The sequence below is a fragment of the Scyliorhinus canicula genome, chromosome 13, assembly GCF_902713615.1.
Source record: "Scyliorhinus canicula chromosome 13, sScyCan1.1, whole genome shotgun sequence".
Taxonomy (NCBI): Eukaryota; Metazoa; Chordata; class Chondrichthyes; order Carcharhiniformes; family Scyliorhinidae; genus Scyliorhinus; species Scyliorhinus canicula.
The window spans coordinates 89,855,183-90,143,540 of NC_052158.1; the positions used below are offsets into that span (position 1 = coordinate 89,855,183).

Genomic DNA, 288,358 nt, shown 5'->3' on the forward strand with positions numbered 1-288,358 from the left:
TTAAGGTAAAAATATCAAATTTAATAAATTATGTTGATATGGTAAATTGTGCTTTTCATTTCTGTGACATATTAATGTAAATTTTCATCCTGTGAGAATAAAACCTCTACCAGTTTGTTTGGCAGATTGTTTTTTAAGAATGATAGAAGACAGCAACTAAAGGTTAATTAGCAATAAACTGAAATAAACAAAGAAAGGTGCCACTGTAATATAATGTGAACAATGAGTTTATTTCTTAAAACCCCATCTGTTTGTTGAAAGATGCCAAATTCAACATCTATTAGAATGAAGAAACAGAATGGGCGTGATTCTCCGCACCCGCGGAAAATCGTGAAGTCGGCCGTGAAAACGGCCAACTTTTTCTGACAGCACGACACGTTCCCAATGTATTCACGTCCGGGAAATGGGCTAGGAACGGGGCCGCATCAATCACGTGCGCGATGACGCCGGAACGCGACGACGACACGAACACGCCCACGTGAGGCCGCCCGACGCCGTAAAAAGGCGCGGGCGAGCACAGAAACTGTAGGCCAGGATGTCAGAGCAAAGGAGAGCAGCCCTGAGATTCGTGGAAGCTGACGTCGAGACGCTGCTGGATTCAATCGAGCAGAGGAGGGGCATCATCTGCCCGCGTAGAGGGTATCGCCACCCTGCCAGCGCGGTGCGCCAGGCCTGGCGTGAGGTGGCTGCTGCCGTCAGTGCTGTGGGGCAGACCCCTCGCTCTGCAGAGCAATGTCGGAAGAAGATGCACGACCTCACCAGGGCTGCCAGGGTAAGTGCCAAGAGGGTGCCCCCGGGTCACAACCATCCCTCCCCCCTTTACTTAATCACCCACCTCCCCGCCCCCTGGCACGGGGGGTGGAGGGGGATTGGGGCAAAGTGAGTTGAGGGTGGTTCACAAAGTTGTCACAGACCCAGCGCTCTGGCCCCCGTGGAGAGATGCAATGGTCTTATTACAACTTGACCCCCAAACTGTGCCAGTATCTGAACGGCCTGCTGATACCTGCCATATTGTAATGATCTACCTATGCCCCCTCCCCCAACAGGACAAGACCGCTCACAACACTCGTGAGCGGAACAAGACTGTAGGGGGTTCGCCCATCCTGCACCCCCTCACCACGTTTGAGCAGAAGGCACTGGACCTTGTTGGGGGATCTGCCATCTGGGAGATCGCGCAATGCGAGGTTGGCGGAGCTGCAACAAGTGAGACAACCCTGCATGACAAACACCCCCCCCTCCCCCATCCTCTGTCCCTTCACACACCCTGCCCACTGGGACACCTCCCCCATCCTCTATCCCTTCACACCCTGCCCACTGGAACACCTCCCCCATCCTCTGGCCCTTCACACACCCTGCCCACTGGAACACCTCCCCCATCCTTTGTCCCTTCACACTCTGCCCACTGGGACCATCCAGCGCCCGGCCGAGCGTCTCAAAAGAACCCGTTTCATTCTCTTCCCTAGGACGTGATGCCGAACGACCAGGGCCATCTGCCTCCAGGCGGACACAGGCATCTGCCCCCAACGCACCTAGGGCCGCACAACAGACGGTGCCCGATCAGCGGAGAGTCCCATCCTCCCCAACCGAATCTGTGGAGCAGGACGCCCAGAGGATGGCGAGAGAGCAAGAGAGAGAAATGGCCCGTGAACGCCCTGCGGCCTCTCAGCGGGCCTATGACATAGAGGAGGCGTCAACCCAAGACGACCTCGAGCTTGCGGCACAGCTATCTCCCACACCATCCACCATCCCAGAGACACTCACCCCGGTTGGCCTATTTAGTGATGAGGCTCCTGGGTCACAGTCTGGGTCGCACATCACAGCTGAGCAGGTACAGCAGGTGGAGGTCGGAGCAGCCGAGGGCCCGGACTGGCGGAGGCCAGGCCAGGCCCAGCATCCAGCTGGCTCCCAGACGTTTTCCGAGTTCCTGGACTTTCTCAACCCATCCGCACAGCTGATGCTTCAAGAAACCCAGGGACACAATGACGGGATGAGGGCTGCCTTCCAGACTCTGCAGACGCTGTTAGAGGAGTCGAACCGCGTCCAGGAGCAATGAGTGGTGCCGCTCATGGCAGCAACCCAGGCCGACACCGCACGGGTGGCATCCGCGGTGGAGGCAATGGGTCAGGTTATGCAAGGCGTTGGGCTTAATGTGCACGCGTCATCCTCGGCCCTGGACAGGGTTGCCCTCTCACAGGCAGCAATGCGCCAGAGCCAACACGACATTGCCGGCGCACTGCGGGCCTTGGCCGAGTCTCAGCAGGTCATGGCCCAGTGGCAGCACGCCATGGCACAGTCACAGCAGTCGATGGCACAGTCCCAGCAGTCAGTCGTGGAGAGCATCAACCGCCTGACACATGTGCTGGATGGCGTCGTGCACTCACAGGTTGAGATTGCACAGTCCCTGGCGGGAATGTCTAACTCCCTGGACTCCATCTCTGCAAACCTTTGGATCCTGGTGGATACCGTTGCAGGCCTCCAGGACTGGCAGCGCCAGGTGTCGGTGGCGCGACGGGGCACCTCCCCGCTCGCACCTCTGTCCCAAAGTGAGGCCCGGGGGCCACCGGGCTCCCCGAGGGAGGAGGAGGTTTTGGGGCCCGTCCCATTAACTCCATCACGGGACGTCCCGGAATTCTCGGCCTCCCCCCGTCCCATCCCTGGTGCATCGGGTGAGCAGCAGGCAGAGCAGGGTGGCACAACGTCACCCGAGACGCCCGCAGAGCAGCCTGGCCCATCAAGGCCGGGTCGCCCCAGGAAACGCTTGGCCAAGGAGAAACGAGTCGAAGGGGCGATTCGCAGCAATCCTCCTCCATTCCTGCTGTATCATCTGGGGAATCACTTAGACGTAGTGGTAGGGCCCGTAAGGCAACAAAGAGAGACACTGAGTAAGTTGGCACGGGTGAAGGGCACAGTTTAGTTGTAGGGGCTAGGGCACCTGTAAATTATTGTTAACATTAAACGCACTGTTCCACCTTACTTGTAATACCGTGTGATTGTTCCACAGCCACAGGAATCGTGATGGTGACCGAGTGTCGCTGGGGTTGATGAGCGGTGAAACTTCGGTGCCGGGTGTGCAGTCCCTGCCCCTCCCCCCACCCCCTCCCACAGCTAGCCCACGTGGGCACGTGTTGGAGTGTCCATGGCAAACTCAGCGGCCACCAAGGTGGATGGTTCAGCTATTGCCATGGGTCAGACTCTCTCTAACGATTCTGAGCTCACAGCTCATCGCAGAGCGGGCTGTCATCATTCCACATGGCACTGATCACACCCGCTGACACAGCCATCAATGTTGTGCCATACCGTCTGGACCCAGTGGTAAGGGTGATGTTGAAGTGGAGCAGTGTACACTGAGAGGGGGTGGGGGGGTTGTGGTGGTGGCAGTTGTGTGTTGACCCTCTGCACGACTAGCGATGCAGGTGGTGGTTTGGTGTTCAGCGGGGACATTGCATGCGACGCGTGAACCGTGCTGCCACCAAGGCACCGCGTGCCCGCCGTCCTCGCCGGGTCCGTTGTGCCGCCTCCTGGACATCACCAGCACCTGGGTCGTGTCTGCGTGCTGCGCCTGCCACTCCGCCAGCCTCCTCCTCCTCCCTCTCCTCCTCCTCCTCCTCCTCCTCCTCCTCCTCCTCCTCCTCCTCTGTGCTGGCACCACTGCCACTGGCTTTTCCCTCCGCCTCCTGCAGCAGGTCATCTCCCCTCTGCATTGCGATGTTGTGCAGCGCACAGCAGACCACTACAATGCGAGCGACCCTGTCGGGCTGGTACTGCAGGGCCCTTCCGGAGCGGTCCAGGCACCTGAATCTCATCTTCAGGAGGCCAAGGCAGCGCTCCACCACCCCCCTGGTTGCTGCATGGGCCTCGTTGTATCGTGTTTCCGCATTGGTCTGAGGCCTCCGTAGAGGCGTCATCAGCCAAGACCTCAGCGGATAACCTCTGTCGCCTAGCAACCAGCCCCTCAGCCGGGGGGGACGTCCCTCAAACATCGCAGGGATGTACGACTGCGCCAGTGTGTAGGAGTCATGCACACTCCCTGGGAACCTTGCACAGACGTTCATGAACGTTATGTGGGGGTCGCATACCACCTGGATATTCATGAAGTATGTCCCCCTCCTGTTTGTGAACACCTCCCTGTCCCCTGCAGGCGGGGACCGTGAACACAATCGATTACCCCCTACACCATTGGTATCCGGCCACGCTGGCAAATCCACCAGCTCATGAGTCTTGAGTTGCTCGGTCATCGGGAAAGGTGATGTAGCGGGCCGCGATGGCATAGAGGGCGTCGGTCACATCCCGGATACACCTGTGGACTGATGACTGGGAGATCCCGGAGAGATCCCCACTCGGAGACTGGAAGGAGCCGGTCGCATAGAAGTTAAGAGCGACCGTCACCTTGATGGCAACCGGGATCGCGTGTCCTCCCCCCGTTCCACGTGGGGCGAGGTGCGCCACGAGGTGACAGATATGTATCACCGTTCCCCTACTCAGCCGGAGTCTCCTCCTGCAGGTGTTGTCCGTTATTGTTAGGAAAGAGATCCGGACACGGTACACCCTCGGCCTTGGTCGTCGCCTCTGGCGCCGTGGCTGCACCCTCACTCTCTCCTCCTCCCCCCCATGCTGCTCGACGACTGGCAACTCCTTGGCCCTTCCCTCTGCTGCTGCAGCTGGCCCTGCATCCACTGCAGGTTGTGGCTGTGGATGCTGCTCCATCTCCAAATGCAGTGCAGCGGCCCCAACCACTGCGCTGAACATAGCCGTTCTGTTCCCATACATCGTGCTAACCTACAGAAGGGTGGTGGGGCAGAGAAACGGGACATGTTAGACGGAGGTTAGTCGACACCTCGGCAGCCGCCAGCCACGGGATACCTGTGTGTCCCGGTGGCCTGGTTGCGCTGCTGACACGCGGGCAGCCTAACCCCTGGTCACTTTCTGCATGCAACGGGCAGTTAACTATGTCCTCTTCACCGGTGCGTCAGTGGCCTGTGGCCGTAAGCCACAGAGCAACCAGCAGCCGTGTCCTCGTGATCGGGACGCCATGGCATGGTGGCAGACATTTTGTAACCGGGGTTGGACGAGTCACTTGCACACTCTCTCCCTACCCCCCCCACTCCCACTCCCCCCCCCCCCCCCCCCATCTCCCCCACTCTCCCCTCCGTCTCCCCCACTCCCCCCTCAGTGGATGGCATTTCACGGCTGCCAGCTATGCTGACCTGCTCTGCGATGGCCTCCCAGACTGGAGACAAAGGTTGGTGTGCTCCCTAGAGCCATCCCCAGGATACAGGATATGACTGTGAACGCACAAGTGAAAATGCAGGATTCATTCTTCCTGCAAAAGGTTGGACATTGGAAAAGTCGGTGAATCTTGCAGCTTGGCTATCTTCAACCAGAGCAAACCTGACATAAAGATGGAGGTTCCTCAAAAGTGTGTTTGTGACCTCTGTGCAGCGATGTGTTGTGGACTGAGATACCACACAGGCCCCCTAGTGATCCCTGGAAATCCCCAGAGGCAAAGAATTGAGTGTTATAAAGCCTATGGCAGGGAACGGCCTCCAATCCCATGGGGTATCAGGTCTTCACGAAGAATGTGGCATATGTGATGTACCAGATCACAGGACAATGTGCCCGACATTGCCTCTCACTTATTTGTAAATAGGAGACTTTTCTATGATAAACCCTGGGTGGGATTCTCCACCAGTGGGATTCTCCATTGCGCTGGAAGTGCACATGCTCGTGGGTTTTCCGGTGGCATGGAGTGACCACAATGGGCAATCCCATTGACAGGTGGCGAAAAAAGAGAAACCCGCTGTCGACGAGGGTGTGCCGCCGACGAACAGGAGTTGGCAGATCAGCGAATCCTGCCCCCTGTGTCTGGTGAGTCACCTCTATTGTCTGGCTCACTGCTCCTGACCTTCCTGCTCATGCTCTGGCACCTCTTGACATGTCCTTGAGGTGGCGCGTCCTGCTGGAGCTACAATCGGTGTCACTTCCCCTTCCTTCATATCCTCCATTGAACTAGGATTCTGTCAAAAGCAGCATTGAGCCCTGGATCCATTTATCCTTTAATATTCTATCTGAAATAAAACATGGAAGTGAAGAATGATTAAATCCAGAAATCGAAGCTCTAAGTATGAAATCTACGGAACCATATGGTTTTATGGCTTTTCCTGTCCTACTTGCGTGGTGGTTGATGCAGCATTGTCCCAGAAATGCTGGCACAGGCACATTGAGATGACCACAATTGCATCCCAGAAAAGTGACATCTGTGAGGAGGCCTGCATGTGGGATGATAAGGTGTTAGTGAGATTACTGACCCAAACTGTGCTGCAATCTCTGATGTTGCACACTAATGACCAGTCAGTCACTCACAGTCTATAAGTGGATGGTCCATTCCGAATGCCAATTCTTTTTTTTAAAATAAATTTAGAGTACCCAATTATTTTTTCCAATTAAGGGGCAATTTAGCGTGGCCAATCCACCTACCCTGCACATCTTTTGGGTTGTGGGGTTGAAACCCACGCAGACACGGGGAGAATGTGCAAACTCCACACGGACAGTGACCCAGGGCCGGGATTCGAACCCAGGTCCTCAGCACCGTAGGCAGCAATGCTAACCACTGTGCCACCGTGCTGCCCTTCCGAATGCCAATTCTGGTGAACACATGGCTGACCTGCATTGATGGAATGTCAAATGTGGTGCAGCTGTAACTTCTTCATTAATGCCTGCATTCACAAATTCTAAATGCCATACATGTGTCTCTTGAGATGCAGTGACTGTGATGTGAAGCCATTAAGTCCTGAGTGTTGCTTTAACACCACTAATGAAGGCATTGGCTTTCAGTTGCTTTCTTCCCAAGGAGGTCATCCTCTTTCCTAACTAAGCTCACTACTGTTCACTTGCAGCATCAAAAAGTTAGAGGACGTCCCTGGAAGGGTCCCAAGAAGTGTGCTTCTCTCACACTGCTTCAGATCCCTCCCGATCAGATTCACTTTGAATCAGCTCTATTACTGTGGCACAGCATGATGGTGGCCCTTCACTTTTACTCCCAAATGGATTTGAAGCTCCCTCTCTCACTGTCCATGTGGCAGATAATAACCTTGGCCCTCACAATGTGAAGGTAGAGCTTCCTCCTGTTATTCTCCAGCCTCCCCCAAAAATACTAAATCGCATAGTTTCTGCGGTTGACAGTTCTACCCTCCTTCCAAAGCCCATTACCTGTGATGTGCCCATGCCTCATGTGGACCTCTACTCACCTCATCTGGAGGCCGTGTGCATGATCGAGGAGAGGTTGAGTAGACTGGGACTGTACTCGTTGGAATTTAGAAGGATGCGGGGGGATCTAATGGAAACATAAAATTAGGTAGGGAATAGATAGGATAGATGCGGGCAGGTTTTTTCCACTGGCAGGTAAAAGCAGAACTAGGGGGCATAGCCTCAAAATAAGGGGAAGTAGATTTAGGACTGAGCTTAGGAGGAACTTCTTCACCCAAAGGGTTGTGAATCTATGGAATTCCTTGCCCAGTGAAGCAGTTGAGGCTCCTTCATTAAATGTTTTTAAGGTAAAGATAGATAGATTTTGAAGAATAAAGGGATTAAGGGTTATGGTGTTCCGGCCGGAAAGTGGAGCTGAGTCTGCAAAAGATCAGCCATGATCTCATTGAATGGTGGAGCAGGCTCGAGGGGCCAGATGGCCTACTCCTGCTCCTAGTTCTTATGTTCTTATGTCATCTACCGAGGTGGGTCCTCACCAGAGGAATGCTTCACATAGCCCAGTGTAGAGATAGCCACGCCCAGGACAGCAACCGTGAGACAGGCCTTCACACCAGGTTGCATTTTTTTTCGCTCTGAAACAAGTACTTGCCCATCTCTGCAGCTGGAGTTCACCATGTTCTCAATGATTCCTCCTGCTGCGTGCATGCTCTTTGCACCTCTGGACTGTCTCCTATCTCTGATTGCTGGCTATGAGGTCCACATTGCCCCTGGACTGCCTGAAATCTGTGACGCCTTCCCACATTACCACAGACTGTCTGTACCCTGTGACTCCTGACTGCAGCCCCAGACCAAGGACGTACACTTTCACAGAGTTCCCCATTGTCATGAAGATGAAGAACTACAGGTTCCCCTCTGAACCATCACCCACGCACCCCCTCTCCCACCACTTTCCAAGTCTCCGTGCAAACCATCCCACATGTGCCACACTAACAACTCCCCACCCCTTTCCTTAAAAAAAGTCCTGAGTGATTGTCCCATCTGCAGGGGGCTGGCAGGGCCCCGGAGTGGTTCTTGCTGCTCTGACTGCGGATACGGGCCCCCACACTTCCGGTTGGGAGTCCGCGCAAGTGAACCCATTTCCCCAGAGTATAAGTAGCCCAGTGACCACAAGGCTACCATCCCCCTCAATATAGCCGCATTCTTCAACTAACTCAAATTAAAAAGCTGTGATTCGGAAAAGTCATGGCAGTAAATGGAAAAATGTAATAAATTAAAAAATAGATAATCTTTATTTTCACAAGTTAGCTTACATTAACACTGCAATGGTGTTACTGTGAAAAGCCCCTAGTTGCCACATTCCGGAGCCTGTTCGGGTACACGGAGGAGGAATTCAGAATTCTCAGCTGGTAGGAGAATTGAACCCGCGCTGCTGACCTTGATGTGCATCACAAACCATCTGTCTAGCCTACTGAGCTAAACCAGATGCAAAACTTTGGGTATTTAAGCCCATTGCTACTTAACTGCCTCAGTCAGGAATTCCCAATTCCCACCAGGACCACAGTGGCTCCCTCCTTCTCTGCCCACTGCATTCAATAGGCCATGAGGGAAGTCCAGGTCAACACGTATTTGCGGAATTTTCCTGTCTCAGATGAGAGCTTCAGTGGGACATTTGGTTGATCTTCAAGATGTGAAATCATGTAATTAGCCATAGTCCACAAAGGACCACAAAGGAACACTCTCCATGAGAGAGACAATTGGTTATATAGCTTGAGGGAGCATCACATCATATCAAGTGTAGGGAACGGCAAGAGTCCATTAACTACCACAGTGAGTACAGGATTAAACCCAAACTCCTGGTGTAATTCTGCTCAATGCTCTAAGCACCCTACTCTTGGTGGCTTCATTCCTGCTATGAGTGATGTGTTGGGTATGCTGGGTCTGTGAAGACTGCGTTTTCCAGAACAGAGAGAGAGACAGGCTACCAACACTTGTAGAAGTACAACTCTATTTTATTTAACTATGAGCTGTTAAACATGCTTGCACTGTGGGTTGACACTATGTTAGGTTGACTTATGGCTAACCTGACCAGACTATATTGCTAGCACATGGTAGATGTTCGTGCTACTGATTATGGGCTCTGGCTGTCTCAGAGGCTGCATCCCGAATGAGCAGGAAAGCTAGTGCCCTCTGGCTTTATAGTGGTCGTGCCCTGTCTGGTGATTGGCTGCTGTGTTCTGTGTATTGATTGGTCTTTCAGTGTGTCAGTGTGTTGTTATGCACCATCATATACTTTTGTGTATAAAATGACAATGAGGCCATTAAGAATCACACATACGCATGCAGCAGAATGAAGGAACAACTTAGTGGCTGCAGATCCATACACACTTGGGTAAGGAGGACGTTGTGGAGGAAGCTGGTTTACAGGCTGACGACTGAAACAGCATTCGATGATTGAAAACCACTTCCAGTGACTGATCCTGCCACTGAACAACCTTGTCATAACTATGAAAGCCTACACATTGTTGCCTCGAAGAATAGCCTGCACATTGCTGAAGTTGAACAAACATATTTCCACCTTTTACAATTTCCATGGTCCAAACATAGCCTACACTAAGATACAATATACAGATAATTTTTTTGGTCATTATTTATCCTAAAATGTAACCCCCGACATCCTATTATCAGCATCATCCAAAACAATGCTTCTGCAACCACAGTTTTTCACAGAGGTGGGAAGATTTCACAGAGCTTTGGGGGCGGCACGGTGTCACAGTGGTTAGCTCTGCTGCCTCACAGTAGCAGGGACCCGGGGTGAATTCTGACCTTGGGTGATTGTGTGGAGTTTGCACTTTCTCCCCATGTCTGCGTGGGCTTCCTCCGGGTGCTCTAGTTTCCTCCCACAGCCCAAAAGACCTGCAGGTTAGGTGGGGTGATAGGGATAGTGCGGGGGAGTGTGCCTAGGTAGGGTGCTCTTTAAGAGGGTTAGTTCAGACTCAATGGACCGAATGGCCTCCTTCAGCCCTGTAGGAATTCTATGGTTCTCAATGGCAGAAAGACCCAGATGCAAAAGTCCTGCCCACATTTCCAATGGGGGAAGGTGTTGCAACGATATTCACACAGGAGAGAAATGTGAACTCAGCAGAACAATTGGAACTTAGTTCAAACAGACCGCATGGGTGGGGTATGTGAAGGTGCATGAGGGGTTAGAGTTGGAGAGCCTGACAGCTTCTAAAACAACTGGAACAAAGTCGCAGGGAACTGGGGTGGGTCTCCTAACCAGCTCGCCTCAGCTCTTGCCCACCTCGGCTCTTGCCCGCCCCGTAACCAACTCAGATTTGCTTCCAGGGTCAGCGGGCTTGACTTAATCCTGCCCGACTTCCCCAAAGTGACAACTGACTTCCCCAATCTGTCACAATAGGCAATGACATTCACACAAGTGGATATCCAAGATTTCAAGTAGATTGGAACATTGGAAATAAGAACAGACGTAGGCCACTCAGTCCTTTAAGCCTGCCCTGCCATTCAAATAGAGCATGGCTGATCTTCTACCTTAAACACCATTTACCTGCACTATTCCCATACTCCTTGATGTCTTTACTATCTAGAAATCTATCGATCTCTGTCTTTTAAAAAAATTATTTTTATAAATTTAGAGTACCCAATTCATTTTTTTCAATTCAGGGGCAATTGAGCGTGGCTAATCCACCTACCCTGCACATCTTTGGGTTGTGGGGATGAAACACATGCAAACACGGGGAGAATATGCAAACTCCACACTGACAGTGACCCAGAGCCGGGATCAAACCTGGGACCTCGGCGCCGTGAGGCAGCAGGGCTAACCCACTGTGCCACCGTGCCACCCTTCAATCTCTGGCTTGAGAATACTCATTTATTGAGCCTCCCCAGGCCTCTGGAATAGAGAATTCAAATGATTTCTCACCATTACCTATGTAAGAAAGTCAAATAGTGCATGTTTACTTTGTACTTTGTGGTTTCCTTGCATTTCTATGGCAATGCCAGTCATTCCATGGTACTCTGTATTTGTCTAAATCCTTCACATATGATTGCAGTGATTTCAAAAATAGACATCCTCCATCAACTGCTTTTCACTGCTCGTAGTGCTTTTGAAATTTGCTTGAAAGGATCAGGAATGTCACACATCAAAGACTCGGTCACCTTAGCAGCCAAAGGCAATGTGACCCATTCATGGAACTTTCTGCAGAACCTCCTCCCTATTTTGCCTCAGCTATTAATTGATGTGTAATCTGTGTTGGTCTAACATCGACTGCAATTGGATGCAGTAAAACGAGAAACAGGCTTCCGACATAGGAGATGGTCCAACACTGTTTTATTGAACCTGCTGATTGCTGTACATAATCTGCAATGGGTTGACACTCTATTAACCTAACTGATAACCTCCTACTGGCTTGACCAGACTAGCTCTCTACCACATGGTGATGATGTTCATTGGCCTGTGCACTGTAACTATCTCCCTAGCTGTGTCCTGTGAGAGAGAGCCTTAATGTCCTGTGGGCTTTATAATGGTGGTGTCCTGTCTGGTGATTTGTTGTTCTGTGTCGTGTGTGTTCATTGGTTATCCTGTATGTCAATCACTGCCTGTCTGCATCTCATGATATACATGAATGGATATTCTGACATTAGTTTCAACCTTTTAAAAAAGAAGGCAGAGCTAAATTGGGATGAAAAGGCAGTGGGATGGAGCTACTCACAGTGGTCACTTCTTTTAGGCCACGTCAGCCACATCTGGACCATTTAATAGCAAATATATATCTAATGATCTTCTGAAAAACACTATTGAATCTGTTTCCACCACCCTTTAAAGTTCATTACTGTTTTCTTTATAAATTTAGAGTACCCAATTCATTGTTTCCAATTAAGGGACAATTTAGCGTGGCCAATCCACCTACGCTGCACATCTTTGGGTTGTGGGGGTGAAACCCACACCAATACGGGGAGAATGTGCAAACTCCTCATGGACAGAGACCCAGAGCCAGGATTGAACCTGGGACCTCGGCGCCATGAGGCAGCAGGGCTAACCCACTGTGCCACCATGCTGCCCCTCAAGTTCATTATTGTACCAGATGGTCTGCCTGCTTGGCCATTGGACACAGCATTTGCCTGTATTGTCATTCTCCTGTCACAAGAGAACAATAACAACAGGAGCAAGACAGGGCCATATGATCCCTCAAGGATGCTCTGTCATTCAATAATCTAATGGCTGATCTGATCTTGGCCTCAACTCCATTTTCCTATCTGTTTCCCATAACCTTTGACTCCCCTCCAGTTAAGAAGCTATCTATCTCAACCTTGCATATATTTGATGGCTCAAACCCCATAGCAGTCTGGAGTGCCAAATTCCAGAGATTCGTAACCCTCTTGAGTCAAGAAATTCAATTCTCATCTGCATTTTAAAAGGGAGACCCCGATTCTGAAACTGGGCTCTCTAATTATAAATCCCCCTGAAGGGAAAGAAAGTATCCGCTCCGAATTTACGCTCAAGCCCCCTCAGAATTTTGTTTCAATAAGATCACCCCTCGTTCTTCTAAATTCAAATGAGTATGGGCCCAGACTGCTCAGCCTTTCTCTCTTAAGACAACCCTTTCGTCCAATAAATCAACTCACTGAACTTTCTGTGAATTGTTTCCAATGTAAGTATGTCTCTCCTTAAAAACCAAAACTGTGCACAGTGCGGAACAAATTGTGGTTTTTTAAGTGCCTTGTAATTAAAACAAGAATTCCCTAATTTTATACACTACCCCCTTACAATAGAGGCCAAGCATGCCATTGCCTTCCAAATTATTTGCTGTATCTGCATGATACCTTTTTGTGTTTCATGTACATGACACCCAGATCGTCTGTACTGCAGCATTCTTTAGACCCTCTCCATTTAAACACTATTCTGCTTTCCTATTCTTCCTGCCAAAGTGGATAACCTTACATATCCCCACATTATACCTCCATCCGCTATGTTTTGCCCACTCACGTCAGCTATTTATATCCTTGTGTAGACTCTTTGTATCCTCCCCACTGCTTGCTTTCCCACAATGGCAGGGGATGTTGGGGGGTGTTGAACCATGAAGGACTGGAGGGTTCCAAGTTGAAAGACACTGCTGGTTGCCAGTCTCACACTCTCTACAGTTCCTTCCAGATATTACACGGGATGCCCACACGGTGCTGCTGGCAAGCCAGCCTGCCAGATGCCACAGAAGGCAGCACCAGCGTCCAAGGCTTGAGGCTGCTGCCCACATGCAGAGCCCCACCCCACACCCTGATGACCCAATGCCCATCAGCCCTGGGAGGGACCCAGAGAGGGATGCCTCAAGGTGTACCGGCGTTGCTGATCTTTGAACAGATGACGGATAGCGTGTGCCGCAGGAGGCTCCACCTCAACAAGGGGATGGTGCAGCATCTATGCCATGACCTTATGGACTTGGCACCATGTGGAGGAGCAGGATACCCGCTCCCAGCGGCCATCCAAGTCACCGTAGCCCTGAAATTTTACACCTCAGGATCATTCCAGGGCCCAGGTAGGACATTGTGCACTTCTCAAGCTATAGCCCAGAGGTGCATCCGTGAGGCCATGGAAGCCCTGTTTGCCCGGGCAGCTAACTAAATAAAGTTTGATCAGGCCCAACAAGATGCCTGGGCAGCAGGATTCTCCGCCATCGACGGGATGCCCCAGGTCCAGCGGGTAATAGATGGCATGCTTGTTGCCTTGCATGCACCGGGCCATTAGAGAGTGCCCTACATAAACAGGAAGAGGTTACATTCCTTGAATGTGCAACTCGTGTGCGACCATCACATGAAGATCATGCACATGTGTGCACAGCTACTCCTGGGTCAGTTGGACATCCCCGGCTTCTTCAAGGACTACCCCAGGGTGGTTGGTTTGCTTTTGGGCATAAGGGGTACCCACTGAGGACCTGGCTAATGTCGGCAGTATGGAGGCCAGTGACCAATGCGGAAACCCGATTCAATGAGGCCACCCATGCTGTCATTGGGTGGTGCATCAGACTCAAAATACAGCTCCGATGCTTCGACCGCTCTGGTGTTACACTGCAATACACATCCCAGAGGGTCGCCCACTTCATGGTGGTCTGTCGTGCCCTCATAAGCCTGGCACAGATTTGGGGTGATGAGCTAGAGCTGGATGGGGAGGAACATGCGACTACCTCCGAACAGGAGGACAAAGAGGTGCTGGACCAAGAGGGGCTGGAGGACGAGCCTGGGAATAGAAAACAGGAGCAGTGGCGAGGGCCCGGCAAGCACGGAGGGCCAGGGAGGCCCTCATCCTCGCCCGCTTCACATAGGATAAGGCTCTATCCATCATCTCGCCCCCTCCCCCCTTCCCTTTGGGGCCTCACGGTAGCATGGTGGTTAGCATCAATGCTTCACAGCTCCAGGGTCCCAGGTTCGATTCCCGGCTGGGTCACTGTCTGTGTGGAGTCTGCACGTCCTCCCTGTGTGTGCGTGGGTTTCCTCCGGGTGCTCCGGTTTCCTCCCACAGTCCAAAGATGTGCGGGTTAGGTGGATTGGCCATGCTAAATTGCCCGTAGTGTAAGGTTAATGGGGGGATTGTTGGGTTATGGGTATACGGGTTACGTGGGTTTAAAGTAGGGTCATCATTGTTCGGCACAACATCGAGGGCCGAAGGGCCTGTTCTGTGCTGTACTGTTCTATGTTCTATGTTCCCGGCCCACACTCATTCCCCCCCCCCCCCCCCCACCCACCCCCCCTCCAACTACCCTGACTCGTGCCTGTCAGCTGAGTGCTCGCTCATACCCATCGCTCACTACCTGCACATGGTGTGCCTGGGAGGAGTGAAATCCAGGGTCACCGGGGGGCTGGGGCAGGGGATTGAGGGTCGGCCTACATTGCAGAAGAAAGTGCGAGAGGTGTCAAACCTTTCAGGTGCCACATTTTGTAATGCTGTTCATATGTGTCCCCAACTGCTCCTTGCCCCCCCGACGCTTCTCAGTGACTGTGTCATGCTCTGGAGTGACCGAGCAAGGTCCACCTTTGACCGGGAGATGTCTCCTAGCGAGTGGTACATGTTCCGGAGTGCTTCGGCAATGCCCACCTGAGACTGGGGCATGTTCCACTATACCTCAGAAAGGTCCACCTGAGACTGGGACATGACCTATGAGAGTCGGAAATATTACTGATCCACTCAGCCATGGCTGTCACTGACTGAGCCACACCTTGGACACCACCACTCATGCTACTGATGTCGTGCACCAGGTTCTCCACTGCGGTCTGCAACCTAACAGTGTTGGTCTCGGTGCCGCGCATTGCCGGTGCCCATAGTCTCTGGGACTCTTCCAATCGGCAATGGACCTGCTGGAGTAACGCCGATACCCTCCTCTGAATATCACTGCCGCATCCTCTCAACTGCATCGTCTGGCACTCCACCACCTGCCTTGGTCCTCTCCCATCTGTTGTGGGCCAACCTCTCCTTCAGGGACCACAGAGAGGGCATTCTGAGCTGTATGCCGTTCATCGCAGGCCGGGGGGGGGGGGGGGGGGGGGGAGAGATGTGGGGGAGGGAGGATGGGACGGTGGGGCAGGCGTGGGCTGCATTGCTGTGCATGAGTAGGCAGGGGCATGGGATGGTGCTGGGCGGGGGTGGTGCCAGGCACATGGTCATGGGGGGGGGGGGGGGGGGGGAGTGGCGGGTGGGGCCAATGCGAACCCACCCATGTGTCCCGGTGGAGGTCATTGATCTTCTTATGGCACCATATCCTGATCCTCTTGATGACACTCCCTGAGCTGACAGCCGCTGTTACTTCCTACCAGGCAGCACTGGCTGCCCTGTGGCAGACCCTCCGAGTTCCTCGGGGAGACAAGACATCCCGTCTGGACTCGACCACGTCCAATAATCTGCCTAGGTTGGTATCCCCAAATCTTGGGGCTGGTCTCCCCAAATTACGCGTGCTGTGCCAGCTTTGCTTTGCGGAATCGGTTTAAGTGTTGCTCCCCCTTGTTGGCGGGGAGCAGGCAGGTGCAGTCCTGACGAATTAGCTGGCGGGACCATCATTTGTGGCGTGAAGCTTGTAGGGTCTCGTTAAGTGGACCAATTAACTTTTGATACAAGTGATGGCCTCGCCCGGTCGAGCGTCGGGAAGCTCGAGGCAGTTCCCGTTCGCTACCAAACTTATAAACCTTTCCATTAACTCGCGCTCATTGTAAAGTAAATATAAATACATTTTTTAAAGGCAGTTTAGAGCCAAAATGCACTGCAAAGTGTGTAAAATACAATATTATTTGCACTCCTAAGAGTGTTGGGCCTGTTTTATTTGCAGGCACAAAAATTCTAACTTAAATGGGCAGAACATCGGGCAATGCAGGCCCACACTTTCACAAACATTGTTCCCTGCGAGAGTTGCTCTTTACCACGAGTACACCAATACATTATCTGTCCATACCTTCCCCTGACATCCATTGTTCATGCTTCAGTCGTTGCTCTGTGTTTCACTTCATTTCAAACTGTTTCTGGGTTGGAACTGTAATCTGCAAGTCAAAATGTAATAATACTAAGATAAGACTGCAGTAAATGGATATTTCCTGCAACAGCATCTCTGAAAATTTAATATTTGGGCTTGGTATGTTGGGTTTTACAATGAATTTATGACCATACAAACGCATTTCCCATTAAATGGAACAATAAATCATTGTTGTATAAACAAAGTGGAACATCTTATTCCATTTGTGTCATGACGGAATGGCTTTGCCTTACATTTTACAGTATCAGCAAGATGCTCCTCTTCTTTCCACCCCATTTCTCATCGTTCATCACTTTTCTGGTAACCATTAAGGAATAAGTTAGATATCTAATTAATGCAGCAACTGGGCATCTGTAACTCAATTTTATTGAACTGAAGGTCACAATGCATGATATTACCACTGTCAGAAACAAAAATGATTAATGACTTAAATGACAGGAGAATATACCAAGTGCATCAGAAATGACTCAATTCTCTTGTCCCACCCACCCTGGGATTGAAAATTCCTGCCTGAAGTTAATGGACCTTTCAATGGTCCAACAAAATTTCCGCTCTGCCCACAATGATTCCCTTGACGGACAAGGCCAGAAAATTTAACACGGCATCGACACTATGCTGAACCCTTCTACTACCGCCTTCGTCTCTGTGTGCACTTCTTCAGGCAGGTGGCGTCCTGTCGTTCAACAGATCCTTTCATCCGCCTCCAGTATTCTCCCTCCACCTGGACCCCTCCCTCCGGCCTTTAACCTGCTCTTGATTTTTTTCATTGAGAACTGTTGGTGTGACAAGGGCCATCTCAATTTCTCTGCTCCTCTCACCCACTCTAACCTATCTCCTTCTGATCTTGCTGCACTCCACTCTCTCAGATCCAACCCTGACTTTGTCATCGAACCCACTGACAATGGTGGGGCTGTTGTTGTCTGGCATACTGACCTCTACCACATAGAGGCTGAATGCTCACTCTCAGACACTTCATCCTTGATGTGACCATCAATTCACAGAGGAGGTAGTGTCGGGGTTGGATCCTGCCGGTGCCAGGTCCCGGAGGGAAACAGTGTCCTGACGGCCGTCAGGGTACTCTATAAATGCGACTGTGGGTTTGAATGGAGCAGGAGCACTCTCTCTACGAGTGGGTCAGTTTTGTGAGTTCGGACGTGCTTCCGGAGGAGAACCGGGCCCGGTGTCTTCAACCATGCTGGGAGCAAAACCCCCGTGGTAGTGCCCCTGGAAAAAACAAATAGCCGCTCGTGAGGGGTTTGGTTGGTGGCCGTACATAGGAGGGTCCTAATAGCATGCAGTGCGTCGGGGAGGACTTCCTGCCAATGGGAGGTCGGGAGCTTCCTGGACCGGAGGGTCAGTAGGACAGTCTTCCAGACCGTCGCATTCTCCCTCTCCACCTGCCCGTTTCCCCTGGGGTTGTAGCTGGTAGTCCTGCTCAAGGCAATGCCCTTTTCGAGCAGGTACTGACGCAGCTCGTCGCTCATAAAGGACAAACCCCTGTCGCTGTGTACATAGCTGGGAAAACCAAACAGGGTGAAGATGCTGTGCAGGGCCCTAATGACTGTGTGGGAGGTCATATCGGGGCATGGGATAGCAAAGGGAAAGCGAGAAAACTCACCGATGACGTTCAGGAAGTACACATTCCTATTGGTCGAGGGAAGTGGCCCTTTGAAATCGATAGCGAGGCGTTCAAAGGGCCGGGAGACCTTGACCAGGTGGGCCCTGTCTGGTCTATAGAAGTGCGGTTTGCACTCCGCACAGATTGGGCAGTCCCTGGTGATGGCTTTTACCTCCTCAGTGGAGAAAGGCAGATTGTGGGCTTTGACGTAGTGGGCGAGCCGGGTGACCCCCGGGTGGCAGAGGTCATTGTGGATAGCTTTCAGGCGGTCGTCTTGCGCACTGGTGCATGTGCCGTGGGACAGGGCATCTGGGGGCTCAGTGAGCTTCCCCGGTCGGTACATAATGTCGTACTTGTAGGTGGAGAGTTCGATCCTCCACCGTAGGATCTTATCATTTTTTATATATTATATTATGATTTTGTCCCTTTGAGAGTTGTTGAACATAAAGGCAACCGATCTTTGGTCGGTGATGAGGGTGAACCTCCTACCTGCGAGGTAGTGCCTCCAGTGACGTATAGCTTCCACAATGACTTGTGCTTCCTTTTCGACTGAGGAGTGTCGAAGTTCCGAAGCGAGGGAGATAGTTTGCCGTGCAGGGAAAATAGGGAGCGAACAGCGTCTTACCAGTTCTGGGTGTACGAAGCGCTCGGTGCTCCCGGAGTCAAAGAGGCACGGTGTCCTGTATCCGTTGATTTGAACGGTTATCATTGAATTTCGGAGGTGTTTTGGACGCAACTGGTCCAGTGTCACTGCGCTGAGTTGCGGGTAGTCGTCGGCTGTGCTGGAGTGGCCCCGTGATGACTGCCCTCTGAATTCGTATTCTTCTAGACGAATTTCTGAGTTGGAAGAAGATGGCCGCCCCCATGGATCGCTCGTGTCGTTTGGGGGCGGAGTCGGAGTACAGGCCGCAGCATTTCGGGGCCTGCGGGCCTGTGGATTCTGGAAACGAGTGCTCAGGGCTGCGGGGGAGTTAGGAGAGGAGGCCTGCTTTGTCAGGCAGACCCGAGCATTGTGTCCTTTGCGACCGCAGCTGCTGCAGGTCGCGTTACGGGCTGGGCAGTGCTGCCGTGGGTGCTGGGGCTGTCCGCAAAAACGGCACAATGGGGCTGCGTGATGGCTGAATGGCTGCGCGGTGCAGGCCTGGGGCAGTCGCTGGTCAGGGGCCCAGGATGGGGTCGCTTGGTCCGCGGGGAACGAGGTGAGGCTGCGGAATGAGACCTCCATAGTGGTAGCTAGTTCAACTGTGTCCTCTAAGTTCTGGGCCCCTTTTTCTAGCAAACGCTGGCGCACATAATCCGGGAGCACTGAGAGCTTCATCCACCCTGATACGGTAAGGCGCTGCTCCCTCGAGGTACACTCCATTAACCAGAGAATCTCCCTATCCTCCGGATCCCACTCCGTGGAGATCCGGGGGGTACTGCACCACCACCATCACCATCCAGGGCATAGAGTTCAGCGACGTCCGGCTCTACGTCCTCCCCAACCTCTGCGCTGCCCTGCTACTCGGCCTGGAATTCCAGTGCAACCTCCAAAGTCTAACACTGAAATTCGGCGGGCCCCTACCACCCCTTACTGTCTGCGGTCTCATGACCCTTAAGGTCGACCCGCCTTCTCTGTTTGCAAACCTCACCCCGGATTGCAAACCCGTCGCCACCAGGAGCAGACGGTACAGCGCCCAGGACAGGACCTTCATCAGGTCTGAGGTCCAGCGGCTGCTACGGGAAGGCATTATCTAGGCCAGCAACAGCCCCTGGAGAGCCCAAGTGGTAGTTGTGAAAACTGGTTAGAAAAACAGGATGGTCGTTGACTACAGTCAGACCATCAATCAGTACATGCAGCTTGACGCGTACCCCCTCTCATGCCTATCTGGTATGGTCAATCAGATTGCACAATACCGGGTCTTCACGACAGTGGACCTGAAATCTGCCTACCACCAGCTCTCCATTCGCAAGGCGGACTGCCCATACTCAGCGTTTGAAACGGACGGCCACCTTTACCACTTCCTTAGGGTTCCCTTCGGCATCACTAATGGGGTCTCGGTCTTCCAACAGGAGATGGACCGAATGGCTGACCGGTACGGACTGCAGGCCACCTTCCCGTACCTGGATGACATCACCATCTGCGGCCACAACCAGCAGGACCACTACGCTAACCTTTCCAAGTTCCTCCACACCGCCAAACTCCTTAACCTAACGTACAACAAGGAGAAGTGTGTGTTCAACACCAACCGGTTAGCCATCCTCGGCTATGTGGTGCAAAATGGAGTTCTTGGGCCCAACCCCGATCGCATGCGCCCCCTCATGGAACTCTCCTCCCCCACTGCCCTAAGGCCCTCAAACGATGCCTGGTGTTCTTCTCATACTACACCCAGTGGGTCCCTAACTATGTGGACAAGGCCTGTCCACTCATTCACTCCACTGTTTTCCCCCTGACGGCCGAGGCTCACCAGGCCTTTAAACGTATCAAGGACGACATCGCCAAGGCCGACGAGACGCTCCCCTCCAAGTCGAGAGCGATGCATCAGATGTCGCTCTGGCCGCCACCCTCAACCAGGCAGGCAGGCCCGTGGCATTCTTTTCACGCACACTCCATGCCTCCAATATTCGGCACTCCTCCATCGAGAAGGAGGCCCAAGCCATCATAGAAGCTGTGCGACATTGGAGGCAATACCTGGCCGGCAGGAGATTCACTCTCCTCACTGACCAATGGTCGGTTGCCTTCATGTTCAAAAACGCACAGCGAGGCAAGATCAAAAATGATAAAATCTTGAAGTGGAGGATCGAGCTCGCCACCTATAATTACGAGATTTTGTATCGCCCCGGTAAGCTCAACGAGCCACCCCCCCGATGCCCTATCCCGAGGTACATGTGCCAGCGCACAAGTAGACCGAATCCGGATCCTACACGACAATCTCTGTCACCCAGGGTTCACCTGGTTCTTTCACTTCATAAAGGCCCGCAATCTGCCCTACTCCATTGAGGTCAGGGCTATCACCAGAGACTGCCAGGTCTGCGCGTAGTGCAAACCGCACTTTTACCGGTCAGACCGAAAGCACCTAGTTAAGGTTTCCCTACCCTTTGAACACCTCAGCATGGATTTCAAAGGGCCCCTTCCCCTCCACCGACCAAAATATGTATTTCCTTAACATGGTCCATGAATATTCCAGATTCCCCTTTGTCGTCCCATGTCCCGATGTGACGTCTGCAACCGTCATCAAAGCGCTCAACAGCATCATCACTCAGTTCGGTTTCCCCTCATACATCCACAGCGACCGGGGATCCTCATTTATGAGCGATGAGCTGTGCCAGTACCTGCTCAACAGGGGCATCGCTTTGAGCAGGACAAACAGCTACAACCCCCGGGGAAAAGGGCAGGTGGAGTGGGAGAATGGGACGGCCTGGAAGGCCATTCAGCTGGCCCTACGGTCTAAGAATCTCCACAAGGCGGACCCGTTGGTCGAGAGGGTACAGCTACTCCACGCAAACCCGCAGTACACCTACGTGGTGTGCCACGACGGCCACCACCCTCCCCCCAGCCCACCTCACCACAGCCTCCGCTCCAGGACAATCCGCCCTCCCCTTGGTCCCACCCGGGGATGAAGATGAGGTCTCCACGCTCCCGGAGTCACCGGCGACCGTGCCGGCGCCTGCATCACCACTGGAACTGCAGCGCTCACAACGGAGGATCAAGGCACCCGATCATCTTAATTTGTGAACTTTCCCTAAAAATTTTAACCTATGCATGTAAATATTCTTCCACCACCCCCGCTGGACTCTTTTTTTAACAGGGGGTGAATGTGGTAGTCACCACTGTTGTATATATATCACATATGAGGTGTGATACAGTAAGGCTCCTGTATTACAGGTACGGGGTTAGATTCCTGCCTGCTGGCTCCGCCCTGCAGGCGGAGGATAAATGTGTGGGCTCACCGAGCTGCAGCCATTTCGGCAGCAGCTGCGGGAGGCTACAGCTCTGCTTAATAAAGCCTCAATTACACTCTACTCTCATCTCGTCGTAATTGATAGTGCATCACTCCCACAGTGCAAAGATGTGCAGGGTAGGTGGATTGGCCATATTTTTATCAGTTCATTTTCATTTATTCCATCCATCCATTTTCCCCCCACCATTGTACCCCCTCCCCATTCCACCCCACTTGGGAATACCATTCCTTGTTTCGAGTTGTCGTTGACACACTGCCATTAACACATTTGGATCTCTTAAGGTGCCATCAACACCCTTCTTAGCATTGACTACCACCATTTACATTCCCTTTGTCTTTCTATTCACAACACCTTTGTCAATCTCCACCTATTGTTGGCCCCCTATCCAGCCCCACTACTCCCCCCCCCAGCTCCACCCACCCACAAGAGTATAAATTTGATCCTATTTCCATTCCTCTCTAGTTTTAACAAACAGACTTGAAATGTTTGCTCCCTTCTGTCTCCATAGATGCTGCCAGACTTGCTGAGATTGTTCAGTAATTTCTGTTCTTGTTTCAGATTCCAGCAGCCACAGTAATTTGCGTTTATTTACCAGAAAATGTACCCATTTTGATGCAGAAGAAAACACAATTATATAGGGATGAACTTTAAGGATTCAACAGGTTGCATCTACCTACCTACATACCCATTGTATCCTTCCTACCTACCTATCTGCCTAGCTACTTACCTACCTATTGTATCTTACCTACCTATTGTATCCTACCTGCTTGCTTATCTACCTATTGTACCCTACCTACCAGCCTACCTATCATATCCTACCTAGCTATTGTATCCGATCAGCTGGCTATTGTATACTACCTTCCTACCATTCCCTACCTACCAAATGTATCATACCTACCTAACATATCCTACCTTCCTATCTTATCCTACCGACCTCCCTGTCGTATCTTACCTGTCTACCTATTGTTTATTTCTTATCTTCCTACCAACCTATATACCTACTTACCTACCTAACTACCTACCTACCCACCTACCTATCTACCTACTTACCTATCATATCCTATTTATCTTGTCTAATCAGCAGAGAGGTTTCTCTAATAGCAATTGTATTCAAGAAGATACCAGGAAGTTCCATGCCCAGCCACCAGTATCTTTTTGTGGAAATGTCAGCTCCGTAGCAGCAGAAGATTTGTTGGTACCAGAATGGCATCGCTCCTGCATCTATGCCTCCCAACCAACACTACTTTGGGGTTGGGTGTTAGAAAGGTGCACCAGAAACATGCAGTGCAGGCATGGGATTTGTAGTAGAATGGCCCCTTTAAGGGACAATCCTTCACAGGCCATGTGACAGGCGCAGAGCCTGTGGGGATTGAGCATCCAAAATTTAGCATATCAGGTGTTTGGGCGCGGGCCTGGCTATTGGGATTTGATCAGAGTTAGATTGGGAGTCGAGGGATTAAGACCTGTGTAATGATTGTACTGTTCTGTATATAAAGTTCTTCTGAGATAAATAGATCAACACTGTCTCGTCGCTTGCCTCACAATAATGTCAGTTTAATCCGTTTAACTGATGTCAATTTAATGTTGATTTGGTGCCAGCACTGCCAATTTTGATCTCAACTCTCCAGCTAATGCATGTTTTTTAAATCCTTGCACAGCTGAACAGGCAGAAGGAAGGACATCCCACCAGCCAGTCATCAACTTGTTTGCTCCTGTTCAGCTCATCACTGTTATGAGAGATTGTTAAACGTAGTGTTATCCACCACAATCCTTTGCAGCCTCCTTACTGAGCGCTAGCAGCACTTTAATTGCCAACCACCCCTTAATTATCCTCCGGGGAGGCCATTCCTAGTGCCATGCTTCAACGTCTTTATCAAGATGTTGTTTTGCGCTACAGTTGGGTTAAACCCACATTGGAGTTTAAGTGCCCTTCATGGTTACATCAGAATCTCTTTAGTGGATAATGTGCCTGGGGTAAAGCATCCCCACTTTCCATTAGATTGCATCAGCATTTTATAAATTTGTACTGCCTCCTAGATTTCTTCATTCAGTGAAATTTTATACCATTTAAAATAAGCCATGATATAATTATGTAAAGCAGAATGAAAGAATATAAACATGTGGCATTCTGTAATCAAATGTGGAAAAAACCCAGGAATAACAAATGAAGAAGCCCTAATGGCAGATTGTACCTTGGTACCAAATCTCCAGTCCAACTGCAATTCTGCCCAATGCACATGGTAGTGTGAATTAAAAAGCCAAGACTATTTTTAAAAAAGTGTTTAGGGTATATAATGGATTGACACGCAGGCCGGAATTCTCCAGTCATTGGGATTATCTGTTCCCGCTGGCAGCGCACCCCTGCCCGGGCGTTTCCAGGTGGTGTGGGATGGCTTCAGTGGGAAATCCCATTGGCAAGAGTGGGAAGGGAGAATCCCGCCACCTGTGAATGGCGCACTGCCGAAAAACAACACGCTGGTGGAGTGGTGAGGGGGGGATGGGGGGGTGGAGGTGGGGGGGGGGGGGGGGGGGGGGGGTTGCGGTGGGGGAGCAGAGAATCCAGCTCATCATAAATTAAATGCGTTATTAGAATGAAAAGCATTTCAGGCAGTTTTTGTCGACAGACTAAAGATAGTGCTTTTTGAAGATAACAAATACATGAGCAGAATCAATGAAATATTATATGAAAGGGATACTGAGCTCATTCTTATGTCTCATTAAGGCAAAATCCCAGCATTTCTCATGACCCGTATAAATGAAGCAGATTTCAGAACGATTATTTTCCACTGATGCAACTGAAAAATAAAATGATTGTAGTAGAAGACGATTTGCCTTTCTTCTTCACTAAATTAACTGTAGTAAGGTATTATTGTGGCTATAGAACAATAACGAACATCAAAGCCAATGACATAAAAGATTTTCAACGTATCAATTTTTCCAACAAACACTGATCATCCTTTCATCAAATTAACTCCATCAGAAAATGATTTCTTCCCACCAACTGCAACTCAGTAAATCACTCTAGATCTTCAGCAGGTATAATGTTTTTTTCTTTAACAGGAAAACTTTAGTTCTATACAAGGCTGCTCATTAATTTCAGCTCTACTGTCTTATACATCACAATCACTTAATCTAAGACCTGGATGACTCAGGTCTTATTACCCATTACTAGATGTGCCTTGACTTCAAAGTGAATTGCCTGACGCACAACAAATTTACAAGCTTGGTATTTTAAGCTGAAGAAGCTATCTCAAAAGATAGTTGAATATTTTTGGTTTCTGTGAGTAATCTTATGAGAATAGACTGAGCACCGATTGTCAGCAATGACATGCAATAGATTCTGAATCTCTTCGTACTCAATGCTTCACAGTGATGCAATGTGTGAGTCTGGCATTTTAATAAATGTTCAATTTATTGACAACTGCATTTCCAAAACATTGTAAACTACACAGTCTCTTTTGAAACCATTTGCTTTAACAGAAATAATAAAGAGCTTACGATATTTTGCAAGAATAATCTGCACATAAATATGGGAAGAGATTCTCCGTTGGCCGACGCTGAAATCACGAAACGCGATTGGGCAGAGAATCGGTTCCGATACCAAAAACGTGGCTGGCACCGATTTCACGCCAAATCAGAATTCTCCATCACGTGGAAAGCGGCGTCAATGAGTTCCAGAATGCACGTACAGTTAACATTGTTTGCGTATCATTAGCGGGCCCGACGTGGTACTCCCCCGGGCCTCCACGATTCTCCGTCTCCGATGGGACGAATTCCCGACAGCGAGGTTCACTTGTGCTTTTAAAAATCTTGAAACCGGCATCATGGCTGATGAGGGAGAGAGAGGGGGTACAGAACATTGTCTTAGTTTGCTGACAGTTATGCCGCTGGCTGTCGTGTTATGTTACTTTGACATAAGCTGCTACTTGATGTAGGCTTTGCTGAAGGATGATCCAGACTCTGAGATAAGTTCAACGTATTTATTGAGCGATTAACAATGCTCCTAAATGAGTTTGACGCTCTGCTAATCTGACTCTAGTAACTGTCTACTCTGCTAACTATACACGCTTGCTCTAGACCACGTGCTAGGGTGTGATGTTGCTGTTAATCAACCCTGTCTTCTTCTCTTGGTTTCTGCCGGTGGAGAGGCAGAGCCTGTGTGCCTTGTCCTTTTTATGGTGGTCGTGTAGTGCCCCCTTGTGGTAATGCCACCTCTGGGTGTCCTGATTACCCATTGGCTGTGTCCTGTTCTGATGACCCATTGGTTGCGTGTCTGCATATCATGACATCTCCCTTTTTTTTGTTTTTATTTGTATATATACATGTGTGTGTGCCTGTCTAATGTGGCAATGGGGGCTATGACTGGCAGTGTTAAGAATGACTGGTATATACAGTGGACAGAAATACAGTAACAAAAAACCAACAACTATTCATAAGTCCAGTCTCTGTGGTTTCCGTCTGATCCTCGATGACCACCGAAGAGGTGGCGGAGGGCATGCCGGTGTCTTGATAGGTGTATGGGAGGCACGACTGGTGGACTTGTGGTTTGTGGTGTCTGGAGGTGGCACTTCAACAGGTGGAAGTGGAGGGGGAATTGGTTGTGGGCATATGATTTTCCACAATTCCCTTCAATTTCTGCGAACAATGGTGTGTCCGACATTTTCTAGCACATAGGATCTGGGCACGGCCTGCCGAGCGATGACAGCCGGGGCAGACCACCCACCATCAGGGTTTATTGATCCTGACAGTGTCTGCTGGGGATAGCACGTCCAGATCAGTGGCATGTGCGTCATGGTTCTGTTTCTGACTGTTGCTCAGGTGTTGCATCTTTTGTAGTACCGGTCGATGATCTGGGTTAGGCAGGTGTAAGGTTGGAAGTGTTGTTCGCAGGTCCCTGTTCATCAGCAGTTGAGCTGGTGACATGCCAGTTGATAAGGGAGTTGCCCAGTATGCTAGTAGTGCAAGGTATATGTCGGAGGCGGAGTCCGAGGCCTTGTGGATGAGTTGCTTGACGATGTGCACCCCCTTTTCAACTTTGCCGTTGGACTGCGGGTAGTGCGGACTGGAGGTGACGTGTCTGAAGTTGTAGCTCTTAGCAAACGTGGACCATTCTCGACTGGAAACACGGGTCATTGTCGCTCATGACGGTATTCAGGATGCCATGCCGTGAGAATGTCTCTTTGCACGCTTTGATGACGGTCCTTGAGGTGAGGTCGGACAGCTTCAGCACCCATGATAGTTCAAAAAGTAATCAATGAGTAGGACGTAGTTGCGACCATTCGCGTGGAATAGACCAATGCCGACCTTGGACCATGGAGAGGTTTCCAGGTCGTGTTGTTGGAGCGTCTCCTTGCTCTGTGCTGGTTGGAATCTCTGACAGGTATCGCAGCCCAGGACCATGTCTGTGATGTCCTGGTTGATGCCGGGCCAGTAGACAGCTTGCCGGGCTCTGCGTCTGCACTTTTCAATGCCCAGGTGTCCCTCATGAATCTGCCACAGCACCATGCTCTGGAGATGCTGCACCATGCTCTGGAGACGCAGCGGGATCACTATTCTGTCCATCTTCAGCAGGATGACGTTGATCAGCGTTAGGTCGTCTTTGACGTTGTAGAATTGAGGGCATTGCCCTTTCGGCCACCCATTGTTGAGGTTGTGGATGACTTGCTGCAACAGGGGGTCTTTGGCTGTCTCTTCTCTGATGAGAACGAGCTTTTCGTCTGTTGCAGGGAGGGTGCTTGCGCACATTTGCACATGCGATTCAATGTGCTGGATGATCTCCAGTGGCTCACTCGGTGAGGTGACGGAGCGGGACAGTGCATCGGCAATGATGAGCTTGCCAGGCGTGTACACCAGATTGAAATCGTACCTCCGGAGTTTGAGCAGAATCCTCTGCAATCGGGGTGTCATGTCGTTCATGTCCTATTGGATGATGTGGACCAGAGGTCTGTGATCCGTCTCAACGGTAAATGTAGGCAGGCTGTCGACGTAGTCATGGAATTTGAGGATGCCGGTGAGAAGACCTAAACGTTCCTTTTCAATCTGCGCGTACCTGGTCTCAGTCGGTGTCATAGCCCGTGATGCGTATGCTACTGGGACCCATGATGATGTGTCTTTTTTTTGTAGCAGCACCGCCTCAATGCCATCCTAACTCGCATTGGTCGATATCTTATTTTCCCGGTCTAGGTCAAAGAATACAAGGACGGGTGCAGTGGTGAGCTTGGCCTTCAGCTTCAACCACTCTGTCTGGTGTTCTGTCTCCCACTCGAAGGCGGTTGATTTCTTGATCAGTTTTCTGAGGGCGTTTGTGTGTGTGGCCAAATTTGGGATGAATTTGCCTCGGAAGTTCACCACTCCAAGGAAGCTCAGTACTGCTTTCTTGTCCTTGGGGACGTTCATTGCCTCGATGGCTTTTATTTTGTCCGTGTCCAGGCATACACCGTGTTTCGATATCTGATCACCCAGGAGCCTCAGCGTGGATGTCCCAAAACAGCACTTGGCTTTGTTTAGTTTGAGGCCATGTTCATGTATGCTTCGGAATACCCTCTTTGGTTGTGACACATATCCCTCCGGAGTTGAAGACCAGATTATGATATTGTCAATGTAGACACAAACCCTTCTATTCCTTCCATCATTTGTTCCATGATGCGATGGAACATCTCTGATGCTGAGGTGATGCCAAATGACATTTGGTTGCAGCAGAATCTGCCAAAAGGCGTGTTGAAGGTGCAGAGCCTTTTGCTGGATTCTTCAAGTTGAATTTGCCAAAATCCTTGGGATGCGTCCAGTTGTGTGAAGAAGCGTGCGTGTGTCATCTCGCTCGTGATTTATTCCCTTTTCGGGATTGGTAATGTTCCCGCATAATGTTTTATTTAGATCCTTGGGGTCGATGCAGATGTATAGGTCCCCTGAAGGATTTTTTACACACACCATCGAGCTGACCCAGTCGGTTGGTTCAGTGACCTTAGAGATGATGCCTTTCTTTTGTAGGTTTGTGAACTCTGCTTTCAGTCGCTCCCTCAGTGGAGCAAGGACTCTTCGTGATGCGTGGACCACTGGTTTAGCATCAGGCTGCAGTAGAATCTTGTACTCATACGGAAGTGTGCCCATCCCGCTGAAGACATCTGGGTACTGGGACAGGATGTTGTTGATGCTGGCCTGAAGATCCAGATGAGACGGCATCATGGTGTAGACCCTTTGGATGAGGTTCAGTTGCTGCAGACGTGTGCATCTAGCAGGGCTGCCCTGTCTGGTTGAACAATCTCAAAGCGTAGGCTTGTCTCTATGTGTCAGTTGGACACTGTCAGATGGCAGGACCCCAGTGCCTTAATTGCGTTGTCATTGTAGTCCTGTAGTTTGCAGGCAGCTGGAAGGATTTTGGGAGCCTTCTTGATTTTCGTGAAGTCCAACTGCGAGATCAGGTTGGCGGAGGCACCTGTGTCCAGTTTGAACTGGATGGGGCAGTGGTTGACATCCATCACTGCGTTCCATTCATCCTTGGAATCCACGGCAAGGATTGACCGGACTTGCGATGTGCCCGGTATGGCGTATTCACACTTTGTGATGATGCCTACTCTGTATGTGTTATCCATGTAGTCATCGTCTGGATCTGTAGCACTACCTTGATCAGAGTCATGCGTTCGGTGTTGCACACTTCTGATGCGATCCTGCCTGAATTGTGGTCACTAACTCTTGACTTGTGGTGCAGATCTGCACAGGGCTGCATAGTGGTTTAGTTTTCCACAGTGTAAACAGCGTTTGCCTCTTGCAGGGCATTTTTTCCCAAAGTGGGCAGTGCCACAGTTGCACACGTCATGATGTCGGCGTCATGACGCTCAGTGCGTCAATGCGCATGTGTGGTGCATTTCTCGACCGTTTGCACCTGCGCAGTGCGGTTATCGGGCGCTTCGTATTCCTGGTCGTATTGCGCATGCGCCGGACCCCGGGAGGAAGGCGCGAAATGGCTGCCATCGGAGATGTGGAGGCGCTGCATCTGGGAGATGGCCTGAACACTCTCCATCTCGTGGGAGGCTTGTTTTTCACTCTCAGCATTTTTGTATTGTGAGTAGCGATTTTTTGAATGCTCATTCACAGTGCAAGTTTCAATAGCGACTTTTAAGGTCTTGTGCTTGATTTTCAGCAATTGCTCTCGCAGAGGATCAGAGTGGACTCGAAAAATGATTTGGTCTCTGATCACCGAGTCAGTTATGTCACCAAAGTTGCAGGATTGCGCTAGCAGTGTAAGGTTAGTTAGATAACTATTGAAGGATTCAGCTTTACCTTGCATCCTCTGCTTAAAGATGCAGCGCTCAAATATTTTGTTTGTGTCCACCTCGCAGTGGCTGCCGAATCTTACCAGGATGGTTTGGTATTTTGATTTGTCCTGCCCTTCTGTGTATTGAAACGAGTTGAAAATCTCTGTTGCATGGTCACCCGCAGTGGTCAGTAGAGAGCTATCTTCCGAGCATCGGTCGCGCCATTTAGGTTGGATGCTTCCACATCTAGTTAGAATTTTTGTTTGAACAAATGCCAGTTAGCACTAAGATTACTGGTGGTCCTGAGTTGATGAGGAGCCTGAATCTTGTCCATTGTGCCTGAATTTGGTAGCTGGTTGTCTCTGACCTTACTGATTTGAACTAGGGAGATTGAGCAGTCACTCCTGTACCATGTTGTGCTGCTTGCTGCTACTTGAGGTGTAGTAGGCGGTGGCCAGGAGGAGAGATGTAGGGTGGGGGTGGACGGGCACGGATACCATTGCAAGGCAGCCATGCAGCTGCACACACCGCTGACTGCACAGCGTGAACTTAGGACCACAAGTTGTATGGGTGTCCCGCAGGGTCCCCCTTCGGTGCCCTCTGGCCCCAGCCGACCTATTAATGTGATGGCATGCTCTAGTGCAACCAGTGCCATCTTGTTGGTTGGGATGAGTGTGTGTGAGGAGTAAAGTGTGTATATGCGGCTGTAGTTTGTCAGCCTCCTGAGTGTCAATCACGAACCCATCGCATCCTGCACCATTACTCATTGGAATCAATTGTGTTCCATGTGGTGCCAGTGCTAGCCCCTCCACAGGCACGGAATTAGTCTAGGTTTGGCACCAGTTTTGCTGTTGTGGAAGTCCACAAATTCTGCCCCAGCGTCAACACTTAATCTCAGGAATGGAGGATCCTCCCCATGGTATGTTACCTGCTGGCATAAGTAGATTTGTAGAGTGGTTACACTGCACAAGGAAGCCATTTAGCCCATTGCATCTGATTCAGCTGTCTGCAAGAGCAACTCAGCTCGCTTCATTCCCCCGTCTGGTGCACATAGCCTTGCAAATCTTTTCTCTTCAGACACTTATTCAAATTTGTTTTGAAAGCCATGATGGACTCTGCCTCCACCACACTCTCAGGAGGTATTCTGTCTCCTAACCTTGCTGCCTGCATTACCTAACCTCCATTTAAAAAAATCCTCATGTTGTCATTGGTTCCTTTGCCATTCCCATTATATTGGTGTCTGCTGGTTCTTGTCCCTCCAGCCAATGGGAACAGTATCTATCTATCCTGTTTTGACATAGAACATAGAACAGTACAGCACAGAACAGGCCCTTCGGCCCTCGATGTTGTGCCGAGCAATGATCACCCTACTTAAACCCACGTAACCCGTATACCCGTAACCCAACAATCCCCCCATTAACCTTACACTACGGGCAATTTAGCATGGCCAATCCACCTAACCCGCACATCTTTGGACTGTGGGAGGAAACCGGAGCACCCGGAGGAAACCCACGCACACACGGGGAGGACGTGCAGACTCCACACAGACAGTGACCCAGCCGGGAATCAAACCTGGGACCCTGGAGCTGTGAAGCATTGATGCTAACCACCATGCTACCGTGAGGCCCCTTGACCTCCTCACCGCATCTCACAATTTTGAACACCTCTATCAATTCTCTTCCCAACCTTCTCTTTTCTAAGGACCCCAGCTTTTCCAATCTATCTAAACTGAAGTCTCTCCTCACTGGAACCAGTGTTGTAAGCCTTTTCTGCACCCTCTCTTAAACCTTCACTTCCTTCCTAATGTGCGCTTCCAACTGAGCATAATTAGGTGAAACAATGTGGGAAATAATTCTATCTTTACCCTCTAAGTATTTCTTGTAGGAAACTTTTTCATACAATCTCCTCTGGCCTAGAGTGCATGGATGTCAAGGATTGATAGTGGCATTCATCCCAATAATTGCTAATTCTACTGCACACTTGGTCTTCTGAAACATGCTTGATTTTTTTCTCAAGCCTTTGAGGGTAGCTCACCACTGAGAGACACAGCTGGTTATATAGCAACAAACCTTTGGAAATTGTTCTGACTATGGTCAGTTACCTGGCTTTAGGGTAGCTTTCTACACCAAAACCCTTTCAAATTTTTAATTGTGAAGTCATGGTATACTTGTTAACTTAGGAAGTGTTGCTCAATGTGAGATAAAGACATAGACTTTCCTTTGGGAATTGGAGTGATTTTGTCATTGAAGATCCTACAGTAGTGTCTCAAGGAACATTAGGAGGCGAGACCTATTGCCAAAATCCTGTCCTTCCCCACCCAAACATTTTCTCCTCACCGCATCAACATGGATGTTGACAACCAGCTTCTTGGTCGCTCCATTGCAAGTAAACAATGGCTGTTCTTGGATCTAAATTGAACCTTCCTTTATACCCATCACTGAACCACTAAATGAATCTCCTGGTGTCCAAAATAAAGAAGATGATGAGGGGGGATGCAGGAAGTAGATGCTCTTGTTGTCAAATGGCAAATGTCCGCCTCCCAATCTCCCATGCTATGAAAGTTGTTGAAGCATGATTCTGGAACTTTCTAAAGCCCCTTCCAAATTTTAATCACCATTATCTAGTGCACGTCTTCACCCTTAAATCCTGCCGTCTATTTCTATTGCTGCAACAAATGTCCTGTTGTAGCACCAGAAGGTTTACCTTCCTGGCTGTGGGGACTCACGTTGTAGAGGTATTTGGCAGCCCACACTCCTTAAAGAGCTGATTCATGATTATGATGGAGTTTGGCCAGTAAGCAATGAACAGCCGACATCCAGCAAATGGAAAATTCAGGCCATAATCCTTTTTGTGAAGTATCATCGAGTGAACTGACCCGTAATACTAAATGTTGAGATAATGGAAGAGATTTGTGCACTTGGGTTTGCCAATTGTCGACATCTTGCCGGAAAGTAATCTACGTTAATATCTAAACTAATAGCTAAATATGTACTTTAATAAAAGAGCGTATGCACAATAACATTGTGCAAATAGCATAATTGTCATTACTCCTCTCCACAGAGACAAGGTTTAAGAGAATGACCTTTAATGCACTTTCCAAGAGATTGTTCAGCAGCGAAGCATCTGTTACACCTCGTTGCCATAGCAATTCCACTACTTTGTTCTTCTCTTATAACATTGCTGAAACTAAAGAGAAATAATGGGCCCAAATCAAACAGCAATGTGTGTAATATTGAACACTGTGCAAAGAAAGAAAGCAAACAAATAAGAAGATAATGAAAATATCACTGCAGAATATTTTGCTCTGCATTCTCTAATTACTTCTTATCGTATTTTTATTTTTTCTCAGGGTGTGACTCTGACAATGCTGCATTTATTGTCCATCCCTATTTGCCCTCAGAAGATAACGATGTTCCTTCTTGAATCACCATAATCCTTGTGATGATACTCTCGCAGTCTCTCAGTTTTCAATCTATCATTCATTGTCTGTCTTGTTTTTATCTCTGACTATTTCTCATTCCTCCTCTGTTCTTCATTTTGTAAGTCTCTCCTTCCCTTTGTTTTTACTTTCTTCTGGAAAGCTATCAGCTATCTTCCCCTCGGCATCATTGATGCAGACAGGGGTGTGTATGACTTTGCTTCCTGAAGTCGATGACCAGCTCCTTTGCTGACACTGAGAGAGAGATTGTCGTCGTTGCACTATGCCACTAAGTTCTCTATCTCCCTCCTGTACTCTGACTCAATGTTGTCTGAGATATGACTCGCTACAGTTGTGTCATCAGCAAATTTGTAGATGGAGTTGAGCCGGACTTTGCCACACAGTCGTGTTTGTACAGTGAATATAGTAGGGGATAAGTATGCAGCCTTGTGGAGTCCCGATATTGAGGACTATCCTGGAGGAGGTGTCGTTGTTTATTCTTACAGATTGTGGTCTATGGGTCAGGAAGTCGAGGATTCAGTTGCAGAGGGAGGAACCGAGTCCTAGGTTTTGGAGTTTGGATACGAGCTTGGCTAGAATTATGGTGTTGAAGTCTGAGCAGAAGTCAATGAACAGGTGTCTGACATAAGAGTCCTTGTTGTTGAGGAGCTCCAGGGATGAGTGTAGGGCAAGGGAGGTGGCATCTGCTGTGGACCAGTTGTGGTGGTAGGCAAATTGGTAGGCAAGGCAATCTGGAAGGATGGAGTTGATGTGTCGAATGACTAACCTCTTGAAGCACTTCATAAGCGTGACACGGCAGCACAGTGGTTAGCACTGTTACATCCCAATGCCAGGGTCCCAGCTTGGGTCATGGTCTGTGCGGAGTCTGCGTGTTCTCCCTGTGTCTGCGTGAGTTGCCTCCTGGTGTTCTGGTTTCGTCCCACAAGTCCCAAAAGACTTGCTGTTAGGAAATTTGGACATTCTGAATTCTCCCTCTGTGTACCCGAACAGGCGCCGGAATGTGACGACTAGGGGCTTTTCACAATAACTTCATTGCAGTGTTAATGTAAGCCTACTTGTGACAATAAAGATTATTATGCAATCACAAATTCCCCCTGGCCATGCTAGACACCACCGTCAAAAGGTGGAGACGAGACGGAGCCACACTGACTGTCAGGGACTTTTACACAGGGCACAGACTGGCAACGCTGGACAAACTGACAAAGAAATGGAAACTACCTAAAGGACAGGAAATGAGGCACCTTCAAATAAAACACTTCCTATGCAAGGAGACAGTAGCGTACCCCGGGACCCCAGAAAACACACTATTAGAGAACCTGATAAGCACAAGCAGCAAAGAGGGGGGACTATGTGGGAAAATATATGGACAGTTACTGGACAGAGCTTGGACACCTCTGGACAAGACCAGATGAAAATGGAAGGATGAGCTGGGGACAGTGGTAGAGTGGGGCTCTGGAGCGAAGCACTGAACAGGGCTAACTCCACTTCCTCCTGCGCAAGGCTAAATCTAATGCAGCTCAGAATGGTGCACAGAGCGCACCTGACCAGAATCCGAATGAGCAGGTTCTTCCCGGAGGTGGAGGACAAATGTGAGCGGTGCCAGAGGGGCCCGGCCAACCACACCCACATGTTTTCGGCCTGCCGCAAACTTGCTGGGTCTGCTCAGCCTTCTCCGAGGCAATGTCCAAGGTTATGGGGGGGTGAGGGTGAAGCCATGCCCAATTGTGACAATCTTCGGGATATTGGAGCAGCCAGAACTATACATGGAGAAGGGGGCCCTTGCTTTTGCTTCCCTAATCACACACCAGAGAATCCTGCTTGGCTGGCGATCAGCAGCACCACCCACAGCTGCAGACTGGCGAGCTGACCTTTCGGACTTTCTCCACCTGGAGAAGATTAAGTACGCCATCTGAGAGTTGGAGGAAGGCTTCTTAGATACATGGGGGCAGTTTGTCGGCCTGTTCCAAAACCTGTTCGAGGCCAGCGATGAGGAATAAGATAAGAAAACGGGAAAGAGAGGAAGGAAAAGAGATAAGGAAAAAAACAAGATAGATGGGGAAGCAAAAGGAATACGCAACCTGGGGGAGGGAGGGAGTGGGGGAGGAGAAGAAATAGGAAAGGTGGGAAAGTCCCAGAAAAAGAGAAGAGGTGGGAGGAGGGGCAAACCCCCTCCCGATCACAAAGCAAACACAGCCGAAGTCGACGAGGGTGGGGGGGGGGCGAGAAAAGGGAGGGGGGAGGGATAGGGGGAGGATTCAAAGGAGGTCAGGCGGGGGGGGGCGGGATGGGGGATGCAAGGGACCATAGGCTGAGTCAGAGGGCGGTGGAATGTATATAAAGGTAATTAAAGAAAGGACAGGATAAACCTTTCTGTACAATAAAGTAAATTAACGCGGTTAAGAAAAATGTATATAACAGTTTATAAATGTGGAAAATGCCAATAAAATGATTTTTAAAAAAATAAAAATTATTATTATTATAAAGGTAGATGCCAGGGCCACCGGTCAGTAGTTGTTGACGCACATGGCTTGGTACTTCTTTGGCATTGGTATGATAATGGTCTTCTTGAAGCAGGTGGGAACCACAGAACGGAGTAGGGAGAGGTTGAAGATGTATGCGAACACCCCTGCCAGTTGGTCCATGCAGGATCTGAATGCATGACCGTCAACTCTGTCAGGACCCGTTGCTTTCCAAGGGTTCACTTTTGAGAAGGCCGACCTAACGCCTGAGGCTGTGACAGTAGGAATGGGTGTGTCCCAGGCTGTTAGGGCAGTTGACAACGGTTCTTTGGCTTCCTGCTCAAAATGAGCACAGAATGCATTAAGTTCATCGGGTTGGCTGCTCTGTTACCTGAGATTCTAATTGGCTTTGCTTTGTAGCTTGTTGTATTAAGTCTTGCCACAACTGATGAGAATTTGTGTTGTTAATCTTGGACTCTAGCTTAGTCTGGTATTGTCTCTTGCCATCCTTGATGGCTTTGCGCATGCCGTACTTAGTTTTTTTGTATAGGTTAAGGTCACCCATATTGAGCGCCTCAGACCTAGACTTCTGTAGGAGTGGATCTCCCGTTTAAATGGTGTGGGAATAGCTAGAATGACTCAATGGATTTCTCTATTATGTAGTAAATGTAAGGTCAGGAGATTGTGGTGAGGGAATAATCTGTTAAAGAAAGCTTTGTAGTCTTCTGTAAGCAAGTCATAAAGACAGCAAGTCTTTATTAACCACTCGTAGTTATATACAAAGATACAGTAAATGTACAGGCATGGAGCTAACTCCATCCATGTTGTTAACCCATCACAGGCTAACACAGCACTGACCCTAGGTTTAAGTCATGTGCCTTCTTACTTACTGTGTGGGCTGTACTGTACTTAAACCCATATTAGTCCTGGATGTGTCGGACCCTTACACTACAGCTGTATCAGAGATTAAAATTTAATTAAAAATCTGAACTAGGAACCCAACCCACCGCAAACGTGACCACATTGAGTTTTAGCAGAAGAGGGACAAGGGGATATAACTAGCCTGCTCATGGTAGTGGATTCATTGTTTGAATATTATAATGAGGCTGCCCACTTTCATGTTATCACTCATGTTATTCCTTTCATGTTATTTTTAACACGTCAGACAGGGTTTCCATGCCTCAATTAACCAGGCTGATTAAAGGAGGCAGGAGGGGTTAAATCCATAAGGGAAGTGCCTAAACAGCACTTCTTATGGGTCAGGAGGAACAGGACTTTTCACTTCAGGCCCAACAAACTTCCCAATCAACCAAATCCCCACAAGTTTCTCCTCTCCCACCACAAGACACCCATCCCTTCAATCACCATTGAGCATCCACAGCAATTGGTACCATACCCCTGCACCAGGGGTGCACCCCTCCCAACTCTGAATGTGACTCTTTCACAATCACAACCTCCCATCCCCTGTGAGGCACACCCCTACTGCAATTGGGAGACCCTCCTCCCGCCCCACAATTGGATTGCCCCAACCAGGATCAGAATTCCCGACAATCCCAAACATCCAAGCTACCCTGGGCTGTGGCCTTCTACTGCAGGCTTCCCATCCAAAAGGATTCTGGCCTATCAGAGAATGTCCATACAACCTCCATTGTCCCTGAAACCCATGCTACCTTCATATACCCTCATATCCTGCATACCCCCCCCCCCCCCAATGCCCCCTGAGATCACTTTGCCATGATTTCCCCATGTATCCTACATAGCACTCACTCAGCGTGCACAATATTCAGTCCTCAGGAGACATGCAATGGGAATTATTTTAAAATCACTGGGGAAAAAAATATATCCTCTAACAATCCATAAAATGTCGAATTTAAGCATGCTATCATTGATAATAGAAAATAATGGCAGCACGGTAGCATGGTGGTTAGCATAAATGCTTCTCAGCTCCAGGGTCCCAGGTTCGATTCCCGGCTGGGTCACTGTCTGTGCGGAGTCTGCACGTCCTCCCCGTGTGTGCGTGGGTTTCCTCCGGGTGCTCCGGTTTCCTCCCACAGTCCAAAGATGTGCGGGTTAGGTGGATTGGCCATGCTAAATTGCCCGTAGTGTCCTAAAAAGTAAGGTTAAGGGGAGGGGGGGTGGGGTTGTTGTGTTACGGGTATAGGGTGGATACGTGGGTTTGAGTAGGGTGATCATGGCTCGGCACAACATTGAGGGCCGAAGGGCCTGTTCTGTGCTGTACTGTTCTATGTTCTATAACTCCTGTGCAAAATATTGTAATCCTTTAAGTGCCTATTAGGTTCATAAACAAACAAGAAACCACATCATAGGCATATTCTGATATGCCTTAAAAACCTAAACATTTAATTTGCTCTGTTTCATTTCACCCTCTTCATAAGCAAAGAGGTTCAAGGTTACCGGATGTAAGGCAGGAATGTGGAGTTCAGATAAAAATCGGATCAGCCATGATTTTATTTGGGCTGGTTCGAGGGGCGGAGTGGCTGACCAAGCTACTAATATGTATGTATGCATGTTCTTGGATTAATAGACTATTTGTTGAGCTGAAGTAATTATCAGATTTTGAAACCCAGGCAGTGATTCATAATGGCCACAGCTGTCATAACAAAAGTTTCCAGCTATATTGCCTGAAACTGACAGAGCAGAATTTCATTTCAAAGCGGTGCCTGTCAATCAGTGGAGGTGAACAGATGCAGAGGTTTTTTTAAACTTTCAAATACAGTTTTTTTTTAACAGCAAGAAATGTCAGTCAATTTAAATCACAACACAAAACATGATAGCAGAGGCTAACAGGACCTTTGTTTGTATATTTTTTTCATTCATCACGGCATGTTTGACAATTGGAAAATTGGAAAAATCATTCATGATAACAGTACTGGCCAATACAAGACAGATCCATATGATGAATCACTGTATTAAAACACATCTATATTACAGTACAGCATCTAACATTTGACGGTGCCAAACCATTTACACTTGTGTTTCAGAATGTTCCCAACTCCTCAACAGGTTTCCCCCAGTGGTCACAAGCTGTCCAAGGAAGTTCTTTTTTTAGGGCTTACAAAACCTACACCAGAAAATAAAAATAGTGAAGAGGAGGAAATACAATTTTCCTGTTGTCTTCACAATAGGGACCTCGACCTCGGAAGATGTGCATGTGCATTTTGCATGCAAGGCCTTCCAGACCCATCAAAACACACAAAAATGGCATGGGTTCAGGGAGGCAGGAAATTTGATTTTCCAGAGAACAAAATTAAGTTCAGTGCGTCATGGCCCAATTCACACCTCCATTGGGAGATGAAAATCCAGCTCTGATCTCTCAATTGGTTGAGCTTAATCATTTCCACATTAATGCAAAGCCCTGAAAAATAAGTTCTGGACAAACCTGTTCCAGACCTGGACAAAAAGCTCCAGGCCACAAAAAGTGAGATAGGCCAGGAACAGAGGCAGTTGCAAAATATAACAGCTACATTTAAGACTTCTACGTCATTCAGAATTAATCATGTTGATTTTATAGGGGCTTGGATTTGGAGCTGGTAAAGAAGCAGCAGGATCAATCCTTTATGGTGGTACCTGATGGTTCACCATTTGTAAATGCTGAATTGGAGATAGTGGGACCAGTTAAATGGGAAATAGGGATGGAAATCACAATGTGCACCCCAGTGTAATTATCTGTGTGAATATACCTGCCAGGATTTTTCAACACTTCCTGTCCATACTCATGGCATTAGGATGAGATCCCTTAAGTATACTGCTACCGGTGAGTGCCCAGACAACATTAGACACCCATGTGCCCACCAGGCGAGAAAATTAATAAGGCAGCCAACATAATTCTACCATTTGCAATATCTTTGAAACTCTAAGCAACATTCTAGGTCAAACATGTAACATGAACATCTAATGTATGACACCTCTGTCTGATATTTTAATAGACTCTTGGCCACTGCCCCCCCCCCCCCCCCCCCCCCCCCCAGATGAATTACTTGAAAGATGTCCAGGAAACCTCAGGGTTGTCTGATATTGAAAGGGTGTAATCTGCCTCTGAGATAACTCAAAATTAGGGGAAATTGTTCCTCAAGCACTTATATGTCACTTATGTGACTAGTGCAAGTATTCATGAAGCTTAAGGCATATAACTCTGAGTCCTGACACACCTTCTCATCAGACTTTGTGCAGAAATATTCAAATATTTAAAACTTCTATTCTTCCAGATCTCCCGTACTTGGTGACTTATCAATAGGTTTCCTGACTGCAGCTAACTAGTTCTCTGCCCCTCACTCTCCCAGACTCTGCACTGGTGCCTAAAACAGACGGATTGAGTTCTGCAGGTGTTAAGACAGTGATAAGATATATGTGAGGGTGGTACACTCTCAGAGAAAGGCAGAAGAATAGGGGCATGGTCTAGTGCCTCCTCCTTATCATAATTCTTTTCTTCTGGGCCTTCAGAAAGCAGAGCTATGGGCTCTCTTTTTCATCTTCTCCTTGAGCTTTACCTTCCCCCAGTCAGTCCACTCCAGCATTAAAATAGTTAATCAATCCTGACCAGGTACCAGGTACATTTCCCCTGCAGGTCCAATAATAAAAGAAAACTTGAATCTCTCCAAGCACTTAGTCATCTATCTCCATCTTTACCCTTAAAACCTTCAATCATATTTTTGTCAACATATTTATCCCACATCATTTAACAGGAATTTATCGACCTAATTCTTTTGCCAGGAGCCATTCTCACAAATCTAACACTCAGTGAGGAGAGATTTATTTTTACAATTTGTAGTGTTGCTTGAAGATAATTGATATTATGCTTATGTCCTCTAACCCTGCAGCCACAAACTAAGCTGAGTAATTTGTTTGTGTCTACATTGTGCAGGCATTTCAACTTCTAGAAAGTTGGATCATGTTGCCTCTCAAACTCCATTGATTAACAAGTTGAGTTTGGGCATTAGTCTTCGTAGCTGAGAAAGTCAAGCCTTGGAATAAAGCTTGTCACAATTCTCTCAATGTTCTCCAAGAAATCAATCTTAACTTGTAGGTGTGAAGGGTACCAATACAAAATGAATCAAATGTAAAGTTTGCTATAATAGAAAATAGGGTTTTCATATAAAGGTTTCAATGCTGCGTGTATTGCTGAAAAACAATTGCGCACAAATATGTCTTAGAAAAGATACGTTGCAACCAAAGGAAAACTCACTGTTCAAGGAACCATAAATTATATCAAACTCTGCAAACACGGAGCAGGCACATGGAAGGGAGGGATAAATCTGACCCACTTTCACTTTAGTGTTGATACATTATTTAGAATATCCAAATGAAATAGTTCCTGAAAAGAAAGTTGCCATAGGAAAGGCATCTTGGTCGCAATCTAACAACCACACCCGACTGGGGGCACGAAGCATCGGTAAATCTCCGAAGTGGCCTCTCACAAGATTTACCCGGTTCACCACACCTCGCGTGATCTAACCGGATCTCGTGAGATGTCGTGATCGTGGGTGGGATCTGTATTTGGCAAATTTGCTTATTAAAGTGACCAGCTAGTCTCACTTTAAGATGTACTCACCGGATTTACCCAAGGCGTTGAGGTCTAATCCCTCTGTTTGGAGATCTCAGGCAAGTGCCGTTTAGCACTCCACAAACAGGGACCAGATGGAACGGCATATGGATTGGCTTCCCAGTGGATCGGGGCCCCTGGGTGACTGGACTCTGGACAGGGTGGTACCTTGGCATCCCTGGTTCCACCCTGGCACTGCCAGTGCCCTGGTGGCACTGCCTGCCTGGCAGGAATGGTGCCAGGCTGGCCGTACCTGGGTGGCAATTTGCCTGCACTACATCAGGCCCCAAGATGCCCTGCCTTTATTAAATGGGGTGTGGGATCTTGGTGACCCCCTTATAGGTTGCGACAGGGAGGGGGTCTTCAAGATTTTTAAATGACGTCCCGATCTCTTCGTGCATTGGCGAGCGGAGTTCATCAGTGCAGGAAATGAGACTAAGTGCGGCCTCGGCGTGGCATTCCCAGCACTGCGAGCGCCGAGGAACACTCAGCTAAACAGGCTCGACATAGGACTCTGTTTCATTTCCGTTAGGACATGCCCCTTGTTTGTCTCAAATTAAGACTATGCTAAAGTTGAAATTGCTTTCTTCTGTCTGCAGTATAAGTGATTTTGACAGTATAACATGGCACTAAAATTAACTGATAGTATAGTTCTATAAACTCTGGTGTCTGTGCTTGATTACATTTTAGGCCTGGAATTTCCTTGATCAAATTTATACCATAAACCTAGTTACACTGTTGTATTCACCAATTGTTCTGATAGCTTCATTCCCTCACACGTGCACCGAAACAAATTCTGAACTCAATATTATACTGAATTCTTTGTCTGCTGCCTTTGCCTCTGCAACCATCGTTTTAATCAGGAGGCTAATTATCGCATATTCAGCCATTTTTCCATTTCTCAACCTCCCTGGTCCAAATGAACCCATCTCTGTTCTGTACCCTCTCTTGCTATCACTGGGAACTGGTGGCATAGAAACATTGGAAGGTATGGTTTTGAAGGAGGACTAGATCCTGGTGCATGATTCAACGAGTTCATGGCGGATCAGATTGTGATCTAAACTCCTTTTTCCTGACATTGACTGCACCAGTTACTACTCCCTTCACTCATTCTAATCAAGTTCTCCCTGAACTTACAGTTCTCTCACTCTATTTCGGACATCATCGACAAACCTGCTGAGAAAGACGATGGCCGTCTCATTCATGGCGGGTGTCATGGTGGGCAGGAGTGGAAAATATCAGGAGAAGATCAAAAATTGGCATTTTGTTGTTGTAAAACGAGGTCACAACTGTGTGTTCCAGAAATCTGTGGGCAGATATGTACCAGACACACAAGGGGATCAGGTAATACAGAGGGTGGATTGAGAGACCTGTGCGGGAGGGAAGCCTGAACTTTAACCTTCTCTGGGAGGATCGGTGGGATTTCTGTATGCTCACAGGAAAGTTCCAAGCTGATCTGGCAGTGAGAGTTCTGTGGCACCATCTTCCATTTAGCATCAATGACGCAGTGCAAAATTAAAATGAAGAGACATTCTGCTGCTGAGGGTACTGTGGGAAAATTGGGCGGCAGGTACATGCACTGGAATGGGGATTCTGATTAAAGGGGCATCCAACTAAACTGTGCATTTCCAAATGAGGAGAGACAAGGCTTAGACATGTCAAGAACCTTTCAATGACAGTGTAGGGAGTCAGTAGGAATGAAGAAATGATGACCATTCACATGAGACTAAATCCGCAGAGTGGCACTAATCAACCTTGTTGTTTTGACCCATGTTTACAGCATGGAAATTCCACAGAGTTAAAACAAACTCCAAAGCAATTGGGCAAACAGATAAGCTCCAGGGGCGGTATTCTCCCCTACCTGGCGGGGCGGGGGGGTCCCGGCGTACCGGAGTGGTGCCAACCACTCCTGCGTCGGGCCTCCCCAAAGGTGTGGAATTCTCCTTTGGCTCCCCGCCGGCCACCGCGAATGGCCTTTCCGCCCCGCCAGCCGCGCGAACGGCTGGCCGAAAAGCGGCCGGCGTGAGGCCGCGCATGCGCCGGAGCGTCAGCGGCCGCTGACGTCATCCCGGCGCATGCGCGGTAGGGGGGGTCTCTTCCGCCTCCACCATGGTGGAGGCCGTGGCGGCAGCGGAAGAAAAAGAGTGCCCCCACGGCACTGGCCCGCCCGCCGATCGGTGGGCCACGACCGCGGGCCAGGCCACTGTGGGGGCACCCCCCGGGGTCCCATCACCCCATCCCCCCCCCCCCCCAGGACCCCGGGGCCCGCTCGCGCCACTGCTCCCAGCGGCACCAGAGGTGCTCCAATTCCTGCCGGCGGGAGAGGCCTGTCAGCGGCGGGACTTTGCCCATCGCGGGCTGGAGAATCGCCGTAGGGGGCCCGCAGACCAGCGCAGCGGGATTCCCGCCCCGGCCAATTCCCGGGTGGCGGAGAATTCCGACCACGGCGGGGGTGGGTTCGCCGTAGTGGGCCCGGGCGATTCTCCGACCCTGGGGTAGTCGGAGAATACCGCCCCAGGTTCTTGCTAGAATTGTGGTGCTGGATGGTTCAGAAAAGAGAAGCCTCAAACCCTATAATCTAATTCGCTGACTAAACATTTACCCTCATGTTTATTCCCAAAACTGTAGTATTAGAATGCAATGGAGGAGGCTCTCAGTGTCTGAGCTCTAAGCTGCACATCCAAGTGCTTGGCCAATGCAATATTATAGCAGTAAATCAAGTAGGGGTCTAGAGTTGGGTGGGGGGGGGGGGGGGGGTGGGGAGGCTTGATAGTCAAATCACATTGGCCTCATTTCAGGGACGAATACTCTCCAACATGGGAACAAAGCCCTTCAACATACAATAATGAGTCATCGACAGGAAGAAGGCCTTTGGCGACCAATGCTGTCTCTTGTCTTTTTCTCACTAATGCTGCAGAGAGGAGCCCATAAAGAAGATGAAGGCTGAATTTACTGCTGTTTGCATTATCATTTACAGTGTTTCGATTACAGTGGAGATTCCAGACTGTAACTTTTACTTTTTTTTTAAATCCAGTGTGGAAGAACAGAGTCACAAGACTGCTAATTAACAAAAAAGACACATTTATTAAACATGGAGAAATTAGATTACAATATAATCCCCCCTTGCTTATCAATTACACACAAGTTTGAAGATTAACATGGATAACAAAGCACATTTGAAGCTACATTGGTCTAATTTAAACACAAAGTTTCTTTGTCGTACATAAAATGCCTGTTTCTTTGTCGTACATAAAATGCAAGCCATACTGAAACCCCAAGTGAATGTCTGTAGATGGCTCCTCAGAATCCCCCTCAGATGATTGCCATATGAGAGTTTCCAAACTCTATCCCAAAACATCTTCTCTTACAATCATGCTTTCCATTAGCAGTTTGCATTCTGAAATGCAGTCCACGTTTTCCAAAAGACTCTTGTGAGCAGAGCGTCCACTACAATTTACCAGTAAATCCAGGCCAGGATATTACACCAGCCCTTCAGGATTCCTTTGTCTCGACTGACATCCACTGTTACACAAATGCTGATATTTAGCCAGTACCATTCTCCCAATTACTTTCAAATTTGTCTCACACATTGCAGTAAGACATTCCAAACTTTAGGATTACTTTAGAAACCTTTAGGATTACTACAGAGACCGATAGAAACCTAACTTCTCACCAATTGATTCCAGCTTTGTCTGGGATTCCAATGAACAGTATGCTGTTCTATTTCCATGTTTCTAGAACTAATTGTCCTTTAGTTCCTCTGGAGCAGACTGTCTTGCACATTACACCACTGTACAACTTTTCCTGCTTCGAACTGAGCTATGAGAATTAGTTTCTCATTCACTCGCTGTCTCCAACTGCTGTGGCTTTTGGTTTAAAAAACTAAGGAAATTGGCCTTCTGTTGCTAAGCAATGCGTTAATTCTATTTATTTTCACACCGTAGCCCTCTCTAAGCACAATAGAATCTCAGTTGGAAATTAAGCCAACCCTCACACATACAAGCACCATGTCCAGTATGAATTTAGCTTTGGTCTCTTCTGGGCACTGAAATATTAAATTAAACCCTCCTAAAACTATACCTTATTTCTAATGTTTACCCATACAGATATAAATCCCTTAAACCTGCCTTCCTAACAACTGGCAGGAGAGAAGTGAAAAATGGTGACGGAGGCACTTGCAATGCCAAAGGAAGGAGAAATACCTTCAAAACCCAGGGCCTGCAGGGCCTCTTCCACCATAGAGAATGAGGCTCACAGGGACGTTGTCATAAGTGGCTCGCTAGAATAATGGTGTCCAGAATTTATAAAAAGGAACAGAAAAGAAGCAACAAGGGTTGGAAAGCATTAATGGGATAGGCTTCCAAACAGTAGTTGGAAAGTGGGAGATGGCATTATACAGGAAATTAGAGAAGCATATAGCGAGGGTGCTACTGAAACCATGGGTGCGTTTAATCTACACATAGACTTGACAAACCACATTAACAATATTACTGTGATGGATGGATTCCTGGAGTATGTACAGGATGATTTTTGAGGAACCAACTAGGGTACAGGCTATCCTAGATTTGGTATTGTGCAATGAGAAGGGAATAATTTATAAATGCTGTGCAAGGTCCTTTAGGGAAGAGTGATAGAGTTCATCAGTGCAATAGAAAGTGAAATAGTCCAATCCAAAACAAGGGTACTAAATCTAAACAAAGGAAACGACAAAGGTATGAGGGGAGGGGTGAGTTAGCTGCAATAGATTGGGTAACTTCGGTGGATAGAAAATGCTTAATATTTAAGGAATGAATGCATGCACTGCAACAGTTAAACATTCCTTTCTGGCACAAAATACAACAGGGAAAGTGGACCAACCATTGCCAATAAAATAAGGCTAGTATCAGTCCAAAGAGGAGTCATGTAACACAAACAAACAAAAAATGTTGGAAAATCTCAGCAGGTCTGACAGCACCTGTGGAGAGAGAAGGGAGCTCATGTTGAGTCATGTACAGTTGCTAGAAAAAGTAGCAAGCCTGAGGATTGGGAGAAATTTAGAATTCAACAAAGGAGGACCAAGTGATTGATTAAGAAGGGAAATAAAGAGTATGAGAGTAAACATGTGAGGAACATAAAAGTGGACTGTAAAACCTTCTATAAATATGTAAAAAGGCTGATGAAGACAAATGTAAGTCCCCTTACAGTGCAAAATGGGAGAATTAATAATAGAGAATTAGGAAATGGCAGAGCAATTAAACAATTACTTTGGTTCTGTCTTCCCAGAGATGTAAATTGCTTCCCGGAAATGTTAAGAAAGCATGGGTGTAGTGAGAAGGAGAAATTGTAAAAAAAAAATGCTGAAGAAATTATTGGGACTGAAAGTTGATAATCTACATCCCAGGGTACTAAAGGAGATGGCCAGAAAATAGTGGATGTATTGGTTGTCAACATCCAAAGTTTTGTAGACTCTAGAACATTCCCAGCAGATTCAAGAGTGGGATATGTAACCCCACTATCAAAAATGGAGGGAGGGAGAAAACAGTAAGTTCCAGACCGGTTAGTCCAACATTAATAGTAGGGAAAGTGCTAGAGAATGTGATAATAGGACACTGAGAAAATATAAAGAGGATTAGATAAAGTCGCCATGAATTTATGCAAGTGAAATAATGTTTGACAAACCTGTTGGAGTTTATTGAGGACATAACTAGTAGAATAGCTAAGGGTGATCCAGTGGAGGTGGTGTATTTGTATTTTTAGAAAGCCTTTGATAGAAGAAGAATAATCTTTATTGTCACATATAGGCATACATTAACACTGCGATGATGTTACTGTGAAAAGCCCCTAGTCGCAACATTCCAGCATCTGTTCAGGTACCCTGCGGGAGAATTCAGAATATCCAATTCAACTAACAGCACGTCTTTCGGGACCTGTGGGAGGAAAACGCAGCACCCGGAGAAAACCCACGTAGACACAGGGAGAACGTGCAGACTCCGCACAGACAGTAACCCAAGCCGGGAATCGAACCTGGGACCCTGGCGCTGTGAAGCAACAATGCGAACCACTGTGCTACCGTGATAAAGTCATACATAAGTAGTGTGCAGACATAAAGTGCATGGGACTGGGGATAATATACTGGAAGGGATTGATACTTGGTTAGCAGATAGGAAACAGAGAGTAGGAATAAATGGAACATTTCCGGGGTGGAAGGCAGTTACGAGTGGGGAACCGCAGGGATCCGTGTTTGGGCCCCAGCTATTCATTATATGTATCAATTATTTGGATGAGGGAATCAAATGTAATATTTCTAATATTGCTGATGACACAAAACCAGGTGAAATTGTGAGTGGTGAGGAGGAAGTAAAGTGGCTTCAAGGTGATTCAAAAAGTTGAGTGAGTGGGCAATTACATGCCAGATGCAGTATAACGTGGATAAGTATGAAGTTATCCACTTGGGTGGGAAAACAGAATGGAAGAGCATTATTAAAAGGTGATAGATTAGAAAACGTTGATATACAAAGGGACCTGGTTGTTCTTGTTCACCAATCATTGAAAGCAAGCATGCGGATTCAGCAAGCAGTTAAGAAGGCAAATGGCATGTTAATCTTCATTGCAAGAGGATTTGAGTACAGGAGCAAGGATGTCTTACTGCCTCAGTACAGGGCCTTAGTGACACCACACCTGGAACATTGCCTGCAGTTTTGGTCCCCTTACATAAGAAAATATATACTTGCCATCATTTCAGTACAGCAAAGGTTCACCACAGTGATCCCTGGCATGGGAGGATTGTTGTATGGGGAGAGATTGAGTAGACTAGGCCTGTTTTTACTGAAGTTTAGAAGAATGAGAGGGAATCTCGCTGAACAATTCTGACAGGGCTGGATGCAGGGATGATGTTTCTCCTGGCTGGGAGGGGGTCGAGAACAATGGGTCTTGGTCATAGAATTTACAGTGCAGAAGCAGGCCATTTGGCCCATCGATTCTGCACTGGCCCTTGGAAAGAGCACCCTACCTAAGCCCACACCTCCACCCTATCCCCTTACTCCGTAACCCCACCCAACCTTTCGGGCTCCTCGAGGACAAAGTGCAGCCGCAAAGGCGGTGGTTGATGATTCCAGCCCAGTATCCTCAGACCTCCTGCAGGGCCTGTCCAGTGTCCTCAGACCTCCTGCAGGGCCTGTCCAGTGTCCTCAGACTCCTGCAGGGAGAAGATACAATGAGGCTCATGCTGCTAGCCATGCATTGGTGGGACACACCATAGAGATCCCAAAGATGTGATTCCGATATAGAACATAGAACATAGAACAGTACAGCACAGAACAGGCCCTTCGGCCCTCAATGTTGTGCCGAGCCATGATCACCCTACTCAAACCTACGTATCCACCCTATACCCGTAACCCAACAACCCCCCCTTAACCTTACTTTTTTATTAGGACACTACGGGCAATTTAGCATGGCCAATCCACCTAACCTGGATATCTGGACAGATCTGGTAGAGGACTTCAGTACAATCTCCATAAGGTCTCACGGGTCATTGTGGCTTGCTGTACACCGCACACGGTGCTGCACAATGGAGAGGATTTACCAGATGACAAGGTGGAGGAGCTGCACATCTCCTCCAATGAGGACATGGGTGATGAGTTCAAGGAAGCCAAGACTGCAGGCAGAGAGCTGGATTGGTCACCATGTTGGACCTTCTGCACTCAGAGCAGGGTTAGAGGACATGGCGGCAGGCCAAGACTGTGTCCGGCAGATACATCACAGAATGTAGGGCTGCTGTGTTCTTGGGATTCGGGCCCATGTCTGTGTTGAAGCAGTCCTGGGCTGCTGACATTGAGAAGGCTGTGCTTTAAATATGGTGCCTGGAGTGAATAAGCTGGGAGCTGATGGCAGGGCAGGCAAATCAAAGGTCACCTGCCAGCGACCCAGTGTGTTTCAGCTGCTTGCACAATAATTTTTTTTCCCAATTGCGGGGCAGTTTAGTGTGGCCAATCTACCTACCCTACAAATCTTTGGGTTGTGGGTGTGAGACCCATGCAGACACGGGGAGAATGAGGAAACTCCACACGGACATTGACCAGTGCCGGGATCAAACCCGTGTCCTTGGCATCATGAGGCAGCAGTGCTAACCACTGCACTACCGTGCTGCCCCTTGCTTGCACAATTAATGAAGCAGGAGCAGACGATATGGCGTGAAACACTGCCATTGCAGCTGGTGGATAACACACCGTTTTCCATGCCTGCTCCTGCATTTAGTGCAATTGGGGGAAAATCCCACCCAATGCTGTTATTATGTGGACATAGTAGCTTTGCTTTTGTGCAGCTGAAGCTGAACATTATGTGACTCCTCCAACCTTTGCCAAATCATGACTACCCCCTGCCACATTCCCCATCGGTTTTCATGTTTCCCTTTCTACCCCTTTAGCTCGTCACGCTCTCTCTGTGTTTCATATATTTTCTATTTCTTTGATTTCTTTCATGATAACACTCTTTATTTCCTGTCAATTTCATTTCAGCTATATAACCATTTCTTGTTCTCACCCAGGCACAGTGCAGGTCATGCTATTTAATTTCCTGTGCATATCTTAATTTCCCCTCTCCCTTTAACTTGTTCTGGTCTGTTTTAAATGCTGTTCATCTATAATATCTTCCAGCCCTGAGGAGGGGTCTCAGACATGATGACTTTTTACTTTGGAAAAACATTGTCCCTCTCCATTAATTGTGTTAATAGTAAGAATGACAAGAAACTTTAATCTGTCGGCCCCCCTTCTGTTTTTGTTTCATTATTGCTGCAAAGAAGCCTGACCAGATATCCTTATCTGTTTTGAAGCTTTTTACCTCAACCATGGTCCTGACCTTTCTCTTTTTACAGATGATGGGCAGGCCTGTTGTGACTTTGGAGTATTTTCTGCTCTTAATCTGAGTTCAGCCTTCTTTATATCTTTGTTTAATTTATAAAAGCTATGCAGATTTGGCATGTCAATGAAACATTACAAAATGAAAGGAGACAGTGAACAGTACATGCAATTTTACAGCTGTAGAATATTTTTGGAATAAATTTTATTCTTACCCTTATTTTTTCTTCACTGTTCATTTGTTCAATGCCAATAGCTTATTTGCTGCTGTTAATACAACTGCGGGTTGTGACACATTGGTATTTAACATCTGATTGATCTGCTGCAAAACATCAACAATTTCTAATTAAGGATACATTTAAATCTTCGAGATCTCTCTGTCACCATCCATTTCTGGCATTCGCTTCTTGGCATGGGTTGATCTTCAACATCAAATTGCTAATAAATGAGTTTGAAAATGCTGCTCTTGTGTGTCTGAGAGCTACTACAGATGGAGAATGGGTTTGTTCTCATTAATCATCTACCAACAATGTACACCAGGCACAAAGGCCTGTAAAGTGGCATTACAAATAATATTTGGTAAAATTGGTCATCTAATAAATATGCATGTCTTTGTTTTCCAGTGGGTACAGAATACAACACTTACATCTAAAGAATAAAAATGCTTTCAGGGCTTGGTATAACTCTTTTGAAACATCAAACGCAGTAAACATGGAATTCTACTCAAAATATTGTGACTTACATTAATATTTCTTATGGCCATTGTATTTTTTTATTCCCAAACCAATTATTCTGTCATGAATTGAGACACTGCAAGCTTTGGAAATGAAAACAAAAAATACTGGAGATGCTCAACAGGTCAGGTGGCATCTATGACCCCTGTGTAGGCACCAGCAGCACAGTGGGCAGCACTGTTGCTTCACAGTGCCACGGTCCCAATTTCGATTCCCGGCTTGGGTCACTGTGCAGAGACTGCATGTTCTCCTCGTGTGTGCGTGGGTTTCCTCCTGAAAGACGTGCTGTTAGGTGAATTGGACATTCTGAATTCTCGCTCTGTGTACCCAAACAGGCGCCAGAATGTGGCTACTTGGGGATTTTCACAATAACTTTATTGCAATGTTAATGTAAGCCTACTTGTGACAATAAAAGATTATTATTGCAATCTAACAAAACCAAATTTTTTGAACGACGCCCAAACAAAGAAATTATGACCAAGATTCTTTTATTCTTTAGTAGCTTTTACTTTAAAACTAATCAGTCAACAGATTAAACGTGGATTAACATGAAAATTATACTTCAAAATAAAAGGGCAAATTGCACTTTAAACAGTTGCTGCACAAAGATACATCTTAAACAACCACACACCCACATCAGTCCTCACCTGGAACTCAAAATATGTAGCTAGATAGTTCTATGATATGTTATTCTTTATTCAAACAGTGTTGATCAGGGGTCTTACCTGACTTACCTGACCTTTGCTTTTCATGGGTACAATTATCATCAGCAAGGCATACTTCTATGAACCCTCTCTATGTTGGTCCTATACAATCATGGGCAGTATGGTAGTACAGTGCTTAGCACAATTGCTTCACAGCTCCAGGATCCCAGGTTCGATTCCCGGCTTGGGTCACTGTCTGTGCAGAGTCTGCACGTTCTCCTCGTGTGTGCGTGGGTTTCCTCCGGGTGCTCCAGTTTCCTCCCACAGTCCAAAGATGTGCAGGTTAGGTGGATTGGCCATGCTAAATTGTCCTTAGTGTCCAAAATTGCCCTTAGTGTTGGGTGGGGTTACTGGGTTATGGGGATAGTGTTGAGGTGTGGGCTTGGGTAGGGTGCTCTTTCAGGGAGTTGGTGCGGACTCAATGGGCCGAATGGCCTCCTTCTGCATTGTAAATTCTATAATCCTGATGGTGGAGCTTTCCAGAGCTCCTTTTTAACTGACCAAGGCATAACACCCACTGCATGGTTTGACCACTTAAGGGAAAACACCACAAGAGGCCCCTCGCGAGATTCAATGGTTTCATCCCAACACCAAATCTGGCGTGACAAGACCACTATATCTGGTCCGATGCTTCACCTCCCCAAATATACTACCCCATTTTCAACAACAACATTTAACCATGGATTGGATTCTCAAAAAATGACTATGTCCCCACGCCGGCATAAAAATGGTGGAGTTTTACTCCTGAAATTTTTGGAAAAAAGTTAAATGAATTCTTAGCCCTGCAGGGGGCTAGCAGGAATCCCGAGTGAATCTTGCAGCTTTAACTGCAGGTACGGGCCCCCGCACCTCCGGGTCAGAGGCCGTGCATGTGCACGCCGGCAACCTCCAGCGGCCGCTCCGTGCTCCTTGGTGGACTCGGACCACAGAGCCAGACGGACGAAAGAGACCCCCCAATTGGTCACACGCCCGAGCCTCAATTCCTGCACATTTAATCCCCACCCGCATGTAATGCCCATCTGGTCTCCGAATCGCCTGTCCCAACAGGGCGCCATGCGACCATCCTGACCGGCCTTAGGTGGTTAATTCCACACCGTTGGGAACTCGGCTGGTCGGGAGCGGAGGTTGCTGAGCAGGCCTCTGGCAATGGGCCCCCGGGTGCACGGCGTACTCCACGGTGACGCCGATTTTCGGTGCCCGGGAGCTATTCTCCGCACAATAGCTGTTCCCGATTTTGGTGTTGGGCAACAGAGAAACAGGGCTTCTTCTTTTCTTGGAGGACATCATCATCATAAGAATGGGACAATAATTTAGAAGCATTTTTGGTAAACAGAGTGTATGTTTCAGAATGACTAAAATGCAAAGACAATGAGCACTTTTCAATAAAAGGCTGAACCAAGAGAGAAGACTGAAGAGCAATAACATTTCGACACTCTGAAACAAGGATTCAGGACACACTGCTCCCTCAAAACACAGAGGGGAAGATCTTCAGAGATGGAATGATCTTCAACTCCAGGGAAGACTGTCACAGCCATATTAAATGCTGCTACATCAAAGCTGGAAAAGCATTGAATTCCGAGATTTCAATGAATTTAAACAATGAAGGGAAAACAAATTCCTGTAAATCCGATGAATTTTTTTACATTGTGTCTCCACTCTTGCCACCATGTTCTGCAATGGTTCTTCTTATCTATGGACTCTAGGCATGATATTTGGTTAATAGACAGACTGCTGTCCTACTCTGGTGTCTGCTGAACACTTATTTATGAGTACTACATCTAAACAGATCACAGAGTAGACATATTCCGGGGCATTGTGTTCCAACCTCTCTGTTGAGACAGAGAGAGAGGGGGGGTATCAAATACATGACTGACTGATGTCAGTGATGCATCATCATCTCTGTCATATATTAGCATTTTCCATATGTTAACCATTTATACTTCAGATTCTACAATTGTTACATGCAGAAAAATAAGATTGTAGCTGGACTGATCATGGTATCTTGTGGCTTCAATGTGCAGTGGGTAAGATACACCAAAATCTGAGTGGCACAGATGTAATAATAATGGTGCTTGGAGCACATTCTTTGGCATCAATGCAGAGTTCATTTCCCCAGCAATAACTTTTTCTAAAGTCAGGAATAAAGGGTGGGTTTAAAACACTTAATTTGAGCATTTAAAGAATCAAGAAACATGCAAATAACCAATTAGGCTCCAGCTTCAAACTAGACCAAAGATATACTGCAGCTTCTGTGAAGCCCTAATACTGTGAGAAGGCCTATTTAAGTAGATGACAAATCAAGTAATCTTAATACACTTCAGTGTGTCATATCTCATTACTCATTTTCAGGTCAACGAATGGCCAAACCCAATTCGAGCCACCAAAATGTGCCAATTGTATGCCTAAAGTGTATTTTTGCCCAACCTATTTAAAACAGCAAAGTATTTTGTCTAATTTGTCTTCAATTTTATTATTTAAGTATGTACATAAGCTAAGTTTACTGTGGCCCTGAACTCTGCCAGCACTTGTCCATTGTTTGCAACTTAAATCCACTAAAGGGATTGGAGCACTTAAACAAGTAATAGGGTCAGGTGGGAGAGGGTGGTGGATAGGGTGAACATAGAACATAGAAGAGTATAGCACAGAACAGGCCCTTCGGCCCTCAATGTTGTGCCGAGCATTGTCCGAAACCAAGATCAAGCTATCCCACTCCCTGACATTCTGGTGTGCTCCATGTGCCTATCCAATAACCGCTTGAAAGTTCCTAAAGTGTCCAACTCCGCTATCACAGCAGGGTGGTGGTGCGAGAATGCCTTGCCAAAATATAAACGTGTCCATGATCCTGAGGGAATGTATATTAAACATTCTTCAAATTGATCATTTTCCATTATGTCAGTGTCTATAATGCAATGAATCATTCTGTCTTTGAAAACGAAAACATTCTCCTCTTCACAGCCGTTAGCAATGATGAGTGCCAGAGAGGTACAGCCATCCCCCTCACTCAATTTTGCGAGAGTATAACTGATGTAAAATTTCATGTATTTCTTTGCTGGTCTAGGACCATAATATGTCTACACTTGTTTGGGTGGAAATGTTATAATATTAGGCAAGTCAGATATGTGCCTACAATAGATGCTCCTGTGTCACTTGAGTACTGTAGCAAATGCTGTTGAGCACAAAGAACAGGTAAAATAGCTTTGATCTAAGTTTCCTCCATCACTTATGGCAATTGTTGCATGGGAACAGCAAAACTAGCAAATCCCCCTCCAAGTTCCACATCATCCTGACTTGGAAATCTATCTGTTTTCTGTGATTGCTCCTGGATTAAAACCCTCAAACTCCTTTCCTAACAGCATCTGAAGAGGGCAATAATTGCTGGATTTGTGAGTTGTGCCCGCATCCCATGAACAAATAACAAAGTGCTATTTTGTAAAACAGGCTTAGTAAATGAAAGTTAAGAAAATCTTATTCGGCGGAGCATATTGTTCATCAAATGTCATACATTATAATTAGTTAGGACTATGACCAAAATAACTAATAGCACTCGTTGTGCTTGGAGCAATGATATTTTCACACCAAGTAAGCTTTGTTTCAAGCAAAATCAGGAAGAATATGAACGACACTATTAACAATACTGTTAGCAACAACAATGAAAATTCAGCCCTTCCTCAATTTGATGAATTCACCCAATAATCCCTCCGATACACATTCTGTCTTCTAATACACAGGACTCCAGCTGTATTACAATTTTACTTTAAATAATATATATCTACTACTTTCCATACAATGCTGTGAAATATCAACATCATAGAGGCTGAAATCTAGGATATAATGATGAGTTCAAATGATTAAATATTTATGGTATCACACACTTCAATACTAAACCTTCCATTAATATCTGAGAATCTTGTCCCAGCCCCACTTCCGTTACTGAAACCACTCTATTTATATGGTAGGCCAGCTTTTAGAACAGTTGAATTAACTACACAGTTTGGTTGAAAAACAGGAAGTAGCAGTTTGAAGTCCATGGAAATGATATGTGCTGGGTAGCTGATCCATTACTGCCTCTTTTGCGTTGCCCTCTGCCCCGAAATACAATTTAATCCCAATTACTTCAACTATTTTGCCAGGACTAATCATTCCTTCCACAAAGGCGGGAATGGTGTAGGCCAGCGGTGGCAGAACCTGCTTGTTTGACTTGTCAATTGATACTCCTGGGAAAGGCTACTCCAGAATGCTGACAGACATGGACTTTTGGTGTGTTTTTAATGTGATATCACAGGTCAGGTACAGCAGCTCAGTCATTTCATTTGAAGTCAGCTGTAAGTTAATAACTGACTCTGGGGCCTTAACCTTAAGTGAACTTTTTCACTCACCACTTCTTTTTAAAAATCTGAAACTTCTCCTCTCATTCGCCAGTACCTCCCTGCATATAACACACATAGGCTTTGAATCCATAATTATATTGACATAATTGATAAACCCATATCTCAAGAATTCATCTTTATTCTACTCTGTTCCCGATTGAAGTTTCTTCTTTGTAGGCTGTTAACCAGGGGCCCTAGAGCTCTAGCATTGCTCGGTCCTGCTTTGAACACTCCTGAGCAGTTCTCTTCAGCAGATTCAGATGTGAGATCCTAGCCTGTAGGTACACTGTCTACTTGTGTCTCTGGCCGTCTCTTCCTTACAACAAACCGATCCACCTGAACAGTCCTCTTGCCTTGTTTGCTTGCAGCTGGAAAATGGAAGAAGCTTGCTTCCATGATTTTGTGCCAAAAGTGTATATGCAGGGCATGCTGACCTGCTCACTGCTGCTCTTATGTGCTCACTACATACAGTCTCATTTTGTTCGCATTTTAAAACTGGTAGCATTCACCATTCTCAGTTTAAATGCCAGTAGCAGCCAGTGGGTGCTTCTCCTGCAGGAACGCCATGACCAATCAAGCTGCTATCCTCCTAAAAACCCACCAGTGCCTCACCCGCAGGTTGCAACCCGCATTTTGAAAAACCCTGCTTTAGAAACGACAAAACAGAAACGAGAAAAATATATATAGTGGAAGGAGGTTAACAATAAAGACAAAATGCTGCAAATGGATATGAACTCGGGTCAGCATCTAAAATTGAAAGTTGTGGGAGGAAACTGGAGCACCCAGAGGAATCTGATGGAGACATGGGGAGAACATGCAGACTCTGCACAGTGACCCAAGCTGGGAATCGAACCTGGGTCCCTGGCACTGTGAAGCCAACAGTGCTAGCCACTGTGCTACCGTGCCGTCCCCTCCTTGGTCAAATTGTTAACTGATCTTTCGCTTTTAGATGTTGACCACTCAGTATTCAATTGTTGGTATAATTTGTGGGCACGTAATGCTGACTTTCAACTAGACTAGTTAAAAGAGTTACAGGTGTCGTACTACATTGTGACGAGTGGAGGATTTTAGGAATTTTAGCTTCTAAATATCGGGACAAGTTAAGGGTTAAAAGCCTCGGATTATAGTATTCTTCACTGTACTAGCCATGTTTTTAAAAACGATTTTGATTTGTAAAGGCCTGAAAACAGCATGTGACATTGACCAGAGGAAAGTGGTTTAATTGGGGAACACCCCAGGGAGTTCATTTGCTTTTGCAGACTGCAGAGATAATTTGTTTTCAGTGTGGGGAGATTAGGGCATTGCTGGGTCAAGCCCAGGAATGCAGAGAGGCAATGGGTTTTTGGAGAAGCTTTGGGAAAGAGGAACTGAATTCTGATCTGCCTGACACTGAGAGCACAATTCTCAAACAGTAGGATAGTTTTCAAAGAGTAATAACATGTAAAGTAGAGCAGTCTTGTCTTGGGAACAAGGAGGAAGCTGAAACACACCGGGTGAATCAACTTTTTGAAGATATTCAGCCAGAGCCTGAAGGGGTTCTTCCAGGAGCCAAACCTATTTTATAAAGCCAGTATTACTCTATGCCCTACTGATTTTAAGATAGGTTCAGAACTGTATCTTTCATTTGTTCTTTAATGGGAAATTGAGTCATATTGGAAGCTGCTCTTTTTGGGTGTGAAGTTAAAAAGTTTAATATTGTATTCATAAGAAAGTTTTGTTTTAGAAATAACCAAGCCCTATTTCTTCATGCAATCACTCCTGGAGGGAATCATTCTTTCTGCACAATCTTACAAATTAACTAAAATGTTGGGGTGTCGGTCCAGTATCCTAGCCACTGTTGGAGTTTGGTCAGGGATTGTAATACTATCAAGAGATATATGGCAAAGAACATGAATAGTGATGGACCCTAAAAGCACACAAAATCGCAGACAGTATAAATACATTAAAATCTCATCTCTGCGCTTCAGTATAAAATCAGTTGCCTAAATCTAGCTAAATTTCCGTTCAAATGTACAAGTGAATCATGGGGGGGGGGGGGGGGGGGGGAGGGGAGAGAGAAATTCAACAAGATTTATTCAAATTCGTCCAAAATTCAGCTCAGGATTAGAGTAATTTTTCTCCAACTCCCGGTGGACCTCTCCTTTTGCGTGTATGCATGTTCCAGACATAACGTAGTCAATGCTGCTCACCCTGCGAGCTCACGTTGCTGGCTGCTATTCTAACTTCCCCTTGTATTCAGTGATTCAGGCTGTACTGGCGTCAGAGTTTGGCTGACGCAGGGTCAGGTGGTTCTGACTTGTTGCGGAGCTGCTTTATATATATATAGGGAGCTGTCCGACTGCTGAAATTCCAGTCCCACTCGCTCCAGCCGCTCTCGCTCGAAAGGCAGGTGATGTTTTCAGACGAAAGGACTTCATTTTAAAACGCAGGTAAACCTTTTCGGACGGCACGGCCGGGGCACTCAGTCTATCGTCAAAGGAGGTGATCGCGGCTGCTAATAATCCCGTTAACCGCGCCGTTCTTTCCATAGCAACTTGATGCGCTCTGTGAATGGTACCGCGCATCCGATTCACCTCAAACCCTTTGGCGCGTTGGCGTTTACACACTTCGGTGAACTATGTATTTTGCGTTTTGTTTAAAAGCCTTTTCATGGTGAATTCCGGAGAGGTGACAGACGGTAGGGACCAACCCCACTCCACCCCCGGATCTGAAGTTTTGGTGAAGTAAAGCTTTAACCGAATGTAGTGGGATAAACATGATGGGCTATTTCTCCAAACTTCAGTCCAAATGAACCTCGCGTTAGAATCTGTCAACATCACAGGGCGACTTCAGTAGTCGCCTTTCGTCTTGTTGCGCATAAGAGATGTCCTTTTCCAGCTTTCAGTGGCAGGCAAATAAATTGCCACGTTGCCGTGGCAACAGATACTGCAGCATTTGCAGACCCAGCGAAGCCTGCGGTGAAAAACAACACAACACGCCGGGTGGATTTAGCATTGGCACAAATAAAACCAGCTCGTAACCGGTGCCAAATATCGTCTTAACTGTCTAACCGGAAATGCCCCGGTTGTCTAAACGTTTGCATTGCTCCCCATTTCGAGGAAAATCTTAACCTCGTTGAGAAAACACATCATTTCAGTTAATATCCAGCCATTCGTTCTTTCTTTAAGAGAGAAAAAAAACCCGCCTCTTTCCAACTACAAAGGAACATTTAAAGTGCTGGAAAGAATATTGCCAATCAGCGTATGTGGGATATTTAGTAAGTTGTAGCTGTGTAGACACAGAGTGCAAGATATTTTTATTCTGGAAGTTTGAAGTTGCAAATTAAAATGTAAGTCATTTTGTTTTTGTTTTCTTTCCCCAGTTCTGGGCAACATTGTAAAGATGGCGGTGAGAGAATCATTTCCAAGCTGCACGATATTAATCCTCAGCATCCTGCTCTATTCCGACTGCCTTCTGGCTGCTTCCTTGGTGCCCACCAGGTACGATTCGAGCAACTTTAAAGAAAGCCGGTACAACTCTCCGAATCCGGATATGATTAAAGCCCTCGAGTTCATTGAGAATTTAAGACAAATCAGTGAAGACACACCCATCCCAGACTACGATGCGAGAGGCACTTTCCGACCAGTTCAAGAGCACCCCTTTAAAAAGTTACAGGGAGGTGACCGAGAGAGTCCGCAGTGGGACACCACCAGAGAATATGTGGGCGAGGGCAAGGCCGAATGGCCCAAACTCTTACTGCAAGCACTGCTGCAGGCGGAAAGCAATGGCAGAATCAATGGCAAACCCAGTCCAGGAGCTCGGCGCTATCACCAAGAGGAGAGGGCAATGGGGTTTTTGGGTGACCAGCAAGACTACGATGGAGACGAGGTGCCTGAAAGCGACAGAATCGAGCAAGTGTCAAGGAGGCACCATGTGGCTTTCCCAGAGGACAGGTACAGGGTCAGTCCCTATAAGCGCACCAATGAAATTGTGGAGGAAGAGTACACTCCCCAAAGCCTTGCCACCCTGGAGTCTGCCTTCCGTGAGCTAGGCAAACATGCAGCTTCCCACAAGGAACGGGGAAGGCTGGAGGAGGAGCACATCCGCAAAGACGAGGAGGAGGATGTCTCCCAGGACAGGGACTTCTCCTATGAGGATGTGGCAGACGGAGAAGGCTGGAACTCGGTTGAAATGAAGAACAGGCATCAGCACAAAACGACGAGATTTCAGGACGAGGAGGCAGAGGTGGATCTAGACGCGGAGAGAGGAGGAGACAGGGGGAAGAATGCCGGAACTGGTTTCCGTGAGGCCGAGTTGGACCAGCTGGATTCCCAAGAGAAAGCCGCACTGGAGCAAGGCAGCGAGGAGGAGATGCCGGACGCGGCGGCAGACTTGATGCTCCAGTATTACAAAGGGCTGCAGGACAGAATGGAAGGGGGGCAATGGAAAAGGGAATCCGGGGCAATGGATGGAGACAGGAAGGTGGGGAATGAGAGAATGCCGAACAGGCACTCCAGGGGCTCCCAAGGTGGAATTGACCCACAGGTAGTGAACCAGTTGGTGGAACTGTCCGGCAGACTGCAAATACCACCGGATGATATCGTCAAGATGCTGAGAGAGACTGAGCAAAGGAAGCAGGGGGAGATCCAGGCTGGGCTGAGGGACTGGGCTGCAGAGAGCTCGGAAACGGGCGGAGAAGACAAAAGGTTCAGGGAACCCCACACCCGGGGCCACAAGGCAGCAGAGAGCGCAGTTGAAGATCTCACTCCAGAAGACATCCTGAGTATCCTGGGGCTGGATGATAGGATGCAGGACAAGCCAGCCTATTTCCCAATGGATCAGCCGGGACCTCATTTGTCCGCAAGGTTGAAAGGGGATCGCGACCGGCAGTTGTATGGACAAGGAGGCGGCAGGGCACAGGGCCAGGACATCAATATCGGGGACGGAGAGCTGGCCAGGTACCTGGAGGAGATTCTGGTCAAGAATCCCGACTTCCTGAATTCAGCCGTCTACCAGGACCCCGGCAAAGTGTTTCTGCGGGGCATGAACCCCCGGAAAGCTGCAGAAATCATGTCAGTCATCAATAATCTTGCGGGGAACGATTACCAGCCCCCCCGAAGACAGCAGAACGGGGAAGATACTTCGCCAGTCGTTCAGAAGTTAATGGAATTGATAAATGAGCAGAATGAAGAGCGCGGTGGCCCTGTAAAGGAATTAAACAGAGGAATGTTTGGCGGTGAGGTCTAAACTGTATTAGTGAAGAATAATGGGTTGTCTTTGTTAGCAGATGAAACGGTAGATTGTCTAATCATCAGTTAACGTCCTTACTTAGTCAAGATGCCCGCAGTTAGCATACATGGACAATGACTTAAGTGTAAAACCTCTATTGTGAACAGGAGGTGGTTGCCATGAATCTTTCACCACCAGCTTTTCAGCATTAGTGGGGCTGTGAAAATGTTTACTTTTGAAAGTTCTCAAACGTGACACTTCTTGGCTGAAACATGTGTCCATTAATGCATTGTTAACCCGTTAGCATACTCCCGGTCGTTGGTTGATTTTTTTCCCCCGAAATAAAATTATGTTTTTTCTTAATTAATCGAAATGAGTTCGTTGTTCTGTTATTTCTTGTGAAAAGCTGAGAATAAAGTAGCATTAATAAACTAAAGAAGCATTAGTTCTTGTACATCTTCCTCGTGTTGTTGTGTGACTGAAGACACCAAAGCCTACCATTGAATTCCTGCTATTGGGCAGGATTCTCTGTTGGCCAACCCCTTAATCGCAAAATGCGATTGGGTGCAGGATTGGTTCGGATGCTAAAATTGCAGTGGGCACCGATTTGACACAAAATCACAATTCTCCCTCACCTCGGCATCAATGCGGTCTAGAACTCAAATACAGGAGACACCATTTGCATATCATTAGTGGGCCCAAACCGGTATTCTCTGTGGCCTCCGCAATACTCCACCTCCAATAGATTGAGTACCCGATTGCGCGCTTCACTTGTACTTTTAAATATCGTGATACTGGCATCATGGTTGCTGACGGCGAAAGAGGAGGTAAGGAAAGGTCCAACCATAGTTTGCTGATCATTGTGCCGCTGTCCGGGGGGGCTTCTGCCAGGCCGGGAGGAGTAGTGGGGTTGGACAGGAAATGGTCTGTGGGGTCAGGGTAGATGGACATGGAACACTATTGCCGCAGCCAGAAAGGCAGCCATGCAGCTGCGCACGCCGCTGACAGCCCACTGTGAAGTTAGGGCCATGGGTCATATCGATGTCCCCCAAGACAGCCCCCTAGGTGCCCTCTGGCCCCAGTTAACCCATCAGCTATATGTGCATGCTCCAGCATAACGAGTGCCAGTTTGTTGGCTGGGATGAGTGTGAGCGTAGGGATTGTAATATGTTTTTACAGCTGCAACTTGTCAGCCTCCCAAGTGTCAATCACGGACCTGGCGAATCCCGCAGCATTGTTCCTTGGAATTGATTGTATTCCACGTGGCACCAGTGCTAACTCCTCCACAGTTGCTGAATCGATCCAGATTCAGCACTAGTTTTGCTGTTGTGAAAGCCCACAAATTTTGCATTGGCGTCAACACTTACTCTCAGAAACAGAGAATCCTGCCCACTGAGTTGCCGGGAAGCACAAATTGATAAAAGCAAATTACTGCAGATGCTGGTATCTGAAACAAAAAAAAAATACTAGACAATCTCAGCAGGTCTGACAACATCTGTGGAGAGAGGAGGGAGTTAACGTTTTGAGTCTGGATGACTCTGTGAACACAAATTGATGGCGGATTGCCTAGCTGGGGGCTCACATATAAAATTGCAAAAATAAAAAACACGCGGGGGTGAAATTTTCAGTCACCCAAACCCATTCCACTCGCACAGAGTTAAAATTAGGCCCAAGGAAACAGAAGTGACTTATATATTAATTCACAAATTGCTCAAATTCTGATGCATTAGAGCGATCTTTGAGGTTGAGTGAAGCATTTTTATGATGACACTGACTAGGGCTATAATACTTCAACGTACATCACACGGTTCACAAGGAGCACGCTCAGCCTCGGCAAAGTCTAACTGATAAGGTCGCACTGTTGATCGGTAAAGATGAAAAGTGTACATTTTAGCAGCAGGAAGAAGAACCGGAGAATGGGTGGAGCATCAAAGATGGAATAACCAACAAAGACAAAACTTCTTACAGCTTTGTCCTTTCACGAGTTTATTTAATCTTGGGAATTAGTCCCTGGGTTGAATTGACAGGATCTATCATTCAATAAAGGGACATTCTATTTTGTGGTAGGAATTAATCTTGGTCAGCAGCACAACGTGGACAGTAACCACTCAGTAGACTCTTTTCCACTCCACCTTTTTTCAACAAATGGAGGGGCTACTGATTCACTCTTGCCATTTTGCATCATCGACCAAGAATTTCTAGTTTCACATTTTAGATAGACCAGCCTAGATATTCAATAGCGGCCATACCTGGGGATGTACCAACTCGCATGGTCACAAGGAAAACGTGAAAGATTGGCTGGGCGATTATTTGGCAAGGAAGGGTGTGCAGGATGATCTAGAATTGGTATTGTGAGGAGATGATTTGGTAATGTGAGGAGACAATTGGCAAGGTTCCTCCAATGTGACTTGTTGGATGCAACAAGAAGAAATCAGGAGACACCATTTTAAGTCAACCAGATCCGCTTAGACCTGTACTCTGTGAGGAATGACCATGTCTGGTGGAAATGCTGGAGATGCATCAAAGGTTTTCTTTACACCTTGCCCTCTTTCTCCCTTTTCACTTCTATCCCACTCTACATGCCCTGTCCTTTACACAAAAAGCAAATCTATGTTCCTCTGATTTCAGATGCAGAAAATGTTGAGGCCCTAAAGACGTACAATAAATAAAAAAAGACGTATTCATTCAGATTTGGCTGCCACTGGCCAGGTCCGCATTTATCATTCATTCCTAATTGCTTTAGAGAAGATGATGGTGAGCTGTCTTCTTGAATGGCTGCAGTTTTATGGTGAAAGTAGTTCCCCAATACTGTTAGATAGAGAACTCCAGAATATGATCAAGTGATGGTGAAGGAAAAGCATTACATTCTCAAATTTGCATGTTGTGTGGCTTGGCAGAGAAACTGGAGGTGGTGACCACACCCTTGTCCTTCTAGGGGGAGAGGTTGTAAGTTAGGAAGGTGCTGTTGAAGAAGCCTTGGCCAGTTGCTGCAGTGCATACACACAATAATACATGCATTGCAAATGGTTGTGAAAGAGATAAATGTTTAAGTGGTGGATGCCAATTAAGCGGCCTATTTTATCCTGCATGGTGTCAAACCTGAGTATTGTGGATCTGCACATATCCAGGCAAATGGAATATGTTGATTTATGTTTTGTAAATTCTGGAATGGCTTTTGTCAGGAAATTAATCAATCACTACAGAATACTCAATTTCTAACCTGCTCCTGTATCCATAGTATTTTTGTCATTGAGCCAGTTAAGCTTCTGGTCAAGGATGATCACGAGAATGTTGATGGTGGATGACTTCAATAATAGCAATATAATTGAATAGCAAGAACTGTTTAAGAAGCATCTGAAGGGGGTGTCCAGAGATGAGACGCCTTAAAAGTGAATAGCTAGGGTAAGACTAAGATAGTTCTGCATAAGTTAGTTTATTAAGGATTGAGATTAATTCTATACTAAGTAATCATTATTAACCATTAAACCCGTATTTTTAGGACATAGCAGTAATAAGCATTTAAATTCTTGCTACAAGCAGTGGTCACAATGCATGATGGGATTCAAGCTAACTAGCTTGCACATGTTTTTGAGACAAACGGGATTGTGTGGTCAGCAAATAACAGTCAACTCAGTAAACAGTTCTTATCAGTGCCCCCAATATCCTGTCCTAAACAATCAATGGTGTAAAGAGGAAACCAACTTTGGCATCCTGCTCCTGGTGAACAATGAGGTGCACAGGAACTGACTCCGACACATAGGATGGGACTGTCAGAAATACAACTTTATAATGGATACAAGATCCTGGTAAACATCAGGTGACAGGATGGGGTTAAATCATGAGCTGATCACAAATCATCATTTTGCTTAAAGTAAATTTTACTGTATATTAAAAACGTGACAGCTCCAAGGATTGGATCAAGTCCAACTGGGGTTGGCTATTGATTTCTGGGAAATCCTATAATTGGTGTGTTTTTAACAGTATTAGACAGATTGATTTTGGCATTTATCCAGATCTTTCTCTCTTGTACATGAACCAAGCTTGGAATAATACAGCCATATTAACCAGGTTTATGTATTTGCAGGCCTGTGCATTAAGCTGAGCCATAACTAAGATGGAGGTACCCCACGTAAAAGCTGGCTCAATACTCAGGCCTTGGAAACGCTCCTACAGCACCTTGTTGGAGATGGCTGTCACCTGGCATTTATGGTGCAAATGTTACTTGCCATTTTTAGCTCAAGCCTGTTGTCTAGACCTGCCTGCAGAGAAGCTGCTAATGAAACTGAACAATGTAAAATTATAAGTAAACTTGTTTAATTCTAACCTTCTGATAAAAGGAAGGCCAGCGATGAGGCATTTGAAAATAGTTCATCTAGGTCACTGACCTGAGGGACTGAAATGATTGGCCTACAACGGCCACCTTCCTTTGTGCTAGGAAGGACTCCACTTGTGCTGACCTCAGGAAACACCAGCTCACACCTACTTTCGAGGGTAGGTTAGTGGAGGCATCATCACATGGTGAAACACTGGGAACAGGTGTGTAGGAATTAGGATGAGAACAGGTGCCAACTCATCAAAGGTGTGCAATGACATCTTGAGCGGGATTCTCTATTGGCTGATGGCAAAATTGGGAAACGCGATTGGGAAGAGAATAGGTTCCAATGACATAATTGCGGCGGTGCTGATTTGACACCAAATTGCCATTCTCCGTCACCTTGACTGCAGCGTCAATGCGTAGCGGAACACACGTACAGTAAACACTGTTTGCATATCATTAGCGAGCTCGATATTCTCCGGGGCCTCCGCGATTCTCCACCTCCGATGACCGAGTTCCTGACGTCGTGGTACACGTGTGCTTTTAAATATTATGAAACCGGAGTCATGGCTGATGAGGGAGAGAGAGGAGGTAGGTCACAGAGAAGGGCGACTATGGGCTTCTAGGCTGGATACTAGCTGGGCTGGCTGGAGCAGGGGGCCCTTCCAGAGCTAGGAATGGGGGGGGGGGGATGACAAGGGAATAGGCCGAGTGGCTGGGATGAACCCCCATGGAAGTGATGGACCGCCATTACCACATCCTGCAAGGCTGCCATCTTGCTGCGCACTCACTGACCACCCACCCATGCCCCTGCTTCTGCAAAGTCATACCAGCCGTATGGGCCCCCCATCCCCCCAATATGCACCCCACACTCTGCCATAGCCACCCGCCCCCCCCCCCCCCCACCCAGCCGCCACATGCCGTATCAGCCTCCCCAAACAGGCGCTGGAATGTGGCGACTAGGGGGCTTTTCACAGTAACTTCATTTGAAGCCTACTTGTGGCAATAAGCGATTTTCATTTCATTTCACATGCCGGCAGCCCATCCAGGGAAACAGCCACTTTAGCCCCTATGGGGGCCATGGTGCATACCCCTGGTGAGGGCAGTGCCAGCTGATGGTACTGCTGGCACCAAAGGCCCCCATGGCACCGGCCACAGACGGGGCCAGGAGAGCGGGGATGGGAGGGACATGCGGGGCAGAGCCTGCAGTGCCAATTGGGGCCACCATGTAGCCTGGTGTACCTTTTTTGAGCATGGGGAGGGGGGGGGGGGGGGTTGCACACCATGCTAACATGTCAGCCTTTCATCCCTTGCAGACAATGGATACTGGAATTCAACCAGCACTGGTGGTTTCCTGCTAGTTTCCATCGCCCTGGGGGATTCCCTGCGACTCTATGGAGCTGCTCGAGGAGGAGGAAGCTGCAGCAGTGGAGCGTGCTGCAGGGGCATAGGAGGTAGCCACCAAGGATGGCGAACAAGCCACCCAAAAGGCCAAGGAGGAGGACGTGCCAAAGAGGCACCACATGAGGCCTCGTGTGTACTGGCACCACCTGTCATACGAGGACCTGCCGGACCGGACATGCTGTCGAAGAGTCCGGCTTAGCAGAGAGACAGTGCGACATATCTGCCAGATGATGGCACACCTGACACCACGGGGGTATGGGGGAGGACACCTGCCCCCGGTGGCTGTCAAGGTGATGGTCGCCCTGAACTTTTATGCGACAGGGTCCTTCCAGGTGCCAAATCTGGGATCTCACAGACCTCAGTGCACTGGTGCATCCGTGCCATCACGGAGGCCCTTTATGTTCAGGTGGCTCAATACATCCACTAGGACAATACAACCCACCAGGCTGCCCGGGCGGCCATCGACCGGATGCCCCGGGTCCAGGTGGTGATCGACGGGATGCTTGTCCCCCTAGGAGCACCTACAGATGACAGCCGCTGTACACCAACCGAAAGGGGTACGCACTCGCTGAAAGTGCAGCTGATATGTGACCATCAGATGCGCATCATGCACGTCTGTGCCTGGTACCCGGGCAGTGTGCACGACGTCTTCATCCTGGCATACTCGACGATTTCTGACATATCTGAGATGTCCCCACCTGGCTGGGGGGTTGGCTCCTGGGCGACAGGGGTTATCCACTGCGGCCATGGCTGATGGCTCTGATCTGGAGGCCACAGATCGCTACAGCGACGCCCATACAGCGACCAGGTCTGAGATTGAGTGGGAGCTCGGCCTCCCGAGGATGCAATTCAGTTGCCTGGACTGCACTGGTGGGGCCCTCCAATATGATGCTGAGAGGGTTGCCCACATCGTGGCTGCTTGCTGCGTCCTCCACAACATTGTACAGCAGATGTGCTGGAGGAGGAGGTGGAACACCAGGTCTCGTCCGACGGAGAGGATGTGGGGGAAGGCGAGGATGGGTAGGACATGGGGCCCAGGCAGGCAAGGGAGGCCGCATGGTGTGTGCGCCAGGGTCAACGCGCACGGGACGCCCTGATCGCCTCCAGTTTCACCAACTAAGGGGGGTGTGGGGGGGAGGAATCTGGCCAGGGGCACGGACAGTGCATCCCACCCCCTCACTCCCCTCCTGGCTGCGCCCCACCTGCCACCCCCTCCGTGAATCATACCTGCCGCACACAGGGTGGGAATAACAGCGGTTCTGGTCCATAGGATGGAGGATGATGACTACCTGTCTGCAATGAGCTCTGTATCATCTGACAATGTCTGAGTCCTGCCCACGGAAACACTTTTCACCCTCTACCTGGGCGATCCCGGCATGCGAGCAGGCCATTCCATCACGCAGTCCCTTCAGACACCTGAGGTGACAGTCGTGGGGACGGTTGGAGGGGCAGGGGGTGGAGAGCCCGGGCCACCCACAATTTCTGTCCATTCCCTCGCCCCCGACTGTGACCAGCTCAGACCAGCTTACCCATCATACCCATCTGACAGAACATTGAGACAGGTTGCAACAAAATCAACAGATGTTTAATGTGAATAAATATTTACCTATTTTCCCTAGCCCCATAACTAAGCTGTGCCCTGCACCCATGCCAACTTAAATAGTGTCTAACTTCCTGGCCTTACAGGCTCGAAAGCTATGTCTATGTGGTTCTCCAGACAGTACATCAGGAGTGGAGGCAGCCAGCGGTGATTCCTGCCCTTCGACCTGCAACCCGTTGGTGCGCGTCTTCTGGGACGACCGGGTCGGGATGGGCTTGGCTGCTGCTTGGGTGGTGTGGTGCCACCCTGTTCTGCCCACCAGATGCACCAGAGACAGGAGGGGACGGGGGAGAGTCTAAGGTGCTGCAGTGTTCCAGCACCTCTCTCGCGGAGTCACCGGCATGGGCCCCATCACCTCCTCCTCCCTCAGGGTGTCCGATGGCCCCAGGCTATTCCATGGGACGGGGGTGCGAGCAGAGGTAACCCCGCCACCTGGCGCTGCCAGTCTTGGAGGGCTGTTTTGGTTTCAACCAGGATCTGCATGCTCGCGGCCATGGAGCACAGGGAGTGGACAATCATTGTCTGGGATTGTGGTACAGCACGCTGTGACTGTGCCACCACCTTCTAGGGTTGTGTCACATCAGCTAGTGACTGCATCATCTCCCTTTGGGACTACGCCATTTCTCTCTGTCTGCACCATGTCGGTCAGTGCCTGGGCCACGCTGCCAATGTTCCCAGTGTTATGGGCCAGGGTTTAGAAACTCCAAAGTATATTATGAAGTCCACCTCACCTATAACTTTTTATGTTGAATTTGGCTAGGATGAGCACAAGAGCCTACCGTTCATCAGTGTGTTATTCATCAGTCTTCCCAGACACTTTAAACAAACAAGCTTTATTCTAAGAACTTAGTTAACATTTACTAAACACATAGCAAGAATTTTCATCAATTACAAGCATAAATACACCACTCAGCTAAAGCAATCTATGGATAACACTTAATGAATTGCCTTGTAACTGTTCCAATTCAAAAACAAAATCCCATAAATCAAAAACCCCTATTCAAGGGTGTGGCCCAGCACTCTGCATTCTCACTTGATTAAGACTGACTTTCCCTGAATATATCTTTTTCTTTTAAGTTAACAAAGCAGGTAGCCACAACCTGTTTACTTCTGGAACAGATATTTAAATTGATAACAGAGAGAGACAGGTCAAAACACTTCTTTCTCCTTGTTTGTAGTCCACAGCAGTCAAAAACTGAAAGCAGAACCAAAAATCTCACACAGCCACAGCTCAGCTCCACTCACACAATGACATCACTGAAGCCACGTGATAAAATAAAAACCTATCTTAAAGGGACACTTACATGACATCAGCCATGGCCTGCTGTGACTGGGCTAAGCCCAGGAGGGTCGCTACGATGTTCAGGTGGCTCTGGCACATAGTTGCCTGTGAGTCAGCAACCCTGCCCTGGGCCACTGCCTGCACAGAATGCCCAGGCCTTGGACATGATGATTCATCACTAAAACCATCGCCCCCAATGCAACCACCACGGATGCCACCCGCGCTGTGTTGGCCTGGTGGCACACATTGTCGACACCACCACCTGCTCCTGCACGTGGTTGGACTCCTCCAACTATGCCAGCAGGTACTGGATGCTCGCCGACAACCCCTGATGTAGTCCCTGGCTCTGCGACTACATCTCCATGATGGATGGGACTGTCCATTCCAGAAACCCCATACCTGTCTGGACCACAGGTAGTCCCTGGGGCCAGCCTGCCCTCTGACCGTCTGCCCCCTCGGGTTTTCTTACCTCCGCCTGCTGTACCGGATCAGCTGTGTGGTGCAGACCAGATAGTGTCCCAGGAGCCTTTTCGCGAAAGTGTCTCTGGGATGGTGGAGGGTTTTGGAGATAGCTGTGGCGGGAAATCACTGTGATCATCCGCCCCAAGCCCGGGGTCTCTTGAGTCTTGAGTCCGGGCTGCACCAATCGCTGCTCAATGCACGGGGGTGGGGGGGGGGGGGGGGGGGGGGGTCCTTCTGTGGTGGTACTGGCTGGGGGTGGGTGGCGCCAGATGGACCTGCCCTATCACCAGCAGTTCCTGTAAGACACAAGACAAGATGCATGATTAGACTGCGGGCTGAGGGCGAGTGGGGGTGAGTGTGTGGGTGGGGGGTGATAGTGTGGGGGTGAGGGTGGTGTGGGGATGGTGTTGGGGGGGAGGGGGTTGACGTACATGTCATGGGGAACCGCAACTAAGTGGGGTCTCACTTCCTTGCCCACGGCCAAATTCCACTCGGTGACCTCCCTTTCCTCTGGGTCGCCAACTACGTCCAGAGCCCTCTGCTCAGCCACAGGGAGGGGCTACCGGTCCAGGGGTCCCCTCGTGCCTTCTCCCGCTCCCGGCGGTTGTGCGTGGTCTTCACCGGGGCGGAGTGGGAGGGGGGGGGGGGGGGGAGGAGGGGGGAGAGGACAGAAAACAACAGTGTTAGACAGTCCGACGCATGCAACACATGTGATGAGTAGCTGGGGGCCTCAGTGGCCAGGGCATCTGGCCATGGCAGCCAGTATGAGTGCTGGCATGTAGTGCAGGGTGGGGGTTCGGCCACCCTCCAGGTGGGGATGGGTTGTAGGGTTACGGGCGGTTAGTGCCAGGGGCACAGTTCTGCCTACTCACCCTGGCCACCCTGAGGAGGTCATGTGGTTTTTTACAGCACTGCTAGCCTGTGCGGACTACGTTGCCCACGGCACCCAGGCACAGCGGACAGCCATGGCTAGCAGCCTCCTTCCCGTGCCTGGGTCATCCTCCTCTCCTGCAAGGAGGGTCTCAAGCTCTGCATCCCTGCAATGTGGGGCCCCGTGTCTTACTGTCAGCTCGCTGGCTGAGATGGTGTGTGTGGGGAGTGTATATGCGGCTGTAGCTTGTCAGCCTCCTTGGTGTCAATCCTGAAACTGGCAAATCCGGCACCATTTCTCATTGGAATCGAATGTGTTCCATGTGGCGCCGGTGGTAGCCCCTTAAACGTAGCAGAATAGATTCAGGTGCAGCACCATTTTGCTGTCATGAAAGTCCACAAATTCTGCAACGGCGTAAACACTTTCCGAAAGGGAGAATCCCACCCATTAGCTCTGCTGCACAGAACTAAGAGCCCTGGCTCCTGATGAAGAATAGTGCGGATACATCAAAAATAAGTTACTTCACTGGGCAGTCTGCTTGTGAGCTTGCACAAAATGGCTGGGAACATGGAGGAGCCCAACTCTGCAATGTCAGGGGTTCATATAGACTATTAGGGAAATTTGATTAAACATTAAGTGAATGGGCAGCTCCATGCAGCCTATCATACTTGAATCCCTGGAAACAGCTCTGACAGCTTGTCTCTCTGCTTTCATTGCTGCTATTGAACCTTGGGCTGCTGCCATCTTAGCTTTGGGGCCCACCAGTGAGAGAGACATATAAAGCATCCAATTACATCTGCACCTCATTATTGTGTAAAACATTAATAATCTGGTGGTTTGGCCCCAGGATATTGGTATTGGCTCAATGGGAGAGGCAGCTGCTATTCTTTATCAGGACAATAGCATGCTTGCACACCCCATCCATTCTGCTTGTGCTGTTCTCAATGCTGCAGTCTGCAATTAGGTACTTAAAGCCTATCGCTACACAAGACCAACAACCATTTCCATCCAAAATATCCCTATTGGAAACTCACCAGCCATCCATCTCACGAATGAAGCCACTGGGCAGACGCTGTATGGGAACACTGGAATAGGTAAACAAGCACACAAGCCCGGCAATATAGGCTTGAACAAAAGATATGCTCAATTTAGCAAGTTGGCTGTTACCCAATTACAGAGTGAATTCTTGCAGTCCTCAGTTGTAATATTCGAAGTCACATGACTGAAATACAGAAGAGAATAGAAGGAGAATAGCCAGATGGTGGCAATGGGCACAGTGATTATAAGGATAAGGGGATAAGGGCAGCACGGTAGCACAGTGGGTAGCACTGTTGCTTCACAGCTCCAGGGTCCCAGGTTCGATTCCCGGCTTGGGTCACTGTCTGTGTAGAGTCTGCACGTTCTCCGTGTGCCTGCGTGGGTTTTCTCCGGGTGCTCCGGTTTCCTCCCACAAGTCCCGAAAGACCTGCTGTTAGGTAATTTGGACATTCTGAATTCTCCCTCTGTGTACCCGAACAGGTGCCGGAATGTGGTGACTAGGGACTTTTCACAGTAACTTCTTTACAGTGTTAACGTAAGCCTACTTGTGACAATAAAGATCATTATTATTATACTATGGAAGGAACAATGGTTCAGTTGAAGCTCTTGACTTACTTTCGAACAGATCTAGCAGCTTGGGAGGCATATGCTAATGCTTTACCTGCTCTTCTTCCTCCTCATGCTTCACTTCTTCCTGACCACATTGTGGTAAGAGCTCGCCCATTTGTATTGCAAAATTATGCAGCATGAGCATATGCAATTACTTTGGCGATGCCGTGAGGAGTGTAAGGCAAAGCTCTGCCAGAATGATCCAGGCTGTGGGACCATTGTTTGAGCATGCCACTGGTCTGCTCAATAAGATAAGGTGGTGGCCTGGTTCTCATTGCAGACCAGCTAGGAGCCTGTGTCCAGGTACTTGACGTGTGTCAGAGCCATTTTTTGAAGGAGTGTCCCTTGCCCCTAATAGCCAAACTCCAATTCGCTGGCCCATTTGGAATAGAGGTGGGCAGAGGACTGGTTTGAGATGAAGTATCATAGGAATTGGGCACAGATGATCACAACAGCTCGTATTCATCTTGCACCTTTAATGTAACAAAATGTACCAAGTTGCTTCACTAGAACCTGATAACACAAAATTTGATGCCAATCCAAATTAGGAGATATTAGACCAGATGGCCAAAAACTTGGTCAAGTTGAGGTAGGTTTTACAATGTGTCTTCAAGGAGGAAAGCAAATTTGAGAGACAGGGAACTCCAGAAATTAGGTCGGTGGCAGTCAAAGGCACAGCTACCAATTAAAATGGGGATGCGCAAGAGGAGTGCAGAAATCTTGTGGGTTGTGGTGCTTGAGGAGATTGCAGAGATAAGGCTGGGCAAGGCCTTGGCAGGATTGAATACAAGGATAGAAATGTTTAAATCAAACTTTGCTTAACAAGGAGCCAATGTAGCTTAATGAACATGGGAACAAGACAGGTGTATGTAAGCACATGGGTAGTGTAGCTTTGGATGAACTCAAGTTGATGGGGAGGGTAGTAAATGGTAGACCAACCACTTGTACCATTGCAGATGATACTTTAGCTATGATTAGATAAGGATAGAATCAGGCAAGTGCAGTGTCATCCAGCTGGATGACAGTGGTGAAGCTTTGGAGGAGGATAGTTTGATCAACCATGTCAAAGGCTGCAGACAGATAAAGAGGGTCGAGGAGGGAATGTTAACAATTGATACAATCACATATCATGTTATTTGTGGCTTTCGTATGGACTGTTTTGGTACTGTGGTGGAGTGGAAGCACGATTAGAAAGATTCAAGAATTCAAAGATGGGCATGAACTTGGGAGGCAAAATTGCAGTTAAGGATTTTGGAGATGAAAGGGAGGGTGGAGGAGGGTCAGTAATTTGAAGGGTGGTGATGTCACTGGTTGTTTTTGCGAGGGCGGTGGTGATGACAGCAGATTTGAAAGTGAGAGGAATAACACCGTAGAGCGTGAACCATTAACAATGCATTAAACACCACCCAAGGTTTGCAAATGACCTGAGTGTTGAGGAGACACTGTTCCTTTCTATTGAGGAAGATTCCTGGCTGGTGAAGGGAAGCAAATAAGTCAAAGTGAAGCAATCTGTGATTTCGTGAATCCTGTAGAAATCTACATTGCAGAAACCTTTTGAATTTATTTGTGGGATGTGGGCACAACTGGCTAGGCCAGTATTTCATCGCCCATCCCTAGTTGCTCTTGAGAAGATGGTGGTGAGCTCTCTTCTTGGACCGCTGCAGTCCCTGAGGTATAGGTACACCCACAATGCTGTTAGGGAGGGAGTTCCAGGGTTTTGACCCAGCTACAGCGAAGTAACGGTGATATATTTCCAAGTTAGGATGGTGAGTGGCTTGGAGGGAACTTCCAGATGGTGGTGTTCCCAAGTATCTGCTGCTCCTGACCTTCTGGATGATAGTGGCATTTGGTTTGGAATGTGCTGCCTAAGGAGCCTTGGTGAGTTCCTGCAGTGCATCCTTTAGATGGAACACACTGCTGCTACTGTGCATCATAATGGAAGGATTGAATGTTTGTGGAAGGGGTAGAAATCAAGCAGGCTACTTTGTCCTGAATGGTGTCAAACTTCTTGAATGTTGTTGGAGTTACATTCATCCAGGAAAGTGGAGAGTATTCCATTACACTCCTGACTTGTGCCTTGTAGGTGTTGGACAGGCTTTGCAGAGTCAGGAGATGAGTTACTCGTTGCAGGATTCTTAGCCTTTGACGTGCTTTGGTAGCCACAGTAATTATATGTCTGGTCCAGTTCAGCTTTTGGTCAACAGTAATCCCAAGATGTTGCTGGTGGGGGATTCAGCGATGGCAATGCCAATGCATGTCAAATGCGATGGTTAGATCCTCTCTTGTTGGAGATGGTAATTGCCTGGCACTTATATGGTATGAATGTTACTTGCCACTTGTCAGCCCAAGTCTGGATATTGTCCAGGTGTTGTTACATTTGGACATGGAGTGCTGAAGTGTCTCTGAAGAGTTACGAATGGCGTTGAACATTGTACAGTCATTAATGACCTTATTATGGAAGGAAGGTCATTAATGAAGCAGCTGAAGATGGTTGGGCCGAGGACATCACCCTGAGAAACTCCTGAAGTGATGTCCTGGAGCTGAGATGATTGACCTCCAACCACCACAACCATCTTCCTTTGTGCCAGGTATGACTCCAACCAGCGGAGAGTTTCCCCCTGATGCCCATTGACTCCAGTTTTAATAGAGCTCCTTGATGCGATTCTAGATCAAATAATCTAATCTAATCTAATCTAATCCTGCCTTGATGTCAAGGGCAGTCACTCTAATCTCACCTCTGGAGTTTAGCTCTTGGCCCATGTTTGAACCAAGGCTGTAATTTTTAAAAATAAATTTAGAGTACCCAATTAATGGCCCCGGTGGAACCCAAACTGAGCACCTGTGAGCAGGTTATTGCTGAGTAAGTGTCGCTTGCTAGCACTATAGGTGACCCCTTTCGTCACTTTAATGATGATGGAGAGTAGACTGATGAGGCAGTAATTGGCCGGTTTGGATTGTCCTTTTTCTTGTGTACAGGACATACCTGGGCAATTTTCCACATTGCCGGGTAGATGCCAGTCATTTCAGGATTGAAACAGCTTGGTATGGGACATTGCAACCTTTGCAGCACAGTCTTCAGAACTATAGCCGGAATATTGTCAGGACCCATAGCCATTGCAGTGCCTTCAAGTGCCTTCAGCCATTTCTTGATGTCAGTTAATCAAGTTGGCTGAAGGTTGACATCTGTGATGCTGGGATCTTCCAGAGGAGGCCGCGATGGATCATCCACATCGCACCTTTGGCTGAAGGTTGTTGCAAATGCTTCAGTCTTATCTTTTGCGCTTATGTGCTGGGCTCCTCCATTATTGAGGATGGGGATGTGTGTGGAGCCTCCCACTCCAGTGAGTTGTTCAATTGTCCACCCATTCACGACTAGATGTGGCAGGACTGCCGAGTTTAGGTCTGATCCGTTGGCTGTAGAATAGCTCAGTCTATTACTTGCTACTTATGCTGTTTGGCATGCAAGTAGTCCTGTGTTGGAGCTTCGCCAAGCTGACATCTGTTTGAGGTATACCTGATGTTACTCCTGGCATGCCGTCCTGCACTCTTGCTTGAATTAGGGTTGATACCCTAGCTTGGTGGTATTGGTAGAGGGGGTATATGCCAGCCATAAGGTTACAGATTGTGGTTGAGTGCAATTCTGCTGCTGCTGATGACCCACAGTGCCTCATGATGCCCAACCTTGAGTTGCTAAACTTGTTTGCAATAAATCCCAATTAACATGGTGGTAATGCAACAGAACACAATGGAGGGTATCCTCAATGTTAAGCAGGGCCGGCTCAAGGCACCGGCAACTCGGGCAGTCGCCCAGGGTGCCATGTGCTAGGGGGCGCCAGAGACTCGGGTCCCGCTCATGCGCAGTTGGGCCGGTGCCAACCAGCGCATGCGCGGTGGCCGCCCTCCCCCAGGGCTCCAGGGCTGCCCCCCCCCCTCGGTCCGCCCCCCCCTGGTCCGCCACCCCCCCCCCCCCCGGCCCCCCCGCCCCCGGCCCCCCTGCCCCCCCCCCCCCCCCCCCACCCCAAGGGCGCCGAAGTTCAGCTTGCCCGGGGCGCCAGCAACCCTAGGGCCGGCGCTGATGTTAAGATGGCACTTTGTCTCCACAAGCACTGTGTGGTGGTCACTCATACCGATACTGTCATGGACAGATGCATCAGCAGCAGGCTGGTCGGTGAGAATGAGGTCGAATATGCTTTTCTGACTTCCGGTGGTGACAATGCAGAGCTAAGCCGCACGTTCGGCAGCTCCCGCTTTCGTAGGACTTGTGGGCTCTTTTAAGGGCCCAAAACGGCGCTGATTCGACGATTCCCAGTTTGTAAAGGGGTCTGGAGCAAAACCCCCCGGGATTTATGGTGCGGACCCGGAGTGGGGCGAGGAAAGAAATGGCAGCAGCTCCCCTGGAAAAGCAGGGGAAGGTGGACAAAATGGCGGCCGGTGTAGCCCCCGAGGAGTGGAGGCAGTGGGTGGAGGAGCAGCAGGTGGCCCTCTTGCGCTACTTGACGGAGCTCTACTGGACTCTCTGAAGGTTACGACAAGTAAGCTGCTGGAGACCCAGACAACCAAGGGTGCAGCGATCCTTGAGTTGCAGCAGCAGGCCTCTGAACGCAAGGATGAGGTTTTGGCCCTCGTGGGGAAGGTGGAGATGCACGAGGCGCTTCATAAAAAGTGGCAAGATCGTTTGTGGCAAGAGGATTTGGAGTTTAGGTCAAGGAGGAAGAACTTGCGGATCCTGGGCCTCGCGGAGGGGCTGGAGGGGTCGGACCTGCCGGCCTATGTGGCTGTGATGCTGAACTCGCTGGTGGGGGCAGGATCTTTCCATCTGCCCCTGAAGCTGGAGGGGGCCCACAGAGTACTGGCCAGGCGGCCTAAGGCGAATGAACCCCCGCGGGCGGTGCTGGTGCAGTTCCATCGGTTCAGCGACCGGGAGTGTGTTCTCCGATGGGCCAAGAAGGTGAGGAGCAGCAAGTGGGAGAATTCGGTAGTGCGCATCTACCAGGACTGGAGTGCGGAGGTGGCCAAGCGGAGGGCTGGGTTCAACCGGACGAAGGCAGTGCTCCACAGCAAGGTGAAATTCGGCATGCTGCCGCCTGCGCGCTTGTGGGTCACCTACAAGGACCGGCATCACTATTTTGAGTCCCTGGAGGAGGCGTGGGCCTTTGTGCAGGCTGAAAAGTTGGACTCGAACTAGGGATTGGGGACTGTGGGGGTTTTTTGTATCACTGTTTATGCTGTTGCTGGCTATTCTGGGTATTTTTTCTGCTTTCGGATGGTGTTGGTTATGGTTTTGTGTTTTAAGGGGGGTGTTGGGGTCTGTGGTTGTTTTTTTTTGTTTGTATGGGGTTGGTGGATGGGTCGGGGTTGGCTATTTGGGAGCTGCGTTAAGGGGGTGGGGTGGGGCAGTGGGAAAGCGCGGGCTTTCCTCTGGTTTCCCGCGCTGCGGGACGAGGGGGTGGAGCTGGAGGCGAGGGGCGCGGATATCAGTTCCGTTTTCCCGTGCTGCAGCGGTGCCAAGGGGCTGCTGCGGGGGGGGGGGGGTGACCCCATATCGGGTATTGGAAGGGGTCGGAGTTAGGGCGGGAGCTGCCGGGGTCAGCAGAAGTCAGCTGGCTCACGGGAGTACTATGGAGGCAGCGTCGCGGCTAGGAGGGGTCCTAGCCTGGGGGGGGGTTACCGGGTTGCCGCTGGATTGGCCAGGGAGGAGCTGGTACGCGTCGGGGGGGTCGGGGTGAGGTTCTAACGCCATGGGAAACAAGCCGAGTGGGTGGTGCTGGCCAGGGGCGAGCAGTCGATGGGCTATGGCTAGTCGGCGGGGGAGGGGGGCGGGGTGCCCCCTGATCCGGCTGATCACGTGATGTGGTTGAATGGGCCAGTTAAGCAGGCCCGGGTGTTTTCGCATCTGAAGGGGCTGAAGGCGGACGTGGCCATGCTTCAGGAGACTCACCTGAAGGTGGCGGACCAGGTTCGTCTGAGGAAGGGGTGGGTGGGGCACGTTTTCCATTCAGGGCTCGACGTGAAGAACCGGGGGTGGCGATCCTGGTGGGGAAGAGAGTGGTGTTTGAGGCGTCTGAGGTGATGGCTGATAGTGCCGGCAGATATGTGATGGTGAGCGGTAAGCTGCAGGGGGAGAGGGTGGTGTTGGGAAATGTATATGCCCCAAATTAGGATGATGCTGGGTTCATGAGGCGTATGTTGGGCCGCAATCCTGACCCGGAGGCGGGGGGCCTGATCATGGGGGGGACTTCAATACGGTGCTGGATCCCCTACTGGAACGTTCTAGTTCAAGGACAGGCAGGAGGCCGGCGGCGGCCAAGGTGCTGAGGGGGTATATGGACCAGATGGGAGGGGTGGATCCCTGGAGGTTTGGGAGGCCGAGGGCTCTGGAGTACTCTTTTTTCTCCCACGTGCACAGGGTTTATTCCCGTATTGATTTTTTTGTCCTGAGTAGGGGGCTGGTCCCGAGGGTGGAGGATGCCGAATATTTGGCTATTGCGATTTCGGACCATGCTCCGCATTGGGTGGATCTGGAGATGGGGGAGGTGCGGGACCAGCGCCCGCTTTGGCGTCTGGACGTGGGGTTGTTGGCTGATGAGGTGTGCAGGAGGGTCCGGGGATGTATTGAGAGGTACCTCGAGGCCAATGATACTGGGGAGATCCGGGTGGGGATGGTGTGGGAGGCTCTGAAGGCAGTGATTAGGGGGGAGCTGATCTCCATCCGAGCCCATAGGGAGAGGAGGGAGAGGGAGAGACTGGTGGGGGAGCTGTTGAGCGTAGATAGGAGGTATGCGGAGGCCCCGGAGGAGGGATTGTTGGGGGAACGGCGGAGCCTGCAGGCCAAGTTTGATTTATTGACCACCAGAAAGGCGGAGACACAGTGGAGGAAGGCACAGGGAGCAGTCTACGTATATGGAGAGAAGGCGAGCAGGATGCTGGCGCATCAGCTTCGCAAGTGGGACGCAGCTAGGGAGATTGGTGGAGTGAAGGATAGGGGTGGGAATGTGGTGCGGAAGGGGGTAGAGGTCAATGGGGTCTTCAGGGACTTCTACAGGGAACTGTACCGGTCGGAGCCGCCGGTGGTGGGGGGGGGGGGGGGGGGGGGATGGAGAGCTTTTTGAACAGGCTGCGATTTCCAAGGGTGCAGGAGGAGCAGGTGGAGGGACTGGGGGTGCCGATCGAGTTGGAGGAGCTGGTTAGAGGGATTGGCCAATTACAGTCGGGGAAGGCGCCGGGACCGGATGGGTTCCCAGTTGAATTTTATAAACAATATGCGGACCTGTTGGGCCCCCTGTTGGTCCGGACATTTAACGAGGCATGGGAGGGGGGAATTTTGCTCCCGACGATGTGACGGCCGCTGATTTCCCTGATCCTGAAGCGGGATAAGGACCCCTTGCAGTGTGGATCATATAGGCCAATTTCACTGCTGAATGTGGACGCCAAGTTGCTGGCGAAGATCTTGGCCACTAGAATAGAGGACTGTGTACCAGGGGTGATACATGAAGATCAGACGGGTTTTGTGAAGGGGAAGCAGCTGAACACTAACGTGCGAAGGCTGCTAAATGTGATAATGATGCCGGCGGCAGAAGGAGAGGCGGAGATTGTGGTGGCATTTGATGCGGAGAAGGCCTTTGATAGGGTTGAGTGGGTGTACTTGTGGGAGGTGTTAGAGAGGTTCGGGTTTGGGGAGGGGTTTATTAAATGGGTGAGGTTGCTGTACGAGGCCCCGATGGCGAGTGTAGCGACAAATGGGAAGAGGTCCTAGTACTTCAGGCTCCACCGTGGGACGAGGCAGAGGGTGCCCCCTGTCCCCCTTGCTTTTTGCGTTGGCAATTGAGCCTCTGGCCATGGCGCTCAGGGAGTCGGGGAGGTGGAGGGGTCTGGTGCGGGGTGGGGAGGAGCACTAAGTGTCACTTTATGCAGATGACTTGCTGCTGTATGTAGCAGACCCGGTGGGGGAATGCCAGAGGTGATGGAGATTCTTGCTGAGTTTGGGAGTTTCTCAGACTACAAGTTGAACCTGGGCAAGAGCGAGCTGTTTGTTGTACACCCGGGAGATCAGGAGGAGGGGATTGGTAGGCTCCCGCTAAAAAGGGCAGTGAGGAGTTTTAGGTACATGGGGGTTCAGGTGGCTAGGAGTTGGGGGACTTTGCATAAGCTTAATTTTACTAGGTTGGTGGAGCAGATGGAGGAAGAGTTTAAAAGGTGGGACATGCTGTCGCTGTCGTTGGCGGGTAGAGTACAGTCCGTTAAAATGACGGTGCTCCCGAGGTTCTTGTTTTTGTTTCAGTGCATCCCCATTTTCATTCTGAGGGCCTTTTTTAGGAGGGTGAACAGCAGCATCACGGGATTTGTTTGGGCGCACGGGACTCCGAGGGTGAGGAGGGTCTTTTTGGAGCGTGGCAGGGATAGAGGGGGGCTGGCGCTGCCCAACCTCTCTGGGTACTATTGGGCGGCTAATGTCTCTATGGTACGTAAGTGGGTAATGGATGGGGAGGGGGCAGCATGGAAACGGATGGAGATGGCGTCCTGTGGAGGCACGAGCCTGAAGGCACTGGTAACGGCGCAGTTGCCGCTCCCTCCAACGAGGTACACTACGAGCCCGGTGGTGGCAGCTACCCTCAAGATTTGGGGGCAGTGGAGGCGACACAGGGGGGAAGTGGGGGGCTCGGTGGAGGCCCCGCTGCGGGGGAACCACCGGTTTGTCCCAGGGAACATTGATGGCGGGTTCCTGGGGTGGCACAGGGCGGGCATAAGGAAGTTGGGAGACCTGTTCATTGACGGGAGGTTTACGAGCCTGGGTGAGCTGGAGGAGAAGTTTGAGCTTCCCCCGGGGAACATGTTCAGGTACCTTCAGGTCAAGGCGTTTGCTAGGCGGCAGGTGGAGGGGTTCCCGTTGCTGCCCCCGCAGCGGGGGTAAGGGATAGGGTGCTTTTGGGGGTGTGGGTCGGGGATGGGAAAGTGTCTGACATCTACCAGGTGATGCAGGAGGTGGAGGAGGCGTCGGTAGAGGAGCTGAAGGCTAAGTGGGTGGTGGAGCTGGGGGAGCAGATTGAGGAGGGGACATGGGCGAACGCCCTGGAGAGGGTGAACTCATCCTCTTCATGTGCGAGGCTTAGCCTCATCCAGTTCAAGGTACTGCACAGGGCTCATATGTCCAGGACGAGGATGAGCAAGTTTTTTGGGGGTGAGGACAGGTGCATTAGGTGTTCGGGGAGCCCAGCGAACTATGCCCATATGTTTTGGGCATGCCCGGCACTGGGGGAATTCTGGCAGGGGGTGGCGAGGACGGTGTCGAGGGTGGTAGGGTCCAGGGTCAAGCCAGGCTGGGGACTCGCGGGAGTGCAGGAGGCGAAAGAGGCCGGTGTTTTGGCCTTTGCGTCCCTAGTAGCCCGGCGGAGGATCTTGTTGCAATGGAAAGATGCGAGACCCCCAAGCGTGGAGACCTGGATCAATGACATGGCGGGATTCATTAAGCTGGAGAAGGTCAAATTCGCCCTGAGGGGGTCGGTACAAGGGTTCTTTAGGCGGTGACAGCCTTTCCTCGACTTTCTAGCTCAACGATAGGGAACTAGGTCAGCAGCAGCAGCAACCCGGGGAGGAGGGGGGGAACGGGGGGGGGGGGCAGTTTCAGGGGGGCAGTGTTTATGTTAATTTAATTTATTTTTAATTTATTTTGTTGTTTATTGGGTTGGGGGGGGGGGGGGGGGGGGGGGGGGGTGGGGGGGGGGTTTGTTATATGCGTTGTTACGGGTCCAGGGGGTGTTTATTATTGTTATTATTATTGTTCTGTTGTTGTACATTTTTCAAAAAATTTCAATAAAAATTATTTTATAAAAAAAAGAATATGTTTTTCCCTCTTGTTGGTTCCCACCCCACCTGCTGCAGTCCCTAACAGCGATGTCCTTTCAGGCTTGACCAGCTCAGTCTGTGGTGGCAAGTCTGAGCCATTCACAGTGATGGACATTGAAGTCCCCCATCCAGAGTATATCCTGAGCCCATGCCACCCTCAGTGCTTCATACATAGAACATAGAACAGTACAGCACAGAACAGGCCCTTCGGCCCTCAATGTTGTGCCAAGCCATGATCACCCTACTCAAACCCACGTATCCACCCTATACCTGTAACCCAACAACCTTACTTTTATTAGGACACTACGGGCAATTTAGCATGGCCAATCCACCTAACCTGCACATCTTTGGACTGTGGGAGGAAACCGGAGCACCCGGAGGAAACCCACGCACACAGGGGGAGGACGTGCAGACTCCACACAGACAGTGACCCAGCCGGGAATCGAACCTGGGACCCTGGAGCTGTGAAGCATTTATGCTAACCACCATGCTACCCTGCTGCCCCCTTCCTCCAACTGTTCAACATGGAGGAGTTTGGATTATCAGGTCCTGGAATGTGGCGACTCGGGGCTTTTCACAGTAACTTCACTGAAGCCTACTTGTGACAATAAGTGATTATTATTATCAGCTGAGTGGGGAGGGGTGGGGGGGGGGAGGGGAACTTATGTGGTAATCAGCAGGATGTTTCCTTGACCATTTTTGACCTGGTGCCATGAGCCAGAGTCGATTTTGAGAACTCCCACATTAACTCTCTTCCACCTCCATTCCATTGTACCACCACTTCTACTGGGTCTGTTTTGCTTGTTGGACCAGACACACACAGGGATGGTGAGGGAAATATCTGGTACATTTTCTGTAGGAGGTACCGGGGGTCCTCCTGGAGTTTAAGGTAAACATTCTAAGGCAGTAATTCACCTTTAACTGGGAGATGCCACTGATATCATCTGCTACAGCTTGGGTGACCTAGTCTCAGAGATAATGGCATGAGCCACAGTGACCTTAACAGACATAGGCAGTAATGGATAGGACGTCTGATGGAGCTACAACAGATGTCAGAATTTTGTTGCATCCTCGTGATGTGTGTGTGTGTGTGGGTGGGAGAGAGAGAGAGAGTGGTGTGTGACTGGGGTGTGTGGGTGGTGTGAGTGTGTGTTTTTGCTGATTTTTTTTCCCTCGTGTTTCTTTTCACTTTGAATTTGGATGGCCATCATTCTGCCATTCACACCTTTTCGTTCTTTACCAGTCCCATTACTGCTCCCTTTGGCTTTGCACAAACAGCTCTTTTGTCATTCAATTACACTTATCTTCCACTCTATCGCAAGCCTTCTCTTTCTTCCTCCCAGACACCCCCTGCCCTCTTCCCCCCCCCCCCCCCCCCCCCATTTCACGTGCTCAGTTATTGCATTTCTAACTTTTCTCAGTTTTGATGAAGCAATGACAGACCTGAAACGCTGACCTGGATTTTCACCCCTGAGGTGGGTAACGGAAGTCAAGAAAATTCCCGGCTTGGCCCACCCACCCCAGACGCAAGTACATGCAAAGGCGGGATCTTCATTGCTGGGGTGGTCTGGAGTTGGCTAGCTGACAGGGGAAGAAGTGTGGGGGCAGTGACAGGGAAGGCTGTTTACAAGGACCTTGTTGTTGTGGAACTGTGTACCTGTAAAAAAACAAGTTCCTCCAGCCCTATCCCCCCTTTTGCCCTCCAAAAACAGCCCATGTCACCTACATGCCACCTCACCTATCCTAGTGACCCCTCATGCAGATTCCTGTGAATGTTTTCATTAACTTTTCTTCACAGTTCAAAAAATAAATCTGGATTCTATCAAGCCAGGATCCCCCCCTCTGACTTGTCCATACAATTAGCTAGAAATCTTTAATCACTGACAATCCCAAACAGAAAGTTTAATGTGCCTTTCATCTAGAGAATAGAACATAGAACATAGAACAGTACAGCACAGAACAGGCCCTTCGGCCCTCGATGTTGTGCCGAGCCATGATCACCCTACTCAAACCCACGTATCCACCCTATACCCGTAACCCAACACCCGCCCCCCCAACCTTACTTTTTAGGACACTACGGGCAATTTAGCATGGCCTATCCACCTAACCCGCACATCTTTGGACTGTGGGAGGAAACCGGAGCACCCGGAGGAAACCCACGCACACACGGGGAGGACATGCAGACTCCGCACAGACAGTGACCCAGCCGGGAATCGAACCTGGGACCCTGGAGCTGTGAAGCATTTATGCTAACCACCATGCTACCGTGCTGTCCTAATAACTGATCAATTCCATGGCCTCATCTGAACCTTAATGTGTTTATGAGTAAGATTATCATCTGGCAAATCTAGTGCCTATGTAAAGCATTCTTGCAGCTCTGTCAGGGGTCATTGAACTCATTCAAATTGCTTCTGTATTTTAGGTTGAGTGATGTCTCGAATTTCAGGAGGTGTAGAAGTGGACAATTTGGTGGAAGAGATGATGCTTCAGTAACAGAAGCATTTCCTCTCCACTAAGTGGATTTAAATAAAGTAACTTCGGGAGCTCTAACTCAACATGGCTACTCAATAATACAAAATAATGGGCAGGATTCTCCATTTGGCCATGTTCTCTCACTGGAGCTGAATAGCATCACTGGGAACGCAAAGCAGGAAGAGAGTCTTAATCCTTAGCCATGAAAATTTATGCATGGCGAGAATTGCAAGAGATTCCCCCTATCAGGCCACCATTTTGAGCGGGCAGCCCGATAGAGGAGTCCGGCAGCTGGGGCCCCACCCAGTCGCAATGCAATTACCCCCCCCCCCCCCCAACCCCCCACAATATGGGGGCGACCGGACCTCCCCCACTGCACCCCCCACCCCCTCCCCCCCCCACAACCAGAGACCCCCTAAATAAAGAAACCCCATCAGAGACCCCCTAGATGTGAAATCCCTACCTGGAACCCCCCCCCTCCCCCAAGAAGAGCTGTGCATGTGTGGAAGCTGCTAATCAAAGCCTGATAAAATCGATATCGCAGAGAAATCAACGAATGGCTTGCAGATCAAAGATCAGAGGGGTTCAAACACAGCTGATTGGTTTTCTCTTTCCAGGAAGTGACAGGTGCTGCATCCTGTGCCCGAGCCTGCAGGTGTAAGGAGTTTTAAAGCAGTGATGTTTTTCTGCCTCTGTGTGGATAGCTTTCCAGCATGCAGATCAGGGTGTCCCTTCTGGGGGGCTTCCAGGTAGGGGGCTCTCTTCTGGAGGGTCTCTAGTGCGGAGTCTCTGGTGGGGGTCTCTTTATTTAGGTGGTCTCCAGGCACCAATCCGTTTTCTGCCCAACACTGGATTTTCCAACACCCGCCGCTGGTAACAAAGTTCCCGAAGCGGTGGAGAATCCAGTCCAATATCTGGGATTTAACCTGGTTTATTTTAGAGCTTGTAAACTCTAGTTTCATGCCAGTAATTTCTTTCAAGAACACCCAGCTAGCCAGTTGGATTAAGTTTGTTGCCCTTACTTTCTAAAGTTGTTTACCTCTCAAAATTACCCAATTCTGTGAAAGTTCCAGATTAACACTATTTAACACATAGGTCACCTTCTCAGGATTAATCTTTTTTCTCAGGATTAATCTTTAATGTTATTTCCTGTCCCTCTGAACGGTTCCTCTAAACATTTAACTTAGTTGACATTGCCTCTTGCATGTCCAAACATTTTACAGCATCAGAGACAATATGCACCTCCAAACCTATCCCATCTTCTTTTTTACTATTTTGTTTTGGTTTCTCAGTGATAAAAAAAATCCTCATGTTCAGGCAAATTGGAACGCTGCGCAGGCAAGTTCTGTTTATCAGCAGTTTGCTGAAGCAAATGCATTTCTGTTCAATTAATTTGGGTACAATCCCTTTTTTAAAAAATTGTTCATGGGATAACAAGCATTTATTTCCCACCCCTAATTGATGTTAAGTAGCTGCCATGAGTTTCTTCAGTTCATGTGGTAAAGATATACACACAAGGGCAGTACAGTGGCACAGTGGTTAGCACTGCTGCCTCACTGCACCAAGCTCCCAGGGTCGATCCCGGCTCTGGGTCACTGTCCGTGTGGAGTTTGCACATTCTCCTGGTGTTTGCGTGGGTTTCGCCCCCACAACCCGCGTGGGTTTCGCCCCCACAACCCAAGGATGTGCAGGGTAGGTGGATTGGCCAAGCCTAAATGCCCCTGATTTAAAGAAAAAAAAATGAATTGGGTACTCTAAATGTATTTTTTTAAAAAGGTTAACACACTCACAAATGTGCCAAATGTTCTCTTTTTGTAGTTATGTTGGCTTCACCTAGTTAAACATCATTGGTTGCCATCAGTCATTTCTCCCAATTTGTTGCAGTAGATATTCACCAAGGCAAGCTAGGGATGGGAAACAATAGTTATATTCGAATAGGATTTGTGATACTGCCACGGGAACAGAGAAAGCCGAAAGGAAATTGGATAGAAATTTAAAAATATGGACATTTGCTGCTTCCCCCTTTGACATGGAGAGCTGACTGGTGGTGATTTAACCTGAGGATCACCGCACCTCAAGCGAGGGCCAAGGCTGAGAAGGCAGGGCCTTCATGAATGAGGTTGGAACTCACTTTGTTGGCCTTGCTCTGCAACAGGAACCAGCTGCCCATCCAACTGAGGTAAACCGGCCCCCACATTTGTAAAATGAATAGGGCAAAACCATTTCCTCGGATTGAAAATTCAATTGTCCTCAATTTAAAATTGCCACCAAGATAATGTGGAGAGAGGTTGATTAAAAACTTACATCGCGATGTTTGGCCACACAGAATAAGTGATGTGGAAATCGTTGGAACTTTTAGAGAAAAATATTGTTTTTTTTTTATAAATGTTTTTTATTCAGTTTTCATGTTTTATATTGAACAAATTACAAATTGTTAGAGAGAGTGAAAAAAAAAGAACACGCAAAAATTAACATATATATTTACAGGTAAGCATCTTCGTAATAATAACTGTGGCATCCCCCCTTTAGCCGGCATACATATTTTACATTCCCCAATATGGCCGAGGCACAGGTTTATTGGCATTTATTTAGTTTGGTTTTGGGCCTTAGCTAGCCATCAAACCCCCGTAACGAACCCGTAACCCCCCCCGGCTACCTTCCCCGATTCCCGTCCATTTTCCCCTGATTCTTGGCCACCCGACTATTCTTCCTCTTGTACGTTGGCCACAAACAGGTCCCGGAACAGTTGCATGAATGGCTCCCACGTTCTGTGGAAGCCGTCGTCCGACCCTCGGATGGCGAATTTGATTTTCTCCTTTTGGAGAGATTCCGAGAGGTCGGCCAGCCAGTCTGCAGCTCTGGGCGGTGCTGCTGACCGCCAGCCAAACAGGATTCTACGGCGGGCGATCAGGGAGGCAAAGGCAAGGACGTCCGCCCTCCTCCCCAGGAATAGATCTGGCAGGTCTGAAACCCCGAAGACCGCCACTATCGGGCATGGCTCCACCCTCACCCCCACCACTTTGGACATAGCCTCGAAGAAGGCTGTCCAGTACTCCACAAGTCTGGGGCAAGACCAGAACATGTGGGCGTGGTTGGCCGGGCCTCTTTGGCACCGTTCACATCTGTCCACCTCCGGGAAGAACCTACTCATACGGTTTCTCGTTAAGTGGGCTCTATGTACCACTTTTAGTTGCGTCAGGCTGAGCCTTGCGCGCGTGGAGGTGGAGTTGACCCTATGCAGTGCTTCGCTCCAGAGTCCCCACCCTATCTCCATCCCCAGGTCGTCCTCCCATTTCCTTCTTGTTGCGTCCAGTACGGTGTCGTCCCTTTCTTCCAGTCGGCCATACATGTCACTACAGTTCCCTTTCTCTAGGATACTTGCGTCCAGTAGGTCTTCCAGTAGTGTCTGTCGTGGCGGTTGTGGGTACGTCCTTGTCTCCTTTCGTAGGAAGTTTTTGAGCTACAGGTACCGTAGCTCATTCCCCCCAGCTAGCCGAAATTTCTCTGTCAGTTCGTCCAGTGTTGCGATCCTGTCGTCCGTGTATAGGTCCCTGACTGTCAGTGTCCCCCCGTCCTGTCTCCACCTTTTGAAGGTGGAGTCAGTCAGTGCTGGTGTGAACCTATGGTTGTTGCAGATGGGAGCCTTGTCCGACATTTTGGTCAGGCCAAATTGCTGCCGCAGTTGGTTCCAGGATTGGAGGGTGGCTGTCACCACTGGGCTGCTGGAGTGTTTTTTGGGTGGGGATGGGAGTGCTGCCGTGGCGAGGGCCCGGAGGGAGGTCCCCATGCAGGAGGCCTCCTCCGCACGCACCCACTCGGCTTCTGGCTCCTGGATCCATCCCCTTACTCACTCGGCTGTTGCCGCCCAGTGGTAGAATTGTAGATTCGGGAGGGCTAGCCCCCACCCTGGATTTTGTTTTTTGTAGGACCTTCTTTGGGATCCTAGCATTTTTCCCCCCCCCATACGAACGCCATGATAAGTTTGTCCAGCGCTTTGAAGAAGGCCTTGGGGATGTAGATCGGAATGGATTTAAACAGAAAGAGGAACCTGGGCAATACGTTCATTTTGATCGTCTGGACTCTCCCCGCGAGGGAGAGCGGGAGTGTGTTCCATCTTTGCAGGTCCTTTTTTACTTCCTCCGCCAGGCTGGTGAGGTTCCATATGTGGATCCCTTTCCAGTCATGGGCTATTTGGATCCCCAGGTAGCGGAATTTATTTCGGGCTTGTTTGAACGGCAGCCCCTTTAGTGCTGCCCCCCCCCCCCCCCCCCCCCCCCCCCCCTCCCCTTGCTGGTGTACTGGGAAGATCTCGCTTTTGCTCATGTTGAGTTTGTAGCCCGAGAAGGCTCCAAACTCTTTCAGGAGCGCGATGATTCCGTCCATGCTGTTTTGTGGGTCCGAGATGTAGAGGAGCAGATCATCTGCATAGAGTGAGACTCTGTGCTCTCTGCCTCCCCTTCGGATCCCCCTCCAATTTTTTGCTGCCCTGAGCGCGATTGCTAGCGGTTCGATTGCTAGTGCGAACAGCAGCGGGGACAGTGGGCATCCTTGTCTGGTGCCCCTGTGCAGCTGGAAGTATTGGGAGTTGGTATTGTTGGTCCGTACACTCGCCATGGGGGCGTTGTATAGGAGCTTTACCCAAGCGGTGAACCCTGTTCCAAGCCCGAACCGCTCCAGTACCTCTATGAGGTATTTCCATTCGACTCTGTTGAAGGCCTTTTCTGCGTCCAGGGAGACGATCACCTCTTGTGTTCTCTCCCCGGAGGGGGTCATTATCACGTTCAGCAGGCGCCTGATGTTCGAGGTGAGCTGTCTACCTTTGACGAAGCCCGTCTGGTCCTCTGTGACCACCTCAGGTACACAGTCTTCTAGCCTTTTGGCTAGGATTTTGGCCAGTATTTTGGCGTCTGCGTTCAGCAGAGATATGGGTCTGTATGACCCACATTCCGTTGGGTCTTTGTCTTTCTTAGGTATCAGCGAGATTGAGGCCTGTGCTAACGTGGGTGGCAGTGTGCCCCTAGCTAGCGAGTCTGTGAACATCTCCCGCAGGTGCGGGGCCAGTGCTGTAGAAAAATATAGTTAAGCGTTAAAAGAGAAAGATACATGCCAACTGGGAGTGAGCAATGCAGTGGACTATAACAAAGGCTCATGTAGCAAGAGATAACACAACCACAATAGACATCTGTGTTCAATAGCGCAACACCACACTTAAATTGCACTGACTGTCTAATAAGTAACCAACTTTCAACAATTTGTGCAATGGTGCTTATGGAATCTTTGTCGAAAAATATGAATGGTTAAAATGACTCACTGAATTAGCTGTGCAATTTTAATTACAATTCTTTAATATTACATCCAGGTTTAAACAATACAGTTAACTTATATACAACTACTGTTGCAAAATGCTTCATAGCCTCATTTTTAAAATTTGACCTTAAATACATTTTTCAGGATTATGATTGGAGAACCTACATCTTTCTAAATTGAAACAAAACCTTTGAGAATAGGATTATTGTGAAAGATTTTAGAAAAATACATATATAATTGGTTGTTTCTTTCAGTGGAATATTGCTAAAATAAAATAAAAATGGAGATTTTAATATTCATCAGGGAAATACCTATATAAAGTTAAATAAACTATAATGGATGTCAACACAAAAGGCTTGTAGAAACCACAAAGCTACTGAAAAACCACAGGGCATGACTAACATATTGCACCTTGCTAATCTAAGAATATTAATAAATATTAAGATAAAGTTTTTATCATTTGCATTGGGGTTCTACTGTAGTTTTTGCATAGATGGATAACCTCACTCTGCATTTCAACAGATAATGGAATGCTTTGGTAAAAATGGGCTCCACATTCAAATGCCATAGGCTTAAAAGGAGATTTTCTTAGTCCCCAATTAACTTTAGTTTGGTTCACCTATTGAGCAGTGGTGGCAATTAGCTTTCAAGAACTTTACACTGGTTCATGTCTTAAACCGGAATTGAAATAGGTCTTGGGGATTCAGAATGGGCCAACAACATAATTGGACAATTTGAATGTTTTAGAAAGAAATAACATTTTCAGTTTTGTGTTGATGTTAAATAATCCATTTTGGTAATGTTGGCTAAAGCACACCATGATAATTTCCTAGCTCTTCTTCAAGTAGGTCTATGAATCTTTTATACCCTACTGAACAAACAGGTGGAATCCATGTTCAAAGTTAGCACCTCTGAAAATTCAGTCCTCCCCTTAAAATGTTTTTAAGTTCTTCAACCTACTCCAAACATTTTAAAGTAATGTTCTTTTTGTCTTGAAAGATTATCAAAACGATAGAAGCTAAATGGAGGTGATAATTTTCAGAATACATTAATTGATTTATTGACAACTTCAGTCCCCTACCTGAATTTGGTACATCATAAATTTCAGGACTAATGTTTTATTAATTTTTAAGATGAGAAATATGTTTTGCAAATTTTATTTTTTAGAAATAGAATCTATTGACAATAGAAGAGTTCCAACATTATCTATTTAGAGATTTGTAAGGAATGCATATTTTTTTGATAAAAAGTATTGAAGCATCATACCTCCTGCTGGACAATAAAAGGCTTAGAATGAACAATAAATTGACAGTTATAACATAACATTATAAACAAGCTATGGCCGAATATTGCACAGTGCTAATTTGCTAATGGCATTTTGGGTGACATCCTTCTACTTTCTTCTAGTTACGTAAGCAAAATGTATGGATCTAAATTTTAAGTCACTGTTGGTTTATGTGCATAGTTTACATTCAGCCTATCGTCCAGTTCTTCAGAACCCGGGTTAAAACGTTGGCTTAGCCATATATTCTTCCATGGTCTGGAACAAACATATTACAGAGTTAGATAAATCAACTCAACATTAAAGTTGTTTCATAAATTTTTTTAAATAAGTATGTAATATGGCACTGATTTATTTATTTTAGATTGATCCAATAAAATATTTCCAAGAAAATCTAAAATCTGCAAACTGATCAGTAATTATTTGCAGAAATTGATTTCAAAGTAAAGCAATTGTCCAAATAAAATGAGTGAACGTAACCAAGGGATCAAAATAGAGTTGTGAACCAGTTAAATGGTGAGAGCATTCAATACAAGTGGAAGGAGTAACTTTGGTACTAGGAACGTATGCTTTTCAGAAATATGTGGCAGGGTTTACTGGCCTCGTCCCATCCGATTTGGTGATGAGACGAGGCTGTTGAATCTCGTGAGATGTTTTGCATATCTCGTGAGATTCATCCGAACCTTGTGAGACGTCGCGATCTGGATCTCACCTACTTACATTCATCATTCACACCCTCCCGCTGGTGTGCAGCCATGCACCTCGATCCAGGTGCCAGCGGGATGTTGGAGAATCTCGATCGGGTCGATCCTGATTTTCCCCCGACGCCCGATTCTCCTTCCCATTGGGAAAACGCAACCCGGACAGAGAATTTTGGGGCATTGGGGAGCTTCTCCCCGGTCTAGCCCACACTTCGGAAATTTTTTCAGCAGTGGGGAGCTGAACCCGCTGGCGAGACTGGTTCCTCAGTAATCGGGCTGCCAGGTTGAAAGGGTGCCCCGATCTCTAAGCCAGCTTGAGGGTCCCCTGCATCCCCTGCACACATTGGCATTACCTCCCCCAACCAAGAGAGCACATCCCACCCCCCCCCCCTCTTTTCAGCCCCCCCTTTCAGGACCCCTTATCCACTCCCCAACTATTATGAAGCCCTTTCATACCCCTCTGCAGCCCCCATTCTTCACCCCTCCATTTCCTGGACATGACCTCCCTCAGCCTCTAACCCTCGGCAGTGCCAACCTGGAACTCGACATGGCAAACTGGGCATGCTGACAGTGCCAGACTAGCACTGCCAGGGTGTAGGGTTATTATTGTCAGGGTACCTGGGTATCAGGGAACTGCCCTTCCCTTCCCCGATCACCCGGGGGGCTCCAATGGCCTAGGGACTCCGGGCTGACCCCCACGTGCAATCCCCACTTGTGGAGACCAGCACTAATTGCCGCCCGGTTGATGCTTCATCTGTGTGGCCAGTAACTCCTGGGCACTGAGTAAATGCAGCCTCAAATAGGCCAAGCATATTTAAATGAGCCTTGCCTAATGGCTTATTTAAATAGGATTATCTTGATCACGGCCAGTGAGGGTGTGAACCAAATCGCACTGGGCGTCTTGGGTTGTGTGACTTGCGGGTGTTTTTGTACCCAAGACAAAGCCAGACATGGGCCTCATCTACGATTCTGCTGGTGCAACGAGATCAGTGCCTGGTGCAATGCGGTGGGAAAATCGCACCATCTATTTTTATTAACTGAACCATTAGGAAAAGAAAATACTTTGCATAGAATCTAATTATTTAGAAGATGTACCACATAGGTCATGAGCACGATTCTACCAAACATTTCCCCTGTCATTTTGGGTGAGTTTAACGGGGTGTTTCCCGTCAGCATTTTCAGTGAGACCCAGACTGGTATTCCCCTACACGTAGTCATTTTTCTGTGCCTTGGGAGCTTCTGAGAAATTACGTCAGCAGTGGGCAGCTGAATTCAGTGATGAAACCGGTTACTCAGAGATCGGGGCACCATTTTGAAAAAATGACTGATCTCTATGTGTGTTCGAGGGTCCCTCATCCATGGGCAATGCCACCCTCCCCCCACAGGCATGTGCATTACGCCCATCCCCAATTGAGGACACCCTGCTATGGGGACGCTGAGAGCCCCCTCACTTTACAGGCTCACCCTTCACCCCCCCAACCCTTATGGGGCCCTTCATACCCCCTTCATGACCACCGCACCCTCGTTTCATGGGCATGGACCCCCTCAAGACCTGCCAATCTAGTTCCCATGCACCTTAAAACAGCTAGCCTGGCACTCTGGCTGTTCCCCTAACAGCCTGCAGTGCCACCCAGTGTGTGTAGGTGGCCGTGCCAAGGTGCAAGGCTGACAGTGCCAAGTTGCCACCTGCCCAATGCCCGACCACTTGGAATCTCCAATGACCTGGGAGACCCCCCCCAACCCCCCGGTGCCATTAGAACTGGTCCACATTTGTATGGGCCAGTACTAAACAGTGCCCTGGCAAGATCTCCCAAGCATTTCCAGTGAAGTCTGATCTCCAGGAGTATCCGGCAAATGCATACCTAAATGAGCCGAATGGCTGAATGGCTCAGTTAGACATGCTTATCAGGCTCTTACCCAGCGAGCACGAGACACAGATTGCAACATCTCATGAGACTCCGTTAAATCTCGTGAGACGTTTCGAGCGTTGTGAAACATGCGAGAGGCCTCTCGGGAGATTCAACAGCCTCGTCATAGAACATAGAACAGTACAGCACAGAACAGGCCCTTCGGCCCTCGATGTTGTGCCGAGCAATGATCACCCTACTCAAACCCACGTATCCACCCTATACCCGTAACCCAACAATTCCCCCCCTTAACCTTACTATTAGGACACTAAGGGCAATTTATCATGGCCAATCCACCTAACCCGCACATCTTTGGACTGTGGGAGGAAACCGGAGCACCCGGAGGAAACCCACGCACACACGGGGAGGACGTGCAGACTCCACACAGACAGTGACCCAGCTGGGAATCGAACCTGGGACCCTGGAGCTGTGAAGCATTTATGCTAACCACCGGTGCTATGTCTTTTCGTCCGACGTCATTTCGTCCAACGACAATTCGTCCACGTCTTTTGGTCCAACGTCTTTTTGTCCGCTCGTCTTTTGGTCCAACGTCATTTTGTCCGGTGATTTTTTTCGTCAAAGAATTTTTGTGACTTTTTACGTGTTTTTGTCGGATGATTTTCTTGGTCAAATAATTTTTGTGACTTTTTGAGTGTTTTTGTCGAATGATTTTTTTTGTCAAAGAATGTTTGTGACTTTTTACGTGTTTTTGTCGGATGATTTTTTTTGTCAAAGACTTTTTTAGTAGCATAGTAATTTAGCATGACCAAACTTGCTTAGTAGCACTCCACTCCACTTTAACTTTTGTAAATAGAAATCTTCTCAAATGCACATAATATACAATAAAGGATCTTTATTACCAGCCTCTTTCCTTTAACGAGCCTCGTTAAAGGATAGTTATTATCGTTCTCTCCCCTTTAACGAGCCTCGTTAAAGGATAGATATTATCGGTCTCTTTCCTAATCCCGAATTCGCCCATCCAGAAATGGCAAAGTTCAGGGAAGGGCTAATAATAGGCAAAAAGGCTCAAATTCTTCGGGGAGATCAGTCGACGTCATGTACGCGATACAAAAAAATAACTGAACGCCTCAAAAGATTGGTCGTTGAATATGTTCCTACAGCGAAAATTGATTTCTTGAGGAATGTTGCTCACAATTTACATCAATTTTAAGTAATTTCGGGAATTCATCCTTAGTAAACTTTTAGATCTTTTTAAATGCATTTTTAGATATTTTACCTTTTTAACTGCATTTTTCAGCTTGCATTTTACTTGCATTTCATCAATTACTTGCATTTTAGCAATTAAATTCACTTGCTGTATTGTGCCTGCTTTCTATCAATTAAATGCTTTTATACGGAGTTGATTTGTAATTGGTTAATTGGACGAAGTGACGTTGGACCAAAAGACGGGCGGACAAAAAGACGTTGGACCAAAAGACGTGGACGAAGTGTCGTTGGACGAAATGACGTTGGACGAAAAGACGCGACACGCTAACCACCATGCTACCGTGCTGTCCTGACACCAAGTTTGGGCGTAACAAACTGCGCCCCAATTTTAAACACATAGAATAACATGCAAACAATTGAATAAACATGAATATACACCCAAGCGTTTTGCTTCAGGTATCAGCAAGTTTATTCCTTACCTCTTGTAGCATATCTGCTTCTTCTATCGCTTTTGGTATACTTTGCTTTGAGGTGTCCTGCAATTCTCCTCCGATTAGAAATTCATCCAGTATAAAATAGGCCTTCTCAAAATTAAAGATGATGTCTAATTCACAAACCTACAAAAAGGCACCAACATTGAATCTGCTGAACTCACACCGAAGAGATGAAATCATTTGCTAATATAAATAATTAAGCAAATAAATTGTGTAGATGTGCTGTCCTCAAAATATTCCAGTTACATATTTAGTGTAGTTGAATGCTAAATATTCTGGTTGCTATTGAATTTTAATACAATATTTATGCCAAGTGATTTTCTTTGTTTGCATTATATCCTCAGTTCCTTGAAGCACATCAGGATTGTGAATTATGTTCCATTTGCAAGTTATTCATTTTACACTACTATTTTAGAAAGAGCCTGAGGGTTAATTGGCAGAGAAGTTAGTATCTCTCCATTCTAAAATGGAAGTTTAAATCCAATCCAAACTAATTTGGTAAAGCCTATTCTCTCTCTCTGATACTTAAGTGAAATTAATTCAGTCTCATCCTTGCAGTTGGCAGTACAGATCTAGCCAGTATTTATTTCTGATTGGGTATAGCCCAGTGCAGTGTGAGATGTGCTTTGCATTTACAGTTGAGGGACATTATCTAGATTTCTAATCCATAATCTGCATTTAATGTAAAAATGGGGGATAAAGGACAATTTTCTAACATTCGTTATCTTGATAATCACAAAATTCAGTAACAAAAAAAACAAATTCAGAATTAGGGATTCAATGGAAACATTTCAAAGTCTGGTTTTGGGCGCGTTTGGCAGGGTGTTTCGTGATGGCCGCATTGGCGAGATTTCAGCCCATATTCAATGGCACTTAGTGCCAAAGATGAGCCACTACAAGATTCTCAACATCACTGGCTGCCTGATTTGCCCGACTCTCGCATCACAACTCGCCGCTAACAAGGGGCGTTGCTTTTAAACGCTTTCTCACCACTCACTACCAGTCAACACCTACCATTCCTGCGACAGGATGAGGGCCAGGGGGGTAGTCATACTGTTAAATCAGAGGATGATGTACACGATGACAAGGATGATTATGGACCCAGGGGGACAGTATGCCATTGTCAGCGGTGTCCTCGATAGAGCACGGGTAGTCCTGGTGAACGTGTAGTCTCCCAACTGGGACAACACGCAATTTATAAAGAAGATCCCGGCCATAGACACACACCAATTGATCATGGTGGGGGGGAGGGGGGGGGGGGGGGGGGGGGGGGGGGGGGGGCTTTAACGGTGTGAAGGATGGACAGGTCGAACGCCAAAACAGGGAAGACCTCCAATATGGCGAAGGAACTCAGCCTATTCATAGAACAGATGGGGGAGGTGGACCCAGGGCGCTTCACCCACACAGGGGAGAAGGAGTTCTCCTTCTTCTCTCAAGTACATAATGTCTATTCACGGATTGACTTCTTTGTATTGGGAAAATTGGTGCTTCCAGGGCAGGTAAGACCGGAATATTCCGCGTTCATAATCTCCGACCACGCTCCACATTATATGGATGAGAGTTTGGAGGCGGGCCGTGCCCAACATCTCCCATGGAAGTTGGACACGGCCCTCCTGGTTAATAAGGCTTTCTGCGAGAAAATATCACAGGACATAGACGAGTATATTACTAATAACCAGAATGGAGAGGTCTCACCCTCAAAGTTCTGGGAGACACTGAAGGCTGTGATCAGGAATAAAATTATAGCACAAAGAGATAGGGAAGAGAGGGTGGCTAGGCAACAGCTAGTCAACTCCATACTGGAGGTAGACCGGCGATACTCCGAGGCCCCGACCATAAAGCTGCTGGTGGAGAGGTAAAAGCTACTGATGGACTTTGGCCTGCTCTCTACGAGGAAAGTAGAGCACCAACACGGGGGACCCTGTACGAACACGGAGACACGGCCAGCCGCTTGCTCGTTCTCCAGCTGAGAAGCAGGCAGCCTCGAGGGAAATAGCCCAGAATAGGGACCGCAAAGGCGAATTAGTAGCAGATCCAGAAAAGATCAAGCAAGTACAACTGGGGGACTGTACACCTCAGAGCCTACAGCAGGGGACTCTGGGATGAAACCGTTCCTTGATGGAGTGGACATGCCAGTTGTGGGGGATGAAAGGAGAAGTGGGCTAGAAGCACCGCTAGAAATGGGAGAAACCATGAGAGTATCACTTCCATGGAGGCGGGGAAGGCGCAGGGACCGGACGATTTCCCAGCTGACTTCTACAAAAGATTCGTGACAGCTCTGGTCCCGCACCTGCGAGAGATATTAACAGACTCACTGGCGAAGGGCACCCTGCCACCTAGGCTAGCACAAGCCTCAATCTCGTTGATACCCAAGAAAGACAAAGACCCAGCAGAATACGGTTCCTACAAGCCTATCGCGCTGCTAAACCCAGAAGTGAAAATACTGACCGAGGTCCGAGCCAAAAGGTTGAAGGACCGTGTACCAGAGGTGGTAGCAGAAGACCAGATGGGCTTTGCCAAGGGTAGACAGCTAACATCAAACATCAGATACATGCTGAACGTGATCATTACCACATCTGGAAAAGAGAACACCTGAGGTGATTACCTCTCTGGATGCTGAAAAGGCCTTCGACAGGGTCGAATGGAAGTACCTCATGGAGGTACTGGAGCAGTTTGGGCTTGGAACAGGGTTCACCGCCAGGTTGAAACTCCTGTACAGCACTCCCACGGTGCGCGGACAGACAAATACCACCAGGTCTTAGTACTTCTGGCAGCACCGAGGCACAAGGCAGGGATGCCCGTTATCCCCACTGCTCTTTGCCCTAGTGATTGAACCACTAGCGATCACGCTTAGGGCGGCAAAGAATTGGAAGGGTATCCGGAGAGGAGGCAGAGAGCACAGAGTCTTGCTCTATGCGGATAACCTGCTCCTCTCCATCTCGGACCCGCAAAGCAGCATGGATGAAATGATGACGCTCTTGAAAGTTTGGAGCTTTCTCGGGCTACAAACTAAACCTGAGCAAAAGTGAGATCCCCGCAAGGGGGAGGGATGAGCTGGAGGGGCTGCCTGTTAAACAGGCCTAACATAATTCCGCTACCTGGGAATCCAAATTGCTCATGACTAGAAGGGGATCCACAAGTGGAACCTGACCAGCCTGACGGAGGAAGTTAAAAAGGACCTGCAGAAATGGAACATACTCCCACTTTCCCTGGTGGGGAAGGTGCTGACAATCAAAATGAACATACTGCCAGGTTCCTCTTCTTGTTTCAATCCATCCCGATCTACATCCCCAAGCCCTTTTTCAATTCACTAGACAAACTGATTATGGCATTTGTATGGGACGGGAAGAATGCAAGGATCCTAAAGAGAGTACTGCAGAGAACAGGATCCATGGGTGGCCTAGCCCTCCCAAACCTGCAATATTACCACTGGGCAGCGACCACAGAGAGTGTAAAGAGGTGAATAAAGGAGCCAGAAGCTGAGTGGGTGCATATGGAGGAGGGAGGGCTCTCCCATCCCCACCTAATAAATATTCAACAAGCCCAGTGGTGGGAGCAACACTCCGGTCGTGGAACCAACTGCAACATTATTTTGGGTTAACCGAAATGTCCGATAATGCCCCCATCTGCTACAACCACAGGTTCACACCTGCGAATGTGGGTGCCACCTTCAAAAGGTGACGACAGAACGGGAGGAGGGGAGGGGGCGGGGATGCTGACAGTTCGGGACTTCTACACCTACAACATACTGACAACGCTCGAGCAACTGACATAAAGATTCCAGTTGAGGGGAGGGGGGGGGAAAACAAACTTAGGCATCTATAATTCCAAAGATTCCAAGAAGGGAAACAAATCCGTATCCATGACTACCACAACAATCAATGCCAGAGGATCTGTTGGTGAAAAAAAATTCAAATAGAAACAATATTTAAACATAACTTTTAAGGCCAATCAGAACCTGAATAGTTCAATTTGTTACACATCATGCTTTCAAGCCTCGTGTTAAAAGTTCATTGTCTTTTCATGCTGTTTGGGCAGTCCTAATCTGGTTTCCTCTAGGCTGCTATGAAAAATATTACCCGGTTAAGGGCTGAAACAAATTGTGGAGACTGAGCTAAATGAGCTTTACACAATTAGCAGTTAACCATGCTCTATTTGTACTTGATCAAGAGGTTTGTGTTCCATTCCAAAGTGCTAATAAGCTTCACTTTGAGTAGAAACCTCAAGGTCTTTTCTTAAAAACTAGAATTTAATCAAATAAACAATTTCAACCAGCATAATGGGACAACATGGTGATAAAATTAAGCAAACTTAAAATGCATTTACCACAGAAAACATACATTTCCAAAATACCTATCCAGCAGTTCCACATAGCGATGGATGATTTCCAGAGTCAGAAGCTCATTGTCTTGTTCCTCTATCGCGCAACAAAAATATAAACTAGCAAACCTAAGGGATGAAAAACAAAATCCCAGAAATATGAATTTATGCACAACAGCTGAATTATTGACAGTACATGTTATATTACATTATAATAATATTTTGTTACTCATTTGTTTACGTCCAGAATGGTCTGATGGTTGATGTTCAGTAAAACTCTCAGTCTTCAAATTAAGCAAATATTGTTTATTGAGTAATGATTATAAATAACTATGAGTTTGTTCACTCTTCTACAACTATAACTGAAGATTAGATAAATAAGAATAAGTATATATAGTGTTTAACTACACCTGCTCACTACGCTACATCTCTGAAATTCTGTTCACTAGTCACTCCTGATACGAAAAGGCGGGAATCTCCTCTGAGTGTAGCTTATATACACAGATCTGATGCTGCCATCTAGTGGTTGTCTAGCACTTACTTACAGATGTTAACCCCTTACATACCAGCAGATATACAGATCACGACTTTAACTTTCTAATATTCTTCCATTGATGTTGTGGCATTTGGGATTTTCCAATACAAACTGCTGATTTTTCTATTTGTGAAAATTTAGTGATCAGTTGTGAACTAGAGGTCTTTGTTAATAAAACAAGTAAGGGAAGTTACACACTCCTTTGAAATAACTTTACAATAACTGTGGAAAATCCAAACAACTATACCAATTATGCATTAAATTGTATATAAAAATCATACCTGTTGAATGTCAGAAATTCACTTCAATATTATTGACAACAAAATCTCAAATTTGTAAAGTAATGATTTAAAAGCCATTATTACAGTTGGACATCTGCCTTAATGATTATCACAGACATGGATAGAGTAGTCTCAGCGCGCTTTACATTTCTCATTACATAGTTCATGGATATGGCTTTTGTACACCTATTGTGATGCAATGCCAATTTTCTGAAGCCTTTCTGTTTAGCAACCATTTGTGCTAATCCAAATCAGTTACGCAAATCATATGCAAAAGCAACCTGATCAAATTACTGGGCATTTCTCCAATATCTTTTTTTGACAAGTCTACTTCTGGGTGAATGGAAAAAGCTTGCCATATGGTTACAAGTAACTCTGTATTTTAAATTGTATTTTGGCATAGGACAATAATGTTGCTGTTTTGTTTTGAGTGGCTTGCATTTGAGCACCACACTTGGGGCAGCATGGTAGCACAGTGGTTAACGCTGTGGCTTCACAGTGCCAGGATCCCAGGTTCAATTCCCCGCTGGGTCACTGTCTGTGCGGGGTCTGCACGCTCTCCCCGTGTCTGCGTGGGTTTCTTCCAGGTGCTCTGGTTTCCTCCCACAGTCCAAAGATGTGCAGGTTAGGTGGATTGGCCATGCTAAATTGCCTTAGTGTCCAAAAAAGATTAGGTGGGGTTATTGGGTTACGGGGATAGGGTGGAAGTGAGGGCTTAAGTGGGCCGGTGCAGACTTGATAGGCCAAATGGCCTCCTTCTGCACTGTATGTTCTATGCACACTATTTGTTTGACACCACCATGTAAAATGGTTGCTGTGCACCATTTTAGTGAAACTATAAATTTACTGACAATTTTTCTAGAAAATAAATTTCCCCATAATTGGTCGGCAGAGCATAAATAAACACTTTGCCTCATCTTTGTAGAGGGGGGGAGGAATTGATTTTTAAAAGAAAAGAGGCAACATTATTTTTCCTGAGGGCAAAACTGTTCTTCAAATCTCATTTCTCCTTTTATGGCGCCAAATCCTTTCCTGGGATTCTGATTATGGTGATGCAATCTACCTGATGTCTGACAGTTCTCCCTCAGGCTGAAAGTTAAGCTCGTTATCTTTGTGAAGCCAGTCGAAAATTAATTCTACCACCACAAAATACTTCAATTTAATGCTTCTTCAATCAAATATAAAGCACAATGAAATGGTACTCTAAACAGAGATGGTACACAAAAGTAAAAAAATCTTGAACAGAGTGAAATATTGCCAGAATTTAGATATAATGTACAAAATTGTTGATGAAAAAGCATCCATATTATCAGTAAAAATCCCTTAAATATACCTACTCTGGAATATGAATAGAAAACTGACACACGGAACTTCTATTAAAAAATCAACATTGTAGAGGGAACTCATATTAATTTACAATATCAATGAAAAGTGATCAGATTCACAGATGATACCAAATTGAAATGAGGAAATGGAAATCAATTAATCTAAAGAGGCACCCAGATACAATATGTAAATGGAAGAACAGTGGGAAATTAAATTTAATGTGGACAAGTGTGAAGGGAATGGTGGGTACGTGAATACTGTCAAATGGCAAAGATTAAGAGACCTAGGGATGATAAGTGATGGACCAGGTCCTCAAATGTACCTAATGACCACATGGTTTGGATTTGGATTTGTTTAATGTCACGTGTACCGAAGTACGGTGAAAAGTATTTTTCTGCGTGCGGCTCAAACAGATCATTTAGTACATGGAAAGAAAATACATAATAGGGCAACACAAGGTATGCAATGTAAATACATAAACACTGGCATCAGGTGAAGCACACAATAGTGTACTATTAAGCAGTTCAGTCCATAAGAGGGTTATTTAGGAGTTTGGTAACAGCGGGGAAGAAGCGGGGCGAGACTCTCCGCAAATGCGGAGAATTGTAAAGGATGCTGTGGGACAGGCTGTGACCCACGTCAGCCTTCAGGGCCACTTCCGGGGCCGATTCTCCCCCCCCGGGCGGGACTAGGAGTGCGGCCCCGTGCGTCACGGCGGCGCGGCCTTGACGATGGTTGTCAAGGCCGCACGACAAGCGTCACGGCGGCTAACGCGGCCGATGACGTCAGCCGCGCATGCGCAGGTTGGACAACGCCAACCCGCGCATGCGCAGTTGGCATCTTTCTCCTCAGCCGCCCAGCAAGACGTGGCGGCTTGATCTTGCCGGGCAGCGGAGGGGAAAGAGTGCGTCTGTTTTGGACGATGGCCCGACGATCGGTGGGCACCGATCGCGGGCCTGTCCCCTCCCGAGCACAGTCGTGGTGCTCCCATGCCAATCGGGCCTCCAGATGCCCCAAACGGGCATCTGCCGCCCATTTCACGATGGCAGCGAGCAGGTGTGTTTGCTGCCGTGGTGAAACGGGTGTGAAGGCCCAGCCGCTCGGCCTATTGGCCTCAGAGAATCGCCGCTCGCCGTAAAAAACGGCGAGCGGCGATTCGTGGCGCGGGGGCGGGGGGGGGGGGGGGGGGAATGGCGGGAGGGCGTAAAAAATGTCGGGAGGCCCTCCCGCTATTCTCCCACCCAGCGTGGGGGGTGGAGAATCGCGCCCGTGGTTTTTCAATCTTTTAGTGCGCGTTCTCAGACTTTTGTATCTCCAGCCCGATGGAAGAAGTTTGAAGAGTGAGTAAGCTGGGTGGGAGGGGTCTTTGATTATGCTGCTCGTTTTCCCAAGGCAGTGGGAGGTGTCATTAGAGTCAATTGATGGGAGATGGGTTCGTGTGATGGACTGGGCGTTGTTTACAACTGAAATAAAGCAAATAGAATGGAGAATGCATCAGCTAAAGCAGCCGAGTACATGTCTGAGAAATGGATACTTAAATTGTGCAGAACTCTGGGCAGACCACACTTCCAGTAACATGGTCACTCAGAGCTCTTGAGACTCAAAAGAGACGTGTTACACATTAAACTGTATGATAAAGGCAAATCCCACACTATAGTCAGACAAAAAAAGGCATTGGGCCTCAATAGTTTAAATGGGCAATAGCCAATCGTGAAACCTGTTTTACATCTTAGCCCCTTTCAATTTCAACTGAACTCGAACATTGGATGCTGATTATTGCCTAACAACTGAAAAACGGACTAACTAATTAAAAATTTTACGCCAGAAAGCGAATGAGTCATTGCTAAAAACCGCAGTGACCGATGCAACGAGTCCTGCAGTGAGTAACTCACCTCCTGACTCCACAAAGCCTGTCCACCATCTACAAGGCATAAGTCAGGAGTGTGATGGCATACACTCCACTTCTATGTGTGCAGCTCCAACACTCAAGAAGTTTGACACTTGCCAGGACAAAACAGCCGGCTTGGTTTCCATCTCATTCACAAACGTTCACCCCCTCCACCACTAGTGCACAGTAGCAGCAGTGTATACCATCTACAAAATGCACTGGATAAACCCACCAAGGCAGCTGTCATCTAGAAAGATAAGGCAGCAGACAAATGAAACCACCACCACCTGGAAGTTCCCCTTCAAGGCACACACCATTCTGACTTGGAAATATATCGCCGTTCCTTCACTGTTGCTGGGTCAAACTCCTGAACTCCCTTCCAAATAGAACTGTGAATGTATCTACACCACAGGCCCTGCAGCGGTTTAAGCAGGCAGCTCACCACCACCTTCTCAAGGGAAATTGGAGATTGGGCAATAAATGCTGGCCTGGTCAGTGACACCCAGATCCTATAAATGAATAAAAAGTTGAGTGATGATGGTATGAGAATGAGGTCAGAAGCTCATCTTGGCGTGAAATGTTTGCAACCAGCATGCAAAGAATGACTGGCTGAATCGGATTGATGCTAGGGAGAGCTAGGGGAACCGTGCCTGAGTCACAAGGGGCTGGATCTTCTGAGCAGTGGCAATTATCAATGGTTTGTCGTCTGCTCAAGCATTCGCCCACCCCAACACAACACTGCTCCGCATTTCTTACGGGACATTCCGAATCCGGCTTTCCCAGAGTTGTGGAGTGCATTATCCCTCAGAGATCTCTTTCAAAGCAGGGTTGTGTTTGGTGGTGGTGGTGTTGGGGGGGGGGGGGGGGGGGAAACCACCCCTTTTTATGGCAGTATCTGTCATATAGCAGGTTTAGAGGTCCAGCTTGAATGTTGGTAGATGGGTAAGTTAATTAGGATGGCGTGGTGGTCGTCAGACTGGGAGAGTAGTCATGTCATTAGGGGTTAGTTGTGTGGTTCAGTGTGAGTGATTGTGCGGTGGTTGGGGAGATCTTAGTTCTCCAAGAGTTAGACAAGGTTTTAATCCAACACTTCCTGGATAATTATCCTGGTAAGTAAGTTGGATCTCCAAAAGTCTCAGATTCTAACTCGAGTTGAGACATTCACAGAGGGTCCCTGGAAGCAAGGATATTGCCCATCAGAAGCAAAAAACTTCCTTGGGAATTCCCATAGCGGTCAGTTTGTCAGAACTTCCATGAGATCCCAACGTGCATTTCCTGATGCGCCAGAGACCGGAAGATCTGGTCTAAGGTTCTGGGTTCAAAGTTGAAGACAAAAATGAATGCTGAGACTACCATGATGTAATGAGGGAGCGCTGCGCTGGTAGAGGTGAGGTCTTGTAGATGAGTTGTTCAAATTGAGATCCCATTTGCCTACTCAGGTGCAGGTAAACATCCCATGTCACTATTTTGAAGAAGATCAGGACAATTGTTCACAGTTTCATTATTTATCCTTCTCTGAGCACGACAAAAACAGGTTACCTGGTCACCATCACATTTAAAAACATTTTTATTCAAGGCATTCTCACATATACAAACAGCATCAGAAGAACAATCAAACAAGTCAATAAACAACCAACACCCATACCCCCTGCTGCCCTGATGCCACTGCCTCCTCAAATCCCTCCTTCCCCATTTTAATCCTCACCCACCACCCCTCTTGCTGACCACTCACACAGCCTTAAAAAAAAAAATCAATAAACAGCTTTCATCTCCGGGTGAACCCATCCGCTGACCCCCTCAAGGCAGTTAACCTTCTCGAACCTCAGGAATTCTGCTAGGTCACTCACCCCTAAGCCTGCTTTCAGCAGCTATGAGTCTCATCACCTGAGCAAGATCTATCTCTGGGCTATCAGGGAGGCAAAGGCCAAAACGTCGGCCTCCCTCACCCCCTTGACTCTCGCCCGGGTCACCCCGAACATTGCCACCTCTGGACTCAGGACCACCACCACTCCCAGGACATCGGACATGTCCGAGAACCCCTGCCAGAACCTCCTCAATCTTGGACATGCCCAGAACACGTAGACATGCTTTGCACCCTCCACCTATCTCCACCGCCTCAAAGAACTTACTCATCCTCGCCACCGTCATTTGAGCTCTATGCAACACTTTGAACTGGATGAGGCTTAGCCTCGCACACGCGGAGGACGCGTTCATCCTCTGCAAAGCCTCCGCCTACATCTTGGCCCCCACCTCCCCTCCCACTTTATGTCCCCCGCCACAGTTCCCTCCCACACCATCAACTCCTTATTGTCATCCGACACCTTCCCCTGCCCTATTTTGTCCCTTGAGAGCACTTTGTCCTGCAACCCCAGGAAAGGACGGCACCTCTCTCCTTACAACACCCTGAACCTGCAGGTAGCTAAATCCATTCACCCTGGGCAACTCCTTTCCTTTGCTTCATTTTACGTTCTCACCAGTAGCACCATCACATTGTTCTGCACAAAGTGGCCGTCATGCTTTCTACATTACAATAATAACTACACTTTAGAAAGCACTTCAATGGCTCAAAAGCATTTTGCAATGGCCTGAGGTTGTGAAAGATGCTATGTAATTAAAATGTGATGTGGGCTGCAATTCTCCGGCCGTTGGGATTCTCTATTCCTGCTGGCAGCACACCCCACCCGTGGGTTTCCCGGTGGCGGTGGTGGCTTTAATGGGAAATCCCATTGACCAGCAGCGGAAGTAGAGAATCCGTCCATCAGCGAATGATGCACTGCTGAGAAACACGCGCTGGGAGACCGGAGAATCCCAACCGTGGTGTTTGTTTATATTAATGATTGGTGATTCGTTATTAAAGTCTGATTTTAGTGCTGACGGAGCAGGGGGAAGTCTCATCAACCTTGTTTGAGCTTCTGTAACTCCTAATCATGACTTGTACTGGAATAGACTGTGCTTTAAATGATTCCTCTTTTTCTGGATTCACCGTGAGGAGCATATCAAGACAGTAAATTAAAACTCACCTTTCACCTGGAAAAATGTCATCATAGAACAACAGGTGGAATGGTACAGAATAAATATTCAGTAAGATGGCATGGGAAGTTACTGAAGTGAAGCGAGGAACTGTAAGCTCTGTTTTGAAATAGTCATTCTAAACTAAGTTAAAAAGGAATAAATGCATAATACTGTGGATGCTGGAAATCTGAAATAAAAGTAGAAAATGCTGGAAATATTTTTCATAAAATACAGAAAATTCTGGAAAGACTCAGCAGACGTGGCAGCATCTGTGGAGAGAGAAACAGAGTTAATGTTTCAAGTCTTTATGACTTCTTCAGAGCTTGGAGCCATACAGACACAAAACGCTAACTCTGGGTGCAATTTACTCAAAACAAAATTCCCATTTTGGGCGCGTACAGCAGAACTCATTTTCTTTGGCCTCAGTGAGGAATGCTCTGCCGAGCATGCATTTAGCAGTGATACACGGGCAGCTTGGCAGGGTGCCACTGCCAGGGTGCTCAGGTGGCATGCCAAGGTGCCAGGCTGACAGTGCCAAGATACTCAGATGCCAGGAGTGCTAGGGGATCACCATGCCCAGAGCCTGACCACCCGAGGGCCTCTGATGGCCTGGGAGCCCCCGAGCACCCCCCCCCCCCCTTCTCCCCAGGTACATTCCACCTGGTCTATGTCAGTGTGGACCAGCGCTAAATGGCATCATGGCGCGGTCTCCCAAGCGCTAGTTCCCGGGCCTCAGGAGAATCAGGCGCCGACATATTTAAATGAGCCTAGTAGCTCATATGCTAATCTGGATCTCGCCCAGCGAGGACGAGATCCAGATCGCGACATCTGGTGATATCTCGTTAGATCTCGCGCTGTGTTCTAAGCATCGCGAGAGGCCTCCTGCGAGATTTAATGGTCTCGTCGTGTCACCGAGTCATGCGCGACAAGGCCATTCGATCGCGCCCTCTGTTTCTCTCTGCCTCTCCACCGATGCTGCCGGACCTGTGGAGTCTTGTGTAGAACCTGTTTGTTGTTTCCTATAATGCAGTCACAGCTATATTACGTTTAATATCCGGTTATTAATTTCAGTACAAATACCAGTACAAATTCCTGTACCAGCCTCCCCGGACAGGCGCCGGAATGTGGCGACTAGGGGCTTTTCACAGTAACTTCATTGAAGCCTACCCGTGACAATAAGCGATTTTCATTTCATTTTCATTCATTTCAAATAGTGAAACATTGCATAAATCGGCATTATTAAAAGATAGTTCAAACCTTTTATAAATAATTTTGGAATCTCGCCATTCCACAAAACTGCACATTCTGGGTTGGCGAGTCAGCACAATTTGAACAAGTTCCCGAGTAATCTTTTTCTTCTCCTTTTCAAGCATTGTGGTGTACCACTTCTGGAGTCTCAATTTGCCTTGACGGCTGAAAAGCAGCATAAAACGCATCTGTGAAAACAAATATTTGTCCTTAAGCACTCAACATAGTACGAAGATCTTATGGCACAGTGGGTAGCATCACTGCCTCTGACCCGGTAGCTCTAGCTTAGAGTCCCAATTCCCTCACAGCACTTTATGGCTGAGGAAGGGGTGTTCATAATGCGGTCGAACAGGTTAATTATCAACCTGAAAATCCTTCAACAACACACCAATGGCAGGCTGCAAGAGCAGGAGAGATTCTTGGTCAGCTATGTCTTGGAAAGGAAATAGGGGCCTCTCCCATCACGAGCCATAGTTCCAGACGACAACATGCATGTCAAAAGTGCATGTTGCCACAGAAACTCAGACTTATCTGGAACACACTACCATCACTCAGTAAGGCACCTTGATTTGCTCCTTTCCCTATTGTGCCAATGCTCCCATCAGAGGTGTTGGCAAGATGATCAAAATGCTGTGCAAAGTAGCTCAGTCTGACAAAAGCCAGGAACAAAAAAAACTGCCAATGCAGGAAGCAATGAAAGCACACATCAGGTCAAATGTTGCAATCTACAAAAAAACACAGAACACGTTGGAAATATTCAGCAGGGCTGACAGCATTTGTGGAGACAGAAACAGAATCAGAACAAAATGTTTCAGGTTAAAGACCTCTCATAAACATGTCCCAGGTTATGTGTAGTCAGATTCAAGGGGTAGAATCTTACACCCCTCCTAGGTGAGGTTTGAAGTGGGGTTGGGGGGAGCATAACATTGTATTAACAGGATTCCCCCCAATATCCCGCAGTCCCGATCCAGACGGTGGGCTTTGTATCTAAATGCACAAAGCATTCGGAACAAAATTAATGAGTTAACTCCGCAAATAGGGACAGAAGCGCATGATTTGGTGGCGATTACTGAGACAGGTTACAAGGAGACCAGAACTGGGAATTGCATATCCAAAGGTACACAGTATTTCGGAAAGATAGATGAAAGGAAAAGGAGGTGGTGTAGCTTTGCTGGTGAAGAAAGGGATCACTGCTCACAACTAAAATATATTCCAGAGAGGAAGAAAGATGGAAAAAGGGGTAAAAAAAAATGTCCGTGGCTAAGCAAGGGGATTAAGGACAATATAAAGACAAAAGCCGAGGTATCCATATTGCAAAGGCCAGTGGTAGGCTGGAAGATTGGGAAACTTTCAAACATAAACGAGTTACTGAAAAAGTAATAAAAAGAGCTAAGTTAAAATACGAAAGAAAGCAAACACAAAATATCAAAAAGGATAGCAAAAGCTTCTATAAGTACATAAAAGAGAAGAGAGTGAGTCGCCAAAGTGAAGATTGGTCCCTTGGAAGATGAAACCGGAGAGTTAATAGTGGGGAACACAAAATTGGCGGAGATGCTCAATCAATATTTTGCCTCGGTTTTCATCCTAATAGGAATGGTTTTAATTCAGGGGTAACAGAAAGGGAGGAATTTAGAACAATCAACATCAATACAGAAACAGTACTCAACAAATTATTGGGATTGAAGGCAGACAAGTCCCCAAGGCCTGATGGCCTACATCCTAGGGTGTTAAAGGAAATGGCAGAAGAGATAGTGGATCCAAAAGTTACAATATTCCAAAATTCCGTGGACACGGGCAAGGTTCCAGTGGATTGGAAACTGCTAATGTAATGCCCTCATTCCAAAAGTGAGGGAGGCAGAATGTAGGAAATTATAGAGCAGTTAGTTTAACATCTGTTGTTGGGAAATCGTTAGAATCCATTATCAAGTAATGAAAGGACATTTGGAAAGTCAAATCCATCAGAGTTTTATGAAGGGCAAATCATGTTTGACTAATTTGCTCGAGTTCTTTGAAGTTGTAACAAGCCAAATAGATAATTGGGATCCTGTACTGTACTACATCTAGACTTCTGCAAGGCGTATGATAAGGTGTTACACAGAAGGTTAATACATAAGGTTAGATCACATGGGATGAGGAGTAATTTATTATCTTGGATAGAAGACTGGCTGATGGATAGAAGACAGAGTCAGGATAAATAGATATTTTTCTGGATAGCAAGATAGTGGGGTGCCACAGGGTTCAGTCCTTGGGCCCCAGCTATTTACAATCTATATTAATGACTTGGATACAGGGATAGAAGGCTCTATAGCCAAATTTGTAGATGACACTAAAATAGGTGGGACTGTAAGTTACAATTAGGAAATAAAAACCTTACAAAAGAATATAGATAGGTTAGGTGAGTGGGCCAAAATGTGGCAGATCGAGTTTAAGGTGGATAAGTGTGAGGTCATCCATTTTGGTCAGAAAAATGGAAAGGCAGCTTATTATCTAAATGGGGAGAGACTTAGGGGTGCTCCGACCAGAGAGGTCTGGGTGTCCTAGTGCACGAGTGGCAGAAACCTAGCATGTAGGTACAACAGATAATAAAGAAAGCAAATGGAATGTTGGCATTAAGAGCTAAAGGAATAGATTATAAAAGTATGGAAGTGTTGTTACAACTGTACAAGGCATTGTGGAGGCCACACCTGGAGTTTTGGTCCCCTTATTTGAGGAAAGATGTAGTGGCATTGGAGGCAGTTCAGAGGAGGTTCACTAAATTGATTCCAGAAAGGAGGGGTTTGTCTTATGAAGAGAGATTGAACAGTTTAGGCCTATGCTCTCGAGAGTTTAGAATGAGGGGAAACTAAATTGAGGTATTAAAGATGACAAAAGGTATGGACAAAGTAGATGTGGAGCAGATGCTTCCTCTTGTGGGGCATTCGTAAATTGAGAGGTCATAGTCTCTGGATAAGGGGTAGCAAATTTAAAACAGTGATGAGGAGAAACTACTTCTCTCAAAGGGTCGGAAATCTGTGGAATTCGATACCCCAGAGTGCAGTGGATGCTGGGACAGTGAGTAAATTTAAGGAGGGGTTAGACAGATTTTAAATTAGTAATGGGTTGAAGGGTTACGGAGAATGGGCAGGACATTGGAGTTGAGGCCAGGATGAGAACAGCCATGATCGTATTGAACAGTGGATCAGGTCCGAGAGGCTAAATTGCCATCTCCTGTTCCAAGTTCTTATGTTCTAAGAAAGAACTATTCTCTCTAATTCCACCTTCCAGCTCTTGGTCTGCAGCCTTGTAGGCAACAGCATCTCAAGCACAAATCTGATGTCCTTGATTAAAAAGGTTATGGGGAGAAGGCAATGAGAATGGGGATGAGGAACATATCAGCCTTGATCGAATGTGGAGCAGACTCAATGGGCCGAATGACCTAATTCTGCTCCTACATCTTTTGGTCATGTGGCTTGCGTTGGGTGAGGAACAGAGAAATAATCTTTTCTCCACCTTATGTGCGAAATGGAGGGAGCCTCAATTTGAAGGCCCCCTCAGATTTAGAGCGCTCTCCCCTCCCAGACTTGGGAGCTGTGCGCCCCCCCCCCCCCCCCCCCCCCCCCCACCGAATCCTGAGAACGGTCCTCCCGGGACTTGGTTCCAGGCAGAGTGCTTCTTCTGGCCACACTGTTACTGGACAGGCTGGAGAGTTGACGGACAGCTCTCATTAGATGGGGCTTCCTTCCATGGGGCTGGTTTAGCACAGGGCTAAATAGCTGGCTTTTAAAACAGACCAAGGCAGGTCAGCAGCACGGGTTCAATTCCCGTTCCAGCCTCCCCGAACAGGCGCCGGAATGTGGCAACTAGGGGCTTTTCATAGTAACTTCATTTGAAGCCAATTTGTGACAATAAGCAATTTTCATTTCATTTCATTTCATTTCCACCCACTACCAACCAATACTCAAGTGGGTGCTAAATGGCAGGGGGTTTCTGAGAGTTGGAGGCAGCATAGTACATGCCGACTCTCAGGATGGCAATCGTTCTCCATCCTTAAAGTTCTGCCTAAGTTTTCAATGTTGTTTTGTGCTGTCCACATTGGCTTCTATGTTGGTGGGTGTTAAAGCAAGCGCAGGGAGCCCCTACTAAATAACTGCAGAATAACCACATTATGAAGTCAATCAGCATGTGAAAGGCGACTTGATGCCAGTGCTGCCACATTACTGCTCAATACTCCAGCTGATGTCCTCACAAAGCGAACATACTTTCAACAGCAGGAAGGATCACGTCAGCAACACTACGTAAAGGGATAATCCTCTACTTTCAGATTAATTGCTGACTGCTTTATATTGATCTGGCTGAGTTTGTGGACAGTTTTAGTGGTTTCCAGAGTTCTTTCAAGTTGCTGACATCTAAAAAGGAATGGTGTGGTATATGCTTTCTGAGTTTATCCTAATGTCAAGGATTCTGCAAAACCCACTTACCCCCCCGGCATGATTGCAGAAATATATGGCCCCCCTCATGATAGGGAAAATAAAGCAGGATAAGCTACTGGGAGAGGGTAGAGGTGAACGAGGGGGACAAGGGTTCGTAGAAAGGGGACAAGGGTTCGTAGAAAGAGCCCATATCCACCCATGTGTTCATAGGACAAGCATCCTCCCTGAACCTCAGGGAGAAACAATCTATCCGATGGCTCCACTTCACTAACAAGATGCTCACTGAACACCGCAGGCAAAATTCAAACCTCCGAGCAGGGCTCAAACAGCGTTGCCAATGACTGTGAAGGTTACTATGGCCATTAACGTTATTGTAGCAGATTCCTTCCAAGCTGCAGGAGCAATATTTGCAGTTGCCTAGTTTGCTGTCCATTGTTGATCAAGCAAGGTCTTTGTAGTGCAAGATATTTGAATATATATTTCATTCTCTCTTGCCAGAGAGAAGCAGTTGGAACAAACATGCAACTTTGAGATTACCATTTTTGGAATGATGCAGGATATGTCAACGTTAAGATGTACACAACTATAAAAAAAAAAAATTGACTCCCTTGGTTACTCACTATATAAACATATATCCATTGCTCACTGCTTAAACAAGTCGATTAATATATTCACATGATGCATTGTTATATAACAAAGATTATTTAAAGTATAGTGCATCAGCTCAGACCATGTAAATTGATTTAATTTAGAATATACTTCACAAATCCTCTCTATACTAAGCGTGATTCATACTAAGCTCTGGAAATTAACTTAAGTGCATGTTTAAAGGCATGTTTTCTCACATTTAAAAAAATTACAGAAGTATTATGCAACAACATTGCTGAACCTGTTCAGCCTGTTTCTAGGTGTTGCATTATCCTGTGGGGATTCTTCAAGTGTTTTGTAATATGGAAGCACAAGCTACTTACCAAATATCCTCAAATAGACACAGCAATATCATTATCAGAGAGAGAGAGAGAGACAGACACGCATAGACTTCGAATCAATGCAGTAGTAAAGACACCGTTCCAGAGAGGTAAGGAATGCACCTACTCACCTAGCCAGACAGAAGGTTATTAATTTTACCACTAGTGTAAAATTTCAATGTACCTACCATTCTGATTGTAGGTTAGAAATATGTTTGTATCTTTACTTTCAGGAAATTGTAATCACTTTCCCAGAGTTCCTCAAGGTAAAAGCTCCACCCTATTTCGCAATGGCCTCAGAACCTACATGCAAATTAATTTAACTTACTTTATAACCTTTGACTTTACATGCAAAAATGGCAACATTCAAATTTTCTTTAATGTTCACTTTCCCCTATTTCCATTCTTTGTCTTTACCTGTAGTTTGATTTCCCCACCCAGCTTTAATGCTTTTTGAAATGACTCTAAAATCTTGATATGTGATAATTAACCCCAGTGATAACTGATTTAGCCTCATTCACTATAAATTAAGGACATGCAAACGTGACCTTTATAACACAATTCAAAATATTTTGCCTGTAATTCCTTCATTTATTCATTAATTCGTTCATTTAAAAAAAATCTATTTAAAACTTGACTCACAAGCAAACGATAGAATAACCTTGTACATAAGGATATATGGCACACATGGCTTAATGGGTTAATCTGTAGCCCAGCATTTAATAATTGGTTATTTGTACTTCTCCGCTCCGTTTGTTCCTCAACCTCAGCTTGACTTGTACCTTCCAAGTAATCCCTATCCTTTCTGCCTAAATTTATCACCCTACACTGATTATAATTTAATTTGCCAATTATTTGCTCATTCTGCGATGTTCTCATGCAACTTATTCAAGTTCTCTGCAGTGTGCTGTCCCATTTTGTGTCACCTGCAAATTTAGAAATTGTGCTTTGGATTCCAGAGAATCGTTAATGTAAATTATGAACAGCACTGATCCTTGTGGATAACCACTTTGCCTTATTCAGCAATTCTGAGTAACGACCTCACTCTCTGCTTCATGTCTTGAAGCCAACTAGCAACCATTCTGCAACTTAGCCCCAGACTTTACATTCTCTGACCTTATTCATTAGTCTATTATGAGCACCTTATTGAAGACATGGAACATAAAACATACAGTGCAGAAGGAGGCCATTTGGCCCATCGAGTCGGCACTGACCCACTTAAGCCCTCACTTCCACCCTATCCCTGTAACCCAATAATCCTTCCTAACCTTTTTGGACACTAAGGGCAATTTATCATGGCCAATCCACCTAACCTGCATGTCTTTGGACTGTGGGAGGAATCCGGAGCACCCGGAGGAAACCCACAGACACAGGGAGAACGTGCAGACTCCGTACAGAGAGTGACCCAGCGGGGAATCGAACCTGGGACCCTGGCGCTGTGAAGCCACAGTACTATCCACTTGTGCTACCATGGTGCCCGAAAGACCTTATGAAAATCCAGATAAATTACATTGACTGCATTATCCTTATCTACTCTGTTACTTCCAAAAATAAGGTTGGTCAGGAAATCCATGCTGACTATTGCTTATTGTAGATTTAAACTGTGAAGCTATATATTCAGTAATATCTTCTATAAATTGTGAATAATTATTGTTATTTTATTCAATATCATAGCATCCATTTTACCTTTTCTCCCCCAGCATTCCAAGCTCCTACATTACAATAACGGCTGTACATGAAAAGTTCTTAATCAGTCCAAACTCTTTGACACACACTAAATCTTAAAGGCACTAAGCAATTCTGAAATCTCTTGTTTCGTTCAATTACAGTAAAGAGGGCAAATGGTCAAATTCTTCTCCAACCAGACCGCTGGCCTAAAAACTCTTCTCTAGGTTTCAGTGTGCCTCTTGGTTCCTCCTCACAGCAACACTGCTAAGATCTGGAACTGATGATATAGGAGATCACAAATGGCACTGGAGACCACAATTCTCCAGTGCCCCGTTATTGGGTGGGATTCTCCATTTTAGAGACTAAGTGTTGACGCCGGGACTGAATGGGGGGTGTTCTCCGGCCCTGGTGGGGGTGTGACTGCCAGAGCCATTCAGGACATGTTGATGGACCAGCACTCGCACCACGCGGAACTAGTGCAATTCCAATGCATGTCGGCATGTGATTCGATGGGGTCGGGAATGACACTCAAAAGCCTGACAAGCTGCAGCTGCATACAAACACTCTGCACCCCACGACCTCTCGTTCCAACCAAGAAGTTGGCACCCTGGAGAGCGGCCCGGAGGTTCATGGACACAGTGTTCAAGATATTGCTGGATGCCGTGGAGAAGAGGCAGGCCACTCTGTCCCCCGGGGTGGGAAGGAGGCTGCCACCCGCCAACATCAACCGGGCCTGGGCAGAGGTGCAGAGGCCATGAGCGCCGTGGGCCCCACCACGAGGACCAGACTGCCGTGGCAAAAGAAGCTGTGTGACCTCCTCAGGGCGGCCCGGGTGGGACACCAGCTCCCATTCCCTGGCACCAACTCCATCCCACACACCCTAACCAACACCTAGCAACTGTCCTGTAACCGCTCACCCCCCCCCCCCCCCCCCACCCCCTCAAGCGGCCTCCACCAAGTGGACGAGTAGGCAGCACTGGGTGAGGATGGACAAATCCCCAGGCCAGCCAGGCTGAGTCACCAGCACCGTGCCCCTAGCCCCACTCTGTTCCACTCATTCATAACCCACCCCCTCCTCCTAGAGGACCACTGAACTCATCAGCAGTCTGCTCCACCCCACCGTGCACCGCATGCCAACACCCAAATGCCAACATCCAAAGATGTGCGGGTTAGGTGGATTGGCCATGCTAAATTGCCCGTAGTGTCCTAAAAAGTAAGGTTAAGGGGGGGGGGGGTTGTTGGGTTACGGGTATAGGGTGGATACGTTGGTTTGAGTAGGGTGATCATTGCTCGGCACAACATCGAGGGCCGAAGGGCCTGTTCTGTGCTGGTCTATTCTATCTATCTATCTACCCATATATCCCACCACACAGAGGGTGTTGGTCCTGGTCAGTGGGATGGGAGAGCAAGCAGTCGCATAGGTTAGTATGAGACAAGCAAGCGAGATCCCCATGCGTTGCGATATCCATATGACACGTGAGTCACCCCTCCCCTTCCCCACACCATGCCTACTCTTGATCCCACCTTGCGTCCCGTTTTGTGTCTTGCAGGGTCACCTCCCGACAAGGCGAGACCAGCTGGTATCCCTCGTCTACAGCTGCAACCCCAGAGCACCAGTTCAGGGATGACAGCGAATTCTTGTCACTGCTGTCACCAACACCCTCCACCATCCCACAGGCACTCATCGTGGTTGGGCACTTTTGTGATGAGGCTCCTGGGGAACCATCTGGTGCGCAACACACACATGCTGCAGTACATCATGGGAGGTAGGGACCCTCAAGAGTGCAGACAGTCGGAAGGGACTGCGGACGGTCGGAGGAAAACCAGACCCAGGGACTAGCTGCCGTCCAGACAAGTGCAGCACTTCTGGAGAACGTGGTGTTATCAATGCTGAAGGTGCGGGCGCAGAGCAGGCGGCTACATGAGGGGGTGTCGGCAACCAACCAGCACCTGCAGGTGCATTTGGAGGTGTCCAGCTGCCTGCGGGAGCAGGAGGCGGTGCCAACAATTCGTGCTACCCAGGCCAACACCACACGGGTGGCATCCGGGGCGGAAGCCACGGGTGCGACGGCACAGCTATTGATCAGGATGTCCAAGGCCTGGGGCATAGTGTGTGGGCAGTGGCTGATGTGCAGAACAGGCCATTCATGTCACAGGCTGCCATGTACCAGGGCCACATGAACATTGCTGCAGCACTCCAGAGCTTGGCCCTGTCACAACAGCCCATGGCTGATAGCATCAAGAGCATTAGCCTGGCACTGGCTGATCTGGCCCAGTCACAGAGGGACATTGCACGGTCACCGAGTGACGTCCCAGAGGGACGTGGCACAGTCCCTGTGCTCCATGGCCACGAGCATGGCTACCCTGGTCGAGACACGAGGTGCCCTCCAGGACTGGCAGCACCAAGTGACGACGGAGCCACCGGTGCTCATTCCGGCCACGGCCCTGTTCCAGGGAGTAGCCCGAAGGTCATTGGGCACCCGGAGGAAGGAGGAGGAGGTGAAGGGGGCCCATGCCATTGACTCCCGCAGGGAAGTTGTTGGAACACTGAAGGGCCTCAGAATTCCTCCCACCTGTCCCTTGTACATCCGATTGGCAGCGGGCAGAACAGGGTGGCACCATGCCGCCTGGGAGACCCGAGCAACCGCCGAGCCCAACCAGGCCTGGTCGCTCCAGAGGACATCCGCCAAATGGGACCCAGGTCACAGGGCGGGAAATGCAGCCGGCCATCTCCACTTCTGATGTACTGCCTGGGGACCCAACGAGATGGAGCATTAGGGCACATAAGGTTAGAAAGGTAGACACCAGCTAAGTTGGCACATCGCATAGGATTGCATTAGGGGCGAGGGCACAATTGTTGTACATAGCACTGTCACAAATAAACACCTGTGTTCGTGCAACAAAGGTTCACCAGACTTGCCTTGGGATGGCGGGACTGTCTTATGAAGAGAGATTGGGCAATCCGGGCCTGTATTCCCCAGAGATTTGAAGAATGAAACCCATAAAATACTTAAAGACAGGGTAAATGGAAGCAAGATGTTTCCCTTGGTTGAAGACTCTAGAACCAGGGGGCACAATTTCAAAATAAGGGGCAACCACAGGGTACCGAGATGAGGAGAAATTTATTTACACAGAAGGTGACTCTTCGGAATTCTCTACCCAGAGAACCATGGATGTTACAGTAGGGATTGACAGATTTCTGATTAACAATTACATAAAGGGTCATGGGGATAGTGCGGGTAAAAGGTATTGAATTGTCCAAGATCATGCTGAATGGTGGAGCAGGCTCAACGGGCTAAATGGCCTACTCCTGTTCCTAAATCTCCACATTAGCACCAAAAACCTCTGACACCCACCCATTCCGCCCCCTCCAACAACATAAAGCTCTTTGTCACATTAATTTTCATTTTTCCATACAATGCTGAAGACTGAACATACAATCAACATGCGACTGTCCATCAATATTCATGAATCAACCCAAGAATTCTTGACAGCTGTGAGATAACCTTGATATACCCGTGGACATATGGGCGAGATTCTCCGCAAATGCGGAGAATCGTAAACGCTGCCGTGGGACAGGCCGTGACCCACGGCAGCCTTCACGGCCACTTCCGGGACCGATTCTCCCTCCCGGGCGGGGCTAGGAGCGCGGCCCCATGCGTCACGGCGGCGCAGCCTTGACGACGGTCGTCAAGGCCGCACGTCAAGCGTCACGGCGGCTGACGAGGCCGATGACATCAGACACGCATGCGCAGGTTGGACAACGCCAACCCACGCATGCGCAGTTGGCGTCTTTCTCCTCAGCCGCCCGGCAAGACGTGGTGGCTTGATCTTGCCGGGCGGCGGAGGGGAAAGAGTGCGTCTGTTTTGGACGCTGGCCTGACGATCGGTGGGCACCGATCGCGGGCCTGTCCCCTCCCGAGCACAGTCGTGGTGCTCCCATGCCAATCGGGCCTCTAGATGCCCCAAATGGGCATCTGGCGCCCGTTTTATGACGGCAGCGAGCAGGTGTGTTTGCTGCCGTGTTGAAATGGGCGTGAAGGCCCGGCTGCTTGGCCCATCGGCCTCGGAGAATCGCCGCTCGCCTCGCCGTAAAAAACGGCCAGCGGCAATTCTTGGCATGGTGGGGGCGGGGGAGAATAGTGGGAGGGCGTGAAAAATGTCGGGAGGCCCTCCCGCTATTCTCCCACCCGGCGTGGGGGGTGGAGAATCGCGCCCGCTTCTCCCAGCCAGCAGACCTTTTAAGGATCCTGTCAGATCAAAATCAATTAGCATTATGTTTGATTAAATCGATTAATTTTATTTTTAAATTCCTGTTCTGTTAGTTTATTTTAATTACTACTTTGTGGTAAAATGAACCGCAGCCTGAATTTTAGGCCCAATATAAAATTGGACACTTCTAAATTAAGAATTGGACATTTTAAATTAAACCAGTCAGCTCCAGGCAGGCCTCATAGGAATTTACTGATCAGGGAAAGTCGGGACAAGTCTGGGCTTGCCCTGTCAACAGGACATCAGGAGATAATCAGTCCCATTCAAATAGATCGATTGTTGTGGATTGCCCAGTTAAAGCTAGACTTTCTGGCACCCAGTTTATCATATATGGAGAAAGATTATACGTGAACAATACATAGAGAAGAAACCCTGGGGGTGATTCCTGGTGTCCTGCTGAGTTGCAATCGGCAAATCCATCGAGTGTTGTCGCCACCGCCCCACCCCTCCCCACCTTCCCCTGAGACCTTATTGGCTGAGGACCAGAGAACTTTCTGGAAAGGCATGAAGAGGGATATAAATATTGACCACCCAAGACCCTCCCTAGCAAAGACTTGGCACTGAAGTAGCAGAGAAAATTCAACAACAGACCAGAGGATGGAAGGGACGAAGGCCCAGAGACCACCGAGACTCAACTTGCAACCGAGAATTCAACCCGCAACTTGACTGAGTTCATCGGCATGGGTAGTATTAAGAATCGTGGGATTATTAATAGTTATGATAATTTACGGGGATAACTGTTTGACAGTGTTTAGTAATACATTTGATTGAATCATGAACATGCATTTGTCCTTTGTTCACCTCGCAAATAAGGGCACCTGGGTAAAAAGTTTCAGTAATCAACTGGTTGAAGTGTCTGCGATTTTACAGACAATACATTTACATTTTTTTTAAATAAATGTTTTTTATTGAGTTTTCATATTTTATATATGACAAATTACAAATTATTAGAGAGAAAAAAAAAACACAAAAATTTAACATGTATATTTACAGGTAAGCATCTTCATAACAACAATTGTGGCCGCCCCCTTTAGCCGGCATACATATTTTACATTCCCCAATATGGCCGAGGCACATGTTTATAGGCATTTATTTATAGTTTGGTTTTGGGCCTTAGCTTGCCATCAAACCCACATAACAAACCCGTAACCCCCCCCCGCGGCTACCATCCCCCGATTCCCGTCCATTTTCCCCTGATTCTTGGCCACCCGACTATTCTTCCTCTTGTACGTTGGCCACAAACAGGTTCCGGAACAATTGCATGAATGGCTCCCACGTTCTGTGGAAGCCGTCGTCCGACCCTCGGATGGCGAATTTGATTTTCTCCATTTGGAGAGATTCCGAGAGGTCGGACAGCCAGTCTGCAGCTCTGGGCGGTGCTGCTGACCGCCAGCCAAACAGGATTCTACGGCGGGCGATCAGGGAGGCAAAGGCAAGGGCGTCCGCCCTCCTCCCCAGGAATAGATCTGGCTGGTCTGAAACCCCGAAGACCGCCACTATCGGGCATGGCTCCACCCTCACCCCCACCACTTTGGACATAGCCTCGAAGAAGGCTGTCCAGTACTCCACAAGTCTGGGGCAAGACCAGAACATGTGGGCGTGGTTGGCCGGGCCTCTTTGGCACCGCTCACATCTGTCCTCCACCTCCGGGAAGAACCTACTCATACGGTTTCTCGTTAAGTGGGCTCTATGTACCACTTTTAGTTGCGTCAGGCTGAGCCTTGCGCACGTGGAGGTGGAGTTGACCCTATGCAGTGCTTCGCTCCAGAGTCCCCACCCTATCTCCATCCCCAGGTCGTCCTCCCATTTCCTTCTTGTTGCGTCCAGTACGGTGTCGTCCCTTTCTACCAGTCGGTCATACATGTCGCTACAGTTCCCTTTCTCTAGGATACTTGCGTCCAGTAGGTCTTCCAGTAGTGTCTGTCGTGGCGGTTGTGGGTACGTCCTTGTCTCCTTTCGTAGGAAGTTTTTGAGCTGCAGGTACCGTAGCTCGTTCCCCCCAGCTAGCTGAAATTTCTCTGTCAGTTCGTCCAGTGTTGCGATCCTGTCGTCCGTGTATAGGTCCCTGACTGTCAGTGTCCCCCCATCCTGCCACCACCTTTTGAAGGTGGCGTCAGTCAGTGCTGGTGTGAACCTATGGTTGTTGCAGATGGGAGCCTTGTCCGACATTTTGGTCAGGCCAAATTGCTGCCGCAGTTGGTTCCAGAATTGGAGGGTGGCTGTCACCACTGGGCTGCTGGAGTGTTTTTTGGGTGGGGATGGGAGTGCTGCCGTGGCGAGGGCCCGGAGGGAGGTCCCCATGCAGGAGGCCTCCTCCGCACGCACCCACTCAGCTTCTGGCTCCTGGATCCATCCCCTTACTCGCTCGGCTGTTGCCGCCCAGTGGTAGAATTGTAGATTCAGGAGGGCTAGCCCCCCCCTGGATTTTGTTTTTTGTAGGACCTTCTTTGGGATCCTAGCATTTTTACCCCCCCCCATACGAACGCCATGATAAATTTGTCCAGCGCTTTGAAAAAGGCCTTGGGGATGTAGATCGGAATGGGTCTAAACAGGAAGAGGAACCTGGGCAGTACGTTCATTTTGATCGTCTGGACTCTCCCCGCGAGGGAGAGCGGGAGTGTGTTCCATCTTTGCAGGTCCTTTTTAACTTCCTCCGTCAGGCTGGTGAGGTTCCATTTGTGGATCCCTTTCCAGTCATGGGCTATTTGGATCCCCAGGTAGCGGAATTTGTGTCGGGCTTGTTTGAACGGCAGCCCCTTTAGTGCTGCCCCCCCCCCCCCCCCCCCCCCCTTGCGGGTGTACTGGGAAGTTCTCATTTTTGCTCATGTTGAGTTTGTAGCCCGAGAAGGCTCCAAACTCTTTCAGGAGCGCGATGATTCCGTCCATGCTGCTTTGTGGGTCCGAGATATAGAGGAGCAGATCATCCGCATAGAGTGAGACTCTGTGCTCTCTACCTCCCCTTCGACAGTACATTTACATTTCTTCAGCAAGGGCAAAGGATTATTAAAAATTATCATGCAAATTTTATTACATTGGATTTCTTGCTGCCTGTCAGCAAATTACAAAGTACTGGGGCTGGATTCTCTGATCCTGCGGCTATGTCCGCAGGATCCGTCTGGTCTTACGACCAGAAAGTCGGCGCCGTCCCCACACCTTTCCTCCACCCAGTGGGGTGCTAGCAGCCACGCAGCGTAAAGCCCCCCGGCTTTATCTGCGGATACGGCCGCAGAATTGCCAGGTCCGTGGCCGTACATGTACACACTGGCGGCCTGTGGTGGCCACGCGCGATCCGTCCTGCCTAAAACTGCCTCCTATAACCCCCCTTGCCACCCCGGACCACCCACCAGCAATGCCCACCCTACCAGTGGAACAGTCCCCCCCCCCCCCCCCCCACTATGGCGGCGCGAGGTCCCCGAATGGTGTGAGCACACGCGGGCGACGCTGTCGGGACTCAGCACATCGGGGGTGGAGCAGCAGGGAAGTGCCTCAGGTGACACCCCGAGGTCGTCCATACGGCATGCGGCGCACTCCCCGAGTAGGCTCTTTTTGAGGGGGCGGAGCATCTCAAAAACGGCACCGCCCCCCATTCTAGCGTAAACGTAGATTCTCCGGCCGATCACCAAACGTGATTTTGGCGTTGGCAAGCGGAGAATACCGCCCTGGTATTTTTTTTCATCCCATGTCTATTTTTAGAAATAAGGATCATTAAAAGGTCAGGGGCACAATTTTAAAAGATTAAATTTAAAGTACCCAAATCATTTCTTATCCAATTAAGGAGCAACTTAGCTTGGCCAATTCACCTACCGTGCACATCTTTTGAGTTGTGGGGTTGTGAGGGTGAGACGCACGCAGTCACGAGGAGAATGTGCAAACTCCACATGGACAGTTCCCCAGTGCTAAAAAGAATTCTAAGTGAGGGCTAAACCGATGACTCCCCAGGGCCCAAATAAGTGACTAATTGTCATTGAATAGCGGTGGGGAACTTGCCGACAGATCCAGCGGGAAACGCCCCAGAAAACCTGCCACAAATTAACTTAAAAAGGATTTTGGGAGAATCGCGCCCACAGAATCCTGAGGGATCTTGACAGGGTGGATGTAGAAAGGCGACAGTGAATTCCCCGTTCCGTCGGCACGCATTGCTGCCCATGGGGTTCATGGCGGTGTGGGGTTACAATGGGAAATCCTATTTTATTCGGGATGTACTACCTTCACACAATACCTGAATCATTGGCTGGTGGCGGGAACGTAGAATCCCGCTGTCGGCATGCTGCTGGAGAGTCGGAGAATTCACCCCGCTGTTTCCTCCGGTGGGAGAATTTATAACTAGGGATCACTTTAAAAATAAGGGGTCACCCATTTAAGACAGGAATAAGGAGAAATGTCTTCTCTCAGGGGATAGTGAGTCTTTGAAACTCTCCCTGTAAAAGGCAGTGGAAGGAGTCTTTGAATATTTTTAAGTAGGAGCTTGGTAGATTCCTGATAAGCAAGGTGGTGAAAGGTTATCGGATGGGATGTGGAGTTGAGGTTTCAGTCAGATCAGCCATGGCGGAGCACGCTCGAAGGGCCAAGTGGCTACCCCTGCTCCTAATTCACATGTTTGTATGAATTAGGATGAACTAATAATGACAAGCCAATTCCCCGGAGGAACAACTGCATAATTTTTCATTTAGACAGTTATATGGGTAAAATGGGTATAGAGGCATATGGGCCAAATGCGAGCATTTGGGACTAGCTTAGTGGTTAAAAACTGGGTGGCATGGACAAGTTGGGCCGAAGGGCCTGTTTCCATGCTGCTATGACTCTATTTTATTCAGGATGTCGTTCCTTCACACAATACATGAATCATCAGTCAATGGATATAGGAGCTCCATTAATTGTTTAAATTATGTATCACTGCTGGGAGGTTGACGCTGTAAGTTTGACAGCCTCAATGCACATCAGATCAGCCACAATCTTCGTGAATGGTAAAACAGTGATGAGGGGCCAAGTCGAGTGGCTACTCCTGCTCCTAATTCGTATGAATTTTATATTAGTTTGACCAGCCAGAACTGCATATGTGGAAGAGGGCCAAAGCTTTTGCCTCCCTGATCGCACGCCGGCGAATCCTGCTCGGCTGCCGATCAGCAGCACCCAATCACAGCTGCAGACTGGCTGGCGGACCTGTCGGAATTTCTCCACCTGGAGAAGATCGAGTACACCATCCGAGGGTCAGACAAGGGCTTCCAAAAAGCGTGGGGGTCATTCAGCAGCCTGTTCCAAGGCCTGTTCAAGGCCAACAGCGACTAGGGAAAGAGGAGGGGAGGGGGGGGATGAAGGAGAGAAGGTAAGAACATACACACAATGGAGAGGAACAGAGGGAGAAGGGGAGGGAACCCAAGGGAGTTGCAGGGCGAAACAAAGGGAAAAAGGGAGGAGGGGAGGTGGCAGGAAGCTCCCACCCGATCTCGCAAGGACAACATCTAAAACCGCATAAGAGCGGAGAATAGTGTGAGACACCCTGGGCGAAAGTTGGTACCAGGGAAGAACGGAGAGAGCAGATGGAGAGAATGTATATAAAAATTTGTAAATAAGAAACGTCACTACATGCAAATCCCAGGTGCACTATATGTTAAGTTGTTATTCTGTAAAAACTGAAAAATGCCAATAAAAATATTTCAAACAAAATATTGGGTTGACAAACAAATTGATTGGTTTCCTGTTTGTAAAAGGAGCGATCAAAATTATTTTCTACTTTGATTTGGAAGCATTGAAAAATAGATTCTGAAAAATATGGAGCCACACCTTCTCCGTGTTCAACTGCTGATTAATACAAGGCTACTAACATTTAAAACATATCAAGTAAGATTATTGCTCAACATCAGCTGAATTGTAGCTGGCCGACAGTCAACACATCCTGATACCCAGCAATAGAAAACATGTTCTCCAATTGAAGTATCAGACTAGACTTAATTTCAGCTGGCCTGAATAATACTCTAGCAGTGTTGTTATGGGTTTTTGAGGCAGACTGAGAGAGAAGAATCAGAAGCGCAACTTTAACCTGGTTGTCACACGATGACCACATCATTATATGGTGTCAAATTAACAAATGGATAAAGGTTTGACAAGCTCTCCATATCCCCAAAATGAAAAAGCAACATGTCTCCATTAACAAGGAAGTACAGCACAGCAAGTGGCACCAGAACATTATTATCAGGTCTGTCACTTCAACTGAGCTGAAAGGAGCTGACAGGTGCTGGCGGGCGTGTTTACCAGCACATTGGTATCTTAAACAAACTGAGTACAGGTCATAAAGTCTCACATCTACACACTAGTAAAAATGCAACATTATGCCATTTTAAAGCATGGGATGCATTGATAATTGAATTATTTTGTAAGATACTTTCAGGAGCATAAGATATATAGACTTCAATCTAGCGGCCACGCTAGCTAAGAATGCAAATCCCGTAATGACCACTGAATCTCGAGAGATACCCAAAACTGGATTTGTGCCAGCCAGATCTCAGAATGAGATCTTCCCAGCTCCCGTCCGATGATGTAATCAAGTTCATGCCCAGGAACGGCATGGTAGCACAGTGGTTAGCATCACAGCTCCAGGGTCCCAGGTTCGATTCCCGGCTTGGGTCACTGTCTGTGCGGAGTCTGCACGTTCTCCTCGTGTCTGCGCGGGTTTCCTCCGGGAGCTCCTGTTTCCTCCCACAGTCCAAAGATGTGCAGGTTAGGTGGATTGGCCATGCCAAATTGCCCTTAGTGTCCAAAGGGTTGGGTGGGGTTGCTGGGTTACAGGTATGGGGTGGAGTTTTGGGCTAAAGTGGAGTGCTCTTAACAAGGGCTGCTGCAGGCTCGATGGGCCGAATGGCCTCCTTCTGCACTGTAATTTCTATGTAGGGCATCATGCCAGCGTGAACCACTACGTTTTCACAAAAAAAACCACATTCATAATGACGTCGGGGGCACACAGGTAAGTATAGCCTGATGGTGAGGGACATTGCCAGGGTGGCAGTGCCAAGGGCAGGCCCTCTCGGGAGCACCATTGGGGGGGAGGGGGAGAGGTTTAACTTTCTGTGTGTTGGGGGATGTGCCCCAAAGCCCATGGAGGGGGGGGGGGGGGGGGGATGGGAGGAAAAAAGAGGTGATGCTTGTGAGGGGGGAGGGCCCTCGCTTGTGAGGGGAGTGCCTTGATACTTGCATCATGGCCAATCCTGGGGTTAGGGGATTGGCAGAAAACAGATTCTGACGCCCTTTCAAGATGGTGCCCCGATCTCTGTGGTGCGGGCCTTGCCGACTCTTCAGGTCGTGCCGCACCCAGTGTGACATCACACACCCAGATTTTCTGTGCACTGAGTGCCAGGTAATCTGGGGTGAAAACTCAGCCACATGCCAGTTTCCAGTCTGATTCCGCCCACAGTGGAATGGAAGAATTAATTCCCACTGACTTCACTAGATGGTGCCAGAGTATACTATTTAGAGTTTCACTCAAGGCCCAAACACAGATCATATGGATGGTTTGAGATCCTGAAGGACCAAGTACACCTTCACTGTGATTTCTGAAAGGCATCCAAGAACGTGCATATATTGCTGCAAATCAACATTTAATGTAGGGAATATATGTTGAACTGAAGGTTTGTTAGGCTTTGTTGCTGATTTAAGTGAATGCTAAGTTTAAAGGTTTAAAGCTCTACTGCCTGGCAATGAAAACATACAGAGAGCACAAATCTAAACAAAGTTAGTCCAAGACATCTTTACAATGCAGTGACCATCTATTATTTTCGGTTGGGTTACACACCAATGCAAAATATTTGGGCCCAGATTTCCCTGGGGTTAGGGGATTGGCATAAAACATGCCGCCAATACCCCTTTCGAGCAGACTGCAGCTTCAGGATGTCAGGCACGCACAGGTTAGCGAGGAAATCCTAAAGTTGTGGTTGGTGATTCAGGGCTCCGATACTGATTGGACAATTGTGCAAATCTCGACCAAAACCCCCTAAACCTAACCAGTCCTGCAATCATGAAATCAGCAAGAATTACAACTTTGCCGCTCACGCATCACCGTTGGAAACCCCCTACAAGGTCACACACGTTTCAATCATTTGAAATTGTGTTTTTACAAAGAGCAATATGATTAACGAAATTTGATGAATAAAAGAAATGACTCTGAAAAAATAATTTTGCAATTGGAGTGCAGTTAGGCATTAAATTAAGGCCCTATCAGCTCTCTTGCATGGATCTAGAAAATTCCAGGACACTACTTTGAGGAAGAGCAGGTGGATATTCTGAGGTTTGCCAACTCCATCTGTGCATTGAGGGGAGATCCAGATTGGAGCATCTCGCGCGTCATCCCGAGTGTTGTATACCTCACAAGGGGCCTCTCGCGAGATTTACCGGCATCACTGAGTCGGGCACAACGAAACCGTACGATCGCAGTCAGCACCTCATCGCACCCCCCCACTATGACACGGGAGCCCCCCCAAAATTTGCCCCCCTCACTCTCCAGGCCTCCTAAATTATTTGCCCCCTCCCTCCCACCCCCCCCACCCACTTCCCCACCCCCCTCCCACTTCCCCAACCCCCAACCATATGCGCCCCCCACCCCCCCCGCCTTCCTCCCTCCCATCCCGCCCCATCACGGTAGCATGGGCAGCACGGTAGCATTGTAGATAGCACAATCGCTTCACAGCTCCAGGGTCCCAGGTTAGATTCCAGCTTGGGTCACTGTCTGTGCGGAGTCTGAACATCCTCCCCGTGTGTGCGTGGGTTTCCTCCGGGTGCTCCGGTTTCCTCCCACAGTCCAAAGATGTGCGGGTTAGGTGGATTGGCCATGATAAATTGCCCTTAGTGTTGGGTGGGGTTACTGAGTTATGGGGATAGGGTGGAGGTGTTGACCTTGGGTAGGGGGTAGGGTGCTCTTTCCAAGAGCTGGTGCAGACTCGATGTGCCGAATGGCCTCCTTCTGCACTGTAAATTCTATGTAAAGATCACCCCCCACTCCCCAACCATACACTCGCGCCACCGGAGCTCACCGGACCCCACAACTGCACATAACGTTACCTGGACCTGGTGCTGGTCCCCCCCCGGTGTGTCCATTACCACCCCCCCCCCCCCTTGCCAGTGTACGCACTCACTCTCTGGTCACCAAAATATCCCCGGTTCAGGGGCCCTGCCCTTGGGTGTTCAGAGGTTGGTTGCTGTGTTCAGAGGTTGGTTGCTGTGTCCGTGATGTTGCTTCCTGCAGTGTTCAGGCACGGTATTCGGTTATCACAATCTGATTGGGATGCTAGGCCATAACTCCCACATGCTACATGACACACTTAACTATGATTGCTAACTCCCTATTAGCTATAGCATTCAGCAGAAGTCTCCGTGGTCAATGGAAGTTGTGCGGTTGGTGAGGCAGGAGGGCTGGGGGCTGCTCCCGACCGAGAACAGCCCCCCCTCCCCCCTCAAGCTCCGGGGCAGTATCCCCAGTGCTACCGGGCTCAATGCCCGGGAGCGAAGTTGGTTACTCATCTCCTCAGATCCCCACAGCAGTCTTTCCATAAGCCTCATGCTTTTAAAAAGGAGTAGTAATCTGCACCCGTGTGACCATTTGCTGGGGAGTCGGTTTGATCACATGAGACCATTCGATAGGGGGTCGCTCCCATTAATTGTTGATTATTGGATTCTCACCACATTATGACGGGCCCTGATTCCACCAATGGGAGCGGACCGGTTAGATTGCAAACTGAGCGACGCAGTTCTCATTTTCGGCCTCTCCCGCAATCTAACGGCCTTGTCGCACTCTCGGCTTAAGCGAGGTGTGTCCATTAAATCACTCCCTCAGAAACCTTTCCGTTAAATTGCGCCCCTAGTCTCCGATGCCATCAGACCTGCTATTTTCTGTGTCAGATTTTCCAGCATTTGCTGTGCGTTTTTTTTTAAAAGAGCTGCACTAAAATCAGCCATACATTTTGTCCAGAGTGGTACATTTGCACATTACATTTTTCAAAAAAATCAGGGCCTGATTTAAACGAAGTCAGAAAACCCCCGAATCTCAGCAAGCCATCAAACTTGATTAGTTAGATACAAAGTAGCTAATGCTGTATTGAGGTACGACAAAACAATCGATTTTAACACTTTTAACCTTTATTTCGCTTGTATAAGTACCTGTAGTGTAATTCCTAACCCTTTTCTTTAAAACACATCAGGTACTCATAATCACAGCAACAATGTCTTGATCTAATGAACAGTGAACTCTTTCTTTCAATGTAGGCCATCAGGTGTGTCCTTGCTTTTTCACCTGCACAACCAGGTAAAGGTATTGGAAACTGCACTTGACAATGCAACTCTGTACTTATTTCTTTAAGATGTTGCCGAGGAATACAATATACTGAAAAAAAAACTTACCATTCTGCATTAAAGCATAAGGTGGAGGAGTTTAACCTCTCTCAGAGCCTCACCACAAAACATTTCCTGTGAAGCTTATATTCAGGAACCCATGGCACTTATCCCAGAATTCTTTGGGGTTAAGGCTCCTCCCTGCCTGTGGATTGAACATTAACCTGCAGTGAAACAGCAGGGTGGGGAAACCCTCAATACCTTATTGTTTCGTTGGCCTAATCCATGGGCCTTATTATCCTGATCCTTAACATTTCCTGTATTGCACAGGTAGGATAGGCAAAAGCTTATCAGTCTTGCAAATGAATGCTCGATAAGATTTTATTTAATGCTATTTCAGTGGTTGTGAGCGTGACAAGCTTTGGGATGACAAACATTTTGAATGTTATTGTTGATTTTTGGTGACCCAATGCTAGGCAAGTGAATGCAAATTATTCTATCTTATTCATATTTATATTACAAAATGTAATGATATTGGGCAGCACGGTAGCACAAGTGGCTAGCACTGTGGCTTCACACCGCCAGGGTCCCAGGTTTGATTCCCCGCTGGGTCGCTGTCTTGTGTGGAGTCTGCACGTTCTCCCCGGGGCGGGATTCTCCCATGCCGCGCCGTATGGGAGAATCGCCGTTCGCGCCATTTTTTCCCGCGGCGCCGATCCGATGCTGGCAGGCGATTCTCCGAGGAGCGGAGAATCGGCGCCATTTGCGCCGGTGCGTTTGGTGCGGCGCCGGTCACAGGCCGCTGTCTGCGGACGGGCCTCCGTTTCTCCAGCCTTGATGGGCCGAGCGCCCGTGCAGAATCGGCAGAGTCCCGCCCGGCGCCGTTCACACCTGGTAGCTGCTGGCAGGAACTCTGCGCGAAGGGTCAAGGGGTGGCCTGTGGGGCGGGGTAAAGCGCTCCATCACTGGGAGGGGGGGGGGGGCCTCCAATGGGGTCTGGCCCGCGATTGGGGCTCACCAATTGGCGGGCCGGCCTCTCCCCCCCCCCCCCCCCGGGCCTACTTTGTTGCGCTTCCGGGCCCCAGAACCCCCGTGCCATGTTGCGTTGGGCCCAGAGCGTTCCGTGAGTCTACCGTGCATGCGTCGGTTGGCGCTTCACCACTGCGCATGCGCGGGTTGGCACCGCCCCAGTCCGCGCCAGGATGTAAGGCTGGAACGGCATGAACCCCTCCAGAATCGCTACTGCCCGCGATGGGTGAATCGCACCCCCCCCCCCCGCGCCTTGTCTCCATGGGTTTCCTCCCACATGAGTTTCCTCCCACAGTCTAAAGACGTGCAGATTAGGTGGATTGGCCATGATAAATTGCCCTTAGTGATCAAAGGTTAGGAGGGGTTACGGGGATAGGGTGGAAGTGGGGGCTTAAGTTAGTCGATGCAGACTCGATGGGCTGAATGGCCTCCTTCTACACTGTATGTTCTATGTCTATGTCTAATCTGTCTTTGAATTATTTTAGTTGAGCAATGCCCTCAATCTTAACAGTTCATCCTTGTTTTCAAATCGCACCCTCACCATTTCCGTGATCACTTCCAGCCTCATAGCCCTCAAGATCTCTGCACGCCACCAATTTTTAAAAATTCATTAATGGGATGTGGGCATCCCTGGCCACCATTTATTGCCCTATTCTAATGGCTCTTGAACTGTGACTTGCTGGGTCATTTAAGAGGGGTTTAAGTGTCATCTGGAGTCACTTTTAGGCCAGACCAGGGAAGGTTGGCAGATGTCCTTCCTTAAAGGTTATTAGTGAACCAGTTGGGTTTTCATGACAATTGACAATGGTTTCATTGGCATCATTAGATTTTTAATTCCAGACTTTTCTTTTTATTGAATTCAAATTTCACCATTTGCTATGGTGGGATTCAAACCCTGGTTCCCAGAGCATCACCCTGGATCTTTGGATTACTAGTCCAATGACAATACCACTATCCCATGACCTCCCCAATCCTGACCTCATGAGCCTGTACTGATTTTAATTGGCTCACCATGAGTGGTTATGCCTCAGCTGCCAAGGCCCTAAACTCTCAAACTTCCTCCCTAAATCTCTCCTCCTCGTCACTTCTTCCTCCCTCAAGACACTCCTTTAAACTTGCCCCTGTGACCAAGGTTACAGTGCGGTGTGCTGTCACTTAGGGTGGCTACTCCGCTGCAGGTAGCAGAGTTCCCGATGCAGTGGAGAATATTATGCCGGGCAAAAAAACGGTATAGGCACCAGATCAGATGGTCTTAGTCCCCTGTTGGCAGCGGCAGTGAGCTGCACACTCCCACACTGGCAGGAGGATGTGAATGGGTCATTTGAACCCTTTTGCATCTGATTAATGAGCTGGACACCTGATTCTCCATGCTTCCATGATGCTCTGGTCCTCTAGGCCGGGATTCACGTGGGCATGGATTGGTGCAAGTATGGCCCTGATGCGGTGGACCTCAAAATAGGTTAAGGGGATAGATGGATGTCCTCAAAGTCCATCTGAGGGCACTCCACCCCAGTCAGAAACCCCCAATCACAGCCCCCAATCAGAAATACCCCCAACATCAAAGACCTCCCCCAGATCAGTCATCCCTGCCTGGAATCTAAAGAGCAGTCCAGGCAGAAACAGTGAAAAAAACACAGCTTTTTCACTTACATGATCCTTCTCTTTCATTGACCACATGTCCATTGTCGTGCAGTATCTCAATCAGACGTGTCCAGGCCATCTGGAGTCATACCCACCCCCACCGCCCAAGAGAACAGCTCAGAGAAGAGCTCCGAGACGACCACCATTGAGGCATCACAGCTTTCACCCGCACCTTCCACCAGCACAGAGACACTCACCTCAGTGGGAGACATTAGTAGACAGGCTTTCAGGGCACAATTTGGTGAGCACCACAGAGTTACTGATGCAAATCAGGGAGAGGAAGGAACATCCAAGGGAGGCAGCAGTCAGAGCTCTACTGGACCTCAGGACACAGTTGGGTCTCAGTCAGGTGCCGGGTCTCTGGCCAAGATTCTCTCTGAGCTGATACAGATGATAGGACTGAGCCATGAGATTCAGCAGTGTTGTTCGCAACAGCCCAGCGACTGCAAGGCTGATTGGATGAGTCCCATAAGCTTCAGGCACAGAAATGGCATAGACACTGCGTGGCACCGAGGTCAATATTCCTAGGGTAGTGACCCCTGTGGAAAATCTGGAGCGCAATGTCCGCGTCTTGAGTGATGGTGCCCAAGGCATGGCTCAGTCCGTGATGACCATAGCTGAGGATCTCGACACCATGCCACAGTCAATGAGGGACACGTCACAGACACAGGTGGACATTGCCGAGTCACTGCAGAGCATGGCCCAGTTACTGAGGATCATCACGGAGGGTGTCAACACCATGGTGCTGACAATGGGAGCCTTTAGGGCTGGCAGCAGCAGATTACTCAGAGGCCTCTGAAGCTCACTCCTGCTGTCGCTGCATTCCATGGTGTCCCCCAAGGCCCTCACGGCACTGTCAGGGCAGAGGAAACACTGGAGGCCAAACCATGGCCTGCCTCCAAGGAGACTACGGTGGTCTCCAGTTCTTTAAAAAAAAACCTCTCCTGACACCAGATATCTCAAGGGGAGCGGGTAGAACAGGGTGGCATGGTGATGCCTGTGATACTGGCAAGTCGGCCGTGGCCTTCCAACTTCAGGCCCTCTAGGAGTATCTGCCAAAGGCATCAAAGGCCACAGGTCACGGAAAGCAGCAAGCTGCTTCTACCTCGTATGCATCCTGGGGGCACACCTAGATGTAGCACTCAACCACGAAAGATCAAGTGAGGAGCACTGAGTGGGCACTGATGTAGTCACTATCTGTAGCTCGGGGGAATGGAGACCTGTCACAATTAAAACATGTCACACCTCAAGTGAAACCTCTGTCACGTTAAGAGAATCTGGAGATGATGAGGGCCTCTCTGGTCCTTCTCACATGCTGGACCCTCGTCACCGCCTATCCTCCATCCTCCAGCTCGTCCTCCTCCAAAACACTCCCTGATGCCTTGGTACTTGTGGGGTGACATGCGTCCCATCGATTGCCGCCTGGACTTGTGGCAGCTTGGCGATGGCAGCAAATCCTGTGGCCCGGTCAACTTGGTCGGCCTGGTTCAGACAGATATTGATACAGTTATTGACAGTTATCAGACAGATATTGTATGCCCAGGCATACAGAGCATCTGCCACCTCCCGGGTGCACCTGTGGGCGGAATATTGGAACAAGCCACACAGGTCCCAGCTCGAGCCCAGGAATGACCCGGTGATGTAAACGTTTTAAGGCTACAATGACTTTCATGGCCACCGGGAGTGGGTATCCTCCTCATCCACAGATGTCTCACTGTCTCTCTGATGAGACACAGTCTTCTGTGGCACATGGTGTCTGGCAGCTCGTGGAATGACCAATGATGCCTGTACACCTTGGTCCATCTCTGGCCTCCGCTTCTGGGTCTCTCCTCAGCCTGATGGGTGGCCAGGTTTTCAGGGTGTGCGGCGGCCTCCTGCACATGGGATGCCACTTCCAGCCTCCGTTGTTGTTGTGTTTTATGACATCTGCCCGCCTTGGTTGCCACAGCACACCAGGGATCCACACCAGTAAATATAATTTTATGTGTAAGGAATTGTAGGAGAGGGAAAGACTGACAATCAGTTCGGGCTTCTACCCACGAACCCTCAAATCCCCCAAGCCTCCCTCACCCTTACCATGACTGTCCCACATTCTCTCAGTGTGCCAGCCAGTGGGCCAGTTGTGCTCACCCTGCACACTCACCCCTAGCCACAACAAGCGTCCCAATACCCCAGACCCCTGCCAGGAACATTAGGGAGGCTATGCTCAGTGTCCTCCGCTGATCCAGACAGTTACCCTTTGGCTGTGAGAGGATGCTCAGTGGTCAAGCCCTGCTCTTTAGGGTTTGATTGTTGGCAGCGGCCCTATGGTGCTGATGCTCCTAGAGTTCAGGAAAACTGTTCAGGCATCAACATATGTTGGACATGCAGTGCACTAATCATTCTCTGAGACATGGCACCTGTGTTTTTGAGGAGGCACTTGAGAGAGCGTGAAGTGCTCTCACAACTAACAAGACTAGTTCCTCATTTGAAATAACCTTCAGTTGTGAAGCTAGAGGATGCTCACCGTCAACGGGGGTGAAATTAAATTTTAGGAAAGAAGCTTAAGTGGGGCTCTGACCTGGAAGAGTTTGGTAGAACAGACAGGCAGCAACCATGGTTGCCACTGTTGTGGGTTTCCCCAATATGTAAAGATGGCATTAAATCATCATGGACACAAAGCCCCTCACCCCCCAGCCCAGGTTAGGCCTCCGACCCGGAATGCTTCAGCCCTCCGACCAAGCCCAATCCTTCCGAGTGGTCCCCTCTTCCCCCCCCCCCCCCTTCCTGAGCACTGCAGCAGCAGCTCCAGTGCCCTTGAGCTTCATGCCAGAAAATGGAAAGGGTTACTCACCTCCTCACTTCCTTCCAGTAGCCATTGCACCAGATTGACATTTCCCCACACCCACGTGACTTCCCATTGGGGAGTTGGGTAATTCCCGGGCGGCCGCTGCATTTGACTTCAATCTTGTTAATGAGATTGAAATGCTTGCAAATTAGGGTTAATGATATTCCCGCCATTTTTTGTGTGAGATCCGGGACTCACCCTTGGGAGCGGGCCAGGTGAATCGCAAAATGGTTCATGTCCAGCGCGAATCCCGATTTTGCCCTCTCCCGCTATTTACCCGACACGCTCCGGGCGCAACCTGGTCGCTAAATCACAGCCAGATTTCTCTTCTGAAAACGTCCACAATTTATAATTCTATGACCAAATTAGACAAGTACACCCTGTCCTTTGATTTTGGTCTTTTGAAAATGAGAAAACCAAGAACTATTTGTCTGGCAATGAAGACAGACAATTAATGATGAATAGAAGACTGACAGATATTCGACTTTTGTTGAATTTAACTGTCTGATGTCCTTCTTGAATCCTCACTCTCAACTAATTTTGACGAACTGTTTTGGTCTCCTTAAAACAGATTACGTAAGAGTCCGTTTTAAGTGGATTTGGGATTAACGGACTGCTTGATTGTCTTTTACGAATCGCATTTGATGGTCTGATATTTTAGGTATGTTTAGGACACAGTTGCGATGGCCGAGTGGTTAAGGCGTTGGACTTGAAATCCAATGGGGTTTCCCCGCATAGGTTTGTGCCCTGCTCAAAGCGACTGTGATTCAAAATGATTCTAGGTATGTTCTTTTGCCAAAAAATGTTGCAAAAAAACATTCCCTTGTGGAAATCCTATCTGTACAGAAAGAAATGAAATGAAATGAAAATCGCTTATTGTCACGAGTAGGCTTCAATGAAGTTACTGTGAAAAGCCCCTTGTCGCCATATTCCTGCACCTGTCCGGGGAGGCTGGTACGGGAATCGAACCGTGCTGCTGGCCTGCTTGGTCTGCTTTAAAAGCCAGCGATTTAGCCCAGTGAGCTAAACCAAGTTATTAGATTCCACGATTAATTTTTTTGATTATTGTGGGGCAGCTTTCTGAATAATGTCAAACCACTTTGTACATTTGTTTTTCTCTGCAAGATACTTCCCAATGTTATTTCCTTATCCTGATTGATTAACATTTTATTACAAAAATGTGTCTGGCCTCAGCAATTCCTGTATATCCCACAAATATTCTTGCAAGTTATCAAAGTGGATTTTGCTGGCAACTGAACTAGTCATCAAATGGTAGATTTAGCAAATAAATCTGGAGTCCTTGTCCCAGTTTTTTTGACACTTCCTGGAACTGCTTATGTTCCGTTTTCTGTGATACGCACCCCATTTCACTTTTCCCAGCTAAATCCACTATTACATGGGTTGTGGGGGCAGCTGAGATTATCTGAATTTTTTTTAAAAAGCACTGAATTTATGGATACATCTGTGCTAATATTCTACTTAGCACATTTTAAAAATATAAACTGAAGCTGCCCATTTCTCTTCTGCTTTCCTTCATTTCTTGAGGTGCTCAAAGACATAGCTCTAATCCCACAGTATCAAATCACAGAATAATACAGCACAGAAGTGGTCCTTCAACCCCAGTCTGCACCGACACATGAAGAACACCTGACCTGCCTACCTAATCCCATTTGATAGTACTTGGCTCATAGTATAGATTTAACTAGGTTCAAATTTTACATCTCATGTGCCTTGAGAAGTACAAAAGTATTTATTTTCAATCTGGTGTACTTTGAAATTTTATTTTTGAAATAAAGTTTTAGATTTGGAAAAGTGAAGTCGTATGGGGTTCAGGGTGTACTAGCTAGATGGACAAAGAACTGGCTGGGCAACAGGAGACAGAGAGTAGTGGTGGAAGGGAGTGTCTCAAAATGGAGAAGGGTGACTAGTGGTGTTCCACAGGGATCCATGCTCGGACCACTGTTGTTTGTGATCTACATAAATGACCTGGAGGAAGGTATAGGTGGTCTGATTAGCAAGTTTGCAGATGATACTAAGATTGGTGGAGTTGCAGATAGCGAGGAGGACTGTCAGAGAATACAACAAAATATAGATAGATTGGAGAGTTGGGCAGAGAAATGGCAGATGGAGTTCAATCCAGGCAAATGTGAGGTGATGCATTTTGGAAGATCAAATTCAAGAGCGGACTATATGGTCAATGGAACGGTCCTGGGGAAAATTGATGTCCCGAGAGATCTGGGAGTTCAGGTCCATTGTACCCTGAAGGTGGCAACGCAGGTTGATAGAGTGATCAAGAAGGCATACAGCATGCTTGCCTTCATCGGACGGGGTATTGAGTACAAGAGTAGGCAGGTCATGTTACAGTTGTATAGGACTTTGGTTAGGCCACATTTGGAATACTGCGTGCAGTTCTGGTCGCCACATTACCAGAAGGATGTGGATGCTTTGGAGAGGATGCAGAGGAGGTTCACCAGGATGTTGCCTGGTATGGAGGGTGCTAGCTATGAAGAAAGGTTGAGTAGATTAGGATTGTTTTCGTTGGAAAGGCGGGGGTTGAGGGGGGACCTGATTGAGGTATACAAAATTATGAGGTATGGACAGGATGGATAGCAACAAGCTTTTTCCAAGAGTGGGGGTGTCAGTTACAAGGGGTCACGATTTCAAGGTGAGAGGGGAAAATTTTAAGGGAGATGTGCGTGGAAAGTATTTTATGCAGAGGGTGGTGGGTGCCTGGGTCGCTTCACCAGCGGAGGTGGTAGAGGCGGGCACGATAGCATAATTTAAGAGGCATCTAGACAGATATATGAACGGGCGGCAACAGAGGGAAGTAGACCTTGGAAAATAGGAGACAGGTTTAGATAAAGGATCTGGATCGGCGCAGGCTGGGAGGGCCAAAGGGCCTGTTCCTGTGCTGTAATTTTCTTTGTTCTTTGTCCTATTACTTTGGTGGGATTCTCCGTTCCTGACACAAAATGTTACCTCAGGGCAGGATTCGTGGACTTCCACGATAGCAAAACTGGTTCCACAACTGGACCGATTCAGCGACCGTGGAGGGACTAGCACTGGCACCACGTGGAACACAGTCGATTCCAATGAAAAATGGTGCAGGATTCGTCGGGTCCATGATTGACACTCCAGAGGCTGACAAGGTGCAGCCGTATATACACACTTCACTCCCCACACACCCTCATCACATGTACTGGAGCGCGCCGATCCTGCTGATGGGTCGGCTGGGGCCAGAGGGCACCTGGGGGGGGGGGGGGGTGCCCGTGCGGGAAACCCATACGACCTGTGGCTCTAAGTTCACAGTGGGCAGTCAGCGGTGTGTGCAGCTGGATGGCTGCCTTGCAGGTCGCGGCAATGGTGCTTCATGCCTGTCCACCCTGACCTCATAGCCCACCTCCTGGCCAACCCCCGCTACTTGCCCCCCCAATCCCAGCCCTGGCAGAATTCCCCCCCAGCCAGTGCATGACTGTCAGCAAAGCATAGTGATGTTGGACACTTTCCATACCCCCTCTATCTTCATCAGCCACGGCGCCAGTTTCACCATTTTTGAAAGCACAAGTGAACCTCGCCATCGGCAATTCACCCCAGGGGAGGCAGAGCATCACGGAGGCCTCAGAGAATACCGGGTCAGACCCGTTAATGACATACCAATGGTGTTTACTGTACATGCAGTCCGAAATGTATTGACGCCGCTGTCGAGGCACCGGAGAATTGCGATTTGGCATTAAACCGGCCCCCACCATGATTTTGGCATCAAAATCGGCATCCCAACTGGTGATGGCAGCAAGCTACACCACACCACCCCTCCCCCACATGCGGGAGGATGAAAATGGATCATTTGAACCCTTTTGCATCCAATTAACAGGCTGGGCACCCGAATCTCCACACCTCAGTGATGCTCCAGGCCTCTCGGCAGGGATTCATGCGGGTGTGGATTGGAGCATATATTTTCACGAGTAGCCCTGGCACAGTGGACCCCATGGGTCAAGGGGGTAAGTATTTAACGTTGGTGTCCCCAAAGACAATCATAGGCCCCCCTACCTCCACAATGCCAATACTGCCCACTTCATGCCCACCATAAGAGACCCCATTTCAGAGATTCCCCCATCAATCACCCCTGCCTGGAAGCTAAAGAGCCGTCCAGGCAGAAACAGTAAAAAGTCACTGCTTTTGCTCTCCCCAGCCCCTTATATCTGTTGCTGAAGAAGTGTTGAAAGCAGCAGCTGTCAATTCATAGATAGCCAAAACACATAACAAGGCTTTAAGTCCCCTCAGATCCTTTGATGTCTGAGGCCTCTATTCATTTTCAAAGAGAAATAGCTTTTAGTTGGCTGTAGTTGACAGAGTATTAGCTTCCAGACAGCTTGAATATGTCTCCAACATCCCGCTTTGAAACTAACCGCAATGCTATGTTCTCGCAAAGCTATGATTGACAGGTCCTCACCATATCAAAAGTAGCTGTGTTTTTTGTTCAGAAAAAAAAAGTGAAACCACTGCTATACCGGGGGTGGGGGCGAGGAGGGGCATACTTCCTGTGGTAGTGGGGAGGGTTCCCCTACTTGTCAGTGGAGGGTGGGCAGGATTTGCATTGTGGGGCCTTGGGTGGGGGGTGGGGGGAGGGCAGCTGCTGGACCTCGTCATTGGGCCACCCACTCAAAATGGCCACATGTCCCACGAGCTCCCCACTATGCATAAATTACCATGCAAACGGAGAGTGTGCTCCATGAGGGGGGAGGGGGGGCACTCCTAACACCAGCACAGACCAGGAGTTATTCTACTCCAGCAGAACGTAGACACCAGATAAACCAGCCTTTTGTGTTCCTGCAAATCAGTCAATCTCCTTCCTTTGTGTTTCTCTACCTTTTCAGCTTGTCTTGCCCTTCTCTTCTGCTGCTGTATCTGCATTTTTATTTTCTCTTGGTTGGGAGCTAGTGTATACCGTGGTGATGAAAAGTGATCCTGAGGAAGCTGCATTTTTGTTGGTAATTTGTAATAGTTGGCATTCCCGCTCATCCCCTCCCTGTTACACTTTTCACGTGCATCCTGCCCCAGCCCTCTTGCTATCTTCCCCTCCCCCACCCAGCCACTTGCTCATACATGATCCCCTAACCGTTAGCATCCCACTATCGCCTTCAGTCCGGCTCACTTCCATGAGTGAGTCAAATTCTGAAAGTGAATTCAAATTGCATGAGTAGAACGAAGACCACACTTTCAAATTGGTAAATGGAAAATTTTGAACTGACATAAGGAAATTCTTCCTGTAAAAACGGTGAGGCATGAGCTGGCCCTTTAATTATAGCAATTCTTTCAAATCAATTCTTCCATGTGGCAAGGAGGAGTGTAATCTATAAAAACATTTTGTATCACTCCATTTCATTAATTTACAGATGTTGGAATCATTTGGAATCACATTTAGAACGAGTTTCCAAACGTCTCCTTGTTCCAAAGGACCATCACTCTATCCCATACACTCAGCTGGTGGGTCATCTCCCAGATGGCTCCAAATTAGCATATTTAACCTACCAGCAACACATTTGGTTAGCAATCTTAATTTTCGCAATGCTCTCTGTACCATTTTTACGATTACCCAGAACTAATTTGTAACTCTCTGCCTCTAGTATTATCTGAGGAATTCCCATCCAGCCAACGTTCGGTCTCGCCCACCAATCATGGCTCATAAAGTCCAAAATTTAAGTGCTGGCTCATTTCAGTGGTAATTTCACACCATGGCTGATCCAGGAAACCAAACTGGTGGCGGTTTTCGAAACAATGGACAACTGCGAGGGAGATCAGAAAGAAAAACAACTTGCATGTTTCAATCAACTTTCCAGAATCCTGACCTCATCACATCTGAACGTTTTACAGCCAATGAGGTACTTTGAAGTGTTAATTACTGTTTGTAATGTAGACTAATATCAGCATTTCATTGTCCTGGGTCATTGATTATTTTGCAGATCAGATTGAAATCCACGGAAAGGAAAAAAAAACAAAACCATTCATTTTGTAGCCTTCAATTAATCTTATTTAATAAATAACAGGTTGTCACCAATGTTACCAGGGAGACCGTAACAAGAAGCTTTGTAACCTATATACCATAGGCTGAGTGGTTGAAGGTATTCAACCTGTACATTGTACATGTTTCAAGATAAAACTGCTTCATATTTGTTACACACATTATATACATGTCACATTATAATGGAGACATAGTTGATCTCTACCATGACTTACCTTGTGTGAAATCAGTCATCTTTTTGCAGTGCTATGACATCAATGGAATGGTTCCATTTGCTTTGATGTCACAGGCATATTTCTTTAGGGTCTTTCACAGATGGGATTGTTTATGTAATAAATGGAACAAGTACCATCTCACCTTTTGTGTGCTGGTGCTTTTGGCCACCATCAAAATAGCAAGAGTCATAGGTCAGAAGTTTTTCAAGAGGTAAGAAATCCTACCACTGGGAGCAAAAGAAAGATCGGACATGTGTGGGAAGATAGACCCTGGGTGGCATTTCACCAGCAATGACCAATTAAGATGCCATGGCAGGATCTCAGTACCAATGAGAATCCACCACCCCCAACCTGACAGCTACATGAATGGAGTTGGCCGCTATGTAGACTGGTCCCACCCTCCAATAGCAGAATCATTGCTGTTGGGGATTCCTCAGTGTCATATAACAACCAGAAAGAGCAACCCCATCTGCTCTCCAAGAACCTGTTGGCAGGCAGTTGCCCCACATGGTGGGGGTCCCTCCAGGTGAGTGTAGGAAGTGGCCGTATCTATTAAATTAGTTTAAGTGCCTGGCCACTAGGATTCCTGGTAATAGGAAGACACCAGAATTCCTCCCCAATGCCTTTCACTGTCATTTTACAAGGCCTCCTCCTTCAGACCAGCTCCAGAGGGCTGAACCATCTCTTTGAGAAGGCAACTTTGGACACAGTAGGAAGATTAATGCATCAGAGGTCCAAGTTTAAATGGAAGCACCATATCTGGGGGTACATGAACAACATTTTTTTTTTGTAAATAATTTTTATTGAAAAATGTTGAATTTACACAACAATAACGCACCATAGTAAAATACCAAAAATAACAATAATATTAACAATCATAAACATTCACCCCACCCCCATGCACAACACAGCATTTTAACAACAACGCAAATTAACACAATATAAAGTTACAGAATAGAAACTACAATAAGGAACACCCCCCCCCCCCCCCCCCCCCCCCCCGCGTTGCTGCTGCTATTGACCAAGATACCTATCTTTGCGCCACGAAGTCCAGAAAAGGCTGCCATCGTTTATAGAACCCTTGTATTGATCCTCTCAGGGCAAATTTGACCCGTTCCTGTTTTATAAATCCCGCCATGTCACTGATCCAGGTCTCCACACTTGGGGGCCTTGCATCCTTCCACTGTAGCAGAATCCTTCGACGGGCTACTAGGGACGCAAAGGCCAGGACACCGGCCTCTTTTGCCTCCTGCACTCCCGGCTCTACCGCAACTCCAAAAATCGCGAGTCCCCACCCTGGTTTGACCCTGGATCCAACCACCCTCGACACCGTCCCCGCCACCCCCTTCCAGAATTCTTCCAGTGCTGGGCATGCCCAGAACATATGGGCGTGGTTCGCTGGACTCCCCGAACATCTGGTGCACCTATCCTCACACCCAAAGAACCTACTCATCCTAGTCCCGGACATGTGGGCCCGGTGCAGCACCTTAAATTGGATGAGACTAAGCCTCGCACATGAGGAGGAAGAGTTGACTCTGTCCAAGGCATCCGCCCAAGTCCCGTCCTCTATCTGCTCCCCGAGTTCCTCCTCCCATTTAGCCTTCAGCTCCTCTACTGACAACTCCTCCAACTCCTGCATTACCTTATAGATGTCAGACACCTTCCCCTCTCCGACCCACACTCCCGAAAGCACTCTGTCCATCGTCCCCTGCGAGGGCAGCAAATGGAATCCCTCTACCTGTCGCCTAGCAAACGCCTTTACCTGCAAGTATCTGAACATGTTCCCTTGGGGAAGGCCAAATTTATCTTCCAGTTCCCCCAGGCCCGCAAACCTCCCGCCAATAAACAGGTCCCTCAATTTGCTGATGCCCGCCCTTTGCCATCCCCTAAATCCCCCATCCTTGTTCCCCGGGATGAACCGATGGTTGCCACCCAGTGGAGCCTCCATCGAGCCCCCTGTTTCCCCCCTATGCCGCCTCCACTGTCCCCAGATTCTTAGGGTCGCCGCCACCACCGGGCTCGTGGTAAACCTCTTAGGGGAGAGTGGCAACGGCGCCGTTACCATGGCACCCAGGCTCGTACCTCTACATGACGCTATCTCCATTCTTTTCCACGCCGCCCCTCCCCCCTCCATCACGCATTTACGCACCATTGACACATTGGCCGCCTAATAGTACCCCAGAAGGTTGGGCAGCGCCAGCCCGCTTCTATCCCTCCCTCGCTCCAGGAACACCCTCCTCACTCTCGGAGTCCCATGCGCCCACACAAAGCTCAGAATACTGCTGGTCACTCTCCGAAAGAAAGCCCTGGGGATAAAGATGGGCAGGCACTGAAAGAGGAACAAGAACCTCGGAAGCATCGTCATTTTTTACTTGAACAAAATTGATGGAGTCATAATCCTTGTAACCCATGAATGCTCTTTATTATGCTGCGGCACAGCAGCATACTTAGTCCAGAGATTAGTTACAGATCAGCTTGCTGCACCATTATGTCACAGCAACTCCCCTCCCCCAAGCAGCTTGGCCAGTATACACACTTGGCTGACTAGTCAGGTAAGTTCCTGTTTACACAGTTAGAACTGTGGGTGGGTGGTGGCAGATACAACTCCAATACACAAGTGACATCCCTACTTGAGCGATATTAAAGATTTGTATGCTATTATTCTCTTTCCCCAACTAGCACCAAATTCGATCAGTGAGTCGTTCACCTCTTGTTTGTGGGACCTTACCATTTGAAGAATTGCTGCCACCGTGTACTGCATGTTCTTTTCATCAGAGTCAGCATTAATCTTCCACCTGCATGCCAAATCTTATCCAGTTTCCCAGGTCAGAGATTATCTACCTATTCAAGTGCTCACCATTGTGAGGAAGGTATAGTCAAGTTGAAGTGGGACTTCCACTGGCGCTTCAGGAGGAGGAGGCACCTTAAAGGGAGCAGAAGAACTGCAAGGACTGGTGTGAATGTTTTCAATTAGGCCTTCACTGAAGTCCTCACAATTTGTTAGAACCGGAGGAATAGCAGATGTGACCATACCTGGACCTGCTCGTCCAATCACTGACTTTCTACCATGGCCTCAAGGGCTATGCCAACCCCTCTGCTGGCTGCACCCAAGTTAGCGATATCAGGGGGAACTAAGACAGGAGAAATCAGGCAGGTTGTCACACACCCCACCCCTTTTGTCATGAACAGGGTGGGGAAGAAATATCCTGCAGCCTTCCCAACCAACAGGGAAGGTGGGGGAGGGGAGGGATCTGGAAGGGGGAAAAAAGGGGAATGACAAGTTGGTTGGTCTCACTGCACAATTTCTCTTTTGCTACATTGCATGATTTTGGATGGTATAGAGGAGGAAAATCAAGCACGAGAGAGTGACATCTTCAGTTTGTGGCAGAATTGGGTGACAGAAGCAAACCGTAGAAGTTAACTTACCCAGTGTCTTTTTAAATGTGGTTTAGTACAACAAGTTGCTTATCAGAGGGACATTCAAACAGATGTGGATGGAATCATGGTGCTTGCAAACAAAGGAAGCTTAGAAACAATGATTGCAAAGGTTCCCTTCTGCTGTAACTACTGGTCAAGAGGATGATTCTTACCTAGGTAAAAGTAAGAATGCTGGCTGTTTGGAGCTTTGCGTACCTAATATGGGAAACTTCAGTCGCTTTGATGTTTGATAGCCATAAAGTAACTAGTATTCTAATAACAGAATTTTAGTCATTCCCAAAAAGACTGAACTGTTATACAATCAGTGGTGATGAAACAGCCTTAATTACTCCTATGCATTCAGCAAACACAAAGTTAACACAATGGGATGGGTTTAACAACTGAGAGATGGGGGTGGGTGGGGATAGTAAGACAGAGCAGAGCCTGTTCTCTCCAAAAGGTTACAGAATTCTCAGGAGTGCCGGAGGTTCACTGCAGAAAGTCGAGAGCTGGAATGGATCATTCACTCCATAGTCCAGGAACCAGGTGTATTATTTGGATGGTATTTAATGCACACCTGTTCTACAGTATTATAGCAACTCTTCAGTCAATGTACATTTATTACGGCTTGCCATTTGAAACCAGTACAGACAGAATCACGCAGAAGTTAATAACCTTTAGTTGTGACAGTAACTGCAGTAAAATATTTAGTGGTTTTCGCACACTGCTATTTCCACAGTTAAAACTGCCCATTCAATTTCAAATCTCACTGAAATTATGGATGCAAGTCTCCACCTAGTGGAGGAAGATTGTCAGAGTTAAGTTGTATCGTTGCTGTTGCACACACTGATTTCCCTCAGCAGTATATGGATTGCGACCTTTCATCAGTCATGTGATTTCAGACTCAAATAAATTCTCTATTATAATAATGATAATCTTAATTTTCACAAGTAGGTTTACATTAACACTGCAACTGTGAAAAGCCCCTAGTCGCCACATTCCGGCGCCTGTTCAAGTACACAGAGGGAGAATTCAGAATGTCCAAATTACCTAACAGCAGGTCTTTCAGGACTGGTGGGAGGAAACCGGAGCACCCAGATGAAACCCATGCATACACAGGGAGAACGTGCAGACTCCACACAGACAGTGACCCAAGCCGGGAATCGAACCTGGGACCCTGGAGCTGTGAAGCTAACCACTATGCTACTGTGTTGCCCTAATTGATGGCTTATCTAGTCATGTTTAGATGGAAGTTGGGCAAAATACACTATCCAGAAACCTTTACTATATAGTGCATATGTGACTACCAAATAAGGGCGAGACTAATTCACACCCCTGTGGTCAGCAGTAACAACTTAATTTGGCACCTTAAGGTAGCACACCGTCCCAAAGTGCTTAACTGGAGCCTCTGCCCAGGCATTTATATAGGAAGTGGCCACAGAACACCATCACAACAAGAAAAAAGGTAAAGCCTTCACGAGAGGAGAAAATAGGAAAACAGGTTTTCTTTTGTTTTTATTCTTTCATGGGATGTTGGTGAGGCCAGCATTTCCGTCCATCCCTAACTGCCCTGAGGGGGTGAAGCTGAGCTGCCTTCTTGAACGGCTGCAGTCCATGTGGTGTAGGTACACCCATGGGGCTGGAAATGACATCTAGGCTTTTGACCCAATGACAGCGAAGGAACGGTGATATATTTCCAAATCAGGATGATAAGAAGTCACAGATGGTAGAGTTCCCATGAGCCTGCAGCCCTTGTCCTTCCGGGTGGTAAAAGTCACGGATTTGGAAGGTGCTGTTAAAAAGACCCTTCTTGGTGCACTAAAATACTGAGCGCGATTTAATGGCCTCATTGCGCCCGACTTGGTAACGCGACAAGGTCATTTAATCACGACACTCGGAACGCCTCACGAGATGTTACAATCTGAACCTCACCCTCCCTGGGCGAGATCCAGATTAACATATTTAAATGAGTCATTAGGTTCATTTAAATATGCCCACATCGGATTCTCCCGAGGCCCAGAAACTAACGGTCCTACCTGGAAAACCTCGCCATGGCGCCATTTAGCACTGGTTCCCACAAACGTGGACCAGGCTTAATGGCACCTGGGGGGGGGGGGGGGTCTTCAAAGCCATTGGAGCGCCTGGTTGGTCAGGCTCTGGGCAGCGTGATACCCTGGCATTTCCGCTGGCAACCAGGCACCTTGGCACTGCAGCCTAGCACGTTGGCACTTCCACCCATGCACCCTGGCAGTGCCAACCAAGTACTGCCAGGGTGCCACTAGCAGGGTCACTGCCAGGAATCAGGCCCAGGTGCCCTGCCCGGAAGAGCTGGGATGAGGAGCAGGCTCAATGACCACCCCCCTCCCCAAAGAGGCAAGTTAGGGCAGTGGGGAGATCCAGAGGGCAGTGGGGAGATCCGGAGGCGTGTCCGACAGGGGGGGTTCAGTGCAGGAAATGAGGTAGGTGCAGCCTCGGCAAGGCATTCCCTGCAGAGGCCAAAAACACCTCAAAGAACTGTTAAATAGCGGGGGTCATTCTCAGTGCTGCAGCTGCCAAGAAACACCCCGCTATACGCGCCAAACATGGACACCTTACATGGTACAACTGGGTTTGTAAACAGTGTACCAAATAGTGACTGGTGAAGAACTCGCAGGCCCTGTAAATTTAATTGATACTTGTGTAATGTCAAACCTTTCTATTCTGCGAAATTCCAAAGTTTTAACAGTTTTTAAAAATTGATTTTTTTTCTCTATTCATTGTTACAGGATTTGGGCTTCACTGGCTAGGCAAGAATTCTTTGCCCGTTCATAATTACCCTCGATAAGGTGGTGGTGAGCTGCCTTCTTGAATCGCTGCAGTCCATGTGGTATAGGTACACCTACTGTGTTATTATTCCAGTATTTTGACCCAGCGACAGTAAAGGAAGGAACAGCAATATATTTCCAAGTCAGGATGGTGAGTGACTTGGAGGGGAACTTCCAAGGTAGTGTTCCCAGGTATTTGCTGCCCTGGTCCTTCTAGATGGCAGTGACCATTTGTTTGGAAGATGCTGCCTTGTTGAATTCCTGCAATGCGTCCTGTAGATGGTACGCAGTGCTGATACAGTGCATAGGTGGTGAAGGGAGTGAATGTTCCCGCTTTTAATATGTAGGCCTCAAATTTATTTTGCTCTCTAAATGGTAGGGATTTTACGTCCTGGCTTGCAGAGAGAATAAACAATGTGATTCACAGCTTATCCTGCTTGATGACATCTATATTATCGGATGCCCAAGTGGTCCCCTTGATTGACACCAGACACCAATATTAGGTGAAATCAATGCCACCAATCACTAGATCTCAGTGGGTAGCTTTCAGAGGTCGGAGGTGCCATTACTTCACCCCGAGCACAAATTCTGGACCAAAAATGTCAAAAGGATAGCGTGTTAAATGTTTGCTGAAGCTTACCATTTTAAATTGAGGTTGTGCAAAAATGAATGCTTACCTCTAACTGTGCTGATGGTTAAGTAGTCAGTCACTGTCAACTTCAGTTATCCACTTAAGAAACACAGAGGCAACGTTATGGACAAATTTTACAACAATGAAAAGCTCTGGAATGTGATAGGACCTTTAAAATAGAGAAAAGATTTAAAAAGCTCTTTTTTAAAAATTAAAAGCTTCATACGCTAGAAAACTACATCGAGGGATAATGGAAAGACCTCACAGGCATTGACCTCACAGGCATTGGGGCCTCACGGTAGCATGGTGGTTAGCATCAATGCTTCACAGCTCCAGGGTCCCACGTTCGATTCCCGGCTGGGTCACTGTCTGTGTGGAGTCTGCACGTCCTCCCCGTGTGTGCGTGGGTTTCCTCCGGGTGCTCCGGTTTCCTCCCACAGTCCAAAGATGTGCGGGTTAGGTGGATTGGCCATGCTAAATTGCCCGTAGTGTAAGGTTAATGGGGGGATTGTTGGGTTACGGGTATACGGGTTACGTGGGTTTAAGTGGGGTGATCATTGCTCGGCACAACATCGAGGGCCGAAGGGCCTGTTCTGTGCTGTACTGTTCTATTCTATTCTATAGTTGCATTACTCTGTGCTTGAACATTCAAATCAATCAGATGTTCAGCCTAAAATCAGAGAGTGATATCTATGACATTTATTCCACGAGAACAACATACACAATAGATTCATGTTTTATGAAGCTAGTTTATTTTATGGCAGCAAGTTACAATTTTGATATATAGTACAGATATATAAACAGAACAGAAACTAGCCTGAAATTCAGCAGCATCAGCATAAAGAAATTGCTGATTTGTGTGTGAGATACCAAGCCCATTAAACAATGCTACTATTCTATACTATTTATATGAATACCTACAGGGAGGTCTTTACAGCAACTATTCAGATATACTGTTGAAAAACAGGCTCGTGATGGATGGTCTTTCACCAATAAAAAGCCTGTCAATGTCATCTGCACTCAGCTTTCAACAATGCGTTCCAGAGGTTTCAATTCTTTCCAAAAGTTACATTTTCCAAGTTTCAGACAAGACTGATTTTCAGCATAGTATATGATATGATGGGGCAGATGGAAAAATTTCAAGAATTAGGTTATTCTGTAAAGTAGAACTTTTGAGTTTTGAGAAAAGGGAAAATTATCTGGGCCCAATGTGTTTAATTGACACCAAAGTACGAGTGCACCCATTGGCAAATACAAAAATGAAACTCTGGCAGACAAATCAACTTGCTCCTCATTTTAATATTGAGCAAAACAAGTATTTTAATTTTTTCTTCCATCGCCCAACACACCATTTGAAAGGAAACACTTAAAAAGGGGGTATTTTAAAACTCTTGGAATAGTGCCCAATTGAAAATAAAAGTCAAACCAATTAATCAAAATACCATCTGTACACTCCATCTATCCAAAAATGATGGGAAATGTTAAACAATTGAAACACAACAGTAAATGTCACTTTGGACAAATAGGCAAATTTAAATAGTCCCATGGTGCTATTTAGTTACTTGGGTGAGTTTTAGGTGCACTTTAGTATTTTTAAAGTGGTTTGATTTATGTCAGTGATCCTATCTCCTACCATTGGAGTGCGAATTCAGTAGAAGCCAACATTCTTAGGTCAACACCTCCTTCGAGCTTCCCTGAAATTAAACTGATGAAAATTCTTCGGACAAACAAATTTGACTGAACTTCAAAAAAAAAAAGAGGGGGAAAAAAATGGGAGAAAATGGATTAAAGGTCTATTAGAAACACATAACATAATGTAGTGCAATGTTTGCTGTGCATGATTCACACTTTAAAATTACACATTGATTATTCTCAAGGCTGTGTATTTTCCACCACTCTTCCATTATTGTAAATTGTTCAATGCAGAACTTGGAGCACATGAATCAGCTTTACTCAGACGAGGAATTAACTAGGATAACTATAACAAATGTCTGAAATCACAAAGCACTAATTGACAGGTATTACGATCAAAATCCTAATTGTACCATTTGAGGTAAAAATCATGATGCTTTTACTGGAATTGTAACCTGCATGAAATGAATGCTCGCTACTTCTGCAATCTTAGTGTTAACTGAACACAGCTACACAGTTTGTAAATCTAATATACCCAGTGAGTGGAGATTTCTTCATTTCAAATGTTTTTTGCAAAATTGCAGCGAGTCCTCGAAAGATTCATGCTACTGCTGAAGAACATGGCTATGAAGCACATTCAAAAGAATATGATAAAACCGCAAAATTCTTTCATCCTTCTGTATGAAATTATATGCTCCGCTGCAAAAAGGAATTGTACTCAGTTATGTAGGCAATGAAAGGAAAACACTGCTTCTGGCTCACAAGTAAATTGATTAATGGGAATAGGTTTTTGTTTGTAAACCCAAATATTTGCTGTGCCATTTTAAAAATGTAGCTCGCTTTCCCCATAAAGTGCCCCTATTTATCCAAACCTGGTCACAAACTGTATACGACAGGAATTTGCAGTGTACAACTAAAACAAACACCGAATGCCATCGTACTGTAAACAGACCAGGAATCACTATAATCTACAATATCTAAATTGCATTCTGATCAGGGAAATTGTATCTAAAAATTATCTTGTGCAGTTTTTCTTCATTAAAGACATTAATTAAATCATGTTAGGTTGTGCACAGAATAAATATAGAACAAATATAGAGTATATGTAATATTGGTGCTATTTTACAATTTTATTCAGAAAAGGTAGTTTTTATATCTTTTGCAGAGTTTTTGCTGTGCTTATAGATTCAGGCACACACTGTATTTATTCAGTGAATATTTATTCAGTCCTTTGGGCAAAATCGAAGCTTATCACCTGAATCTCTGCTCAACTTTAGTAGCACTGTCTCCATGGTAACATGTAGGCGGGACTGGTTCTGAGCGGTGTAGGTGAAAGGCGCAGTGCTCTTGGAGGTTGGAGGTCAACGGGAAGAAAAACCTGTTGCCAGACTGCAGCCAACAACTGGCGTCATGTCCCAGATCTGCAGAGCATAACATTGGTTATGTTATAACAAAGAAGCAATTTTTACATACACTAAATACATATACTAAATATTCACAGATATAGGTTAGGATATTATAGTTGCCAATGTTCACTTTATGGGTAGCCGGCTAGCTTTTACAACCCTTTGTTCATTCCCGTACATAGTATTCATTTCAGTAAAATTTCTGGCACTTACAACAAGATCACTTCTTCAATTTAAAATGGCAAAATAGCAGCAGGAATTTCCCAGGTGGTGGATGCCTTCCACTAAGTTAGGTGGAAATATCTGCTTGGGCACAAATAATTGGAGCCTCCGGGAGAAGACCGAGTGCGTCAGACTCTGTACCTGCCAGCAGGTACCAACTGCCCTGTTCCATTCCGAACTTTATGACAGGGCCTGCTCGTCCCTGGAGGCTCAGATAATTCAATCCCCTTTACATGTTGTGCTCTCTCTGCCATGTGCACACACAAATCGGTGCCATACAAATAATCTTGTTGCCCAGGTTACGAAAACTCGAGCCACTGGCCAATGTTTGCCATTCTGAAATGGAGAACACTGGGGCTCATGCAATTTCTGGCATACTGTTATAACCTGCCTGCTTACCATTGGCTGGGGACTAATGACAGTCCCACAATCCTATGGGAGTATGAGCTTCCCCAATGAGGGGGGTGGAGAAATCATTAGCAGACTCCCTGCATAAATTCTTCGTGGCCCTCACAAAACATACCAGAAACCATTGCATTCTTCAGAACTCGCCCAAGCCAGTTATGCTATTTTAGCAGATAAAACACCAATGGCAGAAATGGAGATTGTTACTCCACTGTTTACAACTTGTGTAATCTTGTATACGTTAGCATTTCTCTATTAATTCCACTGATGAGATCATGGGCATAGTTTCAGTTTGGGCCACGTCAAGTTCAACTATTAAATTTTGTATGCCGCAGATGTTAATTTCTGTGGACAAAATATATGCTGAATTATGGAATCCAGTTCCAAAATTTTAAAAATCCAACATAATAAACACTGAATTCAACTTATTCAGTTGCCAGGAAGCATTAACATTAACCTTGGGTCTTTTGACTGGGTTGTTTTTCACTTGCATCTCCCTCTTTCCATCTCTTTCTTAACTCCAAAAGAAGATTCTAAAGCAGACATTCTCTCCTCCTCCTCCCCCCTGCCGAGTGCCCAGGACCAAGGTCCCACCAGCAGCATCTGTGTGAAATCACCAATTTCCAAGACAGGGTAATGAATTGCTTATCGTTTCTACATTTTGAGGAATAACCTGATTGATTAGCTTTTTAAACTAATTCTGGCTGAGTACATATTGAAAATAAGTTTGTGAATACATTGTGAGAAAATGGCCAAGAAATCCTGAAATAGGACTCCGCTATACAACCATAAAGCTCTTAGGGATCCAGGCCGTGAACAGTATATTTACATGACAGTCAATCTAATTGACCGTTAATCATTCAGACAAGATAGTGATAGCATGCACCCAGTGAGCAGTGATGCTTGCTGGCAGCACATTTCAGGAAACAACACATTTTAAATGAGCATTGTTAGGACTCCCGTGTGAGAATCACAATAATTTACAATTTGTAAGACTGTGAGGAATGACTACTAACCACAGGAGTCATAACACTGACCAATAGGTATTTTTCCGGTAAAACAAACTTTAATTTAAACATAGAATTAATCACATTAGCAACACAGTAATAGCTTTCCAATTGACAGTTAAAACAGTCCTTAAATAAAATAAAAATAAAACTTTAACTCACTATCTACACTTGCCACTGTATATTTCAATTAAGCAACCCGATACAGTTCAAATGTCACTTATAAATAAAGTTAACAATCACAGTTACTTGCTTCTCTGTGCAGACGTTTGTAAAGAGACCCTTTCAGGAAGAACCTGAAAATCCTTCTGTCTTGTCAGACTAAAATCCTATGGTAAACTGCAAACTACAGACAGACCTAGATCCTCCAATTAATTACATCATCTGCATCCAAAGCACAAAGTATTGTCAGACTCCTCGCACGAAAATGTCCCATGACCTGCTTAGATAGGACTAAATACAATCTCTCAAATTACCTACAACCAGGGAACCTCCTGAACAATATTCCATTACCATCTATATGTAAACAAGTCAATGGTTAAAATCACTTTACAACCATTAATCATAGCTTTAGCAGACATACTGTCTGTATATAATTGAACCCAGGGTTTTTAAATAACATTTGTCATAAAGAAATGTTATCTATGAAATTATCCCAACTTGGAACACCAATTGGTGGGGATGTATAGTTGTTTTTTGTTTGGATGGGAGGAGACAAGTGAAACCCCAGTGAGAATAAATAGCCCAGTCATTGTGTAACAATTATCAAAAAGTCTATGTATTAAAGAAAAGTCAAAAACACACAAACTCTACCCTCAAGCAATTGCTAAATACATGCGGTTTCTATAGAATGTACCCCTTGTTACAAAATATATCTAGGATACCTGCAAAATACTGTTCCCCATCAGCATCCAAATTGAATGACCAGCTATAGTTACCACACAATACAGGGATGGTATTAAAATCTGGGAACCATCTTTTTCCTGGTCCAGCGAAGATTTTTAAAACTTCTGTTACAAAAGGTTTTCTGCACTGCCTTGGCTCCAAGACAGAGAAGCCGGTTTGCTGTAAACTTGGCCTTCAGGCTTAGAAACTGGTCTGTCCACTTTGAGACTACTAGCTGGTAACTGCCCCACCTGGCTGCTCAGGATCTGGCCAGTTATACTTTCCCAATCGTCTATAATCTGTTTTTCCTCCATAAGATATTCACACGTGATTATTATCTAAACTGCTGTTCTAAACCCGTTACTGGGAGAGATGCATACCAATTGATGCCCTTTGAATACTGTCTGCTGCTGTCTCCAGGTGGATTCATGACCACAGTACGGCAACAAAATATAATATATAACAATTCCTACATTTAATCACAGCACAGAATATGTAATTTCTTGTGACAAACTCAGCGACAGCACATTTTTGAAAGGAGAAAAACTGGACCAGAACTTTCTGTCAAACAGCCTGTGAGGCTAATACCACTTACTGTTATTTACGTGTAAATGGTACAGCAGCTTCAGGCGAGGAGCAGATGGACAGTTAAATGTCAATATTCAGGAGATTACTGACCGAGTTGCACTGCTATGTCCTGTCATTTGATTCACTCAAATGTTATTTTGCTGTCATACTCACCATTGACATGCATTGTATGTCACAAAGTTGCTGTATTTGCACAGTAGATATTAAAAAGGAGCAGAAGCAAGTTTCCTGCATGGCTATGCACAAATCGGCCCTTTTACCTTACCATGCATGAGTGGCCACCCAAAACGTTTAAAGGGTCAGCCACCGAGAGAAATCACCCCATGCACTCAAAAAAGGAAAACGAGAAGTTGATGTGATTCAGTTAATTACTGACAATCATAAGTTAACTGTTACAAGAGTTGAGTTACGCTCCTGCAGGTTATGAATTGTTTCAGGAAATTTTAACGTCTTCAAAAAAAACATTATTCTCTATCTCTATTTTCTCTCTTAATCCAAACTTTCTTTCTGTACCTGATTTGACATTGATTTCAAACCCTTAAATTCAATATCCTCCTCAGTCTTTTCTCTTTTAATTTCCCAATCCTAAAGCTGATTGGTAGCTTGCTTAATCAGAGTCCAAGATACTGCTTCTCTTGCTTTGCCCTCATCAAGAGACACTTCTACAACCTGAGAGAGCAATTATTTCTTTTGAGCTGATAGGTACAGGAGTAAGTCTAAATAATGGAATATTATATGCCTTGCTACATCAAAGTCTGGTATATTTTTTCTGCATGTTTCACATCTTTACACAGGACACTGAATACAACATTCCTGTCAGCAACTTACTTTGCACATAATGTACAAATTAGAATTAGTGTATTAAACAAACCCCTGCAAAGTCTTCAAGTCAAACGGAGCAGGCATCTGAAATAAGGAAATATACCTTCACAATGCGATCGCTTCCACAGGTTACCATCAGTCCTCTTGTGTTATCCAGATTCATGTCTGCAATATTATGTTTGCCTTCATGAAATGTTGCCAAAGAAGTTCGACTGTAATATTAAATATTAAGTATTGTGATAAAATGCCAGCAATGAAAGAGTCAGTTGACAAAATATTCTTGCATGGTAATAAATTTCCACTCGTTATTTGCAAACAATAAATAACACTTGAATTATTTACCTTAAATGCCCCTCTAAATGGAAAATTAATTTACCTTACCAATGGGCAAATTAACAGTGAAGAAGCTTATCTAGGATTGCAAGGGGATCTTGATCAATTGGGCCAGTGGGCTGATGAATGGCAGATGGAGTTTAATTTAGATAAATGGTAGGTGATGCATTTTGGTAGATCGAATCAGGGCAGGGCCTACTCAGTTAATGGTAGGGTTTTGGGTAGAGTTATAGAAGAAAGAGATCTAGGGGTACAGGTTCATAGCTCCTTGAAAGTGGAGTCACAGGTGGACAGGGTGGTGAAGAAGGCATTTGGCATGCTTGGTTTCATTGGTCAGAACATGGAATACAGGAGTTCGGATGTCTTGCTGAAGTTGTCCAAGACAATAGTAAGGCCACACTTGGAATACTGTGTACAGTTCTGGTCACACTATTACAGAAAGGATATAATTAAACTAGAAAGAGTGCAGAAAAGATTTACTAGGATGGGTTGAGTTATAAGGAGAGGCTGGATAGACTGGGACTTTTTTCCCTAGAGTGTAGGAGGCTTAGGGGTGATCTTATAGAGGTCTCTGGCTGATTTCGCAATTCTGGCTGATTCGAAATACAGCTCTTGGTCTGTAAAATTGTAGGTAGCAGATGAGGGACATATCAGCCATCATAGAATGGCAAGAGCAGATTCGATGGGCCAAATGGTCTAATTCTGCTCCATATCTTATTAACTTATAAAATAATGAGAGGCATAGGTAAGGTATAGTCAACATTGTTTCCCAATGGTAGAGGAGTCTAAGACTAGAGGGCATAGGTTTAAGGTGAGAGGGGAGAGATACAAAAGGGTCCAGAGAGGCATTTTTTTCCACTCAGAGGGTGGTGAGTGTTTGGAACGAGCTGCCAGAGGCAGTAGTAGAGGGAGGTACAATTTTGTCTTTTAAAAGCATTTGGACAGTTATATGGGAAAGATGGGTATAGAGGGATATGGCAGGCAATTGGGACTAACTTAGTGGTTAAAAACCAGGCGGCATTTTGGGGTTTGCCCGGAGGTGGCAACCATTCATCGACTTCTTCGCAGAAAATTAATCATCAGCGGAGGGGGTGGGGGGTTAGGTTAGCGTAACTTCAGGGGTTAATTAATGGTGGGACCTGTTAGGGAGGGAGGTGGTATTTGCATTATGTTTATAGTCTCATATATTGTTGCTGTTATAATGCCAAAAAGTACCTCAATAAAATGTTTATTTAGAATCCCCCAAAAAACTGGGCGGCATGGACAGGTTGGGCTGAAGGGCCTGGTTTCATGCTGTAAACCTCTGACTCCAAGTGTCACCCATACTGCACTGAACCCAATAGAGTTTGCTCCAGGAATAGGTATATATTCGGGTGGCACGGTGGTGAGCACTGCCGCCTCACAGTGCAGAGGACCCGGGTTCGATCCCGGCCCCAGGTCACTGATCATGTGGAGTTTGCACATTCACCCAGTGTCTGCGTGGGCCTCACCCTCCCACAACGCAAAGATACGTAGTGTAGGTGGATAGCCATGCTAAATTGCTCCTTAATTTGGAAAAAAAACTTTAAAACAAAAGGATAGGTACTTATTGATCCAGATAGCACATATGAACACATTTCTGGGGGCAGAAAGGGTGAAACCATTTCCACTGGTGGGAGAGTCCAGAATAAAGGGATGTCATCATAAAAGTATAACTAAACCATTTGGGGTGAAGCAAAAGGCAAAGGGCAGTGGAAGTCTAGAACTCGGTCTCCCAAAAACTTCACAATTATACGTTTTAAAATCTAGGTTGTCAGAAACTTTTTGGATGAATTTATTAAGGGATATGGAACCAAGACAAGGTGGTTGGGGCTCCCTCTACAGTTTGCACGGGGGATGCCATTTCTTGGTTATGGGCGGCATGATGGCGCAGTGGTTAGCACTGCTGCAGGGACCCAGGTTCATTTCTGGTCTCATGTGACTTGTCTGAATGGAGTTTGCACTTTCTACCCGTGTCTGTGTGAGTTTCCTCTGGGTGCTCCATTTTACTCCCACAGTCGAAAGATGTGCAGGTTAGGTGGATTTGCCATGCCGAATTGCCCCTTAGTGTCCAAAAGGTTAGGCGGGATTACTGGGTTATGGGGTTAGGGGGGAGGCGTCGGCTTGAGGGTGCTCTTTCAGTGGCCTCATTCTTCCATGATAAATATAGTGATGATACAGATCAGCTATGAACTAATTGAATGCGGAACAGCCTACTCCTACTCTTTTCTTTATACTTTCATGGGAGATGAGTATCGCTGGCTAGGTCAGCATGTATACCCGCCATCCCCAATTGTCCTCAAGATGGCGGTGGTGAGCCACGTTCTTGAACCACTGCAGTCCATGTGGTGTGCAGTGCTGTTAGGGATGGAGTTACAGGATATTGATCTAGTGACAGTGATATTGCTCCTAGTCAGGACGGTGTATGGCTTGGGGGGGGGGGGGGGGGGGGGGGACTTGTAGGAGGTGGTGTTCCCATGTGTCTGCTGCTCTTGTAGAGGTCAGATTTGGAAGGTGTTGTCGAAGGAACCTTGAGGAGTTGCTGCAGTGCATCTTGTAGGTGGTACACACTGCTGCCACTGTGCGTCAATGGTGAAGATGTTGGATGGGGTGCCAATCAAATGGGCTGCTTTGTATTGAGCCTCTGCCTTGTTGGAGCTGCACACATCCAGGCAAGCAAAACTTATTCCATAACATGCCTGAGGTGTGTCAGGTCTTTGTGCAAATAGACACGCACGGACTGCTTCAGTATCAGTGTCATTGAGAATGATACTGAACATTGCACAATCATCAGAAAACGTCCCCACTTTTGACCTCATATGGAAGGCATGTCACTGAGGAAGCAACTGAAGGTGGTGAAGTTTGGGACATTACTGAGAAACTCCTGCAGTGACGTCCTGGAACTGAGATGCTTGACCTCCAACAACCACCTGGTACAATCCAATGTAAAGAGATTTTTGCCCCCCAATTCCCATTGGCTCCAGTTTTGCTTGATGCCATACTTGGTCAAAGGCATTCTTGATATCAAGGGCAGTCACTTTCACCTCTGGCGTCTAACTCTTTTTTCCATGTTTGGACTAAGGCTATAATGTGACCAGGAGCTGAGTAACCCTGGCAGAACATAAACGGAGCATCAGTGATTAAGTTATTGCTAAGTAGGTGACTTGATAGCACGATCAACGATCGCTTCCATCATTTGGCTGATAATCGAGTGTAGCCAATGGAGCAATAATTGGTAGGGTTGGAGTTGTCCTGCTTTTTGTGAACAAGATATACCGTGGCAGTTTTCCACATTGTCGCGCAAGTGCCAGTGATGGAGCTGCACTGAAACAGCTTGGTTGGAGGTGCAGCTAGTTCTGAAGCACAAGTATTTATTGCCAGAATGTTGCTAGGCCTCATAGCCTTTGCAATATCCAGTGCATTCAGCGTTTTCTTGATATCACGTGGAGTGAAATGAATTGGCTGAAGACTGGCATCTGAACAAAGAAAATTACAGCACAGGAACAGGCCCTTCGGCCCGCCCAGCCTGCACCCATCCAGATCCTTTATCTAAACCTGTCATCCAAGGATCTACTTCCCTCTGTTCCCCGCCAGTTCATATATCTGTCCAGATGCATCTTAAATGATGCTTTCATGCCCGCCTCTACCACCTCCGCTGGCAAAGCGTTCCAAGCACCTACAACCCTCTGCGTAAAAAACTTTCCACGCACATCTCCCTTAAACTTTCCACCTCTCACCTTGAAATCGTGACCCCTTGTAATTGACACCCCCACTCTTGGAAAAAGCTTGTTGCTATCCACCCTGTCCATACCTCTCATGATTTTGTAGACGTCAATCAGGTCTGCCCTCAACCTCCGTCTTTCCAATGAAAACAATCCTAATCTACTCAACCTTTCTTCATAGCTAGCACCCTCCATACCAGGCAACATCCTGGTGAACCTCCTCTGCACCCTCTCTAAAGCATCCACATCCTTCTGGTTATGTGCTGACCAGAACTGCACGCAGTATTCCAATGTGGCCTAACCAAAGTCATACAACTGTAACATGACCTGCCGACTCTTGTACTCAATACCCTGTCCGATGAAGGCAAGCATGCTGTATGCCTTCTTGACCACTCTATCGACCTGCCTTGCCACCTTCAGGGTACAATGGACCTGAACTCCCAAATCTCTCTGTACATCAATTTTCCCCAGGACTCTTCCATTGACCATATAGTCCGCTTTTGAATTGGATCTTCCAAAATGCATCACCTTGCATTTGCCTGGATTGAACTCCATCTGCCATTTCTCTGCCCAACTCTCCAATCTATCTATATTTTGCTGTATACTCTGACAGTCCCCTTCGCTATCTGCAACTCCACCAATCTTAGTATCATTTGCAAACTTGCTAATCAGACCACCTATACCAGGGGTGGGCAAACTACGGCCCGCGGGCCGCATGCGGCCCGCCAAAAGTATTTCTGCGGCCCACCAAGTCATTAAAAAAAAAAAAAAAAAAATCTTTTTTTAAAAAAATTTTTTTTTTTTTTTAAATTTTTTTTTAAAGGTTAATGGGTGGGGGGGCTGTTGGGTTACTTACTGGTATAGGGTGGATACGTTGACTTGAGTAGGGTGATCATTGCTTGGCACAACGTCGAGGGCCGAAGGGCCTGTTCTGTGCTGTACTGTTCTATGTTCTATATGAGGCGCCCACAATCATAACCGGGTGAAGTAATTATTTTACTTAATATACTATGCGGCCCTTTGTGAATTGTGAATTTCTGAATGCGGCCCTTGCACGGAAAAGTTTGCCCACCCCTGACCTATACCTTCCTCCAGGTCATTTATGTATATCACAAACAACAGTGGTCAGTGCACGGATCCCTGTGGAACACCACTAGTCACCTTTCTCCATTTTGAGATACTCCCTTCCACCACTACCCTCTGTCTCCTGTTGCCCAGCCAGTTCTTTATCCATCCAGCTAGTACACCCTGGACCCCATGAAACTTCACTTTTTCCATCAACCTGCCATGAGAAATTTTATCAAACGCCTTACTGAAGTCCATGTATATGACATCTACAGCCCTTCCCTAACCAATGATCTTTGTCACTTCCTCAAAGAATTCTATTAGGTTTGTAAGACATGACCTTCCCTGCACAAAACCATGCTGCCTATCACTGATAAGTCTATTTTCTTCCAGATGTGAATAGATCCTATCCCTCAGTATCTTCTCCAACAGTTTGCCTACTGCTGACGTCAAGCTCACAGGTTTATAATTCCCTGGATTATCCCTGCTACCCTTCTTAAACAAAGGGACAACATTAGCAATTCTCCAGTCCTCCGGGACCTCACCCGTGCTCAAGGATGTTGCAAAGATATCTGTTAAGGCCCCAGATATTTTGTCCCTCGTTTCCCTCAGGAACCTGGGATAGATCCCACCCGGACCTGGGGACTTGTCCACCTTAATGCCTTTTAGAATACCCAACACATCCTCCCTCCTTATGCCGACTTGACCTAGAGTATTTAAACATCCATCCCTAACCTTAACATCAGTCATGTCCCTCTCCTTGGTGAATACCGATGCAAAGTACTCATTAAGAATCTCACCCATTTCCTCTGACTCCATGCATAAATTCCCTCTTTTGTCTTTGAGTGGGCCAATCCTTTCTCTAGTTACCCTCTTACTCCTTATATACGAATAAAAGGCTTTGGGATTTTCCTTCACCCTGTTAGCCAAAGATATTTCATGACCCCTTTTAGCCCTCTTTATTGCACGTTTGAGATTTGTCCTACTTTCCTGATATTCCTCCAAAGCTTCATCAGTTTTAATCTTATGTCTGCTTCCTTTTTCATTTTAGCTAGTCTCACAATTCCACCCGTCATCCATGGTTCCCTAATCTTGCCATTTCTATCTCTCATTTTCACAGGGACATGTCTGTCCTGCACTCTAATCAACCTTTCCTTAAAAGACTCCCACATTTCAAATGTGGATTTACCCTTCAACAGCTGCTCCCAATCCACATTCCCTAGCTCCTGCCGAATTTTGTTATACTTGGCCTTTCCCCAATTTAGCACTCTTCCTTTAGGACCACTCTCGTCTTTGTCCATGAGTATTGTAAAACTTACGGCATCGTGATCGCTATTCCCAAAGTAATCACCGACTGAAATTTCAACCACCTGGCTGGGATCATTTCCCAATACCAGGTCCAGTATGGCCCCTTCCCGAGTTGGACTATTTACATACTGCTCTAAAAAACTCTCCTGGATGTTCTTTACAAATTCTGCTCCATCTACACCTCCAACACTACATGAGTCCCATTCAATGTTGGGGAAGTTAAAATCTCCCATCACAACCACCCTATTGTTCCTACATTTTTCTATAATCGGTCTACATATTTGTACCTCTACTTCACGCTCGATTTTGGGAGGCCTGTAGTAAAGTCCCAACAATGTCACCCTTCCTATTTCTTAGCTCTACCCATATTGCCTCAGTGCTAGAATCCTCCATAGTGCCCTCCTTAAATCACAGCTGTGATATCATCTCTGACCAGTAATGCAACACCTCCACCCCTTTTACCTCCCTCTCTATCCCTCCTGAAGCATCTATACCCTAGGATATTTAGTTGCCAATCTTGCCCTTCCCTCAACCAAGTCTCAGTAATACCAATAACATCATGTTCCCAGGTACTAATCCAAGCCCTAACTTCATCTGCCTTACCTGCTACACTTTTCGCATTAAAACAAATGCGCCTCAGACCACCTGTCCCTTTGCGTTCATCATCTCTTCCCTGTCTACTCTTCCCCATGAATTTATTATCTGGTACCTTACTGGCGTTAGTTGCTGCCTCTTTACTGACCTCTAACTTCCTAATCTGGTTCCCATCCCCCTGCCACATTAGTTTAAAACCTCCCCCTCTGGAGGAGGCAGAGATGGATCATTCATTCGGCATTTCTGGCTGAAGAATCTTGCAAATGCCTCAGCCTTATATTTTGAACTGATGCTCTAGCTATCCCATCACTGAGGACGGGATATTCGTGGAGCCTCTTCCTCCAGTTAGTTGTTTAATTGTCCACCACCATTCATGACTGGATGTTGCCGGACTGCAAAGCTTAAATCTGATCTGTTGGTTATGGGATCGATTAGCTTGTCTGTCAATGATTTGAATGAGGAACCAAATGTAATATTTCCAGGGTTGCTGCTAACATAAAACTTGGTGGAAATGTGAAAGGCGTGGAGGATGTTAAGAGGCTTCAAGGTGATCTAGACAAGTTGAGCGAGTGGGCAAATACATGTATATAGCATGGATAAATGTGAAGTTATCTACTTTGGATAGAGAAACAGAATGGCAAAGCATTATTTAAATGGTGATAAACTGGGAGGCATTGAGCTACAAAAGGACCTTCTTTAAATTCATTTACGGGATATGGGCACTGCTGGTTAGGCCAGCATTTATTGCCAATGCCCAGTTGCCTTTTGGAAGATGGTGGTGAGTTGGTTCTTGAACCGCTGCAGTTTGCAGTTCAAGGTGTAGGTACACCCACTGAGCTGTTATGGAGGGAATTCCAGCAATGTTGCCCCAGCAACAGTGAAGGATGGTCAGTGTGGGGAGTGACTTGGAGGGGAATCTCCAGGTGGTGGAGTTCCCAGGTATCTGCTGCTCTTGTCCTTCTAGATGGTAGTGGTTGTGGGTTTTTGAGGTGTTGTCTAAGAAACCTTGGTGAGTTATTGCAGTGCATTTTGTAGATGGTACACATGGCTGTCACTGTTCATCAGTGGTGGAGGGTTTGAATGTTTGTGAAGGGAGAGAAATCAAGCTGGCTGCTTTGTCCTGGATGGTGTTGAGCTTTGAGTGTTATTGGAGCTGCACTCATCCAGGCAAGTGGAGAGTATTCCATTACACTCTTGACTTGTAGATGGTGGACAGACTTTGGGGAGGGGTGGGGGGGTAAGGAGGAGTCAGGAGGCGAGTTACTCATTGTAGGATTCCTAGCCTTTGACCTGCCCTGGTAGCCACAGTATTAATGTGGCCAGTCCAGTTCAGTCTCTGATCAATAGTAACCCCCAGGAGGTTAATAGTGGGGTATTCAGCAATGCCTTTGAACATCAAGGGGCAGTGGTTAATCCTCTCTTGTAGGAGATGGCCATTACCTGGCACGAATGTAACTTGTCACTGGCCATCCCAAGTCTAGATATTGTCCAGGTCTTGTTGCATTTGGACATGGACTGCTTCATTATCTAAGGAGTCACGAAAAGTGCTGAACATTGTGCAGTCATCCACAAACATTCCCACTTCTGACTTTATGATGGAAGGGAGGTCATTGATGAATCATCTGAAGATGGTTGGGCCTATGAGGACTGGAGCCAGGGGCAAGGGTGTCTTACTGCTGCTCTACAGGGCCTTGGTGAGACAAAATCTGGAGTGTGGAGTGCAGTTTTTGTCCCCGTATCCAAGAAAGGATATACTTACCTTAGAGGGCGTGCAGCCAATGTTCACCTTGCTGGAGGAGAGATTGGGTTGACTGGGCTTGTATTCACTGGAGTTTAGAAGAATGAGATGCGATATAATTGAAACCTACAAAATTCTAACAGGGCTGTTTAGACTGGGTGCTGGGATGTTGTTTACACTGGGTGGAGGATCTAGAACAAGGGCTCATCGTCTCCGGATACAGGGTAGGCCATTTAGTACTGAGATGAGGAGAACCCTCTTCACTCAGGAGGGTAGTGAATTTGTGAAATTCTCTATTACAGAAGGCTGTGGAGGCCAAGTCACTGAATATATTTAACAAGAAAATAGATAATTTTCTAGACTCTAAAGTCTTCAAATGGTATGGGGAGGGTGCAGGAGTATGGCGTGGAGATAAAAGATCGGCCATGATCATATTGATTGGTGGAGCAGGCTCGAAGGGTAAAATTACTTACTCCTGCTCCTATTTTCCATTTTTTTATTGCATGCTGATTTCGCCTTTTGGCATGCGGTATCATTCTGGGTTGCAGCTTTACCAGATTTACACCTCATTGTAGGCTCCTGGCATGCCCTCCTACACTATTCATTGAATCAAAGCTGATCTCCTGGCTTGATGATAAGGGGGAATCCTACTTTCCAATAATGGCTAACAGATCCTGGTAAGAAATTAATTTCCACAATGGAATGTCAAGCATTACCAGTGTAAAAATTACCAATATTTTAAGTTTTACATTTAAGAATAAATTCCAGAGGTGTACAGTAATATACACACTACTATATTGGCGAATGATTTACAAGCTAGCCTCCAGCATCATTGCTCCTTGGATTTTATTCAAAAAATTCTTTAAATTAACCAGGTGAGAGGGCAGCATGGTGGCGCATTGGTATCTCACGGCGCTGAGGTCGCAGTTTCGATCCCGGCTCTGGATCACTGTCCATGTGGAGTTTGCACATTCTCCCGGTGCCTGCGTGGGTTTCGCCCCCATAACCCAAAGATGTGCAGGGTAGGTGCATTGGCCACGCTAAATTGTAACTTAATTGGAAAAAAATTAATTGGGTACACCAAATTTATTTTAAATTTTAAAAAATAAATAAATAAATAAATAAATAAACGAACGACGACTCAGTAAACAATTCTGCTCATGGGATATCGTGCTACAGAGTCATAGCAGCAGAAGAGGACATTCAGCCCATCCTGTCCATGCTGGTTTTCTGTAGAGCAACCTAGTCAGTCTCACGCCCTAACTGTATCCTCGCCTGTTTAAAGTCTAGGCATGTGGACCACTGAAAAATGAACATTGCGAGTGAAAATGTCACACTGCGTCCTACAGTTTAAGATAATAGATAATTTAAACCCATAGAAATTAAAATCTTATCTTCTCGTATTTATTTTCTCTGGTTTTCTTTCTTCTTTATTATCCTCTCCCATATAAACGACCGGTATCCTCACTCAGTGACCTGCACCCAATATCACACATACTCACTCCTTGCAAATAGTTAACTAAGGGTAGTCTAAACCCAAACCTTTCTTTCCTTCCTTTCCAAAATGACGACCCATTCCGTTGGGGAACTTAGTTGCTAGGTTGCTGATACAGACCTTAGATTTAATTTTCATGCACTTTTGGCAGTAATCTGCCACAACATACAATCTCCAACAGAAAAGCATTCCAATGCTCAAATTTCAGCCCTTACAAAAAAAATGGGACTCTGCCAACAAATGCATTTCATAACAAAATGAAAAAGGGAAAATATTTTTAACATTGAAGGGATTTCTGACTGAGAGAGCAAACGCCACATTTGACATGGAGATAGTATTTCATGAAGATTAATTTTCCCTCTTCACTAAAATAAACCTAAAGCATGGGTGTGATGGAGTATCCTTCCCTGCATTTAGAAAAGACACAGGAACAGTGTCTCAAAGCCTTGAGATGGAGTATGTGCCAGATTTCAGATTGTGTTGTTTTTTGGAAGGAAAATCAAAACCTTTAATAGATGAGGTCACGCATAGAATAATAGAATCCCCACAGTGCAGAAGCCGGCCATTTGGCCCATCAAGTCTGCACCGACCCTTCAAAAGAGCACCCCGCCATCCCTGTAACCCCACCAAACCTTTGGACACTTAGGGGCAGATTAGACTGGCCAATCCACCAAACCTGGACATCTTTGGACTGTGGGAAGAAACTGAAGCATCTGGGAGGAAACCCACACAAACAAAGAAGAATTTGCAAACTCCACACAGACTGTCACCAGAGGTCAGACTCGAAACCAGTTCCCTGGCACTGAGAGACTGTAGTGCTAGCCACTGTGCCACCATGCCACATAGATCGGACGAGCTAGGTTGAGTGGGGTCAAAAGGTCACTTGGACCAGGAGCATGGGGAAAATGCAGGCAGAAAAATTCAATAACACATTGGCACGATAGTGCCAACTAATCACCTAACTGAAGAACACGAGTGGTCTTATCGACTAATAGGATTCTGCCGTAAAGCCAAAAATGTATTCTGCCTATCACACAAATGAGTAATGTGATATATGAATTTTTGTGCCGGTGTGATGCTAGGTATGTTGGCTACATGTCCCAAAGATTGGTGGATCATATCAAACACTCTGTCCCTTCCAATGTTTGAAACAGGCAAGGTACAGACCGTACATAACCAGCCCATGTTTGCGTAACTCAAAACATAGTGCCCAATATTAGATTTGATTCTGCGAGTGGACAACCTTTGCTGAATAATCCTTTGGTGTGCTAAATATTATGCTGACAACCAATTAAAAATAGTCAATCAGGCTCACAGTGCAGCATATTTGCATGTTCTGGAAACCACATAGCTTAATATAGGGTCCTGTTAGTTACAAATTAAAATTCATGCGGGGCAGCTTAAAAAACAAGTCAGGTTTTCCGACAGTGCCAGTTTTTGGATAGCCGGATTTGAGACATATACCAATAATCCCAATTAAAACCAGCAAACGTAATCCATTTTGGATCTAGGAATAAACCGCAGGCACTTTAAGCATAACCAGGAGGTAGGAAATGATCCAAACACTGATGTTAGTATTTTATAAACTTAAATTTATTTTAGTGCCTCTCTTCAAAAATAGACTACGATTACTTTATATTTATTTCAGTGTTTTGAAAAGTCACCAGGGAAATGCAGTTTGTAACAGCAGAATGAACAATACTCACTCTTCGTCCTTGACTGAGTCGAAGCATTCATTGCAGACTCGTACCTGAAACTCAAAGCCCATCACGGGATAGGTAGTCCGCTTAGTGCTGCACTTCCCACATATAGCTTTGCCACACTTTCTGCAGTGATGCTGAAGTGTAAAAGAAAGGCTTGAAGAAAAAATTCAATACATCCCCATTCCACCTCCTATATAGAGTAGGAACATTTTTCAAATAGTAGCAGAATTTCTAATGAACTTCGAATCAATCATCAGACTCTTAAAGATTTGGTTCAATAAGTTTCTGTGGAATTACCAAACTGAAACAATGGTAAAAGTTGATATCCAGCTTCACTGAATTAAATTTAGATTAAATTTAAAAAGAAGGCAATTGCAATCTTCTGCTGCAAAATAGTTCTTTTTCCAACATTATATAAATGTATTGCCAGCTGAGCCCTGTGGGTTGAAGAGGGCTATTTGGGCAGCATTAGATGATAAATATTACATTAAAGCCAGTTTAAAACCTTTATTTCCATTATACTGGAAGAAATGAAATGAAATGAAAATCGCTTATTGTCACGAGTAGGCTTCAATGAAGTTACTGTGAAAAACCCCTAGTCGCCACATTCCGGCGCCTGTCCGGGGAGGCTGGTACGGGAATTGAACCGTGCTGCTGGCCTGCTTGGTTTGCTTTAAAAGCCAGCGATTTAGCCAAGTGAGCTAAACCAGCCCCTTAAAGAAGGTACAGTGTTCACAGTTAAAAACAAAATTGCTAAGTGTAATAATACAATTTGTCTCTGAAGAGGCCCAGTTCCAGGGGTGGAATGTGCAGGTGTTAGGACTCACTGTTTGTTGTTCAATGTAGGACACTACTATTTGCTGTGGCTCCAATCGGTCTGCTGATAACAGCGGGGAGAATAGATGGATGGCATTCATGCCTTGCCAGATGCCAGTAAAATGGGTTTGGGGGGGGGGGGGGGGGGGGGGGGGGGGGAATGGCTACACCCTAGATGTCAGACCACCAACATTACTAATTGCAAACCAACATACATGTCTTTGTAATGATTGGATAGTTTAATTAAGCATGCAGACCTTAATGTGATTGGTTCATTACTCTCATATACTATGCATAATGTAACCTTGAATTATTAGTCCTGATTGAACATAGATAACTAGTAACAAATGGTTGGGATATTCTAATTTCTAATAATAGAATCTTGACATATTAATGCCTGTACTGTCATTAAATCTGGGCTTCTCTGGTGTCCCAATTGGAATGCCAGAGACCCTAGCTCTTGCTTGAATAAACTAGATCCTTTACTCCCAAGAGTCGTTGTCTGATTTCTCACGAGTGGATGAGTGAAGAATATGATGTTCGAAAAGCTGTACATTTCTCCGCTACATAGGTTCATCCAAAGTGAAAGACAGTGATATGGAGTAGTAAATGATTATGTTGGTGATTTGAGAACACTCTGGAATGGGTTTTTCATCTTAAGGGTGCAATTATTCGAGGTCTGTTCATGTTGAATGTCCAATAATGCATTGGGTTGGGAGACATTAGACATGGTGGGGTAGTAGGGGTGAGGGGAAGGGAGGGATAGAAACCTTGCACGTCAAAGAATGCCAGTAAGCCTTGCGTGCCATCAAGGGTCAAGTCTTTCTCTTCCAGGGTTAAAGCTGGGCAACCATTCTTTTGGCTAGCCATTATTATCAAAGTCATTACCTGATGTGGTTGTATTTGTCGATTCAGTTTGTGTAATGTTTGGATCCAATCAGTGCTAAAGGCATTATACCATAGGTTACATATCATTGACGGTTTATAAGATTTGAGTGGCACCGTTAATCTGAATATTTGAAGAGGCCTCATACCTTTCCATTCTTCAAGAATAGTTGAATGTGTGTCATCCCCTGTCATTTCCTACTTGTTCCTATTATGAAACCAAATATTTTGTCTGTGGTGGAATTGGTCAGATGTTTAACTTGAGGTAATGAGGTGCTTGTATTTTTCAGCCCATGTCTTCTGAAATGCCATGTTGTCTTTCTACCTGACCATGACATCTACAGCCACCTCTTGCCATCTCCAGAACATTGTCAGACTTCCATGGTGTTTTGATGCTGGCTCCAGGTACGAGATCCATCAGTGCATGGGCAATTTATACTGTTGCTTTCTTCATACCTTCTAATGATGCTTGATGGTGCATTTTTGACAGATAGGCACCCTCCTGATGTGTGCAAGTATTTGCGGTGATTGTCATTTTAAGGGCAACACAGCAAAGCAAAGGTCACATGGCCTGTTGTCCTTAAAGGAACAATCACCACAGTATCGCATTTGCAAACTTAGATCTCTCGCACATTTTAAATCACTTTTTCTCAGCCATTTGCAACATTGCCTGGATATGGTGTAGGTTGAACCCGAGAAGCATTCCCTTTATGAATTGTACTGTTTCAGTCTGTGATGCATTTGTCAGAATTAGACATCACCAATGGGGCAATATTTGATGCTGGAACCTTGGCATCAGGGCTTTTCCCATCTCATGAACTCCCATGGGCTTCATTCTGAGTGTCTATTTTCCAAGTTTAACATTCACTGGGCTGACTGGAAAATTCCGCTTACATATCCAGTTCCTCCTCCTGGATGGATGGCGCTTCTGGTTGGCTTTTGACCTCTCAGAGGGCTTTCAGATCCCTAAACTTTTCAAGATTGGTGAATGTTTTTCCTATGGTATTAGAACGACGCACCAATGACTGAATCATTTGAAATCTCCAGGAATTTAAGCTTCTTGATGATCATGAGTCTTTCATCTTTGAGTACAATAGTCCATCAATGTTGTTATGAAATTGACCTTTTGATTAACCTACGTCAGGATCAAGTGATAATAAATCTTTGAGATTATGTGGGCTTAGGCCTTGAGCTTTTGGGCATGTTTCAGTTTGATCTTGAGGACTTGATCCATAAACTGAGCTGTGTTGACCATTTATCCTCGGGGACTCCAACCCATGGGTCTACCTTGGCTCATGAGGCTCCTGTTTACCAACCAATTGTCTTTGTAGTTGAATGAGGGTCTTCCACTTGCTCATCAACTGTAAGCCTGCCATTTTCTTTGTCATTTGACCACAATTGAGGTTTTCGTGCAGCAAGGTATAGGAAGTTGCTCAGGATCATGCACAAATGTAAGCAATGTGCAGCTAATGGACCTGTTATTTCATAGAATTTACAGTGCAGGAGGCCATTCGGCCCATCGAGTCTGCACTGGCTCCTGGAAAGAGCACCCTACCCAAGGTCAACACCTCCACCCTATCCCCATAACCCAGTAACCCCACCCAACACTAAGAGCAATTTTGGACACTAAGGGCAATTTATCATGGCCAATCCACCTAACCTGCACATCTTTGGACTGTGGCAGGAAACCGGAGCACCCGGAGGAAACCCACGCACACACGGGGAGGATGTGCAGACTCCGCACAGACAGTGACCCAAGCCGGAATCGAACCTGGGACCCTGGAGCTGTGAAGCAATTGTGCTATCCACAATGCTACCTAACAAACATTTAATGGGATTTATTGTTATATTTAAGACCAATCCTGATAAAAAAAAGTAATCTTGTTTGATGCCTCTCTATGTGAATTGAATTCGTTTTGGTTCAGTTACTTTCTGGAGGAGGATGTCTGTCTGAAAAATCGGTTTATTAGTCCATTGCAGTTTCTCTTGTTAATGTCCCAGAAACCTCGGAACTTTGTTTTAGTTTCAACAGGAAGTTTGTTTTCCCCACTGACCAAATTGATTTTCTACCAATTGCTTTTCTGGAGAACGATGCTGCTATTCTCACTTGTGGCATGTCGGTGCTACTCCTACGGAGGGAAAACGCCCTCTGGTTTGAGCTGCCTTCTGTCGTTGCAGTTGGCGCAATGGCAAGCATTCACATGTCATAGAATACAATAGAATAGAATCATTGAATCTCTTCAGAGCAGAAGGGGGCCATTTAGCCCATTAAGGTTTTTGCACCAACCCTCTGAGCATCGTAACCACGGCCCACTCCCCCGTCCTATCCCTGTAACCCCACCTATCCTTTAGACACAAAGGGCCAATTTATCATGGCCAATCCACCCAACCTGTACATCTTTGGACTGCGGGAGGAAACCGGGGCACCCAGAGAAATCCCACGCAGACACGGCGAGAATGTGGAAACTCCACAGACAGTTACCAAAGGTCAGAATTGAACCGGGGTCCACAACGCTGTGAGGCAGCAGGGCTAATCACTGTGCCACCCTGCCGCCCAATGTCATTTGCTGGTTTTGTTGCATCTGTCAAAATCTTGGTTTGGCACTTATCTAGGTCTAGTCTGGACAGACTGCCCATTTGATAGATATCTTTGCATCTGTGGTGGTATTTCCACCAACTGTTTTCAGATACGAATCTTATACCCTCATAGTAGACACTTCCGGCTGCATATCGAAGTCCATTAGAGCATTTTTATTTGCTCATCAGAATTGGGTGCAGTTAGCAAGGCCACCATTTAGTCCCCATCTCAATTGTCCTCAAGCAGATGATGAGCCATCTTTTTGAAGTATTGCAGTCTGTATTATGTAGATACTACCAAAAAGGACTTCAGGATCATGCTTCAGGATTTTGACCCAGTGAAGGAATGGTGGATATTTCTAGGTCAAGATGGTGAGACATGATGGGGGAGTTGCAGGTGGCGGTATTCCCATGTACTCAGTGCCCTTGTTCTTAAAGGATCTGGATGCTGCAGGCTTGGGTGGTGCTGTTGGAGGAGACTTGTTGAAATGTAGTGCTTCTTGTAGATAGTACACACTGCAGTCACTGTGCATCTGTGGTGCAGGGAGTGAATATTTAAGCTGGTCGATGATGAAGTGCAATTCAGAGTTCTGCTTTAGATTGGATAGTGTCACGTTTCTAAAGTATGGTCAGAGCGCACTCGTCCAGACAAGTTGAGTGTACCATCATACATGACTTGTAGAGAGTGCACAGGCTTCGGGATGTCAGCAGATGAGTTATTCCCTGCAAGTGTTGGATTGTTCTTGTATACAGAGTATTTGTGTGGCTAGTCCAATTAAGCTTTCAATCAGTGGTGATCCTAGGATGTTGATATGGGGGCTCCAGTGATGGTAGTGCTACTTGAATGTCATGGTAGAGTGGTTAAACTCTGTTCATTGGAGATGGTCATTGTACAACACTTGTCTGGCACAAAAGTAACTAGCCACTTGTCAGCTAAAGCCTGAATATTGTCTGTATCTTGTTGTAGGAAGGTATGACTGTGTCAACCCTGGAGGGGTTATATATAAAACCAATACGGTGTACTCATCACCAAACAGCCCCTCTTTTGGCTGAATGTTCACGGGAAGGCCATTGATGAAGTAGCTAAAGATGGTTGGCCTCACATATTGCCTTGAAAAACTGCTGCAGCAATATCCTGGAACTGAGATGATTGATCTCCAACGACTAGAACTATCTTCTTTTGTGCGAAGTAGGACTCCTGACTCCAGCCACTGAAGAGTTCCTCCCACTCCTTAGTTTTTATTTCCCCAAATCTTGAATTGTATGTTGTATGGGTTAGGATGATGAATTGCGTCACCAGGCTTGTGAGCACTCATCTACAATCTCTTTATTGTAGTCACCTATTGGTTTTCCCATTTGCAGTGATGGGAGACCTCTCATTAGTACTATAATCTTCCTATGGTCCGGGATGAATGCCACCCCACATGATAGGGAATATTTCGAGAAAAATGTCAATGACCTGACAACTCAGCCCACGATTACAGAACCGACTATAACTTTGCATGAGTACGATGTGTAAAGCTTGAGAGACAATCAAAACTACCTCTTCCCCTTGCACCGTGTTCATATAATTTAATATGAATGATCATGAGACTGTGCAGTTATCCAATCATCTTGATACTTTCTAACATTAAGTGCAAAATTACCCTCCAGTTTAAATGTATTTCACTGTTGCACATTTATGTCAATGCGTGCAATCACCCACACACACACGCACAACAGCTACAGACTATTCTTTCAGCAATTCACCTTCACACTTGCTGGTCAATGTGTTTCGGAGAGAAGACGACCCAAAACAATCTCAAGTGGTTGAGGACAAGTGATGGGCCCTTAAACTTTGGAACCATGAAGAAGCAGCCCTCAACTACTCAAAAATGGCAAAGGGTATATGTAGCCCACATTCAGTATTTTTGTGTTTGCAGAAATATTTTTTTTATTCACTGGATATGGGCATCATTGACTGGGCCAGCATTTATTACCCATTCCTAATTGCCCTTGAACTGAGTGGCTTGTTCGGCCATTTTAAAAGTCAACCACATTGCTGTGGATCTAGAGTCGTATGTAGGCCAGAATAGGATGGAGATTTCCTTCCCTAGAATCAGATGGGTTTTTACGACAATAACAGTGGCTTCATGGTCATCATTAGACTTTTAATTCCAGATTTGTATTGAATTCAAATGGTGGGATTTGAACTCTGGTCCCCAGACCTGGGACTCTGGGTTAACAATATCACTATGTCACAGTCTCCCCTGCAAATATGTCTATACAAGTAGATACAGTGTTACATATCTGATTAAGCTGTTGAATATTTTAGATTTATGACGAGCTATACCACATACCTGTCTCAAACCAAGACTCTTTGTATCCCACATCTGTTTTATATTCCAGAAGAACGGCTGTTTACAGTTTTGACATGAATCACTTTCCTGCCATTGTGGAGCCTATGAAGCAACAATCAAAAGTTAAAAGAAAATTCAGGACAAGATCTATTGTTTTACCATTGCTGTTTCATAACATGACATCCTCAGTTAATGCCCTGGTTAAGTTTATATTTGTATTCAATGCATGAATTGTTGGGGGGTGGGGGGGATAAAAGGGCAAAAACAATGAGGGAATTCAGTAGAATCTAATGTTAGAAAACTGGCAGACATAACTGCTGCTCCATTTTCCGACTTCAAAAAGTTGCTTGTTCCAATGTTGCACTGAAATAACACTGAGAACAGCAAGAACATTCTATTTTTGTTTAATTTTCCAATTAAGGGGCAATTTAACGTGGCCAATCCACCTATCCTGCACATCTTTGGGTTGTGGGGTTGAGACTCATGTGGATAATGTGCAAACTCTGCACGGACAGTGACCCGGGGCTGGGATCGAACCCGGGTCCTCGGCGCCGTGGCACAGCAGTGCTAACGACTGTGCCACAGTGCCGCCCGCTCAACAGCCAAAAACATTCTGCCGCTGTTCTCTCAGCTGCAGAGAGCAAGCTCACTCAATCTTGTCCATCAACCATTCTCCTTAAACTTGAATCGTTCTCAATGCTCAATCACTAACACTTTTCTAACCACATATACCAGCATTTGATGAGAATTTTTGTTAGACATTGCCAGTGGTGTGTACCACCATTACTATGTTAACCATGTTTTGAGAGACTGAACTGCATGGAATGGGTTAAATACTCATGCCAGATTAAGTTATATAGTAAAATGTTATGTTCCCAGGCTAGTTGAAGTCAATGTGGCTGAAAACCAGGGACATCATTGATAAAGTAGAATCATGTAAAATTTTAACAAGGGCACTGCTGATCAGAACTTAAAACATTTTGTTTTTGATCTGTGGAGAACAAACATCTGTTGTTATTAACTCTTCAAAATAATGAACTGCTGAAACATAGTAAGCAAACAACCTTGAGAATGGTTAAAAGCAAAGATTGGGAAGAATGAAGTGACGAAGCAAATGTGTTGTTAAAGTTTGAAGAAGTCATCGTACAGAAGAAACCAGGTGGTAAGTCAGAAACATCAACACAGGATTACTGGTCAACCCCAGGGCATGCCTTTATTTGGGTACGGAGGTTCACACTCTCCTTGCGAAGGGCAATGTTAAACATTACATAAGAAGAATGCTGAATTATGAACTGCAAATTGGATGAGTAATATATAAACTTAAAAACAAGTTTAAGTCAAATATGTTTGTTTTCAGAGTACCTCTGTTCCAGAATTGAACAAATTTGGTCATGCAGTGAGATAGGCTGAGAGATAAATCTGTAACCAGGGCAACCAACACCCGGAAGTCAAGTGGAGTTCTAATTAACCCAGTTAAAATTGGATATACCAGTGCTGAATTTATCATCGCCAGGTCCCTTTCTTCATTTACTGTGCTCATTCTTTGGTGGAAAGCTGACAGAGGAGAACATGACATAATCATTTAATAGTGGAAGGCCATAGATAGGTTTCAATAAGCTGGTTATATAGAAGGACAAGACTGGACAACATTAACATAAAATGCACAAGTCTTGGTTAGAAAATATTTTTTTCCACCCACAAGATGGTGCACATTTGGAATATGTTCCCAGAGAAGCTAGGTGCTTGGGTTGGGTGGGTAATCAATTACTTCTTGGAAACAAAATGGGTCAAACTGCCAGATGTTAAGAAGGAAATTAAGGGCTAATGAAAGGTTTCTACCAAGGAAGGAGAAAAAGGTGTTTAATGTTACGTATAAGAAGAAGTGAAGAGGCAGTGGAGAGTAAAGGAGTCGTCACCGGAGTCAATGTATGAGAATTGTGGATGGATAAATCAGAAAGGTGATTGACTTTAATAACTTTCTCTCTCCACATATGCTGTCCAACTTGTTGAGTGTTTCTGGCATTTTAAATTATTGAATGATCCTTTTTGCCTTGGTTTTCTATAAATTTTAAGGCACACCCTTTTGTTTCAACTACCCTTTCTATTTTAATATCTAAATTTATCAGTATTTGGGTCTTTTATTTAAAAAACAAAAAGCATAGATGCACGCACAGATTCCTGTGGAACGTCACTCAAACAGCTCCTTGCAGTCAGAGGTGACACCCTTCACTAGAACAAGATTCCTACATTTTAGCCAATTTCTCTTTTATTTTCATGGCCATCAACTCAATTAATAATGAGGTAGAAATCCTTCTGAAAGTTCAAAAAATATTTCAAAATCACAGTCCACTTCCAGAGGAGACAGCACAGATTCACAATATTGCTCAGGATGAGAAAATACCTGCCTTGAAAAAGTGTGCCCATTTCTTATTGAAAAACAGACAAAAGTTACAGGGTGATTTGATAGAGATGTTTGAAACAATGAAAGGATGAGCCACAGTTGTTGAATAGCAACAGATTATTTTCAGCAATGAAGAGGTCTAAAACTGGGTAATGTACATGGAAGATTAAACGCGAGTGATTCAGGACTGAGGCCAGGAGAATTAGTTGCTAAGCAGAGGTTAGCGAGGCTGTGGAATACACTACTGGAGTTAATGATGGAAGCTGGGATAAGGGTAATATTTAAAATAGGTTAGGTAGGTGAATGAACGAGAAGGAAATAAAGTGATATGGGAATTGTGTGGGTGCACGGGTACATGACAAGCTGGAACATGAACACCAACTGGTTCAGCCTAGCCTGTTTTAATGTCATTATTTTTACCTAATTCATCACTGAAGCCCACAAGGAAATTGAAGGCATTTGGGAAGCATGATCATTCATTTTTAAATCTAAATCAATGGTCTCTTGTTTAATAATAATAATAATAATAATAATAATAATAATAATAATAATAATAATAATAACTTATTGTCACAAGTAGCCTTCAGTGAAGTTACAGTGAAAAGCCCCTAGTCGTCACATTCCGGCACCTGTTCGGGGAGGCCAGTATGGGAAGTAGGCTAGAGAGTAGGCTAGAGGGTTTAGTAGGCTAGAGACGTAAATATATAATAATCAAACAGTATAATTTCCATAATTTGGTCTAGTATAAAAACGCTAGGGCAATAGATTTATTGTTGCCCAGCTCAGAAACATCGGCCTTTTGAAAATCTAAGTATCTTTTTGCTTCCAATCTGATGGAGCTACACTCGCAGTCATAAAGATCAACAATACCTTAGCTACTTCTTCCCTCATCAACTTCAACGTTCCTTGATATATGTCATGAGGCACAATGGATTGGCTTTAATGTTTTCAAACTTGCCCAATATATTTGTCACACTTCCCCAAGTGGAAGAACTGGATATAATTGTTCCCTAGATCTAAAGCTTGTGTGCAGACATGATAATCCTTAATGAAACAAATCTAAGCACAGGAGGACATTTTGTTGCTCCTCACTATTTCACAAACTGGCACTAAGGAGGTGAAATTGCCTACTCCTGAAAAATCACACTGTTAAAATTGCAGGCCTTTTTTTTAACCCCAGACATGAATACTTTCATTAGTGAGCCATGGAACTGTTGTGGATATTGTTCATATTACCATAAAATTACAATGAATATTTGAAAGGATTATTCTGTAACTGTTATATGTTAGACTAGTTTTACTGGCACAATATGGAGCACCATGGAGTAACAAACAATAGAAGTAAAGTTCCACACAGTAATTACATTAAAGGGTACATTTATTTAGGAACATTTAGCCACTATTATGACCCAACTGGGTGATGAATATACTGGTCATATTTAGTCCAACTTTAGATAGGTTATAGTCATGAAGGTCAACATCTGCTCATTTTGAATTAATACAATTTCGAAAAGTGACGAGGTGCAACAGAGCATTTTATACGATGGGCATGCCAGGCTTATGCCAGGACGAGTCCATGGAATCTCGTGAGACGTCGCAATCTGGATTTTGCCCTCAATCGAGTGCGATCCAGATCAGCATATTTAAATGAGCCGTACAACTCATTTAAATATACGTTCACCGAAATCGTCCAGTATGTGGACCAGTCGTAATGGCACCTGGGGGGCTGGGGGTTCTCCCAGGCCATTGGGGACCCCTGGGTGGTCGGGGAAAGGGCAGTGTGACACCCAGGATCCTTGGCACTGCCAGCCTGGCACCACCATGCCTGGGTGCCAGGTTGACATCGCCAGGGTTGGCCCCTGGAGTGGGTGGGGGGAGGGCGCAAATCAGGGCTGCCTTCCAAAATGGTGGCCTCAGCAGAGAGAATTTGCCCAAAGCCAAAAAAAAAAAACAGCAAAGTGCCGTTGAACAGCAAGACACCGAGAAGCACCCACTAAACATGCCATTGAGCAGACTTCAACTCAAGTGCGCTGAATCATGTCCGATGTCAATGTTTGAAGAAACACTAAAGTTCATTACCTCTTCTCTCTGGACATCCATATTCCAAACTACAATACCTCCATCAGCAGCACAGGAAATCAGCTGCCGTGTTAACTGCAAGTAACGCAGAGATTGCACTTTGTCACTGTAAACAAATCAGAAATCTGTTAAACATGGAACCCACATTACTAAAATATGCATCTGCTGAATTCCATTTACTGTTAAAGCAGCTTTTGCCAGTCGTAATCAGACATTAAAAACAATTGTGAATCAAATATAGCACTTATGATTATACATTTCCCTTTCTGCTAAAAATGAAGGTCTCTTTAGTCACCGATCTCCATCCAGACCAAAGAATTTGCCCCAAAACACCTTGGGCAGGATTCACAGGCCTCCCAGCTGCAGCCTCCCAACTGCATGTTTGTCACTGGTGGGGAGTGGTGCGCGCTGGTGGGAAGAGTTCTCTGGCGGGGAGATTCTCTGGCCCTTCCCACTGTCGATAGGTATTCCCACTGAAACCACCCAACAGGATCAGAGAATCCCGTTGATTATGTAAACAGCCAGAGAATCCTAGCAGTTATTTATTTTATCAGTAACTTCTATAAACAGACTTTTATGCCTATGATACAAAGACTGCATCATTTCAGCAACAACCTTTGCGTTAAGAGGGTTAGCAATCAACCAATTAGTTAACTGGATGAAACAGTCTGATGCATTCTCAGTAGGTTTAATATCATAAAATCAATTATTTTCCAAGTTGAAACATCAAAATCAATTTAGTCAATTGGAAATACAAAGATAATTCAGAATCTAGAGAGGATGATATTAAACATGAATACAAGCAAGATTCAGAATGTTAGAAACACATCCAATTTTACAAAAAGAAAGTCCTCATATCGAGAAAATAAATGCACTATATTTTACATCACAGAATTGAAATTAAAACAGGACAAGACCTCAAGTTGCATAAGTCCCCACCTGAAAAAATACAAAGTTCAAAGCGGTGAATTTTCCAGCTTCCCCCGCTGGCATGTTCAAAGGCAGGGGCACATAAAATAAATAAAGCCTGAAATAAGGCCCCTTTATGGGTCTCTTCCACCTGTTGTACAACTCCAATGCAAAAATCAGCGTTTGTGCTTAAAAGGGACCACAGGAGGACACTCCAGAATTACCAATTAACATTTTCAAAGATACACACTTGTATGTAGCTAGAAGTTCAAGTTGATATGGCTGATCTGAACAAAGGTAGAGGTGATGTGAAGATGAACCTATAAAGATCAAGAATACAGAGCTACCTCCTTATGAAATATTAGTTGATCTATATACTCCTTATCTTTGCATACAGTTCTCAGTAGTTTTAAATCAGTCCCACCCAACCCATTCAAATTCTGCTGAAGGGCTTCTGTCCAAAACTTAAGCCTGTTGCTTCTCATTCAAATGTCCGTAGACATTTTACTTTTAAGAATTCCACAAGATTACTTTGCTCAGTTACTTGGGAGTACAGCTGAAGTAAAAGCAGACTCGGCTTATGTTTGCTCATAGTTCCTTTTACATAAGCTGTCTACCTGTCTATCACAGTCAACCAGTCAATAACGCTTTCACGAGAATTTTGCCTGGATTTTCTTTAAGATCACAGATTTCAATGGGATTATTTTACAGATCCGTGTGCTAGATGATAAAAAATGAAAAGACTTTCTTAATAATAACACTCAACATCATAACTAACTTTACAGGTGTTAACATTTTTGGTTAAAAGTGGTCTAATTAGGGCAGACATGGTAGTTGTTTTATTTCGGAAAAACGCGGAGAGAGGAAATATAACTTGTTTCCTGAAGAACGGACTGAAAATTCATTTTGAAATAAGTAGTAACACATTTGATGGTTATATTAATGTATTTCCATTAATTGAAGGTCCAGTTTTAGAAAACCAAATCACCTTCCTATATTAATTTCTTGCAGGAGCCCTGTTTAGTAATCTGGGGCGGAATTCTCCGACCCCTCGGGGGGGTTGGAGAATCGCCCGGGGCCGGCGTCAATCCCGCCCCTGCCGTATCCAGAATTCTCCGCCCCCCACCCCACCCCCCCCCCCAAGATTCAGCGGGGGCGGGAATTACGCCGCGCCAGTCGGCGGGCCCCCCCGCACCGGTCGGCAGGCCCCCCTCGGCGATTCACCGGCCCGCGATGGGCTGAAGTCCCGCCGCTGACAGGTCTCTCCCGCCAGCGTGGTTTAAACCACCTCTCTTACCGGCGGGATTGGCGGCGCGGGCGGGCTCCGGGGTCCTGGGGGGGGGGGGGGGGGGGGAAAGGGGATCTGACCCTGGGGTGTGCCCCCACGATGGCCTGGCCCACCGATCGGCGGGTGGGCCTGTGCCATGGAGGCACACTTTTTCTTCCGCCCCCGCCATGGTGAAGGCCATGGCGGAGGCGGAAGAGACCCCCTCCCCTGCGCCGGTATGACGCCAGCAGCCACAGACGCACCGGCGCGTGCGCGGACTTATGCCGGCCGGCGAAGTCCTTTCGTCCCCAGCTGGCGTGGCGCCAAAGGCCGTTCACGCCAGCCGGCGGAGTGGGAACCACTCCGGCGTGTGCCTAGCCCCTCAATGTGAGGGCTTGGCCCCTAAAGGTGCGGAGAATTCCTTTTGGGGCGACGCCCAGAGTGGTTCATGCCACTCCAACACGCCAGGACCCCCTGCCCCGCCGGGTAGGGGAGAATCCCGACCCTGCACTTTTGGATCATACCCAGCAAGTGGGCCAAAGTTATTTTCACTAAAGTTCCAAACCAGTATTTTAAATGTAAAAATCATTTCAGAGGTTTTTTGTTTGTGCACTGAAGATTTATCTTTGAATAGTGAAAAGGATAATTTATCCTGAAACGAAAAAGATAAATACCCATTTAAAACATGAACCTAAATTCAGTAAGTTCAGCTTTACAATCATATGCTTTATATTTCCATTAAATTAATAAATTGGGTTAAAATGATCAAGGTAAAAATACAATAATTTTTGTGCAGAGGTTATCTCAGTTGGCTGGTTTGTGATGCAGAGTGATGCCAACTGCTCGGGTTCAATTCCTGTACCAGCTGAGGTTACCATGAAGCCCCTGCCTTCTTAACCTTGTCCCTCGCCTGAGGTGTGGTGACCCTCAGGTTAAATCACCACCAGTCAGCTCTCTCTCTCACACAAAGGGAGAGCAGCTGATAGTCCTCTGGGACTATGGCGACTTTCACAATTCTATGACAATGTAGATTTAAAGTATGCGAACCACAGAAGTTGGCCATTTAACTGTTTTGGAGAGACTGACAATGAAGGCAGAAGCCCAATAGGATGAATGGCCTCTAGCTATTCAATCTCAACGATTCCAATGGCCGCATTTGAAAGGATGCCCAGTTATTAAAGGTTGGTGGAGGGGTTGAAGAGAAAGACCATCCACCTTTGGGTATACAGGCAGGGCATGCAAGGCACAAGTCAATGTCATTACACAAGGAACAACAATCAATTGAAGTATTACTCCTCTGACACAACCACTCCTTGTTAAAGGATGCCATCGCAACCACACCAGACATTGAACAAAATGTTTGTAGCTCTTAAGGTTATGGCGACCGTTAATGTTACTCCATAAATATATCACCCATTAAAATGTATGATGCCAGAATTTGTGGCCTGGAAAGGAGATGGATCATCGTGGTAAGGAAAGGGTAAACAATTTTAAAATGGAAAAGTAAGAAGGACAGGCAAGATGACGAGCTTAATGTCAGCCCTGTTAGGAATTTTGGCAGGAGCAGTAGAGAGTGACTTGCTTTTTCCAATCGAATTTGAGATTGGCAAGTCAAGAAGTGGTTGAAAGATTTGGTTCATCCAAATTTTTTCACTGATGACTAAAAACACCATATCCTGCCAAACATGCTAGTTACTGGAAGCCATTACAACAGTAGAAAGCAATCATAAAATAATTCAGTTAGCAATTATACTGCCTTTAAATGTAGAAAAACATCCCAACGTGTCTTGCAGGATGTACCAAAATTAGAAGGATGTTTAGGTTATGAGAAATATTAGGAGTGATCAAAAAATTGGTCAGGGGTGGATTTAAAAGAAAAGTGGCGGTGAAGAGCTGTGTGCGGAACAGAGGGAAGAGTCCTGGACGCCAGAAAGTCAGAGGACAGATACACTAACCTGAAATGGCTTTGTGGATTCATTTCACATCTTCAGGGTTTACATAATTCAAGCATGTAGGGGGGGGGGGGGGGGGGGGGGGGGGGGTTAAATCAGGAATTAGATCAAAAAGCATCATTATGGGCCAGATTTGAACTTTGTTGCAAATGAACGGGGTTTTTGAGTTAAAATCTCACCCCAGAGTTTTAATCAGCTTTCCTCTGTTGGAAACGCTTCCAACAGGAGTCCCTCAATCACAATGAAAACAAAACTCTGATGATTTTTCTTCCTTTGTTAATTCAAAACACATTAAAAGCCAAATGTATTAATGCCAATTGGTGTGCGCTTTTCCAGAAAATTCAATATGCTTCAAAATTAATTTGTGTAAATTATTTCTGCCATGAAAACATGTTATGTAAATTGAACTATTATTGCCAACTTTACATAGACATGGGATGAAAACCATACCCATTTAGTTTGTGGAGTTCATTATCTCGCCAGTGGTGCACTTGACACTGAGCCATCAGGATTTGTTTTGCGTTGTCGCATTCCAAGCTAATATCTCATCTGCTTACGATTCTGGCATAATAAACAATTCCCCCAGCTAAAAACAACAAGGTACCCTCTTCGCAAACTGCTCCCAGTGTCACCTCCCAGCTACTGGGGCTTTGAATGTTGAGAATTGATTTAGTTTTTCAAGCTTCTTCCCTTCAGGCAGTTTTTCCCATCTCAAATGGGGAAATGTAACTTATTTCCCTATTGAGGCATCATATACTCCAATTTCCTAATACACAGGGATATAAACTAGATTTCGGCAAACATTGCCAACTTTAACTGAAATCAGCTTTTTGTACAGGAAATAAAAAATAATTGTAATATAACGCAGCACCATCTTCATGAAAGGTCTTGACAAATTCAGACAAATATTAAAATACATCAAATATATCACTTTCACTTGTAATGCAATGTAATCTACAATGGCGAATAAAAGGCTTTGCCAAATATTTGCATGAAATGTGTGTAAAAGAAGTTATGAGCCAGGGTTTAGAGAACCCCAAAGTGAAGCACGGAGTTCACCTGACCCACAACTTTTAATAGATTGTGCTATGGGGAGCACACAGCCCACTCTACAGGTGTAGTACAGCAGAAATGGAGAAGTATTTTTTTAAAGCAAATAAATGTTCATTCTATGAACTCAAGTTAACCTTTTTAAAACATACAGTGAACATCTTAGCAACCATCAAGTCAAATACAACCCCCAAAGAATACAACACTAAATAATCCTTTAAGCTTTCCTTTTAACATCCATACGACTTAAAACACCTTTTACCAGAAGCACATCAGGTTAAAGTCACCATTGTTATTAGTTTAAAATTACCAGGATTGATTTACAGTCGTTAGATTACAGAGAGAGATTCATGCACCTTCTGGCTGTGACTGCAGCTATCCAGCTCTGAAAACAAAACTAAAACACACCCTGCAGCAAACAGCCTAAAATGAAAGTACAAAAACTGACAGACAGCCCAGCTCCACCCAGACTCTTGGCATCATTGATAAACACTCATTTCTTAAAGGTACATTTCTTAAACACCCATTTCTTAAAAGATACTCTCACATGACAAAGAAAAAGAATCGACTTCCGATAACGGTGATGTGCTGAGGTTACTCTCATCAGGTTACTCTCCTCCAGACCAGATCCAAATTGCCACTTTTAGGTGAATTTTGCCCCAAAATATGAAGGCTAATTATCCTCAATGGTGAAAAGAAAGCAACCACATAAAAATGACAGTGAACAGGAGCTCAAGGGGTCGAAGGGACAGTAGGTGGCGGAAAGGGCCACGAGCAGCAGGCGGATGAACTGGTGGACCCAAGAGGCAAGGGGGCCCCGGCCACCCAGGAGAGAGGGAGACCATCGACCAGGGCATCTACCTCTCCACCCACCACCTGGTGATGGATGGAAGACCTTGCTCATGAAGGAGCTGACGAAAGCGATGTTCACCATACAAAAGAAAATAGACGGGTTGGGGAAGAAATTGGAAGCACAAAAGAGGACGATCCATGACCTGGAGAGAGTCTCGACAGACCAGAGCGACAGGATCATTGCCCTGGAAACGGAAGTGAAAAGGTTGATTGACGGCCCAAGGGGAAAGTCAAGGACCAAGAATACAGGTCCCAATGACAGAATATTCTGATTATGGGCCTGCCAGAAGGCATCGAGGGCAGAGACCCTACGGGCTACTTTGCCCAAATGCTGGGTAACCTAGTCAGCAGCAACAGCTTCCCCAACCCCCAAAACACAACAGATCGCTCAGGCCGAAACCCAAGGCGGGGGAGCAGCCGAGTGTGATCAGCAGGAATCTGCACCAATCAGAGGATTACCTGCGTAGGCAAGACAGACTAGAGCGAGCATCTGGGAAGGGCACAAAATCCGAGTTTACCAGGATATTGGGGAAGATCTGGCAAAACGCACGGCTGAGTTTTACCAAGCGAAGTCGGCCCTGTACAAGAACGGGGTGCGATTTGGTATGCTATTCCCAGCCAGGCTCTGGGTCACGTACCAGAACAAAGAGCACTCTTTCAATACCCCAGCATTGAGAAACACATTCGTGCAGACCAACGGCCTGGACAAGGGACATGGAGAGGCAACGATGAAGGCTGATGAGAGGAGGATCGCTAAAGAAATAGGGACTCATTGCGCGGAACTGTGCTGCCTCGCTTGGATCAAAAAAGACCGAGTCACAGGAGAGAGCGAGGACAGGGAAATGCAGGTGGAGGATGCAGGTGGAGGGTACAGGCAGAGAAAGCAGACAATCAGTGGGCATAAGCTAGGGGCTAGACCAGCCCTGCGAGGGGAGCCACCACACTAGCAGTGATAGCTAGCACAGGAAGATGGACTAGCAGGGGGGGGGGGGGGGGGGGGGGGCATGGCACACCTCCCATCAGGGAAGGAACGGGATGGGGGAAAAAAAAAAAAAAAGAGTTGGCTTTTTCAGGTGAGGGACAGACTGAGGAAACAAGATAGCACCGCAAGCAGCCACTTTGGAGGGTCGCTGGACAAAGGGAGACCCTGAGTGCACGGACAAACCCACGTGGCATATAAAGAGTTGGCGGCCATGTTGGGTGCCCCCAGGACAAAGGGAAACCCGGAGTGCAGGGGCCCGGCTTCATGGCGAGAATGGCGACCATGGCCATTGTGGACGGCCCCTTAACAAAAGGGAAACCCCGGAGTGCAGGGGCACGTCTACCACGCGAGTATGGCTAATCCCGCAGGAGCGGGAGACAAAAATTCCCACCAGGATTATCACCTGGAATGTCGGGTGACTGCGGGTAAGGAAGGGCTGGGTGGGACAGACGTATCACTCATGTAACGGGACGAGGGGAGTAGCCATACCGATTAGCAAGAGATTTATAGCGACAAAGACGGTTACGGACCAAGGTGGAACAGTACGTCATGGTCAGCGGTGTCCGGTATGGGGAACCGGTAGTTCTGGTAAATGTGTACGCGTCCAACTGGGACTACATAGACTTTATAAAAGAAGACCGTGGCGGAAATCCCCGACATTGACACACACCGACTGATCGCGTGGGGGCGTGTGCGACGACTTCAACTGTGTACAAGACTCGACGGACCGATCAAACCCCAGAAAAGGGAAAAAGACAGGCATGGCTAGGAAACCGGGAGCATTCAGGACCAGATCAGTGGACCCATGGCGGTTTCTACAGCCCGGTGACAAGGAACTCAAGGACAGATTTCTTTGCAGTGGTAAAATCAGTGCTTCGAGGAACAGAAAGGGTTGAATACTCCACGATAGTAATCTCCAACCACACTCCACATTACATGGATGGGAGGTTGGAGGTGGGCCATGCCCAACACACCACATGGAGGCTGGACATGGACCTCTTGGCCGACAAGGTCTTCTGCCAGAAAACATCACAGCTACCAATAACCAGAACGGGGAAGTCTCACCTTCCACGTTCTGGGAGGCACTGAAGGCTGTGATTAGGGGAGAGTTTATAGCCTGCAAGGTGCCTAGAGACAGGGAAGAGAGGGAGGCCAGGCAACAATTGATCTACTCCATTCTGGAGGTCGACAGAAAGTACCCCAAGTCCCTGACCGTAGAGCTTCTGGTGGAGAGGAAAAAGGATACAAATAAACTTAGCTGCTATCCACCAGGAAATTACTGCACCAACTCCGCCAGTCACGAGGGACCTTCTTGGAACACAGAGGAAAGGTTGGCCACAGTGGCTCACCAGCTGAAAAAGCAGGCAGCCAGGAGACAGAGATAGTCCAGGTGAAGAATAGCAGAGGCAGACTGGTAACTGAGCACAGAGTGTTGCTCTATGCGGACGACCTGCTCCTTTACGTCTCGGACCTACAGAATGGCCTGAAAGCAATCTTGCAACTCCTGGAAGAGTTTAGAGCCTTTTCGGGCTACAAACTCAACCGAGCGTTCAAGACCTTCGACCAAGGGCTGTACACCTCAGGGCCCCCAAACTGGGGCGCGGAGATGAAACAGTTCCTCGATAGACTGGACATACCAGTCGTTGGGGACGATAGGTGGGGGGAACTGGAAGCACCAATAGGATTGGGAGAGATCATGGAGAGTATCAGCTCCATGCAGGCGGGGAAGACGCTGGAACCCAATGGTGGACTTCTATAAAAGATTTGCACCAGCCCTGGCACCACACCCAAGGGATATGTTCGCAGACATACCCCAAAAAAGACAAAGACCTGACGGAATGCGGATCATACAGACTCAGTTCACTGCTCAACGTAGATGAAGGTACTCGCTGAAGTCCTGGCCAAGAGACTGGAGAACTGCATACAGGAGGTGGTTGCAGAGGACCAGACGTTTTTTTTTGTTTTTTTTTTATAAAAAAGGTTAGGCAGCTAACTGCGAACATCAGGCGGCTGCTGAATGTAATAATGACGCAATCCGGGGAAAGAACATCGGTGGTGATCATCTCCCGGGACGCAGAAAAGTACCTCTTTGAGGTATTGGAGCTGTTTGGGCTAGAGCAGGGTTCACCTCATGGGTGAAACTCCTGTACAACACCCAAGGCGAGCATTCGGACAAACACCACCAGCTCTGAATATTTCCAGCTGCACAAGAGGCACAAGGCAGGATGTCCATGGTCCCCGCTCCTAGTCGCACTGGCAATTGAACCCCTGGCAATCGCTCCGCGAGAGGCAAAAAACTGTAAGGACATTCAGAGGGGAGGCAGAGAGTCGCTCTATGCGGATGACCTGCTCCTCTACGTCTTGGACCCACAGAACGGCCTGAAAGCAATCATGCAGCTCCAGGAAGGGTTCGGAGTGTTTTTGGGCTACAAACCCAACCTGGGCAAGAGCGAGGCATTCCCGGTGAACCCGAATGGGGGAGGAAAAATATGGGGGGGGTCTGAGCCTGCTGAATCTACGATACTACCCACTGGGCAGCTACGGCACAGAGGGTGAGGGTATGGATACATGAACCCAGCATGGAATAGCTGAGGTTGGAGGAGTCCTCCTGCAAGAGAACGATCTTCCAGGCCCTCTCCACAGCAATGCTCCCAGTCCCCCTGACAAAGTACACATCTTGCCCAGTGGTGGTAGCCTCACTGAAGATGTGGAACCAAATGAGGCAGCATCTGGGTCTAACCGAGATGTCCCCCTTGGCCTCCATCTGCGGCAACCACAAATTCCCACGAGCCATGCACGACTCCACCTTTACAAAATGGAGACAGGACGGGGGGAGGGGAGAAACGGGGATGCTAGCAGTTCGGGACTTTTACATAGGGGACAGACTCGAGACCTTGGGCAAACTGACAGAAGAGCTGGAACTTCCGACAGGACATGAACACGCGCACCCGCGCACCTCCAAATTAAGCACTTTCTCCACAATGTGACGGCAAGGTATCCCAGGGTCCCAAGAGACACAATTCTAGAGGAACTAATAGTAAGGAGGGGAGGGGGGGAAAACGTTGGGAACTTCTATGGACAGTTACTGGATAGGGCAAGACTACTTGAACGAGGCTGATGGAAATGGGAGGACGAACTGGAGATGGAAGTGGGCTGGGGATACTGGAGCGAATCAGAGTACAGCCAACTCCACCTCCTCCTGTGCTAGGCTAAGCTTCATGCAGTTCAAAGTGGTGCACAGAGCCCACCTGACTAGAACCCGAATGCGCAGATTCTTCCCAGAGGTGGAGGATAGTTGCGAACGGTGCCAGAGAGGCCTGGCCAACCACACCCACTTGTTCTGGGCCTCCCCCTGACTTGTTGGGTTCTGAACCGTTTTCTTTGAGGCAATTTCCAAGGTTGTGGGGGTCAGGGTGGAGCTGTGACAGAGAGTGGCAGAAGAGAGCCCTGACTTTTGTTTCCTTAATCTCAAGCTGGGGGATGCTGCTCAAATGGTGATCAACAACACCACCCACAGCTGCAAACTGGTTGGCAGACGCGTCGGAATTTCTCCATCTGGAGAAGATCAAATACAGGATCGGATGGCGGCTTCCACAAAAGCATAGGGGTCATTCACCAGCCTGTTCCAAGACCTATTCGAAGCCAATAGTGATTTGGAACAAAGGGGGGAGGATCAATGAGGACAGATAGGATCACACAGAACGGGGGAAGGGGGGGGGGAGGGGAGGCAGCCAGGAAGGAACCCCGCGAAGTATCAGGAAGGGACCTGGGAAAAGAGCAAGGGAGGAGGGGTTGCAGAGAGCCCCCTCCAGCGAAGCCATAGTGGTAACAGCAACAACCACAAAAACGGAAGAAAGTTATAAAAATACAATACCCATGGCGAAAGAAGGGGCCAAGATAGAGCCCGACTATCAATGGGGGGAGGGGGCGATGAAAGGGGTACATGTAAATTGTACATAAGAAACGTCTCACTCTGTAAAGTTGTGTTTTTATTTTTTGTCTAATTGTTAAAACTGGAAAATTCTAATAAAAGTATTTACTAAAAAAAAAAGAATGATCGGTTTGAAATAAACTAAAATTCAAACCATAGCTAATTTGGAATGTCAGCTAATTAATACAGACAGAAGGAGCTAACAACATTTTAGGAATAGGATTAAATTTGAATGTTTAAATCAGAGAGAGATGTCACAGATGTTTTCAGTAACACACAAAAGGTGTGAGAGTAACATGAATATGACGGTTTACTTACTGGTGACCCTGAAGCAGTAAGGTCCTGCCTTTCATCCCACCAATGTCCCACATGATAACGCTGTGGTCAGATGCTCCGGAAAACAGTAGTCGATGGACAGGATCCCACCAAAGAGCTCCTATACTGCCTGTTCGAACAAAGAGCAGAGGAATAATACACACCACAAATGCAGACTTCCTGTAATAAAGTATGAAAATCATTCGCCACAGAGTATATCAATATAATACACACATTATTCTTAGTGCAGTGTTTTATTCAGGTTGAGGTTCCGTGCGTGGGGGAGGAGGACCCATTAGCGCATGAAAATGGAACTCACTTCCACAATTGACGTAGAAGCATCAGTATCAAGCATCTCCAGATCAGAACGGAATATCCTGTTCATATTAAGTGCAGAGTAATACATAAGAAGTTCACAAGATTCAAAGGGATGTAACTTCAGTTGCTGAGGGAAGCAAGAGTGGACATTTTGGAGACTGGTGCTAAAATCTTCCAACTCTCATTAGGTACGGAAGTTTTTTTCCAGAAGACTGGAGCATTGCAACAACATCCACATGCATTTATATGGTTGCTGAATATAGCTGATCATTCCAAGGCACTTAACAAGTGTTACCCAACAAAATTTGACACTAAGATACTATTAGGGCAGATGAGCAAAAACTTAGTTAAAGATATTTTGAGAAACTTCTTAAAGAGAGGGGGAAAGAGGTTTAGGGAAGGCCTCCAGGGCTCAGGAATCTAGATGCCAATGCCACAGTGATTAAAGTCAGCAATGTTGAGGTCAAACTTTTGAGGAGCAAGATATCTTGGATGGTTGTAGGACTCCAGGAGATCACAGATGTAGGGATTGATTTGAAAATACGGGTGAAAATCTTAAAATTAAGACACTGCGCAATTGGGAGTCACTGTAGGTCAACAAGCACGGGGTGATACGTTACTAGAACTTGGTGCAAATTAGGATACAGGCATGAGCTGAAGTTTACAGAGGGTGGAAGATGCGAGGCTGACTAGGACAGCATTGGAATCATTATGTCCAGTGGTAACAAAGGCGTGGATGAAGATTTCAGCAGTGGCTGAGGGAGACAGTGGTCAAAGCTTTCTGGCCATTCCCACCAGCGCTATCTTCCTGTACTGTTTGGTGGAGCAAAATCTGCAGCATGGGCTGGTAGGGCTGAATGGCCTGTTTCTCTGCTGTTCATTCGATGTAATAATATTAACAGGGTGCAGATTCAAGGAGGCCAAGCCTTTATAAGGAAGAAAAGAATTGTTTGGTTGAGTGTATGATATAGAATGGGTAGATTTATTTACAAATGTGATTTATTTCCCCAATTCCATTAGGAAATTTAGAGGTATAGGATCGGCTGAGCCAAAAATCTAAATTGGGAGAAATGATCTACAACTGATCAGAAATAATATTAGAGATAGCTCTGCAACTTGATTGGGTCCCAGATTATTTGAAAACACAATGTGTTGTCAAATGTGATTGAAGGGATGGCTAGTGGTACCTAGTAATGAGTGGAATCATTGACAGAGAGACATGAAGCACTGTTAGACAGCATCCAGCAGGTGCAGCAAGTATGTACACATCACCTTCATGTCCTTTTAATGCTGAAATGATACTGCAAGAATTCTGTTCCAGCTTTAATAACGTGATCTGTCCGGAGTAATCACCCACAAATGCATGGCTTGTTTCTACATCATATCTGAATAAATCGTGAGTTAAAAAGAATAAAAGCTGATGCCATTCTTCACCCAATACAACAGAAACATAACAAAAGAATGATTTTAAACTAAAAAGGCCAGAATGCAAAATGACTGCCAATTTTCTAATGCCTACTTCGTAGTAATACTGTACTCAAGATGAATTTATATCAAAATATCTTCTTATTGAAGCACTAATACATTTTGAACTGAGAGTATGCTTACAGCAATGACAAAGGCTGTTCCTTTTAATTGGCACAATCTAATGGAAGTGTCTCATATGTGGTAGGTTTTGCTGGGGGGTTCCTGCTGGCTCTGTGGGAGAACTCCCCAACACCATCTAACCACACTTAAGTCACTTTTTTGGGCTACGTGGAGTTTGTCCCCAGTCAAGCCCACACTTAGAATTATTTCCATCACTAGGGAGCTGAACTCACTGGCCAGGCCGGTTCCTCAAGAAATTGGGCAACCCTTTTGAAAGGGTGTGAAAATCTCCAGGAGGGGTTGGGATCACCCCACCCATGGGCAATGCCACCCCACACACATGGACATTACTCCACACCCTCCCAAATGATGACATCTCGCAATGGGGTCGCAGAGCGGCCACCCATTTTTAGGCCTTCCTGTGCCCCATTTCAGGACCCCCCACTATTCACCTCCACTCTTTCTCCCCCCCCCCCCCCCCCCCCACACACACACACCCCCAGCATTCCAGAAGTCCCTTCATACCAACCTGGCACTCCCCCACCCCAACCAGTCATATCCCCCTCCACCCTCCTTTCATGGGCATGGCACCCTAGGCCCCGACTCTTGGCAGTGCCACCCAAGCACTGCCACCCCAGCACCAAGACAGTGCTCCTTCCAGCTTTACAGTGCCACCCAGGCACCATTACCAGGGAGTCATGCTGCTCTGTCCTTGACCCCGACCACCCAGGGGCCTCAGATGGCGCGGGAGATCCCCGAGTGCCATCCTGCCTGGTCCACCTTTGTATGCATCAGTACTGAACAGCATGCCCTGGTCATTAAATGCTGGGAGCCTGGCAGATCCTGGGTGAGGCAGCCAATGGGGGTTTGAAACTGACTTAGGTGTGTGCCAGGCTTGCTCACGTCCATTGTGGGCAGGATCGTGATCGCAATCCCTTGCGAGGTTTGGATAGTTCTCGCGAGGTGTACTGGCTGCCGGGAAGTCCACGGGAGGCTTCTCTCAGCATTTAATGGCCGCATTGCACTCCTATCCGGGCACGATGTGGCGCGTAGACCATGCCCAATATTTGTTAACTGCTCAAGGATAACTTTCCGACAGATTCTCCAGACAAGAAGGAGTACAAAAAAAATACTTTCTGAAGTAGAGCATCTTCTGGAATTCTGAACTCTCACCTAGTTAAAACAAAATTGAGGAAAAATCAATTCTGAAATATTACGGAGCAAAAAGCTCAGTTTCCATCACATTGCACGCCATGTAGCAGAGATGTGGGGTTAATTTTCCATCCCCGCCTACCGCAGCAACAGTAGTGGGTGGGACGGAAAAGTTTGATGGACCATTTAAAAGGTTGGCTGACCTCCGGCAGGAATTTCCGGTTTGGGGGGGGGGGGTGTGAGACCAGAAAATCCCACCCACAGGATCAGATGTTAAGCAAACCGCATGAAAATGAATACCTTACTCTTCTTCCAGAATATCTCATTGACCAACCTTGATACTGATCTATTTGTCTCGGTGTCCAAAAGAGAATCAGGGTAAAGGATACTGTAAGCAGGAAGCCCATGCACCAAAACAGTGTCTTCCCCGTAGACATCCACTCCTGGTACACATCCAGCTGAGGTATTTGTCATGTCCTGTGCTTATAACCCATTCAGACTCTGGCGAAAATATCACGGCTGAAATACGGTTCTGATGTGCTGGAATGGGAAAGAAAAAGTCACTATTATGAAATGTTAATCGTCATTAAACAAACTTGTGGAAGCTACGTTTGTGTGCCATTACACGATGTACTGCACAAGAGTATTTTTGCCTCAGTTTAACTCACTAATGGAAAAGTGGACAGAATCATAAAATGAGCTTTCCATGTTCTCAGGAATGGAAGAAAGTTCTCCCTACTGAACATTATAAAGAACGGTGTAGAGGTTGTGGGTTTGGAAAGTGTCGACAAAGAAGTCTTGGCAAATTGCTGCAGTACATTTTGTAGATGGCACAGATGTAACCATGGTGCATCAGTAGGGAAAAATTGTCACGGGATCTTTTAAATCTACCTGAAAGACAGTGGTGAGGGTCTCAGGTTTACATTTCACACCATTCCTTTCATAATATACTATTAGTGTAGATTACATACTCCGTCTCGCAGCAGGGCAAGAACACATTACCCAATGTCTGAGGATTGAACCAAAAAGCCAAGAGCAAGTCAAGGTAATGTTAAATGCATCAGTGAAAAATTATTGTTAATGCCCAAGTTAAAGACTATTAAAAGTGAATGAAAGCTAAGCATGCAGCAATTTTTATGCAAGTAAAATTTGTCGGAAAAGCAATTTTTCAAAATTATTAGATGTTGAGCAATATTGGTTCAGGTTTAGTTCTCATTTTTGGTTGCATAAATTAGAACTACAACAGCTGACTTTTCATTTTAATGTACAAATACTATTCCTAGCACCAGACCAATGGAAACCCAGTTGTTCAGCATATAATGTCAATCCCTTCCTACCACACAGTGTCATTGCAATGACACATCATCAGACTGCTAAACCTAATTGCAAGACAGCATGGCTCTGATGATAAAAAATTATTTTTGCAGTTCTTCCCCTGACCTCTCACCGACAAAGCCATCTCAGGAAGATAAAAAAAAAAGGAACAGAAACTACTATGGAAATGCAACACAGCAAGAAACAAATGCTTGGAGACATGTCCAATCAACTGGAATCATTGTTCAAGCAGCCGGGTGATCACATCCTTTTGAGCATCACTATTGGAAAATTCACAAAGTAAAATGCGCTGCATCTACAATGCCTCGCCACGAACAGGCTTCAAGCCAGTTCGGCACTGTTCATTTATGATGAGCAGCATCAGACAAGAAAGTGGGTTAACTAGCACAAGTATCGAATTATTCAGCAGTAAACACATCAGGTTAAAGCAATTAGTACAAAGTGCAATTTAGACATTTAGATTTGTTACCTTTCAACAAAACAATAGGGTTTTTAAAGAAGAAAAGGTTATTCAATGACAGAATACAGTGAACATATACATCCTCAGTATGAAGAAAATTTCTAATTCATCAGTTAAAAAACAAAAAAGGAAAGCAGGGTGACATGATGGATTAGACTTTCAAATCCAGTCTAGAATGCTACAACAGTTTCCTCTGCTGCAAAAATCAAGAACCTAAATCTACCACCAATTAAAGGCAATCTCAACTCTTCAAAGAGCACACAAATCCCCGGTGGTGGTTAAGGGACAAGAAGATAGTTTTTTTTCTTCACCTACAAACCGGAGTCCAGAAACATGTGCATGGGGAGATCATTTTGGAAATATAGGAGTAGGCCATTTGGCTGCTCAAAACTGCTCCACCAATCAAAGAAATCATGGTTGATCTTCTATCTCAAAGCCATTTTCCTACACTACCCTCACAACTTTTAAAGTTTTCAACATCTAGAAAAATATGTATTTCTGCCTTGAATAAACTCAGCCCAAGGGCACAGCCCTGTGTGAAACAATTCCTCCTCATCTCAGTTCTAAATAGCCTGCCCCTTATTCTGAGACTACGGGGGAGATCTTCCGGCTGTTCACATCAGCAGAATCTTCCGTGGCACACTGGCACCTCGGATTTACCGGCGGCATGGGTTGGATTCAAGAGGAATTTCCATTGACAGCAGCAGGATCAGAAGATCCTGCCGCAGGCCAACGGGGGGGGGGGGGGGGGGGGGGGGCACCTCGCACTGCCGGAAAACATGCCATGGGAGGCCAGAGAATCTCGCCCATTGTCCCCAGGTTCTAGAACCCCTCCAGCCAATGGAAATACCCTTTCTGGGACAGCATGGTTCCACAGTGATTAGCACTGCTGTCTCACTGCTCGGAGGACCCAGCTTCGATCCTGGCCCTGGGTCACTGTTCATGTGGAGTTGCACAATCTCCCAGTGTCTGTGTGGGTCTCACCGCCCCCCGCCCCCCCCCCCCCCCCCCCCCCCCCCCCCCCCATAACCCCAAAAGCTGTGTAGGGTAGGTGAATTGGTCACACTATATTGTCCCTTAATTGGAAAACGGAAACACCCGTTCTGCATCTATCCTGTTTAGCTCTGTAAGAATTTTGTATGCTTAAAATACTATTCCTAGCACCATACCAATGGAAAACCAGTTGTCCAGCATACTATGTCAATTCCTTCCTACCATAGGGCCATTGCAATGACACATCCCCACAGGAAGTTGAAGAACAGATATGTAAACAGTGCGGTTCTGAAAATAAAAATTATTTTTGCAGTTCTTTCCTGACCTCTCACGTTCAAAGCCATCACAGGAAGATAAAAAAAGGCAAAAAAAGAAAGAAAAAACAGCAACAGAAATGCAAGACAACAAAAAAAAAAGCTTGGAGACATGTCCAATGAACTGGACTCAACAGAGGAGGTCATCTATTAATGCTTCTAAACTCTCTAGTGAATAAAGCCCAGTCTCTAAAATCTCTCCTCACAGGACAATTTCTGCATCCAGGGATCAGTCTGATGAACATTCATTGCACTCCCTCTATGCCAAGTATATGCTTCCTTGGTTAAGGAGACCACACCTGTGCCCAGAATTCCAGGTGTGATCTCAACTAGGCCCTATACAATTGCAGTAAGACTGTCATACTCCTGAATTCAAATGCTCTTGCAACGAAGGCCAACATTCCATTTGCCTTCCTAATTGCTTGTTGCACCTGCATGTTATTTTTCAGTGGCTTATGAACAAGGACATCTGGTCTCTTTGGACATGAACAGTTCTCGATCACTCACCATTTAGGAAATCCTCTATTTCTGCTCTCCAAGTGGAATACCTTCACGTATTTCCACATTTTGCCATTTGCTATGTCCTTGCACACTCACTTAAGACTGTCTAAATCCCCTTGAAGCCTCTTTGCATGCTCCTCGCAACTGTCATTCCCAACACATTTTAAGTCATCAGCAAATTTGGAAATATTGCATTTTGGTCCACACATCCAAATCATTGATATAGTTACGAATAGCTGGGGCCAAAGCACTGACCCTTACAAGCCAACCGGAGAATTAGCCATTTAGTCCTAATCCGTTTCCTGCGCATTAACAAATCCTCAACCCATGCCGGTATATTACCCCAATTCCACATGCACAAATTTTGCTTACTGACCTGGGGCACAATTCTCCGCCCCCAGCAGGGTCGGAGAATCGCCTGGGGCCGCCGAAATTCCGGCCCCCGCCGTGGCAGAGATTCTCCGCCACCCGGGAAGTGGTGGCGGCAGGAATCTCGCCACTCCAATCGGCGAGGCCCCTGCGGTGATTCTCCGGCCCGGATGGGCCGAAGTCCCGCCGCTGGGAGGCCTCTCCCGCCGCCGAGGTTTGAACCACCTCTGTAACGGCGGGATCAGCGGCGCGAGCGGGCCCCCGGGGTCCTGGGGGGGGGGGGGGGGGTGATCGGACCCCGGGGGGGTACCCCCATGGTGGCCTGGCCCGCGATCGGGGCCCCCCGCTCAGACTCCGGGCCAGTGCCCTGGGTGCACTATTTCTCTTCCGCGGCCGCCGCGGCCTCCGCCATGGCGGAAGCGGAAGAGAAACCCACATTGCGCATGCACCGGTGGTGACGTCAGCGGCAGCTGGTCGCCGATGTCACCACCGGCGCATGCGCCGACTGGCGAAAGCCTTTCGGCCAGCCCCGCTACCAGGGGCACCGGTTTGTTGCGCCAGTCTTCTGGTGCCAACCGCTCCGGCACGGGGCTAGCCCCCAAAGGTGGGGAGAATTCCCTACCTTTTGGGAGGCCCGACCCCCGAGTGGTTGGCGCCACTCCCCTACTCCGGGACCCTCCGTCACGCCGGGTAGGGGAGAATCCAGCCCCTGGTGTGGAACCTTATCGAAAACCTGCTGAAAATTCAAATACACCACATCCACTGGTTCTACCCTACCTATTCTGCTACTTACATCTTCAAATTAACCAACAGGTTTTTCAAACACGATTTCCTATTCATAAATCCACGTTGACTCTTCGCTATTCCACCATGATCTCCCAAGTGTACAGTTATCACATTAGTAATACCAGACTTTTAGCATTTCCGCCCCTACTGATGTCAGGCTAATTTGTCTAGAATTCCTTATTTTCTCTCTCCATCCATTCTTAATATTGGGGTTACATTTTCTACCTTCTAACCTGCAGAAATCATTCCAGAATCTATGATTTTGGAAGATACCACCATTATCGCTCCAACCACTTCTTTCATGTAGCTCATCAGATCCAGGGGATTATCAATTTTCGGTCACATTGATTTCTTTAGTACCACTTTTTTACCAATACTAATTGCTTTCAGTTCCTTGGTTCTCAAAAGAGAAAGATTTTTTTGAAACTTCCTCCACAAAGACAGACACAATTGGGCTGGATTCTCCGTAGCCTGACGCCAAAATGGGGATTGGCAATCGGGCAGAGAATGGATTCCGGTACAGGAATCGGGGCAGGAGCCAGTTTGTGATGCTCCGCCCCCTCCAAACTGGCATCATCGGGACGCAAGCCGTTGCAATGCATTGGTGCTTCATCGATGCTCCGCCCCCGATGGGTCAAGTTACCGACAGCACGGACAACAGGTGATCCAGGGGTCGGAAATCCAGCATGCTGGCTGCGGGTGTCAAGAGGCACCACACTCATCCATGATCCATGCCACTGGCCCAGGGGCTTCTATTAGGGCTGGACAGTGGGTGGGCTGTGGGGTTGGAGTGGGCGGGTTAGGGTTCCAGCATGGCGCAACCAGTGCAGGTCATTGGCCCTGTGCACATGCAGACTGGGACCCGGCGATTCTGCAGCCGTCTTCCGCACAATCTGTGGCTGTTTCACGTGGCACCAGTGCTGGCCCTCATCGGTACTGGAATCGGTGAGGGGTTCACAACGATTTTTCCATCATGAAATTCCCACGGATTCTCTGTACACAGTGGCACTTAGCCTCAGGAATGGAGAATCCAGTGCAAAGAATTTTAGTTTCTCTACCATTTCCATATTCCCCATTATGAATTCTCCTGTCCCTGCTCGTTAGTCTTTGCTCATTTTTTTCCTTTTTACAGATCTATAAATGATTTTACAGTCTATTTTTATGTTTCTCGCTAATTTACTTACACCTTTTATTTTCTCTTTCATCAATTTTTCGGTCCTCCTTTGCTGAATTTTAAAATACTCCCAATTCTCAGGCTCATTACATTTTTGGCAACTTTATAAATCTCTTCCTTTGATCCAATATAACCCTCAACTTCTTGCGTTATTAATGGGTGGATCACATTTCCTGCTGGACTTTTGTGCCTTAAGGAATATATATTTATTGTAAACTATGTATTCTATAAACATTCTTCAAATGTTAACAATTGATGGTCTGTCATCATATCGTTGAAATCTACCTCAACCAACTTACCTTCGTAGTTTTGTTTCTTTAGATTTTTAAGACCTAGTTTCGGATTGAAATGTAATCACTTTCAAACTTAAATGTACAATTCTATTATATTATGGTCACCCATCTCTAAATGCTCCTTTTGTAATTTGATTTGTTAGCTTTTCCTCATTACACAATATTAGATCAAAATAGCCAGTTCTCAAGTTAGTTCTTCAACATATCCTTTTAAAATACCATCTCGTGTATATTCCTGGGCTTTGTCCTCCACAGCATTACTGCTAATTAGACTTACCCAATCGATTTGTAGATTGAAGTGCCTCATGATTACACTGGATACATGAACTTTCAATTTCCTGATTTATACCACTACAATTTGGTGGCCTATAAAGAACTCTTACCAATGTTTGCTGCCCCTTGCTGTTTCTTAGCTCCACACAAACTGACTCTACTTCCTGATCTTCCAATCGAAGATTCACTCTCACAAATATACTGATATTATCCTTTATTAACAGTGCTACCCCACCTCATTTTCCTTTTTGCCTATCCTTCCGAAATGTTGAATACCCTTCAACATTCAGGTCCCAGCCTTGGTCACCCTGCAGCCACATCTTTGTAATGGCAATTTGGAAAGGTTTGTTTACCACAATTTGTACTGTAAATTCATCTACTTTGATGCAAATGCTGCATGCATTCAGATATGGAACCTTTAGTTCTGTTTTTTTAATGATTTTCACAACCTCTAGACTTATCTGCTAGTGAATTCTTAACTTTATATCCTCGTCTCTTCCTGCCACACACTGATAGCCATTTTCATCATTGCTACCTTTCCTCTCTCTTTAAAAAAAAAATCTTCCCTCACATGAGCCCTCATCTCCCCTATTTAGTTTGAGGCCCTTTCTACCACCTTAGTTGTACAACTCACCTGAACACGTGTTCCAGAACAGTTTAGGTGAAGATCATTTCAATGGTACAGCTCCCATTTCCCCAGTACTGGTGTCAATGCCTCACAAATCAAAACTGCTTTCTCCCACACCAATCTTGGAGCCACACATTTAACTCTCCGATCTTGCTTACCGTATGCTAATTTGCTCAAGGTTTTAGTTATAATCAAACAATTATTACCTTTGAGATTAAAGATTTATTTTTTTATAAATATATACCCTAGCTGCTTATACTCCAAGTAGAACCTCTTTCCTGGCCCCAACTATGTCAGTGGTACCAATATGGATCCCCCTCCTCCCACGACAAGTTCCTTTCCAGATATCCCAAACTCTGGCAACAGGCAGACATCACAGACCTTCTCGACTTGTGCTCACAGATTGTAGGACTGTGGTCATCTTCCTGACTATATTGTCCCCAACTACCATCACCTCCCGCCTGCTTGAATGGCTTATTTACCATGTTGGCACAGTCAGTTCGCTCATCCACCCTGCAGCACTCGCTTTCTTCTGCACAAGCTGACAAAAACGTCAAACTGGTTGGACAATTGCAACGGCTGATGCCCCTCCACTTTTACATTCTTTACCGGTCTCACGCGCAGTCGCACCCTCCTGTCTCTCACTATGGACCAAATCGGTTGACCTCATCCCAAGGGACTCAACTGCCTCCTGGAACAAAGCATCTAGGTCATTTTCTCCCTCCCTGATTCACTGCAGTGTCTGCAGCTTGGCCTCCACATTAATGACACAGAGCTGTAGCTCCTCCAGCCAGTCACTGCACATCAGCTGCTTTGGGTCACTCAGGTGTCCAAGAGGACCCACATCCTGCAGCTGCCATATATCAACTGCCCAGCTATATTTATAGTTTTTAATTAATTAAATGATTAATCTTACAGATCAAATATTAATTAGCCCGATCTACTTATATACATTATTATTTCAGTCAATGTTCTTTTTACCACGATTAAAGTTCCCTAGTTAAGATAAATAGGAAACATTCACCAGCCTCCCTAGTTAAAATAAATAGGAAATATTCACCAGCCAACCTAATAAGATTTACTACTATTAGCAAACATTCTACTACTAATAAAACCTTGAATTACCAGAGTTTTGAAAGGTAAATGAGAAAAATACTCTGACCAATAAACTACCTGCTTTCCTGTGACACCACACGGCTCACTCAGAACCCAACGGCTCCCTCATGGAGCTACACCGTAGTAGTCGGTTCTTTTGTGAAGTCTGGCCAGCTGCTCTCACATTTTAAAAAAATAAATAAAGTCTCTTATAAAGGTAGCTGCTTTAGTAAACAGCACCACCTCCCTCACTGCACCAAATTCCCTCACTTACTAAATTTCAAATATCACACTCGCTGTCTATGTGCTTGCTTACTTTTAACCAGATTTACTGGGCCAGAAACACATGGAATTGGATGGAATTCTTACCCTTCCCAATATTACTGTCCAATGAAGGTCAATGTCAGTTTCATTACCGAGAGGTTTGCTTAGAACTGATTCTCTCCAACCTAGCTCTCTTGCAACATCCTATAGTAAACCCAACTCTAAACTAATCCCATCTGGTTTGACCTTCTGACTCAGTCGACCCGAGATGGTCTTTGAGAACCTTCACATTTTCCCTGGTCCGATTATTACCTTAAACAATGTTATTCAAGCAAGCAAAGGAGATTTAATACTTCCCCCCCCCCTGTTAAATCTAGTATTACGTCTTTGTTCAAGTGGCTGCTTCATGTAAATATTTTATTGTATCTGACACCTTGGTCAGTATAAATTACCTCAAGATAACCCTCCATTTCTAGTATCTAGAAATATCTAGTTTGGTTCACCATTTGATGGCCCCTTGAGAAAGAGTGGGGAAATGAGACACCTCTACTCCTTCAACAGATCTTAGTGGACAGGTTGGGTGATACGTTCCACAGTCTGGGGCTCTTGGTCACAATTGCACTTTGGGTCATCCCTTATTTTCTACTTCGGGAGATGGGGTTGCATTGTCCAAGCCCTACGCAGATTCAGCTGAACATCCGAGAAACGTTGAAGCCAGAGAGCACTGCTGTTGGGTCAGAGGATGAGGTTTTTCTAAGTTGCATAGCTCCCACTATTCCACTGGTCTGGGTAGTGGCTTGGTATCAGTCATGTAAATGTTAGCTGCTGTTTCCCAGAATGGTTGGTACAATTTTAGAGCTTCCTTGGTAGAATTTTCAACTTTTCGTGAATGGGAAAGTCAGTGTTGCTCATGATATTTTCCATTTTATGGGGCAGCAATGCGAATAGCTAGAGGGGCAATGTGGGACAATGCTGGGAGCCATTTTGTTGTAGGGGACTCAAGTCCCTGGCACTATGGCAGCATTGATCTGTACGTTCATGATCTTTGTGTAACAGCTGCAGCAATTTTTCATTTTCGGTCAAGTTGAGAGGATGAGGCTGATTGGCAAGAATACTGTCCAGGGTGACACCCAAGTGGGCAGAGGGAGGAAGGGAGTCAAGGGTAAGTCACCTTGTACAGGAGGAACCATTGACTTCTTTCCCATGAGATCATTGTATGGATGGAATGGCAACACAACTGCTGTTTTAAAACATTAAAAACTTTCAAGGTGATCAACCAGAAATCACCACAGTGAAGACAAAAGGAAAATTAATATAATCTGATTTGGCTTCCCACGATGCTCCGCCCCCAATGGGCCGTGTTTCCTATGGCGCAGGACACATGTGGTCTCAGCCATGTGGGAATCCGGTGTGGCAGCTGCGGACTGTGTCCAGTACCGCCACACACGTCTTGCTGGGGGGGGGGGGGGGGGGGGGGTTGCTTGGGGGGGGGGGGGGGGAAGAGAAAATCGCAGATGGCAGGTCAGGTCCATGCTCTGCCGGTGCCATGTTGTACGCCGCGACTGCGGAAAGTCAGTAGCCGTGGGCATGCGCGGCCGTTTTCGGCATGGGAGGCGGGAGTTTCACTCGGTGCCGGTGCTAGCGGCGGAATTGGTGAGGGGTTGCCGCCGTTTTTTGTGGGTCGTAAAAGACAACACATGCTCCGCTGGCGCCGGCAGTTAGCCGCTGAAACAGAGAATCCAGCCCCCCATTTTGTTTCAAAATTGAGATAATTTTAAAAATGAGGTTGCTCGTCGGTCCTCTAAAAAGGAAGGCTAATAGTTTTATATTTCAAATACACGAAAGGACAATCTTTTTGTTTATTTACTTATTCCATTGCTACCGACATTTTGCCTTTCTTCCATTTTGACACTTAACCATCCTTGCCCTTCATCCAGTTGCATACTCTTTCCCCGCACCCCCTGCCTATCCCTCTCACCTCCTTTCTGGTTCTGTACGTGATTAGAAGCCGTTCCTCTTCAATACTTCCAGTTCTGATGAAAAGTCATCAACTTGAAAAACTGGCCTGAATTTTAGCCACAAAAAAAAGTATAATTTGGGCTGGCTTTGGGTCAGGATTTAAAAATCTGAACCCTGCCCCCAACTTGCCCACTTCCAGGTTTCAAGGATGTAGACAAAGGGCAGGCAGCCAACTCTCTCCGAGGAGGTGGGCTGACAATCTAAATATTTTAATAAGGTGGCAGAAAATCATTTAATCTGCTTTGCAGAAAGCTGGATTTCCAAAACATGATCAGTGGATGGGCAGCATGGTGGTGGAGTGGTTAGCACTGTTGCCTAAGGCACCGAGGACTCGGGTTCAATCCCGACTCCGGGTTCATGTCCGTTTTGAGTTTGCACATTCTCCCAGTGTCTGCATGGGTTTCACCCCCACAACCCAAAGATGTTCAGGTTAGGTGAATTAGCCATGCCAAATTGGCCCTTAATTTGAAAAAACTAATTAGGTACTCTAAAAATTTAGTAAACAAAATATGATCAGTGCAGGATGGCAATATTGCACAAAATACAAAATTGGCATCTTTGAGCCTAACCTACCTAATTTTCAAAGTGTCAGAGCAGACAATTTTCAATGGACAATTTGTAAACAGACTACAAATTTGTTTTAAAAAACCCATCAGCTCCCATGACATTATGTTGGTGGGTGTGGGGAGGAAAATGTTAGATGCATTGGGAGGAGTTCAGCAAAAAATGTGCAGAACCAAATGACCGTTTATCATCCAAAATATGTAACATTAAATCCCCATCAATTGCATGCTCACCAACAATATCACTTTGCAGCTCTTTACAAAATGCCTTGCAGGTGGTCGCCTATTTAAGCCACCAACTGAAGAACATGCATAATGTAGGGGCATTAATGGTTTAGCACAGTGGGCTAAACAGCTGGCTTGTAATGCAGAACAAGGCCAGCAGCGCGGGTTCAATTCCCGTACCGGCCATCCTGAACAGGTGCCAGAATGTGGCGACTAGGGGCTTTTCACATGATCAGTAACTTCAGTGAAGCCTACTTGTGACAATAAGCGATTATTGTGTCAGTAAGATCCATGGTGGGGAAAGGAAACTAGAGAAAATCTTCCATGCGAGCCATTTTTATTGATATACATTCCCAATTGAAAAGCCAGCTCAGTTAAATAAATAGTGCCAAGATTTTCCTCCAGCAAATACAAGACCATAATCCGTCTCTCTCGTCAGCTAAACCCAGTTATAAATCACAATACTCCCGTTGATTTACCAAGACAGCAGTCGGCTCATAAAGCAGAATTTTAAAGAACGAACGTTTTTGGTTCTGCTGACATTTGTCTCAAATAGTGAACAGAAAAATAAAGTTTGTTGACCACAGTACTTAACGTACCTGGATAAGTCTTTACATAAGTCATCTTATTGAAATCTTCAGCCATGAGGAACTCCTAAAAAAGGAATATATAGAAATGCTTACACTGTCATTAAAATACCATAGCAGATCTCCATAAGCTAAAGCATAGGGAATGTGAAGGTCAGGAGTCTGATAATGTAATATTTTTATTTTTGTAGCTGCATACACTTTCTTTAGAGAATAGCATACGGTAGTGGAATAGTGTGCTGGCATCTCTCTAACCAGCATGTAGGGTGGTTAGTCCATTACAGAGGGAGAGTTTATAGGTTCCCACATCCATTGGACATGAGGATTCTGCTGGATACCAACTTCGAATTCAGAAATAAAGCCCTGGTCTCCACTCGCTGTGAATGTCCCAGAGCAGAGTTCAAACCTTTCAGCTCCTAATACTGAGGCTGGAATGCTACCAATGACCCACAGGTTCTCTTGATGTTATGTAATGCACAATGTATCATTCTTCTGCCAAGTACAATTGTTGTGTATATTTTTGCAGTCATAAAACCCTTTCTGGACTGTTTAAAAGGCATTTTTCTTTAAACAAACCCTCAGTCAAAATTAACTAGGATGTATTCGCTGTTGTTGAAAATGTTCTGTATTTTGGAAATGCTGGGTTTAAAATAAAAACGATGACATTTAAATCTGCCATTATGATCACTCGACACAAATATCTTCTTGACCACAACATGGATGGACATCATACCCTAACGATTGCTGGTGGTCCTAGCAACGGAAAGGTGTGCAGCAGCCACTCACTTAAAATGTCATGTTAATTGGTGCTGAGCTCTAGATTTTCAAGTATGTGCTCACATAGCTAACTTGCAAATATGCCTTCCAGCCGCTAGACATTCAGCAACTGTTCATCCAAAACTTTCCTCATCAGCTATCTGATAATAATTTGCCTTCAGCATGGTGAAAGGCACTCTGCAGAGCGTGGTTATTATTGATGCAAGCTGATGTCCTGAATATCCAGGTCACAGCACATTCACCAAAAGCTTAATACAGATTTGCATCACATTAAGTTTTGGCAAAGAATGGTTTTCTGTCCAGAGAATTCCATAGGAGGTTAATCGAGGCCAAAGTCCTCCCTCAATGTATGTGTCCCTGACCTTTCATATTAAGGATAAATACTTTTTGGGACTGGGATATAGAGACATTTATGCAATCAGAGGGTTATAAATCTTTGAAATGCTCTGCCTCACCAGTGTTGGGTATATCCAAATCAAAGATGGATACATTTTCACATTTTCTCAAAACACCAAGTTATATGGGGAAAATGGATAATGGGAAAATAGAGGTCAGACAAAAATTGTGCTTATGTTGAATAACTGTAGCCTAGAGGGCACAAAGTCTACTCTTGCTCCTATTTCCTATATGCTTATCAAACTCACGAGTTTCCCCTTCAATTTCTTAATGTGCATTTTGCAGTGTCATTGCACTGAACTAATAACTGCACCAAGTGACTCTGGTAAAGATAAAATCAGATTATATTGTTAGGATCCTCGATGAGAACCCAACTATTTGTAATTTGTAAAAGTGAGGAAATGTTATCACTCCTGTGGTGCAGTAACAACACTAACCCATACATGTCTTTTATGTGAAAACAAACTTTAAATGCAGAATTAACCACATTAACAACAGAGAAATAGCTTTACATTGAACAGTTCTCAAGTCAAAGAAAAAACCTTAACTTACTTCCCAAACCTGCCTCTGCATTCCAATTAAGCAAGCCAATATATGTCAAATATCACTCATGAATAAAAGTTAACAACCAGCTTTCTACTTGATTTTCGCTATGCAGAATATTTAGGCGAGAACATCTTGCAGGACCAAAACTGAAACACCTCTGTTCAGATTAAAATCCTGGGAAGAACTTTTCAGACAGACCTGGCTCCTCCCCTTAATTACATCATCTGTACCCAAAGCACAAGGTACAATTGAGCAGAGTCAGCTTCGATGGCTGTATGTATTGAGCAGATGCACACGAGATGGCTCCCGCCAGGGCTCTGCATTTTTAGTCGTTTTTGACCAGTTTCTGGGAATACTTTTGCTTAAAATCCCACGTGATTAATGGTATAAGGTGCCTACATAAGGGAATTGCCCAGAAGGACGAGGGAAAATACAGCTGAAGAAAGAAATTCATTGATGGAATCAGAGGCTTCTCGGGGCTCTTCGTTGAAGAAAATGGCTGAGGCTGCTGCTGCGACTCTGTCCACTCCATTAACAGCCAAGATACTTACTGGCACCTTGGCGGCTAAATTCGAGAAACAGAGACAGTTCATAGAAGTGGCCCTGGTTCCTATTCGGTCGGCATTGGAGAAAACAAAAGAGTTGGTAAAAGGGACAGTCTGCCGACGGTGATGACAGATTTTTACTTGTTTTGTCTTGCTGGTCGGTTTGGTGACCATATTGGGTGGGCCTGGCGTTTGTACTCTCTAAACAGTAGTTGGAAAACTCCTCTTAGTGGAAATGGCTGACTCCAGTTCAAAGTGGGTGGGAAGCCCCCAACTTGTTTGGTCATTTGGAATGCAAGGGGGTGACCGAAAAAGGTCAAGGGTATTTGACCACCTGAAAAGTACTGATGTGATGTTTCCGCTGGACAGTATCTGCTGTAAGGGTCAAGACTATGTTGCGGAAGGGGTGGGTGAGTCAAGAATTTCACTCAGGCTTCAAAGGAAGCCCACAGGGGGCTTCCTCCTCCTCCTCCTCCTCCTCCTCCTCCTCCTCCTCCCCCCCCCCCCCCCCCCGAGGCTGCACTCAGCGTTATTTCCTGCACTGAGGAGCTGCAGCAAGCGGAAGAGATCGGGGGGTGGAATCTGGAGGCAATTTAAAAATTACATCCCGATCTCTCGACTCGACACCCCGGCGCACTCCCAGGCACCTCCCGGTGACCGAACTTACTTATAAAAGAGAGACACACAAGGGTGAAGATCTTCTATTCTGCCTAGTGCCTCAGCTTGCTTGGGTGACCTTATGGAGCTTCTATATTTTGAGAAGGTCAATAAATAATAGTAATAATCTTTATTATTGTCACAAGTAGGCTTACATTAACACTGCAATGAAGTGACTGTGAAACTCCCCCAGTCGTCATACTACGGCGCCTGTTCGGGTACAGCAAGGGAGAATTCAAAATGTCCAATTCGCTTAACAAGCACGTCTTTCGGGGTTTGTGGAAGGAAATTAGAGCACCTGGAGCAAATCCACACAGACACAGGGAGAACGTGCAGACTTTGCACAGACAGTGGCCCAAGCCAGGAATTGAACCCAGGTCCATGGTGCTGTGAAGCAACAATGCTAACTACTGTGCTACCATGCCACCCTTAAGTACACCATCAGGCAGTCAGTAGAGGGACTCTACCTCGGATGATAGCCATTAATTTCCTTTTTTAAAGATTTAGTTGCCATCAGCTGTTAAGGGTTTTGTTTGTCGTTTTTATTTTGGGGGAGTTAAGATTGGATGTTTTAGTGTTCGTTGCCTGTGCTTTTTTTAAAATATTGAAACTTGAAGCATCTGTTTTATATTAATGTCATTTTGTTCAAATGAAATAAGTTTTCAATAAAGATATATTTTTTTTAAAAGCAGAGTCAGCATTGCTTCATGAAAGGGAAATCATATCTGACTTATGTATTAGAGTTTTTCGAAGAAATCTCTGCCAGAGTGGATAGAGGGGAACCAGTAGATGTGTTGTATTTGGATTTCCAGAAGGCGTTCGACAAGGTACCTCACAAAAGGCTAATTCATAAGATAAGAGCCCATGGTGTTGTGGTAGTACCTTGGCGTGGATAGAGAATTGGCCAATGGGCAGGAAAAAGCAAGTAGAATAAGGGGTCCTTTTCTTTTTAGGTAGGTGACCTGTAATCAGTTGAGTTCCACAGGGATCAGTGCAGGGACCACAACTGTTTACAATATGTATCAGTGACTTGAAGAAAGGAAGCAAATGTGGGGTTGGTTTAGCACAGTGGGCTAAACAGCTGACTTGTAATGCAGAACAATGACAGCAGTGTGGGTTCAATTCCCGTACCAGCCTCCCCGAACAGGCGTCGGAATGTGGCGACTAGGGGCTTTTCACAGTAACTTTGTTGAAGCCTACTTGTGACAATAAGTGATTATGTAACCAAATTTGCAGATGACACAAAAATAGGTGGAAAGGCAAGTTGCAAGAGGGGAAGTCTTGCTGCAACAGTACAAAGTACTGGTGAGACCACATCTGGAATACTGTGAGCAGTTTTGGTCCCCTTATTTAAGGAAAGATATTATTTCATTGGAGACAGTTCCGAGTTTCACTAAGCTGATCCCTGGTATGGATGGATTGTCTTATGAACAAAGGTTGAACAGGTTTGGACACTACTCATTGGAATTTAGAAGAATGAGAGGTGATCTCATTGAAACATAGGATTCTTAAGGGGCTTGACAGGGTAAGTGATGATAGGATGTTTCCTTTTGTGGGAGAGTCTAGGACCAGAGGGCAGTATGGTGGCACAGTGGTTTGCATTGCTGCCCCACAGCACCAGGGCCTCAGATTCTTGGGTGACTATCTGTGTGGAGTTTGCACATTTTCCCAGTGTCTGATTGGGTTTCCTCTGGGTGCTTTGGTTTCCTCCCACAGACCAAAGATGTGTAGGTTATGTTAAAGGGGTTACTGGGATAGGGTGGAGGAGTGGGATTCAAGGTTGAGAAGATAGGGCCTTCATGGAGAACTTCTGCTGATATAGGAAATGAAGCCACACTGTTGGCGTTGTTCCACATCAGCCAAACCAGCCGTCTAACCAACTGAGCTAACTGACTCCCTCAATGTCGGTTGATTACATTCTTTGTTCATGTGCATCATCTCAATGCCAGCATTTATCGCCCATCCCCAATTGTCATTGAACAGCATGAGCCACCTTCTTGAACACTGCAGCTCATGGAGGTGTAATCATACCCACACACTTGTTGACAGGCAGAGAGTGCCAGCATTGTGACCCAGTGACAATGAAGAAATAGCAATATAGCAAGTCTGGATGGTGTGAAACTTGGAAAGGAAATCACAGCTGGTGATGTGCCCATGCACAAAACGTAGCTGGGGCCAAACTTGGGGTGTAATTTCAAAGGATTAGATGATAGCTCTTGGGACTAAAGGGATCGATAGATATGGGGAGCTGGGGTTAAATCAGGGTATCGAATTTGATGATCAGCAACAATCATAATGAATGGCGGAGCAGGCTTGAAGGGCCGAATGACCTGCTCATGCCTCTATTTTCCATGCATGTTTCTATGTATCTGCCTCCATTTTCCTTATGTGGTAGGGGTCATGAATTTGGAAGGTGCATTGTCGAGTTGTTGCAAATCCATCAAGCAGACAATACACACTGCTGCCTGCTGCCACTGTGGATCGGTGGTGGAGGGAGTGAGGGATGGGATGCTGAGCCAGCGGGCTGCTCTGTCTTGCTGAGTGTTGTTAGAGCTGCACTCATTCAAGCAAGAGAAGTGGATTCCATCAAACTCCTGTCGGTGGTGGAGTTACTCTCTGCAGAATTCCCAGCATCTGACCTGTTGTAGCCAAAGTATTTATATGGCTGTTCCAGTGATGTTTCTGATCAATGGTATAACTCAAGACGTTGATTGTGACAATGATGGTAATGGCGCCAAGTATCATGGGGAGAGTCATATTCTCCTTTGATGGAGATGATCATTGTGGCACTTACATGGTACAAATGCTACTTGCCAGTTTTCAGCCTAAGCCCAATTGTTGCTGCATGCAGGAATAGCCTACTTCAAAACATGAGGAGTTGGAAATTGTGATGAACATTGCAATTATTGAACATCCCCCAATTCTGACCCGATGTCAGAAGAAATCTCATTGGTGACGCAGTTGAAGATGCTTGGGTCCAAAACATTACCCGAGGAACTCTGAACAGTGTTTTGAGATGGAGATGATTCTGATCTGCATGAACTCAATGGACAAGCTACTTTATTTGAAAGCCTCAATTCAGTTTGTACAGTTGCTCCCTTAAAACAGAGTCAAGATGTTAAACTGGGTGCATTAGTATGGCTGTCTCAAAATCCTCATTCCAGAATCAGGCAGCACAGTGTTAAATCCATCATCACCTAAAGAATTCAGGATCTGAGCTAGATAATCTAGGGAACTAGAAGTGAACAGTTTATCCCTCTAAAGAAAATTACCCAAGACCATTCTTGGAGGAAAACAGTTGGTTCAAGTGAAAGACTGAATAGGTCACTGTGGAATGGGAAAGTGTAGCCAGCAAAAAACAAGCCACAAAACAAAAAAAGTGATATTAATAATTCAGTGCAACAAATTAACAAATGAAAGCTAGTGTACTTACGGCTTTGCTGAAGTCTGAGTAAGACAATGCAATGAACGTTGTGCCCAACACTGAACATAAAACCCACAGATTTTTTAAATATTATGTTTCAGCAAGATATCTTTCTGACTGCAACAGAGATAGGACATTCTGCAGGCATACATACCACAATCGCTCCATTATCCTGCCCTATAAAAATTCGTTTGCTGTCAGGATTGTAGGAAATGGCAGTGCAGGGTGCTTTAAAAGTAAAAGTGGATAAATAACATTAGTGGTTCACATCACAATACATCTACAATATTCTTTAAAGGAATACTTTAAAAAGCATGTACAAACTTATTTGTAAGAATAAAAGTGGTACCCATTTCTGCTTCTGACTTTTAAAAAAACTTGGATTTAGGTAGGTGATGCAGCCACCATTCAACCATTACAACTTGCCCACGTTTATTTTTGAAAAACGCAAACACCAAAGCTGAAAAAGCAAATGAGTGTTGAACAAAGTCTCTGATTCACCAATTTCCAAACAGTTAGATATAGAATTAAAATAATATGCTCAATATTGAGCCCGTCAATATTATTCCCGTAACAGCCGCTGGAATGTGGCGACTAGGGGCTTTTCACAGTAACTTCATTGAAGCCTACTCGTGACAATAAGCGATTTTCATTTCATATTGTGATTCCACAATGTTTCGTGCTATTTGCATTGTTATTGCCCAGATTAAGTGGTTATTTAGATATAAACTATGTTCCTTGGTCATGGTACCTGCAAGTGTAAGATATCTCCACATCTATGTTTGTGCAAGTGGTGCAAAACCATTTCAAAATATTCTTAATTTTGGTTTAAACTGACATTTTGCAAGAGTCGGTGATGTTTCATTAAATCCAGTTTTAATTTTTCCCATTGCTACACTATACTCAAAGCCAAACATCTGGACTTGGATAATTGGCAGTATGCTGTAATTTTCCCAGGATAAGCTTTAAAAATACAAGCTTTCAGAAGACAGGATAAGAAGAGGCACGTGAGAAGATTGTAGATGCAACAGCGCTCATGAAAACCTTTCAAAAATGGCAATATATCAAAACAGCTAGAAGTAATTGACTGTCTCATGTGATGGTATCACAGGATAGCACATCATAACATCCGCAGCTTAAAATAATCTTCTGTTTGTTTACGTGACCAATGCTGAAACCTTTAATGACAGTGAGAGGGCTTCGGCTTTGAAAAATAAAATGAAGCCAAGGCTGTCACAGATATTTGCTTCACATTTGATTTGATTTATTGTCACATGTACCGAAGTACAGTGAAAAGTATTTTCCTGCGGTCGAGGGAGCATACACAATACGCACCTATGTACTGACAAAAAGAATAATCAACAGAGCACATTAACAAATGTTACATCGGCAAACAGTGATTGGTTACAGTGCGGAATAAGGGATCAAACAAAGCAAATACATGAGCAAGAGCAGCACAGGGCACGTGAATAGTGTTCTTACAGGGAACAGATCAGTCCGAGGGGGAGACGTTGAGGAGTCTTGTAGCTGTGGGGAAGAAGCTGTTCCTATGCTTGGATGTGCGGGTCTTCAGACTTCTATACCTTCTGCCTGATGGAAGGGTCTAGAACAGGGGTGGGCAAACTACGGCCCGCGGGCCGCATGCGGCCCGCCAAAGGTATTTCTGCGGCCCACCAAGTCATTTTAAAAAAAAATATTTTAAAAATTTTTTTTTTTTTTTTTTTTAATTTTTTTTTTAAGGTTAATGGGGGGGGGCTGTTGGGTTACTTACTGGTATAGGGTGGATACGTTGACTTGAGTAGGGTGATCATTGCTAGGCACAACGTCGAGGGCCGAAGGGCCTGTTCTGTGCTGTACTGTTCTATATGAGGCGCCCAGAATCATAACCGGGTGAAGTAATTATTTTACTTAATATACTATGCGGCCCTTTGTGAATTATGAATTTCTGAATGTGGCCCTTGCACGGAAAAGTTTGCCCACCCCTGGTCTAGAAGAAGGCAATGCCTGGATGGGAGGGGTCTCTGATAATGCTGTCTGCCTTCCTGAGGCAGCGAGAGGTGGATACAGAATCAATGTGAGAGTGGCAAGCTTGTGTGATGCGTTGGGCTGAGTTCACCACACTCTGCAGTTTCTTGCGATCTTGGACTGAGCAGCTGCCATACCAAGCTGCGATGCAGCTGGATAGGAGGCTCTCTTATCGCACATCTGCAAATGTTTGAGAGAGTCGATGCAGACATGCCGAATTTCTTTAGCTTCCTTAGGAAGTAAAGACGTTGTTGGGCTTTCTTGACTGTTGCATCAACGTGAGTGGACCAGGACAGACTATTGGTGATGGTGTCCCCAGGAACTTGAAGCTATTGACCATCTCCACTTCAGAGCTATTGATGCACACGGGAGTGTGTGTTATGTTCCGCTCCCTGAAGTCGATGATCAGTTCCTTGGTCTTTCCGACATTTAGAGAGAGGTTGTTTTCGGTACACCATGCAACCAAGTGATTTATCTCCCTTCTGTAGTCTGCTTTGTCATTGTTTGAGATACGGCCCACCACAGTCATATCATTCACAAACTTATAGATTGATTTGGAGTTAAATCTTGCCACACGGTCATGTGTGTATAGGGACTACAATAGAGGAGTGAGCACACATCCTTGTGGGGCCCCGGTGTTGAGGACTATTGTAGAGGAGGTGCTGTCGCCTATTCTGACAGATTGCGGTCTGTTGCTGAGGAAGTCAAGCATCCAGCTGCACAGGGAGGGGTCAAGCCCGAGATTGCAGAGTTTAGTTATTAGTCTTGTCGGAATAATGGTGTTGAAAGCAGAGCTGTAGTCAATGAACAGCAGTCTTACGTAGGTGTCCTTTCTGTCAAGGTGTTCAAATGTTGATTGTAGAGCCAGGGAGATAGAATCTGCGCTGGACCGGTTGCGGTAATATGCACTGCAATGGATCGAGACTGTCTGGGAGGCTGGCAGTGATCCGTCTCATGACTCGCCGCTCAAAGCATTCCATGATAACAGACATCAGGGCCACCAATCGGTTTCGTTGAGGCAGACTACCTTGCGCTTCTTTAATAGCACTGGAATTATGGTGATATTCATGAAGGAGGTAGGGACTTCAGAGCGGAGGAGTGAGTTGTTGAAGATATCTGCGAAGACATTCGCCAGCTGGTCAGCGCAGGCTGCAGGTTTCCGAACCCAATATTAGTCCAAATTCAGATCATCCGGCCATATCTGAAATTACACTTCAATCCCGAGTTTGAAAATCAAAAGACTTCATGCAGTAATAATATATTGCCAGTGCAGGAAGGATTATAACATTAAGCAGTGACTTTGGAATGTAGTTGTCTATATTTCTTCGTAAAATCTGGGCATATCGAGCAATGAAATAATCTTGTGCATGTATCTGCATTGAAGTAGCAACCATCAGGTCCCCGGTATGTCCCAAAGTATATACATCACTTTGGAAGCTTTATGTTGCCAAATATTGCAATTTACATTACAATTTGACATTACCAGTGGCAGTAGATAATGGGGAGCCAACGGATGTGGTATATCTGGATTTTCAGAAAGCCTTTGACAAGGTGCCACACAAAAGGTTGCTGCATAAGATAAAGATGCATGACATTAAGGGTAAAGTAGTAGCATGGACGGAGGATTGGTTAATTAATAGAAATCAGAGTGAGGATTAATGGGTGTTTCTCTGGTTGGCAATCAGTAGCTAGTGGTGTCCCTCAAGGATCAGTGTTGGGCCCACAATTGTTCACAATTTACATAGATGTTTTGGAGTTGGGGACCAAGGGCAATGTGTCCAAGTTTGCAGACGACACTAAGATGAGTGGTAAAGCAAAAAGTGCAGAGGATACCAGAAGTCTACAGGGGGATTTGGATAGGTTAAGTGAATGGGCTAGGGTCTGACAGGTGGAATACAATGTTGACAAATGTGAGGTTATCCATTTTGGTAGGAATAACAGCAAGCGGGATTATTATTTAAATGATAAAATATTAAAGCATGCTGCTGTGCAGAAAGACCTGGGTGTGCTAGTGCATGAGTCACAAAAAGTTGGTTTACAGGTACAACAGGCGATTAAGAAGGCAAATGGAATTTTGTCCTTCATTGCTAGAGGGATGGAGTTTAAGACTAGGGAGGTTATGCTGCAATTGTATAAGGTGTTAGTGAGGCCACACCTGGAATACTGTGTTCAGTTTTGGTCTCCTTACTTGAGAAAGGACGTACGTACTGGCACTGGAGGGTGTGCAGAGGAGATTCACTAGGTTAATCCCAGATCTGAAGGGGTTGAATTACGAGGAGAGGATGAGTAGACTGGGACTGTACTTGTTGGAATTTAGAAGGATGAGGGGAGATCTTATAGAAACATATAAAATTATGAAGGGAATAGATAGGATAGATGCGGGCAGGTTGTTTCCACTGGCGGGTGAAAGCAGAACTAGGGGGCATAGCCTCAAAATAAGGGGAAGTAGATTTAGGACTGAGTTGCTCTTGAACAGGGAGAATGTTAAGGAGGCAAGGATTGCCGAAAAAGGACATGAGTGAACCAGTTGTGTTTTTAAAGACAATTGACGATGCTTTCAAGGCCATCAAATTTCGGGTTTTCATTGAATTCAAATTCCAAAATTCCATGGTGAGATTCAAGCCCCCCAGCATTACCCTGGATTCTGGAGTACTAATCCAGTGACAATACAACTACACCACCATCTCCCACTAAAAACACAAAAAGGAAAGAATAAAACTAAATACTTGATAGAATACTCGATCAACTCCTTCAGTGAACTCCTTTTTCCTATTAAAGGAGGATGACAACAATGTGGTGGGGGGGAGAAGAGAAAAACAGTAACGTAATGAAGCAGGGAAAGAAAACAAAGTGGAAGACCAGGGAAGAGAATTTTTCAAGAATCAGTTTTGTGGGAACGATTTGAATTGCTGCAGTGTTTACAGGGAGGTAAAGATAGAATTACTTTAAGTGGACTGGACAGGGTGGCATATTTCACGAAAAATATGTAGGCATTGTCAAATGATGGGGTGAGTGATGGCCTAGGGAGATAGTTGGGGTAACAAATAAACATGAAGAGCCATAACCTCCTCAGAGTGGCAAATGGCAATTCTGTATCGATTTACCTGCTCTTAAATCTCAAGCGCCTGGTAGCACTGCGCGCAGTGGTTAGAACTGCTGCCTCACAGCACCAAAGTCCCAGGTTCGTTCCCAGCTCTGGGTCACTGTCCGTGTGGAGTTTGCACATTCTCCCCGTGTTTCCATGGGTTTCCCCCCACAACCGAAAGATGTGCGTAAGTAGGTGGATTGGCCACGCTAAATTGCCCCTTTGTTGGACAAAATAAACTGGATACTCTAAATTTATTTATTTTTTTAAAAATCTTAAACGCCTGCCTCATCCGACCTTCCTGACTCAGGCTAGGATGAAATTCAGCCAGCAAAGTGCGCCCCAGCTCTAGCAGCGGAATGTAAAAGGAGTGGAGCGAAGGAGGACACACTCCCTTTTCAATGCCACTCGCTGCCGTAAAGCAGGCAAGTTCAAATGCCTCATTGCAAATAACAGGCCACCGCAAGTGTGCGCGTCCTGAGCTCAGGTTGTTTTCACCTGAATAGGGGTACAAGACAGGGGTGTCCATTGTCCCTACTTTTATTTGCCTCAGCAATTGAGCCGCTGGCCACTGCTTCGAGGTCGGCCACTGCTTCGAGGTCGTCCACTAGATGGTGTGGGATTGAGCATGGAGCATAGTGTCCTTACATGCAATCTGGAGGAGATAATGAAGCTGCTCAGGTGTTTTGGCTCCTTCTCGGGGTACAAGCTGAATCTGGGCAAAAGTGAATATTTTCCAATGAACCCCTGCAGAGGGGAGCTGATCTGGGGTGACTGCCGATTCGTCCGGCCAGGACTAGCTTCCATTATCTGAGAATCCGGGTGGCCTATGATTGGGCCTTGCTCCACGAGGGCAGGAGGGAGGCCGATTTGAAAAGATGGGATGCCTCCGGTGGGACGTCTCCGGTCTGACATTGGTGGGAAGGGTACAGACGGTGAAAAATTATATTTTCCCGAGGTTACTGTTTTTGTTTCAGTGTCTCCCAGTCTTTCTTTCCAAGGCTTTCTCTTGCAGGGTCAATAAATTGGCATCTACTTTTGTTTGAGCTGGCAAGACCCCTCGGGCTCATTGGACATTTCTGCAGGGATAGGCAGCCTGGGGAGTTTGCACTACCTAATCGGTTACGATACCATTGGCAGCAAATATTGATAAGGTGTGGGGGTGGCTCAGGAATCTGGATTCTATCTGGGCACTGATGGGGCAGGGTTAATGTATGGGGTCGAGTCGGAGTGCCTGGTTGCTGCCCCACTCCCATTTTCCCCTGTAAGATTCACTTTGAGCCCATATGTGACAGAGGATTTGGAATCAGCTTAGGCAGCATTTTAAACTGGGCTCCATGTCACTGTTGGCTCCGATTTGCAGGAATCATAGGTTTGTGCCATTTGGTTTGGATTCATTATTTAGGTCATTGGACAGGGAGGAATTGGGAGAGGTTTAGGGGCATGGTTTTGGAAGGTAGGCGCGCCAGTTTGGATGAGCTTTTAAAGAAGGGGGGGTCCCATGCAGGACTCCGTCTGGAATAGTTTACATTAGTTACCCTGAAGTTAGAAGTGCTTTTATTTCTTCCAACTCTTTCTGGATAACTATAAGTGTAAAACTGGCAGAACCATCCAAAGTTAGCAATTAAATCACTTTGTTGGATGGTTCCCAGCCCAATTGTCCAGGGGTAGTTAGCCTTTGTGGACAAATGCCAAGTAAACCTCACCTGGGAACTTCAAAGAGGGATTACCCAGCATATCGTTTGGAGTACCCCCAAATCCGATGCTGGGCAGCCAGGAAGTTACAAGTCACTGATTCCCAATTGTGGAGTTAACAGGAAGTCGGAAGCGGAACAAGTTGGGAAGCAGACAGCTGGGGGAATTATAGGGTGTCCTCTGGCGTTAGAGTTAAAGTGAGCTAACGGGCTGGTATTTTAGTTTATATTGGTCATGCCTCCCTGAGCTGATCAGACATTCTGTTACCATGAGATGTGTCAGCTTATCTCCATCTCCATTGCACCAAATAGGGGATATCACTTCAAACAAACAAATAATACATTGTATCTTTCAAATGCTGCTGCATTAGTAATGCCACTGTATGCATTAGAGCATAGATCTTCATATTTTAACTTTCATAATGTGTTCCTTAAATGGGATAGATTTCTATAATTATTTTGATCACTTTGTGACTGCACAGCATCACAAAATGAGGAAAGCTTGGTTGATTTAAAAAAAAAATCTGTCCACTATTGCTACTTCCTCTACACACTGATGAGCCACATGAAGGAAAATTCTGACGGTTCCAATAGAAACCATTTATTCCTATTTTTCAAACATATTGCTATATATTTTGCAAATATTTTGCAAAAGCAACTTTTTGGAATCAACTTGAAATTCAGAAAAGAGACTAATTAGTGAATACGACAAACACTCCATCCTAAGTCTATTAATTTGGATCCTTTACTCACCTGATACAGTATGAAAGATGCTTGGCCAATACTGACCACTGTCTCGCTTCAACCACACACGTATCGTTCTGCAGAAAGAGACAAGGGCATTAGTAACTTCTCACAAACATGAGATGGACTCACTTTGGAGCATCCGCGATGCTGAGGTGGTCATGGATAGCACGTTTAGCGAGTTTGTCACACCGCAGGTTAAAGTTACTGAGGGAGATAGCAAATGGGTGACCAAACGACAGAGCAAGAGTAGGAAGGCAGTACAGGTGTCCCCTGCGGTCATCTCCCTGCAAAACAGATATACCGCTTTGGATACTGTTGGGGGAGGTGGCTCACCAGGGGAAGGCAGCAGCAAGGTTCATGGCACCATGGCTGGCTCTGATGACACTAAGATGAGTGGTAAAGCAAAAAGTGCAGAGGATACTGGAAGTCTGCAGAGGGATTTGGATAGGTTAAGTGAATGGGCTAGGGTCTGGCAGATGGAATACAATGTTGACAAATCCATTTGGTAGGAATAACAGCAAACGGGATTATTATTTAAACGATAAAATATTAAAGCATGCCGCTGTGCAGAGAGACCTGGGTGTGCTAGTGCACGAGTCACAGAAAGTTGGTTTACAGGTGCAACAGGTGATTAAGAAGGCAAATGGAATTTTGTCCTTCATTGCTAGAGGGATGGAGTTTAAGACTAGGGAGGTTATGTTGCAATTATATAAAAGGTGTTAGTGAGGCCACACCTGGGGTATTGTGTTCAGTTTTGGTCTCCTTACGTGAGAAAGGACATACTGGCACTGGAGGGTGTGCAGAGGAGATTCACTAGGTTAATCCCAGAGTTGAAGGGGTTGGATTATGAGGAGAGGTTGAGTAGACTGGGACTGTACTCGTTGAATTTAGAAGGATGAGGGGGGGGGGGGGGGTGATCTTATAGAAACATTTAAAATTATGAAGGGAATAGATAGGATAGATGCAGGCAGGTTGTTTCCACTGGCGGGTGACAGCAGAACTACAGGGCATAGCCTCAAAATAAGGGGAAGTAGATTTAGGACTGAATTTAGGAGGAACTTCTTCACCCAAAGGGTTGTGAATCTATGGAATTCCTTGCCCAGTGAAACAGTTGAGGCTTCTTCATTACATGTTTTTAAGGTAAAGATAGATAGTTTTTTGAAGAATAAAGGGATTAAGGGTTATGGTGTTCGGGCCGGAAAGTGGAGCGGAGTCCACAAAAGATCAGCCATGATCTCATTGAATGGCGGAGCAGGCTCGAGGGGCCAGATGGCCTACTCCTGCTCCTAGTTCTTATGTTCTTATGTACATTCCCATTAAGATGGAACATGGATTAATAATCCTACTCAAAAATATGTTTTAGTCACAGTGAATTGAACCAATTAGCTCTCACTTTCCCAATCATCTTTTAGGGAATCTTTAAGCAATTTACAGTTTTCCCTGCAGTTCAGAACACCATTAGAAATTTTAACTAGGACAAGGGTGTCAAGCCATTCAAATGGAAATTTCATACTTGCTATCTGACACACTTCTATGTAAGCTTAATTACACAAGGGATGTATTTCTTCTACATTATTCATTGCACTTAGTTTTAACAGCATGCATTTAACTTAATACAGGAAAACAATGAGCACAATACTGAAAATTCATAGCAACTTCGTGCAGGCATAGTTTGTCACAGTGGGTATGCAAGCATAATTGCAACTCAACTAAGAGACAAGAACACCACAAGGACTGATGGCCTGAAACTTTTCACAATTTTAATAATAATAATAATAACTTATTGTCACAAGCAGGCTTCAATGAAGTTACTGTGAAAAGCCCCTAGTCGCCACATTCCAGGGCCTGTTCGGGGAGACTAAAGGCAACATTATTTAAAAAGTAAGTTTAGGGAGGGAATTCCAGAGCTTAGAGCGGAGGCAGCTGAAGCCACAAACCACTAATAGTGGATCGATTAAAACCAGGAATGCACAAGGTAGCAGGATTTGAGATGCACAGATATCTCAAGAGGGTTGTAGGGCAGAGCTGGAGGTCACAAAGATGGGGATGAGCTGGGCAGCTGCCGATTTGGTGGGGGGGGGGGGGGGGGGAGCTGATTTGAATGCAAGGACGAGAATATTGAAAAATATTAAAAAGGTTTGCTCAACCATGAACATGTGTAGGTCAGTGAGCAGGGGAGTGATGGACAAACAGGGCTTGGTATGCGTTAGGGTATAGGCAGCAGTTTTAGACAGCCTCTCAGTACATGGTGAGGTGCACATTGGAGTAATTAATTCTAGAAGTAACCAAGGTATGAATTAGGTTTTCAGCAGCAGATGTCACATTCACATGTGACAGCAGCACCGGGCAAAGTCACATAAGCGGAAATATGTGATGGCCCAGATATGTGGTTAAAGCCCATTTTAGGGCCAAATATAACACCAAGATTGCAAAAATTCTGGTTCCGTCTCAGACAGTTGTTAGGAAGAGGGATGGAGAGATGGGAGCAGTGTTGTGGCAGTAACTGAAGATAATAGCTTTGGTCATCACAAAAGTTAATTGGAAGAATGTTCTGTTCATCCAGTACAGGATGTTGGACATGCAGTGTGACAATTTCGACACAATCCATGAGTCAAGAGTTAGTGAGGTAGAACTGTGCGATGTTTTGACTTTAGAAATTGACACTTGGTAACATATTGTTGTCAGAGGTAAACATATTCTGTATCTGACAGTACTGAAATGGTGCTAACATGAGTGTCCTTTAAACATTTCACACCATGCTGAAGAATTTACAAACTGTCAAAACATTTCAAAGGCTCAGGACACATTTGTTACTTCTGCATCAAAAGATGATTTATATATTTTGAAAAAAAAGTGTAAAACAGAACTTGTTTCATGTGGCAGAGTCAAACTCCCCCAAAAAGTTTCAAGAGTTAAGTTTGATTGTGATCTTTGCAAAGCCTCATCGCCATGAAGTTTTAATCATTTAAAAAAAGGGGGGGGCAGAATTTTTCTTCTAAAAAAAAGTCAAACAAGAAAAACTCCTGATGCAATGTCATCTCGGTAGCAACAAGGATACAATAACGCTTTCTTCTCAAAAGTACTTCCCTCCCCCGGAAACAGCTGCTTTCCGAAACGTGACGACGCTCTGTTCAACATTATGGCACAAGACAAGACATTTTTTTTCCGCCTATCCGTCTCAAATCTACCTGGCTAGTCAAACTTTAGGACATTTAGCCCACGCTCGGAAAACATGTCTCTCAGGCCATGAAAAAGTTAATACCGTCACATGATAACAGCATGGGAAGGATGAACCTTTTTCCTCCCGTCACATAAAAGCGGTTTCTGGCAACGACAACAACAAAAAAAGTGCCCCATCTGCATTTGCTCACAGCACCCTGACGTCCTGAAAGCCTTCAAGTCATCGGTTGTGGCTGCAGGAGAAGGTGAACCAAGATGTAAACAAATCTGAAAGGAAGCCGGACCGAGTCAATTAACAAATAAATTCCCCTGCCAATCAAACGCACACATAAACCCACATCCAATTCGGTTACAAGAGTTGCAGCATTCGCTTTCATTTTAGATTGAGGGAAACACTGTATTCCAGTCCAGTACGTGAGGGATGACCTATTGATCCCCCTCCCAGCGGCTCAGGAGTAACCCAGAGCTCCTTAGTACCTGTCCTCGCCCACTGTGATCACCCCGTCTTCCTTGGGGATGAGGACGGCCGCGTTCACCGTGTCCTGGTGCCCTTCGATTTTGTTCAGCAGCACCGGACGGCTCGCTTGCATCCGGGAGTGGATTTCTGCCGCCATCTTCCTGCTTTTTCTTTTGGAAAGCAATCAGCTGACGGGCTCAGTCTTACTTTGTGTTTACCGTATTCACTGAAGTAGAGGCGGCTAGTGGTGGGGCGCGTGCAGCCACCGCGAGGGTTGTGCTGAGAAGATGATTGACAGGTCGCCTCCAGCATCAGATCATAGAATCCCGACAGCGCGAAGGCAGGCTATTCGGCCCATCGAGTCAGCACCGACCCTCCCAATGCACCCTACCTAGGTCCTATCCCCTATCCTATCCCTGTAACCCCGTGAACCCACCTATCCTTTGGACAATACGGGGCAATTTAGCATGGGCAATCCATCTAACCTGCACATCTTTGGGCTGTGGGTGGAAACAGGAGCACCCGGAGGAAACCCACACAGAAATGGGGAGAATGTACAAACTCCTCACAGTCACCAAAAGTCAGAATTGAATCATAGAATTTACAGTGCAGAAGGAGGCCATTCAGCCCATCGAGTCTGCACCGGCCCTTGGAAAGAGCACCCCATTTAAGCCCTCCTCCACCCTATCCCTGTAAGCCAGTAACCCCACCTAATCTTTTTTGAACACTAAGGGCAATTTGGCATGGCCAATCCACCTAACCTGCACATCTTTGGACTGTGGGAGGAAACCGGAGCACCCGGAGGAAACTCACGCAGACACGGGGAGGACGTGCAGACTCCGCACAGACTCCGCACAGACAGTGACCCAAGCCGGAATCGAACCTGGGACCCTGGAGCTGTGAAGTGACCACTGTGCAACTGTGCTGACCTGTTACTTCTGAGGTAAATACTTGGTATCGACTGACAAATTCTGTAATAAGTTTAGAATGGTCATATGGGGCAGCAGGGTAGCATGGTGGTTAGCATTAATGCTTCACAGCTCCAGGGTCCCAGGTTCGATTCCCGGCTGGGTCACTGTCTGTGTGGAGTCTGCACGTCCTCCCCCTGTGTGCGTGGGTTTCCTCCGGGTGCTCCGGTTTCCTCCCACAGTCCAAAGATGTGCGGGTTAGGTGGATTGGCCATGCTAAATTGCCCGTAGTGTCCTAATAAAAGTAAGGTTAAGGGGGGGGTTGTTGGGTTACGGGTATAGGGTGGATACGTGGGTTTGAGTAGGGTGATCATGGCTCGGCACAACATTGAGGGCCGAAGGGCCTGTTCTGTGCTGTACTGTTCTATGTTCTATATCCCAAATACTGTGGACACATTTTCCAAAATATCTTTCCATATGTTCCATTGATCCATTTTCACTCCGCACCGCTCCATTAAAGTTTGAAATTATACTGACAATTATGTTTCAAAGATGGTGTTGCAAAAATGAGGATGTGTTGTTTCTTTGACTGTACGGGAATTGTAGATACTGTATAAAGAACATTGAACATACAGTGCAGAAGGAGGCCATTCAGCCCATCGAGTCTGCACCGACCCATTTCAGCCCACACTTCCACCCTATCCCCGTAACCCAATAACCCCTCCTAATCCTTTTGGACAGTAAGGGCAATTTATCATGGCCAATCCACCTAACCTGCCCATCTTTGGACTGTGGGAGGAAACCAGAGCACCCGGAGGAAACTCATGCAGACACGGGAAGAACGTGCAGACTCCACACAGACAGTGACCCAGCATGGAATCAAACCTGGGACCCTGGCGCTGTGAAGCCACAGTGCTAGCCACGTGTGCTACCGTGCTGCCCAAATAATTAACTAAAATTATTTTTAAAATTCCAGATGCAACAACAGATAGGTTTAGGAATTGGATATCAATCTCCAAGCCACAGCTATGTGTGACCCTGGAGAAACCATTGGGATATTAAACCAATATGTTTTTGTAATTTTCTTGCATATCTTCTTTACTATGCATAAAAATATTGAAAATGGGATGGGGGCAAGGCTGTTTGGCGTCGGCAGTATATGTCACAAGGATGGATATTTTTGTCGAATATTGGCAGGAGTATGGGGGTGAGTCAACAAGTCATGTGATGAAACCTCCAGGAATACATTTAATTGCAGTTGGCAACCCCAACACCAAGGTATATTCTAAAGTGCAAACCATTTATTATTAAATGCTTATTTTGAATTGATTTGCTGCGGAAGTGTTCACCTGTCACAGTGATAGAATATCTGAGTGACAGAATTATATTTTCCTCACACATGTTGACATGCTTCAGCATAGATCCTTTCATTGCGTTATATGGACATTCAAAAAAAGTTTGTAAAAACTATTTTATGATAACACTCTATTCATAGAACCCCTAAAGTGCCGAAGGAGGCCGTTGGGCCCATTGAGTCAGCACCGACCTTCTTAAAGAGCACTCCACCCCGACCTATCCCCGTAACCCCACTTAATGTTTGGACATGAAGAAGCAATTTGGAATGGCTAATTGGCCTAACCTGCACACATTTGGACTGTGGGAGGAAACCGGAGCACCCGGAGGAAACCCATGCAGACACGGGGGAATGAGCAAACTCCACACAGAGAGTGACCCAAGATCAGAATTGAATCCGGGTCCCTGGCACTGTGAGGCAGCAGTGCTCACCACTGTACCACTGTGCCACCTCCATTAAGCACTCCCAGCTCACAACAGATGAATTTTGGAATACTACAAGCAAAATGATGTATGATTTATAACCAATACATGTTGGAAAGTCTCAGCATCTTTGGAGAGAACAGATAAATTAAACTTTCAGATACCCTGTGTAGACTCTTCATCAGAACTAAAATAAATTACAGATCAGCATTTAACAAAGAACAGAAAAAAAGAAATGAGAGCAGAAACACACCCACACGCACATAAAACAGAAGTAGTATAAATCAATTTTATTAACCCAAAAGTCATCTGTTGGGAACTGGGAGCATGGCTTAATAGAGTGCTACCATAAAATACTATCCAGAAAAGTCAAATTTTCTGGGAGGAGCATTTCCCCAGACCATCATAGAAAATAAAATGTGCATAATCAGAGCATTAAAAAATCCATCCACCTCAGCAAAATATGTACTTGTATATAACTCCTGTGTATTCCCCTTATATAATACAACAAATACATACAGCTTCAGATTTAGTCATGACAAGTTGAGGTCCTATTGCCCACACATTGTAATTGCTTCTTTTTAAGTCTTACATGAGGCTGGAACAATGTGATTCAGAGTCAGTTGCAGCCCACATTATAAATAACAATAAGCTTTATTGTCACAAGTGTCATAATATCCACTCATGTATATCATGAGATGCAGACAGGCAGTGATTGACACACAGGATAACCAATGAACACACACGACACAGAACAACCAATCACCAGACAGGACACCACCACTATAAAGCCCGCAGGGCATTAAGGCTCTCTCCCTCTCTCTCTCACAGGACACGGCCAGGGAGATAGTCGCAGTGCACAGGCCAATGAACATCATCACCATGTGATAGTGGTAGTCTGGTCAAGCCAGTAGGAGGTTATCAATTAGGTTAATAGAGTGTCAACCCACAGCAGATTATGTACAGCAATCAACAGGTTCAATTAAAACAGTGTTGGACCATCTTCAGTGTCGGAAGCCTGTTTCTCGTTTTACTGAATCCAGTTGCAGTCGATGTTAGACCAACACAGATAACACATCATGGTATCAGAGAGCTATTAACTCTAATGAACCTACCTCGAGTGAATCTGCAATGACCAGCACACAGCCATCCAGCAGCATGGAAAAGATCCAACCTCCTCCGGATCTCCGGCAACCTCGGCACCAACTGCAAAGTCTTCAAAAAGAAGTTCCTCTTGTATATCGAGGCCTCCTACCTCGAGGCAGCATCGGATGCCCGAAAGATCGTGCTGTTCCTGTTGACTGCGGGGGACCACACCATCCACATCTATAACTCGCTCACGTTTGCCGATGGCGAAGACAAGACGAAGTTCAAGACGGTTCTGCTGAAATTTGACAACCACTGCGACATTGAGGTGAATGAGTGCTTTGAACGGTACATCTTCCAACAGAGGCTTCAGGGTAAGGATGAACCTTTTCAGTCCTTCTTGATCCATCTCCGCATTCTAGCGCAGTGATGTAATTATGACTCGACGGCTGATTCCATGATCCGGAATCAGATCGTTTTCGGGGTCCAGTCTGACTCCCTGCGGGAGCAGCTCCTCAAAATCAAACAGTTGACCCTCTCCGTCACCATCGAAACGTGCGTTGTCCATGAGCATACCAGGAATCATTACTCCCGCATCAGGGCGGCAGAAACTGCAAAACTGGCCTCCCACGAGGCAGACAGGGTGCAGGCCATTGCAAAAATGCAACGCCTGAGCATCGAGGAGAGTGGCCGTTTCGCGCACTTTTCCTGGGCCCCTACGCATGCGCGCCACGACCGGGTGGACGACGAGGCCTAAGACCCCGATGCGCATGTGAGAAAGTCGGCCGACTGCACTGCGCATGCGCGATGGCGCAAGGAACGTGCTGACGTCAGCGTCATGACGTGTCCAAATTGTGGCTCCGCCAATTTAAAGCGGCAATGTCCAGCCAAAGGAAGGCGATGTCTACAATGTGGAAAGCCTGGGAAATACGTCGCCTTCTGCAGGTCCGCTCCACCGACCAACGGCCAGCGATCCCAGCTGTAGCGCAGACGTGTCCGCTGCGTACAACAAGACATGCAGGATTCGGATCCCGGCAGCTTAACAGACCCCGATGCTGACTGCCTCGAGTCTCCATACCGGGTGGGCATAATCACCATGCGCGAGCTGGCCTCCACTGTGCCTGCAAACCGTCTTTCAATCCTCACTGTGGATCCTGACGACGAGCGGTGTGCTGTCATCACGGTTAACCAGTCTTGCATCCGATTTAAATTGGACACTGGCGCATCTGCAAACCTCATATCACAGTCGGACCGGGACAGCATCCGAGACCAACCTAGCATTCTTCCACCAGTCTGCCAGCTCGTTGACTACAATGGCAATGCCATAGCTGCCAGTGGATCGTGTCAGCTAGGTGTATCTCACAAGGCAATCAAAGTGACGTTACGATTCAAGATTGTCCGGCCTGACAAGGCATCCCTGCTCGGTGCTCGCGCATGCAAACTCCTAAATCTGGTCCAGCACGTCCATGCCATGTCCTTGACACCGGCGACTGCCTCGCCCAATGTAAATCTCCAGGCTGAGATAGACGACATTCTCACGTAATACCACAACGTGTTTGATGGAATGGGCACGGTCCCATATCGTTACAAGATATTGCTCAAACCGAATGCCATCCCAGTCATCCATGCACCGCGCCGGATGCCGGCCCCTCTCAAGGATCATCTGAAACCGCAGCAGATTATGTACAGCAATCAACAGGTTCAATAATACAGTGTTGGACCATCTCCTGTGTCGGAAGCCTGTTTCCCGTTTTACTGCATCCTGTTGCAGTCGATGTTAGACCAACACAGCAACAAGTAGGCTTACATTAACATTGCAATGAAGTTACTGTGAAAAGCCCCGAGTCACCACATTCCGGCGCCTGTTCGGGTACACAGAGGGAGAATCCAGAATGCCCAAATTGCCTAATAGCACGTCTTTCGCGGCTTGTGGGAAGAAACCGGAGCACCCGGAGGAAACACACGCAGAAATGGGGAGAACGTGCAGACTCAGCACAGACAGTGACCCAAGCCGGCAATCAAACCTGGGATCCTGGAACTGTGAAGCCATAATGCTAACAACAATGCTCCCGTGCTGCCCATATAACTTGAGTGCAGTTGTCTGTACTTTGCACTCTAGAGTTACTGGTCTCAGATTAGTGGTGACATTTAACTAAATTAAAAGGCAAATAAAATATCCTGGAGACAGTAATAAGATTTATAAGATTCAGACACCAGAATCTTGGAAGAGGAATCTATTCCTTTTTGACGGTCCACGTTTAAATCAGGCTAGGACCAGTGCCCCAAAGAATCAAATAACTAGGGCCATAGATAAGGCTTTAAACAAAGGGAGGAAACTGGAGCATCCAGAGGAAACACAAACAGACATGGGGAGAACATGCAAACTCTATACAGACAGTCACCCAAAATCGAAACCCCTGGCAGTGTGAGGCAGCAGTGTTAACCACTGTATCAATGACCGCACACTTGGCAGGTGTTTCAAGGAGGTGGGATTGGTCTTTGGATTCGAGATCGCTGGTAACCCTTTCTCAGGCTCCTTTTCTAGGCCGCCTCTTAGCTTTCTGGTGTTTCAAAGAATTTTTATGCCTTCAATCGGGATGTTCTTCTAAGTAGGTCTCTTCCAAGCAAAGGTCTCCCAGGCGTTGAGGACTATGTTGCATTTCTTGAGGTAAGCCTTCAGGGTGTCTTTGAAGTGCTTCTTTTATACTTCCCTTGTTCATGATTCTTCCTTGAGCTTGGCAAAGATTATTTGTTTTGGCAGTTGGGACTCTGACATCCTAAGCACATGACTGGCCCAGTGGAATTGGTTTTGGATGTTTATGACCTCGATGCTGGTGCTCTTGGCTCCTTGAAGGACACTGATGTTAGTATACCTGCCCTCCCAGCTGATGCGCAGAGTCCATCTCAGATAGCATACGGTGTTGGATCTCCGCAGCAATGACGGCCTTAGAGGAGAGGTGTCTCCCCAGATATGGGAAATGGTCCACATTTGGTAGGGTTTTCCATTGGAGGGAGAGACCAGATCTTGCCATGGGGTAGTAAAGGATTTGAGTCTTCTTGAGGCTGAGACTTTTAGTATGCTTCGCAAAGGTGTCAAGAATGATTTGGAGGTTCTCTTCTGAGAGAGTGGGGGATGAAGTCCCATGAGCGATGTCAGTGTCTTCTTTCTCTTGGATTTCAACCAGTTGAGGTTGAAAAGTTCCCTGTTCATCCTGTAGACGATGTCCACTCCACTGAGAAGCTTGCTCTTGACAAGGTGAAGGATGATGGCGATGAGGATGGAGAAAAGGGTGGGGACAGTGACAAATATCTGCTCAACTCTAGTCTTGACCTCAAAGATTTCTGTCTTATTTCCTTTGGTGAGGACTGTAATCGACATCTTGTCAAGGAGGAGTTGATGATGTTGATGAATTTCTCTGGACAGCCTGTCTTTGATAGTGTCTTCCATAGAATTTCCTGATTGACTGAGTCAAAAGTCTTGGTCAGAATGAGTTTTAATCATATAATCAGCATCAGGGTCCCAGGTTTGATTCCGGCTTGGGTCACTGTCTGTGTGGAGTCTGCACATCCTCCCCGTGTGTGCGTGGGTTTCCTCTGGGTGCTCCGGTTTCCTCCCACAGTCCAAAGATGTGCAGGTTAGGTGGATAGGCCATGATAAATTGCCCTTAGTGTCCAAAATTGCCCTTAGTGTTGGGTGGGGTTACTGGGTTATGGGGATAAGGTGGAGGTGTTGACCTTGGGTAGGGTGCTCTTTCCAAGAGCCTGTGCAGACTCGATGGGCCAAATGGCCTCCTTCTGCACTGTAAATTCTATGATGTCAGTATAGAAGGAGGCTATTCAGCCCATCAGTCTATAGCAGCCCTCTGAAAGAGCACTCTACCTTGGCCCAATCCCCCACCCTATCTGCCTAACCTAACCTGCACATCTTTGGATATGAAGGAGCAAATTTAGCATGGCCAATCCGCCTAATTTGCACACCTTTGAACTGTGGGTGGAAACCGGAGCACCTGGAGGAAACGGACGCAGACACGGGGAGATCGTGCAACTCCACGCAGTCACCTCAGGCTGGAATTGAATCCGTGTCACTGTGAGGCAGCAATTGTTACCACTGTGCCACCTTACTGTCCCTTTATAATTCTTTCCTTGGATTGCCACCTTGCTGTGGTGGAGAAGCATTAATGTTCCATTGATCCTGAGAGCTATGCTGTCGGGCGTCTTATACTCCTGGCAGGGTTACACATGACGGTAAAGTCGGCAGAGAGGACCAGGAAAAATGCAATCCAAAACAAAGGCGGATCAGGGGAAAGATACTCGTATGGTATCGATGACTGCAATGGTGGATGAAGGCTGTAGCAGTCAGGAGATCCCCAGTTGTCGAAGTTCCCTTGCCACTGTTACTGGATCCACCCTCTGTCAATGACCATGTCCCTAGCTTTGGACTGACACGTAGGCTGTAGAGTTTGATTTAGCTCTTGGAATTGGAACAGGAGAATGTTTCGGCAGCTTTCTTTACGTCTGAGCAGCCCTCTTCAGGATCCACTCTGCTCACCCTGCATGAGGAAAGGGCTAGAAAAGATGCCCTAAAAGTAGTCTGTTCCATCCCCAATTTTGCTGGAAAACCCCATCCAGCAGCTCATCTACCTGTGATCAGAATATAAAAGTTAAACTGAATTTTGGAATCTGGATGTATGAACCCTCATGGATAATGTGCAAAACAGGCGACTGCCCATTAACTAAGGTGGTCAACATTAATGTCGCTGCCCTACAAAAGACTCGATGTACAGGTGGATTGGTCACGCTAAATTGCCCCTTAATTGGAAAAAATTAATTGGGGCAGCAGGGTAGCATGGTGGTTAGCATAAATGCTTCACAGCTCCAGGGTCCCAGGTTCGATTCCCGGCTGGGTCACTGTCTGTGTGGAGTCTGCACGTCCTCCCCCTGTGTGCGTGGGTTTCCTCCGGGTGCTCCGGTTTCCTCCCACAGTCCAAAGATGTGCGGGTTAGGTGGATTGGCCATGCTAAATTGCCCGTAGTGTCCTAATAAAAAAAGTAAGGTTAAGGGGGGGTTGTTGGGTTACGGGTATAGGGTGGATACGTGGGTTTGAGTAGGGTGATCATGGCTCGGCACAACATTGAGGGCCGAAGGGCCTGTTCTGTGCTGTACTGTTCTATGTTCTATGTACTCTAAATTTGTGAAAAAAAACCAAACTCGACAATTGACTCTTGGAGCTCCCTGTAGGAATTAATGCGCGCCTCATGACCCTCCGTTTACACTTGCCAAGAACCAGAAGGCAACAGACACAACCCTTGATGCTAATAATGAGTCCACTCCACCATGAACACCATACTCTCCAACATTCCTAAGAAAGATAAGATCATCTTCTTTGGGTACTTCAATGCTGGGTTGGAAAGGACTTCCAAATCTTGAAAGAAACCTTTGGAAAGGAAGGAGTTGGAAATTGCAACTCCAACGGCGTTCTCCTGCTCACCAAATGCGTGGAACACCAGCTTGTCATCACCAACACACCGTTTCACCAAAAAGACAAGTTGAAGACTTCAAAGAACAAAGGACAATACAGCACAGGAACAGGCCCTTCAGCCCTCCAAGCCTGTACCGGTCATGATACCAACCTTTGCCAACATACTCAGCACTTCCTTGTGCTGTATACCTCTATACCCATCATAGAACATAGAACAGTACAGCACAGAACAGGCCCTTCGGCCCTCGATGTTGTGCCGAGCAATGATCACCCTACTCAAACCCACGTAACCCGTATACCCGTAACCCAACAATCCCCCCATTAACCTTACACTACGGGCAATTTAGCATGGCCAATCCACCTAACCCGCACATCTTTGGACTGTGGGAGGAAACCGGAGCACCCGGAGGAAACCCACGCACACACGGGGAGGACGTGCAGACTCCACACAGACAGTGACCCAGCCGGGAATCGAACCTGGGACCCTGGAGCTGTGAAGCATTGATGCTAACCACCATGCTACCGTGAGGCCCCTATCCATGTGTTTGTCAAGATGCCTTTTGAATGCCGTTAATGTATCTGCTCCCACAACCTCCCCTGGCAACGCGTTCCAGGGACTCACCACCCTCTGCTTAAAAAATGTACCTCGCACATCTCCTCTAAAGCTTGCCCACGGACCTTAAACCTTTTCCCCCTGGTGACTGACCCCTCCACCCAGGGAAAGACTGCCTGCCCATCCACTCTATCCATGTCCCTCATAATCTTGGAGACCTCCATCAGGCCACCCCTCAATCTTCGTCTTTCTAATGAAAACAGTCCGAGTCTATTCAGCCTCTCCACATAGCTAACACCCTCCAGACCAGACAACATCTTGGTAAAACTCTTCTGCACCCTCTCCAAAGCCTCCAAATCCTTCTGGTAGTGTGGCGACAAGAATTGTGCGCAAGCCATGGAGACATTCCCAGTCATGCCACATGATCGACTTCATAATCTTCTGATCCCGAGACCAAAAGGATGCCCTCATCACCAGAGCGATGACCAGTGCTCCCTACTGTCCACCGGCGGGAAGATCATTGCCTGAATCCACCCTCGCCACCTTCTCCCAGTCTCTGAAGAAATCCTTCCGGAAAGCCAGTATGGCTTCTGACCAAACTGGCGAACAGCACACATGATTTTCACTGCTCAGCAACTTAAACAATTATAACTACATAAATGTATCAAAACATATTTACATGTAAATAAAACAGAAAAATATATTTAAATTAACAGAATATATCTTAAATACCTCAGGTTAATTCTTAGTGCAATCTTATGGATAGCTTCAATTTCTTCACAGTGCCGAAAACAATCACCATCCTTGCAATTTGAGGTTCAGTTCATTTAGAATTGAAAAGATGTCTGCAAGGTAAGACATTGTTAGCATCCAAGTTTCAGCGCCAAACCAATCAGCCAGAGAGGACAATTTCTCGAGGAGGCAAGCGTGGATTTCATACCTCAGTTCATAAACTCTGAGTAGCACCCAACCCCTTGAAAGACAACGTACTTCTGTGTGGAACAATAAATGTGTGTGCTCAGCCCCCATATCAGAACACAGAGTGTCAAAAAGTCTGGTATTGAGTGCGCTGCGTTTAATGACATTCACAACTTACACAATTCCTTTCAACACCACTTCAAGATTGGATGGAATTCCTTTTGATGCCAGTGCCTCACGGTGAATAACACAATGATTTCAAACAATGTCCTGACCAGCTGCCTCCTTAATCCTTACTATAACTCCGCAGTTTTTCCCAGTCATGTTGGCTGCTCCATCACTTGTGATTCCTCTGCAACAAACCCAGTCGAGCTCACACTTTCCAACCTCAAAACTATTCAATGCTTCAAAAATCTCTGCGCCAGTCGTGTGGGTTGTAAAGTCAGGTAGCACAGCAAATCCTCAACAACTTAATTGTGCCAAACATACCTAACATAAACTAGCATGGTTACACAATCTGAAACATCTGTACTTTCATCCAGTTGTATTGAGAACTCAGCTGAGTTTAAACAAGAAATAAGCTGGGCTTCTAAATTCTCAGCAATATCAGAAATTTGGCGAGCCACTGTGTTATCACTAAGTGGGATGCATTTCACCTTTTCAATGAACCTCTATGACTGTACAAACTATATCTAATGTTGCAGGGTGAATTAATCTCTCTGCTATAGTGGGGGCATTTTCTCTTTAGCTACACGGTAAGAGGTTAATTACACTTTGTTCTTCAATGTAACATTTCTGCTGAGGACTTCCGCTGATGATTTAAGTTCTCGTTGCATCCTTTGAAAAAAATCAAGAGGTTTGTCCTCAAATTCGCCATACTTAGTTTTCAAATGCCTTTGAAGTCTTGAGGGTTTTAAACTTTCATTTGCCAGCACTTCCCTGCATATAACACACATGGGCCTTGCACCCTGATTTACATTGGCACAATTAATAAATCCATACCTTAAAAAATCATCCTTATACTGCTTTGTGGCAGATTTCAGCATCTTCTTAATGGGCTGTTCACCAGAGGCCCTGGAGCTTACACCAGCAATCCTTTGTCCTGTCGTGGACCCTCCTGAACAACTCACACCACCCCTGATTTCTCCTGCTGTGGATTCTCCTGAGCCACTCTCTCCAGCAGGTTTAGTTGTGAGATTCTGGCCTGTTTGTTTCTCTGGCCCTCTCTTCCTTATTACAAGATGATCCATTTTAAATTTTACTTGTTTGCTGCTGACAAAATGCAGGAATCGCAATCGCGCCCAAAGCACATGACGTCAGCGTACTGGCGCGTGACCTGCTCTCTGCCTCGCTTCATTGAATTAAAAAAAAAATCTTCTATTGCATCAGGGTGCTGACGTCAGGAGGAAGCGGTCCTTCTCGTTGGGTTCCGTGCATACACACTGATGAATGAACCCAGTGCGTCCGCATTTTTCCATCTGGTCGTGGCCGTCATTTTTAAAGCCGCTCGCAGCCGGCATTGCAATCGGGAACGCCGCAATGGACGGCTCCGTGACCCTCCTGACACCTGCCCGTAAGCCACCGCGAGTTACGACCCCCACTTTGAAAATGCCTCACCTAAAGGCACAAATCATAAATATGATGCAATGCCCTTCACTTGCCTGCAGGGGTGCAATTCCAAAACAATGAAGAAACTCAGCACCATTCAGGTCAAAGCTGGCCACTTGATCAAGGTCCACTACCTAAATCATACACTCACTCCACCACCAATGTAATGTGGCTATGTTGTGTACAATTTACAAGATTTTGACAGCACCTTCCGAACCCAGGTATGCGCTAGATTCCCAAGGAACTGCAATGATGCTTTCTTTCTGCCACACTCCATACTCGTTGAGATATTTATATCTGCAAGCCACCTCAAGGAGTAGCTGAAAGAAGGCAATGGGTATTCATTCCAAACTTACCTAATGACATCCTTGAGAAATATGAACAATGAAGACCAGGAACACTATATAACCCAAATCAGATGAGCACCAGATGTGACACTTAGCCAGCAGACCTCTCTGATGAAAGATCATGACCTGAAACGCTAACTCTGTTTCCATCGATGCTGCCAGGTCTGTCGTCTATTCCCAGAAATGTCTTTGTTTATTTCAGATAGTTACCACCACTGAATTATGTTAAAACAAAATGCAACTCCCACTGTCCACCCCCAACCACAGTCCAATGCCACTGACAACATGCAGTCCTGCAAACAGCAAACCAGATCTTCTACACACTCCACCCACTGCCCCACCCCCCCCAATCGCCCACTGGACCCTGTCAATTTATGTCTTTCTATTCATTATCAAAACAAATGAAAAGGCCAGTTCCCCTGAATGGGCAACACAGTAAAATGACGCAAATCAAATGTATGTGATGCTACTAAAGAAAATAAACTTTACAATGCAACATTTTCTCATACAACCAGATGCATGAGACTTCCGGTGGCGGCCATGATTTGAGTGGTCACACATTTGGCAGCTCCCGCTCAAGGCTGTTTTTTGGATCTTTTCCCCGTTTGTAGGGTGGTTGTTTTGAGGAAAAATGTGTAGGGGTGCCTGCTGGAAAGTTTGACTCCACTGCTGTGGGTGGTGGATGGAGCCACGAACCAGAAGTGGGGTGATATGGTTAATTTGGTGGAGGGCAAAGGGTCTGTCTTGCCTACCAAATGGACCAACTGGTGGACTTTGTAAATGAAAAGGGAGGCCCAGGAGGACCTAGCCAAGGCGGTGGAACCGTTGAAAGCGGGAATTTACCCGTAGAGCTCCTGACCCGCTGGAGTCCCAGGGCCAGGCTATTTGGAAAGTGGAGGAGGCGGTGGGGGAGCACGAGGAGCAGTTTGTCTCATTGGAGGCCGAAGTAGGTGTGATGAGGGAGACCCAGAAGCCGTTAAAGGAGAAGGTAGAGGACTTGGAGAACCTCTCCCCGAGGCAGAACCTAAGAATTGTGGGGATGCCAGAAGGAATCGAGGGAGTGGATGCTGGCACGTATGTGGGCAAGATGTTGGAAAAGTTGATGGGGGAGGAGGCCTTTGACCAGCCCCTGGAGGTCGGCCGAGCGCAGAGGGCGCGCAGGCGAATGAGCAGTTGAGGGCAATGGTGGTGCGTCTTCACCGGTTCCTGGACAAGGAGAAGGTACAACGATGGGTGAGGCAGACAAGGAGATGCAACTGGGAGGGGAGTGAGCTTTGGGTGTATCAGAACCTGGGCACGGATCTGGCGAAGAGGAGAGTCGGGTTTAATTGGGTGAAGGCTTCCCTCTTTAAAAGGGGTGAAGTTTGTGATGTTGTACCCGGTCTGCCTCTGGGTGACTTTTAACAGCCGAGATCATTATTTTGGAACACCAGAGGAGGCGATGGAGTTTCTAAGAGACAATGGACTGGCAAGAGATGGAGGACATTGAACTGTGGAGGAGGGGTGAGAAGATAGGTACTTTTTCTGTTTTTTTTCTGTATCTTTTGTTTTGTCGGTTGTTGGGGTGGACTGGCCTTGCCAAACTTAATGAATTATTTCTCGGTGGCAAATATAGCTATGGTAAGTAAGTGGGGAGTAGGGGAGGGTTCGGTATGGGAGCAGATGGATGCAGCCTCTTGTCAGGACACTAGCTTGAGAGCACTATTGACGGCGCCTCTGCCGTTCTTGCCGGCCAGGTACTCCATAGGTCCAGTAGTGGTGGTGGCCCTGAGGGTGTGGGGACGGTGGCAGCAGCACCTGAGGCTGGAGGGGGCCTCTGTTTGGGCACCGATATGCGGGAATCATAGTGATATACCTTCAATTCACCGAGAGGCAGAGAGAGCGAGTGAACATAGGCTTTATTAATCATGAACTTACCTATCCAGAGTTGGTTGTACAGATGAATGCCGTCCACAGGCGGCCGGTCTATATATGACCCCGGTGAGGGTGGAGCCAGAGGCGGAGCCCACTGGGGTTACAGTACAGTACCTGGAAGCAGCTCGTATCACCACTTCCAGGTCATAGGTTACAGTATCATACATGCATTCGGTGAATACATTCACCACACATGGGTTCACTGCGGGTGGCCTAGATACGGGGTTTCAGGGGTGGCGGCAGGCAGAGGTTGAGCAGTTTGGGGACCTATTCATGGGGCCTATTCCCGAGCTTGGAGGGACTGGTGGAGACTGGTACGAGCTATCCAGCGGGAACGGGTTTCAGTACTTACAGGTGGAAGACTATTTGAGGAAACAGGTGCCATCCTTTCCTGACCTGCCGCCCCCGGGGTTGTAGGACAAAGTGCTGTCGAAAACAGGGCAGGGAGTCGGAGATTTATAAAGAATTAATGGACTGGCAGGGCGCCCCGATAGGAGAAGTTAAACGGAAGTGGAAGGAAGACCTGGGGAGGGTGCTGGAGGCCGAGTTATGGGAGGAGGCTCGGAGAAGGATGGATGCATCCTCTTTGTGCGCTAGGCTTAGCCTCATTCAATTTAAAGTAGTCCACAGGATACATATGACTACGGCCTGAATGAGCAGGTTTTTTGGGAGGGTGGAGGATTATAGAATCATAGAATTTACAGTGCAGAAGGAGGCTATTTGGCCCATCAAGTCTGCACCGGTCGTTGGAAAGACCCGGGAGTTCATGGGGTGAGAGAGGCCGACATTTTGGCCTTTGCCTCTCTGGTAGCCCGAAGACAGATCCTGCTAGGATGGAGAGACTCGGAGCCGCCAAAATCAGGGATGTGGATGAGCGACCTGGCGGAATTCGTTAGGCTGGACAAAATCAGGTTCGCCTTGAGAGGGTCTGTGGAGGGGTTTGTCCGGACGTGTAAACTGTTTAGCAACTTCTTCCAGGATAGTTAAGTCATCAGGGAGAGGGGGTGAGGGGGGAGGTGGGGGAATTTTGGGGTTCAAAAAGAAGAGGAAGCAGAGAGGGTGGGGGCACAACAGGGAGGGAGGGATGCGGGTATTGGTTATTTATTTGTTCTCTTTTTGGTTTTGGTTGTGATTGACGTACAGATATGAATGCCTTAATAAAAACATTTTAAAAAATCCAACCATGTGCATACCATTAGTTTTTTTTTAAATTTAGAGTACCTTCCAATTTAGAGTCCAATTAAGGGGAAATTTAGCATGGCCAATCCACCTAACCTGCACATCTTTGGGCTGTGGGGGCGAAACCCACACAAATACGGGAGAATGTGCAAACTCCACACGGACAGTGACCCAGAGTCGGGATCGAACCTGGGACCTCGGCGCCGTGAGGCAGCAGGGCTAACCCACTGCGCTACCGTGCTGCCCTGTGCATACCATTCGTGAAATGCAGAGTTTTACTCTTTTTCTACTGCTTTTATATGGTGCAAACACTTGTGACTTCAGCAGAGGTAGAGGCAGGCTTGTGTTGATCACAGTTTGTATTACTGAAATGCATTGGGCCGATCGCTGGGTTTTGATATCTGTTTCACTCCACCTGCACAAGGGAAGACATGACCATTAGGAGGCTGCATGTTGGCTACTGATTGATAAAAGCACCATTGCAACTCAGGAGACAAAGGGTGAGAAGTGACTAGATTCCCTGATTCCACAGCTCTTTAGCCATCATTTCACTGACAAAATGCATTTTGCTGCTACCACTCTGCTGGAGATAACTTTGGTGGGGTTAGTGAGGTAACGGCAAGGCTAAGGTTAAGCAATCCGTAATCCTATTTAAGGTGTCAGATATATTAGAATTTGAGCATGCCTGGCTGTGGACATTTGATTTTTTAAATAAATCTTTTTATTGGCATTTCCCATATTTATAAACAGTTGTATATATAAACATCACATTTTTCTCGCCCGTGCTAATTTCCTTTATTATACAGAGAGGTCGAGTTTGTCCTTCGTTTAACTGACCCTATGTGCATTTCGTTGCCCTCTGGATCGGTCTATGGTTCCTCCCCCTTCCTCGTTGTCCACCCCCTCCCTCCGGGTGCGCTCTGTGCACACTTTGAGCTGCATTAGGCTTAGCCTTGCGCAGGAGGAGGTGGAATTCACCCTGCTCAGTGCTTCACTCCAGGTGTGGACATTTGATTGATGTGATTAATACTCAAGAGTGTTGGCCACTTTATCCATGCAGGAAGGCATCATCACAAAACCCTGCTAAATCAATCACATTACCTTTCAGAACAGAAGAGAGGGAAAAATGTGATCGATTATATAGTTGGAGACGAATTGGAGAAGGGACAGCATAATAGAAGGTCAGAAATAGGTGGGAATTAAGGAAAGATTGACAAAGATGCAAATGATGGACACAAGATGAAGAGTGTGTTAATAGTGGAATTAAAGACTGAAGAAGGTTTTAATAGTGGCATGAAGGTAAAATAGCAGAAAGAGGATGGATGCGCTTATAAGGCAAGTAGATGTGAGGAGTAGTGTAATGGGGCAGGTGGAACAAGGCATGGTTGCAATGTCCCCTATTCTCTCCTTCAACAATCATATTGAGCCTCTCCTTAAATGTATCTCAATTATTTGCCTCAACCACCACTGTGTTCAGGAATGCTATTTTATGGGTGACAACATTTCATCTGAATTTCCTCCCTCTTTAGAGTATTGTCTGATTGGATGGCCTCTAGTTTTGCTCTTCGCCAGAATCAGAAACACTTTCCCTCTGTCTCCCCTATCAAAACCTTCTATAAAGGTCTTTATTGGGTAACTCCTCAGCCTTGTCTTTTTAGGCGTAAATAACTAAACTTGATCTTCCGTAAACACTCATGAGAACTCAGTTTTGATCTTATTGCAATATTACATACACACAGTGCACGTGAATAAAATAGCACTTTCTTACCAAATACACAATCCCATAATCCTTCATGGATTACATAGGAAATAACTTTAATTCACTTCTCTGAACTCTCAGTGTGGATATTAACTAAATCTGAGACACTAATTTTGTCACTGACACCATCAGACTGAAGCCAATCATATTATTACTTCTTCACAACTTATGTTTTGAATTTGGAACAATTAAATCATTAAAGACTGTAAAACTCTCTGTCATTTAGAATTTGCAATAAACAGAGGCTATGTGAAGAAAATCTAGTCTAAAAGTCACAGAGGATAATTCAGTTTGAATTTATTTGAGAAAAAAACACGTGCGTTTTGTGAAAATATTGAGAGAAAACATCAAATTAAGTTATTAAATCCAGAATGTTCTTCACATACAGAGGCAGCCTTCGTTTGTTTAAACATCGGTGGATCTCAGAAACTATTTAAACAAAAATTTCATAGAAAGACATGTGATAAAGACATGTTAAAAAGGGACTGAAGGGATTGCAGTCAAAATGGCTTGAGTTGCTGAGACAGGAAGCTGCTGACAAAGGCAGCTTGTCAAAATATACAGTTACACAACATATTGAATAACCGCCTTAAGATCTGAAGTAAAATTGTCATATGATTGCTCCCAACAACAGTGTACGCTTGCACAAGATGACAAAAATAACCTCTCATTTGTTAAGCGCTTCAAGCATCATGAAGATATAAAGCATTCTATGCGGATGAAAGATTTTCAACTTGTACTAGTTTTTCCTTCAGACTAATGCTAATTTTAGCCCTGGCTTCAATAGGTTTAAAACAATGATGGGCGAGGGGGATCAAATATTATTGAATTGACACCTGGCATTAAATTCTGAAATCACGCCAGAACTCTTTTTTTTAAGAAGTGGGGTAATAATAATAAGCGCTTATTGTCACAAGTAGGTTTCCTTGAAGTTACTGTGAAAAGCCCTAGTCGCCACATTCCGGCGCCTGCTCGGGGAGGGCGGTAAGGGAATTGAACCCGCGATGCTGGCCTTGTTCTGCATTACAATCCAGGTGTTCGCGCAGGTGGGGCGAGGGGAAGAAAGTATGGGGGCTATTGCTGGCGGCAGGATCCACCTTAAAGATGGCATCAGCAATTCAACGTAAATTTGTTTTAATGCTTTGCAGCATTTACCTTCATGTTTTTGATGTGTTGGGTAGGCTGGGTCTATGTGGACTGTGTTTGATGCAGTGTAGCGAGAGACAGACTTCCAACACTTGATGAGAGGGGCAGCATGGTGGCGCAGTGGGTTAGTCCAGCTGCCTCACGGCGCCGAGGTCCCAGGTTCGATCCCGGCTCTGGGTCACTGTCCGTGTGGAGTTTGCACATTCTCCCAGTGTTTGCCCCCACAACCCAAAGATGTGAAGGGTAGGCGGATTGGCCACGCTAAATTGCCCCTTAATTGGAAAAACTGGATTGGGTACTCTAAATTGATGAGATGCAACACGATTTTGTTTAACATTTTTACATGTTCAACTGTGGGTTGACACTACTGCTGACTTGACTGGAGACCTGAGGCTAGCCTGACCAGACTATTTGACTACCACATGGTGTTTGTACTGGCTATGCTCACGAGTCTGACTGTCTCAGAGGCTGGATCCCGAGAGAGCGGGAAAACTGGTGCTCTCTGGCTTTATAGTGGTCGTGTCCTGTCTGGTGATTGGCTGCTGTGTTCTATGTGCTTACTGGTCATCCTGTGTGTCAATCACTGCCTGTCTGCACTCCATTATATACATGGATGTGTATTATGACATCTCCCCCTTTTTTTAAGCTTGTGTTCAGATAATAAATATTAAGGTGCATGCGCATGAGAATGTGTATATGTACGTGACTATATACATAATATGCTAAAATGGACTTATATACATAGGAAGGTGTTGCTAGTGCAGATATAGGGCAGATGAAATGGTAAAAAAACGATATTTACAGATGTCAAAACGATGAGGTAACAAAATTGTGCAAACATTCAGTCTATAAGTTTAGTCTCTGGTGGGTGACGAATTCTGGTTGACCCCCTCAAGGGTGGATCAGGGGCCGCCTGCACTTGGGTAGGCGGGACTGCCGCCAATGCGGTGGTCTCAGAGGTCGGTAGGATTGCTGGTAAATCGGTGGCCTCGTGGCAGGGCGCGTCCAGAGGAAGCATTGTGTGAGGTGGGACATCACGGTTGGGTGGTGGACGTGGAAGTCTGCGCAGTGCCCGCCTGTTGAGTCGTAGGAAAGAGCCATCAGCCATGCGAACGAGGAACGATCTCAGGGCCACTTGCTTGACCACCACAGCTGTGGCGGACCAGCCGCCATCAGGCAGCTGTACACAAACTCGATCAGTTGGGACCAGCTCGGGGAGATCCGTGGGGTGAGCGTCGTACGCTGATTTCTGTTGGGCCCGAGACTGCTGCATCCTCTGTATGACCGGGACGTTGTCAAGGTCTGGAATGTGGATGGCTGGAACCATTGTTCGCAGGGTGCGGTTCATGAGTATCTGTGCAGGAAACAACCCAGTGGACAGCGGGGCAGCTCTGTATGCCAAAAGCACCAGGTTGAAGTCGGAGCCTGAGTCTGCAGCCTTACATAGTAGTCTTTTGACGATGTGGACCCCTTTTTCGGCCTTCCCGTTTGACTGCGGGTAGTGGGGGCTGGATGTGACATGACGAAAGTTGTATAGCTGGGCAAAATCAGACCACTCCTGGCTGTAAAAACAGGGGCCGTTGTCACTCATCACCATGAGTGGTGAGCCATGTCTGGCAAATGTTTCTTTGCATGCATTAATCACCGCCGCCGACGTGAGGTCGGACAGTCTCACCACTTCTGGGTAATTGGAGAAGTAGTCGACCAGGAGGACATAGTCACGCCCCTTGGCGTGGAAAAGGCTGACACTGACTTTGGACCATGGGGAGGTCACTATCTCATGTTGCTGCAGAGTTTCTTTAGGTTGAGCTGGCTGAAATATTTGACATGGAGGGCAGTTGAGGACTGTGTTGGCAACGTCCTGGCTGATGCCCGGCCAGTAGACTGCCTCCCGAGCTCTGCGTCAACATTTCTCGACCCCCAGGTGACCCATGTGGATTTGGCCGAGCACCATAGCTCGCATGCTCTGCGGGATCATGATTCTGTCAAGCTTCATGAGGATACCATCTACCACCGTCAGATCGTCCTTGACGTTGTAAAACTGGGGGCACTTCCCTTCTGCCAGCCATTCGTGAGGTGCTGCATCACCCGCTGGAGCAGAGGATCCCTGGTCGTTTCCTCACGAATTTGAATGACCCTCTCATCAGAGGCCGGAAAGTTGGAGGCACAGACTTCCGGTTGAGGCTATGCGGAGCTAAGTCGCATATTCGGCAGCTCCCGCTAGAATTGGACTTTCGGGCTCTTTTTAGGGGCCCATCGGCACTTTTTCGGCGATCCCCAGTGTGGGAAGGGGATAACATTAGTCCCCCGGAATTGTATGGATTGGACAAGGAGTGGAGCGGTGAAAAAAGTGGAGTTTGAGCAGAGACAGGTGCGAGGAAGGAAGGCTAAGATGGCGGTGGGTGGAGACTAGGCAGCGTGGGAGCAGGGGTCACAGGAGCAGCAGGAGTTTCTCCAGCGCTGCTTCACGGAGCTGAAGTCAGAGCTCTTAGAACCGTTGAAGGCCTCAATCAATAAGCTGCTCGAGACCCAACCGGTCCAAGGGGCGGCGATCCGGGAGGTCCAACAAAAGGTCTCGGAAAATCAGGACGAGATCTTCGGCCTGGCGGTGAAAGTGGAGACGCATGAGGCGCTCCATAAGAAATGGCAGGCGAAGCTCGAGGACCTGGAGAACCGGTCGAGGAGAAAGAACCTAAGGATTCTGGGTCTCCCAGAGGGGCTGGAAGGTTCAGATGTGGGTGCCTACATGGTCATCATGCTGAATACGTTGATGGGCGCCGGGTCCTTCCAGGGGCCTCTGGAGCTGGAGAGGGCCCATCGAGTGTTGGCGAGGAGGCCCAAGCCCAGTGAGCCGCCGCGGGCGGTGCTGGTGCGGTTCCATCGGTTAGCGGACAGAGAATGTGTGCTACGCTGGGCCAAGAAGGAGCAGAGCAACAGGTGGGAGAACGCAGAGATCCGGATTTATCAGGAATGGAGTGTGGAGGTGGCTAAGAAGAGGGCCTGGTACAACCGGGCTAAGGCGGTGATGCACCGGAGAGGGGTGAAGTTCGGCATGTTGCAGCCAGGTCGACTGTGGGTCACCTACAGAGACCGTCATTACTATTTTGAGACACCAGAAGAGGCGTGGTCTTTTATTCAAACTGAAAAGCTGGACTCGGACTGAGGACCGTGGACGAGGGGACGCTGGGAGGGGAGAGGGTGGTCGGGACTGTTGTGTTGTGTTTTGGGGGGGATTTTGTGGTTGGGTTGATCACCGTGTCTCCTTTGCCTGTTGGGCAGGCCTGCAGGGGGTTGGGCAGGTAAAAGCCTGTGGGTGTCGGTGGCTGGAATTGGGGATGGGCCCTGCAGGGGGGGGGGGGGGGGGGGGGGGGCCGAGCCGGAGGAATTGGGACTGGGCCTTGAAGGGAAACTATGCCAGAGGGGGTGGGGTCGGATGGGTGGAAAGCGCGGGCTTTTTCCCGGGCTAAGGATGGAAAGAGGCGAGGCCGGTGCTGAAAGCACGGCCTTTCTTCCCACGCTGAGAGTGGGAGGGGTGGGGCTGGGGGGGCGGAGAGTGCCCTCTGTTGGACAGGTGGGGGGGGGGGAAGGGAAATTCTTACACTGGGGGGGTCGATGGAATGGCAGGAGTAGCCAGGGTCAGCAGGAGTCGCTGACTCACAGGAGTGCAATGGGGGGAGCAATGCAGTTAGGGGGAAACCTAGCTGGGGGGGAGGGGGGGGAAACCGGGTTGCTGCTGGAATGGCCAAGGGGGAGCTGGAGTCTGTAGAGGAGGTCGGGGCGGGGGTCTGCCGCTGGGAGGAACGGGAAGTGCGGGGGCCACTTCTGGCTGATAACCTGGAACGCAAGAGGCCTGAACGGGCCGGTCAAACGGGCCCGTGTGTTCGCGCACCTGAAGGGGCTAAAGGCAGATGTGGTCATGCTTCAGGAAAAGCATGTACGGGTGGCAGATCAGGTAAGGCTAAGGAAGGAGTGGGTAGGACAGGTGTTCCATTCGGGGCTGGATGCAGAAAATTGGGGGGTGGCGATCTTGGTGGGGAAGTGGGTGTCGTTTGAGGCGCTGAGCATTGTCGCAGACAATGGAGGTAGGTATGTGATGGTGAGTGCTAAGCTGCAGGGAGTGCGGATGGTTTTGGTAAATGTATATGCCCCGAATTGGGACGATGCGGGGTTTATGCGCATGTTGGGCCGGATCCCGGACTTGGAGACGGGGGCTGGATAATGGGGGGGACTTCAACACAGTGCTGGATCCGGCATTGGATTGCTCTAGGTCTAAGACGGGCAGGAGGACCAGATGGGGGGAGGTAGATCCGTGGAGGTTTGCGAGGCCAGTGGTCAGGGAATTCTAATTCTTCTCCCATGTTCATAAGGCCTACTCTCGGATTGACGTTTTTGTAATGAGCCAAGCGCTGATTCCGAGGGTAGAGGATACGAAGTACTCGGCGATTGTCATCTCTGACCATGCCCCGCATTGGGTTGACCTCGAGCTGCGGGCGGAGAGGGACCAGCGCCCGCTGTGGCGCTTGGAGGTGGGGCTGCTGGCGGACGAAGAGGTTAGCGGGCGGGTCCGGGGGGTGTATAGAGAGGTACCTGGAGGCCAATGATAACGGGGAGGTGCAAGTAGGGGTGGTTTGGGAGGCGTTGAAGGCGGTGATCAGGGGAGAGCTGATCTCCATCAGGGCCCATAAAGAATGGAAGGAGAGGAGAGAGGGAGAGGCTAGTGGGGGAGATAGTTAGGATAGATAGGAGGTACTCAGAGGCCCCTGAGGAGGGGTTATTCAGGGAGCGGCGCAGCCTTCAGGCCGAGTTTGACTTGTTGACCACCAGGAAGGCGGAGGTGCAGTGGAGGAAGGCGCAAGGGGCAGTGTATGAGTATGGCGAGAAGGCCAGCCGGATGTTGGCACACCGGCTCCAGAAGCGGGAGACAGCGATGGAGATTGGGGGAGTGAGGGAAGGAGGGGGGAGCACGGTGCGTAGTGCAGTGGGGATTAACCGGGTCTTCAGGGCTTCTATGAGGGACTGTATCGGTCTGAGCCCCCATCGGAGGAGGAGGTGATGGGTCGTTTTCTAGACCGGCTAAGGTTCCCGAGGGTAGAGGAGGAGTGAGAGGTGGGGCTGGGGGCGCCGGTTGGGTTGGAGTAAGTGGTTAAGCGGCGAGGGAGCATACAGGCGAGGAAGGCACCAGGGTCAGATGGGTTCCCGGTGGAATTCTACAGGAAATACGTGGACCTGTTGGGCCCGCTGCTGGTTAGGACTTTCAATGAGGCAAGGGAAGGGGGGATCCTGCCCCCGACGATGTCTAGGGCGCTGATCTCCCTGATCTTGAAGCCGGACAAGGACCCTTTGCAGTGCGGGTCGTATAGGCCGATTTCGTAATTCAATGTAGATGCGAAACTGCTGGCAAAGATATTGGCCATGAGATCGAGGGCTCTGTCCCGGGGATTATACACGAGGATCAGACGGGTTTTGTGAAAGGGAGGCAGCTGAACAACAATGTACGCAGGCTCCGAAATGTAATTATGATGCCGGCGGTGGAGGGGGAGGCGGAGGTAGTCTTAGCTATGGACGCGGAGAAGGCCTTCGATAGGGTGGAGTGGGGGTACCTGTGGGAGGTGTTGAGGAGGTTTGGGTTTGGGGAGGGGTTCGTCAGCTGGGAGAGGCTGCTGTACGAGGCCCCGGTATCGTGTGTGGCCACGGACAGGAGGAGGTCGGAATATTTCTGGCTATACCGAGGAATGAGGCAGGGGTGCCCTTTATCCCCCCTGCTCTTTGCTCTGGCGATTGAGCCCCTGGCCATGGCCTTGAGAGAGTCTAGGAATTGGAGGGGGTTGGTGCGGGGGAGGGGGGGGAGGAACACTGGGTATCGTTGTATGCAGACGATCTGCTATTGTATGTGGCGGACCCGGTGGAGGGAATGCCAGAGGTGTTGAGGATCCTCAGGGAGTTTGGGGATGTTTCTGGGTATAAGCTTAACATGGGGAAGAGTGAGCTGTTCGTGGTGCACTCGGGAGACCAGGAGAGGGGGATTGGTGAGCTTCCGCTAAAAAGGGTAGAGAGGAGTTTTAGATACCTGGGGTGCAGGTGGCTAGAAGCTGGGGGGCCCTGCATAAGCTTAACTTGACGAGGCTGATGGAACAAATGGAGGAGGAGTTCAAAAGGTGGGATATGTTGCCGCTCTCCCTGGCGGCTAGGATACAGTCCATTAAAATGGCGGTGCTCCCGAGGTTTCTGTTTTTGTTTCAGTGCCTCCCTATCCTGATCCCTAAGGGCTTTTTTGAGCGGGTTAACTGGAGTATGGGGTTTGTGTGGGCGAAGAAGACCCAGAGGGTGAGAAGGGTGTTTTTGGAGGGGAGAAGGGACGGGGGGGTGGAGGGTGGGGGGGGGGGCTGGTGCTGCCCAACCTCTGCGGGTATTACTGGGCTGCCAACGTGGCAATGGTACGCAAGTGGGTAATGGAGGGGGAGGGGACGGCTTGGAAGAGGTTGGAGATGGCGTCCTGTGTGGGCACGAGCCTGGGGACGCTGGTGACGACACCGCTGCCACTCCCTTCGATGAGGTACACTACGCGCCCGGTGGTGGCGGCGACCCTCAAAATCTGGGGGCAGTGGAGACGTCACGGGGGGAGGTGGGAGCCTCGGTGTGGTCCCCGATACGGGAGAACCATTGGCTTGCCGTGGGGAAAATGGATGGGAGGTTCCGGAGCTGGTACAGGGCGGGTATTAGGAGGGTTGGGGACCTGTTCATCGACGGGAAGTTTGCGAGCCTTAGGGAACTGGAGGAGAAATTCGGGCTCCCCCCGGAAACACCTTCCGATATATGTAGGTAAGGGCGTTCGTTAGGCGTCAGGTGGTGGAGTTCCCGCTGCTGCCGGCGCCCAGGGTTCAGGATAGTGTGGGGTGTGTCGGGGGTGTGGGTTGGGTCGGACCCCATCCGGCAACGACTGAGGCAACAAAGACCTTAGCACTCTCAATGACGGCCGCTTCCCCTAATGTGCAATCCTACCCCGCCAGCCGCGCGGCCCGCCAATCCTACCCCTCGTGGACCCCGCAACCGACCCCCCCGATTGGGGCCGCTCCCACGCAGTATGCCTGCGTTGCCCGCCGCACCACGCACCCTGGGGGTCCCCGCTGCTATTTCTGCGGTCAGCAGAAGCACCCCCGCCAGCGCTGCCCAGCTCGCACCGCGACCTGCAAATCTTGTTGCAAGAAAGGCCACTTTGCTGCGGTGTGTCAGTCCCGCGCAGTTGCCGCTATCGCGCCCGAACTCCCCCCCTCGCCGCAGCCGATCGCGCAATGGGCTCTGCCGTCCACTGCCCCCGGGGCCACGTGCGATCAGTGGGCGCCGCCATCTTCCTTCCCTGAATCCACGTGCGATCAGTGGGCGCCGCCATCTTTCGCCGCCCCCTCCATGTGCGCACCATGGGCACCGCCATCTTCATCCTCCGACTCCATGTGTGTTCCATGGTTGCCGCCATCTTGCCCCGCCACCCGCAACGTGCGCTCCATGGTCGCCGCCATCTTCTTCCCCGCAGGTACTCCAGACGCCGCCATTTTGTCCTCCCCTCGGAACGGAACCACGGGACCCGGGTCGCAGCCGCTACTCATCGGACTCGTCGGACTCTTCGGTCAATTGCCTGCTACTCGCCTCCATGACGCTCGACCAATCCCGATGTCGCAACCTGGCCACCGCTTCTACGACGGTGCTTGTCAATGGCCACGCGACCTCCTGCCTCATTGACTCCGGGAGCACAGACAGTTTCATTCATCCAGCACGGTAAGGCGCTGCTACCTCGCGGTCCATCCTGCCAACCAGCGGATCTCCTTGGCCTCCCGATCCCACTCTGTCCCGATCCGGGGCTTCTTCCTGGTTAAACTCACCATACAGGGCGTTGTATTCAACCGTTTCCTCCTGTACGTTCTCCCCAACCTCTGTCCGACACTTTTACTGGGCCTGGACTTCCAATGTAACCTCCAGAGCCTCACCCTCAAATTCGGCGGACCCCTCCCTCTCCTCACCGTTTGCGGCTTCACGACCCTCAAGGTTGACCCTCCCTCCCTCTTTGCCAATCTGACTGCAGATTGCAAGCCCGTCGCCACCAGGAGCAGACGGTACAGCACCCAGGACAAGACCTTCATCAGGTCTGAGGTCCAGCGGCTGCTTCGGGAGGGTATTATTGAGGCCAGCAACAGCCCCTGGAGAGCCCAAGTGGTGGTTAAAACTGGGGAGAAACACAGGATGGTCGTGGACTACAGCCAGACCATCAACCGTACACGCAGCTCGACGCGTACCCTCTCCCTCGCATATCTGATATGGTCAGTCAGATTGCACAGTACCGGGTCTTCTCGACAATTGACCAGAAATCCGCCTACCACCAGCTCCCCATCCGTAAATCGGACCGTCCCTACACTGCCTTCGAGGCGGATGGTCGCCTCTATCAATTCCTTAGGGTTTCCTTCGGCGTCACTAACGGGGTCTCGGTATTTCAATATGAAATGGACCGAATGGTTGACCGGTACGGACTGCGGGCCACGTTTCCGTACTTAGACAATGTCACCATCTGCGGCCACGACCAGCAGGACCATGATGCCAACCTTGCTAAATTTCTCCACACCGCAGCTCTCCTCAACCTCACTTATAACAAGGAGAAGTGCGTGTTCAGCACAGACCGCTTAGCCATCCTCGGCTACGTAGTCCAAAACGGACTACTGGGGCCCCATCCCGACCGCATGTGCCCCCTCATGGAGCTTCCCCTCCCCCACTGCCCCAAGGCTCTCAAACGCTGCCTGGGGTTCTTTTCTTACTACGGCCAGTGGGTCCCACAATACGCGGACAAGGCCCGCCCACTGATCCAGTCCACACAATTTCCCCTCACGGCCGAGGCACAACAGGCCTTCGCTCGTATTCACTCAAAAATAGCCACGCCCGGGATGCACGCAGTAGACGAGACACTGCCCTTCCAAGTAGAGAGCGACGCTTCAGATGTCGCCCTTGCCGCCACTCTAAACTAGGCAGGCAGACCCGTGGCATTCTTTTCCCACACCCTCCATGCCTCCGAAATCCGACACTCCTCTGTTGAGAAGGAAGACCAGGCAATCGTTGAAGCGGTGCGGCACTGGAGGCATTACCTGGCCGGCAGGAGATTCACTCTCCTCACTGACCAACGGTCGGTAGCCTTCATGTTTAACAACACGCAGCGGGGCAAGATCAAAAACGACAAAATCTTGCGGTGGAGAATCGAGCTCTCCACCTATAATTACGAGATCTTGTATCGCCCCGGCAAGCTGAACGAGCCCTCAGACGCCCTCTCCCGAGGTACATGTGCCAGCGCAGAAGTGAACCAGCTCCGTGCCTTGCACGAGAGCCTTTGCCATCCGGGGATCACTCGGTTGTACCATCTGGTCAAGGCCCTCAATCTGCCCTACTCCGTCGAGGGAGTATGGACAGTCACCAGAGACTGCCAGGTCTGTGCTGAGTGCAAGCTGCACTTCTACCGGCCGGACCGCGCGCGACTGGTGAAAGCGTCCCACCCCTTTGAACGCCTCAGCGTGGATTTCAAAGGGCCCCTCCCCTCCATCGACCGCAACACATATATCCTTAGTGTGGTCGATGAATTCTCTAGGTTCCCCTTCGCCATCCCATGCCTGGATATGACACCTGCCACTGTCATCAAGGCCCTTGATTCCATATTCGCTCTGTTCGGTTTCCCCAACTATATCCACAGTGACAGGGTATCCTCGTTCATGAGTGATGAGCTGCGTCAGTTCCTGCTCAGCAGGGGTATCGCCTCCAGCAGGACGACCAGCTACAACCCACGGGGAAACGGGCAGGTAGAGAAGAAGAACGGGATGGTATGGAGGGCCGTCCAGCTGGCCCTACAGTCCAGGAACCTCCCAGCCGCTCGCTGGCAGCAGGTCCTCCCTGACGCGCTCCATTCCATTTGGTCACTGCTGTGCACCGCATCTAACCACACACGCCATGAACATGTTTTTGCCTTCCCTAGGAAGTCTACATCTGGGGTGTCGCTCCCGATTTGGCTCGCTGCTCCAGGGCCAGTCCTTCTTCGTAGGCACGTCAGGCACCACAAGTCAGACCCTCTGGTGGACAGGGTACGCCTGCTCCACACAAACCCCCAGTATGCCTACGTGGAGTTCCCTGACGGCCGGCAGGATACAGTCTCACTCAGGGTCCTGGCTCCCTCGGGTGCCGATTCCATGCCCACACACCTCCCTTCCCACGCGCCACCCTCCTTTTCCCTGGCGCCACCGAATTCAGCCCCACCAGCCCATCCCTCGTTCCCCTGCCCACACTAGAGGACATGGAAGATTTCGGCTCGCTCCCGGAGTCATCCCACCACCGGCCAGCACCAACACCACCAGCACCTACGCCGTCGTCACCGACACCGCCTATGCAGACGTCGCCACCACTGCTGCATCGCTCGCAACGGAACGTCCGACCGCTGGTCCGACTCAACCTGTTTCCTTTTTCCTTGGTTTCTTTTTCCCTCCCTCTGTAAATAGATCACCTTTATGTATTATAGTTTCACGTCACTCCCGCCGGACTCATTTTTTACAGGGGGTGAATGTGGTGATCTCTCCCACTGTATATATGCGTGTGCTTGCATTAGGGGATGTATGACAGTACCTGTATTACAGGGTTTCCGGTAAGCCCCTGCTGGCTAGCTCCGCCCACAGGGAGCAGTATAAATATTCATAATTTTCCCTGAGATGCCATTCTACAGCTGCAGCCGGAGGAATAGCATCTCACTGTAATAAAGCCTCTCTTGTACCATATCGAGTCTTTTGTGTGCAATTGTTAGCGCCACAGAGGAGTTAAAAGGTAAGTGGGAGGAGGAACTGGGGGAGGAGCTCGATGAGGGTATGTGGCAACTGCCTTGGGAAGAGTAAGTTCTGCCTCCTCTTGCGCCAGGCTTACTGCACAGGGCGCATATAACCAGGGCAAGGCTGAGTCGGTTCTTTGGGAGTGAAATGTTCGGGGGGTCCTGCAAATCATACCCACATATTCTGGGCATGCCCAATGTTAGAGGAGTTCTGGAGGGGGGTAGTGAGGACGGTGTCAAGGGTGGTGAAGTCCAGGGTTAAGCCAAGCTGGGGGCTTGGCTTAAGGCGAAAGAGGCCAGTAGTCTGGCTTTTGCGTCCCTGGTAGCCTGGCAAAGGATTCTGCTTCAGTGGAAGGATGCGAGACCCCCAAGCGTGGAATCCTGGATTAATGACATGGCAGGGTTTATTAAATTGGAGAGGCTGAAATTTGCCTTAAGGGGATCTGTGCAGGGGTTCTTCAGGCGGTGGCAGCCGTTCCTAGACTTCCTGGCGGAGCGTTAGACGATGGTCAGCAGCAACCCGGGTGGGGGGGGTTTGATTATGTTTGGTTGAAGATTTATTACTGTTTATTCGTTATTGTTCATTGGTTAACGTTCATTGTTTATTTATTTTCGCTGTTTCACTGTTCTGTACAGAGGTGGGGTGGCGGGAGTTTTTTTATTTTTCTTTTCTGTTATTTATGATGTAAAAATTTTGAATAAAAATATTTTTTAAAAGTTGGAGGTACAGAATTGCACATTTGCGTCGATTTGACAAACTATGTCAGTTTGCTCACACGGTGTGGTGATAGACCTGGAAAGGGCATCTGCAATGATGAGTTCTTTGCCTGGGGTGTAGACCAGTTCAAAATCGTAGTGGAGTAGCTTGAGAAGGATGTGTTGTAACCGTGGCGTCATGCCATTGAGGTCTTTTTGAATGATGTGGACCAATGGCCTGTGGTCTGTCTCAACGGTGAATTTGGGGAGGCCATAGACATAGTCGTGGAACTTGTCGACTCCCATTAGGAGGCCCAGGCATTCCTTCTCAATTTGAGCGTACCGTTGCTCAGTGGGGGTCATGGCTCTGGAGGCATACGCAACTGGGGCCCAGGAGGAGGAGTCATCCTGTTGGAGGAGCACCATCTCAATGCCGTCCTGGCTCACGTAAGTGGATATTTTTGTCTCCTTGGCGGGGTCGGAAAACGCCAGGCTTTGGTGAGTTTTGCCCTCAGCTCACGCCATTCTTTCTCATGAGCGGGCAGCCACTGGAATTCCGTCGATTTTCTGACAAGATGGTAGAGGGCTGTGGTATGGGACGCCATGTTGGGGATGAACTTCCCAAGGAAGTTGACCATCCCTAGGAAGCGGAGGACCGCCTTCTTGTCCTCTGGGGTCTTCATGGCATTGATCGCCGAGACCTTGTCAGCACCTGGCCACACGCCTTGCTGCGAGATGTGGTCACCAAGGAATTTGATTTCTGATTGACCGAATGAGCACTTGGGCCTGTTGAATCGGAGGCCATGCTCGTAGATCCTGTGGAATACCCACTTGAGGCGATCGATGTGTTCTTGAGGAGTTGTGGACCAGATAATGACATCGTCGACGTACACCCGCACCGCCTCGATGCCCTCTTCATCTGTTCCATTATGTGGTGAAATACCTCGGAGGCAGAAATGATGCCAAAAGGCATTCGGTTGTAGCAGTAGCGACCGAACGGGGTATTGAATGTGCACAGCTCGCGACTGGATGCGTCCAGCTGTATTTGCCAGAACCCCTTGGAGGCGTCCAGTTTTGTAAAGAATTTGGCATGAACTATCTCGCTGGTTAACTCTTCTTGTTTTGGTATCGGGTAATGTTCCCTCATGATGTTGCGGTTTAAATCTTTGGGGTCGATACAGATTCGAAGCTCCCCAGACGGCTTCTTGACGCAGATCATGGAGCTAACCCAGTCCGTGGGCTCTGTGACCTTTGATATGATGCCCTGGTCCTGGAGGCCTTGCAGCTGCTGCTTGAGGCGGTCATTGAGGGGTGCCGGCACCTGATGGGGTGCGTGAACCACAGGGGTGGCGGTTGGTTTCAGGAGGGTTTTGTATCGGTATGGGAGCGTACCCATGCCTTCGAACAAGCTATGGTTTGCGCTATGATGTCATCAATTTGAGCCAGGATGTTTTCATCAGGTGAGGCCGTCGCCTGTGAGGATGACATGGTGTGGACTCGCTGAACCAGGGTCAGGCGTTTGCAGGCCCGAGCACCAAGCAGGGGTGCTCTGTCAGGTCCTACGATCTCAAATCGCAGCGTCGCTTTAAGTGACCTATTGGAAACTCCGAGTTGGCATGAGCCACTGGCAGCAATGGCATTGCCATTGTAGTCAAGGAGCTAGCAGACCGGTGGAAGAATGCTTGGTCTGACGCGGATAGTGTCGAGATCGGATTTTGAAATGAGGTTCGCTGATGCGCCGGTGTCCAGCTTGAAACGGATGCTGGCCTTGTTAACTGTGAGGACAGCACACCACTCGTCGTCCGGATCAACGCTCAGGATTGGGAGGTGTTTCACCTGTGGTAGTATGACTAGGGGTATTATGGTACCTGGGAGTGTGAGCTGCCATTGGTGCAGAGGGCTCGCTGCCCATTGGCCCAAGTATCGTGTTCTCCGTATTCCTATTGGCTAAGAGGAAGGTAGCTCCGCCTATGAGGCGGGGTATAAGAACCCGTGTTTCCCTGCAGCCAGGCCATTTCCTGTACGTCTGCTGCCGGGTTCACTTCTTGCTAATTAAAGCCTTTCGTTTCGGACTTCACCTATGTTTTGTGTCCATTGATTGTGCATCATCACCATCTTTGAGAAAGTAAGAAGTCTTACAACACCAGGTTAAAGTCCAACAGGTTTGTTTCAAACACGAGCTTTCGGAGCACGGCTCCTTCTTCAGGTGAATGGAAAGGCTTGTTCCAGAAATGTTTATATAGACACAGTCAGAGATGCCCCGGACTGTGGCATAGACTTATGTGCGCTTATATAGACTGTGTCTATATAAACATTTCTGGAACAAGCCTTTCCATTCACCTGAAGAAGGAGCCGTGCTCCGAAAGCTCGTGTTTGAAACAAACCTGTTGGACTTTAACCTGGTGTTGTAAGACTTCTTACTGTGCTCACCCCAGTCCAACGCCGGCATCTCCACATCATCTTTGAGAAAGACAGCGCATGCTTGGTAATGATGCCCACCCGTAATGTGGATTTGAGGCACTTGGCGTCAGGATCTGATGGGCTGTTGGGGTCAGAGTCTGGCATGGCCTGCTGAATCGAACGAACGCTTCTGCCCCATGGCTGGGATCGCTGGATGCTGGGCAGTGGAGCAGATCTGCAAAGGGCTGCGTAGTGGCCAAGCTTGCCACACTGTAGACACCGTCGTGATTTTGCCAGACATTGCCGCTTTAAATGGGCAGAGCCACAATTCGGACACGTCATGACGCCAACGTCAACGCGTTCTGTGCGCCATCATGCATGCGCAGTGCAGTCGAATGATGTACGCACCTGTGCAGGCTGGTCGTCGGTCTCGCCGTCCCCTCGGTCGTGGTACGCATGCACTGGAGCCCGGGAAAAGCGCACGAAATGGCCACTCTCATCAAGACTCAGGCCCTGCATTTGTGCGATGGCCTGCACCCGTTCTGCCTCGTGGGGGGTTAGCTTAGCCGTTTCTGCCGCCCTGATGTGGGAGTACCGGTTGTTAGCATGCCCGTGGAGAACGCACGTTTCGATGGCGATGGTGAGGGTGAGCTGCTTGACTTGCAGGAGCTGCTGGCGAAGGGAATTGGAGTGGACCCCAGAAACGATTTGATCCCGGATCATGGAATCAGTTGTCGAGTCATAGTTACGTGACTGCGCAAGGATGCGGAGATGGGTCGAAAAGGATTGAAAAGGTTCATCCTTACCTTGAAGCCTCTGCTGGAAAATGTACCATTCAAAGCTCTCATTCACCTCGGTGTCGCAGTGGCTGTCGAGCTTCAGCAGGACTGTTTTAAATTTCGTCTTGTCTTGGCCTTCAGCGAATGTAAGGGAGTTGTAGATGTGGATGGCATGGTCTCTGGCTGTGGAGAGGAATAGTGCGATCTTCCTGGCATCCGATGCGGCCTCGAGGTCGATGGCTTCGAGATAGAGTTGGAACTTCTGTTTGAAGATCTTCCAATTTGCACCGAGGTTGCCGGCGATGCGGAGGAGGGCGGACGTTGTCCATGTTACCGGATGGCTGTTTCCTGGTCAACGCTGATTCACTCAAGGTTGTCCGTCAATTTTCAGCATCCAAACCTGGTACCATGATGTGTTGGGTAGGCTGGGTCTATGTAGACTGCGTTTGATGCAGTGTAGCGAGAGACAGACTTCCAACACTTGATGAGATGCAACACGATTTTATTGAACATCTAACTATTTTACATGTTCAACTGTGGGTTGACACTATGCTGACTTGACTGGAGACCCGAGGCTAGCCTGACCAGACTAACTGACTACCACATGGTGTTTGTACTGGCTATGCTCACGAGCTCTGACTGTCTCAGAGGCTGGATCCCGAGAGTGAGGGTAAACTGGTGCCCTCTGGCTTTATAGTGGTTGTGTCCTGTCTGGTGATTGGCTGCTGTGTTCTTTGTGCTTACTGGTCGTCCTGTGTGTCAATCACTGCCTGTCTGCACTCCATTATATACATGGATGTATATTATGACAGTTTTCTCAGAAGCTTGCCATTTGTGTGCTAGAAACAAACCTCCATAGAAACATAAAATTTTAGAAATATATTAGTCGTGACGCTATCATTTCTTATAATTACCATCATTGTCTTCTTATGCTTTTGTTCTTCTCCTTCAGGTACTCTGTCCTAAGAGGGTGTTGGTGACCATGGACTTCCTTTGGATTGGCACAGATTCAAAATACTGCAGTGGTTTGCTGTTGCCTTCTGCAATAATGGCTGACTAGGAATCTCTCTTGCTCTCACCACCTGCCATTGGGCATAATGGAAGGCTTACAGGCTGACAATCAACATGTTTTGCAACATTATGAAAGCACCTTCCATGGCCATCAAGTCCTGAAATTGGTCTTAAACCCAGAGCTTCTGGCCTAGAGGTAGCGACCACTGCACCACAAGACCCCCTATGCCATCATTAACTTCTTCGAAACAAATATTCCTGCTACAATATATGATTTATATCTCCTTAAGCAGTCATTCGGAATCGAGGATGACTTGCTGCCACACTAAAAATTAGTTTTTAGATAACTAAGGGGTCCAATGCGTGACCTACAGTCTCTGTCACAGGAGGGACAGATGGTGTTTGGAGGAGTGAGCGGGTGAGGTGTCCGGATTTCCACATGGTCCATTCGCCGTTGAGGTTTGGCTTCAGTTTGCTCTCGGCGATGAAACTCGAGGTGGTCAGCTCCTTCCCAGATGCTTTTCCTTCACTTCGGGCAGAGTTGGGTCAAAGATTCTCAGGTGTTGCTGAGGATGTTTTCCAAGAGGGCTTTACAAGTTCCTTGAAGTGTTTCTACTGTCCTCCTGAGGCTCGCTTGCCATCTCGAAGCTCCTGGTAGAGCACCTGTTTCGGGAGTCTCTAGTCAAGCATGTGGATGATGTGGACCGCCCAGCAGTGCTCATTGAGTGTGGTCAATGCTTTGCTGCTAGGCATGTTTATCTGAGTGAGAACACTGATGTTGGTGTGCCTAATCTGCCAATGGATTTGCAGTAACTTTTGGAGGGGGCACTGGTGGTACTTTGCCAGGGTTTTGTGGTGCCTGCTATACATAATATATGCCTCTGAGCCTTTTAGGAGTGCAGGTATCATTATAGCTCTGTAGACCATGAGCTTGGTCCTGGGTCTGAGGTCTGGTCTTCCACCATTCTCCTCCTTAGGTGACTGAAGAAGAATCCACCACACACTTGTATACCTTGCTACCCAGGCTACAAATGTGACATATGAGGAATCTCTGCAAACCAATGCCTCTAGTCATCCAAAACCAGAGGTGGGAACAGCACTCTCTGAGAAGAATCAAATATATTTCTTCAAACTGAAGAAGCATCACCTTATTCTCCATTGAAGGTTAAGTCTCAGTACTTCTGATAGACGTTTCCACAAAAGCAGAGGGAGAAATTGGTGCTTTCTGATTTAATTGGGGATCTACAGATATTATTTTTGTTCTGAGATCGATCCAGAAGCATAGAGAACAAAACATGGGCATGTACACTATTTTGCAGATTCCACCACATGATCAATACAGTCAGCTGGATGGACTTTGGAGAATACTATCTAAATTGGGCTGCACATCAAGGCTCCTCACCATACTCTGCCAATTGCACAAAGGATTGGATTGTCAGGTCAAGCAGAATGAAGCTCTCTCAGACAGCTTTCTTATCTCAAATGGTGTTAAGAAAGTGAGAGTGTTTAGCATCAACCATTTTCCCCATTTGCTTTGGTATGATACGTCAAGAGGCAAAAGAAGTTTAACAGAGGCATAGATATCCTCGTATAAATAGACAGCAGCTTCCTTAATCTGAAATGACTGCTGGCACACCAAACCACAGAGGAATTAGCGTGAAGCTTCTGTTTGCTGACGATTGCAACTTTTGGATCATTGTAAACTGTTTCTCTGAGGCAGCGTGAATCTTTCATTTGAATTATTTCACTATTATTAGCCTGAAAAAAAAAATAGCAATGTGTACCAGCCACGACCAACAGGAAATAATAGAGAGTGTGCAGAAAGAGAATAAACAGCACAGAGGGTGAGAGATTGAGACAAAACTTCAGTAAAAAGCTTGGAGAGGTGAGACTTAAAAAAAACAAGGAGTGACATCACAGGAAAAACAAAGGAGTAAGGTAAGTAGGAATTGGTGAATATTTCTGCAGACCTTAATATACCCTTAACTCAAGGAAGTACAAGTAAAGGAAGTAATTTAAGGGTACGTCATGGCAGGGCAGCTCAGCCATGTGGAATGCTCCTCTTGTGTGATGTGGGAAGTCAGGGACCACGTGTGCTGGAAGTGTTCTGCATTTCAGAGCTGGAGCTGTGACTGCAGTCACTGGGGAGAATCTGCAAGGATGAGATTTTCATGGATAGCACGTACCACAAGGTGGTCACACCACAGGTAAAGATTGCACAATCAGAAAGGGAATGGGTGACTGCCAGACAGAGCAAATTCACTGTGCAGGCAGTGCAGGAGTCCCCTGGAGCCATCACCCTTTTTAACAGGTTTTTCATTTTGATATTATTGGGGGAGGTGGTTTCTCAGGGGAATGCAGCAAGAGCCAGATCTATGAGAATCGTGATAGGGGATTCTATCATAAGTGGTACAGATAGCTTTTCTGCGACCACAGACTTGATACCAGGATGGTATGTTGCTTCCCTGGTGCCAGGGTTAAGGATGTTACTGAGTGGCTGCAAGACATTTGGAAGCAGGAGGATGAACAGCAGAAGTACATATCGGCACAAACAATATAAGTAAGAAGATGGATGAGGTTTTGAAAGCTGAATATAGCATGTTAGGAAGTAAATTAACAAGTAGGACCTCAGATGTAGTAATCTCAGGATTACTCCCAGTGCCATATGTTAGCAAGATCAGGAATAGGAGAATAGACCAGATGAATGCATGACTGGAGAGATGGTGTAGAAGGGAGGGATTTGGGACTCTTGAGGCATTGCGATCATTCTGGGAAGATGGGATCTGTACAAGATGGATGTATTGCACCCCAACAGGACCAGTACAAATATCCTCGCAGTGACATTTTATAATGCTGTGGGTAGAGTTTCAAATTGAGTGACAGGTGAGGGGAATTTGAGCTGGGTAACAAGGGAGGGAAACAAAGTTAGAAAAGAAGGACAGAAAAGTAGAAAGCAAAAGTGGACTGCAGAGGAAACAAAGCTTAGTAGCAAATAGGGCCATTGTACAAAAACTGTGTAAAAATGTTATGAAGACAACCATGGAGCATTCACAATAAGGTAGTTGAATGATCAGTAAAAATTGATATACACTAGTGTGATATGATGCGATTCCTGAGACATGGCTGCAGGGTGACCAAGACTGGGAACTGAATATCTAAGGATGCTTGATATTTGGGAAGGACAGACAGAATGGTTGAGGAGGTGGGGTGGTGTTATTAGTTAAGGTTGATATCAGATCATGAGAGGGTATTGGCTCAGAACATTTAGAGGTAGAATCAGTCTGGGTTGAACTAAGAAGTGACAAGGGGCATAGAACATAAGTGGGAGTTGTCAATGGGCCTCCAATCAGTGGTGGTAAGGCAGGGTCTGGCATGAAACAGGAAATTAGGGATGCATGTAATAAGGATGCTATAGTAATCGTGGATGGCTTGGCCATACCAAATTGGCAATAATACTGTGGCGGATGAATTCCTGAAGTGTGTACAAGATGTTATTTTTCAGACCAGCATGTCGAGGAACAAACTATGGAACATGTTACCCTAGATTTTACATTGTGCAATGAGAAGGGGGTAAATTAATAATCTTGCTTCGTGGGATTCTTTTGGGAACAGTGACAATAAAATGATAGAATCCTTCATTAGGATGGAAAGTGAGGGTGGCACAGTGGCATAGTTGTTAGCAATGCTGCCTCACAGTGCTGAGGTCCCAGGTTCATTCCTGGCCCTGGGTCACTGTCTGTGTGGAGTTTGCACATTCTCCCCGTGTCTGTGTGGGTCTCACCCCCACAAACCAAAAGATGAGCAGGGTAGGCGGATTGGCCATGCTAAATTGCCCCTTAATTGGAAAAAAGATAATTGGATACTCTAAATTTATTTTTTTTAAAGGATGGAAAGTGAAGAAGCCCGATCTGAAATTAGGGTTCTCAATCTAAACAAAGGAAACTACAAAGGTATGAGCCAGGTAGATTGGGGAACTGCATTAAAAAAGCATGATGGTGGATAGGCATGGTTAATATTTAAGAAACAAATATATTCATTGCAACTATTATACATTCCTTTCTGGCACAAAAACACAACAAGAAAAGCAGCCTAACCCAAACTAGCAAAATAAATTAGGGGTAGTATTGGATCCAAAGAGGTGTCATAGAAGGTTGCTGAGGATTGGGAGCAGTTCAGAATTCAGCAATGGAGGACCATGAGATTGACCAAGAGTCCAATAAGGTATGAAAGTAAGCTTGCAAGTAACATTCTGCTTTGAAGTATTTAAAACGATAAAGATTAGTGAAGCCAAATATAGGTCCCTTACAGTCTAAATCGAGATAATTTAAAATGGAGAGCAAGGAAATGGCAGAGCAACTAAGCAATTACTTTAGTTCTGCCTTTGGCCCAGTTTAGCTTGATTCTCGCCAGCCAGGTTCTACCCATCAGGGTTGAAAAATTACCTTTAATGACATTAAGGAACAAGTCTGCGGTCTGTCCATTTAGCTGCACATTTACATTGATATGGACCCCTGATGGAACTGCTTCTCCAGTATATGTCTGAAGTGTTATTGTAGTTTTTCTTGGTCAACAGTTTCTGGTACCAATAAAATGGCTGCATCAATGTATACCTCAATTTTCACTGATTGCGGATACTCTTTCTGCTATTTGATTTATAATTTGATATATTTGGTTCATGTTTTCTATGATTCTTGGTCGAAACTTGTTTCTTCCTCCAACAAGCATGTTCAGTATGCCCCCTTTTTACCATAATTCTTGCATTTTGCATCTTTACTTCAGCAATCTGCGATTGTGCACCCAGTTTTTGGACCTCAATGGCAATTTCGAACCTGTGCCTGTGTTAGGGTTTCAGCCAATATCTTATGGGTTTTAATGGTCAAACCTAATTGTTAGTTACGTTTATGGAACCTGAACATCTTGGCAATGACCAAAGGTTCACGTGACAAGTGGCCCTGCAATATCTCCACAATCTCACCATAGGTTTTCGAGCCTGGTTTATCTGGCTGCACCAAACTTCACAGGATGTTGGAGATTAAAGGGGGGGGGCGATTCTCCAAAGTGGAGCCCAAGTGTTTGCGCCATCGTGAACGCCGTCAGCTGAAGTGTTGGCTAGTGTAGACTTGAGAGATGAACAGACACTTCCAACACTGATGAAGGTTCAACTCAATTTTATTAACTAACTTCTAACTAACTATCACACGATGACTGTGGGTCTAAATGATGCTAACTTAAACTAGAGACCTAAGCCTTGTCCGAACCAGTTGATTCTCTCAGCACGTGGTGAGTCTGTGCTGGGCTGGATGAGTTCTTGTTACACTGAGAGGCAGCACCCAGAATGAGCAGGAACCGTGGTGCCCTCTGCCTTTATAGTGTGTGTATTCTAACTGGTGATTGGCTGTGGTGTTTGTACATGTTGATTGGTCCCTGTGTATATTATGACAGTTGCGCTTCACAGTGGGCCCCGATCGCGGGCCAGACCCCATTGAAGGCCCTCCCCACTGGTGAAGGATCGCTTTTCCCCGCCCCACAGGCCGCCCCCCCCAACCCTACGCGCCGAGTTCCTGCCGGCAGCGACCAGGGGTGAAAGCCGTCGGTGGGACTCTGTCGCGGCCGCTCGGCCCATCTGGGCCGGAGAATCATTGGCCCCGCCGATTCCAGCAGCCCGCGGCCGACGCCGCATCAAACACGCCAGCGCAAATGGCGCCGATTCACCACACCTCGGAGAATCGCGCGCCGGCATCAGGGCGCAGTTGCGGTGATTCTCCGGCCCGGCGCTCGGAGAATCACTCCCAAGGTGTCTTCTCCCCCCCCCCCCCTTCCCTCAGGAATGTTGGGGATGACAAGATCTGCTTCAATGTTGTTCACCTGGACAAATTACTTGAATCTTTCAGTGTATGAGCTTCAGCACTCTGCTTTTAGCACACTATTCCATTGTACAAAAATCCACCATTTTTACTATGGAAGGCTTGCGTAATCACTAACATTTCCTCAAACAAGGTAATCCTGAGCTCAGCCTATTCCTTTCTAAGTTTTGCAAGGGGTGTTGGAAAACTCTCCTTGCTCTCAAATAATTTGTTACTTTGCTTGCTACTCACAGCAGAATGTCTTCTTTTTTTTTTTGACAGTTTTCTCCAAAACCTGTATTTAAATTTCAGTTCTTTCGATGACTGGTGCTGTCATCCGGCACCTCTCCATTGCCAGCTTTAGTGTCGCACTGTTTTTAATCATACTTAGACCTATTTGGATGGCTGCAGCGTGGATCGACGATTTTTCTTACTCCACCAAATTTCTGAAGTTCATTTTCAGGTGTTTGCAGTGTAGATGCTGACCACCTTGCTGTCAGTTTTCTTTGTGGTATTTTTAAAGAGAAGCTTGTAGGCCATAAATATATAATAACACAAAAGAGCTTTATTGGGAAGATTTTGTCACACAGTCTACTAGTATACTGACTGTTACCCTGTCCAACTGCTGATGATGGAATTAGTATGTCACATGATCAAACACTTTAACAAGGAACAAACATGAATACACAACAGGATATAAAGTGCAACAAAGGTTCACCAGACTGGATTCCTGGGATGACAAGATTGTCATATGGCGTGGGATTGGGTTGACTGGGCTGGCATTCACTGGAACTTAGAAGAATGGGAGGGGATCTAATTGAAACATAAAATTGACAGGGCTGGACAGACTGGATGGAATGATGTCATTTCCTGTGGCTGCCAAGGAGCGGTCGAGACCAATGGGTCACACTCTCAGGATATGTCATTTAGGACGAAAAGGAGAAACCTCTTCACTCAGAGGGTGGTGAACCTGTGGAATTTTCTGCCACAGAAAGCTGTGTCACTGAATATATTGAAGGAAATAGCTTTCTAGTCTCTAAAGGTGTCAATGGGTCTGGGGAGAATGTGGGCATTGCAATCGAGGATCAGCCATGATCATATGGAACTGTGGCATGGGCTCAAAGGGCTGATTGGCCATCAATGTTTCTATGAAATTACAATCCATCACAGCAACCTCAATGCAGCAGATGAGTTTATCCATCCAGTTAGAATGCTCTCAAACAATGTCCCTGCCCACATGGACGTAGGCAATCGATTGTCAAAGCTCAACAAGCTCCTTTAGTCGCCTCTGGAAGTGCGACCACTAAACCTCAAGTTCACCACCCTCTTATGGTTTAAAATCATGGATTCCATATAGCAAACAAATGAGCCTGCTGGAGCACTTCCTGTTAACACAGTCTTCGATCCATCATAAAAATCATCTAGCAGAAATGCATCGCAAACAATTAAGTCATTAGCCCTACATTAAATACATTCTCTTGCAATACCACTTGCGCTGGGCAGGACATTTGTTACACATGGGAGATTCCAGTGGCTTTATGATAAACCGTGCTCCGATGAGACAGACGTTCACCATGCACATGCTTCAAGGGTCAACTGAAAAGACAGGTCCCTTGACAGAAAAGTGGAAGCGGTGGTATAGTGGTATCGTCACTGGACTAGTAATCCAGAGACCCAGGGCATGCTCTGTGGATCAAGGCAGATGGCGAAAATTTAATTCAATAAATACCTGGAATTAAAAATATAATGATGAAACCATTGTCGATTGCTGTAAAACCCCATCTGCTTCACTAATGCCCTCAAGAAACAAAATCTGCCACCTTCACCTAGTCTGACCTACATAGGACTCCAGACCCACAGCACTGTGGTTGACTCTTAAATAATCTCAGTCCAAAGACAAGTAAAGATTTGCCATAAATCGTATGAATTAAATTAATTAATTTTAAAAATTGACCGACAAGTAACAGACAGCTGGTGCACAACAAGGAAACCAAAAGGCTGCAGGTTAATCTCTATGATTCCGCATCATTTTACAGCCTATGACTTTTAAGCCCAAATTTAAATTAAACCATAAGGATGGAAATTAAAGAAATAAACCACAAACCTTTCTTCCATTGTTCCAGAACTGGTCAACTGGTCTCAACAAAAGGCTACTTTATATCTTTTGGTGCAACATTGCAAGAGGAAGAAAATTTCATACAATCTAAATTGCAGATAGGAGAGAGATGGTTCCCCATTTTTCCACCTCTCAGCTGACCAATGACAGTGTTTTAACCCAGAGTGCTAGAACTGTAAAGAATACAATGGGAAGTTTAATAATCAACACCCAGAATGCATAGACAACACCACCCACTCAGTCAGAAACACATTACAAAGAGGTAGCATGCACTTCTTGAAAGACTAAAGTCACTGTCGCACTTTTCTCGGGATGAAGGCTTGGAATATTGCAGGCCTGTGATTCTATTTTGGTCTGCTGAAGAAGGATATGTTACGATATCAATTGATATTATAACTGGACAGGAAGATCCCAGGATGGAATCCTGGCTCAAGACCGGAACATTTTACACAGAGAAACACAATGTCACAGGACTAATTAGTTCTAACAAGAAAAAGTATTAAACATGAAATGTTAGATTGTTACACAAAACTCATTTACTCCCCCCTTAATAAATACACAAATTTTAAGATTAACACTGCTTAAAACACACATATTAAGAAACAATAGTTTAATTAGCACACAAAGTCCCTTCTAAGCACTTGGCTCTGAATCCAACTTAATGTCTGTGATTTTCCTCTCAAAATCCCCTCAGATGATTGCCATGCAAAATTTTCCAAACCTCACAAAAAAGGCTTCAAAATATTCTCATAATAATGCTTTTCCTTAGCAGTTTGAATTCAGAAATCCCCATCCAGGTGTTATAAATGACTCAAACAGAGCTTCCGCTCTACTTTTAACAGCACATCCAGCCCAGGATTTACACCAACCCCTTTATCATTTCCTTGTCTTGGCTGCTGTACAAACTGTTCAGAATTGTTTTAACTCTTGATTCCCAGACTGTAGTAAAATGGCATCATTTTTGATTTACCTCTGAAGTCTGCTTTCCCACTTTAAACCTAGTTACTGCAATTGCCTCTAACTCAGAACCCTTTGTTTACATTTTAGTGAATTCAATCAACAATTCTTTGGTCTTTTCACTTAACTCCAGTTGTCTTAAACACATTGGCCAGGATTCTCTGATCCCGCGCCAGGTCAGAGAATTGCTGGGGGGATGGGGGGGGGGGGTGCGATAATCACGCCACGCCTCCCTGACACCGGATAGCTCATTCTCCGGCAACCAGAGCATCGGCGCCAGTCGCGCCCACATGGTTACCACCACGCTGGTCAGGGGCCGCCCGGCGATACTCCGCGCTTGACGGGTTGAGTGCCCGGTAAGTTCCGCCAAGTTCTGCCAGTGTGGGTTACATATGGTCCCAGCCGCTGGGACCTCGGAGTTTTGGCTGTGGGGGCCATCCTTGTGGAGGGGCTGGGGGATCAGACTCCGGGGAGGGCCTCCATGGTGGCCCTAGCTCCTTAGAAAGCTTGCATCTTTGCAACTTCCTTTTCCTAACCAGCTTCTTTTAGTGGAGAAGAGAGCTGATCATTCCCCAATGTCCTGTCTCCAACTGCTCTGGCTACTAACAAAGGAAAACCCGAAAGTAGCCTCTTGTTGCTAAGCAACAACTTACTTCTATTTTCTCTTCACCTCATCATGCTGTTGAAGCACAATAGAATTACAGTTGAATTGAAACCAACCCCCACACATAAAAACACCTTTGTCCAGCATTAATCGAACTATAAATTTTATTCTTTCAGGTGCAGAAACATTATAAATAAGGTACAGTTTAGGGGCAGCACGGTGGCACAGTGGGTTAGCTCTGCAGCCTCACGGCGCTGAGGTCCCAGGTCCGATCCCAGCTCTGGGTCACTGTCCATGTGGAGTTTGCACATTCTCCCTGTGTTTGCATGGGTTTCGCCCCACAACCCAAAGATGTGCAGGCTAGATGGATTGGCCACACCAAATTGCCCCTTAATTGGAAAAAAAATAATTGGGTACACTATATTTATAAAAATAAAGAAATAAGGTGTAGTTTTAAGTGTGTTTAATTTAATGTTTACCAATACAAATATAAATCCCCTATATGTTTTCCTAACGGGTAGGAGCTTTATGAACATAGAACATACAGTGCAGAAGGACACCATTCAGCCCATCTAGTCTGCACCGATCCACTTAAGCCCTCACTTCCACCCTATCCCCGTAACCCAATAACCCCAACTAATCCTTTTGGTTACTAATTTATCATGGCCAATCCACCTAACCTGTGCATCTTTGGACTGTGGGAGGAAACCGGAGGAAACCTACGCAGACATGGGGAGAACATGCAGACTCCGCACAGAGTGACCCAGCGGGGAATCGAACTTGGGACCCTGGTGAAGATGGATTTACAATGGCTTAATCCTTGCAGTAGGTTTCACTGGCTCCACCCCAGTCAATGTGCAGTTGACCTCATACAGCAAAAAGATTTTCTGTACATCATTGCAGACGTCATTGCAGTGTTGATGAAAGTCTATTTGTGACACTAACAAAGATTATTAAAAACCTGATTTGATTCTATAAATAGGTAGCAGGCCTACCTAAATTCTGTGCCTTTTCTGACATGGTTTCCTTGCTGACCTGGATCTCTTAGATTTAAAAATGCATCTTCTTAAATGTCGCTTTTAAGAGACTGGCATGGGTCATGTTTTTCCTCATTGAGACTATCCAATAACCTTGGACAGGTTAAGTGTTCGAGTTCCATCCTTTTTCCATGTATTGGTGATAGAATCTTCCCCTCCATCGCATCTTCCCACTCCCCTCGCCCTTTCTCAAAAATTCCACTCTAAAAAGGTGTCTGCATATCCATCGTGAATGTTTCTGTAATTATTTGCATTATAGAGGCATTAATCCAAAGGAATGGTTGGTTGCATTTAATGACTAGTCCAGACAAGTAGGCTAGCTTCCAAGGCCTTCTTTACTTCCATGCATAGACAGAAATGGAAAGGTCACCACTTGCCCCTCTCTACTCCCATTTTGTTTCAAGCAGAGGGTCCATTCTTCATTTTGTTTTTAAAAGTTCAGTGACCGTTTTGAATTTGTACTCCATTAGGCTTGACATGGTCACACTCAAGCAATTAAATTGTTACTTTGACATGTCACTCAATTTGTTCTGCAGAGCAATGTCAAAGCATTTACAATTTGCTAATCACATGCCAGAGAGTTGGGATCGCAATATTGTACACTAGTTTGCAATCTTATGCATCATTAACATGCCAAATTTCCATATCGTCACTGCCTGGCAAAGTTACTTTTCCCCCCAAAGTTCTGACAAAAAGTCACAATGAAGTATAAACAAGATTTTGATCCTGTATCCATTCTATGCTCAAGATCTATGGAGGGGTGCCAGAGGAGGCTTAACTTTGTAAATTATGCATTGGAATTGGGATACTGGACTCGGATTGCAAAGTTGGATTTAAAAATTGAAATCCACAAAAAATCTCCAAAGAATAGATTCAAAGTATTTCTTTGTTCGAAAGACATCTGGGTGGCACAAAAAAAGACAGTCAAGCAGAAATGGTGGACTAAATTCACATTTTATTAAAACATTAAAAAATATTTCCACTGTGGATGGTAAATGTTCTACACTGGCCGTATAATTTTGAAGGCAACACAAAATTTGGAATTAAACACATTTTGAGCATTTAAAGGTCTCCACACTACATTTAATTTATATCCGGCTACACTTTATATGCTTTCACAATTGAGCAATGAGGCAGTAATATTCAGGGAAAGCACCAGGTTCTGCTAACATTTAAATTGAAGGGAAAGGTTATTGGCAATTAAAAAATATTGGGCTGGATTCTCCGCACCCTCGCACCGAACTCGCAGCCGGCGAGGGGACAGAGAATCGTTGTTCGCACAAGAAATCGGGACCGGCGCCAGGTCACCGATTCTGCAGGCCCCGAAAAGCGGCGTACTCGGGAAGTGGCCTTGAGCCATTGCCGTGCTGCCTGGGGCCATTGCCAGAGGCCTACTTCGACATCCTCTGCATCCATCCTGATTGTGCGGGGTTTGAGGGTCGGGTGCGTGGCCGATCAGGGGGTCTATCTCCGCAGTCCAAGTCCACCATGAAGCGTAGCGCAGCCGCTGGAGGCCACCGCCTTGTGCATGCATGGCCTCTGACCTGGAAGTGCAGGGGCCTGTATCTGCAGCAAAAGCTGAGAGATTTACTCCAGGTCCCTGCTAGCCCCCTGTAGGGCTGGGAATTCATGTCCCTTTATTCCAAGATTTTCAGGAGTAAACCTCCACGGTTTTGACGCCGGCGTGGGGGACATAGTACCAATGGAGAATCCATCCCATTAATTTAGTACAAAGCATTCTTTAAAATCAAATTGAGAAAGATTTTTGCTACCATTATTCAATTTCTTGTGCTGCAATAAATATTAATACACAATTACTCCTGCATCTAGTCAAGGAAAGTGAATGGTTTTTCTCTTAAGAGCTTCTTAGTATTGAAAAAGACCTTTGGGCAGTGACTTAGTGACTCGCATAGTAAGGCAATTATGAAATTCTAGATTTTGCATCCTAAAACATTTAAACTCTAAATTGGTAAAACTTTGGCCTGAAGCATTCCCTCCCTCCTATTTTATGCCTTTAAAATGGAGTGTAATTGTGTAGAACCTCCCTCACTGACATGAAGGGAGATGGTGGCTAATAGTCCAAGAAATCAAACAAGAGGAGTAATAAGAAGCACGGAAGCGTCAAACATTTAAAACCTGTGGCCAGAATTCTCCCGCTGTTCTCCCAGCGGGATCATCCGCTCCCGCTGACTGCAAACGCCTGCGCGGGTTTCCCGGAGGGTGAGGGTGGGCATAGAACAGCAGAGGGATCAAAAGATCCCACTGCCTGCCAATGGTGAGCTGCCTCCACAAATCACGCTGCGGGGAAAATCCAACCCGTTACCCTCTGAAGAACGCTAATTTCATCATATTCTAAACGAACGGCTTTGAGCATTTTCATGCAAAATTTCATTGTGATTTCAATGACAATACTTGTCCAAGTTTAGTGTTCCTCTCCGGTGCAATACAGAATTTAGGTACAGAAAGAAATCATTGCATACTTATTGTGAAAAAATATTGTAAACATTCTATACAAGACAAAATATTGTTCGGTTATATTGTTTTCATTCTTAAAGTCAGTGTTTGTACATAATAAGCACTGCTTTTCATCATCAAATCACTTGAAGCCAGCAATTTTGACATTTCCTCCATTGATACTGGAAAATCATTTCGAAACTTATCCAATTGACACTGGCTTCTTATGGTTTTGAAACTTGCCCAATAAAAAGGACTGTCCCTGCATAGACAATTCAAGAGAAACCCAGTTAGTGTGTAAATCACACCATGTTATACATTTCAGTTAAGCAGGTTTCAAATGGATAGTTTGAGAGTTGTATGTATGTAGCACTCTCTGAAATTACAATACTTACTTTGTAAACATTGAAGCTTTCCCACAAACATAAGCATCGATAATGAAAGTATGTTTAGCTTAAGAGTTGAAATTACCTATCCCCCAGACCTATTATTCTCTCCCCTACCCCCCCCCCCCCCCCCATATATTTAACAGCCATTCTAAAAGCTGACGTCTAGTGATTTCTAACATGGACTACATTCAAAAGAAAATCAGCGGTACCTGTTGTACAATGCCAACGCTATTTTTGTAGATCAATACTTGGGCAGCATGCTTTGTATATTACCATGGAACGTCAGTGCTTACGCAGACTGTTGCTGGAACCTCTACACATTTTATCTCCTTGCATTTCAGTGGAGCTAGGAGGAGGGGGGGGGGGGGGGTGGCAAGCAGGACCCCCACCATTACCAGCCCATAGTTGGCTGGTTCAACACAAGAGCAGCTGGATTTTGCACCTTCCTCAACTGGCAATTATCCACCACAGTTGATTGCATGCTATTAGGCCAGACTGCCAAGATACTTTGAACCTCAGCACAACAAACCGGATCAGCCCCACAGTGTAGGGTTTGGATTCTGGAACAAATTATCAAGCACTGTGGAGAATGATTTAAAATAATATAGCAGGGGGGAAAAAGGGGGAGAAAATACATAGATAGTGGAAAGGAAAGCAAGTTCCAAACGTACATCTAATAAGCATAAATAAACTACATGCAAAGAGGATTGACAAAAACAAACAGGATAAGTAAAAGGATATAAAATTTCTAAATAAGATAATGAAAACTAGCATAGCATGTAAATCAGTGAAGGAGGTAGTCAGAACTGAGATTGATGACAATATTAACTGAATGTATGTGTACCTTTCAATATTTGCATACAACGGTGTATGATAACATTTTACATCCTGATTATAAAAACCATTTAAAAAACAAATAGAATTTTGGACGTGTCAACTTGCAAGTTCAGAGAATTTTTGGAAATTGCTGCTCCTCATGCCATTCCATGACCTTCTATTGGAACATACTCCCACTCCTTGTCTGGCCTCCCAAAATGCAGCACAGTATTATATATTATGAAAGATTTCAGCAGGACAGTTTTAAAGTTCTTTGCCAATTCTGGCATATTTTTTAGCCCACAGTAAAATCAAGTTTTCCCCTCTACAAGCTCGCCTATCCATGCTGCTTTATAATAAATAGCTGAATTTAACAAAATGACTTTGAGACATCGTATGGAACAACTTTTAGAAAATCCTCAATTAGGCTGCAGTTTGAAGACTACTTTGTAACTCTGTTCCAACAAGAAACAAGATATGCATAGATTCACTTCAATGTTAGAAACAAGAGCTTAGAGTTATGTACACACAAAGGAACATAGAACATTACAGCGCAGTACAGGCCCTTCGGCCCTCGATGTTGCGCCGACCTGTGAAACCACTCTAAAGCCCATCTACACTATTCCCGTATCATCCATGTGTTTATCCAATGACCATTTAAATGCCCTTAATGTTGGCGAGTCCACTACTGTTGCAGGCAGGGCATTCCATGCCCTTACTACTCTGAGTAAAGAAACTACCTCTGACATCTGTCCTATATCTATCTCCCCTCAATTTAAAGCTATGTCCCCTCGTGCTAGACATCACAATCCGAGGAAAAAGGCTCTCACTGTCCACCCTATCTAATCCTCTGATCATCTTTTATGCCTCAGTTAAGTCACCTCTTAACCTTCTTCTCTCTAATGAAAACAGCCTCAAGTCCCTCAGCCTTCCCTCATAAGATCTTCCCACCATACCAGGCAACATTCTGGTAAATCTCCTCTGCACCCTTTCCTTCCTATAACCTCTTTCAGTCCTGGTACAGATAGAATTACAAAGGCGAAAACGAGTGGCATGTTGGTTAGCACTGCTGCCTCAGCGATTGTGTATAGGGCAGGGAAGTCGACCTAGGTAGAATGTACTTTTGGAGGGTCGGAGCTAGGCCAAAAGGCCTCCTTCTGCACTGTAGGGATTCTATGGGATGATGGAGGGCTACATGAAGGGTAATGGTAAGGGGGAAATCAGAGATAAATTATTTGCTCTGGTCAATGAAATACATTTGGGATGACCATAACAAGAAAGCAGATGTTAGCTCTAAAGGCAGGTATTAGAAAATTGAATCATTTGCTAGAAACTGTTGAAGCAGACTATCAATAATTTTAAAAGGGAATTAATTTAAAGCGCAAGACTGGGATTAGCCTCAAGTGAATCAAAGGAAAACTTGATGAACCTGATGACCAGTCTTGGTGATGAAACGTTCCATTTCAGCTCAGAAATACAATATCTCTATTTATTGGAAAGAGAAGGGATTGTTTTAGTACATTTTAAAATTAGTTTCAGCCAAGCTTGTGCAGTACCTCTTTCTTGTCACTAGATGTCTCAATTAACCAGTGTACTGCTGCAATTCCATGGAGGTTTGAAGACTGCTCAGGAGAGGGTATAGTTATTTTAGGATTATTTTAACCCAGGTATTCCTTTTACAGAAACTTCCGATGGGTGGAGTTGGTACAAGGGGAATTCCAGGGGTCTGAAATTTTGTATTTGCTGATTTAATAGCATGCCACTTCAGTCGCTGTAGATCAAAATTCAGCAGAATTATTGTCCTTTAGATTGCTCAAATTTTTCTGCAAGATATGACAGGAAGCCCCAGCGGTGCCTAAATGTGTCCAAGGCCACTGTTAAGTGTATTCTGTGGTGAGTTATGAAGTGCAATGATTCCTAGAGGAAGGTGAATATTGCATGAAAGCTTAGAGCTAGTGCTTTAAGAAAACCTTAAATTTAGGTAATTCACAGAATTGTTACAGCATAGGAGGCCACTTGACCTATCGTGTCGGCACCAGCTCTGCAAACGAGCATTGTGTGCCATTCTCCTGCACATAAATTACTTGAATAGAAACAAACAATCCGTTGCCCTCTTGAATGCCCCGACTGAACCTGCTACCACCATAATTCCAGGCAGTGCATTCCAGATCTAAACCATTCATTGAGAGAGCTCTGGAAATGCTGATACTACCAACATGATTTTCGAAGGTGACACAATAATAAATCATGGCACTGAACCCATGCTTGATTCTGCTACAAAAATGCAAAGTTTGTTATGACGGACCATTGTGAGAATTCTCCCAAATATTAACTTCTTTCCGTTGAATATAAAATTGACCCATGATTGGTCAACTGAGTTATAAATTATCATGTGTGACAAAATACTTTTTTTTAAAAAAAAGTTACTTACCTGTAGGATTGTGGTGTAAAATATAGAGGAATGATCGGTTCACCACAAAGGGAGGGGTTATCCGGAATGATTTTAGCATAATAACAGCAGCTGTAAGAAATTAAACTATAGTTAACGGAAATGTATTGCAAAGCAGATCACAGCTCCAGCATATAGAAGTTATTTTAAAATGGTTTTGCTTTGCATTATTTTAAGTGAAGCTCTGAAATCTAGTCAAATTCTTAAAGTAACCGGTAACAAATTACCAAAGCTAGTCAATAGTCCGTAGTTTGGCATGAAAAATTGTGTTGGACTTTAACATTTCCAACTGGAAGTCAGTGCAGTATTTTATTCAGATAAACTCTTGCTGCCAGAGTCATGGATTGAAACTAATGGCATGGAGTATTTCTACAGAAAATAATTAATTCAATAGTAGAAATTGCCACATAATTTGCCATATTTTTAAAAAGGCAACTGCACCAGAACTCAGGTTATATAATCATTTGTGCCATGCTGGAGTTACACTTGCTGAAGCATGCCTCTGCCACATGCATGAACTGGATGAACTTCGGATCATTCGGGAGGCAGAGGGGGTCATAGATAAAAGCTTCAGGGAGGTAGTTACACCAAAGAATAAAGATAGATGGGTGATGGTGAGGGGGGCTGGGGGTAAGCAGTCAGCACAAATCCCCTGTGGTCGTTCCCCTTAGTAACAGGTATAACGCTTTGGATATTGTTGGGGGAGGACGACTTACCAGGGGTCAGCCATGGGGTACAGGTCTCGGGCACAGATTCTGTCCCTGTTGCTCAGAAAGGAAGGGGGAAAGGAGTACAACATTAGTCATTGGAGACTCCATAGTTAGGGGGATAGATAGGCGATTCTGTGGGAACGAGAGAGACTCACGGTTGGTGTTTTGCCTCCCAGGTGCCAGGGTCCGCAATGTCTCAGATCGTGTTTTCGGGATCCTTAAGGGGAGGGGGAGCAGCCCCAAGTCGTGGTCCACATTAGGTACCAACGACATAGGTAGGAAAAAGGATAGGGATGTAAGGCAGGAATTCAGGGTGGAAACTTAGAGCTAGAACAAACAGAGTTATTATCTCTGGGTTGTTACCCGTGCCACGTGCTAGCGAGTCGAGGAATAGGGAGAGAGAGCAGTTGAACACGTGGCTGCAGGGATGGTGCAGGAGGGAGGGTTTCAGATTCATGGACAATTGGTGCTCATTCTGGGGTAGGTGGGACATCTACAAACGGTATGGTCTACACCTGGACCAGAGGGGTACTAATATCCTTGGGGGGAGGTTTGCTAATGCTCTTCGGGAGGGTTTAAACTAGTTCAGCAGGGGATTGGGAACCTGAATTGTAGCTCCAGTACACAAGAAGCTGAGAGTAGTGAGGTCATGAGTAAGGTTTCAAAGTTGCAGGAGTGTACCAGCAGGAAGGAAGGTGGTCTAAAGTGCGTCTACTTCAATGCCAGGAGCATCCGGAATAAGGTGGGTGAGCTTGCGGCATGGGTTAGTACCTGGGACTTCGATGTTGTGGCCATTTCGGAGACATGGATAGAGCAGGGCGAGGAATGGTTGTTGCAGGTGCCGGGGTTTAGATATTTCAGTAAGTTCAGGGAAGGTGGTAAGAGAGGGGGAGGGGTGGCATTGTTAGTCAAGGACAGTATTACAGTGGTTGAGAGGACATTTGATGAGGACTCGAATACTGAGGTAGTATGGGCTGAGTTAAGAAACAGGAAAGGAGAGGTCACCCTGTTATGGCTTTTCTATAGGCCTCCGAAAAGTTCCAGAGATGTAGAGGAAAGGATTGCAAATATGATTCTGGATAGGAGCGAAAATAACAGGGTAGTTGTTATGGGGGACTTTAACTTTCCAAATATTGACTGGAAACACTATAGTTCGAGTACTTTAGATGGATCTGTTTTTGTCCAATGTGTGCAGGAGGGTTTCCTGATGCAGTATGTAGATAGGCCAACAAGAGGCGAGGCCATATTGGATTTGGTACTGGGTAATGAACCAGGACAGGTGTTAGATTTGGAGGTAGGTGAGCATTTTGGTGATAGTGACCACAATTCGATTATGTTTACTTTAGCGATGGAAAGGGATAGGTATAAACCACAGGGCAAGAGTTATTGCTGGGGGAAAGGCAATTATGATGCGATGAGGCAAGATTTAGGATGCATCGCCTGCAGAGGAAAACTGCAGGGGATGGGAATGCCCTGCCTGCAACAGTAGTGTTCCATAACAGGAGCATGTTCAAGGAACAGCTACTGCGTGTCCTTGATAAGTATGTACCTGTTAGGTAGGGAGGAAGTGGTCAAGTGAGGGAACCATGGGTTACTAAAGCAGTTGAATCACTTGTCAAGAGGAAGAAGGAGGCTTATGTGAAGATGAGACGTGATGGTTCAGTTGGGTCTCTTGAGAGTTACAAGTTAGCTAGGAAGGCTCTAAAGAGAGAGCTAAGAAGAGCCAAGCGAGGACATGAGAAGTCTTTGGCAGGTAGGATCAAGGATAACCCTAAAGCTTTCTATAGGTATGTCAGGAATAAAAGAATGACTAAGGTAAAAGTAGGGCCAGTCAGGGACATAGTGGGAAGTTGTGCGTAGAGTCCGAGGAGATAGGAGAGGTGCTAAATGAGTATTTTTCGTCAGTATTCACACAGGAAAAAGACAAAGTTGTCGAGGAGAATACTGAGATACAGGCTAGTAGACTAGAAGGGCTTGAGGTTCATAAGGAGGAGGTGTTAGCGATTCTGGAAAGTGTGTAAATAGATAAGTCCCCTGGGCCAGATGGGATTTATCCTAGGATTCTCTGGGAAGCTAGGGAGGAGATTGCTGAGCCTTTGGCTTTGATCTTCAAGTCATCTTTGTCTACAGGAATAGTGCCAGAGGACTGAAGGATAGCAAATGTTGTCCTCTTGTACAAGAAGGGGAGTAGAGATAACCCCGGTAACTATAGGCCAGTGAGCCTTACTTCTGTTGTGGGAAAAGTCTTGGAAAGGTTTATAAGAGATAGGATGTATAATCATCTGGAAAGGAATAATTGGATTAGAGATAGTCAACATGGTTTTGTGAAGGGTAGGTCGTGCCTCACAAACCTTATTGAGTTCTTTGAGAAGGTGGCCAAACAGGTGGATGAGGGTAAAGCAGTTGATGTGGCGTATATGGATTTCAGTAAAGCGTTTGATAAGGTTCCCCATGGTAGGCTATTGCAGAAAATACAGAGGCATGGGATTCAGGGTGATTTAGCAATTGGCTAGCTGATAGAAGACAAAGAGTGGTGGTTGATGGGAAATGCTCTGACTGGTGTCCATTTACTAATGGTGTGCCACAAGGATCTGTTTTGCTGTTTGTCATTTTTATAAATGACCTGGAAGAGGGCGTAGAAGGATGGATGAGTAAATTTGCAGATGACACTAAAGTCGGTGGAGTTGTGGACAGTGCAGAAGGATGTTACAAGTTACAGAGGGACATAGATAAGCTGCAGAGCTGGGCTGACTGGTGGCAAATGGAGTTTAATGCAGAAAAGTGAGAGGTGATTCATTTTGGAAGGAATAACAGAAAGGCAGAGTACTGGGCTAATGGAAAGATTCTTGGTAGTGTGGATGAGCAGAGAGATCTCGGTGTCCATGTCCATAGATCCCTGAAAGTTGCCACCCAGGTTGAGAGGGTTGTTAAGAAGGCGTACGATGTGTTAGCTTTTATTGGTAGAGGAATTGAGTTTCGGAGCCATGAGGTCATGTTGCAGTTGTACAAAACTCTGGTGCGGCCACACTTGGAGCATTGTGTGCAGTTCTGGTCGCCACATTATAGGAAGGATGTGGAAGCATTGGAAAGGGTACAGAGGAGATTTACAAGAATGTTGCCTGGTATGGAGGGAAGATCATATGAGGAAAGGCTGAAGGACTTGAGGCTGTTTTCGTTAGAGAGAAGAAGGTTAAGAGGTGACTAAATTGAGGCATACAAGATGATCAGAGGATTAGATAGGGCGGACAGTGAGAGCCTTTTTCCTCGGATGGTGATGTCCAGCACGAGGGGACATAGCTTTAAATTGAGGGGAGATAGATATAGGACAGATGTCAGCGGTAGGTTCTTTACTCAGAGAGTAGTAAGGGCGTGGAATGCCCTGCCTGCAACAGTAGTGGACTCGCCAACACTAAACGCATTCAAATGGTCATTGGATAGGCATATGGATGATAAGGGAATAGTGTAGAGGGATTTTAGAGGGGTTTCACAGGACTGCGCAACATCGTGGGCCGAAGGGCCTGTACTGCGCTGTAATGTTCTATGTTCTACGCAAGAAACTGAGGAACAGGAATTTCTCAGTTCTCAATGAATGCACATTTACACCCAAAGGGCTAGGTACAGCTTGTAGTTGCACTGGCCTCTTGGATCACTGAGCTTTGCATCCATGCTCCAACATCTCATTTTAAACACCAATGCCCAGATTAGACTGATTCCACCACAGTTGCACAAATAACACCGCAAAAATTGACTCATTCTCAAACTTTTGGAGCTGCACCAGTGCTATTATTTTCATATAACGACATCAGCTTTTCTTTTTTCATTCATGGGATGTGGATACCGCTAGCTAGGCCAGCATTTATTGCCCATTTCAAGTCCCCTTAGGAAGGTGGTGGTGAGCTACCTTCTTGGAACATTTGGACATCATAGAGTTTTACAGCACAGTAAGAGTCCCTTCGGCCTATCATGTCTGCGCCAACCATCAAGCACCTAACTATTCTAATCCTATTATTCCAGTTTGCCTGTCTGTGAGATGGCCTCCCAAACAGCATGTGAGGTGCCTTCCATAACAGATCTTAGTGGACAGGTTGATGTTATGGGTTTCATGATTTGGAATCAATGGTCACAAATTGCATTTCAGGTTGCCCCTCATCTTCCACTATTGGAGCTAGTGGCTGCAATCCATTCATGTGCCAATTCAGTTGGGTGCTGTTCACCGTCTCACAGGCGGTCAAAGCAAGGTCTTGATGAGTTGATTCGTTATGCTACAACAATCCCATAATTTTGACTATCTGGATAGTGGGTTGATGTCAACATGAATATTAGTTGCCATTTCCTGGAATGGTCTGTATGATTTTAAGTGCTTATGTGGTAGGTTTTTCCATGTCTATGAATGGGAGGATCAGTGTTGTGGATGCCTTTTCCCATCGTGGAGCACAAGGGCATCACAGTGAATGGCAGGAGTGGCAGTGTAGAACAGCTAGAGAAACCGCACAGTTGGAATGGACTTAAACATCCCTGATGCTGTTCTCATTGCAGCTTTGAGATCCATCACTGAACGATGCAGAAGTCATCAAACGTCTCAATGACTGAGGTTGTTGGAGGGAGGTGGATAAGAGAGGGGGAAAGAGAGAGAGAGAGTCATTGACTGAGGTTGTTGCTCAAACAGTTACCAACTAAAGGAGGGAGGGGGACAAGAGAGGGAGATTCAATGACTGAGGTTGTTGCCCAAACAGAGTGGAAATTGGGAGGGAAAGATTCTTCTCAATACTGATACATACTTGGGTCATGATCACCGATTACACCAAAACATAAACAAGTCTTTCTGGCAGCACATGTTAAGGCTAGCTCATATTTGTGCAACTCAGCACATGCTTTTTAATAATTACCCAAAATAAATTAGTTACATATCCAGCTCACTGTAGTTGAGTAATGTTCTGTTTTAGTGCATTAAGTACACTCTTCTAAAATAATGCACAAATTTACTATAGTTTGAAATGCTGACAAACTTGCCTGTTGCTGCTGAAGCTTTAGTTCCATCTTCATTCACTTCGATTTTAGCCTTTTGAAGTATTTGTGAAACATACAGTTGGCCCGATCCTGCAGCATAATGAAGGCAGTTTAACAAAAAAAAAGTGTACATCATCAAAAATATCTCTAGAAATTTCTCTGACAAAAGATTCAATTACTTACTGCTAATCTTTCCAAAATTAGCCTTTATCTCGTCAAACATATCAGTGATGCCAAGAATTGAAAGGGGACTCTCCAGGTTGGTTTCTGCCTCAGCGGTGAATCTACAACACAGTTTTTAACATAAGCCCAAATACACATTTGCTAGTAAATCAGTTTGCTTCTAGCGAAGTCAAATTATTAAAAAAGGATGAGTAGCCAGAATAAAAATCTTAATACAGGCATGTGGTGAACAATGTACTTCTATTAGTTAAATCAATATTATACTACAAATGGATGGCAAGCTTCAAACATGGCATTAGAACTAGAGCGTGACCGTTTCCTTTTTGCCATATGGGTTTAAAAAGCAAATATTCACACTTACCTAGGTAAGGCAATATCAAGTTTTTTTTCTCTCATGACTGACTTCCAGCTGTTTATAGCTTGTACATTTAGGTAAGGCGTTATTGCATAGAGTTGGATATTAATATCCTCTGGAACAACAACAAACATACTGATAGTGCCTCCATGGTACGGCAGCTCAAGGATATAATATTTCACATTAGTCGGTGTGAGGGCCATACCTGCAAAATAAAATTAAGATAGCATGTCTTAAGTTTAAAGATAAATAAGAGATGCTGATGTTCAAATCCTGGTTTGCCAAATCTAGTATGCAGTTATAATCTCGCGCTATGAAAACAAGAGTGATCAGATTAAAATACTATTGACCATCAAACCTATTTAATTCATAGACAGATTGAGCACCAGTGATTTTAATGCAATAATCAACAGCATTCAAGCTACCAAAGCTAAAAGAAAATAGAATGCTGATCTTGTGCAGTTCCTGGGGATGAGATTACACCTTTTCACAAATCAGTTGCTGCCTTTCTTACAATTGCATTGTAGTGAACAATTAAACTACTCAGATTTGCAGAGATGAAGTATAGATCATATGTAAAATATCAACACACGCATTCAAAATTTACATCCAGAGCACCCTTGCTTATCTAGTTTAACAGTTTGTTACTGAGACACACAGATCAGAAAAGATAAAGGTTCAATTGCTGGTCTCTGCTGAACTGGCTTTGTTAGTGTGGCACCAAGGCTACCAGAGCAACCTTGGGCCTCAGAATTAGGAAGAAAAATAATGACATTGTGTTCTGCGATATAACTGTTGTAATGATGTACATAGAACCTCTAGTCATTTACCTAGAAAGATGATTTATGAACCAACATATGGAAAGATAACTGATGAACTAGAATACAGATGATGGCTACTAAATCAATTGAGTAAATTGTCCTGGAGCTACTCGAAGTGTGACTATCCTCTTATAAGTCTTACTACCAACGAGCAGGAGTCTGGAGTCAGGACATAGATCTCTATCACCACCAGCTGGTTGGAGGTCACATTCAGAACTGTGCAATAGGCATATCACCACATTCCCCTTCCTCTGGAACTGTTAGCATTTCTATTCAAATAGAAATGTGCCTTGCAAAGCAGGATCTGCATTATCATTTTACACATGTCATGTAGACAGATGTGCTTCATGTATACAGATTGTGCTTCACGCAACATGATATGCCCGATGAATGTGTCTCTGCCGCTCAGCTTATTGGACCTTAGCTGCATTGTCGTGCGCTTTCTTGCCTATCTGGCACATTGCCGATTGTAAGGGATGGTTAATTCGGTCCACTGTGAGAATACGTGGCAGCCTTTCAGGGCCAGGATGTTGACTGGGACATAAAGCTATTATTCTGATCAATGACGTAGAGTAGACAAACTCTTAAGACACGGATGCCTCTTTCTTCTGTACCATGGGTTCAACCCATGGTATCCTCCACTCTTTCTTCCTCCTCATGGGAGGGATCCTCTGACTGCGCCGCTTTCTTTTTTGCTTTGGTGGCACCTGTCATGCCGCTGGACTCTGCCATGGGACTAGTTACTTATAGTGCTTTTCCCCATCATAGCTGATTTCAGAGCCTTAGCTGGACCAATGAGTTTTGGTCGATCTATGGTTGTCCACATGCGGAGTTGCATGCCCATCTGCAGAAACATCCAGTATCAGCATATTTTTGGATGATTGCGCAATTGCAGTCAAGTCTGCAAAGTCATGCACTCTGGTGTCTGGGCTGGATCAACGTCCCCAACATTGGGTGCTGCTCCTTCATTTTGGTGGCTCATCCTCACTTGATAGGACGATATATGGGTCGTCTTTTGCTGAAGAGCTGATTAATGGCTCATCTGATAGGATGATACAAGTTTCATTTTTCATTGTAGAACTGCATGAAGATGCATCCTTCTGCTCTTCTATTACGTCTCTCGGTGGAGTGGCCTCAAGTATTGGGGAGTCCGCTGCAGGAACTATTTAGTGGCAGGAGATGATTCACCGTACACCTCTGGAGCCAGTTTCTCCAGAATGGGGACGATTTCTTCAGTTATCAGCCTGTTCGCAAATGGGTTGCTGTCATCTGATGTGACCGCTACTGCAATCTTACTCTGCATACCCTATCTACAAGCTCGCACACTTATTGTCCTGCGCGGACTGGGCATTCCTTGTGATCATCTCGTCACTCCCGCCAAACCACCCGAATAGCGTTTATAGTCGTCCTCATACACACACACACACACACACACACACACGTCTCCACTTTCCTCATTGTACTCATGGTCGTCATAATCATCATCATATCACCTGCAATGGTTTCTCCTGTAAAGTACGACGTTGCATGTTCACATAATTCTACGGGCAAGTGCCCAATTTCAAAGTCAGCAGCGAGTCATGCTGCAAAACGTTCATCTAACACTCCAATCCTCTGGAACTTCAGGAGGATTGAAGAAAGAAAGTCATTTGGTACAGTTTTCATAATCATTTTCCGAGTAACCCGATCCTTATGATTCTGCTGCATTTTAATGGTTTTCGGTGACATTTTTTCTTATCCTCCAGTCAATCTGCACCCTGTGCATCCCGTGATTTCTGGTTGTATCGTCCTATTGTTCGCGACTCAATCTTTCATGACCACCTCATTTGTAAAATACTCATTTGGTTCAAACATAAACTCCAGGGGGAAACTCATTGGCTGCTCAAGCTCTGAACATTTAATGTTCACATCTTGTAGATGCTTCAGGATAGCCCATGCTCCTGTATTATGCCACTGAGCAAATTCACATTCTTGAAGATTGTTAACCAGAATTATGGAATTCCATTTGGCTTGTTCATCTTTTCACCTGGCTTGTCGCCCTCCACTTAACTTCGCTTGTATCTCATCGGACAAGTGTGCCATTATGCCACATTGCCAGTCATAATGATACCCTGTCGCAGCGCTGCCTGGAACATACAGCCGCTCAACTAGGTTCAGGGCCTCACATGAATCCGTTACGGTGATGGACTTGTTCCGTGTGCACAAAGGAAATTGGCAAGGTGAGATTTGATTAATGCCAACTCGCAGCCTGTGCAAATCAGACAGACTGAAGAGGTTGGCCCTCGCTCCCGTGTCGGTGTCGGGCTTGCATTTTATCAATGTGCCGTTCAGCATCACTGGAATTGTCCATCTGTCTCGATGGTATCAGCTTCACGATCACTATTGTCACAACTGGTTAGTAGGACTTCTTCACTTTTCATAGTCTGACTCATCGTGGCCTTGTTGAAATCAGAGCAATGAAAAACTGTTCAAGGGACATCTCATCAACTGTTGACTGATCCGGTCTGGTCCACTATTAGACGCGAAAAACATTGCTTTGCAAAATGATTTGTATCGCCACACTTGGAACATACTTTCCCAAATGCTGGACATTGCCGTGGCCCATGATGATTGCCGCACTGCTGGCACAAGATGGTGGACCCAGTCGGCAACTTAAAATGGACACCCGCACAGAAACCATGTTTTAAAAAAAAATTGAACTGTGTCACAGTGCTGATGGCACTGGCGTCTTCTTCTAGATTGGCACCAAAATGTTTCAAGTTGAGCGTACTGATCTCTGTGCAGCTAGGTTACTCGAATGGCGGATCTTGACAGATTTTCTCATTTCAGGCCTTCTTCCCATAATAACCTCAGTTATTTATCATTCAATATCCCAAACACTATTTGGTCACGGATCATCGACGACTACAGAGTACTAAAATTACACGACTGCGCCTTCAACCGCAAGTCAGTTACAAAGCTATCAAAGATTTGCCTGTTTTTTTGGGTAAGTGCACGAAATATGTAACGGTCAAATGTTTAATTTCTCTTCGGAGAGCAAGGCTGTTCAAAGTACTTTATCCCCTCATTGTAGCTCTTGCTTTCCTCTTTGCTGTCCAAGGCGAAGGTATTGTACATTTGCATTTCTTGAAGACCTGCTATCATCTGCAGCAGTGCAATACTCCTCTCGTCAAGCTATACCTGCAGGCCCATGTCTACAACATAAGAGTTTAAATTGCTGCGGGAAAACATGCCAATTTTTATCTAAGTTACCCGAGACTTGAAGCTGGTGGGGTGCCTTCAAACCTTACATCTCTAATTTTAACAAATGGATGTAGTTCACTAGTTCAGAAGATTTTTTCTTTTCATTCTTCAGCCTATTTCGCCCCGTCTTCTCCATCGTTATCTCTAAATGTTCTCTCCACCTGGTACCATGTTGTGTTCTCTGATATAATCATTGTAATGATGTACACAGAACATCTAATTGTTTAACTAGAAAGATGATTTATGAACAAACACATGGAAAGATAACTGATAAACTAGAATACAGATGACGGCTACTAAATCAATTGAGTGAATTGTCCTGGAGCTACTCTAAGTGCGACTATCCGCTTGTATTTCTTATTACCAACTGGCAGAACTCTTGAGTCATGCGATAGATCTCCATCGCATCCAGCTGGTTGTAGGTCACATTGCTAACTATATACAGAACTGTGCACAGTCATATCCCCAGTCATGGCTCCAAAACATCAAAATGCACTAAGCTGCAGACTCCATATCTGGATGAAGATGTTTGAATTCCCGGTTCTCATTTTTAATTTGTTCAGCACTTCAGTCAGGAACCAGCTGTCACAAAGCCAAAGCTCATGTCCTTGATAGTTAACAGTACTATTAAGGTATAAAATAACATTTAGTATGTGTTTTCAGCAGACACCTCTTAATGACTCAATATACAACTTAGCAATTTGATACTGAACAGCACATTTATTAAAAAGTGTTAAATGCAGCACAATGCAAGATAGAACCAGCCCCAACACACTGTATTTAACAATCAGTACCCAACCGATTTAAAGACAGGCATTCTTAATGATACTTACCAAAGTTAAAGGTGGATTTTTGGGACATCATAGGAACTTGATACACATTTCCATCAGCTGCATAGAAATCCCTGTTGCGAGTATTTTCTGGTAGAAACCGAGACTTCCACAAACCCTTGAAAAAAATAGCATTGACCACCACTAACCTTGTGGCTTCACCGAGGATTTCTGGAGAAACTAGATTTGTAATCATACCTAAGAAATAGACCAAATTGTAAGATTTCAATAAATCAGGTAGTGGATTATATACCTCCACAATCTCAAATATCATGCTTTGGTGCAAACAATTTACAAAGAGCACGTTAAGATGCAAGTGGCAAATTAAATTTATTCATTGTGGAAAAAGAATCCAGCAAATACTTTTTAAAAAGTTTATATGCTGTATGCAACTCAACCACAGCCGAGTTCAAACCTGCAAAAGATAGCACAATTATAACATTTTAGCAATATTATATCCACTGAAGCAAACAAAACCGAGCCAAATAAGTCAATATTTTTAAATATCTGACATGCAGACAAAAATTGCTGTTCCTAAGTCCAATGCAATACTAAGTTTAAAACCCCAAAATATGAAAACTATGTACACTGATGTATGGTTTGGCAATTTAAAATAGAAAACAACAATTTCTTTCACCCCCTCTCCCCACAGCTGGTCTTCACATTGATGAACTATGTACCTCTGGTTTGATTATTAGTCCACTGATTGATTGCTGTTGCAGCTGCCACAGGATTTTCAAAACTCAAACTTCTCAACACAGCTTGATACACATCTTTTGTCTTTCTAATAAATTGTTGTTCCATTGCAAAATCACTAGGTGCAAATATTCCATTGGCAATAGTTACTATATCTTGATTTCGGCTTTCAGTTAAAGACTTGTGTATCCTTTTGAGCTTTTTGTAAATACCTATAAAGGAATAAATCAATATAGAAAGTACCTTACTTGGAAGCAGACTTCTGTTCTGCAGGCATAATTCTAATAACTTGCATTCATAAGAGGTACATGGATATAAAAGATTAACTCACCAAAGGTCAAATGTAAATATCCAAAATGTTTAATCAGTTGAATTATGATACATGTAGAAAAATATCTACAATTCAAATAATTCATCCAGTATGTGAGCTGCTAAGATGTATATGGCATTGCATTGCTACACAATGAATAGCTTATGAACTGAATCATCAACACTATAAAACGTTACTTTTTTCTCTGGGTGATTCAGAATATTTACATATTGATTTATTAGTTGAAGGAAGTTAGTCAGAGTCCTGATTTCCAAATCTTTGTGAAAAAGTAGATAGGCTGGTGTTTGTGCTTGGGAAGATTGAAATTTTATTCATAGAATACACAGAAACATTTCCTGAAACAGTAAATGCAAGAAACTGTAGTATTTTAGTTTTGTGAGAATATACTCAGGAGACCCATAGGAATGCAGTCAAGCACTTGGAGACTAAATGCTTGCTTTTTTGCAGTGCAATTGCAACCAGTGTCTTCTGAGTGACACTCAGATTCTGGATGTTGAGGTCCCAAATACCACTGACAGGACGACAAACAACCTTCTCCAGAATCATAATTTCAAAGCTCAAACTTCTCAACACAGCTTGATACACATCTTTAATCGTTCTAATAAATGGTTGTTCCATTGCAAAATCACTAGCTGCAAATAATCCATTGGCAATAGTTACTATATCCTGATTTCGGCTTTCAGTTAAAGACTTGTGGATCCTTTTGAGCTTTCTATAAATACCTATAAAGGGATAAATCAATATAGAAGGTACCTTAATTAGAGGCAGACTTAGTTCGGCAGCACGGTAGCACAAGTGGCTAACACTGTGGCTTCACAGCACCAGGGTCTCAGGTTCGATTCCCTGCTGGGTCACTATCTGTGAGGAGTCTGCACGTTCTCCCCGTGTCTGCGTGGGTTTCCTCCGGGTGCTCCGGTTTCCTCCCACAATCCAAAGATGTGCAGGTTAGATGGATTGGCCATGATAAATTGCCCTTAGTGACCAAAAAGGTGAGGAGAGGTTATTGGGTTAAGGGTATAGGGTGGAAGTGAGGGCTTAAATAAGTCAGTGCAGACTCGATGGGCTGAATGGGCTCCTTCTGCACTGTATGTTCTATGTTCAGACTTCTGTTCTGCAGGCATAATTCTAATAACTTGCATTCATAAGAAGTACTTGGATATAAAAGATTAACTTACCAAAAATCTAATTGTGTAGAAAAATCAAAAGTGTACACGTGGACAGCTTGCAAAAATCAGCAACCATTACATATGCCTGAATAAATTGAAAAAGGATTGGGGTAGATATGGCACTGAGAACAGACGGCCCAAAATCAAGGACAAATTTGCACCTGTTTTTCTGCCACTATGGCAGAGTTGTAAAATCGGATTTAAAATGCTGAAGTTGGGAGAGGGAATTTTGCAGTTGGCATAAAGCTAAACAAAAGCTTGTAACATACCATAGGAATTGTATTTCAGCACATTGTTCAATTGCTGCCTTGTTCTTCCACCCGCGCCTAGCTGTAGCATGCCAAGTACAGAAGCAATTCCATTCGGTGACATGATAATGTTTTCTGTTGGTTTAGATTGAGCAACATGATTGAAAATCTTCATTCCCAGGTCTGACCCAAATTCTGATACTTGAGTGTTCTTCCATTGACAATGAACAGATTTCAGAAACACACCGAGGAGGATCAAGGTGCCTACTTTTCCCATTGCAATTAAAATACTAAATCAGATAGAAATCTGCAAGATGAAAACAACAACAAAAAAAGAAAATCAGTCTGCAAACTACATTGGAAGAAATAAAAAAGTGAACTTTTGATGTCTTCAAAGCTGCAATTTGAGTCGCAGTAAATAACTAGGAAAGTTGAAGTATTATTTCAGTTTTTAAATAAGGTCTATCAAAATACATCCAGAACATTTGATTGTGTTAAAATCTGAAGACTGACTTTTTTCTAAAACTGAT

At 46.6% G+C, this 288,358-nt stretch overlaps 4 protein-coding genes and 1 long non-coding RNA gene across 9 annotated transcripts in view; 2 read left to right on the forward strand and 3 right to left on the reverse strand.

The window, feature by feature from the left end:
- Nucleotides 1-58,896: 58,896 nt before the first annotated feature.
- On the forward strand, nt 58,897-62,277 carry scg2a (secretogranin II a). Of its 2 annotated transcripts, none has more exons than XM_038816376.1 (2): nt 58,897-59,062; nt 59,995-62,277. In XM_038816376.1, the coding sequence occupies exon 2, from the start codon at nt 60,015-60,017 to the stop codon at nt 61,857-61,859; it is 1,845 nt and encodes a 614-aa protein (XP_038672304.1). In that variant the 5' UTR covers nt 58,897-59,062; nt 59,995-60,014; the 3' UTR covers nt 61,860-62,277. The 2 variants fall into 2 exon arrangements, with proteins under 2 accessions (XP_038672304.1, XP_038672305.1); XM_038816377.1 differs by lacking the exon at nt 58,897-59,062 and adding an exon at nt 59,622-59,889.
- Nucleotides 62,278-91,041: 28,764 nt separating this feature from the next.
- ap1s3a (adaptor related protein complex 1 subunit sigma 3a) lies at nt 91,042-131,024 on the reverse strand. 2 transcript variants are annotated; one of them, XM_038815027.1, is made up of 6 exons: nt 130,900-131,010; nt 114,768-114,882; nt 109,212-109,390; nt 100,933-101,041; nt 96,578-96,715; nt 91,042-92,581 (listed from the first exon to the last, which is right to left on the reverse strand). In XM_038815027.1, the coding sequence occupies exons 2-6, from the start codon at nt 114,768-114,770 to the stop codon at nt 92,546-92,548; spliced, it is 465 nt and encodes a 154-aa protein (XP_038670955.1). In that variant the 5' UTR covers nt 114,771-114,882; nt 130,900-131,010; the 3' UTR covers nt 91,042-92,545. The 2 variants fall into 2 exon arrangements, with proteins under 2 accessions (XP_038670955.1, XP_038670954.1); XM_038815026.1 differs by lacking the exon at nt 114,768-114,882 and having other exon boundaries at nt 130,900-131,024.
- Nucleotides 131,025-131,053: 29 nt separating this feature from the next.
- LOC119975412 lies at nt 131,054-148,831 on the forward strand. Its single transcript, XR_005462759.1, has 3 exons — nt 131,054-131,160; nt 141,952-142,206; nt 148,744-148,831. It is a non-coding gene; the product is annotated as an uncharacterized LOC119975412 (long non-coding RNA).
- A 1,311-nt stretch (nt 148,832-150,142) lies between these two features.
- wdfy1 (WD repeat and FYVE domain containing 1) lies at nt 150,143-223,419 on the reverse strand. Its single transcript, XM_038815025.1, has 12 exons — nt 223,201-223,419; nt 219,550-219,617; nt 212,147-212,220; nt 205,660-205,714; nt 194,158-194,308; nt 192,302-192,414; nt 190,715-190,841; nt 179,454-179,559; nt 174,974-175,075; nt 168,360-168,490; nt 156,484-156,592; nt 150,143-152,466 (listed from the first exon to the last, which is right to left on the reverse strand). Exons 1-12 carry the CDS (start codon nt 223,335-223,337, stop codon nt 152,407-152,409), a joined length of 1,233 nt encoding a protein of 410 aa, XP_038670953.1. The 5' UTR covers nt 223,338-223,419; the 3' UTR covers nt 150,143-152,406.
- A 45,646-nt stretch (nt 223,420-269,065) lies between these two features.
- The window catches only part of serpine2 (serpin peptidase inhibitor, clade E (nexin, plasminogen activator inhibitor type 1), member 2), a 24,041-nt gene continuing 4,748 nt past the window's right edge, over nt 269,066-288,358 (reverse strand). For all 3 annotated transcript variants that reach the window (XM_038816324.1, XM_038816323.1, XM_038816325.1), the window contains 8 exons: nt 287,850-288,135; nt 286,068-286,295; nt 285,391-285,585; nt 280,500-280,698; nt 280,139-280,239; nt 279,959-280,045; nt 274,221-274,310; nt 269,066-270,846 (listed from right to left, as the gene is read on the reverse strand). In XM_038816324.1, coding sequence (XP_038672252.1) covers nt 270,809-270,846; nt 274,221-274,310; nt 279,959-280,045; nt 280,139-280,239; nt 280,500-280,698; nt 285,391-285,585; nt 286,068-286,295; nt 287,850-288,105 — 1,194 coding nt within the window. In that variant the 5' untranslated portion in view covers nt 288,106-288,135 and the 3' untranslated portion in view covers nt 269,066-270,808. The remainder of the gene's footprint in view (nt 270,847-274,220; nt 274,311-279,958; nt 280,046-280,138; nt 280,240-280,499; nt 280,699-285,390; nt 285,586-286,067; nt 286,296-287,849; nt 288,136-288,358) is intronic.

Excerpts from the sequence above, each read along its gene's own strand:
- wdfy1 (XM_038815025.1), bottom strand. The coding sequence starts at position 223,337 with ATGGCGGCAGAAATCCACTCCCGGATGCAAGCGAGCCGTCCGGTGCTG. Across the intron at positions 190,842-192,301 it reads AGCATTAAAAGGACATGAAG|GCAGTATAGGAGCTCTTTGG; the intron begins GTGATGTGTACA and ends TTGTTCGAACAG. Across the intron at positions 179,560-190,714 it reads TTACTGCTTCAGGGTCACCA|TGACAAAGTGCAATCTCTGC; the intron begins GTAAGTAAACCG and ends ATTTGTTTACAG.
- scg2a (XM_038816376.1), top strand. The coding sequence starts at position 60,015 with ATGGCGGTGAGAGAATCATTTCCAAGCTGCACGATATTAATCCTCAGC.
- ap1s3a (XM_038815026.1), bottom strand. Across the intron at positions 101,042-109,211 it reads TCCAAAATTATTTATAAAAG|GTTTGCTAGTTTATATTTTT; the intron begins GTTTGAACTATC and ends TTCATCCCTTAG. Across the intron at positions 96,716-100,932 it reads TGGATAGGTATTTTGGAAAT|GTTTGTGAATTAGACATCAT; the intron begins GTATGTTTTCTG and ends GCCTTTTTGTAG.